Raw genomic sequence first — 238492 nt, forward strand, 5'->3', positions numbered from 1 at the left:
AGTCAGCTCAGAATTTTATTTTGGATGTTGTCTTATCCTGTTTATCCTTACTGAGAACAGGAGATCAAGCCTGGTAACTTCTCTGCAGACAGAACAGTCGTTGATAATCACTCTGTTGGCAGTGGGTGTTTGCAGGAGAAGGCTTTCACTGTAGCACAAGTAGCTTTGGAAGTTCCAGGGAGCACTAGCTGGTTGCAAGGGGACAACTTGACCTTGGATTTCTTTCTTCAGGAGTGTCTCTTGTTTCTTTTTTTTTTTTTTTTTCAGGTCACCAGCTTTGAGACACAATTAATAGAAAAAGTTTTCTTACCACTGGTTTTCTAGGATTCTTTGTGGGTGTTTTAATTGCTGAAGTTTCTCCCAAAACACAGGGAGTTCAGATTTTAAGCTTTGAGTAATTCAGCTTGCAGATTTGTTTCAGGTGCCTCAAGACTGAGGGGGAAAAAAAAAAAACAAACAAAAATACACCCTACTGCAAAATCCCTGAGAATTCCTGGAGTGCTGGGCCCTTTTGTTTTGGGAACCACTGAACAGAGGCTTGGATTACAGTTTACTTTTTCTGTGATGGGTATCTAACTTCTAGGCAGATACTTGACTTGTGAAAAGCCTGGTCAAGGTGGAAGTGGGATTTGTAGGAGCTGGATGTTCCTCATGCATAGGAGGTCTTCAGGCATCTGTGGTGTAAAAGTCCAGTCCTTTATTCATTCTAAAAGGAGCTGAGAATGGTGTGTTCTGTCACTAGGTCAGGGCTGTCACGTGTCAGTGCCAAAAATTACTAAATCTGTTAGAATGAGTACAGTTCTGGGGAACTGTTGCAATTTTGTAAGTAAAGGGTTACTTCCCTCAACTTTCTGACTTGCCATCAATTTTTTATTATTGGCCAGCTTCTGCTTTTGATGGCATAGCATTCTTTCAAGGGTTTTTGGTTTGTAATTACAGTTAGTTGCAATTACTGTAGGACCTGTACTCCAGTTTGTATTTGATTTAATCTATTAAGAACTGGAGCCCTGCTCTCCCAATAGAAACATGCACATGTTGGAATCAGCCCTGAAGGACTGTGTTGGGAGGAGACAATCTCAGCAGAGTGCCAGCCAAAGGGAAGAGGTACTTTAAGGAAATACCATCTGCTGAAGCCTCACTTGAGGAGAGATTAGACTGAAAATGGGGAGACACTATTAAAAAATATATATATTTTGATGGGAATGAATAATGCTTTGTTTAGCATGGAAATTTGAGGACTCCAACAGAAATAGGAATTTCTATTTGACTTTTTTGTAGGGATATGTGCATGTATGCTGTAACATTAGGCTGTACCAGAGAGCACCAACATCTTCTGTTACAGGTTATATTCACAAGTACTCAGTATTTGTTGTTTATATTTTTTCTCTTGTTTTTAAAGGAACAAGTTCATGTCTCTTGCAGAGACAATCCTCTTTTTTGCCTCCCAGGAAGCAATATCTAAAAGTGGCCAGATCCTAAGAATTTTGTTAAGCACGGGGGAAGCATATTTACTCTATTCTGGAAGCTGCCAAATAGGAGAAAAATGTTTTTTAAAGTTAAATATTAATCTGCTCCTTCTCCTACTGCACCTTTTGTTTCAAGAGATCTCTCTGGATCTGACCACTACAAAATGAGAGGAATGTAGAGTTCTGATCCAGTGACTTCAGGGTCTTCTGCTTGGATGTGTCTCACTTCAGATTGTCTTGTATTTTCTGCCAGAGAGTTAAACTTACTTGGCTGTTGTCACATTAAGTAGGAGCATTTTTTAAGAATACATCATCTGTTCATGTATTTTATAGGATCATGGAATAGTTTGGGTTGGAAAGGACCTTAAAGATCATCCTGTCCCACCCCCTGCCATGGGCAGGGACACCTTCCACTATCCCAGGTTGCTCAGAGCCCCATCCAGCCTGGCCATGGGCACTTCCAGGGATCCAGGGGCAGCCACAGCTTCTCTGGGCACCCTGTGCCAGGCCTGCCCACCCTTACAGGGAAGAATTTTTTCCTAACATCTGATTTAAACTTACCCTCTGCCAGTTAGAAGCCACTGGCCCTTGTCCTGTCACTCCAGTTCCTCATGAAGAGTCCCTCTCTGACTTCCCTGTAGGTCCCCTTCAGATCCTGGCAGGTGCTGTGAGGTCTCTAAGAATTTTGTTAAGCACGGGGGAAGCATATTTACTCTATTCTGGAAGCTGCCAAATAGGAGAAAAATGTTTTTTAAAGTTAAATATTAATCTGCTCCTTCTCCTACTGCACCTTTTGTTTCAAGAGATCTCTCTGGATCTGACCACTACAAAATGAGAGGAATGTAGAGTTCTGATCCAGTGACTTCAGGGTCTTCTGCTTGGATGTGTCTCACTTCAGATTGTCTTGTATTTTCTGCCAGAGAGTTAAACTTACTTGGCTGTTGTCACATTAAGTAGGAGCATTTTTTAAGAATACATCATCTGTTCATGTATTTTATAGGATCATGGAATAGTTTGGGTTGGAAAGGACCTTAAAGATCATCCTGTCCCACCCCCTGCCATGGGCAGGGACACCTTCCACTATCCCAGGTTGCTCAGAGCCCCATCCAACCTGGCCATGGGCACTTCCAGGGATCCAGGGGCAGCCACAGCTTCTCTGGGCACCCTGTGCCAGGCCTGCCCACCCTTACAGGGAAGAATTTTTTCCTAACATCTGATTTAAACTTACCCTCTGCCAGTTAGAAGCCACTGGCCCTTGTCCTGTCACTCCAGTTCCTCATGAAGAGTCCCTCTCTGACTTCCCTGTAGGTCCCCTTCAGATCCTGGCAGGTGCTGTGAGGTCTCCACACAACCCTCTCTTCCAGAAAGCTCCTTGAAAACAGATGTTTTTTTCCTTTTCAACCTTCCAGATGAGCAAGTAGATAGGAGTTGGAAATTCTGATCTGGGAAACATATGTGTTTCTTGAGCTTCTTGAGTAAGAAAAGCAGATGAAATGATGATATGTAATTATCATGTAGGAAGACTTGCACCTTGAATCTGGAGGCAAACTGGAAAAATCCCAGGCAAAGGATGGCAGATCCCAGATAAACATGGCTAGTAAACACTTGCATTAAGAAAACAAAACATCGTGTGAAATTAGATTTTAAATAATTTCTTGAAACTTGCCTTTTGCCTGTGCTGAAGGTGATGGCTGGCTGGCAGAGCTCAGAGGTTGGCTCTCAGCTGTGCTTCTTCACTTGGCTCCATCACATTTAGTGTCTGAGGACTAAATGTTAAGGAACTAAATTCTCAGAACTCTGATAAGCCTTCTAAAAGGCTAGATCAATTCTGTGTTGAATCTCATGGAGAATATAAATGTTATTCCAAGTCCTCTGGCCTGAGGTGTGTGAACAGGCCAGGATAAGCCCCAGTCTTATCCAAGTAGGGTCCAACTCTTGGTATGTGGTACAGAAATGTTTTCTTGATGCCTTGCTCTGTCCTACTCCAGGATAAAAAGGAATATAAATATTTTATGAAAATGTATCCAGCAAGTTAAACAGTTTGCTGCTGTGTTTTTATTCTGTCAGCAACTGAAGCCAGCTTTCATGAAGGAGGTGGACAGTCACTTCACAGAGTTTGTGAACTGTTTGGTGGCAAAATCGGCGCTCCTGGATTCCTCATCTCCAGCCTCCCTTTTCCCAGCTTCCTGTGCAGAGAAGGAACTGCACAAAGCCAAGTAAGTTCCTTTTAAGCTGTTGCTATAACAAGGTTACGTTTCCTGGAAGCTTTATTTCCTTTTTTGTCTCAAATGTCAAACAAATATTCTTTGCAGGAATTCGAGGGCCCCTCCAGAACATGGGAAAATCTTTACTGCCAGGAGGTCCCTCTTGGAGTGAGTAACTTAACTTCATCAAAGTAATTTCATCAAATGCACTGAAAATACCCTTGACAGCAAACTAATGAGCCTTTGCTTTGAGGTACTTTCCCTGCCACCACCCACAGTCTAGTGTTCAAATCCATGGGGATTAATCTGTTCAAGCTTCTCTCTTTCTAAAATATCTGTAGTACATCTTGCAAATATAAACCTTAATTACAGCCATCTCAGTAGCACTGGGATCATGGCTAATTATCCTTTGTCTGAGGATAAGCTGAGGCAGTGTCTGTGTCTAAGTGTCTGTGTTTGTACCTTAACTCTGGTCTCTCCCTTAGTGAGCTGTTTGAAGTGAGTCACATCAGGACAATCTACCACATGTTCATCGCTCTTCTCATCGTCTTCATCCTCAGTACACTTCTAGTAGACTTCATTGATGAAGGAAGGTAAGAATGCCTTGGAAAGACAGGGATAAGGGCTGGGAATAGCTCTTCCAGAGTGCCAGATGCACATGAAACTGCAGAATGGTGCAGAAAGAAGGGAGAATCCTTCTTGGGGTGTTGCTGGAAGTGTGGGTTTCAATTTGGCATACTTAGAATATGTGCTGGAATTCCTGTTGAGAGGATATGACCATTCCAAATTGGAAAGCTGGATATTAGGAAAACACTGCTAACTGATGTGTTACATGAGAATTGTGGCCACACAGTTCAGCCTAACGTGCTTAGTTCATCACGAGGCTGGCAAAAGGGAATGTGGAATACTTTGGTTGGGTATCTTTAATGAGACAGCAGCTTTCAGCTGCTTGTGTTGCTTGAAGAAGGACTCTGCTTAGAAAAACTTTTAAATACTTCAGCAGTCCTTCTGACAGTTCTGGAACACTGTGCTTGTACTCAAACAAAAATAGAACTTTGTTTTTCCTGGGGAAAAATCTCAAGGATGTTGGCAGAGCCACTGCTAAGATAGTGCTTTGCAGGTAGCCAGTTGTGAATAAGATTGTGAAAGACTGCTTTCCTCACTTGTTGCTTAAATGGTATTTTGGCAAGCTGTATTTTATGTACACAAGTAGGATTACGTGTTTATCTTGCTGATTATCTGCTCTTCAGTGTACAAAACCAGAGCTGTATCCTGATTATAATTATTGTCCCTTTAGTCTGGGTATAAGAACAGGCTTGTGTGCTACTGAATGTTGTTTAGCTGATCCTAACTTATTAGTGTATGGACATTGAGGGAGAATGGGTATTTACCTTAAAATCATCTAAGGCAGAATGCCCTGATTACTTTATAAATAATATCTATGGTTTTAGCTAGATCTGATAATTTGGATCTAGTTTGCAACTGAGCCTCCACCTGAGAAGGAATAACTTTTGTTGGTGTATTCTGTACTGTCATCTTCTCTGGTCTTAGTTTAGAAGAGCTGCTTATTGTAGGAGTAAGCTCTGATGAGCGTGAGAGGCAGTAAAGTTGATCAGCCTTATGTTTATGTCCTTATGTTTTAAGCTTGATTAATGGACTAAAGCACCTGATGCACACCATTTGGTCCTATTTGGACTGATCTTCTAATGACCCTGAGCCTTTTGGATAACTTCTAAACTGAGTCCATAGGGAATGCCCACAGAAAAGGATTAAACTAAGTTTGAGTGCTGGATGTTAAAATACCCCATGCCTATAGAGGCAGGGAAAAAGCCTCTTTAGGCTTAAACCCCTGGGAAGAGCTAAGTTTCAGTGCAGTAGTGATGATGTCCTGGGAGTGTTCCCCAAAAGCTCTCCTGGACCCTCGTCCAGCAGTGGATTGTTCAGTCACGTGCCTGTTCTTAGGAGGGATGAGCTTGAGCCTGCTCCTAAAGCACATGCTGATCTTAGAGATGTGCTTAAGCCCTGTGGGATTTGAAGGTAAGCTTTGCCTGCTAGCCCTGATAGCATCAGTCCTTCTCTTAGTTTCTGGGATACTTGAGGATGGCCACTTGAAGCTGCCACAGACAGCCCTGAGCTGAAATTGCCACGGTCACTTCTATCCAGACTGTCAAACAGTTATTATCTGGAACCTTTGTGTTTTGTAGCCACTTAGTAGAGTAGAAGTATTTCTAATCAAAGAATGGACGCTCAAAAATTGTCTCTTACCTTGTGCCTTCTAGGCTGGTCCTTGGATTTGATCTTCTGGTCTTTGTTTTTGGAAAGTTCCCAGTTGTCTTCTGTACTTGGCTGTGCATGTTCAGTGCCACAGTAGTTGTTCCATACAACCTTTTTGTGTGGTGGGCCCAAGGCTATTCCAGTTCCTCCCATCGTGCAATCCACTCTTTCTTCTATGGGATGCTGTTCACACTCTTCCAAATAGCTGGCCTTGGGTTTGGACCAACTTATGTTGCAGTATCCTATGCCCTGCCTCCAGCTTCCCGCTTCATTGTAATCCTGGAACAGGTAAGTCCCTACCCTGCATCCTCTGGATCCTAGGATACATTGAATTGCATTTTATTTTCAAAGTGGAAAGGGTCCTTTTTCCTAAAGGAGTCAAGTGTTGTTTATATTCACTAAGTTAAGCTAAGGCTGTGGATGCAGCATCTCTGAGACTTGAGGACAGTTACGTGCAGCAAATCTAATAAGAAAAAGTAGAGAATAAACTTCATTTTGACCTGGAAAACACTCATGGGTTTTTACCCAGTATTTAAGATTTTTCTGTGGATTTTACTGAAATTCCATTTGTTTCTGGTTGTTTTGTGGATTGCTTAAGTGTTTAAAGCCAATTTTAAGAACATGTTGTGCCATAGTCCATAAGGAAGCTGTAATGTTCCTCTTTAAAAAACAAAACCCAAAAAAGCAAGTACATGGCCAAGAAGTGGTTCCTGTTGGCATTTCTGTTCTCAAGAAGCAAGTGTCTTGGTTCTGTAATCAGGACTTGTTTGGAATTTGATTTTTTTTTTTTTTTGTGGCAGGGAGTAGAAAAGTGCAGGAATGGAGGTCTGGTCAGTCCATCAGGTTAAAACAAGGATGGTCAGGGATGAGTTTTAAGAATTAACTTTGTACTGGCCCTACTTTTGGTTTTTCAGTGTTAAAACAAAGTTAAAAGAAAAACCTGCTTGACAGCTGTGGACTGTTTATGTGGGGCACCACCTTATACCCAGGTAGTGATAATTGCTGTACAACACATGTAACTTCAGGAGGACACCTAGACTTTGAAACATCCTGGCATGCTGAAATGGAGAGGGATTTCCCTTCAATTTTAAGTTCATGTTAGTTGATTAGTGACTTGCTGGTGTTATTCAGAGTCCTTGTGTATGTGGTGGTCCTGCAAGTGTAGATGAGATGTGTTTTGACTCTCCTGAGCCATAGTTGCTGCTGCATGTTTCCCCTTGCAGAGTTTGGAATGCATGTCAGGTAAACAGGCTGGTAGGCAGAGGAAGCAGCCCTTTCCTTGTAAAAGGGCTGAATAGGAAAGAAACCAAGATGCTGAAGGTGTTGCTGTAAAATGCTTGATCCAGTCTTCACTGGAAGGTTGTGAAAATGAGAGCACTGAGCTGTTCTTCTCTTGGCCTTTCAGGTTCGTCTTGTTATGAAGGCTCATTCCTTCATCCGGGAGAACGTACCCAGAGTCCTGTCCTCAGTGAAGGACAAGTCTGGTGAGTAACTTGCCCTGCTTCATTTTACATAGCCAGCTCTAGCTTTCCTTCCATTGCTTTGAGCTGCTCTCATGAGCTGGAGAGGTGGGATTTGAAGTGGTGACTTTGGATGGGGAGACAGAAGGTTTTGCATCATAATTTCAGCCTGAACCATTTCATTTGTATTGTTATATTAGACAACAGGCTAGACTGTTGTTCAGGTCTGAGTCCTCTCTGGATCTTAAGTCTTTGTTCTCCAGGATTCCATGTTTCTTCTTTTAGGAGTAAAAGTTGTCTAGGTGTTGCCTGCAGACCTCCAGCTCGGTGCTGTATCTGAAGTGACAGCAGTCATAGAACAAAAGGCCTTTTAAGCAAGACATGCTAGAGCTGACTGGACTGAACCCATGTGTTGATAGGAAAGAAGATGTGATACCAAGATGTTAGCAGATAGTTGGTTACCCTCACTTGCTAACTGTCCTTCATGCACACCATCTGACAGGTTGAGTTTGTTTTATTCTCTGCAAATCCCATGCCTTTAGTTCCAGGCTGAGGTTTCTGAGGTGAGAAGGGCACTGTTTTTTGAAAGGGTACTGGGGGAAATTGAACTGTCAGTAAAAAGATTGCTTTTGTTTTTTATTTCCTCATCTTCCCAGGCACAGTACATATTCCCAGAATTTCTCAGTACCTGTACTTCCTCTTTGCTCCCACCCTCATCTACAGAGACAACTACCCCAGGTAATGTGAGCAACAACAGAACACTAAAGAAGTCTGAAAACTGAAGCCAACATTAAGCACCCCTGGGTGTGATCAATTTATGAGTTAGAGCTTTCAGAAAGATGTGGTTAAACTGGCAAGGGCAGGACTTGCTCATGGAGTTCTACTTTTATTTATTTGGGAAACTCACTTGCAGTTGAACTAATTAAGAACTTGCTACAGATTATATAGTGATAGACAGTTCCTGCAATAGGAACCTGTGTGTTTTATGTGGTGCTAATAAGCAGCTGTGCCTCTGAGTTTGAGGCTGAAGCCTTTATGAGTGGGAACTCCCAAACTCTTCTGTACATTGCTGGGTGGCACTTTGGCTGTGTGAAGTCAGCAGTCCTTCATAAAACTGCAGTTCCCCACCTCCTACAGGACTGTACAGTGCTGCCCTCCAGATACCTTCCCATTTATGGAATTGCTGGAGTTCTGCTGTAGTTGAAAGTGAGGAACCAGCAATTTGGGCAGACATCCCTTGGACGTCAGGAGATTAAGAATTCTGGAATTCAGAAGCCATTTTTTTCAGAGAATATGTCAGTAAAATTGTAAAATCCTTCAAGTAATTGAAGGGAGGGGTTTGCTGCTTTGAGGTCCTATTTAGCTGTGATATCCTGTTCTTTTTCCTAGGAATCCCACAATAAGATGGGGCTATGTAGCTACCAAGTTTGCACAGGTGAGTGGTGCAGCTTTCTGCAGGATACACTCTTGGACATCATCTAAGATGTGTTGCTCAACAGCTCTCTTTGGCATTAAATCACTCTACTTGGCATGGCCTTACCAATAAAGAATACTTTTCAGTGACTAAGAAATAAACTGTGATCTTGCTGCACTAATGGTTGTACCAAAGAAAGAAAAAATTAAAATCTTTGCTTAAACAAGCCTCCAGATAAAAAAAAAAAAACTCTGTGTGTGAGAGCAACACCCATGCCCTCTTTTTTCACCCTGATTGTAGTGCAGGGGTACAGTTTCCTCTCTGCAGTTATTCAAAGCAATTTTGAAATAATGAGGCCTGCAGTCCCAATCCCCAGTGCTTGAGTTCAAGACTGACTGGTTTTTCACATTTGTGGCCATGAGCTTCAGTAGCTTCTTGTGGATGGGTTTCCAAGTAATGGATTTGTGTGACTGAAACCTTTGCTATCACACAATATGCATTTATGGCCTAAAGAGCAAAACAATTTTTTAAAAAAGGGCAGCATGAACAGGCCTTTGGCTGCTTGCTGTTGGACAAAGAGGATGACAGAGCACACACCTGCCTTACATCAGAGTATTTCAACAGTGACTGGCATTTTGACCACAACATCCGCAACATCAGTTCATGAGCCAGAGAAAGCCTGAGGTGCTTTGGCCTGTAGATGTCAACTTTGGAATAAAATCAAAATAAGCTTTAATATTAGATTTAAATACACTTAGTATTTTTCAATTATTTCTGCCCTTATATTGGAAGTACATCAAGGGTACTTTCCCCACTTTGGCAGTGGCATGGATTTTTTGTGTCAAAACGTGTGAGTTGATAGGACTGGGAAAAACTGACAGCTGCTGTAGTAGAAAAGAGAAGTTGATTTTGCTGCTGGCTGTTCAGTATGCTCTGGGGATTGCTGTGGCTTTCTTTCTGCCTGGATCCTTAGGGAGGTTTATTGGCAGCAATGTAAAATAAATTATTTTGGCTTGTGTTGGCAGCTGCTGTTCTCTCCTAGAGCTGGCAAGTGGTGATGTGTTAATTGTGTGTTCCTGTTATGAAGTCAGGTTTTGGGGTATTTTTGTTCCAGGTGCTTGGCTCACTTTTCTATGCCTACTACATCTTTGTGAGACTCTGCATTCCTCAGTTTCGCAACAGTAGCCAGGAAACCTTCAACCTTCGAGGGCTGGTCCTCTGTATCTTCAACTCCATCCTGCCAGGTAAGGCCCAGATCCATGAGTGACTTTCATCTTTGTGGAAGGGAGAAGTGCTTCATTTGAGACGCATTCATGACAGGCAGAGATCAATAAGGTCTTGTGGGCAGACTGCGGCATTAAGGAGTAAAACTTCAAAATCAGCAATACAAAATAAAAGCTGGGTTTGAATTTAATTGTCTTCAAGTTGCAGGCTCTGGGGCAGCCTTGCTGCTGCCCTCTGGGGCGAGCAGGGCCTGGTGTGCTGAGAAACTGAATACTGTTGTGCTACCTGTACAAAACAATAGAGCTCATCTGTGTCAGTGCCTGTAAGAACAGTTTTTGACTGTGTTAGGTGCTCTTGCTTGTGGCTGAGAGAAAACGCTACAAACTCTTGCTTGTGTGAGAGAAAACACTACCAAACTGGTGTGGCTGTGCCTTGTTTCCAGGTGTACTGATCCTCTTCCTGGTGTTCTTTGCATTCCTTCACTGCTGGCTCAACGCGTTTGCCGAGATGCTGCGCTTTGCAGACAGGATGTTCTACAAGGTGAGAAGCAGGAGCTGTAGTTGATAAAGCTTCTGAAAGTCATTGTCATAATTAAAAAAAAAAAAAAAGGAGGAAACTGAAGATTGTTTTACCAAACAAAGCAACCATGGGATTTTGCTTGGTTTATGCTGTTAAGACTTAAGTTTGTTGCTGTGCTGTAGAACAGATTTGGTTTCTGCCTGGCAGTCTGAGTTTCTTTAACAGTTTCTTCTGTGCACAAACAGAAGCAGCCAACAGACCTACCCATTAGCTCTATTAGCCCTCTCTTTGTTCTTTTATCACATCAGCCACTGCAGTTTGGGATAAAACCAGACCTTGATACTCCAAGTAGAATGTTGGAAGTGTGATGGAAAGCTTGGTCAAATTGTTATGTTAGCTTGGTATTCTTTTGTTCAATATTTTTCAACTTGATATCCTAGAAAAGCCCTCTAGAATGTTTTATTAGATTTATAGTCTTTCCACTGTGCTTTCAGGACTGGTGGAATTCCACATCCTATGCAAACTACTACAGAACCTGGAATGTGGTGGTACATGACTGGCTCTATTACTATGCCTACAGGGACTTCCTTTGGGTGAGTAACAAGCAGATTTATTCTTTTTTTTAATTAAACGTTCAACTACTGGGCAAAACATTTGTCAAGATGCAGCATCCCTGTCTGTTTAGAAGCATAAAAATGTTTCATGTCAGCTGTTGTGGGGAGCCACTGTGCTTTTAGAGAGATCCATTGCTCATTTCCGAGTCCTTAATGTGTGCAAAACGTGGGGCTGAGATGTAGGAATGCAGAGACTGCCTTAGCACTCAGAACTCATGTTGCACTGTTTCCATGAGCTGTGGTAGGCATTTAAGGAGTGGGTTCAGCACAAATACTAATGCAGGGAACCTGAAATATACCTGAAGAGAAACACCTAAACCCCAGGGTGCTCTGCAAGGCATGTAGCATTTCACACGTGCCTCTTGGCTGGAGGAGAACCTTCTTAGCTCAGGGAAGAAAATTCACTGTGTTGCAACAACCAAACAAAAACCACAGCAGAGTAGCTCCTAATACTTGGCATTCTTGTCTCTCCCAGTTTTTTGGGAAGAAGTTCAGAGCAGCAGCCATGCTGTCTGTCTTCACCGTGTCAGCTGCTGTGCACGAGTATGTCCTCAGCATCTGCTTTGGCTTCTTCTATCCAGTTCTCTTCTGCCTGTTTACATGCTTTGGAGGTAAGCTCCAAGGAAGAGAGTGTGGGAGTGGCTGTGGGTTTGTGGCTTTTTTTAGAGACACATGCTTTGTGCTTTTGATAATGATGCCAGCTGTTCCCTCAGCACTAACACACAGTATTGTTGCCCAGGGGCTGCAGTTGTGAGTCCAAGCTTTGTGAATGGATTTTTGCAGCTCAGGAGATACACACCTATATACACACAGAGGATTTGGAAGCTTGGGGCTTAGATGATCAAGGTCCTGGTGGCGAGGAATAGAGATCTATGTGATACACTGCTGTTCCTGTGACACTGCACAGAGTTTAACAGCCCTGCTTCCTCTTTGCCAGGCTGTAGTTGAATTGCTGTGTGTCAGCAGCTTGTCAGTCTTCCTCTGTTCACAGTATAAGGAAACTATTAGTTCAGTACTGCAGTGAGGAAGAGTGTGGGAAATGGATTTATGATGGCATGAATTATATCTGTATTGTCTCACCCTTCTCATGAGACTGAAGACAGAATAAAAGTTTTTAAAACATCTCTGTTACACAACTCTGGGTCAGAAAATAGTATTATCTAACAGAAGAGCCCATTTAGAAGTCAGAGCTCTTGCATTTCTTTTTGTGTTTTGAGTTAGAGGGCTCTAATAAACTGTAGGCCACCCCTGCCATGCCTTGGTGACCAGTGTAACACAAAAAATGTTGATTCCCCAGAGGCACACAGCTTGTTGGCAAACTTACTGGAAGTAAATGTGAGAATCAGCTCAGAGTATTTGCTCTATTGCCAAGAATAATCAGATTTTCATGCAATAACCTTGTTGCTCTAGAGATGAAGTGAAAGGAGGGGAAGATCCAGTGAAATCTGTTGATCTTTGATTCTTGAATCTTAAGTTTTGTTTCTGAATAATGCTTCTCATTCCTCTCCTTTTCAGTGGTCTTCAACTTCACCCTGAATGACCGTCGGAAAGGGCCCTTCTGGAACGTGATCATGTGGACTTCCCTCTTCCTGGGCCAGGGTGTCATCATCTGCCTCTACAGCCAGGAGTGGTACGCCCGCCAGTACTGCCCCACGGAAAATGTGAGTGCCTGCTTATTCCCTGGGATAACCAGCTGTGGGACTGGCTGTCCTGTCTTGCTGTGCAGGAAGAGTGGAAGTTAAAGAGCATGAACCTTTCTGGCAGTGTGCTATATCCATTCCTTAGGAGTTATTTAGCCTAGAAGCTGCCTAACAGAAGTGTGTTCTGTGCTTGGTAGGATTTCACTGCTTGAAACTGAGGGTGATGTTACCCCATTTCTGAGGATATGCTAGACCTCATTTAGGCTGTGGCGATGGAACTGCAGCACTTGGCCAGTGAAGCCAGGAGAAACTTTTGTAGAAGGCCCACAAAAACTGGGCCTGTTGTGCCTCTCCCAGGGTAGTTTGGGGTTTAGGTGCTGTTTTCTCTAACTTATGTTCTTGGTACCAGGTTCTGTTCTAGACAAAACTTCCCGCTGTCCTGGTTGATTACAGTTTTAACCAAAGGTATCCTTTGGCAGCCTCTATTTTAAGTTTGATTCTCCTCCAGAGTTTGCCATCATGAATTACTTGGCTTCTTGATAGAACAGGCTACTAGGCACAGTGTTTACCTGATGCAACAGAACTTGTGGCTGTACTTACACTTCCAGGCACTGCTTAGTGAAGGCAAGAACAGGGTTGTAGGGTGCAGAAATGTCGTTTGATCTTTCCTGTTAGCATCCTGAACCACAGCTGGTGCTGTTGGCCTGTGACTAATTTACTGCCTCTCCATGTTTTGCAGCCCACATTCCTGGACTATTTAAAGCCACGCTCGTGGTCCTGTCATGTGAAGATGTGAAAATGGGGTGCTCTGGCCATGACATCACAGAAAAACAGAGGTGTCCTCCAAGTATTTGGACCAATAATCTAACTTACTACAGACTTTTTCTAAGGGAAGTTGGGCCTCCTCATTATTGGGGAGAAACTGTAATTTTTTTAAATATTGCTGGAGCAAACCAGTTGACCTGGATTGCAACAGACTTCAAAGGCAGCATCTATAACATGCTGTCCCACTTTGAGCCATTTCCATGCCAGTAAAACATTGAGCTGAAGGTGGAGTCTACTGGAATGCTACTCATCCAGGGATCCCCCCAAGTTGCTGCTTTTCTGGACAAGAGGCAAGCTAGTCAGATTTGCTGGTAGCTCATTGTTGGTATCCGTCCATCTTTCTTAGCCATCGTTTGCAATTTTTTTTCTCCTTTTTGGTAATGGGATGTCTACAAAACTTCTGTTCTTCATGATCCTGCCTGCCACTGTGACATGGACAAGTGGCAGAGCAACAGGGTGTTTGCCTCCTTGCTCTGAAGATGGCCAAAGTTTTCCTGGCTGGCTTCAAACTGCATCCTGTATGCCAACAGAGATAAAATGGGCAGAGGAAGAGGGATTGTCACTGTGCTAAGTCAGGATCAGAAGCAGGGCATGGTGTGTGCAGTCTTTATATGACTTTTTACACCAAAAATTTGTTTCTCTGTATTCTTTTAGTTCCCAACTGCCTTACAGCATTTTTGTTCTCTGAAGGCCCTTGTAACTTGAGGAGTACTTTTTCTTCTTGCTGTTCCTTTCTCCTGTTCTAGGTAATCAGTTCTTTTAACATGATTAACTTGTAAAAGAGCTTTTGCTTTAGTTTGGCAGGTGCTTTAAAGTACACAGGTTCTTAAGGGTTTCTTTACTCAGAAAACCTTGAAATAATATGACCAAACTGTAAGAAAATGGGATCAACTTTACAGGTACAGAGCATGATCTTCTTTGAAATGGCCACGTGCAATTCAATGTGCCAGCACACCTTGCCCATGTGTATTGGAGAAGCTTTTAATGCTGCTGGGGAAAGAGGATTGACCCAGTGCTGCTTTGTCACCTGCCTGTGTCTGCCCTGGCATCAGAGGGGGCTTCAGGTGGAGATCATCCTCCTGGGTACTGCCCTCTTGGTGAAGAGGTAGGACATCCTCCCACACACGCCAATAAAGGCAGGGCCCTGTGTGAATTTGGTGTTTCCATAGCAATGAATCAGGGTTCCTTCAGGTGCTAAACAGAGCAGGGAACTTGCAGAGTGTCTGGGTACAGATCACTCCAGTTTTACTGGAACTGTAGCTCCCATTATTGAGACAGGGTCACCTGATGGACATACCTTAACCTTGGTGAAAAGGGCCACCTGATAGAGATACCAGAACTTTGGTGGCAAATATGTTAGAATTACTCAAATGTTATCAGAAACTGCCAATGGAGAACAGCATATCCTTACTACCTACAGCCCTGGGTGTTTCATACCAGCAGTATTGGGACCATTGATGGACTTGTCTCCCAAGCCACTTCAGACTCTCCTTTGGGCTTCTGCTTTCACTGACCTCAGTCAGAAGTAATTTCATTAATGCTGGGGACTACTTCAACTCCTCCAAGTCTTCAGTAAGAAGGAATCATGCTCTTGTGAAAGGACATTGTACCAGGTCAAATTTGCCAAATAGTGTTTCTGTGTGAGGTTCTCCTCTTACAACACCTTCTGCTAAAAATTGTTTGATGAAACTGTTGAAGTAATTTCAGAGGAACTATATGCTCAGATTTGGCAGTATTCATATATAAAATCCTGAGAATTAAATGGATTACTTTATCATCATTCAGATTGAGAAATCTGAAATCTTTCACCATAACTTTTGTGGGAGGAGAGAATAAAAGTTCTGGAACAACTAAGATTCCTTATTGAAAAAATAGTCAAAAATACAAAAAAACACCCTTTGGCAAACAGCTTTGTGACCTCCTTAGTACAGGAAGAGATTCAGTCCAATTCTTTTTTGGTTGGTGCTCAAAACACTTACAGAGGTAACTGCACTCAAAGAGGGTGGGATGGATTAGGGACTTGGTTTGCTATCTTGAAACCCATGGCAGGTCTTCTTACAGTTTCAGTGTTTTCAAAAAGAGACCAAAGGATGGCACTTTGTGCCCTGTTTTGGTGTTTCCCTCACACCTGGCACTGTCACGTGCCCAGAAGGAATATCAGCATTTACTGTGTCAGCATCATCACTGTTTGAAGCCTGAGGGCTTGAGCATCTGGCAAGCTAAAGACAACCAGAAAGGGATGCTCAGCTGCTGGAACTAGTCTTAGTTTTGGACAAGTTGAGGTTTTCAGCCTTGTAGATCAAGGCATCTGGCAACCGTGCTGTCAGGGCATTAACAATTTGGATTACTTTCACTTTTGTGGGTTTTTTAATTTGCTTTTGAATGTGGGCTTATTTTCATTTTTCTCAAGAGTGCTGGAGGGGAAATAGTAAGTCTTTTGCACGTTGCTTATTTAATTAAAAGTCAATTACACCACGTTTGAGTTTCTTAGACTGCAAGTGCCAGAGCAGTGCAGTGTTCTGGTCAGTGGTGAGGATGTGAAGGTTGCCAACCTGCCCATTACAAGCTCTTAATATAATGTAATATATTATATACTGTTTTCTGTGGTTCTTTCCAACACAAGAACTGTGCAGCTTGCTTCCATGGTAACTCCCTGAGTTGTGAGGTGGGAAGCCTCCAGCTTTGGAATGGCAGCCAGTACAGCTGCAGCTTCTTGCTCAATAACTGCACGAAAATCAGTGTTACTCCTTCAAAATGTGTCCTGGGGTTTTCATGCAGAAAACTATTTGTTCCTGGGAAGACCAAAGCTCTGTGGAGTCCTCATGCCTCGTCTGTCCTTCCTGTTGGGGTGTGTGGCTGCCAGCTGTGGGGGTGAAGCAGGCCTGGATCTGAGCTGTAAGCTCAGTGCTCTCCTGTGACAGCTGTCTGAGTACAGTGTGTTCTGTGGGGGCAGCTGGGGGAATTCCTGCTGGATTTGTTCACACATTGCATGGATTGCACCTGGCCTACCTGCTGAAGGCAAACAACTGGTTGAGCTCCTGCTTCTGAATGCAGATGTGCCAGAGGGACAGCAGCTTCCAGGAGTTCATGTGCTCTCAGCATCAGACCCAGCTCCCCAAAGACCTCCCAGCCAGCCTTGGCTCATCCCTTCTGCAGGTGCCCCAGCCACGGTGGCCCGTCCCTGGCCGTGGCAGGGGACACCCCAGCATTAGCCCTGGCGCTGGCACCAGCCGTTCCATGATGTCACCTGTACATGTTCTGTCACGTACAAGAGCTGTTTATAATCTACTGTATTACAGCAGTTTAAAAAAATATTTTGCTATTAGGGAAGGAAAAGAAATTGCTTTGGCCTGTTTTTTTCTCCGAGGCATCTTGTTGGGGGGAGTTACAAGAGGGCACAGAGGATGGGATTGGGAGCAGAATTAAGGTAGGTGGGGTTTCTCTCCTGGGAAAGGTGGCTGCTGTGGGAACATGTTGGGAAGAGTCTCGGGAAGGAAGGGAAGCCTGAAGCTGCCTGTGCCCACAGCTGTGTCCTGGGTGGGGCTGTGTCTTACTTTCCAAGGACAGGGAGGGGAGAGGGATGGAGACATTCATGCCATAGCAGGTGAGAAAGGAAGTTGGGGTTTTCTAAACTTTGTATCATCACTGAGAGGGGAAAGGATATCCTTGAGATGCAGGACAGGAGCACAGGGAAGGAGTCAGTAGCTCCAGGAACAGACCAGAGTTTCTTTTAATACACATCAAATTGGAGCGGCTGCCAAATGTGTATCATGTTGGTGACTTCTGCCTTTACTTTGGGCCTGAAAAGGGTTTGTGAGCCAAGAACTTAATGTGATATTTTTCCAGCTCTGTACCACATGCTCCAAAGTCCTGTCTGTGTCTTTAAGCTGTAACAGCTGCAGAATAAGGCCATTAATCTTCCCATTCTTTCTGGTGGGAATATCAAGTACTGCCAAAGAGGCACGAGATGGAAAACAAAACTTCTGTCAAGATTTTTTTGCAATTTTTTTTGTATTTTCTTTCTGAGGAACCATTTGCACAACAAGACAAGAATCTACCTGTCAGGGCTACTCCTAGATTATACCTACACCCACAAACATCTGAAAGCAAAGACATGTAATTAATGTAATTAGAACCTACAGTACAGGGATAGAGCTGATAAGGAGAATGCTTATAAATTCTTCATAGCAGAAGCATTTATAAAAACTGACACATTTGGCAAGGTTGGTGGGGGAGAAAGGCTTCATAAGAGAATTCATGGGGATTATGAGAGTAATGGAAATATATTTATTTTTCATTAGGAAGATACACCTCCAAGAAGAAAAAGTGGTAAGAATAATAATTGGTGACAAATACCATTAAATCTCTGGCCCAGTAAGATCTATGAAAGAAGCAGTTGTGCTTTATAGGCAGTTTGTATGAGGAAACCAAGTAAGTGCCTCTTTGGAGGGTACAGCAAAGCTCTGTGGGCTCCTGAACAGATGCACAGTGTCTGGTGTAAGGGGGGTTTCCACAATAAATAATAGAGGAAAAAAAAAAAAAACAAACAAACAAAAAAAAACCCCTAGCCCTATGAAGTATAAATGTGTGTTTCATTCTGCTACTGGACCATTACTACATTAATTCTGCTACTGGATTCATTACTGCAAATTTTTAATGTTAAGCATTAGAAAAACCTCACTCACCATGGCTACAAGTGGAGTGCCTGTTTCTGGACCAAAAGCCAATGGAAGGAAGATGAGAGGGGCCATATGGTGAGGACTTGCCAGGTAGCTCTGGGCTGGAGGCTGTGGGGCTCTGCATCTGACTCTCCATCCTTCCAGCTTCTCTTTGGTAACGGGATCTTTCCCTGCATTCCATTTTGCCTTATTTATGCAGTTGCTGGTGTTTTAGGGCAGTCCCAACTCTGCAGGAAGCTGACTGCTAGCAGTCTACCAGAAGGAAAATGGCTGTAGAGACACACAAACTGAAGCATCCCTTGGTGTCCATGCACCTGGAGCTTTATCTCCTACAGGTAGCAGGTAACTTGTCCTAGGCTTCACCAAAGATCTAACAACCACTAAACATGGGATTAGCTGCCTGTGGTTTAAATTCTGCTTTGGGGTAAAGGACCAGGAATTTTGCATCAGATTTTCTCAGCCCTATGTTTTATCATCAGTTTTGCTTTCTCTTTCACCAGCAGAGTAAATGCTGTTGAACTGGTTCTGATATGTTATTCTCCAGAGATCCCCAAGCTGAGGGATACTTCCATGGTGCTTAACCACCATCAGGCCTTTTCTTTCTCTCTGGAGAGTCATTTTCTTTCAGAGGAGGTTTCCAAAGCCTGACCTGTGCTAGTGCTTCTCTCCACAGCCCAGGGTGGTTACAGTCCCCACAAACCACCCAAGCCCCAGGGGATTTTGGGGTGAGTGTTTCTATCTCCTCTCTTTTTCTCTGTAGAATAGTCTTTCCTAGGGCATGTGTTTGTTCCCTGGGCAAAAAGTTTGCTGACCTCCTAAGTTTATCCTATATTGCATCACTTTGCTGACCACACCATTTGACTCAGATTTGAAGTGCTACCTTCCAGTCCCTGCAAACATGCTCAGAAATGCACTGTGCTGCTGTCAATCCCTTGCTGAGGTTTTGTCCACACTGGTTTCTTTAGCCTCAAGAAATAACAGAGAGCTTGTTTAGCTGGTCACCCTGACCTCTCCCACCCCCTGACACGTTTCTTGCTCAATAGTGACAGCCACATGTGCCTTGTCTGCAGAGCTGCCTGCAAATGCAAGATCAGCTTTGGCATTATCCTAATTGCTGGAGCAAACTCAGATACCTGACAGACCACCCTGTCAGTTTGATGGGTGCTGGAAGGTAGGCAAAGAAGGGCTAAGGAGCCCAGGGCAGTGGAAAGACAGAGCTGGGAACACACAGCAAGGTCTCTCCCTTGGTCTCTGGTAGGTGGCTGGATGAATGGACCAGCTGTCCTGTCAGACTGTGGGCCAAGAGATCTGAGGGAAAGATGTTTTGGGATTAATAAACAAAAAAGTTGCTAAGTGACAGCTTCTTAGAACCATCCTTCCAAAGGATGCCAGGCTGGCAGGGATGCTCTGTGATCCATGATTAAGAAAAGAAGCTCTCCTGGCTTTAATTCACTTAGCAGGGAATAGCTTTACACTTCTTTGCACATAAGCGATGCTTAACGGCCCTAGGAAGGGAGGAATGTTTTGGTTTGTAGGCAATAGGGCAGACTGAAAAATGGTCTTTGGCCAACCACAGGCACTGCAAGCTTAATCTGCCTAAAAAACATGATCTCATTCATCTTTCTTGACCCAGGGGAGGGAGCCTTGGCTGTAAGGCTCAGGCTGAGTGCAGACTGGTGCGTGGTTCAGGTTGCACTAAGGGAGTGCTGGGCTGCTGTAGAGTCACGCTTACTCCCATCAGTGCTGTCATTCAGCTGTCTCTCTGGGTCTGTCACTAGCTGGGAGAAGGAACAGCCTTGTACATGTGTCCCAGTGTTACCCTGATCCTAAAACTCATCAGCCTCCCTGGCACAGTTCAGGCTTGGCCGTTTCCATCTGCTTTCTGATGTAGATTGTTTCTGTCGGGTTCTGAATCATGTCGTGGGAAAGGTAAAAGCAGAGTTAAAAAAGACTCTGTGAGCTTCCCTCTCCCAGCTGCCAAACCTGTGTCCTCTTTGGGAGGGAACCAGGAGTATGTGCATGAATCTTGCATGTTTTTCCAAGGGTATGAAGTGACAGGACAAGGGGGAATGGCTTCAAACTGAAAGACAGTAGGTTCAGGTTAGATATTAGAAAGAAGTTCTTGCCTGTGAGGGTGGTGAGGCACTGACACAGGTTGCCCAGAGAAGCTGTGGCTGCCACATCCTTGGAAGAGACCTCGACTACTAACAGAGTTTTTCCTCAGCTCTCCTCCCTTCTTTCCCTCTGCTTTAGCTGCTCTCTGATGATGAAAAAGCACTGGATGAAATCCTACAAGAGATCAAGGAGTCGATAAATGCAAGATTTTTAACACATTGTCAAGCAGTGTTTGTCCTGTGTTAGCTGAGCCCCAGGGGGCATCTAAGTTCATCACCAGTGTGAACAAAACCACTTCAGCTCAAACCTTTTGTGCTGAAGCTCAAGAGTCTCTGCATGAGAAGTTATGATTGACCAATGCCATAGTTCAGGCAGTGCATTAAAGTCCCATTTGAGCACTATCTGATCAAAAGCTCTGGTCACTGATAAATTACATTAATCTAATGCTCAGAATTGTCACCAGCAGATTTGCAATTTATTGTGCTACCTACTCACTGTGGCATCTTTATGCTCATGGATTCCCCATACTTCTCTTACCTGATTTCCATCACCTTTCTGTCACAGCCAAAGGCTGGTCCAGCTTTTGGGGGCACAGCAGGTTTGTGCTCTTCCTTCAGATGCTAAAAGCAGACCTAGAGCAGCAGGGAAGCATTGTCTCCATGGCAACCTGCCCCGGAAGAAACAAACCAAAGGGCATGTAAACTACTGGGAATCCAGCAGAAGTAAAAGTGCAGGGAATGGTAAGGCAGGACCAGTTTTGCAGCTCAGTTTTTACCTGGGGATGTCAGCAAAGCAGGTAATAAAGGGCCAGTTGACATAGTGTGTACTGGCCTTTTCCAAAGCTAAATTATCACCCCCAGATATGTGCTGGGAATCAAGAGCATTCCAGGGATAAACTCCAAGAAACTTGATTTGCAGTCACAGGTGAAAAGAATTTCTGTGATTTTAAATGTGATACAGTGAAAAGAACATGCAGTGCAGATATGACACAGGCAAGTCATATGTTCAGTGGGAGAGTGTGTGGTTTGTGATTATGTGGATGATTTATGGAAAAGAAAATAAAAGGAAAGGACGGATATTTGAAATCTAGAGCAAAACATCACTTTGAAGATCATTAACCAGACAGCACTCTCTGAGGGTAATATTTTTTTTACCTTATCAGTAATGCAAAGTTATCTTCATTTAGATACTGAATTATCCTGATAATAAAGTATGTAAATAAATGTTTTCTTTGTTTATCATCTTTATCATCTACTTATCTTTATCAAATTTATCATCTACTGTGTAAGATAACAAACCATTGTTGAGTAATTTGCAACTAACCTTCTCAACCTTTGCCTCTGCAAGACCTTGACTGGTTCCTGATTTCCCAAGTGTCTCATCTCTGCTGGTTTTTTTTTAATCTTCTTATTTCCTTTATTCAGACTAAAACTAAACTGCACGTGTGTTAGTCAGGTTTGCTGAGCTGCTTCTCATAGTGTCATCTTATTCCTTCACCCAGGGTTATGCTGTCCTTTTCCCTGCATTAGCCTATGCTACATGCCATATTTCAGCCTACAAAAGGAGATGGGACAGAGAAATAAATTGTCCTAAGAAAGGGAGAGCAAGATGAAGGAATGGGGCCAGAATTGGCCACACACCAGCATGGCAAAAGGTTAACAGCAGATTGTCATAGTTAGCTATGGTCTGAGCACAGGCACTGCATGGATATCTGATCCAAAATTGCTTCAGCTACTAGAGCCCAGAAAAAGAAATCTTAGCTCATTTTCACAAAGGCTTGGGGAACTGGGCCACAGGCAAGGTATTCTCTTGATCCATACAAGGCAAGAGTTTTGAATGGCCTGGGTTCATTTTTGCATTGTGATGTAATGAATGGCCTTTTAGCTGAAAACACAAGGTATCCTTTCTATTTGCAATGGCTCTTTGTAAAAAAAAAACTGAAAATGAGAGAGATTATAAAGAACAGGTAAGAAACAATACTGACAATATGGTAATTTTGTCCTGTAAGGCAAGGGCACTCAGTTACCTGAAGTATTTCTTATCTTCTATGATCCAATGACCTGGTCTCAAGCAGCATGTGACAGAAATACAAATGTTTTGATGACAAGGATGAGAGAGGGAGAGAAAACAATGACAGATGAGATTTTTGCTTGTCATTTCTGAAACAAAGTACTTACAGGAAATTTATAAGGTTTGGCTTAAGGTCTGAGCTTTTATTCAGTCTTCTTGGATCACTTCTTAAAGCCTTCACAGAGTACAGTCATTGTGAGTACAAGGTGTGCTTTTACTCTGGAATTTGCACTTGGGACTAGAGTGGCCTCTCCAGTAAGCTTCATTTAGGTCTCTCTTGTGTTGGGCTTTAATTAAGTGCTAAGATCAATGCAATGACACAGACAGCCTTCCCAAAGCCAGCTGCTATTTAGTAAGGATAGCAAATTACTTGTAAGGGCTAATACAGCCAAACCCCATGGAAGTGTTCCCAAGTTATTGTTCTCCCTCATCCCATGGCCTCATGGCACCTACCTTATCTTTCCCCTTAAGCTGATGCTGCACACCAGGAAAACTTAAACAATAACCATTCCTACTGCTTCTCTTTGGCCTCGTGATAATTCAAAACTAATGCCTGGCTGTGGAGCTCCCATTGTGCATTCTAACAAGTTCCATCCTACAGAGGGTAAATGACTCCATTTCTTACCCAACCCTGCTTCACTGCACTACTCCCAAACCAGAGAAGTCAATCAGCCCTACTCCACAGCTGTGCAGAGGGAAAACCAAGCCATGCATCAAAATCATGCATGGTTCATCAAAATCACTGAAATATAAAAGAATTGCCCCTACCACCGTGTCCTTAACGTGCCAACTTTGCTACAAGATGTCATGGTGACCAAGACCTCCCCAAGACTTTGAGGTTAAACATTGGCTATCAAGAGCAGGCATTGTTACATCTCAAGCACATTCCCCAAGAAACAGGAATAACCATCAGCATGGCTAGATAAGTGAATGAACAAGTAATTTACTGCCTTATCCAGGCATTTTGCACACCTGCATCACCTGCATCTTTGAAGAATGTGATTGTAACTGCAAGGCTCTTTTAAAAAGAATTATATTAAGCCTTTGTACAATGAGGGAGCCAAATCTGCCAAGACAAGAAGTCAGAGCTTTACATCAAGCCTATTTTCTTTCAGTTTGCTTTGTATCCAGTGTTTATTAAACAGCTCATTCTTAATCCTGAGTGTAGCCAGTTCCCACATAGGCCGTTCATCTCTCTTGGCATCCCTCACAGAATCCAGTTTTATTTTTGTTGGCTGAAGGAATTATAATTAAAGGTTGTATTTTCTTCCCCTGCAGACACAGCTAGTTTTTTGACAGCACTGGGTAGAAGTATTCAAGGTGTGAAAGTCGATGTGAGGTCCTGGCATGCACGAAGCCAAGCTCCAGCATTTTATCACGAGATTCCTGCCTGACTGGCCCAGGTGGATGCAGTGAGGAGCTGCACAGGCTCCAGCCCATTGCAGGAAGCTGAGAGTGATGATAAACCACACTTCCTGTAAGACAGAGGTGTTAATTGGCTCTGGGCTGGCCTTGTACAGAAAACTACATGAAAAATGTCCTTTTGTGGGGCCCCTGGTGCAGTGGGATAAACGTGATCAGCTGAAGTGTTAAAGTGATTGGTGACTGCCTTTCATTTGCTTTGGTTTGGCAACACCTGTGGAAACAGTTGGAGATTTCAATATCCTTCCTGGAACACCCCCATCTCCCTCAGAACTGCCACCTGCTTTAAAAATCTTGACATTTGAAAAAAAAACCCATCAAAATGAGTGATTCATACAGAGTCAGATATGTGGGGGCATATTCTTCTCCATGGTGCTCCATTGTAAATATCATCAAGAAATAAATAATTTGCATGTGCAGAACACATCCATAATGTGTATGTGCATGATTCTTTGTGACTGCCAGCTTTGCCCACAACAAGAGCATTAACAAAAAAGCCTGTGTCAGGTTTCCAGCATATGGTGGATATTTCCAGATATTTCCAGCTTAAATATTTGGGGGGTTTTGAGCTGGGAAGCAAAAACATATATTTGAGACAGGAGATCCTTCAGGTCTGGAGGTCACCTTGCTTCTGGATTTGGGGCTTTCTTTGGTGGTACCTAGGGATTTTTTGTCAGATGATTCAGCAATGGGTTCCATTCTTGAATTAATGATGTTCTTTCTGAAAAAGGAAGCATAAGACTCCAGTTGCTAGGGATAAGAGCTTTCTATCTAGTATCCAGTCGTTCCTTTTGTCTCCCTCTGGCCAGAGCACAGTTGTGAAGAGCACTTGTTTCTCTTTCGACGCTTTCTTTCCTGTTTGAGTTGTGGTTTTTGTCTGCCAGCCAAAGGAGAAGAGGAGATCTCCTCTAAAAGTAGCTGCAAGGTCTCCTGTACAGTGCACGAGCACAAATTTATTGTTTCACCCTTAGTAAGCATTTTTCCTGGAATAACACTGATGCTTCCCGTTCAGAGAGCAGCTGGGTCTGCTGGCTCTCTGTGGTTTTACTTCCTTCTCTTAGGGCTGCAGATTTCTAGGGAGTGGTTCTCTTAGGGTTGCAGTGTAGTGTGTGATTTTTGGTTTGTTGCTGAATTCTGGACATGAGAATGCATGGCTGATAAGCAGCATATGATCCTAAACAAGAACTGGGAGAAGGGTAGATGCATAGTAGAAAAACGTGTTTGTAATGAATAAGGAAGAAAAAAATTGTAAAAATAAACATTTCTGTCATTGGATCAGTTTGCAAATTGAATGAGGTAGGACATTGACTTATGTGAAACACACCAACTTCAGATTACTTGGCAAGACCAGTGGTTCATTAGTGGTTTAGGTTTGCTCTGATGCTTTGTGCAGGTGACTGAGCTGCACAGAAAACTGGTCCTGTGGCTGGTGGATTTGCTGTGATGTGACAGCAGACTGCTTGTCCTGTGAGTGTCTCAGTTCCTGTACCCTGTAGATCAGTTCCCCATGGTGCATGATGGCTTTTGCCTCACCCATTGAGGTGCACTTTTGCTGCAGTCCTGGTGCTTGCCTTGCCCAGGAGATCAGGTTGAGCTTCTGATTTAATTTCTTCTGTGGAAGGATGTTTGAGACTGCCTGTGACAACGAGCTGCATTGTATAGATGGCTAGCCTGGCATTAGTCTGCTTTCATGAAAAAGCAGGTTACATGCAGATGACATGGAAATGGATTTGGATTTATTGTCTAGGACAATTTGTTCCCACTGGTTCTGAACTCAGTCCCAAGGCAGAGTGATGTTCATGACTCCAGTGTACAGCCAGGGCTGAAGCTCTCATGTTGCCTGTCTTTTTCCTGCTGCTGATGTAATGTTAAGTAATTAGCCTATTCATTTGTGTTTAGAAATATCTATACCCAGGACTCCCTAGATGGCTGGAGTTTAAGGCTAGATAGGTGCAAGGGAAACTCAGAGACAAGCTGGCTTTGCCTAGGTTATTTGCATGGACAAATGGAGCACATTACTAACCTGATCCTGACGGTGCCTTACAGGAACTGCAACTACAGATGAACTTTAGGGACTTTAAGGACTATAATTTCTTCAACTCAAGAACAGTTTGCCGGTGAAGATGCCAACAACAACAGGAAATCTGTAACAGAGAAAGAAAGATTAGAAATAAAAGAGGAAGCTGCTATTATGCAGGTGACAGTAGTAATTGCAATGTGCTACTTTCCAGCAGGACGTTTTTATTTATTACTCACAGTGTGTGATGTGACATGTGGCCCTACAACTGCCCTGAATGCCACTAGGCCAGTGGTATCTCCTACTTCTTTTTTTTCCTTTTCTCTTATTTCCTTTTCTCTCTCAGCAGCAGCCAGGTGTTGGTATGAATTATCTGACCTAGGGCAGCAGTTCTGCATACCAGTGGAAGATGCAGGAGCATTTCTTTATGGATTTGATTTGTTTTACAGAAATAAATCCCTGGAAATAACAATTACCTTCCAAGATTAGAGCAGGAGCCTCTCAACAGTTACTTTACTGAAAAATCATAGTTGAAAGCTGACTTATTCCTGTTGGACCCTGTAAGGAGCTGCTTCTTTCTGTTCTCCAAACATTCTGGTGTGTGTTTTGGGGTTTCTTTTGCTCCTGGCCGAGCTACAGCCATCTCCAACCTCTGTAACCTAGTGATTGCACCAGCAATCCAAGACTATGAGCCAGTGAGAGTTTCATATCTGCATCAGAAAAGGATTTTAGTCTGTTTTTAATGCCAAGATGCATTCAGTGCCTGACCTGGCCTCTGGTTTTCCATATTTTGCTGACACAGAGCTCTTGCCTGGGTTGGAGACACCGGCATCACACCAGGCACATGCTGCTGATGAAATGTGGCATTGTTGGTTTCATGTTCAGTTAAAAAAAGGCTTTTTCCTTTCCAACCAGAGGGAGGTAACTGCCAGCAAGTCCTCCACTTCGTTTTCTCAGGAAGACTTTGAAGTCTTGGCAGCCCTGGAATATCTGCAAGTGCAGCTCCTCTGAGTACTGGTCCTGTGCTGGAAGCCTGAGCAGGGCAGGGTTTCATTTCAGGCAGGTGCTTGTTTTGTCTGAGAGCTTGCACTGACCAGGGAAACCCATCTCATTAGCCCTGCTAATAGAACTGACTCTGCTCTGTTTTTATCCTCTCACAGTGAAGATCAGTATTTCACCCTCTGTTAGCAAACACTGAGTTTTATAATTAATTAAATTTGCAAGGTTTACATAAATGTGCCATAAAATCCTTTGTAGATCTTTTAACAATGCCCTTCTCTGAAACCATAAACATGTTTTATAGTCAGCCAATCCCACTGGACTCTGCAGCTCTCCAGATCTTTCTCTTGGGTCTCCTGACAGCAGCTCCTTAGATTTCATGGTTTTGCATTGACTTTGCCTCTGTGTTTCAAACAAAGAGAGATCCGTGCTCAGAATGCATAGGAAAGATTTGAAGGTCTTGAAGAGAAGCAGGAAGAAGCTCTGCAGGGAATCAAGAGCTAGAGTGCAAGCTGGAAAAAGACAAGGAAGGCATCCAAAAAGCAAAAAAACCAAGGAAAGACAAAGTCAGGATAATCAATATTCTGAACCTTTCTTCCAGATGTGGAGACTGAAGCAATCTTTGAGGAGACCTCACTCATCTAACCCTAATGCAGAACCCTCCCCTGCTGGACACATCCTGGGGTTTTGTCTCAACTTTGTCAGGGGTCAAGCAAAGAGGCTTTTAACATGATTCTAGATAAGGGCAGAAAAAACTGCTGAACATGCTCTGGTTTTGAGAGAAACTAATTATGATTTTGACATGTAACATAGCGTCTATATCTAGGAGATCACCGTAATTGGCATCATGTTCCTTGTGTGTACTCCCTGTGACAGTCAAGAAGATCTGTTTAGGATCACTGATTTTGGTTTAGAAAGAAATTATGTTCCAGAGGCCACAGATCTTTTGTGTTTATAGCATGACACTCTTGCTTTCTCTAGGAGTGGTTTGAACACTGCTTACCTACTGTTCTTGCCCACATGGTGTGGCAGTGAGTTCCTTAGGTCACAAGCTTATTAGGCATGAAAGCATTTCCTTGTGTTCTTTCTTAACTAGATCCACAGGATTTAAATGTGGAGAAGGAGAAAAAGTGGTAATTAAATTTTCTTTCCTTAGTCCTTCAATGTATCTTGTCCCTTTGACTTCAAAACTCGAGGAGGGGCTAACTTGTTTGTTAAGGATGTGATACCTTAGGCATATTTTAACTCTGTGGTATTTTTAATGGCTTTGGCTTGCCGTTTTTTCTTTCTGAAAAATTTCCAAGAAAATATCTCAGAAGTTGTGGCCTGCTCAAGTCCCAAATCTTCTACCTCTGGCCAGCCCAAGGGATCCAGAGAAAGCAAGCACTGAAGAACAGCAATGACTGAGTAGTGTCTTAGTGCCCATTCCCAGCAGCATTTCACCCTGATCCACTGCTGTTACTCCTTACATACTACCCTGACATGTCTCTGCCATTTCAGCATTCATGCTGTTCTTCTTCCTGCCCCTGTCACTTCCACAAGTGTCTTGCTTGTCCTCTGCCTCCTCCCACAGTTCTAGCATCTGTACAGTTTGTCATCCTTGTAAAACAATTGCTACTTCAACTTTCTACTCAACACACCTCTCTTGCCTGTGCCCCTCCTGTTTGCACTCATCAATCTCTTCTTGCTGCTTTATTTCCTTCTGTGTCATCCCTGTTGTATCATGCAAGCCAGTTGTTTGCAGCTCTTCCCTCTCATACCAAGAGGGTTTTTTTACCTCAGTGCCAGCATGGCCTGGTTATGTATCTGATAGTGGGTACCTTCTTCATCCTCTGAGCTTCAGATGGTTCAGCTACCAGCTGTCTGTCTGATTAGGAGGAAAATGTACAAGAATTAGGATGACTGCAATTTGACCCATTCTCATCTTGGAAGAGCAGGCAGTGAAACTGTCAGGAATCACATTGGCTCACAGTGACAACACCTGCCAGCTCCCTCAGAGTAAATTCTCTCTTGGAAACTTCTTCTCTCCCTAATCCTTAAGTACATTTTTAAACTAGGTTTTCCTTCTGCAAGGTTTTTGAGCATAATATCTCCTGGTGATAAAATTACAAGTTTCTGCTGGCTCTGTACATATAGAAGAGAGAAGATCCTGCTGGAACAAGGCATGCTTTTTGGAACTGAGAATTCTCTTAGCTATCATTCGCCTTTCTGTAAGGAAGTTACATGTTTGAAAAACCCATGCCTGGCTTCTGCAGATACAAGTGCAAACAGGGTAATGGGTGCGCCCTGACGTAGTGCTGTGTGTCTCCTGACAGTCAGTTCTTGGGCTAAGTGTTGTTCCTTTGAGACTTCATCTGTGAAGCTGTTGGTCCTTCCTGTGTCAATAATCTTGGTGGGGATGGATCGTTTTACATGGAGTTAGAAATGCAGCCAAAGAAGCGTTCAGAGAAAGGATCAGCTGCAGCTCACTCTGCAGTATTATGCCCTTTTGCTCTTATGCCCTTGAGGCTGGGAAAGAAGGGGCCTATTCCAGCAGCAAGAGAAATAACCAGAACCAGCTTTAGAGGAGTAACTGCACAGCTCATGTTCCCCAGTGGAAGATGACAGAGTTTTTCAACTTCCCAGAGCTAATTTTCCGCGAGCAGATCACTCCTGAGATGCATCACAGCCACACCAGCAGCAGCCACAGTGCTCCTGCTGCCCCCTCCCCTGGGAGGGTCACAGTGGCAAACCATGTAAGTGGGAGGTTACACCCACAGGTCAGGTGCTTGTGGGGTCACTGCCAAGTTCTGAGGTGGATTTTTCCCACTTCCCAGCCACTTGTAAGAGGGCTGGTTGGCCAGGTGTCCTTGCTGTAAAAATCCTGGCAAATATTTGTAGACTGTGGAGCAGTCATGGGAGTAGTCAGAGTTACCAGCAGACAAAGAGCTGTGAATAAATGAAAACTCAAGAGCGAGCGACTGGCTGAGTATCCCCTGCTAGGCACGGGCATCATGACCAACAATGTGGGGGCAATTAAGAGAAAGGCAACAGAGTGCCCTCTCTCTTGACCTGTACAGGACACCAGCAGCAGAACAGTGGTGATGGGAATGGCTGTGCAGGGAGATCTGCTTTGATGAAGGGGGAGAAACTGTAGGTCAAGTAAAAGGACAGGAGCAGAGCTGATGTCTATATCAAGGGCACCAGGATCAGAAAATCTGAGTGGAGGGATATTTCCTTTGACAGTGCTCCAGATTTTTGCCAAGGGAAAGGACTGCAAGACCTCTAGGTTCATGGCCATTTCAAACAGCTGTAGGCAGGAAAGATACATAGGAGTTTTGTGGCTTCTAGGATTTTTGAGAACTCTCTCTGTTGTTCTCCGTGTATGAAAATTACCGAGGCAGCTGCAGGCAAGCAAAGGTGTTACATTTCCCGAGGCTCTCAGCCAGTGGTGCCGGATTCCCCTGGTCAGCCCAGTGGGCGTTGGTTAAACACATCACCTCACCCTAAGGTTTTTAGGTGCCTACGAGCTCAGAGGCTGTCCTGCCTCACCACCCTGTGGAAGCGAGCAGCAGCACAGCCTTTCCTCTGCACAGCAGATGTGCCCGGCAGGGAAGCACCAAGCTTTAGAAGCTGCCCTCTCTCCCCTTCTTCCTTTTCCTCCTACTTCAGAACTAGAGCTAAACCACTTGGTTGTGGGGATGTATGTGGGTGGTTACTGAAATCCCGTATCCAGGACACCACAAGGACATTTCCCTCCTTGCAGGACCACCAGGATGGCAGCACCCAGCATCCTGCCTGCATGCTGTTGCCCCACTCCCACCTGCCTGGCTGTTTGGTTTGTGGATAGGGGACATGTAAGGACATAGGGGAAGGTCTGTCCTTCCTTCCAAGGTGATGGGGCAAGATGGATCACACCTTGGGAGCCAGATTGTAATGTGTCAAGGTGCATCTGGCTCTGTGGAGGGGAAGGGATGACACCCCACTTCCCTCAACCCCCTGCTCACACACTTGCCAGGCCTGCTCCTTGCACTCCACATTTTTTCTTTTCCAAAACAAGTAGAGGCTTTTTCCGTGTACAATCCACTTTATATTGCAGGCCTGGGCTGCTTTCCCTCCTGCCTCCAGGTCAGAACCTGATGGTGGGTCAGCCTTCTTGCTCCTTTCCGAGCAGGAGCAAGGTGGGAACCGTTTCTCTCAGAGCATGGGTGAGTCCTTTTTGTCTTTTGGATTTTCTGGGAGCTTTGTGGTGCCTGTGAGGAGGCTGCTCACAGCTGGAGGGCTGTGGGTAGCTGAAGAGACCAGGTTCATGGCATCCAGAGGCAAGGGCAAGATGAAAGCAGCTGGTTTCTCTGTGGTAAGGGAGTGCAGTGCATGGAGATAACGGAGCTGAGCAGCAGCTGGAGCACTGGACAGGATCTCAGCTGCCATCCGCAGGGACTCGGAAGCAGCCTTTTCCCCCTCTGCAGCGATCACCTACCAAGCAGGGGAAGAAGGAAGGTTCTGTGAGGCTGGGAGTGAGGGGGCACAGACTGTTTTGTTACAGAGGAAGGTTGCCATGATGAAATTTTTGGGGTCAGTGTGATTATAACATTCCTGCTTCTTGAAGATCACAGCATGTACTAACCTCTTGGCATTGCCAGAAGTCTGGAAGCTCATGTCTGGCATGTTTTTGCCAGGCCCATCAGAGCTCACAACTGAGCTCCCCTTGTTAGACTCAGCTCTTGTTCAGGAATTAAGGGAAACATCTCAAGCCAGAGTTGTATGCCTGTGTGGTGTGTCCCAGGGACCTCAAACCAGAGGTGGGAAAGGGAGGAGGAATGCTTTGGAAGGAGATGAGAAGTGTTCAGGTGTTGGCATACCCGCACTTTGGCCTGTCTCTGGGCCTCTGCTTCCACAGCCAGGGACTGCCGGAGTTCAGCAGGCAGCTGCACGTTGTTGCTGTGGTAGTAAAGACAGGCATTAGCTGCGCTCTTGGCACTCCTGGCAACACTGCGTGGTCAGTCTGAGGCTTGGGATGGGCTCAGTTGGTCTCTACAGAGCAGCTCATTCATATTCTTTGCCCCTGGGTGTCCCTCTCCATGTGTCTCACTTTAGTCTTCTACCTCCATTCCCAACCTTCTCTTTCATCCTGGTTTTCTTGTGACCAGGGATGATCACCAGCCAGCAGGGAGATCTCTTTGTGTCTCTGAGGCTCATAGTTTAAGCTCACTCTTTGTGAGGCAGCAGAGACTCCACTAGGAGACAGCTCTCAAGACAGTCACAGTAATGTTCCATTCACAGATTTATTAATTCACTGCTTGGCTCTCTCTTCCATGTCCCTCTGTGTGATCAGTGAGCCCAACCTTTCTGCACAGACTTGAGTGATGAGCCCTACTAGTGCTGAGACCCCACGGCCTTTGATCTAGAGAGTGACATGAGAGTTCAGTGCCTTGCTGTGCCTTTTGGGCTGCCAGAATTGGGTGCAAACTCTGCCTGCAGCAGCAGTGAAATGGTGATGAGATCCCAGCTAAGGATCCTGCTCTGGCTGTCAGGCCAGGAGAAAGAACAGCCTTACATTGGAAATTTTACATGAGACAAAGGCTGAAAAGGGTAGGGAAAATAGGAAGCTGAGAGGTGAGGCTCCACCTTGTGTAGAACACCAGCAGGGAGAGAGCCAGAGGGAAAGCAGGAAGAGGAGCAGGCAAAAGCAAGCAGCATAGGACAGGTACTTGCAAAGGGAGAGAGAATTCCCTTCTACCAGCATTTCCTACCTACATTTCTATTCTCTCCACTTTGATCCCCCAGCAGCCTGTGACCGCATCCAAAGCCACCTGTGAAGACAAATATTTAGAGCATGGGGACAGCAGCCCTGGCCTAGGCCCCTTACAGGGAGCAAGACAGGGGCAGGGACTTTAATTGCAGGACTGTAAGGCAGATTTATCAGGTTCAGTGTGCTACTGGGCAAGGCCCCTCAGAAATAAAATGACTGCACTCACTTCCCATTTGTGTTAACCCCAGGGGTTTAGGGTGATTTTACTGGAGTCCACACTGATTCCAAGTGTGGAAGCCTTCTTCAAACCAGTGTCTGTGACTCTGAGGGACTTGCCACCTGAGCTTCTTTTGGAGCCTCAACTCACCCCTTGCTTTGCCCTCTCCTTCCCCAAGGAAGCACCTTTATCTCCTGGCTGATGTTCTTCCTCTCCAGCAGAAGCTCAGAGAAGGCTTGGTGTGCCAGGAGGCGCTTGGTGGTGGTCTGCACCAGCAGCTGGATGGCACTGGAGATGCTGGTCAGCGTGGTGAGGAGAAGAGAGGCGTTTTCCAACCGGTAGTAGCAGACAGCATCTATCTCCAAAGTAACCATGTCTTTGGTCACCACCTAAGTAGAAGACATTAGGGGAGATGGAGCTGGTTCTGGCAACTCTAAGGTAGCACAGAAAAGCACACAACTGAGAGAATTATGAAAATTGGCTGAATGGTTAAGTCTTCCTAGCTTCCACCTCTGCTACTGACTGTTCTTGGGCAAAGTAGAGGTTACTTTGAGATGTTTTTTGAAATTTTTCTTTGCAAGGATGAAGGTTGGAAACATAAGATTTAACATTCCAAAATTAATATAGAGAGGGGGTGTCAGCCATACCTGATGGAAGGGAATCTCTAGGGTTTTGAGGCGGAGATCAATCTTGTGATAGGTGTCCAAACAGGGAAGGAAAAAGAAAAGGCCTGTGAGATGAAGAGAAAGACAGTAGGTTCATCATCAGAACTACAAAAATTACCTCTTCTGTATTGGAGAACAGGAGAGGGTTCAGCATGCAGAACTACAAAAGAATAGCAATACATAGGCTCAGACTTTCAGGCTGTTTCTGTGATGGAAAAGGCATCAGAAACTACTGGCCCTTAAAAGGAAGGGAACAAAAAACATCAAATCTTCTGTCTGGCCATGTCTGCTTGGAGGGCACCAGCATGAGAGCTGTGGTAAGGCATGCAGAAGAGGAGCAGCGTGGCTGGGGGGAGCTCAGTAAACACCTTACCAGGTCCTTTGGCTCTGCCAGGAAGGAGATGCCCGAGTCGGAAAACAATGGCTCTCTCATACTCCCTCACCACCTGCAGAGGGAAACAAATCCAGGCTGGAGACGAAGAAGTAGGATTGGGAAAAGCAGCCTCACCAGCAGGAGGAAATTTATTCTGGAAAAGCCCTGCAAAGGGAGGATTTCAGAGGTTGTGGCATTGCCTGCCACTGAGTCACTTTATCCTTTACCCAGAACTGCTGGCCAGCCTTGAATATGAGCAGCCCTGTGACAGACAGAGATTTGGTGAGAGCAACCCATGTTAGACCCACCCAGGGTTTCCCAAGATAACCCAGCATTTTGCTTCCTTATAGCCTGGCCAAACTTAAATAACCTGAGTTAAAATGTTCCACGTTGCTTGTTTCCCTCTAAGACAAACATGCTCATCCTAAGAGCTGAGCTGTAATACTGACATTCTTGTTGATAACAAGACAAATGTGAAATATCTTAAGAAGTGGGAATCAAAATGCTTACAAGTGCCTACTTGTAGCCATGCTGAATAAAAACTAGAGGAAGAGGGAAAATCTGCTATTAACTGAGAGATCAATCTCTCTTAAAATTTTGAATTTAAAGCCTATTTACTCTGCTGCTGTAATGCAGCCATGTCTGGGCTAGGTAGGCTGAGGGACATGTCTGAAAGTGAACAGACTTGTAATGTTTTTTTAAAAAGAGAAACCTTAGTTCCTTCCTGCTGGTATTTCAGCAGGAGTATTTGATAAGCAATGGTTGGACCCCTATGCTGTAGCAACATATGACAAAGGACAAATCAAAATTAATGACTAATTGAAGAGGTATAAATATGGGCCTTATACCAAAAACCCCTTTATGCTCATGTCCAACACATGCTGAATCAGTGTGTGACATCCAGATCAGACACCAAATCCTGTAAGGCCCCGTGGCTATTCTCACCTTCATGCAGAACCAGACAGAAATGGGGAAGGTCATTATGATGAACAGGAAAGACAAGATGGTCAAAAGCCACTCACAGACACCCAAACCACGAGACTTTCCACCTAGGGTAAAAACCCAACAACAGTGTGTTAGAAGAGGACTGCTCCCAAAATACTGATAGCCTGACAAGTGCCTGCACACATCAGCTTCACTGCTGTCCTTTGCCTGGACTCATTGTAGATGAACCACTTGGCTCTCTCTGGAGGTGAGTTAAGGAACACTCCCTGCTCCAGACTGCCAGGAGTAGCAGATGGATGGATAGATTTTGTCTCTGCTTTACTGACAAAAACTGAGCCATGCTTCTCCGTGGTTGCTTGAGTAGAAAGCAGACTTCATCTTGAAGAATTTGGGCTACAAAGCAGTGTTGAAAGTTGGAATGGGCAACTTTGCTGAGCTGGGATCCCTCAAGTTTATCTGGAAAGATGAGCTAAAGACAAATATTGTAAATAAGAGAGAGCTTTAAACATGCACAGCCTGAAGTGCCCTTCTCTATCAGAGTATTTCAGGTTGTTTTGGAATAGGATTTTAGTTGCATCCCATCTCCCAAATGCAGTGGGATGAAGCCTCTGGTGCCAGTAAAATCTTCCTGTATTCTAAGAAGTCACCCCAGGGTGCTGGAGGGTTATTGGCATGGTCAGCCCAGTTTATTATTACTTTCTACATCTCCCCAAAGTGAGTGTGGGTCATCTTGCTCTGGGTACCCTTTGTTGTGCTCCTTTCTGAAGGAAAAAATGGCAGGTATGGCATGAAAACAGATGGAACCAGAGAGTGGATTGGGATTTCCAGCTGTGAAGTTAGCACCCCTCCCATTTTTAATCCCTTCCAACCCTTCCATCCCTGCTCCTCTGCCTTTGAAATATTTTATAGAACCACCAGGTCCTGAGGGAGCTTCAGATCCCAAGAACCTGTGTAGTCACTAGAGCTCCTAAGCACTGCCCAATAGCTGTAATTCCTGTAATGGAGACAGAAAGATGAAGCTGTGAAAAGCTTGTTCCCAGGGAGTCAGGAGCAAGTCTGAACCTTTGTGTCATTCTGGGGCAGCAGAGGTGCTAGCAGGGAAGGGCACAAGTGGTGCTGGGTCTTGTTATAGACATTTGCCATGCCTATGGTGATGCTGGATCCAAACAGGCCCAGCTGTATTCCAAAAGGATCACGATGCTCCCTTCTATTGTAGCAGGCTGGGAATGTGCCTAACAAACACGAGGAGAGGAGCTGCTCTTAAAGGTTATCCAGCAGGCGAGTGACAAGTGTGCACCTCAAGGGCAGTTCTTCCCTGCAGCAGGTCCTCTGGGCTATGAACTGGCAGTAAGGCCAGTGCCATCCACCCAAAGGAGGCCAAGCAAGAAAAGGAAGAGACCAGAGCATGAACAGAACCGGGGAATAGCAAGCTGAAGCATGAAGGATGCTGGGAATGTAACTGCTTGTATCCAGGTTCACTGCTTTGCTGGATGGTGCTAATAAGCCTGCAGAAGCTGGCTGGGAGGCTTGCTGGAGTCTCCCATATCCTATCCTGAGGATAACCACGCCTGTGTAAGGTGGGTGTGATGACACCCACCAGAGCAGAGTCACACTGTGACCCACGCAGCATCAAAGAGCCCACAGTTTTCCAACCCCTTCCCTTCTTTAAGCCATACCTTCCTCTTGCTGCTCACTATCCAGCAATGCCATTGCCTCCATTTCTTCTTCAGACACCACATCATCCACGTCCACCACCGTGGAGGTGTGCACCCTGCCATCACTCCCCACAGTGCTCTTGGTCTCCTTGGCTTTCTCCTGCTTTACATCTCCCTTCCCTTTGGCAGCTTCTCTGCTGCTCTCCCTCTTCTCTCGTTTGCTCTTCGCAGCCGGGGACTCCCTGCGTCTCCTATGGGACTCCCTGGAAGAGCTCCGAGACCTCTTCTCCATCCTCATCTGTGCCGAGGAGCACGCAGCTGCCCGGGGACTAGAATGAGTACGTGCTCGAATTTATTGCTGCAGGCAGGAAAAGCAGGCAGGGGAGGAGAAAGGGAGGTGTCACATCAGGGAGGCTCGTTTCAAGTTCATCACAGGCTTGTCAGGCATAATGGACAGTGAAGTGAGCAAGCTGTTTCCAGCTGCTCTGCTCTCATCATGCACTGCTGTGGAGATGGGAAGGAAAGTTAGACCTGGCCAGGGTGGACCCCAGGAGGATATTCTATTTGCATCTATGCTTTTGGAAATAAAATGTAATCAGAAGCATTCTGGTGATTTTTAGTAGATAGTTTCTCCAAAGCTGTTGAAAAGCAACCTAAAAGTAACTGTCAGGCAATTATCAACTATATTTGGTTATCACCCAAAGATATCAAAAGGTGAGAGTGGCCCAGTGTAGACACCAGGGTGAAAAGCCTTTGCTGGTGAGGAGTGGCTGGAGGGAGTTGGGAAGACAGCTGGGGAGGCGCTGATCTTGTTTTTTCACAGATTCCTGTTTTATTGGACACTTGTGCTCCACCTGGAGTCAGGATACTGCAGTGGCTTACTCAGGAATGGCTGGAGGGGCTGTTGTGGTGAACGTCTGGGTGAGTGCCATCTCACACTGCTCTGCTCCCCAGAAGCCCTTTGGCTGGCACTGGGAAGGGGCACTGGCAGCAACCCCTATCTCAACATTTTAGCCAGGAGGGAAAGTAACTGGTCCCAGCTTTCCTGAATGGGTGATAATATGAGAGCCATCACAGAGTTAGAGCTGTTGAATTGTAAATTGCCAAAAGAGTTTGTGCCTAAATGCCTCCCTAGTTTTCCACAGCAGGAGCATGGCAGAGCAAACAGGAGCATTCTCTTTTCATGCTGCTCAGCCTGTGTTGACATCTGCAGAAACCTGTGGAAAAAACATTTTTAAAGTCACCAACTGTACTAAAGAAATCAGCACCCAGCTAGAAATCACCCTACAGAAAGACACATCTGGGACATAAAGCAGGGCAGGGCTGAGCTCAGGGATTCCAGTCCCTGGTGTGGAGGAGTGGCTGGAGGGAGCTGGGAAGACAGCTGGGGAGGTGCTGATCTTGTTTTTTCACAGATTCCTGTTTTATTGGACACTTGTGCTCCACCTGGAGTCAGGATATTGCAGGCAGGGAGGGCAGGAGCCGCAGCTGCCTGCTTTCTCTGCTGTGCTGGGTGCCGTGTCAGCAGGTCAGCAGGGAAGTGATGGATGGAAAGGGCTAAAGGCAGAGAAAAGTGGGGTGTGAATGGGGTGTAATTAATAAATTTATACAGTATATATTCTTTGGAAGTGCTCCAGAAACCCTTTCCACTTTGTGTTTATCGCTTGGCCAACATGAGACTGGCGGAGATGGTCTCCAGCTGCTGAAAAGGCAGGTGGTGTTTTAAGCAGCGACAGCAAAAGGCAGCTCAGATCTGGCTTTAGATTCCAGTTGGTGTCTTCTCAAAAGTACCTTGGCATGTTTAACACCTCCAAACCTGCAACATGCTGGTTTTGTCTGATGTTTTATTCAACCAGTGGGTCCTGACTCCATCACGCGTGGCAGATGTTTCGTTGCTATCTTTTGAAATTAGGAGATTTTTTGAGAGCACATGCTGATGGGTGTCCCAAAATTCACAGGTTTATCTCCTGTTTTAGTCTCAAAAGTACTCCTGTGTGGAAATCAGCTGTACAGTTGAGGGGGTTTTTCAGATATCTGTGAGCCCTTAGGAAACAGCCACTGCACCCCTCTTTAACTACAGCCTGTGACCTCTGGAAAGTCAATGTCTCCTCTGTGGATTTTCCTCTCAGATGAGACTGAAAAAAATACAAGGCTCCTCTTAATAACCACATCTGGTTTTAAATATTGTTACATTGAAGGAACCGGTCCTGTTCTGTGTGTGGCTCTTTCCTAACATGCTTTTTGTATCTCCACTGTGGATTTTCCTCTTAGATGGGACAAAAAAATATAAAGACTCCTTACAGTACAAGACTCCTCTTACAAAATACAAGACTCTTCTTATTAACAATAGGACATGGAGGTTCTGGAGCGAGTCCAGAGAAGGGCAGTGGAGGTGGGGAAGGGTCTGGAGCACAAGTCTGAGGGAGCTCAGTCTGGAGAAAAGGAGGCTCAGGAGAGACCTTATCACCCTCTACAACCACAATCACAGCAGGGTGTAGCCAGGTGGGGGTCAGGCTTTTCACCCAGGCAGAGACAGGACAAGGGGACATAGTCTCCAGCTGCAGCAGGAGAGGCTTGAGTTGGACTAAGGAGAAATTTCTTCACGGCAAGGAGTGGTCAGACATTGCAACAGGGTGCCCAGGGAGGTGGGGACATCACCTGAAGGTGTTTAAGGAAAGACTGCACACAGCACTCGGTGCTCTGGTCTGGCTCACGTCATGGTGTTGGGTCGAACTCGACCATCTCAGAGATCTTCTCCAATCGTTTTTTGTTTGTTTGGTTGGGGTTTGTTTTTTTTTTTTTTTGGTTTTTTTGTTTGTTTGTTTGTTTGTTTTTGTTTGTTTGTTTGTTTTTTGTTTTTTGTTTTTTTGGGGGTTTTTTTTGAAGAAGAAGAAGGTAGGGACAGCATCCATCCCTACATGCCGGTCCGAGGCAGCGGAAAGCCCATCCCACCCCAGCTCTGAGGGCGGTGTCGAGCGCTCCCCCTCAGCGGCGCAGCAATGCCGGCCCTGGCCGGGGTGAGGGGCGGCCCCGCCCCGCCCTCGCGCCCCGAAAGGCGGGAAAGGCGGCGCGCAGGCGCACGGGCAGGCCGGAGCCATGGCGCCGTGCGTGTGGGAGCGGGCGGGTGTCCCGGCATGGGGCTGAGGGGAGCGGGGATCTCTGTGGGGGACGGACACCCTGCGAGGCTGAGGGGCGAACCCCCGCGCTGGGGCTCACAGGGGTTTCTGCGAGGAGCGCCGGCGCTGGGTGGGGTGTCCTCGGGCAGCAGTGTGGACGCGCAGGGTGTCTGCGCTGGCAGAGGTTTAAGGGTGCATTAAACTCCAGGGGTGCTGGCAAGTGAATACGGGGGTTGTTCGTGAACCTGCTGCCAGCTTTCAGGTGCTAAGTGGGGAAAAAGCTTAAATTCCACGTGATTATGAGCAGCTGTGGTACAAGTTGTCATCTGCTTGCTTGTGTTCCCCTTTAGTACGGAGGCTTTGAAGCAGGCGCAGCTCATGGAGGTGCTGAAGAAGGAGGTGAGGGCCATGCTGATCGCTGCCAAGGCGGGCTTGACGCCAGAGCAGCTGGAGGAGCAGTACATGGCCATGGTCTGCAAACCTCTCCCTCTGCACAACCTGGGCTTCCAGTCCACCTTGGAGCTGGTGACACAAATGCCTGAAGTTGTCCAAATCTGCTCTTCTAAGAATGGTGCTGTAATCCTCAAAGGTGAGGTTGTGTTTCCAAATGGGTGGAGGAGTATTTTGGAGCCTCATACTGGAGTGATGTTCAGATGTGCAGAACTGTATGTCCCGTATCTGTTAATCTGTTTCTCAAACGACTCTGGTTAATTTTTTGTCTTTGATATATCTTCTTGTATTTTGATCTGTCTTTTAACACTTTTGTGCTCTTCCCTCCTAAAAAAGTCACGCATGCTTCTAGTTATTTTTGTACACTTTTTCACTCTGCTGTTGGTTTAGAAGCTGACATAACATTTCCTTATGTGTACACTAGAACTGGTAAGTATTACTTTTTCCTGTAAATGCAAACTACAGCAGGAGCCAAAACCAGGGATGGGGCCTCTCAAGAGGAGCTGTGAAGGTTTCTGTACCTGACAAGGAAGGAAGCTTAGGAAGCTTAGCCTGTATCAAAGAACCTTTTTTATTTTCTTTTTCTTTGGGGAAGAGTTGTGACAACAAGTGGCGGTTGCGAAGAGTTGATTGGGGAGGGTGAAATGGTTGGGGGCTTTTTCAGTGCTACAGTAACACAAGTTGTTTAGGAGCTTGGAAAATACCTGGGCTGTTCTCCAGGGAGACCTTTGGGCAGGGGGTGCTCTGTAGTGAGAGTTGACTGTGATTCTGCTTTCCCAGCAAAACTCTCAGCAGCTTGGTTTTTGTTTGTGATCCTGCATCCAAGAATTTGACCTGCCTTCCTGCCTGGGCTGAATTTCTAGGGATGAGGGTGCAAACTAGTTGCTGGCTTTTATAAACAGTTCAGTTTGCAAAGGGTGAGGTTGCTGGAGATCAGCCATGGTTTAGTGTGACTGCTTTTAAAGGAGGCAACTGCTTCTGGAAGGGGTGTGGAGAAGAGAAAAGAAAGGAATGAAGAGGAGCTTTGCCAGTGTAGAGCTTTTGATGGTTAATTGTTCTGGTTGTCTGTTTATTTCCTTCTGTTGCAGCCATTGCAGATGACTCCACCAAAGGGATTGCCAAGCTGGTTGCCAACCAGAAAGTAAAGACACGTAAGGCATCAAAGAAAACTGCTACAAAGGCAAATGCTACTTTTTTCACTAAGAACTCTAAGAATCCACAGAGTTTCCAGACTCTGAGTGCTGGGACTCCTGTCCTGCCAGCAATGGTGAAGGCTGAGCTGCAGGACCTGCTGAGCTCCTCACCGCTTCTGCTGGCAGACTTGGACAAGGCCTTCCTCAGGCGCTTTGGCCGGGCGTTCCAGTACAGGCAGTACGGATTTTTGTCCGTGTTTGAAGTCCTCAGGAGCATGTCTGATTCCATTGTCGTTGAGCAAACAAAGGCAGGTTCCTTGCTGGTCCTCAGGAAATACTTGGCAAGCAAGATAGAACAGCAAGAGGTGCCTCAAGGTGAGGCTGAGGAAGAAGAGATGCCTCAAAGTGAAGCTGAGGAGGAAGAGGAGCCTCAAGGTGAGGCTCAGGAAAAGAAGGTGCCTCAAAATGAGGCTCAGGAAGAAAAGAAGCCCCAAGGTGAGGCTCAGGAGGAAGAGATGCTGCAAGGTGAGGTGGTGTCTTAAACTGAAAGCACCTAGCTCTTCCAAGCTCTGTGGCCAAGCAACTGCCTTTCAGGTTTCTGTTGCTGCATTTGCAGCTGCTGCAGAAGTCCTGATTCCCCTGGGCTTTGGCACAGAAGGGCTGTTGAGTGCTGCAGAAGCAGCTGTCACGAGGCAGTTGTCTTGGTAGCAGAGAATTTAACGGGAAGGTTTTTGGCACTGTTTTGTGGTGTGAGGTGAAAGAAGGGCTGATTAGCCCGTTCAGAGTATGGACTTGCTGAATGTGTGTGCAGGACTGGAATTTCTAGTCATTCCAGGTGATAGGTGAAAAAACTAGATCTTTTCTTGTCAATGTCTGCTCTGCAGGCTGGTAAAGCTTTTGCCACACTTTTTGAGACTGAAGATTTAACACTGGCCTGAAAGGCATGGCTACAGTGTTCCACAAAAGAGACAGGGCTGCAGACACCCTCATCGTTCCCCTAAAACCTATGGGAGAGGGTGGATAATCACAGACAGTTCCTGCCAAATTCACAGCTTTTCCAGGGAAAATACATTTTAACATTATTCTAGCAATGGGTTTTAACCTTCAGCTTGCTTGCAAGAGCAAGTGATTCTTGGTTCATTTTAACTTACTGACACAGTGAATCCTCACGAAGGTGGTGGTGGCTGTGAATGCTACAAGTATTGAGGAAAACAACACCAATGCTTTCAGACTTCCATTTTTTTATGTTTTCCCTTTCTGCTTAATATGCAACACTGTATCAGTCCAACAAAGAATCACAGCCAAATTATTGTCTTTGCAGCAGCATCTGCAGCTGAGATGCCTTCTTTGGAACCCACCTGTGAGACTAAGAGCTTCTGCCAGGCAGCAGCTCTGGTGGATTCAGAGGCAGTGCAAACACAAGCAGTAGATTTGGGTGATCACCTCAAACAGGTAAGTGGCTGGACAAATGATCTGTAGATTTGCCACGTCAGTTTCAGGGGGTGATACTCTTTTTACTGTCTTTGTTTCTGTTGAGTTTGCATTGCTGAGGCACCGCTGCTTCCAAACATTTTTGTACCTGTTTTAGATGTCTCTGGAGGCAAGGAGACTCCTAGTGAGCTGGTGGATAGCTTTATGTGGCATCCAAAGTCAGTCTGTTTCTGGTCTCCTTCTGATCTTGAGGTCTGTCAGATCATCCCAGGCCAGTTAAGTGTTATCTTGCTGGCTTACAAGAGTGGTGATACCTTTTGATATAGTTACTTGTAACTGGACTTTGATAACTTTGTTTTGAGACCAGTTGTGTGAAATTTCCCCTGCTGCTGTTGACAGGGCTTCAGTGTCAACCAGTTGGACAGAGCTGGGGAATGTTCCTCAGTGACCTTGATTCCTGCAGTCTCAAGTCTGCTATTTGGTAGGAAATTATCCTTATTTTGTTTTGTTTAGCAGTGTGGTTTTAGAAGGGGCTGGAGAATAGCAGTGCAGAGGCTTTGAGCTGCCAAATCTTTTTGGCAGAGTTTGTTTGTACTGCCTTTATTTTTTTTCTTTTGAGCACCTTTGGGCTTTCTTTTTCTCAGAAAATCCTACTGCTTAGAGTTGTTTCCTCTGCCAAGATTGTCTTGTGGCTATACCCAGCTGTACAATTGGAGCTTAGAGGCAGAGAAAGAATCCCAAGTGTTCTGACTTTGGAGTTTTGTGTGCTAATGAGCTTGGAAGCCTGGAACTATGAGTTGGACTTTGTGTAGCACTTGCTAAGATTGTGGCACTTGAGAGATTTTTGGCAGTCTGTTCTGATCCTTTAAAGAAATTTTGGTTTGGTGTGATGAGGTCCACAGGGAATTTCCCTGGATCAAACCACAAGTTTGATTGTGTGAAGGCAATGAAAGAGGGGATGTGGTCTAGGTAGCCCCAGATTTGTCCCTAGGTATTGCAGAAGGAACCCATTTAAAGATCCTGGTAAGACAAGGCTTGCAAGATGTTTGTACAGCTCCTGTTTGTCATGAAACACCAAGTGTGCTGTTTTGTTTTAAAAAAGCTCTAAAGAGGAGGAAAGCAGTCTAGAATGTGGTTTTTTGGGTGTGCAATGGACATTTGTTCATCAGGATGCTGCAGGGTAGAGGGGAAAGATGCAGCCCGATCCCTGCCCTGCTGCCAGGTATCCTGGAAGTGTTTTCAGGGTCAGATGGGGCACAAGGGCTGAGTCCATCTGCTCAGTTCCAAGAAGGATAAAGACAGAGCTGCTGCTCTTAGGAGCTTTTTTTTCTTGCCATGACAGAAGGAAAAGTGTCACCCACACCACTCCTGGCAGATGCCAGTCCAGCTTGGGGCAAGGAGTCAGCCTCTCTTGCAAGTCATACCTCTTATAAAGCCTGATTTTACTCTGTGTAAATCTTGCTTTATCTTTTTATAGTTTTGTTGCATTTTGTGAGCTTCTTTTCAAGTGCACATCCCCTAAGTCTTTCAAAGAAATGTCTGTTGTCACTAACAATATGTGAGCAAGCATATAAAGCTCATGTGTGCCCTTAACACTCTGATCTGAAGAGGTTTATCAGAGCAAAATTGTCCCTTAGAAATGCCACCATTCACAGGAATACACAGAGGAAATTTGTGAAATTGTGAGGGGAAATGTGTGGAATTGTAAGGGGTTTTTAGAGGTGATGCTGCTGCTCAGGCCAGAATTCCCTCAGTTGCCCCTAGACTCAAAAATGTTAACTCTCTGTTTAACTCAAATGCTTTAGTCAAAATTTCTAGCTCCAAAAAATTGAAAGGCATTAGGCTTTACTCAGTCTGCAGAAGGAGAGACCAGGGAAGTGGTCACAGCACCAAGCCTGCCAGAACTCAAGAAACATTTGGACAATGCTCTCAGGCTCGTGGTGGGATTCTTGGGGTGGTCCTTTGCAGGTCTAGGAGCTGGACTTTGATGATCCTTGTGGGTGCCTTCTATGATCTGCACCTTTACAAAGTGATTAAGAGAGCCACTATTGCAAAACCCCATTGTTTGCAGTTGAATTAGAAATAAGCAGCAGGGAGTGTGCTGGAATATGAATTGCCCACACCTTGCCTGATGTATGATGCAGTGGTAATTTGTACTGTGCTCACAATGAGTGAAATTGAAATGTTTTTGACTTTAATCGTTGGAGAAGTGCTGTCTGCTGGCACAAAAGAAAGCTCTTGAGGCAGTGAAAGTAGCTGATGTTGGATTAAGGCTCCCATCCATACTGCTTCAAGTGAAATCATGTTTTCAGCAGTTATAATAATGAAAAATTGAAAGCTGTTCGAACAGTTCACTTGTACAAATTTGTCTAAAGTGAGAAAAGAACAGAAATTTTAGATTGTAACTGGTTTTGTCTTTGGGAAGCAGCTCTAGTGTGAAAGTGGGATGCATTCATGCCTTCTGTCACTTCAGAATAATTTTCAGATAGTTTTGCTTGTTCAATCATGTACTTTTTCACAGTCATGGAGTATAGAAATAATAACTTTTCAATAAAATCCAGCTAAGAGGTGGATTTGGTTTGGGGTTTGATTTTGTTTTGCTTTTTAGGCAATAGTTATTCACTATTTTTGTCTAAATATATGACCTGACTTCAATTCCTCTCCTATATTCCTTGCAGGAATATGAGCAAGGTATTTTTGTTGCACCCCTCTTAACACTAGAGGGAAGAAAGAAAGAAAGAGAGCGTGAAAATGATTGTTTCTATCACAGGGAAAGTTTTCATGTTTCAGGTTTGCCCAATTTGTGGGGATTCTCTGATATTCAGTAACTTACAAGTCCCCAGGAAAGCAGAACTATTTTTTAAATTAATGGAAAGGCCAATTATGTGTGTTCAGTGCATGATGAGACATCTGAGTGCCACCTCGCCCTTATCCCCTTGTAGCATCACGGTTTTGAGCAGTTTCCACCGACTCCAGAAATCCCTCCAGATGCTGTTCAGGACAGAAGCCTTTGCAGTTTGCCACCTCTGAAGAGAAGGTGCTTGGTGGGAGTCATTGTGGAATTCGTCGTCTCTCCTAGCCAGTTCTACATCCACGTCTGCAGCACGGAAGCATCCTATAAACTGCAGGATCTGATGTTTGAGATGAGGTGGGAGCATGCTATGGCAGTGCAGTGGGTGTTTGTGCTGAGGGAGCAGGGCACTCTTGGTGATGGTCACTGCTGGCTTCGTGGCGTGGTACAGAGATGCTGGTGCTGTCCTGAAACACTACTCAAAATGTGCATCCCTTTTAACTAACAAGCAGTAAGTGTGGTCACCAGCAGTTCCTGTGGTTCGCCTGTGTCCTAGCAGTTCTGAACTTTGTAAGCCTGGAAGGGTTATGGAAAGGAGCTTGGAGGGTTCCTGTGTGTTGTCTGTGCACCTGTTGCTAAATGTGCTCAGTTAAGGCTTTGACTTCCACCTCCAACACTGCATCTGGGCAGTACTGCAGAACCTGGTTCATGAGAAATGCTGATATGTCAAGGTAGTGGTAAAAAAGTAATAATTAGGATGTCTGTGTTTAGCCTCTGATTAATCCCCATTAACTAACTTTTTGTTGGACCCCAAGAGTATCATTCAAATGTTAAAAGTTCAGGGTTGCAATTTGATTCCTGTTTCAATTTTAAGTGTGGCAGAACAGAGATACAAAGGATCTGTTAATACAACTTCTGGAAATTCATGTCATGGAAACTTTAAAAAGTCAGGATTCTTTTGATGCCCCATGTATTTCTCCTTGTTCATCTCCTGCATCCTCCTGAGGCTGGTTTCTCACTGTCATCTTTTACAGACACGTTTACTCACATAAAGTTGCTTCTGACAAATACATCATGCCTGAGTCTGCAGTGCGGCCTGGGCAGCTCTGCTGTGTGATGGTCTCCAAGTGGTGGTACCGTGTGATCATCCACCGTGTGATCAATGACCAGGAGGTAGAGGTGTTCTATGCAGACTATGGGCACCTCCAGATTGTCCAGAAGTCTTGGCTGAGATTCCTCAAGTAAGTGAATTACTCATGGGCAGCAGAATTGCAGAACAGCTGAGGTTGGATTAGGCTTCTGGAGGTCATCCTGTCCAAGCTCCCTGCTGAAGTGGGGCTGTCTAGAGCAGGCTGCCTGGGACCATGCTGAGATGGTTTTTGAATGTTTCCAAGGATGATGATTCCATGATCTCTCTGGGCAACCCATTCCAGTGCTTGGTCACTCTCCTGGTAGAAAATGTCACTTTGCAGCTGGTCCACACTGTGCTGGTGCATGGTGGTGTTCTTCCCCAAGTGCAGGACTTCGTTGAACTTTGTGAGGTCCCTGTCTGTACATTTCTCTGTCCTGTCAAGATCTGTCTGGATGGCAACTTGACCCTCTAGGGCATCAGCCACTCCTGCCAGTTTTGTGTCATCAGCAGACTGAGGGTAGACTCTACCCATCCCCCAGATAGATGATGAAGACCTAGAGCAATACTGGACCCAGCACTGGCCCCTGGGGTACACTGCTAAATCCTTTGCTGTGTCTGCCCTCATTCCTCAGTCTGTCCTCTTCAGCTGTCCTCAGCTGCTGTCTGTCACCTTGGGCAAGCTCCTAATGCTCCTTCCTGGGTTGCATGAATGGATATACACATTCTCCTGAAGGCACATCCCCCAGGTAGCACTTGTGTGCAATGTCAGAGGTAGTTTTTCTCTGCAGTTCAGTACATTTTCCATATTTGTGTCTTCCCCCTCCTTTTCCTCTCTTCGTGCCTGACTGTTGCCATTCTTTGGTTCAAAAGTCAAGGTTCTCTATCTGTAACTTTATCTGCACAAGGGGTTTTGATGGGAAGATGCTTGGCCCAGGGAATGCATAAGGGACCAGTTGTTATTGCTGGTTTTGCTGTGACTATTCTCTGGGTATGGAGTGTTTTCCGAAGTTGCTGTTGGGTTTTAGTCATGAGTGCACAATCCAGTGTATGCTTCTGCATTCCTAAACCAGTAGTAAAACCCAGAAGATGAGGAAGTTCTGCTCTTCTCCTGATTTATCCCTGTTTTTACTGTAATGGTTTTGCTTTGTATTTTAGATGGCACTACTTGAAGCTCCCTGCTCAGGCCATCCCGTGTTCCTTGGCATGGGTAAAACCCGTGGAGGTAGGTGTCCACACGCAGTTCTGTTTATTGATGTATGTAGAGGAGTTACCAAGTAGAGGTTGTCTTTTTCTCCTGCCAAGGGCAAACATTTGGATGAAGTCAGGTCCTGATGCTATTTACAGCAGAATTAGTGCTGTTACATTTCAGCAGAGTGTACTGGATGAGTGTCTGCTCTACAAGCAATCACCCTTGCAGAGCTTTCCTTGCCATCAGAGCATTCTTGTTTATATTCCTGCAGAAACAGATGGCTCCTGTTAAGCAGCACAGCAAACTTGTTCCTCTCCTTGCCAGTAGTTCCCCAAGGTCCTTCTGAAGCCTTGGTAGCTCCAACCCTCTGTTTTAAAAACTTATTCTGTAACAGAGCTTTAAGTGAGTTGGTTTGATGCAGTTAGCACAGCCAGAGTTACGGAGGTCATAAGAAAGTTTCTCTGTGATGGGAAATTTCTTGGTCAAGAAGCCTGAGAAGAAGTACAATCTCTGAAGGAAAGCACGTGAGCAGAGTTGCTGCCTGTGTGTTTTTAAGGATGTTGCTTTTAAAAAGTTATTTCCCCTGAGTTTTGAGGGTTAATCACAGTTTTCCTTGTGGTGAGGCTTAGCAGCATCTTACTAACTTTTGATACTTTTAAAGTCTTGTGATTTCAGGAAGTAAAAAAAAAAATTCCAACAAACAACTGTATTAAAATCACTGGTGAATGCCATGGAACTATGTTTGGAAGTAGGTATTTAGGGTGAAAGGCATTCCCAGTGTAGTGAGAATTGCAGGCTTTGGGGTAGTTTGGTTTAATTTCATGCTGGGAAGCTTGTCTGCCTGACTTTCCTGTATTTGTCACTAGCCTGGCCTAGCTCAGCTGGCTTTTGACAAGTGCCCACCACAAGGAGAAGTCTCAGGTGGTGGATATTGGTCTGTTTATGGTGACTTTACATTGTTTCCTCTTCAGGGTACGTGGTCCAGTGCAGCAATTCTCCTGTTCAAGCATCTCTGTCGCTTCAAGGAGCTTGTGGGCATCGTGGATGAATACGTGGATGGTGTTCTGTACCTCTTCCTGTGTGACACATCCACCAAGGAGGATGTCTACTTCCACTCTGTCCTGAGGGATATGGGATATGCTGATGTCTGTGGGGAGAACATCCCTTCCCAGGTCAGGAGGGAGGCGAGTGCTGCTGAAAGGAAGGGGAAGGGAAGGATCCCTGCTTGGGTGCCTGTAAATGGGAAGGTTCTTAATGGAAAGATTCTTACCTTGAAGCAAGTGGTTTTGTGAAGAGCAAAACTGGTATTCCCTGCTTTCCTGTGGCTTTTCATTTTGTGACTGCATCCCAGAGTGCCTAACTATATGTGGGGAGCTTGCTTTTTGGTTAAGTTGGAGTCTGATGGTACAGCAGAGATGTTCTGTTTAGTAGAACAAACTGTTTTCAGCCTCCCTTCTAGCAATGGATTAAAAGTTTATATGGAGGTGGTTTTGGTTTACAAACTCTCATATTTTGCCAGTGAAATGTACAGTGCTGGATGGCATAACCATGGTGATTGCCTACTGTCACACCAGTTGTAAGCCAGATCATTTGTGCTTCAGGCTTACCTGTGGCATTGTTTGCATGTCTCAACTCAGTTCCAGTAAGAACTGTGTGGATTATGCAAACCCTTGGAAAGGTACTGCCATGAGTTTATATTTCAGCAGAAAGCTGAGTTTCACCGCCTGGAGTGCTTCTATCTGTTTTATTCAGCAGATGCAGAATGCATGTTCTGGCAGGATTAGATCCTGTGATGGTATCTTTGCACGTGTAGGCCAAATTTTGGGGGAGAGGGGCATTGCTGAGAAATTTTGCTGCTGGCAAAAGAGGAGTTGATTTTCTTAATAAGGCCATTTCTGCAAGTATTTGGAGCTAACTCTTGGTGTTGTGCACCTTCACCCATTTGCTGACCTGTTAGAGATTTGCTGCATCCTTTTATTCTTTGTGGTAATTACAATGTAGAGGGTTTTTACTGTTCTGGCATGGTTTTAATTTGTTCTAGGAATTTGAGGAACTGAATCCTTCAGCCTTGTATGTTCAGCCCAGTGAAAAGCAGGGGAATGCTGAAGTGGTGGAGCCAGACCTTTGCTTGCAGCAGGAATCTCGAGATGCAGACAGTGAAACAGCAACCTTGAAGCTGAACAGGGCTGAGCTGTGACTAGGTGAGAGTTTGGCACAGCTGTCATTCCATGGAATCACCTCCAGGGCTCAGCAGATGTCTTGTTTTAGTCCCATGGAAGTTTTCTGTGGAGATGGTTTTCTGCTTTTATAAAAAGCAAGCAGAAACATAATATGAAAACTATTATTTATGTGCACTATGTGCACCATAAATACCTTTCTAGCTGCCTGTCCTCTGATCCCTTTGCAGACTTCAGGGAGACTGTGTGCTGTCTCTAACCTCCCCTATCTGCACCATAATTTTTCAGTTTGAGTGCTCAGAGCAGGAAGTGTGTGTTTTCCTCTTAGATCTCTGGGTTTGGCAAAGGATGTGTAGTAATTCAGAGTAGTAGTCTGTAAATGCAGGGAAAGACCACAAGTGCTAGTGGTGAATATTTGCAGTAAAGAGTCTTGCTCATCCTAAACTGACCTGAAAGGAAGTGATTTGCAGTCCTGGTTGTTGCTGGGGATAAGGTTCTGTACAACTAAAGGTTTGTTAACAAAATGACTCTAAGGTGAATGTAAAGCATATGTGTGTGCTTTACACCTAGAGTTTCAGAGCCTGTTCAAAGAGAAGCCCTTGGCTGTTTAACAGTTTGATCAACTGCTGAACAGAGAGGTTCAGCAGGGAGTAAACCCCAGGTCTTGAGTGCAGTCTAAAAACACCAGGAGCACTTGTCTACAGGTGATTCTCTCCCCTTTTCTGTGTTATTTAAACTGTGGTATTTTCATGAGACATTTTACTACAGGGAGCAAAACACCTTTCAAGCCAGTGTCAGCTGAAGTGTTCAGCAGTGGGCCTGCTCTAGGGCTGTTTCTGACACTGCTCTGAAGGAAGAGTAAAAGCAAGTCTGATGCTAGTAACTTGTAAAGGTAGTCATTTTCTCTATTTTTTTTTCTAGCCAACTTAGGTTTCTGTGCTAGAGAAACTCTGTGTAAGCTGTGTGTCTTGGATATTAATGTCCTTGCTCTGTCTGTTTATCAAGTGAACTGAAAGACACAAACCATCATCTTACTGTATGTGTTTGGGAGAAGGTAATGTGGGGAAAACTGCAAATCTTGAGTTTGTGTTACAAATGCAGGAATTTGGAGAGTTCCTTACCTAGCTGACTAAAGCAAGATTCATAAATGTCAGACACAGATGGTGATTTGAAGACTAGAGGAATGTAAATGCATCCTGTCCCTCAGTGAGAATGCTGTGGGTGGCAAAAGGAGATAAAAATCATCTTGTAGCCTTGTCCTGACACTCATATTTTTTTCCTGCATGTTAAGCAGAGGTTTTCAGTGGGCTGCTGGTATCCAGCTGAGTAGTTGGCTAATTGGGCTCCAGTGATGCCTGTCTTGGCATCCTGTCAGCCCTGAATTCCTGCTGCCCAGCCATCCTTGCTGCTGCAGGAGTGCCTCACAGTCCCCTTGTGCCCTGACAACTGAAGCAGCCTAGAGAGCAAGTACCCAGTTTTTGAACAGCTGTGGTTGAATTGCTGCTTGTCTGTCATTTTACTAGTTTTCTCCTCCATACTGAGCTAAAAAATACAAGCATCAGCTCTTGTCTGTGGCTGAGAAATGAGTAAACATCCCTGAAATGTAAATTTAATTTGAATTCTTAATCAGAAATGCAGAGGGGCTTCCTCTGACTCAGCTCCTGCTTTCTTGCAGAAACTCCCTCTGTCATTGCCATCTCTGGTTCTGCGTGGGGCTGCTGAGATGAGACAGCTGTCAATTCTTGGCTAAGAGAGGGTGCCTTGTCTCTTGTAATAATCTTTGGCTCCTTCCAGCTTGCTGTGGAGGAAAAGCTGCCCTTTGGCCAGGGGGTCTGGGGGATTATTGTTGTGTAGTCTTGTTGTTTTGGTTTTTTAATTATCCATTTGCTGACCTTCCGCTTCTTTGTAAATTTTGAGAGATAATTAAGATCGGGGCAGCTAATGAGCTAAGTGTGCACTAATTGCACCCTCTCAATTTTTTTACATACATTTGCAGATACCTCATTCTCTTGGAGAGTCCTCAGTGCCTGCTGTCTTAGTCAAGTCAGTGGAAGACCTTTACACCTCCTTTATTGACTCCAGGCAACCAGCAGAAATGAGACAAGATGACCCAGATCAGATAGAAAGTTTTTCCAGCAGGGCCCAACTTTATGAAGCTGTCCATCCCACTGTTGGACACATGGCAGCACCATTCATGCTGTGCCCCCTTGACAGTCTGAACAGATTCATTCAGAATTGGCAGAAAGTTGAGCAGTCTGTTACTGTGAGTTTTATAGCCCCTCTTGGGTATCCTAAGGCTGGTGCTGCTGGAACAGATGGAAATGTTGGTGTTTCTGTGGGCTGGAGATGCAACAATAATAAATAGCTAGATGCAATGTTGAACTTTGTGCAGCAAAATGGATTTCTAGTTGTTTAATGGGAACAAAATGAATTGAGGGTTAGTTCTCTCATTGTTGGGTTTTGTTCTCTTTTCTAGGCTTTCTGCTGCTTGCATGCAGAAGTATTTGTTTCTCCACTCCAGTGTTAATTTCATACTAAGTCTCCTAGTCTCTCAACCACAGGGAACTAAAGCATTTTGTAAACCCTGCAAGTTCCCTGTGTGGGTGCTTTTCTTCCATCTTCCAAATGATGGAAGAATTTACAACACCCGTACAAGAGCCGCTCGATTTACAAGGTGGATTAAGTGACTTGCCAAAGGCAGTGGCTGTTTATGCCTTGGAACTTTCTCTCTAGAGTTCCTTAGACAAAACCTAACTGAATTCACATCTGATTTCCCACCTCTGGGGAAGTGGAGCTGCAGCAGCAGGAGGAGAGGGGTCCTTGCATTATACCATGTCAGACTCATCAAACAGGTGTGCAGTAGCAAGTCTTCTTTCCATGACCTGGTGAGGGATCCCAGGCAAAAGGGATTTCAGTCTCAACTGGAGCTCTTGGATTTGCTTGTGTAGATTTGATCTTTCTTTTTTGTTCCTTTATGCAGATGAAGAAAACATGGAGAGCAACACCTTCCCAGCAGTCTCATGGTTGGCCTCTGCCATGCTCTGGGCTCTGTGACCAAGGGCCACCTCAGAAACTGTGTGTCCCTCCTGCCCTGCTCTCTGCAGTGTTGGCAGCTCCATGATTGGCCACTTCCCATGCCTGCTTCCAGTGGCTGCCCAGCCTGAGAAGGAAAGTGTGATAGGAGGGGAGAAGCTGGAGCTGCTGCCAAGGAAGGCTGGCTGGAGCAGCACAGGCTCTCTGTATGACCCTGTTGTCTGGGGTTTTTTGTTCAGAAATGTTTAATCCCTTGAAAAAACCTGGGGTATGATATCTCAGGTGTGCCCAGCATGGGTGATAAATGTTAGTTTTACTTTCAGGAGAGTAGTTTGTTTTTGTTGTTCCAGTGGTGTACTGAGTTACTGCTCTTTAATATAATGGTTCAGGAGAACATCCAAGTGTCACATTGTGTTATGTATCCTTTAAGTTTAAGAGAGGGAAATTGGCTGCCCATCCCTCCTTCCTTCAGTGCATGAGCTGTTTGGACATTGTGTGGGGATGTGATTTGGTTTTTAATATAGTGGCTGCTCTACACTCTCCTTGCTCTGAGGAAAGCTGAAGAAGTCTCCTTCCCCAAAAAGAAGATACTGCGATTTGTTGGATGTCATGTGTACAAAGTGTCAGGAATCTCATCTTAAAGATATGGAATAAAATCTGTAAGGAATCCAGTGAGAGAGAGCCTGAAGCTTGACCATGTTTGTGTAGCTCTTTGTCTCTGGCAAGTGATCCTAATGGGTGTTAATGCAGACAAAAGCTGTGAAAACAGAAGTGCCCTGGTTAGGAATGCTGGCATCCAGCTGCTTTTCTGGTACCTGGAGTGCTCCTCACATCTTCAGGGGCTTCAAGGGCCATTCTGTGCCCACCTGCACCCATGCCAGAGTTGGTTTCAGGGAGGTGACAGCTGGGGCCACAGTGGGGTGTCCTGAGAAGATCCCCAGATCCTCTTTTTACTCAGGCTACCCTGGCAGTGCCAAGTGCCTCCTGCAAACTGACATCAGGAAAATGGGGTGGTGAGTTTTGTTCCCCTTGGAAAAGGGCTGGGGTTTGTGACCAGGGGCCTGTGGCCCTGAGTGGGCTGATGCCCCCTAAAATTCCACATGGTGCAGGATGTCTCCCAGACCCAACCTTCCACCTCCCTGTGAAGCCTTGTGAAGGCTGACCTGGTACAGAGACTAGATGGAGCTAGAGAATAAAGTAGGGATTTATTAAGAGGCCTCAATGGATCCACCTTGGGCAGCACAACCCAAAATGGTCACAAAAAATGGACAACTGGTCACGGGGTCCCTCACTTTTACAAGCTTTGGTCCATTTGCATATTGGAGTTAATCGTCCAATTCCAGCTTTAGTCCATGAAGTTCCATCCTTGTTTTTCTCTCTTCAGCCCACGTTGTTTGTGCTCTTGGGCCTGAGATTTGGATCATTTATCCTTGGTCCCCAGCTAGAGAAGGAATTGTTTTGTCTCCCTATTCTGTGTGGAGAGCTCACCATCCCCTCATATGAAGCCCAGACTTAAACACTAAAGCAGTACAGAATCTGAAAAATAAAAAAGCCAAACCTGAGGCATCACCTGGGCTGCAGCAGGGGCCTGAACTTGGCAGAGCTGTCAGTGTGTCCCTGCTGCTGCTGGGTCACTGCTAGGTGGCAGCCGAGGCCAGTGCTCAGCAGTTCAGCTCCCTGCAGCCTCAAACTCCTCCGGGAGCGGGAGGGCAGGGGAGGTGAGGAGCTGGAGAACATCCTGCTCAGTGGGCAGGTCCCTGTGCCCTGCAGGAGCTGCCTCTGTCCCACTCCCTGCCTGGAGTGCAGCAGGTCCCCAGGCTGCCTGGGAATGCAACTGGGAGCTTTGGGGATGGGTCCCACTGCTGTCTCAGGAAATTGAGAGTGGGGAGATGCTGTGGGGTCTGGAAGATGCCGTGTGGATGCTGGGAGCTTACATGTGTGCAGAAAGGTAGCAGCAAATGTGTGGGAGGGAGCCAGTCAAACAGTATCCCTGTGATCTGGGAACTCCCAAACCTGCCAGTTTGAGTATGGAGAGAGCATATTCTGGGCACATCACTCTTTTTGCCCCCTGGGTACCTCTTGAAGGTGGGCTACAGGGCCTCGCTGCTATTCCAGGTATCTTTCCTCATGCTGATCAGGATTTCTTCTTTCTTTGAGGCTTTGCCATTCACATTTTGTCTGCTAGTGCTTGGTTAGTTTTCCATTCACTTTCAATCAAGATAAAAGGTGAAGAACTGAACCTTAACCTTGAGCCTGGACCCCCCCAGCACCTGGGGGACAGAAAACCCATCTGGAGCTGCTCCCGGTGATCTGAGCTGCTCTTCCCAGCTCTGTGCTGGCATCTCCCTTCCCAGAGCAGTTCAGCTCACATTCCTCATGCCCGGCAGGTCCCTGTTTGTACATTTGTTGCCTAAGGCAGTGGAAAAAAGACAAAGATACCTCAGGGACTGGAAAGTGATCCTGTATTCATATCCTTGCTCTTGGGCACTGCTGTGTGCCAGTGCCAGATGCTGGGGAAGGAGGGGTGGCTGTGCCAGGCACTGGGATAAACCTTGTCAATTTTTGGGGATCCCAGACCCCAGAGGTGTCTGATGGAAGAATGAGGGTGCTCTGCTCTGCAACAGCCGTGTCCCTGCCCGTGTAATATCCCTCCTGGAGGGATCTGGAGTCATCCCCCTTCCTCCTCCTTGTGGAGCATCTCCATGGGGCACTGGGGAGCCTGGTGTGGATGCCCCTCATCCCAGGGTGTGCATGTAAAGGGATCTTGCTTCTCCAAAGGAGCTTGGAATGGGGCTGCTTTCCCCTCCTTTGCCCCTGGTTTCCCCCTTCCCCACAGCTGTGCTGCCAGCAGAGGTGATCAACTCGGAGTCCCTGGGGACAGGACCAAAATGTTTAGAGGAAATTAAAAATTGAAAGGCAACGCAGCTCGGCAGCTCTCCCTAAAAGCTGGGGTTAATCCAAACACCAGCAAGATGTGTGCTCTGGGGATTTGCTAATGGACTCGGGGACGGGAGGGTCCGGGGTCAGCCCTGCCGGGTGCGTGGAGCTTTGGGGCCGGTGGCTCTTCCCCTGCTGGGCTGCTGGGAAGCAGGTGCTGGAAACGTGGTGTTCCCATGGCTGGGGTCACACACCTGAGAGCAGAGCCACACCTGGACCACCTCAGGAAGGACCCAGGTAGCCCTGGTGGGTGGGTCTGGGAAGGGTGAGGAGCAGTGCTCCAGGCAGGGATTTTGTTTTGATTGGGGGTGTTTATGGAAGAGTTTCTCCCGGCTGCACTGGTAATCGGGTACTTTGTGTTTTAAACGGGATGTCAGGAAGGATTTGGCCCGCGAGGAGGATGGGAAGTGACAGTTCGCTTTGGATGAGCAAAGTGCAGCGGAGGTGGCCAAACACCTCCATCCCTCCCTCTGTCCCTCCCTCCCGGCGCTGCAGGAGCGGAGCTCAGGATTCCCAGGCTGCCCTCCGGTGACACGGGTGGTCCTGGGCTGGCCCTGCAGCGGTCGCTGCGGCTGTGCCATCTCAGCGAGGGTGGCATTTTGCAGATCAATGCCTCAGCCCATCCCTCCCCACCCCTCTGCACTTCTGAGTCAAGCCATGCTTTGCAACGTGGGGTTCACTTGAGAAAATCATTTGGGCTTGAAAACCAAAATTGAGTGCTTCTGACCCTAAAAACGTTTGTGTTTTTATTTTTAGATGGGTTTTTTTGAGATGGAAATTGAATCTTTTCCTTGTTTGGGGAGGATAAAAGTGCATTCAACCCTGCATCAGATTGTTTCACTTGACCCACAAGTAAATTATTTTCTTTCCTCTGACCTGGAAGGCTTTCTTTTTCTTTCCATTTGGCAAGAAAAAGGGAAAAGCCAAAGCTTGGTACAGGTCACTGCAAAATAAGGTCTGGAGCTGGAGCTTTTCAGCCTGAGCACTGTGCCAAGACCCATCAGCTCTTCCCACCGGTCCCTGGAGTGGCTCCCTTTTTCTTGCAGTAAAAAGCCCTGGTTCTACCTTGCATTTTGCTGGGATAAAATGACTGCCAGGCAGGAAAGCAGCCTCTGGCTGCTGGGTTTCGGATGAGCAGAGATGGGGACAGTGCTTGTGCCTGGCTGGCCTTTTGGAGGACATCCCTGGGATGGCTCATGCAAGCTGGCCAGCACTGCATCTCTGCAAAGGCCCCTTTGGGTGGCTTCGGGGGAAATGCCAAGATATTCCTCTGACAGGAAGGAATGGGAAGGAAACGTGGGGCAGCAATTCTGCTGCAGCATCCCTCAGTGGGAAATGGGTCAGTGCTGCCTTTTGGTTGGACCAGGGCTATGCTTTGGGGCTTGGTGCTGGCTGCAAGGATCTGTTCACACCCTGTCCCACAGAAACAGGGCTGTAGGGGTCCTCCTGAGCACCCCTTGCATCCAGGTGAGGTGTCCCCCCTTGCTCAGCTGTTGTTTCCAGTGTCCGTGGTACCACTCCAAGCACAGCGTTCAAAGGAGAGGGAGAAAGGAGGGAGCTCCTTGTGCATGCTGTGGAATGCTTTGACCTCACAGGCAGCAAGAAGGGGGGCAGGTGGCGTGGGCTGTTCTGCCTCCAAAGTTTAGGACCACTTGGAATTGGGACTGCTGCTGGTGAAACCCTTTCCTGGTGCTGCTGCAGGAGGGGAAGATTGGCTCCTTCCTACTGACAGTGAGTTGGCAGGGCAAGTGAAGAGGGCTTGGGATGGATGAGGTTCCCTTGGCCCCTGCTGCCCTCTCCCTGCGTGAGCGGGCTCCTCATCCCCTCCCTGCTGCCAGGAGGTTTCTTTTCTGATTCAGCTCTTCCAGGGCAGAAGCTGATTGCAGAGGGGTTGCGATCTCACTTGTGCTTTTAATCCCACTGCTGTCAAGCTCCATTAGGAGGTTTGACATCATCTCTCTACCTCTGGGGCTGGGCTGCCGTTTGCCCAGCCTGAAATGAGGACAAGTCTGGGCTACGCTGGAGCGAGCAGGGGCTGGGGAGGGAGCCAGGGATGCTTTAGGGGCCGTGGCTGCCCCCACTGCTCTCTCCAGCACTTCCAGACATAGGAAGGGGCTGCAAGAAGTGTGCGACCAGCTCGCTTTGGTGGCTTTGGGAGCGGGATGGAGAGGAGCTGGGATGGCGGCAGGAGCCACTCCCCAGGCACTGAAGGTGCTCGGGAAGCTCCCGGCGCTGCAGCCTCAGCCCACGCTCCGCTCCAGCTGCATTTGGGTGACCCGGGGCCGACCTCCCCCCGCTGCTGCCGCACACGTGTGGCCGTGGCCGGGCTGCGTGCGGAGCATCCCTGCCCTGCTGCCGCATGCGGAGCTGGGGGCTGCGGGAGGGGAAGCTGATGTGCCGGGAGCTGGGGCTGAGCGTCCTTCCCAGCCTCACAAACTGCGCTGCACGGCTCGGCAGTGCCAGGGGAAGGTGCTGTCGCTCATCTCTGTCCTGGCCACCGATGCCCCATGAGTAGCTCCCTGGATTTCCAGGCCCATATGCTGCAGGAGGCTATCCTAGGATCAGCCTGGCTCATCGTTGCTCTCCTGGGCTTGTTCTCAGCAGTTTTGAAGCTCTGTCTGCCCATGTGCTTGCAGTTACCCAGAAAGGAGCTGGCATATGAGCAGAACACGAGGAAGGGCAGAGAACGGGGGAATGCAGAGAGCCAGAGCCATACAGGCTCCTGGGGCTGTCTGGGTGGTCACTGGGGTAATGGCTCAATCTTCCCTGATCTCCCTCTCACCTGTGCTGAAGGAGAGTCGAGCCAGGCTTGGCAGCCCACGGCCAGGAGCAGCCAGTGCCAGGGTTTGGGCAGGCACTGCTCTCTTGGTTATGGCCAGAGTGTGACTTTGAAAGGCTCCTGTGCAGCCAGGAAGGTTGGAGAGGGCTCTGCTCCCTAAAGAAAGAAGGGAGAAAACCTTCCAGTGGAGGTCTTAGCCCTGCCCTTTGCAGGGGCTTAGGGGTGCTGGTTGGGGCTGGGGCAGCACCATTGCACCCCTTGCTCCTCGCTGGTGGCTCCTGAAGCTTGCCACTATGAGCCTGACTTCTTCCTTGTGGCTTTGCCCTGTGCTGCCCTGTCACATGGATGGCCCATGGTGATCCCTGGGAGGATGTTCCAACCAAACCATGGAGCTTGTGTTCCCATGAGCCTGGAGGGGTGGTTGGTGTATGTGTGGTAAGGTCACGCTTGGCTGCAAGGGGTTAATTTTCTGCTCTGTCTTTCATACTACACTAAGCATCACCCAGACTCCCCCTCTGGGGCCGGGATGGGCTTTTCCCTGTGCCTGCTGCTAGCCCTGCTTGGAGCCACATGAACCACAAATCCCACTGGGCATGTTTTCCCTACCAACCCAGCGCTCTGGCTGTGCCCACAGTGATTGATGGGCCTCTGCCAAGACAAGCAGGGCTGTGGCTTGGCAGGCACAGAGACCCTTCAGCAATCGATGCACCAAGGAAATCCCTGGCTCTCATGAAAGGATCACCTCCCTGCAGCCCATCTCCCCTAGCCAGGGGAGCACTGGAGCAGGGCAAAACCTTCTTGCTGGAGAGCCCCGAGATCTCCACAAGGTGGGGCATTTCCTTCCTGAAGCCAGGAAAAGCTGTTCAGATCCATCAAATATTTAGGCTTCATGTTTGTGGGTGGGCAAAAGGAAAACTGTGTCTCATGCCAGCGCTGTATCCACTAGTGATGGAAAGGGCATCAGCACTTTCCCCATGGGATCCCTGTGCTGGCTGGGAAAAAACCTGCCTCCTCACATCTGCTGGGCAGGAGGGTGAAAATCAACAGGTTTTTTAATTTATCCAAGTTTCTCTGGGCACCACCATTCTCGTATCTGTCCCTTCCCCCTTTTTTATCCCAGACTTGCCCAGATCCCATGTGAGGGAGCCTGTTCCCTTTGTGGCTCACTCTGTGTCTCCTGGGGAGAATGAACCAGGAGGGATGTGTTTACTCAGCTCAGGGAAAGCATCCTACTTTTAGACTGAGCAGTCCAAAATGTAATATGGGATATCTTCCCCACATCTGAACTATCACAAGGAAAGGTAAAGTGCATCCTTAGCTCCTGGCAGGGTATAGGAGCACATGAGTAAAGTATCCCATGGGCTACCCAGATTTACCCTCCACAGCTTTAAATCCTGTCCCTTGATTCCCGTGGACTTTTGAGCTTCTTCCCATGCCCCTGGGATGGGGAGACTGAGCCAGCTGAAGAAGGGAAGCAGCTCTTGCTCCCAGGCTGATGCTCTGAGAGTGCAAGGGGTTAATACTACCCTGCTGCCTAATCACAGCCCAAAGCTGTAAACCCCTACCCCGGGGGAACATCACTGCAGCTCTGGATGTAAAATACTCAAGCCTCAGCTTTAATGATATTTGTCTTTGGGAAGGAGAAAGCATAACTCTTGGCTAATGATATTAGCCAAGGCTCATTCTGTCTCTCCTCCAGCTCAGATGGATGGGCAGCCCTGTGTGTCCCTGTGCAGTGTGGACAGCCTGGTCCTCGACACCCAGGCTGGAGTTCCTAGATAGCTGTAGTGATGGAGAAAGATTCTCTTTTGGGCAATGCACCCTCCCTTCACCAGCTCCTGGGGGAAAACAACCACCTGCCCATTCAGTGGGTGTGCAGGTGCCACGGTACATCTCTCCCCCAGCCCACTGGCTTTGGGGGGGTCTCTGCAGTCCCCCAAACACATCAGACTGGGAGAAGTGCAGCCATGAAGAGACCTTCCTGTGACACTGATGCCTGGCTATGTGTGATCCCTGGGTTGCAGGATGGGCACATCCCTAAATAAGGGAGATGTTGGGGCTGCTGCACAGCTTCTGCTGGATGTTCTTTGTGTGGCTGAGCTCGTTTTTCAGTGTTTGTGCAGCCAGAGCGAACCCACCGAGGTGTACCATGGCTAATGAATGCACACCTGGCCTGGGAAATGTGCTGTGCAGGGGGAAGCTGTGCATCAGCTCCCCTGAGCTCTCCCCAGCGAGCAGGCAGGCTGGGGAGGCTGTGGCCACATGCTCCTGGTGGGCAGGAGAGGGATGAAGGTCCAGTGAGGGGTGAGAGTATCACAGGATGGTGCTGAGACACTGTAACCTATGCATACACTCACCCCCCAGCCAGAGATGCAGAAACGTGCTCTGGCTGACTCCTGAAGACCTTTGCATGTGTTAATCCCCCATTTTCAGCCCAGAAGCCCTGATATTGCGTGCACAAGGCAACTAGAGAGCTTGAAACCTGTGAGGAGCAGGCTAGATGCAGGTGAGGACAGAATTTGGCACTGTCAGGCTTTTTCTGATTGATACAGCAGCCTTGGGTTCTGCTAAAATGAAAATAAAAGCAAGATCTAGCACAGAATGAAATAAATTCTCCTGCCAGCAGCTGCGGGTTCAGCTCCTGAGCATCCTCCAGCATCAGCATTTTGGGCTGGTGGAAATGCTGGCCTGAACAGGAAGGAAATGATTGATGTGCTGGAGTGCAGGGGGGTGAGGTGTACCGAGGCAAGGGCACCCAGGAGCAGGGCTCTGCAGCAGGGCTGGGGCTCTGTGCACACACCTGGGCATCTCATGGGGTTTGCATGTGTAGGTATTATGGAAGAAGCACCTAAATTAAGGATTCACTGAGTTCTTTACCTGAATGTTCATCCTTATGGGTAAGGGTGTGGAAAGAGAAGTCTGGCAGATTAGATTTTTTACAACAGAGAAAAACCCAGAAGGAACCAAAAGTATTTTATGGTTTTGTTTTAAAACTAGTCCGTGAAATCTTTTCCAGCACAGGAAAGATGGAATTTTATAAAACCCACAAGAACTCCCTGTGTTGAATCAGGATTAGCTGCAATACTTACAAGGTTTAAAGTCAATTGTGCTTGTGGATACTGCAACATCTGAGGGTAGCAGAGGGTGAGAGTCTGGCAGGCTCATGACCCTCTATTGCCAGGGTACCTGTGTACCTGAGGCCTGGGCATGCTGAGCTGTTTGTGGTGCTCTGGCAGCAGCTGATCCCGAGATGCCAACAAGGCAGGATGCTCTGCAGGTGCTTTGTTTTGCTCTTGCCCCAAAACAAACTGAAATAAGAACTTGACAAGTGTTTTGTATCAAACTGCTGCTTGATTTGCCTGTAGTGCTAACCTCAAACACTCTGAACACACCAGCTGAGCCTCCCAAACCATGTGTTTTATTTAAAACCACATCGACTGAAAACAAAAACTTCAGCTTTAATTTTCTTCCCCGTTGTGGAGCATCTGGCGCTCCTGTGTCTGAGCCTTTCCCAGCCACCACAAAGTGGGAATCCCACCTTCTCTGTTCTGTTTGGTCACCCATGCATTGCTTTAAAAAATAATGTAACAACAATAGGAAAGACAGCTTGAGGGGGAAAAAAATGAGACCAGCAGAGGAATCAGGCGAGCTGATAACCTGCTCGCTGGAGCGATGCTGCTTCACACTGGCTTTGCTGTGAGCTCCTGCAGTGCCTGCCTGCTTTGGGCCAGAGCCACGGGGGGTGATGGAGGAGCATCATCTGGATCTGGGCAATCTCAGCTGTGTGTAAGCCAAGTGACTCCTTAAACCCAAAGAAACTCTTTTGCATGTCCAGCCATGGAAATGGTGAAATGTCAGTTCCTGAATTAGCTGTAATAATGCCTCCCATGGCCCTGGCAGTGCTTGCTGAGGGGAGAAGTGGCTCTCCCTGCATCCTGGGCTGTCATCACCTCCTTGCATCCTGCCCAGAACAGCCCAGGAAATGACTTTGTCACTTTTCCTAGCCTACTCCTCCTCCTCCGTGCTCGCCTGGATGTCTCTAATTCCCATCCCTCCAGCAGCTCTGAAGCCCAGCTAACGGGAAAATGCATCTCTCCTACCCTGCGCAGAAATACTCGGCGTGCTCAGTGCTCCTCTGTGTTTGCCAGCCCTCTGATGTGCTGGAGTGGATGATGTGGATTCCCCTACCGGCAGGGGAGTAGGGAGGCTGTCCCTGGCCAGGCTGAGTGCAGGTGTTTGTGTGTGCCACGCAGCCCTGCATCCCACAGCAGCCCTGCATCCCACAGCAGCCCTGCATCCCACAGCCAGCAGGTGCTTGGGCCCTGCAGCACAGAGGGTAAGTGCTGTGGCAAGATCCACTTATCTGGCCTTTGCATTTCATAATTCATCCTGCCCTTTTGCTGAAGGCGCAGAGCCCTCTGCATCCAAACGAGCGTTCATTTCCTCCCGGCTCAGCTCTGCTGCTGGATCCCAGGCAGGAATCAGCGGTTTGGGCTCCTGGCATCACAACCAGCAGCTGCAAGGGCTGGGCTGAAAGAGCAGAGAGAGCAATCCATGCCCAGCAGGATGCCCTGACGGACGGCAAGGTGATGGAGGAGAAGGTGAGTGGTGTTTTGTGCCCAGCTTTATAGCTTGCTCTGCAGGGAGGAAAAGTATCCGTGGTGTCTTGTCCTTAGGAACTGAAGCACAGGAGAGTTTGACTGCCTCACTGTAGCAGAGGTTCTGCATTGATCCCACCAAGCTGCACTGCCTTGCCGTGGCTTTTGTGCCTTGTTGAGACCAAAATCAGAGAGAAACAGGCAAACACATGTTCTCCTGGCACAGCAATCCTCACACTCACAGCGGTCAGCTTGTGGTGCAAGGCATGAGATTCAATTATCTTTATCGTAGCTCGCAGCAGTGAGCAGCTCTCTGCTTCCAAAGGCAATGCCAACTGCAAGCTGTACCTTCTCCAGCTTAAACTCTTGCTTTGGAGCTTCAAAGCTTCCCAGCAGCTGGAAACCCTTACTGGGGACAATAGCGTTTATGTGTGTGTGGCTTCCCAGTGCCAGCATGGGCTTGGGGCACGCAGCAATGGGCTGAGCTTGCAGCAAAGCCAGCAGTGCCTCTGGTCTCACAGTGGGGAGCCAGTGTCTGCTAAGAGAGATGAGTTTCACAGGGAGTCTTGGGGAGGGGAGGTCGTTCTGTCTGAAAAATGGTGGACAGGCTTGGCATCCCCACCCCTGGGCCTGGCTGATCCCTGTGGCAGTGGTGTGTGATGGGTTCTTCTCCTGACTGTTTGCAGAGGCAGAATACAAGTAGCTGGGACACGGTGAATGGATCAAGACAGAGCCTCTGGACACCCAGCCTGGGGCCGAGGCAGCGGTGACATCAGGAGACACCGTTAGGGATGGGGGTGCTCAGGGGACTGCAAGAGTGGCTTTGGGGTGCCTGGGGTGCTGCAGGACCTGGGCGTGGGGATGTTGCTGGTTTGACAGCGACTGGGGTGCTGCAAGGCTTGGCTTTGGGGGCAGCCTGAAGGTACCAAAAGTTCGAGGGTGCTGCCAGTGTGTGCTCCCCCGGGAGAGGATTAGGCTTTGTGTGTGTTGAGTGGGTGTCCCCCCTCTTTCCCCTGCCCTGGGGCCGGGGCCGGGGGCGGCGCTGGGGGCGGCAGCTCCGGCCCCGACAAACTCCTCCCCCGCGGCCGGACCCGCCTGGGCGCTCCCGCTCCACCGCTCCGGTGATTATTCTTCTTCCTATTATTTATTATTCCCGCTGTTATTGCTCTTGCCCTCCTCCTCTTCCTCCGGCCCTCCCCCGCCGTCCCGGCCCGTCCCCGCCCCAGCCGCCGCCGCCGCGCTCCGGACCCGCCGCCGCTGCCCGGCCCGGGCGCCCAGGTAGGGCTCGGGCATCCCCGCTCCGCGGCTCTCCAGGGGCGTCGGGGCCAGGGAAAGGCTCTGCCAGGGATTGGGGCTGCGATGGGAAGGGGGAAGCCCGAGTGGTGGGGAGCGACGAGCAGAACGGGCTGGGATGCTCGGTGGGATGCTCCCAGCATCACCCTGCTGCCTGCATCCCGGGGCTGCTCCGGGTCCCTGCGCCACAGCTTCGTCTGGGCAAAGCTCCGGTGCTGTGGTGCCCTACAAGATCCTGACTCGTTTTCTCCGGGCTATCTTGTCCAACTTAGCGCTGTGCTGGGTTTGTTCAGTCCCCGTGAACTCTGATGGCAGCTCGGGTGGGTAGGACAGAGTTTTCCCGTCTCTAAACCTACTTCTTTGTAAACACTTGAAGTTTTGGAAGTCCCAAGCCAGGGGCTTAGCCTCCTGCTCCCTCTCCTGGGGCCCAAAGCTTTGCCATTCATCAAGGACATGTCAGCCCATCAAATCCCCAAGCTCACCACCAAACCTCTCCAGAGAAATGGTGGCTGCCTTTGCTGAAGTGGAGGAAATCAAATCCTTTGTTTATTCCGAAGGATCTCTGTTTTATCTCTCATTGGGCTGCAGTAATTAAAGGAGACCTGTGCTTGAGCTATTTGCCTGGCTTTTGTTTTCTCTTAAGGTTATCCTGGAGGATTTTATTCCCTCCAAAAGGGCATGTGGAAACATTTAGTGTTTTCAGCTGTATTTCATTTGTGTACTATTGATTGTCTCTCCAGCAGAGAGATTTTCTAAGGGGTGGTGGAATATTCCACCCCAACGGAGACTTGTGTTTCTGGGGCTGTTTTTTTTCCCCTTCCCCAGCTTTGCCCCTTTTGCTTCCCTAAGCCTCAGAATTCACTATGATTCTGTTGGAGGGATACTGTGTGTACTGGGGCTGCTGGCTGGCATTCAGCTTTGTTCCTGCAGGATCCAAAGGGTTCTAGCCAGGGGTTGGGAGAAAAGGCTTTTCCTAGGAAGGACTTTTTCACCTGTTGAAAATCCAAGAGGGTAGAGCATAAGTAGGCTGCCATTCTGGATGTGATGGTGAACATCATATCAGTGAGTTCCTATTCCAGCACCATCTCTGCTGGGATGTGAAATCCTCGTCCATCTCTTTCCAAAGTGCTGGATTTCGGCCTGGCCACAGGCCTGAGGGCAGCTAGCTCCACAGACCTGCTTAGGAGAGACAGCACAGCCGTGCACTTTTCCAGCCCAAAAGACCCTTTGCAGGGTGGAAATCAGGTGTGAAGGATTTTCCACTTTGCAAACCCTCCTCTGGAGAAATGCAGAGCATCCTCCAGCCATTTTGCATTTTGGGGCATTTTGGGTGCATGGACCAACAGGAGAGCTGGCAGCTGTGTGTGTCTGCTGGGAAGAGTCAGGATGGAGCATTGAGCTGCTCCCAGCTGGTGCAGGGTCACCCAGCTTAGCCATGGGCACAAACAGGAACATGAGATATGCTCCTATTTCTGGGAGCTGCTTTGTGGTCATGCCTCAAATCTGATAGCCCTCAGGGCAAGTGGCAAACAGAAATAAGGTCAGGCTGTGGTGTTCCCTTTGTTCCCTGCTCTGGCTGCCTCCAACTTCTCCCCCTCCATCCTCCATCCCTGCTGCCCCCTATCCCTCCTGGTATCTCTGCCCTCCTAACCTTCCCTGTTGCTGCTTTCCCGCCAGGATGAAATATTTATTGTGGCTCTGTTACCCTTGTTTTCTTGAAAATGAGTTTCACACTTCATTTGCAGGAGACATTTAGAGACTTCAGGTTGGGTTTTCCTCCTCACTGGGTGTGTGTGGCAGCGTGTGCACGACCACCCCGGCTGGCCCCGCTCCTGCCTGATGGGGCTGCTGAGGTGGAGCATCCTGAGTGATGGATGAGTCTGTAGCCCTGCTGTGTGATAAATCAACAAGGAAAAAAAAAAAGGTCTGAAATCCAGCAAAGAGTTTAGCTCTGCAGGGGTGGCCTGCCTGTGCCTAGTTGCATTGTGGCTCCTTGCTCTGCCTGGGATGCAGTAGGTGGTGAAAGGAATGTGAGTAGCAACTGCAGGTGAGCTTTTCCCATAGCTTTATGGAAAAGTCAGTCCTGGACCTGATCCTGGAATGACTCCACTTGGATTTACCACAAACAGTGAGGTTTGGGTCAGATGCTGTGCCCTGTGTTTGACCCCAGAGCCAGCTGTGGCCCCAGCTTTCCCTGGTTTGTGCAGCCATGGGGCTGTGGTCCAGGATCCTGACGGATGAGCCGTCTCTGAGACATGGATTCCTGGTGGCTTGGAAAGCAGAGCTGTGGCTGGGTGACCCTGTCCATCCCATGGGGTGTCTGTTTCCAGATGGGCTGTCCTCCCACAGCACACTGTCAGCATCATTGTGGGTACTGGGGTGTCTGAACTGCAGAGCAGGAAAGGGGACCTATGGCTTTCCCACCCCTGCATGGGGCAACTTTCCAGGAGGAGAGATCCTCAGGTTGATATCAGTGGATTCACTCTGGTAAGAAGGGCAGGAGGGGCTTCCCAGTACGTGTCCTGAGGATGGGGATCTCTGGAGGTCAGAGTGGCTGTAAGCTCCTGTTCCCATGGGTGGTGTGGCTGTCCCTGGGTCTGCAGTCCCATTTGGAAGGATGAGGTACATGGGCTCCTTGTGGGCGGTGTCAGATTCCCTGGATTGCCAGTGGTGGGGTTTGGGCTGGCTCCCCTCCAGGCTGGCTGGTTTTCATCATGGCCACTTTGTGGTGCCCTCAGGATGGGAGGAGCAGCTCAGCCCTGCGTCATGTCCTGCTCTCTGCCAGGGTGACCTGCAGTGGCTCCTGTGCAAATCCCACCCTGCTCCTGCTATGCTTCCTTGGAAACCCAGGGGGAAGTTGCAAACATTTGTGTTCCCAAAGCTAGAAGATGGTCACCCAGGGGCCCTGGAGATGGGCATCCAAGCTCTGGGCAAGTCACGTCTCCTCCCTGGAGCTCAGGGATGAGCAGCTGGTAGCAGCTGCCACATTGGGCAGAGAGAGGCAAATGAAGAGAAGATCAGAGAGTTTTCTGGGTTGTTTTTTGGACCCTGATCACAAAGCCTCACTTCCAGAGCCAGCAGCTGGCCCTGATGTCTGGCCCCAAAAAGAGACAGTCTGTCTGCCTTGTGCTTTCGGGGAGGCTCTGAGAGCCCTCCCGACTGTAGTACTGGTGCACGTGGGAGGCTCCTCTCTCTGTATTGCTGCCTGAATGCAATTAGGCTTTAATGAGTCATTAAAATAAATCTCTGTTTCTACTCCAAGCAAACATGCCGGGGGGATGCTGACAGTCGGAGCAGCAGGTCTTGCATCATGCGGAGGAAGAGGCTGCCCTTCCCCATGCCTTCCTCCCCTGGGCTGGCACCCTCCATCTCCCTTTCCTTTGGAAAAAAAGACATTTCCCAAGCACCATGCAGATTAGCAGCTACTGTGAGAGCAGGATTAGGCTATAACCAGCCCTAGGGTTGGGTTCTTTGTTGGAGGAGCTGTGATCTGGGGGCTTGTCTGTTCCCTGGTGCCAAAGGGCACCTGGCCAGCTGGAAGTGGGCAGAGATGTACCTCGTTTGTTAGAGATGCTGATGGCCATGTCCTGTTTAACCCTTACCTGGATGTGGTAGGCAGCTGGGAGAGATCTCAGCTGGCCCCATGGCTGGATGGAGATGATCGTGAGGCAAGCAGCAAAATGTGAAAGGGAAAGTGCAGTGATTCACCAATAGGCATCCATATAGTTTTCCTAACGGTAATGTAAATGGGATTTAAAGACCTGAGCCAAGAGGGGTGGTGGTGGCCTCTCACCTTATGGACAAACACAAGGCTCATCTCCTGTCATTCCTCTTAACTGGTAAACAGTGCAATTACCCCTAATGATGTCTATGCTAATTGAATCCCTCCACAGTGGCTGTCTAGCTGGCACACTTGCAGGCAGGAGGGCAGATGCTGGCAGGACACAGTGGGACATCCCCTGCATGTCCCTGAGGAGCAGCACCCTTCAAACACCTGTCACTGTTTCAGCCACCAGTCCCCAGGCTGTGGGAGGGCACGGGTTAAACCCAGGGGGCGAGACAGAGAATTTATTTTGTGTTTTATTTTAGCAAAACACGTAAATTGGGTGACGCCGCGGCACAACGGATCCGCCCCGGTGTGCCGTGCCAGGGGGACTGGAGCTGATGGGATTACAGAGGCTCCAGCTTCATCCAGAGCTTTTCCCCTGGGCTTTTCTTTCAGGAGCAGAGCTTGCTGCTGCTACGTGGAAAGGTTTTGCACAAGTTGTTTCATATGGCAGGCTGGGAGGAACTGGGATATGGCAGCAAGGACAGATCCATGTGGGAACTGGGGAACTGGGGAAAGAGTTTTCATGGGAATAGTGGAAATGAGGTGGGAAAGGTGAAATGTCACTGAGGTCCAGAGCAAGAAGGGTGACAAGAAAGTGGTGCTTTGGAGGAGAAGTTGTCCTGGGGGCTGTTTCACAGAAAGCTGCTGAGAAACTGGCTTTATGAAAAAGAATCTTTGGAGGGAAACTCACTGCTCTGCTTGGCTGGATCTTGTTGGGGATGCTCTGTGGGGTATCTCTGAGCAATGCTTCCAGGATTGATGCTCCTCTTCCACTCTGTGCCTGGGATGAAGATGCATTTGTTGTCCCTTAGTGGAATCACCCCTGCTGGAGAGCAGAGCACGCACCTTTCCTGTGGGGGAGGAGTAAGACAAACCGGGGAGAAGATCATATATCCACAGAGTGTGTTTGCAGCCCCCAGGGAATGGAGGGCTTTGGCTGAGGTCTTCATGTCCTTGCCCTGATGGGAAGAGCCCACTGGTGTGTGAGGTTGAAGGTTTCATCTTGAAGCAATGAGAGTGCTGGAGAGACCTTCCCAGGGTTGGGAATAAACAGTGGAGCATCCTTGGTGGGAGGCTGGCACCATCACACTGCTGGGGAGAGTGCTGGGAATGCTGGTTGATGCTGGGGAATACCTGTGCTGTGTTGGTGCCCTGCCACAGGGTTAAATCAGTCATGGGATACCCACAGCAGTGCAAGGTGTAAACACCAAGGGTGGAATCAGGGTGGAAGCAAATAACCTTTCCTGATCCTTTCCAGTCTCACAAGGATCCGTGTCTTTTGCTGGGTGTTGTAAGCACCATTGTGACAGGGATAACGTGGGTTGCAAGTAAGATCCATGTCCTTGCTCTCCAGATCTGTGTCCTCCAGGGATCCACAATGCAGCAGGATCCAGCCTGGGCTCTGGCTCTCCTCAAGCCGTGGCCATAGGCAAGGTCCCAAGCCTTTAGCACACGTGTGGGAAAATTCTCCAGCTTTTTGGTGAGGGTGAGTCTCACCTGGGACACACCCAGCATCCTGGCTCGCTCCACTGCTGGCCGTGTGGCTGCTGGGAGGGACGGTGCCTGCAGCAGGGATGCTGGCCAGGTGCTGGCTGGCTCCGGAGCGCCCGTGGGGATCTGACGTGCAGGATAATCTCAAAAGCCTTTCTCTGTGTGACCTGGCTTCATGCCACCGGTTTTGTCCCTGGTTATTTTGGGAGCACGGCGGAGCGGCTCCGCGGCCACACGGGGCTTTCGGCAGGACCTGGCCCGGGAGGAGCCCTGGGCACAGCGGTGGGACATGAGCCGTGTGGATATTCCCATCCTGCATCCCGCTCTGGGCTGCCCACGTCTGACACCTTCCCCGTGTCCGGGGCTGCTCACCGCCCTTCCCGGGACTGCATCCACCCAGCCTGGCTCCGGGCTGGGCTGAGCAGGCACAGCGGGTAGGAGATGTGTGGGGGGATGAGGAGGGAGCTGCCTTTCTCCCGCCCTGGGTTTTAAACCGCCCTGCAGCGAGGAGGAGCTGCAAATGGGGTTGGAATTATATAGAGACTTGCCTCGATCCAGGTGTAGCCCTGGCTGAGCCCACGGGTTTGGTGTCTGTGTGTTTTTGGGGATAGGGTGGGGTGACAGTCCCTTCTGTGTCCCGGCTGCAGCTAATCCACTCAGGCAAGCGAGATGGGATCTGAATACTCGCTTAAGGAGATAAAGGGCAGATGAGATGCCCAAGTAACGAGATACCAGGATAATCCGTGCCTGAAACGTCCCAGCCTGCAAAGCTGCCCTTCCTCCCGAAGTCTGAGCAGTGCTGGGAGGTCTCCCAGGGAGAGGAATGCGGATGTGGCAGCTGGTCCCAGGATGTGCCAGGGCTTCACACACCTGGACAGACATCGGAGGGGGATGCTTGGTCCTTTGTGGCTGTAAAGACAAATTGCTGTTGGCAGGGAAGTTCTCCTGGGCTCCCACAGGGCAGGATGAGACGTGGTGTGGGAGGCAGTGAACCCGGGTGGGCAAGAAGGTGGTTTTTGGTCGAGTTTGATGGCCAGGAGAAGGGATCTCCTGGGCTCAGAGGGTCAGGAGCACAGTGTTACAGCAGGAGTGCAGCCCTTCATGCCCACCAGGAGCTGGGGTCTGCCTGGCAGCTTCCACCATTGAAGGTGTTTGATTTTTTTTTTTTTAATTGAGATTAATATATTGCCTTTTCCACAAAACTTTTGCAAGAAAAGAGCTGGTTTCACATCCTTGGTATTTTGTCTTTCTATCCCTGGGCTGGAAAGAGGCAGTGGGGAGCCCTGGGGAGCTGGTGCAAGTGGTGGAGGGAAAGCAAGGGCAGACTTGCAGCAGGGCATAGAGTTTTTGGTTTTGATGACTGACTGTGAGTCACTGGAGCCTCACCTGGGGGACAGTGTCACCTCTGCAACCTGGCTGCCCTTGTGGTAGCCGGGGGCAGGGTGTTGGCTGCAGGAAAACTGCTGGGAAAACCCCACGTGGCTCAAGGCACCAAAGGCATCACAGCAGGAAAAAGCCTCGGGCAGGAAATGGGTCGCACAAAACACCCTTTCTGCTGGGAAAAACCTTATTTGGAGTTCTCTGCAGCAGGCAGAAATAAAAGTTTTCCCAGCTGCTGCTGTGATTTCTGTCTGTGGTCCAGTCCAGACTCCAGTATAACTCCAGCAGAACCAGCAGCAGGTTCAGCTGATGGGGCTCCACAGTGACCCAGGGGTTTTCCAGCTGGGCAGGAAGCCTGGGGGCAAGCACTGGGACCAGAGGGAGGCTCCTGGGGGGCTGCCAGCTGCATCCCACCACATTGCCATTGCTCTGGGTAAAATTTCCTTTGGCTCAGCTCGTTTGTGTGGTGGGGTCTCCTTGGCTCTGCTCCCCCATGGCTTGGCTTGTCTCCTCATGCTTTGCAGTACAGAACACCTGAGAAGCAGGGAGTTTGGGGGACCCCAGCCTTGCCTGAGCACCCATCCTGCCCCATGGCTGGGGGTTTGCAGCAGGGGGTTGATCCCCCTGAATCTTGCTGGGCTGGGTCCGTGCGGGGCAGGTCGCAGCTGCCTGGGAGCTGCCCTGTTGCCTGCTGCCATAATCTGTTTTGAAAAGGCAGCCCCTGATGCTGGTTTTTTCCAATTAGGCCCTGGGAGATGACTCTGGTGAGGCAGCGGCCGGGCTAATTTACCAGGCAGACATTTCATTGAATTATCCCGTGAGCTGCAGAGCAAAACCAGGAGAACAGAGCTTGGGTTGGGGCAGGACTTGTGGCAAGGTTTGGCATGATGCTCTTGGTGTAGAACCGTGCCCTGCCCCAGTATGAACCTGCTGCTGATCTCTGGTGGGAGTGCTTGACTCCCACCAGGGATAAGTAGAGGCTGCAGGGACATCCAGGGTGAGTAAGGATGGTTGGGCTGGGAGTGCTGCTGGCTGGCAAAAACCTCACCATGGACTTGCAAACCGTGCAAATCTGCAATGGACGTTATTGAAGGAGAATAAATATAGAAGCCTGAGATGCCACTCATTCCCAGAATCACTTTTCAGGCCCTAACTTTGAGCCGTGAGGCAACATCAATTAAAGAAAATGTATCTCTGCAGCCAGCGGCTCTGCCCGCCTGCCCGGAGGAGTTGGGTAGAGCCACGGAGCCACCCTCCACCCAGCCCCAAGCACCAGGGACAGAGTGACACCGCTCCCACTGCTCCCCGAAAGGCAGGGAGTACGGCAATGCAGCCCTGCTCGTATAAATCCTGGTTTTATTCAGATGATTGGTGTGCCACAGGGTCCCTGTGCCTGTCCCGAGGCACCCGGGAGCGGTTGAGCAGCGAGTGCCAAGGCATCTGCTCGACCTGGGATAGTTAAGTGTTTAAACTCTTGACTCCCTTTTTAAGCCAGAAGGAGAAATTGGACTGTGCCCCAGGGAATTGGATTTGTGCATCCCCCTCTGTCCTATCCTGCTCCTCTGTGTCCTATCCTGCTCAGCTCACAGTGCAGCCTAGGATTTACAGGATCCATAAAATGTATGGCCTTTTGTTGGGATGGAGGGGTGAGGCTGTGTGGAGCTTAGCCAGTGGAGCCCAAAATGCTCCTTTCCCAGCAGGCTGGGATGTGCTTGGGAAGGGTGGATGGAAAAAGGGTGTGGGCTGGTTCCTGGTGGCAGAGATGTGAAAAGGCTGCTGTAGTTGTCCTGCCCCTTTCTGGATATACTTAACTTGTAATTCCCAAAACCCCACTTACTCCTGAGACTGTGGCTCTTGCTCCTTCCCTGGGAGGTGTTACATTCCCTTCTTCATCCATGCAGGAGAGAGCTGTGGGCTAGAGAAAGCTATTTTATAGTCACAAACATGGTAGGAAATTAACTTCTGGGTTGCTGGTGGGCTGGGTTTGGGGAAGGGGAGAAGGGCAGGAACTTCCTCCTCTTGAAAAACACCTCCTCCAAAGAGAAGAGGAAAGGCAGTGCTTCTCTTGTGCTTCATTTTAATTTTTGCCATTGTTTAACCTTCACTATGTTAATAAGGAAGAGCTCAGTTTCTGAGAGGGGCTAGTGAAATGCTGACCCCAGCATTCCCAGAAATGGGAACACCAGAGATGGGGCTTGAGGAAGCCCAGCCATCCTCTGAGACACCCAGGTCTCAGAGGTGACCAAAGGATCCCCAAGGCTAGTCCCTCTTTACCCAGGGTCATTCTCCAGGGCTGCCTGCTCACTCCAATCCTCAGGCTAATTGGATGCTGCTCTCTAAATCAAATCACAGCTCCCATGAAATGAAGTTTTCTGGATGTGAACAGCTGCCTGCATCATCCATCACCGCCCAGCTTGCAGTGTGTCCGTCTTGGGGTCATCAAAGGTCACCATTTGCCATTTTCAGCCCACTGTCACCTTTTTCCTGTTAAGGAAGGCACCTGGGGAGGTGACAACTGCACCGATGGCTCCCTGTGTGTCCCCTCACACTCCTGGCAGTGGTTCAGGGTACGGTTTGGTAATAAGAAGCAGGAGCTGAGTGTGTTGGTCTCTATTATTAGCTCTGTGCTGGGTCTCCTGATGGATGGCAATATTAGCTGGGTTATGGACATATTGATTTCTTTGGGGTTTTTTTTTCCTTTGTTTCGTGTGTGAGAGCGGCTCAAGGAGGAAATCCAATGCGTGCCCGCCTTTTGGCTTCCTACAGGAACTTCCCATGAGCTGAAAATCAATTTGTGGCAGGCAGGATGTGCAGACCACCACAGCAGAGTGAGGTGATTTTTGGGGAGGAGGGTTTCACACTGTGCCTGCTGGGACGTGCAGCGGAGACGGGCCAGGGCAGAGTTGGAAAGGTCTCTCCTGGAAGCTGCCACCTCTTTCTGTCAATTAGGTTCGCGTGGTGAGCGGGTAATTAGATCTCCTCAGCTGCAACGGGCTGGCACTTGGGCCCTATCAATTATCCCTGCTCTGGACAAGGCACAGAGGGACACGGGGGCCAATAATGAAATGCGGCTGCACTGCTATCGCCAGAGGTGACGGGGCGATGGCTGCACCCACTTCTTGCTACAAGTCCTCAGGTTTGCTGAAATGGCACATTTGGGGCATGGCATCATCCTTTCCTGGAAGCTTGCTTTATCCACCTTTGCAGCACCCACCTTTCCTGACAGCCTCCCTAAAAAAAAAAAAAAAAAATTTATTTAGCGCCACTGCAGTGACAGAGGTGGCATTGGTGGGAATGGGGACACTGGGCCGCCCCTTTGGGAAGGGGGATGAGCTGACAGTGGAGTTTTTCTCCTTGTTCTCCCTCCCAGGGCTGCTGAGTCTCCCTGTGGCCATGTGGTGCTGCCTGTCCCCACAGTCCAGCCCGGGGCCAGCGTGACTGTGACATCCTGACTGTCCTTTTCCGGGTAAGTGTTGGTGGGGTGGGGGGGATGCTGGGGCTTGCCTGTCCTGGAGAGGATGGAGGAGAGATTTCGTTTCCCAGCGGCACCTAAAACATCAGTGTGATGATGCATCCGCCTTCCTTGTAATAAATTTGAAAGTGGAAAAGGCCAAGTGCTGACTAAGCCAGGCCTGTGCCCTGTTCCTGTAGAGCTTGGGAAATGCGTCCTTTCCCTGCTTCAAATTAAAGAAAATGACATGGGGGTAAAGCAGGGCTTCCCTCACCTCCCAAATCAAGGAAAATTCTTGGGAAATGGAGAAAAGCAGGTAGCTGCAAGGGCTGCTGTCAGGCCATGTCTAACCTCTCCCTCCACTTCTTCCAGGTCCAACGCCTCCGTCACTGAACGTGAGTACCCCTGGGTGCCACGGCATGGGGATGGGGGTGGGGGCTGCTTGGCCTTGTAAGTGCCTGACAGGCAGCCAGGGTGGAATTTTTGGGCTCAGACTGTTGTGGAGTTCAGAGGCTCCCCTTTGGCTTTGCCTGGTGAAAAGTGCAGGTTTGTTCCTGCATTTTGAAGCAGAAACTGGATTTTCTGCCAGGAGGGTGGAAATCATCCCTTTTGGCTCAGTGAGGGTGAGGTTTTGTCAGTGGGCTGTGGGGTGTTTGACAAAGACCCCAAGCCAGAGCAGCAATAACAGGGAGGGGATGTGATGCTGCATCTCAGGTGTCCTCTCACTAAGAGGAGGAGGAGGATAATATTGGATCATGCTTTTCCAGTTGGGGAGAGGGGAATGAGGAAGCAATATTTTGGGATGGCTTGTGGGGATCACATCCATGATGTGATGACAAAACCAGGGAAGGTGAGTTTTGTGTCCCTGCCTCCCAGAGTTTGATGGAGAATCGGTCGGATGACAGCGGGAACTGTTGTTATCACCGGGGGAATCCTAGCGACGGTGATCCTACTGTGCATCATTGCTGTGCTCTGCTACTGTAGGCTACAGGTGAGTGTCCTCTGCCTTGTCACCCCCACCTTGCACTGGAACAGGCTCCCCAGGGCAGTGGTCACAGCCCCAAGCCTCCCAGAGCTTAAGAAGTGCTCTGAGGCACACAGTGTGATTTTTGGGCTGTGCTGTGCAGGGCCAGGAGTTGGACTCTATTCTTCCAGCTTGGGATATCTTAGGATTCTGTGCTCCCTGGTGCTGCTGCAGGTGCTGCTGCAGGAAGGGTCTGGATGGGGTTTTTTTGCCTGTGATGGCAGGGAGTTGAAACCTCCTATCCCCCCAGGTGCTGCAGTTATGTCCTTCCCTCCCCTAGGTGTGGGGGGTGCTGCCCTGAGGCTTTTGAGGCTCTGCAGCACTTACTAATTGAGGTGCAGGCTTGGCTGGGTTTGCAATACCAGATGGAGAATTTTATATAATTTTTTTTTCTCCTTGTAAATTAACCGAGGAGGCTTTCAACAACGGCTAGCTACAACCTCCTGCTCTTTAAAAGTTAATGTGAAGTCTGTGCCATGCAGCAATGCCCGTGTGATGAAAAGCACAGCGCTCACTTGGAGCAGTTTTCAGCCGGCAGGATGAAATACCTTCCCCTTGCAAACCTCACAGGGGATGGATGAGGCTGAGTTCCCCAGCAGGTGCCTCCTGCAGCACGCTCAGGTCCGGGTTTTGTCTGGCTTCTGCCGCTTGCCAGGACGCAGGAATGATGGAGCAGATCAGCGAGAGGCCCCGGAGGGTTCCTGTGGCAGGGGGATGAGGGGAGTGGGGATGCGGCAGGGCTGCCCCTCCGGCTGCTCCGCTTCCCCTCACACAACCCCTTCCCTCTCCTGCAGTACTACTGCTGCAAGAAAAATGACTCCGATGAGGAAGAGGAGGAGGAAGAGGAGGAGGAGGAGGAAGAGCCCGACCTGCCCACACACTCGCACCTCGTCATGTGCAACGCCTGCAGCTCCCGCATGGTGGACGGGCAGGGCAGCCCCGCGCCGCCGCCCAGCGAGCTCAACCAGCACGGGGCTCACACCTACTGCCCGACGTGCTCCCCGTACGGCTCCCCCTTTTACATCCGGACTGCCGACATGGTGCGCAACGGGGGCGAGAGGGTCGCCTACGCCCCCGCGTGCTACAAGGAGATGGGGCCGCCCTTCAACATGGCCTCCCTGCAAAGCTACACGGTGAGCCGCCACGGCCTCCTCCGCGACAGCTTCCCGAACCCGCGGGCCATCAGCACGGAGGTGTAGTCACCATTGCCACTAGCACAGGGTGTCCCCAGCTGGCACCCGCTCCAGGGAAGAGGCTTTTCGCTTGTTTTTGAGGAGAGGAGCCCGTAGCCCAGCCGGAGGCCAGCGCGGTCCTGCTGAGGCGCCCAGCACGGCCAAGCCTCACAGGCCAGAAGGCGAGGGAGACCTCAAAGGGCAACGCTGAACCGGCCACCTCCGAACCCATCATAAGTGTCATTATTATCTACTCTCTCTCCCAAAGGGACTTGTCTAACGAGGGCTATGTACAGTACAACCTAACTTCATTACTCCCTGAGCCCAGTGAGGCCTTCGGTGTCCCCAGCCAGGCAGCCGAGGTGATGCCCGCTGCCTCCGGCACACGGAGCAATGGGCTGATCATCCAGGGCCAGCTGCCATTCCCGGTGAATCCCAGTGCCCAGCAGGGCATGGCAGCGCTCCTCAGCCATGGGGAAGCGAAGAAGGGAAGATCCAGGTCATCCTGCTCCCCTCGTACTGCGTCAGTTGCCACTAGCAGTTAGCTTTTCTGTTCAAGTGTAAGATAGGGCACCGTCTCCCACCTGCTTCGGTCTTTGCACGTGCTGAAGAAGTTCAGGACATGAATTTAGGTCACTGCCGGGGGAGGCAAAGCTCCTCGCAAAAGTGCTCACCCATGCCAACAGGCACAGGCCAGTCCTTCTGTGGCCAAAGCCCCCACCTCTTCTACTCTTCACAAGCTTTCTTAGGAACAATTTTAACTTGGACCCATGAATATGGCAAGATTTTACTTATGGGAAGAATTGAATTCCTAAATAACCACAGTTTTGGTCACCTTCAGCTTTCAAAGCCCCACCCTGACAGCTCCGACAGCCAGAGGAAGGTTGGCTTTGGGATGGATTTTGCTTTTGACAGCAACAGCAGAGCCCACTGGCTCACGTCTCCTTTGCAGGGCCCTCCCATTGGAGAGTGATGTTCAGGTGGTTGGGGTACCCCTGCTTTTGCTTCTGGAAGAAGAGGGTGCAAGACCCAGATGTGTCTTGAGCATGTTGTGAACGTGGGTTCACAGGCACTGCAGCCGGCAGTGACAGCCAGTGACTCTGCCTTTCTGCAAAAATGAATGTGGGAAAGTTTCTTCTTCCTCCATAAATCAAATTAAGTGAAAAATCACTAAAGGGACATCTCCATCATTCCCAGGAACTTCCATAGCAACCAGTGCAGGACTGCTCTGCTGAGCACTGCCCATTCACAGCAGGGAGGAGGATGGGGACAGCAATGATCCCTGCGGATGCTGTTGGAGGCGACAGCAGGAAACCCTTGCCATGCCTTTGCAATACAGGGTAGGACTGCTCAGAAAGGTGAGCGGTGGGCTTTTATTTTCACCTTTGTGATTTATAAATCATCCCGCTGCTCACAGAAGGATTTGGACTTGACCTCCCCGCTCAACACACAGAAAAAGTAGATCTCAGCACAGAGGCACACTGCACCAGCCTCAAATGTCCACGTTACTAGGCAAAAGGCTGATGTACACATTGGACCTGCCCATGCCTTGGCACTTCTGATCTGAAGAAAGGAGCCAAAACATCACAAAACATGGTGATGGTCCTTGTAACCAAACACCTTGTCCCAGCCTGCATTTTACACACACTTCTGAGCAAATGTTATGCACCATCTCCCCCATCTCCAGCCCAAAAAGACATTGCATTTCCATTATCTGGAGACTCAGTCTGGCTGCATCGCTTTTAGAGTCTCTTTCCATTCTCCCAATAGTGATAGCAGGTTTTAATGTCCTCTCACATTAAGGGCAGGCAGGAGGGAAGATGAAAGTTACCAGCAGCAAAGCTCTCTGGATCCCACTGGTCAACAGTCTGTGGCTCCTACTGCCTCCCATGTAGCCAGTGCTCCTCCCTGAACACACGGTCTGTAACTGGAAGAAAATCTTGGCTAACTTGATAAATCCCATTCTTTCCCACTAGAGCATCTGCTCAGCTAGGTCTCATCGTGCTGGGAGCCAGGAGAAGTTAACGTGTCCCAGCGTGGTCTCTGCCAGACAGCCCCAAGATGCCGTCCCCTTGACGGGCACAGAGCCAGCACACGGACACGGCGGCTCCCAGCATCCAACTCTACCTCTTGGCACACAGAAAGGCTTTCCACTGCCACGAGTGACACACTTCTGGGGGTCACCCTTGTGGTTGAAGGGAGGCCACTCCATTGTCATCTTCGTCACAAGCAAATTAAGCGTGACCTGTCACGGGCTAACGAGGCGCCAAGGCTGGGGAGGCAGTTCCAGAGCAGCCAGATGGCCAAGATGAGGGTTGGCCTTGCAGCCAACACATGCCCTGGATTTGGAATGGCTACAGGGAAATGGGTGAGTCTGGAAGGGCTGAAAACATGGGGGATGTAGCTGAGAATTAGAGGGTTTGGGAGCGGGTGGAAGAACAGGATGGGGTAGGGGCAGGGATCCCAGGTTTTTTTCCACTTCAGATTCCTCCTGTTACTATTCTCTGTCTTTGTTGCTCAGCTATGGGTCCAAATTAAATGTCAGAAATAAATGAGGACTTTGAAATACAAACCAGGAGTGGTTTCTGTTCTTTTGGCAGGCAACACCAAAAGGGCTTTATCCAGTGCTGCCTGGAAGCTCTACTGGTGCATGGATTTTTCCTCCCCACCCTTCCTGCTCCTGCTTTTGCTCCTCTTGTGTCCCCTGCTCCTCCCTTGGCTCTGGCCTATGCACATGCATTCCAAATCCATAGTTTTATAGTTTATCTCTTTATTGTGACACAATTTTTCGGTGTGTTTTGGCAGTTGCCCTTGTAGTAGGAAGCCTGCAGGGCAGAGCAGAGGGATGCTGCCGTCCCTGCCCTGCCGCAGGCTGGCCTCGGCGCCCTCGGAGACGGTGACAGCAGGGACAGGCTCTCCCAACTCACTCCTCAGTAGCTTTCTAGGCACTGATGGTTTGTCTTGTGTAAAACCCTCTCAGTGGAGAGGGAACAGTGATGACTAAGTCATAAAAATCCTTCCTCGCTGAGCAGGCTGCTCTACAGGGACTAGCTCCACAGCCAGGCCAAGTGGGGTGGCTTCAAGTGGAAAGTCTGGCTTGAGGGGCTGCTGCCCCAGAACTTGGAAGGAAAGTAGGGCCTGGCAACGCTCAGGATGACTTGAGGCGACAGGACCAGCAGCAGGCCTTCCTGTAGTACCAGTGCGAGCACAGCTTCACCTTCAGCACCAGCACGCAGTTGGCCGTCGCTTTGTCTTCACAGGCATCTTCTGTGGAGCAGAAGCACACACAGAAGGGGTTACAAAGGAGACGTGCTTCCCCAGCATGGACATCACGGGCAAAGCCAAGGGCTCCTCCACCTCCCTGCCCTCCCAGACGTACCTGGTGCCTCCGTGGGGCATGGCTGGAGTTGGCACGTCTGCCTGGCCTCTGGTTTGGCAGCGGGGTCACAGCCCTGAGCCAGTGCTTCCCCCTGGTAGCACTTCACCTCCCGCAGTCGCACACCAGCGCCACACGTCTTGCTGCACTGTCGGGGTCAAGGAGCAGCAGAGAGAGCATGAGAGGCATTTTCTGGTTTTCTGTTGCTCCCAAGTTCTTTGCTCTACTGAGGTCTCACAATCCCTGCTTTGGATCCCTGGTCTTGAGGAGGCTTGGGTCAAATGCCACACTGATCTCAAATTTATTCTCCCTTTTTTTTTTTTTGCTGGAGGAAAGCACCCCTGAGTTTGGGTTGGGGCAGAGCAAGGGAGAGTTTGGTTTTCATCTCTTTATTGTGGCTCAGAACTATTTTTGTTTGGAGCATTGATGCCGTGACAGAAAATGGAGAAAATGGCTGCTATAAGCCAGACACAGCTCCTCAGTCTTCCCATACCCTAAATGTTCACCAGTTACTATTAAGGGAAAGAGGGAAAGACAAAACATAGACTTCTTGGAGTAGAGGAGCCATGTGTATCCTGTATGATTGGAGTGCGGTGCATGCTCTTCTTGAGGCAATAACCCCCATGCTCCAAGATTTTCTCCAGCCTGTGCGTGCCAGTCTCTCATCCTGCTGCCTGGAACTTGGGGTCCCATCCAGACTAAGCAGATCCTTGGCAGAGCAGGCTGCCAGAGAACCTCAGCACAGGTCCTGCTCCACCAACCAGGGCTACAAGGCCTCCTCTGCCCCTTCCCCACCACCCCCAGCCCTACCTGGGACCAGGAGGTGGTGAACCACGTTGAACACGGCCTCCTGAAACAGACAGCTTGTTCCTCAGGCTTCGGAGAGGTCTCACAGCGTTTCTCAGGGTACTCCCTGTACTGCCCGTTCTCCAGGCCCACGCACAGCACCAGCCGGGTCTTCACCCCTCGCCCACAGCTGGCGTCGCACTGCGAGGGAACAGAGCAGCCCGGTGACAAATGATGCTCCAGCTTCAGGCAAGAGGCCATTCTGCTCAGAAGGAAGGTTTAATGCCTGTGCTAACACCAGTCTAACAGAGGGAAATGCTGTCCAGGCCACTGAAGCAGGGAGTGTCTCCAGATTTCCCAGGGAGCAGGGACAGATGCTGGTAATTAATGTTCAGCTGAGTTCACCTTGGCTGGCCTCGAGAGCAGCAACCACAGGGCACCTGGAGCAGCCAAGCTAGGACTGTAAAAAGCTGTTTCTGTCTGATTTTATGTGTATCTCTGCTCTGAAAATTCACACAGCACATCCATGTAGCAACCTACATCTTGGAGTACTGCCAAGCTTTTTGTGGGCCCAAGAGGACCAAAGTGGTGCAGTGCAGGTGATATGCACAGACAAGCCCTGCTGAATCCAGAGCTATGCAGGCTGAGCTGGGAGGGCTCTCTCCCTCAGGACACCACCAGGAAAAGCAGCAGGAGGCCGGATCTGCTCCCTGATGCCCATGCAGGCAGTTGCCAGTTTGAGATTTCACTGCTTTGAGTCCTTTTCCACCACAGCAGGGCCAGCACAACTGGCTTGCATCCATCCTTAATCATCCTGAAAACTCAGCTCATCAGTGGAGAGAACCCAGCAAAGAAGCTGGCATAAGCAAAGGTGGGGAGCTCAGCTGGTCTTTCAGAGCTCTGCTGAATTTCACAGCTGGGTCACAGCTGAAAATGGCACTTCAGGACTGTGTGTGACCCATTTGGAGGGCCAGAGCAGGGGAGGGCTACAGAACTGCCAGGTTTAACCAGCCTGTGCTTTTTACTGGTGCTGGAGAAGGCTCAGCTGAATGCAGTCAGCAGCTATAAAGGGAGCGAAGTGAGAAGAGAGGCTTAGCCGTGATTTGAGAGAAGAGGGCTTGGCTGCTTCCCTTATTTCCTAGAAACCTTCTTCCTTAGTGCTATACAAATCCCTGTTTTGCTCAAGACTTCAAAGAAAAAGCCCAAGCCTCGCTACTGACTCAATGTGTTTCTTTGGATACTCTGGGGTTTGGATCAGCATGTATGGGGAAGCCTGAAGTCTTTTGGCCTTGAGCAACAGAAAGAGAGTAAAAAGATGTGCAGAGACTGAGTGTTGGGTGGAACAGAGCATCTGGACCACGTTCACTGGACTGTAATCCCTGAAGCAAGTACACGGTTATGGTCTGGATGTGACTTCCAACACAGGGTTGTGGGCTGTGGTTCGGCTTTACCTCCAGCTGTTACTTATCGGAGACTAAGCCGGTTTTGTTCAGACTTTCTCTTTACCGGGGGAAAACTCGTGTCCTCTGTGGGGGTGAGTGAGCGCGGCTCTGCTGAGGAGCCAGGTGGGAGAGCAGTTTCTTCAAGGTATTGCTGCCCTCCCGTGGAGCTCCTTGGGAAGGCAGCAAATGCCACAAACTTTGGGGTTTTTATGGGGTACGGCAGGGACAAGCTGGGATATTCACTACTCCTTCCCTCTTTCTCAAAGGAGCCGGGGCAAGGATACAGATCCATGTCTGGAAGTCGCACTGTACAACTGTGCTCAACCAAGCTCCACCACATCCTGTGGGATATGGGGTGGAAAGGAGGTCTGAGGACACAGGGCTGGGCTTGGCTTTACCTGCTCCCACTCCTGCTCCACCCAGTGTGCGGGGCAGTTCTTGTCTCCACACGGGTGAACAGCCAGGGGCTTGGTGGCCGGGTCACACTGCGAGCTGGAGATCACCTTGCCCTCCAGATTGCGACACGCGATGAAGCGGCTCATGCGCCCCTCGCCACACGAACCTGAGCACTTGGAGAGCAAAAGGCATTTAGACACATCAGAAAGCAGGGAACTGGAGAGGTCAGGGTTGGTGGTGCTACTAGAGTCGAGTCCAGAGTCCAGCCCTGACACTGGGACTGTTGCACTGGATCCCAAGGGGCTTTAGAGGTTTATTTAGTCAGGACCTTCCATTCTCCAGGTAGTCAATAATCTCTAGATTATTGACTAGAGCTCAGCTCACAGTTAACCAAAATATACAGCAAGGAGAGGCAAAACCTGAGGTTATTTTAGTTTCTGCAGCTTGGCCCTGCCAGAAGAGAGCCAACAGAGATCTGCAGCAGATCTGCCTCACCGCTCCCACCCTCCAGCCCAGCGCTGGGTGCAAGAGGCGCAGCATTCCGGACTCACGGGGCCCCAGTCGGAGGCGGTCCAGCGGCGGTCGCAGGGTGGGCCCGTGCACTCCTTCTCGCTGCTGGGCTTGCGGGACTCGTCGCACAGGGGAGCTTCCACGGAGCAGCGCACCTCGCGCTTCATGGTCCCCGGCGAGCCGCACCGCGCCGAGCACTGCAAGGGCCACACCGAGTCAGCCCCGGCGCTCAGAGCACAGGACAGGGTGGGGAAGCGGCTCTGCCGCCTCCTGTTTTCCTCCTGCTGCTCTAGGAGAGAGGGGAAGGGCCCCAGCAGGGACAGAAAAAGGTGTGTCTGCCTCTGTCTTTGCCGCTCATTTATTTTGGGACCTAGAGTTCCAACACATCAATGGGCTGTTGCCCAAACTGCTGTTCAAAGTGACTGGGCCACAAGCAGAGCAGTCCGTCAAAGGGACTGCAGTGGGCTTTCTGTATCTCCATGGTACTGTTTCCCAATTTTCCCTCACTTTGGACCCTCCAGAAGAGGAAGCTTCTTGCTGGCAGGGCTTTCACTTGGTCACTGTCCTGCTTTAGAAGTGACCTTAGAAAAAACGTTTTGCAGTGGGCTTTGTCTGCTGAGCAGTGCCAGAACAGGGCAGCTGCAGATAAAGGCAGTCCTTGTGGGGAACCAGGGTGCAGTTGGCCAGGGGCTTCCTCAGCACCCATCATCTTCCAGCCACCTTCCTCCAGGCCCCCCCTAGCCCTGGCTGCTCAGCTCTGGGAGCAAAGCCTACCTCGGACCACTCGGAGAGCTCCCACTGAGGCCCACAGGCCTTGTTCTTGCAGGCTTTCCTCTCCATGGGCCTGGCCAGCCCTGCTGCCTCGCAGAGGTCATCGTACACGGAGCTGTCGAAGCCCGGCGCCAGCATCTTCCAGCAGCGCACGGTGCGGTACTGGAAGCCCTCGCCGCAGGTCCGGGAGCACTCGCTCCACCGGCTGGTCTCCCACCTCCACGAGCAGAGAAAGCACAAAGGAACACCCAGGTAAGGGGGACCAGGGGCATAGGGTGGCAGAAACACAGGGCTACACACCCAGGGCTCCCTCACCCAGCAGCTGCTGCTGTGCCTCTGCTCATCACATCTGAGTAAATGTGGTGCTGGACTTTGAACCAGCTTTGCCCTTAGCAGGTAATTCAGATCCCAAATTCTTCCCCTCTTTTTGCTTACAAGGGGATATGAGTTCTTCTTAGTTTAAGCATACTTTTTCAGCCCAAAAATGGCTGTATGCCTTGAGCAGAAAATGATCCTTAGAAAGATATCTCCCTGTGGACAGCTGATGTCACTTCCACTCACCTAGGCTGGCAGTCTCTCCCTGTGCAAAATTCGTGGGTAGGTTCTGGTCGGGTCAGGGCATCACAGTAGGATTCATCCACTTCCACTCCATCATAGCGCACACACATGGCATAGGAGGTGCTGATACCTGCTGGGCCAGCAACACCCTCAGCCGTGCTCCATCAGAGCCAAGAGTCTCCTCCCACCAGCATTAAACAGCTGGAGTGCTCACTGCATCTGAAACTCTCCCTGTCATATAAAGAAATACCAGGATTCTCTCCCTCAACAGCTCAAAAGGACCTCATGTGATCAGTCACCTGAAGCCAAACCTACCTGAAGTGCAGGTGGAGCTGCAGGGGGCATAAGCTGAGACCTTCCACCGATACATGTCAGCCAAGCTGATGTCGTCGTGGCCCACGGGGCTCACATCAAACTCATTGCTGTGGAAAAAGGAGGTGGTGTGAGCTAAAAATGAAAAAAATTGCTACAAACATGAAATATAGGGAAATCCCTCCTTGCTGTCTTTGAAGATGGAAAGAAAACCAGTGTTTCTGCTTTCCATTTCCCCCACCTTGGGCAAGGCAGACCACTGATGAACAGAGAGTGCAAAGCCTTGATCCACCTCCCAAATTCAACTAGCAAGGAGGAAGCATCGTTCATAACGAGTCTTGTGTATATCATGGTTTGCCAACCATGGGGTTGCCCTCAGCCTCAGCTTGTACCTCGCCTCAAGGCATGATTTGAGTTGGAAAGGGAAGCTCAAGCAAGGTCCCTCTCATATCGTATAATGTGGTGGGAGGAGTTCATATGTGCCTTGTCAGAAATATTTAAAAGCTAGTCCTCAGTCTCCTGGCAGATGTTTACAGAAGCTTCAGAAGCTTATGTGCCCAGAGGAATGGGACAGAAGGGGCATGACATGATGGTAGATGTGTATATGTGACATGCTATGGTTTCCTGGCTTTGTTTACAACCACACCAGGTCCTTCAGCACCATTTAAATGGACCCTGAAATATGTTCCAGGAGCTCCGTGTCAGGCCAGTTGTAACAATCAGTCCTTGGAGGAAACACCTACAGCAGCTTCCATGGATAGACACTGGTGAATGGGGACATCAAGGACAGCAGGGGACTGGCTTGGCCCTCCCTCCCCAGCCAACCATGCTCTGCTTTGCCCAGGAAATCAGGTGCCACCTTTCAGTGCCAGGGGCTCGCAGGGGCTCTGCCTGGCTGATGTTGGCGGTCGGGCTGGCCCCGAGCAGAGGGCTCTGCACAGATGCCACCATGCTGTAGTTGGCTGCTTCCCCCTGGCTCCCAGCAAACACCTCCACCTTCAAGTCCTCCAGCGAGTTCTTGCGAGCCAGGGCTCTGTGGAGGCCCTGTGGCCAGCGGGGCCAGAGCCTGGCCGTGGAGTTCCTGGGGGCTGGCCTGGCTGCCAGGGGCTGCAGCTCCCTGCAAAAGGCAGCGTTGTGAGGCTCTCGGTGACAGAGGCGCCTGAAGAGACGGAGCCTGGAGGATGTCCCACGGCTGTTCTCCGACAGCTCGGGTCTCCTCATGCTGTAGGGCACAGCTGTGCTGATGGAGATTTGGTTGAACCTGAGAGCTGGAATTAAAACACATGCTTTAACTATATGGGATGGCTTGTACTTCACCGTGTGGCATTTAACAAGGCAAAAAACCATTCAGCGTTCAGCCTAAAAATCAAAGATTTCTACCAGGGAGCATCAGCAGGCTTTAATTACCCTGGCCAAGCCCTCACTCTGTGTGCCCACTACTCTGGAGCCCCATTTAAGCTCCAGTCTGGGCATTCAGTCCTGGGTTGCACAATGTTGCACATATTCTTTGTTCCTGAATTGTTGTATGGCTCTCCCAGATCAACCTTGGATTTTACTTGTCCCCTTGCTGTCCCCTGATGGTCACTGGACTGTTGCTAGGCCTGTTGTTGTCACTGCCCTGCCTGAAAAGCTCAGACCCCATGTGAGTGCCCTGCCTAACCCATATTACAGGATCACAGAACCACAGAATGAACCAGATTGGGAAAGACCTTTGAGAGCATCAAGTCCAACCTATGACCTAACACCTCCTCACTGTGGCCACCCTCTCACAGCCTCCCCTTCCCTCACAGAGATACTGGCCCTTGCTGCTCCCTGCCCCACTATTCACCATCCTTCCCTCCTGTTCACCCTGATGTGAAAGCCACCTCAGATTTCAAGAAGACCACTGCACAATGTCTGCCTCCAGTCAATAAAATGGGGGAAGGAAGAACAAAGCAACCAACCCAACTCTGTTTCTCCACCAACGGCTGCTGCCTCCTCCTCCTCTTCCTCTCCTGCTGTGTTTGCATGGTAGACCTGTCTGATCTGAAAGTCATACTTCTCCTTCTCTTCACTTTGTTCCCAGCCCCAGTCCCGGGTCTGACTGGTAGAGTTAGTCTGGAAGAAGTGTGGGGGACCAAAGTCTAAATCTTCTTGCCCTTCTCTTAGAGGAAGCTGTTCACTGGTGTCATCTGGTGACAGGGAGAGCCACGTGGCATTGAAGTCTGTCTGGGCAGCTCTGGAGTTGGCTGGAATGGGATGGCTCTGGCTGGTCACTGGTAGGTGGTGATAGAGAGGCCTGGGAAGAGCAGGGGCTGCAGTCTGGAGAGGTGGTGTCCGTGGCACAGTGTAGTCATAAGTTATGTGAGGCATTTTCCCATTAAAGTTATAGTACTGGGGGAAACGGGGAAAGAAAACAAAACTGCTTTTATTTTAAGGGTATGAATTTTTCAAAAGCCTTTTCTAGACACATCTGTTTGGTGATGGTTGTTAAGAGAAGACAGCATCCCCATAAATGCAAAAGGAAAGCCCCCACCCACCTGTCTGGCTTCCTCAACCCACCTACACCCAGGTTTGGCTTGGGAACCAGGTTATGCTCCTGTTATCTGAGGGAGGCAGGAAAGCCTAAAGCTGGTTCCTCACATACCATGGCATTCAGAGACTGGTTCGTGGGCCCATGAGCTATGATGTACTCCAGCCCATCCGAGTTCAGGCTCGAGGGTCGCCGGTACTTGAAGACGGTGCCAGCCACCCTGAAGTTCTGAGGGTTGTCAATGGCAGAGTTGCCATTGAAGAAGAAATGCCCAGATTCATCAGCAAGTGCTTCAAAGAGAGAGAAAACAGACAAATGGGACGTTCTGCAGAACTCTGGCACTGAGGAGAGCAAAGAGCCCACAAATGAGGAAAGCCCAGCTGATACAGAACCCCAGACCCTGCCCATAGCCAGCTTGGGCTCCAAATGTCTCTCCTGGCACTGGAGATGTGGTAGCCCTGGTTTTTGGAGAGATGAAGCACCCATGTAGCTACCCTGGAGGAAATGCTCTCAGTAGCTCTCTCACAGCATAGGTGGGAGTGCACAGAGCCTCCTCCCACCTCCCAGGCAGCTGAACTGGGCTCTCCACACCCCTCCAGCTCCTCTGCTCACCCAGGATGTTTTCTGTTTTCCTGCGCTCAATGATGAGGATGTCTGTGGCACCAGCAGGGATGTTGGTGATGAACACGTAACCTGGGGAACAGAACAGAGCGTGAGGAGACCCCCAGGGCAGAATAGAAAAGGTCTGGGTGGGAAAAGCAGCTCATGGGACAAGTGTGTTTGTAGAGGGGCAGCACTGCCCTTCAGGAGCAGGGTGCCAAGGACCTAAGTGCATATTGCACCAGTCTGTGAGCTCTCATCCCAGATCTCCTCTGAAATCCCATTAACAGATCACCATTACGGAAGTCAGTCTGAGCACTGCTGGGTTTGGAGTCGGGAAGGAACTGCACAATGAAACAGTCTGGCTTTGGGGGTGTGGATGAATGTGTTTTCACACTCCTTCTGGCAAGAGCACAGAAAAAAAGCTTAGTAGTGATCAGGGCTGATGCTGAACAGAGGGTGGAAAAAGAGCATAGGTCCCCTCAGCTCCTGACTCCATGGAATTTGTCTCAGGAGTAACATAAAAACTGACCTTTAAAGGGAGAGGAAATAAGAGGCTTTTAAAGTTGCATGGTTTGGCAGTTTGTCTTTCCCGCTGGAAACGCAGGTCCTGTCTGTTCTGTAAGATATATGAGGGCTGGAATGGGAGCCCAAAACTGTACCCATGCTGCTACAGGGGGTAAGACCATTACCCCTGCCCTGGAAAGGGGCCTGAGTGCTTTTCTAGGCTGCAGTTTGTAGGGAGTGAGGCAAACTAGTGAAACAACATCAGTGTGAAACGTTGTTCCAAAACATCCTCAAACCACAGTTCGTTAACTACTAATGAGCATACCACAGTGCATTCCTCCTGTGGCTGGAGGACAGGGCCATCAGGCTGCAGGGAACCTCAGCCCAATTTCAGAGGGGACTGTCCCTCAGCTGTGCCAGCCACAGAACTGGGGAAAGCAGATTAAATGCAGGTTGAAAAAATGCTGTGACCCTCATCATAGCTTAAGTTTCAAATGAACACGTAGCACAAATAAAAGAAGATTCATTGATCTCTTCACATTATCTGAGGTGGGCAAGATGCCAAAATCAATAGGAACAAATAGATCCCCAGCTGCTTCCTACTCTAAACAGGTGGAGGGAAACCTTACCAGCCTAATATAAAGCACATCAAACCAATCTCCTCTGATGATTAAGTGAGAAGGACAAAACACAGACATTTAAGTAGGGGTGGTGGCACTCCTCAACTCTTTCCACCAAGCAGCTGGGAAAGCTCCTACCCACATTCAAGCCAGTCCCCCTCTGTGCCAGCTGGTGGTAAGAAGTAGCAGGTGAAGTCTCCAGACTGGTAGCAGGGAGTACCTATCTGTGAGATTGCCCTTCGGAAGGTGCCCGAGACACGGTGGCAAGTGCTGCCGTCCCCTCCACACACCCTGCATCTGTCCATGCTCCGGGGCGAGTACAGGCTCCCATCGCACCCAACTGGCTGCAAAGGAAAAACAAGAGAGGGTTTCCTGGGGTCAGCTCATCTCCACAGGGGCAGGGTCTTTCCCTGTGTGCTGTTTTGGGGGGGTTCTGGGGGGTAGTAATGAATGAATCCAATGAGAGGCCTCTGTTTTAATTCCCTGCTGGGACCCCTTGGCTTTGCGGTGACCAGGAGGTTCAGCCATGCAAGTAAAATCCCAGCTTCTCTACTGCTTCCTCCCAGGGCCTCACCTCACACTTCCCATTGATGCAGACCCCTTGATAGGTCCTGTCCTTGCAGGAGGTACCGTCCTGGGCTCGGGCCATCAGCTGCCTCTCTCCACTCCGGGTGGTGCACTGGAGGTCACACGGCTTGTTGGAGATACTGGTGTAGTCATCTGCAGGGACAGAGGCACAGGGTCACCAGGCAGCTCAAGGTGCCCAGAGATGGGCAGTGAGGAAGGGGACCTTCCCCTTGTCCCTGCTAATGGTTTGATGTCACCTTGGATGTTCCTGCCACTTGCAGTGACACCCCAAGGGCACGGATTTTACAGCAGCGAAGGGGTCACGGTGTGAGGCTGCACTGGGGACCGTGCCAAGCAGAAATACTTCCTGCTGGCAAACCCCCTTCCTTGCCATGCCCTTGTAGTGCCATCACTGTGCCCAACATAGGAATGTGCATCAGCAGATCCCAGGCCACACATAAATGCACATGAGTAAAAAAAGGGCTGTAAGAGGGGCACTGACTGTGTGGGCTGGTGGCCAGCTCTACTGCATTCACCTGAGCAGGTGCAGACATTCCATGTCCTCTTGGCAGCTCATGGAAAAACAGGTGAGTCCAGAAACAGGGTAATATCTTAGGTGAACTCAGTCTGGGCCTCAAGGCACAACTGGACACTCACGTGAAGTCACTGTGTAGGAAATGGATGAGCATCCTGTTCAGAGCAACCCAGAGGAGTCAGGAGCATCCATCCCTTGTCCCCTAGGACTTTACTTTTCTGTGCCCAAGAAGATCCTTTGTGTCTTTTCTGACCCTCACCCCCTGTGTGAAGTTGTGAAAACCCACCTGGATAGAGGGGCATCCAGTGGTAATAGTGCTTCCCAAAGGCTTTGGCATTGAAACTGGAGCACTGCTGCTGTTTGAAGCTTGCTGTGTTGGCTGGGCAGGGCTATGGAGGGAATAAATGCAACCATAAAGCTCCCTATCTCACAGCCTTTCTTGTGACAGCTGCTTCTCCCTGCTCCATCCTTGCAGGATGAAAATGCCCTGTCCACCCTGGAAGGAATTGGAGATGGGCTTGAAGGTCCCCTAAGGGAAGCAGAAAGGCCAGGCCTTCATTGCCAAGGGCCCCTCAAAACAGCTGCATAACAGCCCTGCAAAAATTCCTTCCAGCAATGGGAAAAGCAGCAACAAGAAAAGCACGCTGGGAAAACTTCATCCCTCCCCTCACCCCACAACAAATATGCTTTTACATCCTTTTGTCCCATCTCCCAGTCCCAAAGAATAGAGCCCATCTCCCACATCCTCAAAGGCACACCATCCACCACCCCAGGAGAGGATCATGTCCTTGTCTCCATCCTCTGAGGGACCAATCCCACCCCCAGTGTTGGTGATTTTGCAGCTCCAAGTAGGACCCCCTGAGTCCCACACCCCCCCAGTAAGGACCAGGCAGAACTGGAAGTGGTTCTCACCTGCTGCTGGCACAGTTGGTAGTGCTTGGCTTGACCAGCACACATGGTGCTATTTGCTCCCTGAGGCATCTGGAGCCTGCAAAGCAGAAGTTTTCAGACATGAGCTGGAGGTCTGTGAAGTGCCCAGGTACTGAGGCTGACACAGGAGTCAGACCTGACTTAAGTGGGAGGAACAAGGCAAGTGTGTTATCAGAGCAGAGCTTTCTGGATCTAGACTGGCCAGCATCTCCTCTGAAACACATCTTCAGTGCTTTTAGGTGGGCTGTGATTTTAGGCTGGTCTTGTTTTGGGGTAGGTTGGGCAGACAGGGAGCAATTGCAATATTGGCACCCATGTCCCTTCAGCTCTGAGCTCCAGAAGGGCTGATGTGACCAAAAGACAATAGAATCTGATGGTCCATCACTCCTACGGATGTGCCCAGGACTTGCAGTGACTGGGGGAGGTGATTTCAGAATCCACTGTGCAATAGGCAGAGAGATGGTGCCTGTCAGGGGGACTGGCCACCCCAGAGATTATCAGAGAAGGCTTGATACAGGTGATGAGCCAAAACCACAGGAATTTATCAACACTTGAATCTTTCACTCTGGCCAATGCGAGCTATCCAGGAGATATTGGGCTGATGCAAAGACAAAAAAAAATCTTGAAAGCTGTGCAGATATATGGAGAGTGGCTGAGACCACAGGTTAAGGCAATGCACTAATGATCTGCAAAATAATTTAGGCAATGTGCAAAGACCTGCAGCAGACAATGTGTTAACAGCACTGGGAACTGAGAATACAAGAACACCATAAGCATATTCAGGCTGGCCTGGCTGGAGGTACTGCAGCTGTCCCTCCAGAGCAATGCTTTACATGACACAGGCAGAGCCTAAATTTGCAGTAAGACTTCAAAAGTGTCATGCCTTTCAGAAGCAGAGGCTTCCTGCAGACTCAGTCAGAAATTGTTTTGTTGCCATACCTGGCTCACACTTAAGCCATTCACCATAAAGCTGCAAAAACCTTTGGGCTGGGATTTCTCTTTTTTTTTAATTCAAATTTAATCCCTGGACTAAAACACCACAGCAAACCTTTCCCTGCCCAGCTGGGGAGTCAAGAATAGAGCTGGCATCAAATGGAGAGAAAAATCTCTCTTCTGGAAGCAGGCAAAGGGCAGAAGGGCTGCTCTGGCTGCAGAGGTGCAGGACAGCCCCAGGCTCCCTCCCTGCGCTGTTCCCCATTGATTTCCCAGGGTGTTGGAGAGGAGGAGCAGCAGCAGAGACGTCCAGAGAGGCCACAGCCTGAGGGAAGGTCCTACAGCACACCTGGACCTTCACCATGCTGTCAACCATCTCACCAAAAAGAAGTTTTCTGCTGCAGGAAGGAGGGCAGGTGGGGGGCCCTGGTCTGAGCTTGCTGTGCTCAGCAGTGCAGTCACGCAGAAGGGAAAGCTCGCTGTGCTGCAGGATGCCTGCTCTCATTAACATCCCACCAGCCCGGAGCAGCAGCTTACAGAGCTGCTGGAGGACGAGGAGAGGAGGAGGAGGAGGGGGAATTGGTGCCAAGGTAGCCCAGAGAGGACAGCAGCTAAGTTCTGGCAGCAGTTTCCCTGCTCTCCCCACTCCCACAAACCCAATCCCACTGATCCCAGCACTGTTACAGCTGTAGGGAACAAATGCAGATGCTGTCAGGTGACAGCCAGGTAAATGACAGAGGGGAAAAACTTGCCAGCTCTGCAGGGAATAAGGAGGGGAAATTGCTGAGATGTGGCTGAGCTGGCTGCTGCCAGGAGTAAATCAAGTCCCCACAAGGTGTCTGGCAGCATGTGCTCCCATCCTGAGCACAGGAACTGGCCACAAATCAGGGCTGGGCTGGTCAGAGCAGCCACGGCAATAAAGGTTTGTGAGGGAAAGAAGAGGAACAGAGCCAGCCCATAACTCTGTCATCTTCAGGACCCCAAGAGAGGACCAACCCCTTGCTCCCTGTCAGATAAGTCAAGCTGAGTGGGTGACATCAGGGAACCTGTCACCTGCCCACTGCAGCGTGCCTCTCCTGTCACCACTGCCCACACACAACAGCTGCCTTCCTTTCCCAGGGGCCACAGCTGAGGGAACAGCTCACCCTGCAAACCAGGGTTTTTTTTTCAGCCCCAAAACACAGGTCTGGGGCACCCCCTTGCCCTGGCCAGGGGCTCAGGCTGGCCACAGCTCACCTCTGTCTCAAGCAGTGCCTCTCCCGGGACGTGACTCCCCCTCCGCAGGACCGGGAGCAGGTGGACCAGGAGCTCCACTCTCCCCACCACTTGGTGACTTCTTCACCCCAGGTGCCAGCTCCATCTGCTGCCTCACTACTGTCCTGACAGAAACAGAGCATTGTTAGCTGGAGAACCTGGCTCCTCACCACCGAAGGCAGCTGTCCTGTCACCTGGATGCCTCCTAAAGACCCAGCAGTGGGACAAATGTGCCAGGGTCTGAGTCCTGTGGGGACACACCAGGATCTCAAAATTAAAACTTCCCTCCAAGACTGAGCTCCTCTTGGGAAGCAGGATGCCTTGGAATCTCATGGGATGGAGAAAGGCTGTAGGGCTGGACATGGGTGGCAGAAAGAGCAGCCTGGCCACAGCATCACTCCCAGCACAGCTCACACCTGCCTCAGGAGAGAAGAGGAAGAGCTGCACTTCTTGGCTGTGCAGGGAAGCTCCAAGTACACAGGTGTCAATCCTCAGAGCTGTTATTTCCATGAATAACCTTCCCTTTGTGACTAAAGCAGCTCAGATCCAGGCTCCTCATCCCCCAATAATTTTCAAGAGAGCTTCAGAACCAGAGCCTCTCCCCACAAACCCCACTATGTTCAGAGGAGGAATGCTCCCTCTCCCAGCACACCTTGCTGGGTCTCAGCCTTCAAATTTGGCAAACCTGAGCTCCTCCAGCCCCAGCAGGGTTCAGGCTGCTGTTGGCTGTGCCTCCACAATTCCCAGCAGGTAAGCAATTCCGTGGTTTAGCTGGGTTTTTTTTTTCCCTGGCAGTATTTTCCTGTTTAGTGTCTGATGGTCTAAAAGCTCCCAGGGACTTTGGCAAACTTGCCTGTGCAAGAACTAATCTGCTGTTTAGTGAAACACAGCTGTGAATAGTGCTGAATGTAGCCCTGAGTTTAACACAGGACAGTGACTGGAAGGGATTTATCCAGCCAAGATGCCAAGTGTTTAAATATTAATGGACAAAAGTTAATACTCTGTGTGTGTGTGTGAAGTGTGCTTTCCTAAAGCAAGGGCTCAGGGAAGTTGTTGTTAGCAAAACACGCAGGGTTTAGTTGGTCCTGTTGTAAACAACCCTCTGCAAAGCAGAACTGATGGATGGGAGAGAAAACTCTGCAGGGTTTGCTCATCTCTAAATGTGCTCTGCTCACTGCTTGGGCTGTCTCTTGGCTTTAATGCTCTTTCACGGTGTAATAAAGCCAAAGTGCTCTTCTTTTTGTCATGTAATTCCTGCCTGAGAACTTGTGTTTCCTCAGTGCCTGCCAGCAGAGCAGCCTCTGGGCAGAGGAGATGCAGCTGCTTTATGCAAATGGTTTGAAGTTGTAAATTAAATGGATGAAATGTGCATTGTGCCTCTTTCTGATGGCCAACTCTGCTGCAAAAAAAGCACCCGGGTACCCGATGCCTTGCTCTCCAGTGATTGCAATAGCTGATTTCAAAAACAAGACAACAAAACTCTTTGTTGTACTTCAGTGTTCTGACTGGAGCTGACAGGGACCAAATGCTGTGGGCAGCAGCTGAGCTGCTCATTAGGAAAACGAAATTAAAAGAAACAGACATGTTTACAAAAATACCTTTTTCTGTTCTTCCAAACTATCATCTTAACCAATTTCCTGTGAGAATTTTTGTCTCACTGTATATTATCAGACTGTAAATGGAAATTCTGACTGTGCAGCTTCCACATTTACAAAGGAAATAAACCAAGAGTCTCTCATTGTAAGGGATTTTCAGCTAAAATTTTTCCCCGACCACTCCTATGCTTCTTTGTGACACATATTTCAAGGCTGGGGTGGAAGAACTCTTCACAGCTGTCAGGAAGGAGAATTCCAGTGATTTATCTGGTGTCTGAATGGAGAGCTCAGCACAAAATTGATTCTCCCATAGCTGGAGGAAAAACCAAAGCTGGTGTCTTACCCCTTCCAAGAGGCACATGGACTGCCTGGACAGAAGATAAAACATGAGTAGCTGTAACCTACAAGGTAGTCCTGCCCTGAGGATCTTGTGATCCCAGCAGGTGAGAAGGGGCAGGAGGAGAGCAGGTGAAGAGGAACAGTCTGCTCTGTTGATCTAGCCCAGGTACAAGGCAGGGTTTGTGTATTTGGAATGGTGAGAAGCTGCAGGCTCCTTTCAGGGTTCCTGCTCTTGGGGTGCTTTGCCTGGGTGCAAGGAGATCAGGGATGTGGGGGCACAGCTGAGCTTTGGGGGAGATCAGCATCCCTGCCTTTGTGAGCTTCTTTCTGTGAGAAATAGGACAGGACACATCTCTGCACTGCACCTCTCTGACAGGATGAAGATTTATTGAAAGGTGCTGGTCAGGGAGATTTGTTCTTTTAATAGAACGTGTTCCCCCATATCCATAATCCCTGCTCCTGCTTCCTCTCTGTGCTGGAGGAATCAATCACTTTTTAAGCAGATTGATTTGGCTCTCAGGTTTTCCATGAGCAAGCTCCCTTGCCAGACCTTCCCTAGGAGCATTTATTTTCTTGTGTAAGCAAGGACAATGCTGAGCTGTCCCCTTGGCCATGTCCCTTATGGCATGACTGCATCTGAGTCCTAGGCCTGGACTAGGAGTGGGAACTTCAGGTACTTAGAGCTGGGGCAGCTGGTTCCAATCTCTGCTGAATTTATTGTAGTGTCAGAAATAAGTCTGCGTTGACCACGACACACAAATGGTTCTTGTTTTTAATTGAAGATATATGCATTTTCCAAAAGTCTAGATAATAAATTAAGGACTGTGGGACAGAGTCCAGATTAGATTAACTCCTAGCTTCAGTTTCCCAAGCCTCTCAACAAATCCCAAGAGTGAACTCTGGACAAATGAATCCTCCCTACCCACCTACTCCTCACAGAGGGAGAAATAAAAAGGGCTGAATTTTGAACTCTTTTGCACTGTCCTGGTTATGGGAGATGCTGGAGCTGCTCTAATTTGCACTCTGCTGCAGAATCATGCAAAAAAGGAGCAGGCTGGCACAGGAGATGCACGTGGGTCCAGCCTTTATAAGGCTGGCCCTGGCCAAGGGCTCTGCCTAAAGGAGATATGATTCCTTAGGTGATGAGAATTTCCATCCCTAGAAAAGGCAGACCATATTCCAGCTCAGCCAGGTGCTCCCCACAGGAATTTCCCCCGAGGTGCCTGTGGTTTGGCACCTGGTGGTTACAGAGCTGCAGCTTTTCCTCTCTGAGGCTAAGCAAGGAATTCCTGTGCCTCCACACCTGTGCTGGGGGCCATGGGAGGGCTGCCCTCCCATCCCCTCACCGGGGGAACCCCATCCTGCAGGGAACTTTTCCAGGAGAAAATTCCTGTCTCCAGACTTGCCAGTGTCAAAGGAACATCACTCTCCAAGCCAGTGCTACTGAAAGCTCTTTCTGCCCAAGCCAAGGCCCAGCAGCTGCTTCCCCTCTCCCCCCTGCCAAACAAAGGCTGCCACAAGCAAAAAATGCTTCAGCCCTGCACAGAAGGGTGGGCCCGGCCTGACATCCTATCGGATTTCCAGGCGGCCTTTCTGAAGTTTAAAGGGATAAAATAAATTCTCCACTGCCTGTCTGTCATGCCCTGGATCAGCTCAGAGCTACACTGGCTTTCCCAGAGACCTGGGGGTTGCTGCAATTACCGTGTCGGTGGCCCAGTCCCCCGTGTTGCTTATTGTTGTGCCTAATCTTGAGATTCATTAGAGCCTGGCTCCTGGAAAAAAAAGCTGTCTGGGAAGAGAGACCACAAACATGCCTCCTTAATAGAGGAGCTGGGGGAAAGGCTCTCTCTGCAGCCTTGAGGGCTGGCCCACCACTGAAGGGCACAGTAGCTGTCGTAAAACGTTGTCTGAGCGTGTAGGACAACTCAAAACAGCAGCTGAAAATGAAATAAATTCTTCCCAGACCTTTTCTGAGGCTGTTAACTGTATGTCCTCTACCAAAAAATTTCCACAATCCCTTTACTGAAGGGTTTCTCTCTGCGGCAAACCACGGCACTTACTGAAATACTAAGTAGCTTCAGATGTCTGAATGCCTGGAATGAATGGCAGATTATTATCTGGGAATGAATGATCGTGTTCAATGCCCCTGGTTTGGGTTCCTCATCTCATTCTCTGACTAAAACTGCGGTGATACACTCTACCAGAGCCCCGAGAAAAAACAATAGCAGTTGCAATTATACCCCAATGTTTCACAAAAGAAGTGGGGCTGGTATAAAGCTATTTCTCATCCTGTCATTGTTTTACACTATTTGTGTAGACTAAATAGTCCGTGTGAGAGATTCAATACTGGAAGCACACACAAACCCAAATTTTCCCTAGAAAAGCTGAAACAAGGTATCTGAGGAGTTTTTCATAGGGGCAGGTATCCTATGAATGGTAAAACAAGCAATGCAGAATAATTAAGGGATCAGGAAGAACAGTAATCTGTGGGAAAATGGAAGCTTGTTAAGGATGTGGAATTGCAGCAGATAAGTAACAAAAATCTGGACATATAATGAGGCACAGATGAAAAGCAAATTAGAAAAGCAGTGAACATAAGTCAATAGGGAAACTACCAAGTTCTGTTCATAATCCTGCCATGACAGAAAGTTCACAGGCAGGCGCTGCACGTCATCCCAAAACACTGGGTCCAAGTCAGTGCAAGCAGGACAACGCTGTTATCCTGGGGCAAGCTGCTGGAAAGGATGGAAAACTGTGAAGGGGGAGAAGGGAGTGAACGTGAGACACGTCCATCACCAGGTTTTGCAGAGGCATTGAATGCAGTTAGGAAGGAAGTTAGTTCGGAAGTTGCTTGCCCAAACTATGGGCTGAGGTTTTCTGACGCTCTTTGTAAAATGTTTTATATGGACAACGGGAGGGCAGGGGGAATTCCCCAATGAGCATTTTGTGGGGTGCCTTGCACCGGAGATCGACAACTATCAGTACCAGCAACCGGGACAATTCACAGCACATCATGTGTGATCGGATTGCTCCGTGGGGAGCACGGGAATGCTCAGGACAGAGCTGGTGTGTGTTTATCCTCCTCCCACCTGGGGATGCCCTCGTCTGAGGTGTTGTGCAAACACAGCTGCTGGGGGCAGGGAGAACGGAGCAGCCAGGGCTTGCGCACACGTGGTGATGGAGGAGTCCATCCAGGTCGGTCCCAAATTAAGGACTTCACATCTGTTTAGCTTGACCTGGCTTGCTCTGCCTGAAGCTTCTGACTTAGCCCTGCAGCTCAGGGGTAAACAGAACAGGCAGCAGATGTGCAGGGAGGTAAAAACAAAGTGGGAATGAGACACTTGAGCTTCAAAATTAAGACAAACCCCAGAACAGGAGGCACTGCTGCTGCTCCTCAAACCTGAGTTATCCCCAGTAAATCTGCAGTGTCTGGTCTTCTCTGTGTCTAAAATGGCTCACATGGGATTGCTTTATCCCAGGCATGAGTCTGGGGGTAGGAAGCACAACCCAAAACCCTCTTCCTTTAGCAGAGCAGAATTCCTTAGGCAGCAAAGAAATCCGGCCAGGTTCCCCTCGAGGAAACGGGAGGTACAATGCAGGCAGTGACCCGTGGAGGCAGGGGCACGGCCGGCACCCCGCGAAGTCGGGATTTCTGCCGGGAACACGGAATTCAGCCGGCCCTGCCACGGGAACGGGGGCGATTCACCCCGGCTGGGCCTCGGGAAGGAGACGGGACAGGCACAGGGGTCTCGGTGCTGCGGAGAAACAAGTGCCACGGGAGGAGGACCAGGCTGAGGGGTGCTTTGTGGAGGGGAGAAGAGATGAGGGCAGCGCGGGGCTCTGATGCCTGGACAGGCACGCCATGGTCAGTGGGGAAAGCAGCTGCCTAAAGCCAAGCTCGGGGTGGTGGGGGGGACAGGGAAAGGGGAAATCTGTTTGTTTCCAGCCCTAAACTTGAGCCAACCTTCTGCTAGGGACGAACGTGGAGGGATGAACGTGGTGGGCAGCTTCGGGCGAAGCCCCAGCCAGGGAACGGCGCCGCGCCCCCGCGGTCCCTCGGGTGATGCTGGGACCCTCTTGGTGCATCCTCACACCCCCGACAGCCTTTTGTTAGTGAGGCACGGCAAGCGGGCAAAGCCTGCTCCTGGGGTCAGCCTGGGGGACAGGCGACGAAACCCCCTTGCCAAGCAGCGCAGGAGTGAGGGAGGGAAGCGCGGGGATCCCGGAGCACGGGAACCTGAAACCTGCGGGGAAGGGCGAGGGGCCGCGGGTCGGACCCCTCTCGGTCCCTGCCCCGCCGCGGCTCCCCGAGGGGAGGGAGGACGGGAAGGAAGGAAGGCAGGAGAGAGGGAGGGCGCGGGGGGAGGCTCGGCGGCCGCCGCTTACCTTATCGCCGAGGGGGGCGGCGGCGCGGAGGAGGAGGAGGAGGAGGAGGCGGCGGGGAGCGGCGGCCATGCCGCGCTGCTGCTGCCGCTGCCGCGGAGGAGGAGGCGGCTCGGCGGCCCACCAGCGGCGGCTGCGGGCGCGGCGGGGCCCGCGGAGCTCGGCCCGGCATGGCTGGGGGAGTTAATGACTTTACAACCTGCCGGGCGGCGGGCGGCGACCCGCGGCGCGGCCGCTCGGCGGGGGAGGGATGGAGGGATGGGGCAGGGATGGGATGGGATGGGGATGGGATGGGGGCCGGGCGCTCCTCGGGCCCCGCCGCGCCCCGCCTGCCCCTCGCACCGCCCTGCTGCCGCCGCTCCCGGGGCTCGGAGCTCTCTCGGCGCTGCCTGCGGCTCTTTCCGAGCCCCCGCGGCGGCCCCGGCACCGAGCGGTCCCTGCGGAGCCACCGCGCTGCCCCTCGCCCTCGAGCGGAGCGCTCCGTTCGTCTCCTCCCGCACAAAAGTGTTTTGCTGCCCGATTCCTCCTTCCTGCCCTCTGTAGGCAAGCTCTGCTTGCCAGGGCATCCCTCTGCCCGCGCTGGGACAGAGCACAGCATCCCCCGGGACACCGGGAGCTGCTCTTGCTGGGGTGGTGGTTGATTCACAGGATCCTAGGATGGTTTGGGTTGGAAGGGACCTTAGAGACTGCCTTGTTACACTCCCTGCCACGGGCAGGGACACTTTCCAATATCCCAGGCTGCTCCAAGTCCTGTCCAACCTGGCCTTGGCACTTCCAGGGATGGGGAAGCCACAGCTTCCCTGGGCAATCTGTGCCAGGGCCTCCTCACAGGGAAGAATTTATTCCCAATATCCCATCTAACCCTGCCCTCTGACATTCCCCCTTGTCCTGTCACTCCATGTCCTTAACAAAACCTCCCTCTCCAGCTCTCTTGGAGCCCCTTTAGGCACTGGAAGAGGCTCTCCGATCTCTCCTCTCTGGGTTGCTGTTTTCTGGTGGCCAGAAGGCAGCTTTTGGCAGGACGGTGCCCGTGGCCGTGCTGGCACACCTCCCGGGAGCTGCCTGCTGGGATCCGTGGCCACAGGCTGTGCAGAAATGGCATCAGGTGTCCCCGGCTGCTGCCTGCCAGATGTGCTGTAATTAGTGCGGGGAGGAGATCGAGTCCTCAGCGCTCCCTCACCGAGGGTTTCAGCCTCAAGGTGGAGGGAGGGGAGAGGAAAGACAGGGATGTCAGCAGGGAGACTCCTGATCAAAGCTGTTTCCCGGCAGGGAGGGGCAAGGGGAGGAGGGGCCGATCTGCTGCTGACCCAGCCGGAGAAAATGAGGGTGAGCAGCACTGACAAAGAACACGGTTGAGTCTACAAAAGGAGGGGAGAAAAGCTTCGGCTCCTGGCGGTCCTGCCCTGCTGCAGCCCCGTGTAATGTTCCTCCGAGCCAGCTCCGGTCTACAAAAGGAGGGAGGGGAGAAAAGCTTCCATCGGCTCCTGGCGGTCCTGCCCTGCTGCAGCCCCGTGTAATGTTCCTCCGAGCCAGCTCCTGCCCCGAAGATAAGAAAAATAGTGGAGGGGCACGGAGGTAGGGGAGAGGCTGTGCCTAAGCAGAAAAAGGGGCTGGCTGGCTCCAGCTGAGCGAGTTTCAGCAGTTTTAGCTCAGTTTCAGCGTCTGATCTCCTGCAGGCGCTCTCCAAAGCAGTGTTCGAGAGGAGCCCTGGCAGGCAGGGCGAGGCTGGGCAGCACGGATCGTTTGGAGAGGGGATCTGCCTGTGAGGCTCTGCGGGAGCGAGACGGGGCAAATCCAGGTGGCCTCCGCTGCTCTCCCCTCCAGGGCCCCTCCGTGCCCCTCTCTCCTGACCCTTCTTGCTAGTCCTGCTTTCATCCCCTTTCATCACTCCTGAGCCTCCTGTGCTCGCAGGGTGATACGAGTGCAGTGTGGAAGGCAGAAGGACGGGGTTTAAAATGCTGCTCTTGGCATTTCACATCCTGAGTTCAGGCAGTGTGGTTCTTTCCTCGAGGTGTAGAGGAGGGTTTGAATACTCTCAAGGAACAAGGATATGGGAGATAAAGTAGTCTTGAGACACCCCCAACATTAACCTGTGTCTGGGAAGGTTTGGTAACTCAACTGATTAAATGAAGCCACCACAAGTTACTCCCAGCCTCTTAATAATTTCCAATCCAATTGGAAATCTCAATTATTTTTTTTTCCTACTGTCTTTATTGAGACTATAAAGTAAAGCTGCCACTTTCCAATAGGGCCAGCTGGTTCTGCTGTGGGATAAGTTATGTGTGAGCAGACTGAGCCCAGCATGTGCAGCAGCCCTTGGTGGCCTTGCATTCAGCTCTGCCATCACAAGTGGCTTTCCCCTTGTTGCTTTCCAGTTTCATGTGTCCTGTTAACAGAAAGCAGGTCTGTACTGCCACGGGGCAGTGTTTAAATGATTAATGAGTTTGAGGATCTCCCCTGTGGTAGCACCCATATTTTCATCCCAGCTGTCTCTCCATAGCCAATGTTTTCCATTATGGATGCCAGTCCTGTTTGGGACTCATTCACACTCATCCTCTGCCCTCTGGAAGTTGCCTGGGATTATTTCAACCTCTTCTTTCGTTGAATTTGGTTCCATCAGCCAACAGTTTCCCAAAAAATCTCCCAAACACAATCAGGAGGGGAACCACAGGCCTCTGGAATTGAGAAGCAGTGTTTGTGGCTGCTGTTGCATCAGGTCCTGATGCATTCTGCTCCCAACTCACCTGTCACAGGTAGCAGCTGCCTTCTCATGGGGAAAGTCTTGGGATCATAATTATAGAGGCTGAGAGTTAAGAAAGATGTATGTGACACTGGCCTGGTGTGGAGAGGTCTTTAGGCACCTCTTTATTTCCCTGTGTGTGTTCCTGCTGCTGCCCAGCCTGCTGGAGGGAGCCTGGTGCTTGCCCCAGAGCAGGAACAATTGGACTTTTCTCTCCCTGTGAGGAGGAACCTGTGTGGTCCAGGCACTCTGCAGACACCAACTTTGCCCAGGACTGTGGCTGATCCTTTTTCCTACTGCTCTGAGCAGCCCTAAGGATTCAGCTCTGTTAACACCGAGGTCAGGGGCTTCCTTCAGCTCAAGCTGTCATTGTCTGGCCAGGTCTGCTCCCCTGTGGACATTGCCATGTCCTGGTTTTTGTTTCCCAGAGGGGTCTGAGTGATCCCTGGGCTGCTGGGGCAGGGATGGAGCAGACCTCAAAGGACTCTGAGCTGTGTGCAGGCTGTTTCCATCCCTTGTGTTGTGCTGTCCTGATACCTCTGCATCAGCTCTGAGAGGATCCTCAGCTCTTGAGTGCCCTCAGGAGGGACCCGCAGAGCCTCTCCTCAGCCTCAGCAGAACTGCACAGTCCAGATACAGCAGGGAGAGGCCAGGGGGATGCCTGCCATGGCTTTGCCCCCTCCCTCTGTGGGGAACACACTTTTAAGCTGCATTCTTTGAGCCTTTTCATGGATCCACGTCCCACAGGCTGAGGCCAAGCCCCTTTGTGTGATTCATTGTACAGCTGCTTCCCCTGCAGAGTCTGAGGTGGGAAATAAAAACAGCTTCCAGCTCCCAATATCTGCAAATCTCAATTACAATGGATGTTTTGTAGGCCAGAAAGTGGCCCCCGAGGGAGCAGCCCTGTGCATGGAGCTGCAGGAGGCTTAAGCTGCAGATGAGCTCACAGGAGAGATGTGGCTGAACTGGGTTCACTCCTCCTCCTCCTCCTCCTCTTTGTGCCCTGCCTTCTGCCAGCTCCAGCCCGTGCTGCTGCAAAAAGGTGAGAAGGGAAGTGTCAGGAATGTACCTGTCACAGGGGCAGGCAGCACAGGGCGATGTGCCACACCTGGGCAGCACTGGCTGGGCCACGTGGCTTTAAACGCTGAGGGTGACAAAGCTGCACCTGCTCCAGGACAGCAGCACATTCACAGGGATAATCAGTGCTGATTTTGTGCTGCAGCAGTCCAGGCTGGCCTTCCAGGACTGGTTTTGCCCCTCAGTTGTGCTCCTGTGTAATTTTCAAGGTGATTTTTAGGATTGTTGAGCACCTCGTGGCAACACATCCTTTCCTGAAGAGATTGGGACTCAAAAAAACCCACCAGTGCACCTTTCTGCCTCTGAGCTTGTTCTTAAAAAACTTTTAAAAGATTTTAAAATACTTCAGTCTTAAAAAAGCAGCCTGGTTTTTGCATCAAAAAACTACATTGCTGTACCTGGGGACACTGGGTTCTCATGTGAATCTTTGGTGTAAGACCAAATCCTCTGGCATCAAACAGGAGATGGGTGATGTTTACTTCTGGCAATCAATCACATGGACATCCATGTGAAGGCAGGTGCCATTGTTATGGCTATTGTTGTCAGGGGACTGAAGAAAATCCAAACTAACAGGGTAAATCCTTTCTTTTCCAGACCTCTCTGTTTAGGCTACAGCTGGGCAAAATAATTCATCACAAAACTAAAAGTTTGAGTGTGCTGAGGTGGTGGAATATCAAGTGGAACCAATCTGTTGAAATGAGAAATATTTGCTTTTTGTATTTCTGAAACATTTCAGTTGTCAGTGGATTTCAGCTTCATTTATTATCATTAAGTATTATGCAAACCCCAGTGTACTTCAGCCTGGGTTGAATCTTTGGGGGGTTGTTTTTAATTTTTCCTCAGTTGAAAAAGCTGCAAATATTTGCCCCAAACAACTGAGAAAAATATTGTTTAGTTTTTCCAGGAAAAGCAAATATTCACTTTGTTTGCACAGCTACAGCCCTAACCTAAATAAACTCTGCCTAATATGATGATCTCTTCACCTTAATGAAAATAGCTGAGAAAAAAGAATGGAATACAGTCAGACTCCACTCTCACTTTGCTGGCTTCTTTCATAATCTCACCATTTATTTTTAAATAGAAATCCTGTTCCAGAAGCAAGCAGATATTTGCCTTTAGAAGGCCATAAAAATATCTCAGTATTGGAAGAACTCAGGTGGGTGACACTTTCAGCAACAGGGAGTTGCCTTTGCATACCTGGGCTATGCATTGCAAACACAGTATGCAAAATGGAGAGAGAGAATATTAAAATACACATTTCCAACAAACACTGGCATAGCATGATTAATGCTCTGCTGGTTCTTACATCAACACCCTGCAGAGCAGGATACAGTGTTTTCTCTCACCAAAGTAGTGTACAGCAATAGAAAAGAGGGAGAGGAGGAAGCAATCTGTGTCTTCTATCAAACCCTGCCCTGGGCTCCAGCGGGCAGTTCTCACATTTAGCCCAGTGTTTATCACGGTTAAAACCCCTGTGGTCTTGTCTTCATGTCCCCAGCCAACCAAAAAGTCTGTTCTTTGGCCAGAACATGAAAAAATAACCCTTCCTCTTCCTTCATTTTGTCCCCTCCTCCAAGTTAAGGGCCACTAATCTCTGGGATAGGTCAAGGCACACGACAGGGGGAAAGAAGAGACAGGGCTGTGGTTTTTAGGGTGCAGGGCTGCACCTCCTCAAGCCCTTGGTGGGGCAGATCAGCAAGGCACTGTTGGCAGGAGACCCATCCAACACCAGGGTCCAGCTGCTGTAAGGAGCACCCTGATGTGCATCTGCTAAAAACCACCATGGGGCTGTGGACTTGTTCTTGTTTGGTCACAGAGCCTGGCTCTGCAAGGCCATGATCTGCTACAGCTGCTCCTGCACAGGCACATGGGGCTGGTCCCTGGGGCTGCCCTTGGGTTATAACAAATGCTGTAACCTGCACCTGCCCCTCCAGGTGCTCCTGAGTTGGCTGCTCTGCCCCACAGCACCTGCAAAAACACAGTGTGCAGGGAAACCACAGTGTTTCCAGGACTTGGAGTTCTCTTCCTAGGATGCAGAAGAGAAGGCACAGAAAGAAGCTAACCTGCTTTGTCAAGGAATTTTAGTGTTAATGGCAGAGATTTGGTCTTTACCAGCTAACCCAGCTCTGCTCCTACTTGCTTTGGCAGATGCCAGAGCTCCATCTGCCTGGCAGGGAGGCAAATGTACCCTTGGAGGGGCAAGGACCTGGTGTGCTACCCTACATGGTTTGAAATCCCAATGTTAACATCTACATTCCTCAATAGAAGTCACCTGGGGAGAGGCTGGCACAGGCTGCCAGCCCTGCACACAGACCAGAGATCCAGGTGAAGAACAATCTGTTGTGTGGGACCAAAGCATCAGCCCGAGGAGATTGTCACAGCCTTTCTGTGGCAAAGGGATAGAGTGGACTTGTTTCAGAGAGAGGAAGCATTAAATTACATTGTATTATTCATTTTTTCACCTGTGTAATCCCTTGAGGCTTCACACTATCACAGTGGCAGCAACTGTTTCATTGCTCTCTGGTTCTGGAGCTTGTTCTCTGGCACTTGGGGTCCCCTCGTGGGATCCCTGCCATTAGGGTAGTGTTCAAGTGCTGACAACCAGGATTTTCTGGTAATTGATGTTTAGGGGATCTCTGAATTGCAGGTTTGTCTGAGGATCTGGGCTTTGCCTGGTGTCAATCGGGCTGTGCAGGTGGGACACTACTGGGGCTGACTGGTCACATCCTTAACTGGCAAACTGCTTTTCTTTTTGAAGCATGCCTTCAAAATTTTGGGCCTTGAGGAATTTGATCGTTCTGTGTTCCAGCAGCTCCCTGGATAAAATATATTGTGAGACTGATGTACACAACTGTAGCAAGCTGAGGGGCAGGGAGAGATGAAAGAGCTGCTGAATCACAGCATCTTTCTGCTGTACTAGTTGTGAACACTATCTAGTTCTTGATAGAAAGGCTACCTGCCAGGTCCTGTTTTCCCTCCTGCCTCCCCACACGCTGATGTTCTCCTGTGGAACTCTAAAGTACCCCTTGTTCCCATCTGCCAGAAGGAAGTGTGTGTATCACCTCCAGGACTCAGCTGCCCAAATGTCCTGGATCAACTTCTACCTGTCAAACTCTTCCCAGGAACCTACAAGAAACAAATTGAAGAGAAGTAACACCAGTTGTGCCTCTGCCTGTACCAGAGCCAGCCAGGACCATCTTTCCAACCCTCCTCGGGGCTCTGGCCACTTGTGTCCCTAGGCTTTGGCATAGCAGCCCCCGTCCTCGATGGTCTGTACCGGGTGTATGGGTAGGACCAGGTGGGAGATGCGGCTCCACAGCCCGCTCAGCTTGTCGGAGTCCATGTGGTCGTAGGAGCTGGGGCTCCTGGTGCTGGTGAACTTGGCCCAGAGGAAGTCACGGACCCTCTCCTCCACCTGCTGGAGGCTGATGTGGCTTTCCAGCACATCCTCTTCCAGCAGCACCGTCAGCAGCAGGGCCACGTCCTTGAAGGCGGCGCTCTCGTGGTCGCAGTACTTGTAGAAGATGAGGGTGGCCCCCGCGGGCAGCAGCTCGAAGCGGTGAACCACCGCGGCCCGGCCCCCGGCCTGGAACGCCGCGCTCAGCTCCGAGTCCACCTCCAGCTTGGCGCGGTCGCTGTGGAGCCTGGCTTTGTCCCTGCCCTCGATCTGCACCGTGCTGCCGTGCAGGGCGGCCGAGTAGCAGTCGGCCAGGCGGGCGCTGAGGCAGCGCAGGGTCCGCTCGCCGCGGCGGGCGGCCGTGAGGATGACGATGGCCGGCTGCGTGGGCTGGGACGCGTTCAGGTGCTTCCGCAGGAACTTGCGCCCGCGAAGCCACAGGTCGGGGCTCTGGCCCGGGAAGCTGTGCTGCAGCTGGTCGAACTGGGACAGGAACGCCTCCACAGCGGGGTTCTTGCGGGGCTGCTGGGAGCTGGAGGTCGGGCTGCCGAAGCAGAATATGCACAAGCACAGCACTGTGAGGCCCACGATGAAAAGCCCTGTGCAGCAGGGAGAGACACGACACGGGGAACAGGAGTCAGCCCCAAGTGACCCGCAGTGACAAGCTGGAAAGTAGCTACAATGGCTATTTCTGCCCTCTCAGAGCTTCCCCCTGCACTAGGAAAGTGGAGCAAGCTGGCCAGGAAAGGTGAAGGGGCTGCTGGCTCTGTGTTGTGAGATTCCCACTCCAGTGTGCCAGGTGAGAGGGCTGCAGCTCCAGGGACGAGATTTGCAAGGATTGTGAAAACCTTCCTGAGGAAATTGCAGCTGCCCACAAGCTTTCTTCTCTTTCCCCCTCCTCTGTTTTCTTCGGGGTTTGTGGCTGTTCAGGGCACCACATATGGAGGTGTCTGACCCAGGTAAAGTGCTGCTTTCACTGCCCTCCTCCATGCTACGAGAGAACAAAGGCCACCGTGCTTCTGCTCAGAAAACAGAAGGCAGCAAGGTCCAGACACAATGCCTTGTGTCCCTCTCCATGGCAAAGCACAGTCTCCTTCTAACAGGAGAAATGTGTTGATGCAGATCAGCATCACTGTCCCTGCTTAGAGCCCCAGACAGAGCAGGGCTGGGGAGGGGGACGCTCAGCACAGCAGCCCCCAGACCTCCCAGGACACCCCAGGGCACTCACAGCATGATGACCACAATATGCCAGCTTTTGAGGCTGAAGAGCTGGAGGGGAAGCTGCCACTATAGGCTTGAACTGAGCCTGTATTGAAGGGGACGTTTTTTCTCTCAAACCCTCAGAAGAGGCTGTGAAAGGTCTCGAGAGAGAAGAGTAATTAAATGTGCTTTATTACTTGCTCCTGGAGGATCAGTGCCTTCTGGTCGATGAGTAACATGCAAGGGAAGCTTCTTTTCCTCACCTTTCCACAGGAGGGACTTTTTGGCCTTCTCCTGCTCTGTGTTTTGGGTGGTGATGTTCTGCAGGGAAGACAGAGTCTCTGGGCTTGGGGCTGTGTCCCCTGCAACAGGAGAAAAGAAATGTGCCACTCACTGCTGAGGGAACAGGCAAATGGAGCTGTAGTAAGCAAAGCAGGAGCTCCCAGCTGAGGAAATACTGCTTTGGGTTAATATACCCTGAGTCTTGGCTCTCTCCTCTTGGGCTGGGCAAGGACAAAGACAGTGCAGAGTGCAGTGTGGCTTCATGCCTTTCAAAGCACAACAGGAGCAAAGGCAAGAGAAAGAGAAGCCAAATAATTTCTTATACCTTCTTGGCTGTTTGACTTCAGGGAAGTGACAACAGCTATGAGAGATCTCACCCAACTATTGTTCTAGTGCCTATGGGAAATGTAGGAAGCAGAAGAGCAGCAGTGTGCAGCCACCAGCTCACCTTTTGGTCTTTTCCTTAATGTGCCTTGGGACTTGCTCTCCTGTGTTTCTTGCTCTCTGGGTGCCTCTGGCTTCCAGTCTGGAAGAGTGGCACTGCTCCTCTCTGCCAAGCTGCCTCTAGGGACATCTTCCACACCAGTCACATCCAAATGGGTCATTTCACTGTCAGAGCTCCGTGCCTTGCTTGTTGGTGAGGCATCTTCCTCTGCTTTGCAGAGATTTTCACACTGCCCAGTTGTCTCCTGGTGCTCCCGTGTTTCCTGGTGGACAGGGCTGTCTCCTTTGCTTTCCACATTCTCATGGCCCAGCCCAGCTGTGGGGAATAAAATTCACAGACCTACACTTCGTCTCTTTTAGCCCAAGAACCAACAACCCTTTCTCCTGCTCTGCCTGCTCTAAGCCAAGGTCCAAGTTATCAGGCCCAAGGGTGGGGAGAGACTGACCTTCATCCAAGTCCTGTTCTTCCAGGGGTCTTTCTGGGACACCTTCTCTTGTCTTGTCAGATTCTTCTGGCAATACTTCAATTTCCTGGGCAGATTTCTCTTCTAGTGTGGGACCAGCTGAACCCAGGAGTGTTGTCTCTCCCCCATCAGCAGCTGATTCACACACTGAAGAGCCTTCCTCTGCTTTGCAGGATGTCTCAGGCCACCTGCCTGTCACTTGGTGCCCAGGTGTTTCCTGGGTGGCCTCTAGGTGCACAGGACACTCTGCTGTGCTCCCCACCTCACCCTGGGCTGGTCCAGCTGTTGGGATCAGAGTTCACAAGCCCAGTGAGCCACACAGGAGTCAAGAATGCCCAGTGCTTTACCACCACCCGCACAACTCCCAGTTCTGGCACTGCAGAAACATTTACCCCCAGTGAGATGGGAGAGAACAGAGTGACCAGAAGTGAGAACACTCTTGGGTTGAGATTCAGACAGCTGAGTGAAGGGAAGGAGGCAATCAGGATGCAAAGGCAATCACTCACCACCTCCTGCAAGCAGACTGATGCCAGGCCAGTCTCCCAGCAATGGCCACCTTGGAAGCCATCCCCTTTCTCCCTTTCTTCCTTTGGCCCAGTTTTTGTTGCTGAGCATGATGTTATATTGTGTTCAACAACCCTTTTCCCACCTTGGGTCCCTGCCCAATCTTCTGCCCACCCCAGGGTATTTGCTGGGCAGGGGCAGAAAGCCTTGATGATGTTCAGCAACAGCCAAAACACTGCTCTGTTTTCAACATTTTTTTCTCTGAGCCCACAGATCCAAACTACAGACCTCACAGCTGCCATGCTAAAGCTAATTCAATTCCAGCTTATGTCCTAGGTGGGAATGGCACACAATTCCTTCCTTCAGTGGTAAAATAAGTTACCACATCTTCCACAGATAGTGGATTTTCACAGATAGTGATGGATTTGAATAATTCCTAAGGCTGTTGTTGAGTACAGTTATGCCAATGCACTTCAAGCATCTGTCTGAATGTAAATAATAATTCTGCTCATGCTCTGTCTCTGTGCTGGAGCTGCTCTCCCAAAGAGCTATGGCAACATTTAATTAGAAACAAACACTGGAGCATAATTCAATAGAGAGATTCTGCAACTGAACAGCGTTTGTGACATATTCTGACTCTCACAAAACCAAAGTGCAGCTCAAATTTCAGGTACTATTTGTGAAAAAATGCTTATGAATGATCAAGCACTACATCAATTATTATGCTATAATTGGAATAAACACTGATTAAAAGGGTGAGGAACTCCCTTCTAATTTGAAAACAAAGAAAAAGCTGCACTTGTCACTTGTCAGAACATGATTTTTACATTCTTTGTTGCTGATTATTCCAGTGACACTTCTGACTATCTGGGACAGACCTGAGCTGGTGATGGCATCACTTTATCACTGACACATTTGTAGGTACTAGTCATAACCAGGCTCCCACAGCATGTAAGTACACGGTAGAAACTGAAACACGAGGAACTTTGAGATATCCTGCTGTTCAAGCTGGGCACAAACTACCCCTGCCCTGTCTCTTTCAGAGTTTTTCCAACCACAGGTGGTGGAAAACTGGCTTTTCTTTAAGCATCTGCAGAAGGGAAGCACCAGGATACGGGGAAGAAAGTTCTTCCAGTCTGGATCTCTCTCTTCAGCATTCCTTCTACTGCCATCTTGGGACACAGTCTAAACCTGTTGCAGGTCAGAATCTGAAACTGAAAGTAACTTGTTCATCTTTCACCTTTTAAAAAATTATGGCAACTTGCTTTCCTTGGCCTGGAAAAGATGGGATTCTTTTACTGATTTATTTTTCTTCTGCACAGGTTTGTCATGTCACTGCTGAAAACTGGCAGCAAAGGGATCTTCCCAGCAGATGGAGTAAACTAAGGATTCACTTACCTCCAAAGTTTATTTTTCTTCTGCACAGATTTGTCATGCTGAAAACTGGCAGCAAAGGGTTCTTCCCAGCAGATGGAGTAAACTAAGGATTCACTTACCTCCAAGCAGATCCATGCTTGGATTCTCTTCCATTTTCCTTTTCCCCGGGAGCTCTGGCACTGTTTGGTTTCACTTTCTCCGACGTTCATAGGGAGCTGTATCTCCCTGCTGTTCCAGAGGCTGACCGAGTCCTGCCCTCCTCACAGCCACCATCCCGTCCCGGTCCGCCCAATTCCAGCCACACGCCCACAAACCTGATAAGCAGAAACACGGGAGCCGTGAATCACGGTGGAGGAAGCTCCTCCTTCGTGATTCCCAAGGTGAAAATGGGCGGATGTCGCCCCTAACCATGAACCTTCAGCCCATGGGCTGTCAGCTAGCTTGCTTCCCGTCAGTGCAGGGGTTAAGGCAGACCGCATTTATCCTGGGACATGCCAGGGGGGTGAGGCACTGCTGTCTCACCCCCACGGACGCCAGGCCTGGAGTCTGGGTCTCGGCAGGCTGCCCCGAGAGCCTCTGGGCACCTGGCAGCTGGCAGCCAGGCCGACACGAGCAGTGACCCTGCTGCTGTCGCTCCCGGCCTGCCCCCAGCGTGCGGGGCCGGGAGGCGATCCGGCAGAACCCCGCCGCAGCAGTGCCGGGCCCGGAGCGCAGCCTGAGTCTGCACGCCTCCAGCCGTGACTCCCCCGGGAAAGCACTTCGGGACAGGGCACTGACGGAGCCGCGCTCACTGAGGCGGATGGAAAACTCCCAAGAAACTTTCCCCGCTGGAGAGCGGTCCGTGCGGTTTTCTGTGCAGAAACCTCCAGCCCAGGCTCCGAAAGCAGCAGCTTTCCGGCACAGGGGGCACCTCGCCCCCCGCAGTGTCGCCGGCACACGGTTCGGGGCTGTGGGGGGCAGCGGCTGCCCTGCCGCCCGGCGCTCGTCCCTCCCCTCCCTGCTCCCGGCGCTGACGCTCCGGCAGGAGAAGGAAGTCAGCAGAACAAAGTGGAGCCGGACGCTTACCCGGGCAGGTTCGGAGCCGGTCAGGGCGGCGATCAGGAGCAAAGAGGTGGCAAGAGGAGGCCAGCGCTGGCCTTTCCCCTTGCCCTCCGTCCCAGAGGCCCTTTGGTGGCAGGACACCAGCGCACACCCTGAATCCTCCGCTGGAAACGTGACGGCGAACTCTGCCCTTCCCTGGCTCCCGGCTGCCTGCTGGGAGCTGTAGTTTTCCTTCCCGCAGTCATTCTCGGGAGCCTTCAGGGAACATTAACTTCCTTTTTTTTGGCTGTGTTTCCGCGACTCTGTGGCTGTGCGCTTTTTTTCAGGCGCGCTTCATGACTGGCGGGTTCCTGCATTCCGTAACAGTGTTGCTGATTTCAAGCAAGGAAACGATAGTGAAAGGAGGGAACTGGTTTGCAAGTTGATTTAGGAAAAGTACTACAAGAAAAGTAACCCAAACACATAGGCAGCAAAGCCCAGACTCTGGAAATGTCACGTTGCCAGTGCAGGGAGGCTGGGAAGGACGGGGAATGGAGAGACTTCAGCATCAGCCGGGGGGGAGGGATGTGGAGCCCACCCAGCGTCCCCTGAAGTGATCCAGAGACTGCAAAGCAGGGAAGGGTCTGACAGTGTGTGTGTCAGCCCTTGGCTTCATTTAGGCAATGCTTTTCCAAAAAAAATAATCTGTTCTAACTGGTGGTGCCTGCACAGTGGCATGTATAGGCATGGGATGTTCCAACCCCTTCCTCTTTCCCCCTGCCCAGGACACGTTTCACGGAAAGCAGCAGCATGGAGCACTCCAGAGGAAAGGCAGCAGCACAGGGAGCAGCAGAACAGAGACAGCAGTGCCCCTGGAACTCAGCTTGCTGTCTTTTCACCAGCATCCCCAGAGGAGCCCAGCAGGAAATGGCTGAGACAAAACACAGGGAAATGCGAGTGAGGCAGTGCTGGAAAGGAGCAGGCACTGAGTGGCTGGGACTCCTCAGTCTGGAGAGCAGAGGGCTGAAAGGGGGATGGGATTAATGTGTTTGGTTGGTTTCAATTTGACTAAATCCTCCCCCCCCCCCCCCCCCGGAGGCACTTGTAAAACAGGCAAGAGGTTGGGCTCCTGCCAGCAAGCGCTGGCCTCCTCTTGCCACCTCTTTGCTTCCTTCAAATGGGAAGGAAAAAATACTTTATGCTGTATGGAGGAACACTTGCTGGCCCAGGGAGCACAGAGGCAGTGTCAGAGGGGTCAATAAAATGTGAGTGCCACGTTACCCGGGGTGTCAGCACGTGCACAGGCATCAGTACTGACCTGCTCATGTCAGGAAGGGGGTGAGAAGGTGAGGTGTGCTGGCCACTGCACCTCATTCCTGACAGGAGGGGACAGTGGCCATGGCAGACTCAGCACATTCCCTTGTCATGACCAGCCTCTCACCAGGGGCAGCAGAGGCTGTAAAACCAGGAGAATGGAAAAGCAGGAAGGAAAAACTCAGCATGGCTGACTCACAGGGGCCAAGGTCACCTTGAGGGCGCTGCTCCTGGCTGCCCTCAGTCTCACACCACGACTTGATCTCCCTCAGCAAGGAACAGCTCAGAGGAGCTGCAGGTGGCAAGGGCTTCATGAAAATCCAGGCATTATCTATCCCTCTGTCCCTAAAACCATCCAGTCCCTTCAACACAGTGTTTGGGGCTGAAGGGCCACGTTTTCCACGGAAGCACAAGTGTCACAAAACTGGTGGCAAGTGTGTGACAAAATCAGGGGGTCATTTCAGCCCCTCCAGGTAGAGAACCTAGTTCCCAAAAAGGCGTTTGGCAGGAAAATTAACTGGCTGGCCTAGGGCATGAAGTCATCACAAAACAGTTTAAAAAAAGGATCTTGCCATTGTTATGTTGATTTTCTTTTCCTGATGTAGTATTTGTTACATCCTCTTTTATTTTTGCTTTAGAAAACAATGCTCAATGTGTGTGTTGTGCTTTTAGGACTGAAAAGAACAACAATATTTAGTGCTGGTACAGTAGGAGGTGTATATAACTTACCTCACAAATATTTACTTGCTTTTGGGAGAAACTGCAACATTTATGGTGTGTTAGTAAAGAATTTAAGGTGTTTTTTGTTTTGAAATCTTTGTACAGAGAAGACAGGCGCAGGAGTGGAGGCTGAATGGCACTTGCCTCATCCAGCCTTCCTGCTGGATTGCACAATGTGCCAGACTCTCGTCAGTGACAGGACAAGGAGCAGTGGCCAAACTAAAACACAAGAAGTTCCACCTCAACATGAGGAAGAATTTCTTTACATTGAGGGTGGCAGAGCACTGGAAAGCTGCCCAAGGAGGGCATGGAATCTCCCTCTCTGGAGACATTCCAAATCCACCTGGACGTGTTCCTGTCACCTGCTCCAGGTGACTCTGCCTTGGCTGGGGCGGTTGGACTGGAAGATCTCCAGAGGTGCCTTCTAAATGGAACAATTCTGTGATTCTGTGAATTTGTAAAAGGGTCTCTCTATTTGTTAGCAACTCATTTCCAAGCAGGTCTTGAGCTGCTGGGAAGGGAGTCTAAAGGAGATCTTGTAGTCCTGTCAAATTGCATCTTGAAAACCTCCAGCCGTAGGAACTCTACCACATGCGTGAGTAAAAAAGCTTTATCAAGAATGCAATCAAACGCATTTAAAATTCCGTTTGCCAGTAATGTATCTGAGCAAACAGGTAAGAAAAGTGAAATGCCTAGTGAGACATTCCAGATCTGACTAACCAAAACGATTCCCACACTAAGGAACAGAGCAGTGCAATGTTATCGGCGCCAGAGGATCTCACATCCCCCGAAGCACCTCTCTCTGCTACTCAGCCGCTATTTGTGCTTATTTTACAGACTTTTCTGCCTCCGATAAAGGCACAGCTGCCCTTGTCGCGCTGCGATCGGTTCGCACGCAGCAAGCAGCGCGGCGGGGAGCGGAGCGGGGCGCGGGCAGCGGGCAGCCCTCAGCCCTCAGCGGCGAGGCCCGCCCCGCATTTTCTTCACTGGGGGGTTTTACAGACTTTTCTGCCTCCGATAAAGGCACAGCTGCCCTTGTCGCGCTGCGATCGGTTCGCACGCAGCAAGCAGCGCGGCGGGGAGCGGAGCGGGGCGCGGGCAGCGGGCAGCCCTCAGCCCTCAGCGGCCGCGCCCGCCCCGCATTTTCTTCACTGGGGGGCAGCAGCCGCGGGGCCGCCGGACGGGCGCTCCAGGGGCCGCTCCCGCCGGGCCCGGGCCCGATCCAGCTCCGGCCGCCGCCGCGGGCCCCGCGGCCGCTCCGGCGGTACCGGGGCCATGGCGGACCGGCCCCGGTACCACGTGACGCCGCGGCGGCCGCTCCGCGCTCGGGCGGAAGCGGAGGGCGCGGGTCCCGCCCCGCGGGAAGTGAGGCCCGCGGAGCCGCCCCCGCCGCCGCGGGAAGGCGGCAGCTGCAGGCCCGAGCAGGCGGCGGCGGGCGGACGGGGAAGAGGACGGGGCAGAGGACGGGGTCGGGGCAGGCGGCGCGGAGCAGCGGCGGGCGGCATGGTGGGCAGCGGCGACGACGAGGCGGCCCCGCCGGACGGCCCCGAGCTGGCTCCGCCGGACGGCCCCGGGCTGAAGCGGCGGCGGAAGAGCCCCCGGCTCGCGGCGGCGCCGCCGGAGGAGGCCGGGGACGAGGTGGACAGCGCGGCCCTGCAGGGTGAGCGGCGCGGGCGGGCGCAGCGGCCCGCGGTGGATCATGTGGTTGCGGGCGCGGTGGGGCGGCGCGAAGTGAGGCGGGCGGGCGCCGTGTGCTTCCCCTCCGGGCGTGTTGGGACGGGACCGCGGGCTCCCGGTGAGCCTGCTGCTCCTGGAATGCTCTCAGGCCGGGGCCCCGTGGGCTTGAGCTGAATTGCCGGCTGTGCCCCTCACCCGTTTCTCGTTTCAGGAGACGAGCATCACTTCGGCACCCCAGACTCCCTGACGCGACCCCCTATAAAGGCGTACCGATCGCCAGGTAGGCTCCAGCTCCCAGAGCTCCCAGAGCGGCTGGAGTGCCCCACGCTCAGGGAAATGTGGGTTCTTGGGTTCGAGCTCCCTGGCAGGTGGTACCGTGGCACATAGGTGAGGAAATCCCGCTGTGCCTCTTAGCCCATACACGAGGGATGGGAGGAGAAGCCATCCTTTAAAGGATCAGTGCATGCAGAGCACGCCGAAACCCTGTTTTTTTACCTAGGGCATCACTTGGAACACTACTTTACCACAGCGTCCAAATTTTACTAACACTGCTTGGTTTTGAAAGGCAGGATTTAAATAAGGGATGCTGAGCTGCAGGAAGTGCATAACTGGGGTTTTTCTTCCTTTGAAACACCAAGGATGCTCTGGGACTTGCTCCTGGACAAGCTGCCACTGCGTGGCACCCACTTGTTGCTTTAGTAGATGAAACCCGTGTCTTTCTGCAAGCTATAGAAACATGCTAACTCAGTGTAACGTAGTCATATGGCTTTAGCCTGTCATTCCACCAGGAAACTGTGAATAAATTGTACTTCCTTCCTCTTTTCTTTGTTTTGGAGTGAGGTAGTGCTCAGGGATGTGTTGAGCTAGCCTGAGACTGTTCTCCATTTCCATCTGTGTTTTTGTCACCAGGATCTGTCTGCCTGTATTCTGCTCCAGAAGCAGAATTTCCAGGAGGCATGGAAAAAAAAAAAATCTTATCTTGAGGAGGGTTATGAGTATTTCTTTAGGCAAATACAGAGGTTTGTGTATGAAAAAAGCTCTTGCTCCCACATGGTGGCCAACAGGGTATAATAGGCTCAGTGTTTTAAACGTGGCTGTGCTGCTTCAGGAGGTACAGCTGAGGGTTGGGTTTTTAATTAGATGGCTCTGAAAATGAGGCTCCTCTCCCTCCCACCCTCCCCAGCTCTTAACAGCTGTATTGGATTATAGGCACAACAGGTGTAAAAGTATGATAACAGACTCTTAATTGTTTATATAGAAGCAGAGGATTAGTTCCCCCCCCATCTGTAGATGTGCAGTATTTTGTTTTTTCCTGCAGAGTTTAGGGGATGGTCTGTGAGGCAGGGAATAAGCAGGCTGGGTTGCTGGGGGAGCATAATTGTCCTGCTTCCCTGAGAACAGAATGGAAGCAAAACCACACCTCGAGAAACTGGTTCCTGGCTTCTACTAAGAGGTTTTAAATACCAGTTAGGCAACTTGCCTGGGGAGCTGGAAAGCTTTAAGAGCTTTAAGAAGAGCTTGCAGAGTTTTAAGAGCCTAAAACCCCCTGCCTTGAATCAGGGCAGCTTCTAGATCAGTGAGCTGAAGATACATGTGAGCAGTCTCCATGGAAATTGTCTTACATTGTCCTTTCTTTTCTACAACTTCTAAGAAGTCTCTGTAACACAAAGAATAGTGATTGATGCCAAGAAGGGGAGAGGAATTAAGAGTAGGGACTGCCTGAGTAGCCCTCTTTAGATTAATACATTTTTTTTGGTCTTCTGGTCACAATTACCAGGGAGATTTTCCTTGTAAAACCTGGGTACGTAGTGAAATACTATGGATATGTAGTTTGGTATTCCTGAAAATAATTTGGTGAGGAGCTTTGTGGGAAATTAGTCACTTAAGAGCTTTTTAAGATGGGTTTAAAACATAGGGCCCCATTAAGCGTGTGCAAATACTTAACTGCTTCACCTGTGACTTACCATAGTTCAAAACTTATATCTTTTTCCCATTTTCAGTGGTTTGGATGGGTTTGTTGGTTTTGTTTTTCTCCTTAGTATGTTTGACATACCCTGGTGTGCTGAAACTGCCAGAACACGTTAGAAAAAGGCTGTTTTCTTAGCTGAAATAACATGACTAAACACTAGGTGGCCGCCGCCGCGGGCCCCGCGGCCGCTCCGGCGGTACCGGGGCCATGGCGGACCGGCCCCGGTACCACGTGACGCCGCGGCGGCCGCTCCGCGCTCGGGCGGAAGCGGAGGGCGCGGGTCCCGCCCCGCGGGAAGTGAGGCCCCTCCGGCCGCCGCCGCGGGCCCCGCGGCCGCTCCGGCGGTACCGGGGCCATGGCGGACCGGCCCCGGTACCACGTGACGCCGCGGCGGCCGCTCCGCGCTCGGGCGGAAGCGGAGGGCGCGGGTCCCGCCCCGCGGGAAGTGAGGCCCGCGGAGCCGCCCCCGCCGCCGCGGGAAGGCGGCAGCTGCAGGCCCGAGCAGGCGGCGGCGGGCGGACGGGGAAGAGGACGGGGCAGAGGACGGGGTCGGGGCAGGCGGCGCGGAGCAGCGGCGGGCGGCATGGTGGGCAGCGGCGACGACGAGGCGGCCCCGCCGGACGGCCCCGAGCTGGCTCCGCCGGACGGCCCCGGGCTGAAGCGGCGGCGGAAGAGCCCCCGGCTCGCGGCGGCGCCGCCGGAGGAGGCCGGGGACGAGGTGGACAGCGCGGCCCTGCAGGGTGAGCGGCGCGGGCGGGCGCAGCGGCCCGCGGTGGATCATGTGGTTGCGGGCGCGGTGGGGCGGCGCGAAGTGAGGCGGGCGGGCGCCGTGTGCTTCCCCTCCGGGCGTGTTGGGACGGGACCGCGGGCTCCCGGTGAGCCTGCTGCTCCTGGAATGCTCTCAGGCCGGGGCCCCGTGGGCTTGAGCTGAATTGCCGGCTGTGCCCCTCACCCGTTTCTCGTTTCAGGAGACGAGCATCACTTCGGCACCCCAGACTCCCTGACGCGACCCCCTATAAAGGCGTACCGATCGCCAGGTAGGCTCCAGCTCCCAGAGCTCCCAGAGCGGCTGGAGTGCCCCACGCTCAGGGAAATGTGGGTTCTTGGGTTCGAGCTCCCTGGCAGGTGGTACCGTGGCACATAGGTGAGGAAATCCCGCTGTGCCTCTTAGCCCATACACGAGGGATGGGAGGAGAAGCCATCCTTTAAAGGATCAGTGCATGCAGAGCACGCCGAAACCCTGTTTTTTTACCTAGGGCATCACTTGGAACACTACTTTACCACAGCGTCCAAATTTTACTAACACTGCTTGGTTTTGAAAGGCAGGATTTAAATAAGGGATGCTGAGCTGCAGGAAGTGCATAACTGGGGTTTTTCTTCCTTTGAAACACCAAGGATGCTCTGGGACTTGCTCCTGGACAAGCTGCCACTGCGTGGCACCCACTTGTTGCTTTAGTAGATGAAACCCGTGTCTTTCTGCAAGCTATAGAAACATGCTAACTCAGTGTAACGTAGTCATATGGCTTTAGCCTGTCATTCCACCAGGAAACTGTGAATAAATTGTACTTCCTTCCTCTTTTCTTTGTTTTGGAGTGAGGTAGTGCTCAGGGATGTGTTGAGCTAGCCTGAGACTGTTCTCCATTTCCATCTGTGTTTTTGTCACCAGGATCTGTCTGCCTGTATTCTGCTCCAGAAGCAGAATTTCCAGGAGGCATGGAAAAAAAAAAAATCTTATCTTGAGGAGGGTTATGAGTATTTCTTTAGGCAAATACAGAGGTTTGTGTATGAAAAAAGCTCTTGCTCCCACATGGTGGCCAACAGGGTATAATAGACTCAGTGTTTTAAACGTGGCTGTGCTGCTTCAGGAGGTACAGCTGAGGGTTGGGTTTTTAATTAGATGGCTCTGAAAATGAGGCTCCTCTCCCTCCCACCCTCCCCAGCTCTTAACAGCTGTATTGGATTATAGGCACAACAGGTGTAAAAGTATGATAACAGACTCTTAATTGTTTATATAGAAGCAGAGGATTAGTTCCCCCCCCATCTGTAGATGTGCAGTATTTTGTTTTTTCCTGCAGAGTTTAGGGGATGGTCTGTGAGGCAGGGAATAAGCAGGCTGGGTTGCTGGGGGAGCATAATTGTCCTGCTTCCCTGAGAACAGAATGGAAGCAAAACCACACCTCGAGAAACTGGTTCCTGGCTTCTACTAAGAGGTTTTAAATACCAGTTAGGCAACTTGCCTGGGGAGCTGGAAAGCTTTAAGAGCTTTAAGAAGAGCTTGCAGAGTTTTAAGAGCCTAAAACCCCCTGCCTTGAATCAGGGCAGCTTCTAGATCAGTGAGCTGAAGATACATGTTAGCAGTCTCCATGGAAATTGTCTTACATTGTCCTTTCTTTTCTACAACTTCTAAGAAGTCTCTGTAACACAAAGAATAGTGATTGATGCCAAGAAGGGGAGAGGAATTAAGAGTAGGGACTGCCTGAGTAGCCCTCTTTAGATTAATACATTTTTTTTGGTCTTCTGGTCACAATTACCAGGGAGATTTTCCTTGTAAAACCTGGGTACGTAGTGAAATACTATGGATATGTAGTTTGGTATTCCTGAAAATAATTTGGTGAGGAGCTTTGTGGGAAATTAGTCACTTAAGAGCTTTTTAAGATGGGTTTAAAACATAGGGCCCCATTAAGCGTGTGCAAATACTTAACTGCTTCACCTGTGACTTACCATAGTTCAAAACTTATATCTTTTTCCCATTTTCAGTGGTTTGGATGGGTTTGTTGGTTTTGTTTTTCTCCTTAGTATGTTTGACATACCCTGGTGTGCTGAAACTGCCAGAACACGTTAGAAAAAGGCTGTTTTCTTAGCTGAAATAACATGACTAAACACTAGGTGGCAAGCTGTGCCTTGCCCTTGGTGAAAGAGCTACAGAAACACGCTGAACCCCAGCAGGAGCCTGGTCTGTTTAAAGAGTAAAAGGACCCAGAGTGAATGTTAGAAAATAGTTACCAGTTGTATTCCTGCCTTTGCTGTTTGCTCTGCTGATGCTTGATAGCTGTGCCACCATCTCTGTTCCCCAACAGCTCTTTACTCTATACCTGAGCTTTTTCTTGTCAGCCTCTTGGTTCTGGGATTGCACTTCATCCTTTCCTGCATTTGGTTTCCCAGCCCTGACCTTTGCTCTGTGATCTCTGATATCCTACAGCGTTTACTCTTTCTAGTTAGGGGCATTAACTAAGCTGGGTTTCACAGCTGAATGACTCTGTAATTTGGCAGACAGCTGAAAGATGTTGGTTTAGATTCATCCCATCTACCTGAGGGGTGAAATTAGGATGCTGTTATGGATTAGGAGAGAATGAGAGCTAACTAAAGGATGGCTTGGACTCCATTACAAGTCAGACAGCTGAAAGAAGTTGGTTTAGATTCTTCCCACCTACCTGAGGGGTGAAATAGGATGCTGTTATGGATTAGGAGAGAATGAGAGCTAACTAAAGGATGGCTTGGACTCCATTACAAGGGAATTTATTTCCTATATTTGCTTCTGTTTCTTTTCCCCTCTGCCCATTGCTGCATAAGAAAGACAGCACAATTATTGTTTGTAAGTTGAGTGCCCAAAGCTGTGGGAAAAACTCTCTCATGGTCTTTATGCTGAATCCCCTTAGTGTAAGGAATTTCTTGGCTCCTAATATTCATGTTTTTAAGCCAAGAACTCCCTTAGATTTTATCTTTTTTAAAGAAGCCTGTGATGGTGAACTTAAATTTACCATAAGCATTTCAAGTCTTAGTTGCTTTTTGCTGCATTTTAAGAGAGTAACTTTTGGGAGTTCACAACTTGGAAAATCACTGATTTAGGCTATGGCTGTTCCAAAACCACAACTTGGTCCTTCAGATTTAGGATGTTGCCAATCCTCTTGTTATTCTTTTTTTGCTTCTGACAGGTGGTACTACAGTTTACTTTGAACAGAATCCAGTAAAGGAGAATGCAAAGGCTCATGACAGTAACAAAACTGAGAAACCAAACGTTTCTGCACCATTAAAAGGTAACAGCTTTTATCAGTACTTCTTCCATGGTGTAAGAAATGATTGCTTAAATGTATTCAAATGATAATAATTCAGTTCTTTTAGAAAAGGGGGAGTTGTTGAGTGGAAATCTGAATGGATGAAAAAGGGTTTCTTTTAAAAAAAATCAGTGTGTACTCCTGCCTGAGCCAAAGTAAAACTGGTTATAATATGATGATAATCTGCTTGGGTGAAAAACCTTAAAGTTCAAGAAGAGGCAGATTTCAACTTTGATAAATGCCCAACTGTGTGGTTTTTGAAAAGCAAAACAAAAAGAGTAATATCATACCTGCTTCAAAAAACTTATGACAGTGGATCTTTGATTGCCCCAGGCAAAGAAAACTAAAAGTGTTCTTTTTCTAAAGAGGTGAGTTATCTTTGACTTTAGCAGGGGGAATGACTACACCAAGTAATTGCAAGGTAAGGGAGCACTTGGCTCATTGCTCAGAAATTTTTCTCCATGTGTCTTGCAGAAGCAATGAGGAGATACAGTGAGAAAAAAATGGGATAATTTTTAGCCACAGAAGAAAGTTACATGTCTTTTTAAAAGGAGACATAAGAAGAATGATTTGTCATATTGGCAGAAGCCTTGGGGTGAAGGGCCAAATAAAGCCCTTTCTAATAGATAACAGTAGCTTTCTCCAGCTCAGAGGGGTCCAGGAGGCTGTGCCTATGCTGCAGGCTTGGTTTGGCAGCACAGCATATCCTCCTGCCCTAAAAAGCCTTGAGGATTTCATGGAAAGAGCTAGAAGCATGTATGGCTGGTCTGTCCTATTCTGACCTCTGATGTGGTAACTGAGTGCTTCCACTGGTGCTTTGCTTTCAGAAATAAAGGCTGACTTCCTTGAGAAAAGTCAAGAGTGCTACTCAACTTCTGCACCACAGAGTAAGTAAAACAAGGGAACCTAGTCTTTCCCTGTCATTAAATGAAAAGGACAGAGTTATTTTCCTTTCCTCTTCTTCTGGTTTTTCTTGTGCCCTGGGACAGTGTCTGGGAAGATGGGCATGCACTCGAGGCAGATTCAAATAGGAACTGGAGAAGGCAGCATATTCCAGTCAGAGCCTTTCTATGAGGTTATTCAGCTTGCTGACCACAGCAAATGCTCCACTTTCTCTTTTATTTTTCTTTTTGGAGTTGAGTCATGGGACAGTAAGTGCAGAGCATGGAGCAGAGGCATTGTGGGGTAAGCTGAGGAAGGGAACAAAACATTCACCTTTTGGTGGCAGTGAACATTAGTTTGTACACAAACTTTCCCTTTTATCCTTTCCCTGAGAAGTGGTGGCTTGCTGTGATTGAATTAGTTATCCTGTACTCCTGAAAAGGAGCAGCATTTTTCCTTGCTGGCAAAATCCAGTCTGCTCATCTAATGACCAGCTCCCAGTGCTTCAGACTTTTGGGGGCTTTCTTGGATTTGCATTTTTTTTTTTTCCTGTTGGAAGAGTACTTGAAAGAAGACCAAAAAAAATGTTCTGAGTTCTTAGTAAAATCTTGGTGCTTGTTTCTATCCTTAACAGGTATAGATATAGATAAATGAAGTTTTGTAAATCAGATTTCAGTCTGAAGAACCTGTTTCTTTTTGGTTTTGTTGTTTTGGTTGGTTTTTGTTTTGTTTTTTTAAACCATGGTGCTATCAGGAAGAGAAGTTCATCATCTGTGGTAGCTGCACATCTGTGAAATGCTTTTGAAAAATAAATTGATGCAGAGAGTTCTATCTTGTCTGATAGTTCCACTTTTTTCTGCCACTCCAGGTGCTGCAGGAGTGCTCAGTTGTGTGTAGGGTGAAGAACTTGGGAAGATCACTTAAAACTCTGAAATCTTTAAGCTGGCTGCAGAAGTTAGACTTTCTGAATTAAGCAAGACAAAATTTACTGGGCCTTTGTGCAAATTGTGTTGGAAACAATGCACAATTCTTAGAGTAAGATCTTGTTTTAGACTGTTTATTGAATTATTTTTTCCTTTAGTGTATGAGTTACAGCTGTCACCCAGATATGGAACCTGCTCTGTGCAAACAGAGCTGCATTGTGACGTTTTACAGAATTGAGGTGATTTTGAGCTGTTAACTCTTAGAAGATTGAGATAAGCTTAGCCAGTGACAAGCTCCATGGCTGTGCCCTTTTGGGGTAGGGGGTTGAAATTACAGAATAGGGCAGTTCATTAAGCCAGTTAAGCCCCAGCTTAAACCAGAGCTGCTTTTAGCACCTTCTGCAATTACATTCATACAGAAACAAGGTTATGGAGTTTATTTCAGCGTCTTTAAATAACTACTGCAGGGTATGTTTGTTCAATTTATTCTCAATAGTGCCATTGACAGTGTCCTGATTTGGTTATATATTAAAGAGCCTTCAGCTTTGAACCAGTTGCTGTTCAACAAGGAGACATAAATTCTCCTGTCTTTTTAATTAACTGGCTAAATGTAGAAAACACGCTGACCAAAAAGTGCACAGTATATATTCATACTGGTCTCTTGGGAAAGTTGTTCATAACACTTTATGGATAATGCCTCTTGTACTTTGCTGTCTGAGGCCATTTAAATAGACCAAAAGTATATTTTGAAGTTGAAAGCTTGCACTTTTTGCTTTAAAAGCATAATTCATCTCAAGAAACTGACTGCTGATGAAGCAGGCCTCCAACCCAAGCTACATGGAGAAGGAAAAGAAGACTGTGCATGTAACATATTGCTTTGTTTTTTCTGTTTAGGTCTTGCATTATGTTGTTTATCTAGTGTGTCCATTAATTAAGTTTCCATTTTTACGCCTCTCAAATTCTTGAGCAAAATCAGGAAACTTAATTGGGACATGGGATCCTTGTGCAGAAAATAACAGATTGTTAAGTCTCTTCCATTTTATCACCTTGTACTTGAAATTGAGTTTTATTTGCATAATTCTTCAAGAGCTGAAAATCTTTGGGGGTGATTTGTGGTAGGCTGGGGGCTTGTGCTTTCTAGGCAAGGTTGTGAGGATGGCTTGGGAACTGGCATTTGGCAAAGAGCAGAGACTGAGATTTGCTCTGACAGCTGAGTGAGACGTCTCAGGCTGGTAGTAGTGGTGAAGGTATCATTTTCCTTGTTCAAGGTGATTCTGTTGAGCACAAGGGGGAGAATGATGTGGAAAGGAACTGAAAACCCTCAACTTGACCCTGCCTCACCTGGGATGAGGTGACAGCCTCACCTTTGCTGTGACTTAGCAGGACTGGGTTTGGTTCAGCAGGGTGCTTTGTTACTCTTCCTGTAAGCCTTGTGGAATTTTGCATGTAAAAGCATAACTAAGAACAGCTTTTTGTTGAAAATAATGCAGTTTGGTGATTTCAACTCCCTGCTGGAAGATTGATTCTAATTGTTGGCTTAGTGTTCTTCTCATGTTCCTTTCTTAATCTCTTAACAGGCAGAAGTAAATCTCGGTATCAGTCCAGTACAGAGAAGCAGTCACAGCCTTCGGCCAAAAGTGAGACTTCTGCTTTCACTTCTGTTTCATGCTTGTGTAACATTTAACCATTTTTATGCCTTTCCAAGTATTTCAGTTTCTGGGAGTTGGTGTTAAGCTGAGGGTCCTTGCTAGAACAGATGATTTGCTTGCTGGGATGTGTCATCAGCATGAAGGAAGAAAGGGTGTTGTACAATGGATAACATTTTCACCTGAATTTGAGGTCTTTTATCTGTAATGTTTACAAGATTAAAACTGAGGCAGGGCTAGTGGTGGTGTTATTTAACCATTGTTGTGTTGCTGTCCTGATAAAAGTTAGGGTGTAAAAGGGTAACAAAAGGAATGCAGTTCTTCCTGTTTCCAGGAAGGTGGGTGTATTTTGTCACTCATTTTACTGGGAACAGAATCCTTTTGCTTGCAGTGCATGAAACAAGTGTTAATTTAACTGTCCAAATCAAAATATCTGATATTTGATGTACACTGTTTGCTGTGTGTACTTTGTGAAGCTCACTGATCCAAAGGCCACAACGTTCTGTGATAGTGTTGACCAACAGTGTTTGAGATGCAACAATTGCTGCAGGAACTATTTTTATCCTAAGGGAATAGGAAAGAGAAATAACACAGAAACCATTCTGGTGCAGCCAGGTTTTCTGTAGGATCCTTTCTGCAGGCCTTATATGTAGGAGAAGCTTTGACCTTTTTCAGAACAGTTTTAAGCTCTTAGTTTGGATTTTATTAAATTGAATGGAATATCGATGAACTTTTAAGAGCTCCTTTTTCAGAAGACGGTCTAATTTAGTCTCAGGCCATGAGGGAACATGTAAAAAATTTCTTTTTTTTTAATGTTGTCACTTCACAAAGTGGCTTGAGTTCAAAACTGTGTTCTCTGTTTTGTGGTTTGTTTTTTTTTAACTAGATCATTTTTTCTGTGCTTTTCAACAGCTGTACCAGTATTGAGAATTGGATGAATTCACTGTTTGCTCTTATTTTCCTTTCACTTGTTGACTTCTGATGCCTTTTAAAACATTGTTTTCTTCTTGTTTGCTCCATCTCTCTATAGATCACAGTGAACCACAGAATGGATTTCACAAGATGTGGACTTTGTTACTGGTTCTGTTAATTTGTGTCCCACTGCTTTATGTCCTGTGGAGTGGAATTCAAGGTGGAACCTCCTCAAGGAGAGATGCTGAAATTCTGCAAGAGTTTCGGGCCCGGATGGAGAAACTAAAAAATACTTACCAGAGCCAGGACCCCAGGCTGTGGAGAAAAGCCCGTGTGTCCCTTGAGAAACGTCTTAACTCTTCCCATGTGCATCTGGAGCCTGCTATCCTGCTGCTCACAGCTGGCCAGGAAGCTGAGAAGGCCCTGAGGTGCCTGAGCAATGAGATTGCCAATGCTTTCGCCTCCTCCCAGAATGCCACCACAATCAGCATCGACGGGGTGGACAAGGCTGTGCTGGACAGTGACATTGTCAAGCTGGAGGTGGACACAGAGCTCAGCTCTGGCTTCAGTGAAGGCAAGAAGGTGGCAGTGGTGCATCGATTTGAGTCACTGCCTGCAGGCTCCACCTTAATCTTTTACAAGTACTGTGACCATGAAAACGCAGCGTTTAAGGACGTGGCCCTTGTGCTGACAGTTCTCCTGGATGAGCAGTCGCTGAGAAAGAGCCTCAGCTTTCAAGAAGTGGAGGAGAAAGTCCGGGATTTCCTCTGGGCAAAGTTCACCAGTTCAGATGTTCCTAGTTCATACAATGGCATGGACACAGATAAGCTGAGTGGACTGTGGAGCCGGATATCTCATCTTGTGTTGCCTGTTTGGCCTGAAAAAGGCCTCCCTCTAGAGGGGTGCACATAGAAGTTGCTGGAGAGCACTTGGGAAAGGAGGAAGACACAAAATCTGTGTTGCAAGGCAGAACAGGGAAGAACTTAGTGTGGCTGCTGAGCTCAGGCAGCAGCAAACCAGTCCTTTCTGTGCAGAGCCTTTCCACCAGCTGGCAGAGTTGTTTCTGCCAAAGCAACTGGGACTTCTCTAAGTAAACTATAGAGTGTAAGCAAGGAACTTGTTGGTTATTGGTAAATTGTATTCAGTGATGCATTCAGCCTTGGTGTCCTGGAGGTGAGCATTGCTGTGCCTCAGTTCAGAGTCACTCATCTGCCTCTGAACCTGTGTTGAAGCACTGTTGGCTTTGCTGTGAGGATCCTTCTCTGGTGGTGCATAAAGCTGGTATCACATTTGACAAGGTAACAATGTAAAACCATCACCTTCATCTCCCAGAATTGCTTACTTTATTTGTAACATAAGAAATAAACTGAAAATGATGACAAAGTGATGTGAGTCTAAGCACAAGCTTCTTCCTGATCCATTGGATCACAACATAGGTGTCAGCCATCTCTGGCCACTTGCAGAAGTAGCAAAATTGCTTGAAAGATCTGTGACCTGTAGAGAACCTTTCAGCAAGCATTTCTTCCTTAAATGATCCTGCCCTAAATGGTTCTGGAGGAAGAGAAAAGGTGAGGTATAAAGGTTGCTTAAATTCAGTAGTAATCTCAGTTAAATAATTCCTCAGTACCTCTTTGCCTGGCTGCTTGCAGGAGTTCTCTACTCTTTTTCAAAGTTTTGCAAGTCGTAAAATTTGGATGGAAATTATAAAATGTCATCCCCGTGTACATACTATCTCCTTTCCAAACAAGACTTTAGGAAGATATAGGTTATTTCTCCTTTTACTAAGATCATTATTTTTGCATTGAGAGAATCTATTTATTTGTGGTACTTGATATCCTAAAAAAATAACTTTTCTTCATGTATCTGTGTATAGCTGGCTGCTTGCTGTATAAATTTCTAGCAAAGAACAGATTTGCAGAGCATGCTTTTAAAATGTTTTTTAGTCTCTCATGTCAGGAGTTCCTCACAAGAAATACTTGTTTCTATTGTTAAATACTTTGGGTAAAAAAATAAAGAGAATAGCAGCACTTCCATTTCACCATTTCATTGCTGTTACTTCGTGCTCTGAGCTATTGGTCCATGTCCATTTGGTTTTATTGAGTATGAAGGAATTTGTGAAGATGCTCTCTTATTAATAATGTTTTCTTGTAGCAGCTGAGAGATTTGGCCATCCTTCATTCACAAGCCCCTTGAACTGCCCTGTTGAAAAAAAAAAGAAAAAATTTTCAACCAGGAAAACCTGTTGAGGAGCTGGAGCTTCTGGCTTCTTTCTGCCAGGCAAGGTTTGGGGGTGTTAAGTGGAATTGACCAAAATCACCTGAAGAATACAAAAGAGCAGAGTTTGGGAGACACAGAGCTGTGGTCACTTAAACCCGAGGTGGATTTGTTCTTACTATTGAGAGCCAGCAATGGATAATGCTTCCTATTTTACTGGGCAGAAATAAAACCAGTAAGAAGACATGGAAGTGCTGTTGTTCTGGATGTTTAATAGCTCAGGAAGGAAAAGATGGCATTTACATTTTGAACATTTCACTGGACAAATGCTTTTTATTAAAAAAAAGAGAAAAAAACAAAACAAACTGTGACTTATTTTCAAATTTGTCCTCATAGCATATTTGTTTGTATATTATGTAAACTATTTTAGTAATGATTCAAAATAAACATACTTGTTTGTTTTATAAATCTGTTTTAAGACTTGCCCACTGAATTTTAAGTGGTCAGACTTTTTTTTCCCCATGTTTAAATTGCTCATTTCACCTTTGAGCAATTACAGGTGCCTAAAGTAGAATCTTTTGCAAAATTCAGAACTTTTAAGAAACTTGAGTGGAGTGATAGATACTGGGATGCAGATGCATGTATTTCATAATATCAGGACTTTTGTCTGACAGGGAAAGTTCCAGGAAATGGCTGTGTATTGTCTTTTACTTGGTGTTCTTGTACTAATTCCCCAGTTCTGATTTCAGCTGGAACTAATGATAAGATATGGTTCACTTGTTTCATTAGCCCAATCTAAGAGTCAGCAGCTGACAAAAGGGATGACTTCATCCTTGTTCCACTCCTAGCTGCATGTTCTGTACTTTTGGTGTACAAACCACTGCACTGTGAACTGACTGGAGGGACAGTCTTACTGAAAAGTAACTAAAAAAAAAATACCAGAACTGGCCACAAAAAAGACGACAAAGTTGCAATATTGCAGACAGAAGATTGCACACATATACAAATAAAACATATTTGATACAGGTTATTTTCTGTTTATAAAACTTCTCTTCCTTGTAGGTGTTAAAGAGCTGTATTCCTGGTTTACTGGAAACTGAAGACTTAATGTTGTGCTAGCCAAAGGAAAATCTTTATTCTTGTTGTGAACTGTAGGGAAAGCCTACAAAGCTGTACTTCCAAATACGTTGTGCTGCTTTAGTCTGAAAAGAATTAAAAACAAGATTACATAGTCAATTGCCCCTTCCATAGGAGGGGGAGAGGCTCAGGATTAGAAGACTCCCTGCTCTTGAAGCAGCCGGGCCTTCTGTAGCTGTTTGTGGCTTTGTCCTTAAAAGGCTCTCATTAAATATCCACAGGTACTTAATGCACATCTCATTAAGCAACTCCTACTCAGCCAGAGGTGAAGAGTAATGTCTGTCTGTTCCTCACAGGCAGCTGATTACTATCCTCCTTGTATAATTATTTCATTGCCTGGGGCAAACAGAGCCATTTGATGTTTTCCAAACTGCAAAATAGTTTGGCTCCTTCTAGAGAAATCTCACTTGTGAAGTTGAAGTGACCCTGACTGTCAGTAGATCAGGAAATTAGTATGTGACAGAAAAAATGTGGTTTTACAGAGCAAAGACACCAGAATTGGCCATAAGACCAATAAGGGGATTTTCCTTCTTCTGTGGCCTTTAGCAAAAAAACTTTTGAGTAGAACTTGATCTTTTGTGGGAGGGCTGAACCAGCTACAAACCAAGCTGCGGACAAGATTTCCAGCACTGCAGATTGGACTGGAAATGGTCAAAGTGCTCCTTGGCTTGTGAGCAGATGGAGCTGCAGCTGGTGAGAGCCCTTGCAGGTGGAAGGGGGAGTGTGGCCCCTCTCCTGCTGTCACCTGTGGGCACCTGCGGCATGGAAATCCCTTAACAGCCATGCTGAAGGCAGTGAAGGGGACCCAGAACAAAGCACTGCCCAGCTGGTGTTACCTTGTCTCTCACACCCTGCTCTGAGTCATGCTGTGCTGAGTGTGGAGCATGCTAAGCAGGTTTGGAAAAAATAATTAATTTTTCCCCTCCTTTTTTTCCACATCAACAAAATCATACTATTTCTGCAAATTAAATTAAAAAATAAGTTGTGGCTTTCATATCCTTGTTTTTCAAAATTATACTTGTTTTGAACGAGAAGTCCAGCTTGAACTGAATGCAGAAGGTAGGATGAGAGCTCCATGTCAAGGCAGGCATAAAATTATTTGTTGTACAGGACCATCTGCAGTGCAATTGCCAGCATGCTGTATTTAGGGACAAGAATCTGGTTTTGGAGGGGTGTAACGAAACATGAACAACTTGCCAGATTCTGTGTTAGGACCCTGTGGTACAGTTGGAAAACTGTGGGAAGAAATCTGAAGTGATGCCTTTATTTCATAAGAGAACAATTTTCCATGCATTGTTTCTGCTGTCAGATGGACTGCAAAGGCGTAGGAGTACAGAGCAGGGAGGGGGGTGTCCTGTGGTCCTCACAGCTGTCCTGTGTCCTGTTTTATTGTCAGCTCCTGACAGTTGGATTTATAATTGTATGCCTGGAAAATCTCATTCCGCATCCAACAGGTGGAAGCACCCTTCCCCAAATTCCTCCATGGCTCTTGGGAGCCACGTCAGTCAGGGAAAGCGGGGAGGGAGTCTGGGGGCTCTTGGCTGCAGGAGCCAGCTGCCCCTTTCTAATTTTAGAAGGGGTGTGCAAGAACAGTGTGGAGTGGAAAACTTTCCAAACCTCTTTCTTAAAGCCGCAATAAGCGGGCGAGTGAAAGATGAGAAGGTGGCTCTTTGCTTTTCACCCACTGAGCGTCCCCATCCAGCGCCGGGGCAGCGCTCGCTGCTGTTCCCTGCCCTCCTCCAGCTGCAGCGTTCCACTCCTCCTGTCCTCCCACCTGGGGCTGTGTGCAGGTAAACGCTTCTTTGTTTTATTTCTGAATTTCACCAGGTGACAGCTTTTTCCACGAGAATGTCTTTTTCTTTCTCTCCTCGTGTTGGGTGTTTGCTCATCAGAGCTTTCCACTTCACTGCAAGGGAATCTTTGAAAAAGTTTCACTTTCAAACCAGTTAGGTTCCACTGGCAGCTACAGAGAGCAAAACAGGAGCAAAACCAGCACACAAACACTGCCTTTTAATTGAGTTAATTCCATTGCCTTTAGACCAAATGATTTCCATGTTTGAGAAAATCCTGATGTGATGCCTAGTTTGCCTGGAGATGAGAAGGAGGAGCGTGAAACTAGACTAACTGCTTCCAAGCAGAAAAGAGAAACTATGTTTAAAAGCATAATTAAAGAGGCAGAACATTACGAAAGTGCTGAATAATTTAAATAGGCTGCCAGTCCAGCAATATTAAGCAGTAAATTTAAGCAAACACTATGAGATGATGGGGAATGTAATAATTTCATTTGCCCTAGTCTGCAATCAGGGCTCCCATACATTGCACTAATATTGTTTTCATTGACTGAAATGGGCATTATTATTATTACTTTCATTTTCCTGCATTTGGGGGCAGCAAGTTTGCTCTTTGAGGACTCAGGAGGGAATTTGGCACTGCTTGCCACTCTTTCCCACTGGACCTGTGCTTGTCTTTCCATGTTCAGTCATTTTTTCCCTTCATATAGCAAAATAAAGATAATTCTAAAATAAAAATAAATTTTAAAAGTGCCCAAGGAGCACTTTGACCATTTCCTGTCCAATTTGCAGAGTGCTGGAAATACAAATAATTTCCAAAGGTTTAATCACTGATATCTCGAGCTTACCTCTTCTTTCAAAGAAGATATGCTTGTGCAGGAAAACGTACTCTGTAATTAGTTTGTATATGTAAAAGACCCAAATTAAGGCTACATGAGCATCCTGTAATTGTGATGTGATTAAATTCAGCATTGCCTAAACTTCATAGCTGTAATCTCCCAGTATTTAGGGTGTTTTCCTGTGATGTTCCCATACTGGAATAACTTAAATGATGAGCATTTACTAGAGGAGAGGCTATGTACAAATAGGTTAATCCTTTCTAGTGAAGTATAAAAAAAAAAAACAACCAAAAAAAGTAGTTCTGATAGTTACTGTGATCCTTTAGTGTTTGGGTAGATAACTCTCCACCCCCGTGCTCCCCCAAGAAATTTGGCACCAAACAATCACACTAATGACTGAAAACCCGGCTGGGGAAGCTGCAGACAGGCCCTGAAGGGAACATTCCCAAAATAACTGTAGGAAGAAATTCTTTTTTCCTATTCTAATAACTTTCCTTCTTCAGTGGAAATAATTTTGCTATAGCTGGATAATATCTTAGACCTATTTTTGAAGCGTGGGTGGTTTTAATGTATCTTCAGGGTGGAATCTATGCATTAGAAGTCAGTATACTAACAAATTCTTAATTCGTGTTTATAATGAGTGATAAAAGTGAAATGAAGCCCATGGAACTCAGTCATGTCTCTGAAGTTCTGCAAATGTTTATTTAAATTTGGGAGAGCGTAATTGGAGACTCTTTCATTTGCAAAAAAAAAAAAAAATTAATTACTTTTCTAAAGATGACTTAGCTATGAACACAAATGACTAAAAAGCGGTGCCCTAGTTTCGGCTGGAGCCGCTTCAGGAATGCCAACATCAGCGCTGGGTTTAATTAGCATTGCCAAGTCCTGGCCTTGCACCAACACCCAGGGCTCTGCACATAAAACCAAGGGGAGTGACCTGGCAGGTCAAGCCTGTAGAACCGTGAGGGGAGAAAGAAAAGCTCCGAGGGAAATCCTGGAGAGCGAGGCTCTCCCGCGCCTGAGGGAGGGCAGCGCGGCCGCGCCGCACCCAAAATGGCGGCGGGCGCCGAGGGGGCCCGGCGGGCCGGCGCCATGCTGGGAAGGTCGGCGGCGGGCCGGTTCTCGCGAGAGTTCCCGATGCGCCGCCGCCGCCGCCGCTCCGTGTCAGTTGCGGGCCGGTAATGGCGGCGCTGAGCGGCCGCTGACGGGCCGCGCACCGGGCTCGGGCCGCCCTGCCTCCGCCCGCCCTCCGCGGGATGTGCCGCGACCTGCCGCCGGCGCAGCGGGCGTCCACCAGGTGAGGAGGCGGCGGGAGCGGCCCGCGCCGCCGCCCCAGGCCGCGCTCGGCCGCCGGTGCCGCCCCGCCGGGGCGTCGGGCGAGGTGGGGCCGGGGCGGGCCCGGCCCGAGGAGCTGCCGGCTGTCACTTGGCTCGGCCGCGCCGCCCTGCTCCGGCGTTTCCGCGGCATCCCCTTCACCGTTAAGTCTCTTTCTTATCTTAGTTTTAATTTGTTTTCCGCTGCTTGTCGTACCGGGGGGTGGCGGATGAGCGGAGAGGGTTGGGGTGCTCCGTTTCGCTGTTGTCCTTTCGCGTTGTGGGGGAAACCACCGATCGCGGGTGTTTGTGCGGCGAAACAGAAACACAGCCCGGGGTGGCCCCGCTGCCCTCGGAGCCGCCCCGAGCACCGGGACGGAGCTTTTAAAGTTTAAATGTGTGCCTGTGCTGTGCCAGGGCGTCCTGCCCCGGCATTGCGGCATCGCTCGGTCTGCCCGCTCAAAGTCCTGCTGACATCCCGGCAGCATCTGCCCCGAGCGCTCTCTGGCTGCATCGGTGCCATTCCCTGTGCCTGTTGGAGGCATAAAGGCTTCCATGCTAGGTTGGTTTGTTGGTTTTTGGGTTTTTTGTCCTGTGGATGCAGTTTTGTGTGGTGTATTGCCTGCTGTCGGTGTAGGTTTTGTGGAATAGTTAGGGTGGTCAGGCACTGGAATAGGTTGCCCAGGGAGGTGGGGGAGTTCCCATCCTCAGATGTGTTTAGGATGTTTGATGATCTTAAAGGTGTCTTCCAACCTTGACAAATTTCTGATTCTCTGATTGTTTCTGTTTCTGGATATAAGCTGTAGCTCAGCAGCTGAGCATCTCCTGGCACATTGTGTAAGTTTGCAGGTAGAGGTTTGTCTGTCAAATAGCTTCATTGTGTAGATGAGCAATCCACTGTCTTGAAATTGAAAATTTAGCACTTGACTGGTTGGTTCTGGGGCGAGAGAGGGTTTGTCATCTTAAACTGCTTCAACTGTTCTACTGATTTGAAAACTCAAAGTACGGTGACCAAAAGTGTTTGTGGGACAAACGTGTGGAGCTGTAGGTGATTCACTGCTTTGCATCTTAGTTCTCAGTGTTCTGTCGGGCTGTCTGCACCGACGGGCTGAGTTTTGCTGTCTCTTTGCTATAGTTCTGGTTGCTGCAACAGTTTCATTAGGTAATGCTTGATAATTAGATACACCTGAGGGTGTGGCCTCGTGAACACTGTAAGCTGTGGAAGGCTTCGGTTTCTCTGAGTGACGCTGCTTTAAACAGAAGGTGTCCTGATCCCACTAAGCAGAGCAATTCGATTTATGGAGTGATGGCACGTATCTGCAAGGGGGCAGGGTGCCGTGGAAATTACCTGCATCCAAAGGAGTGTGGGCAGCATCTTGAGAGAGGTGATTGTGCCCCTCTGGTCCTTTCTTGTGAGACCTCACCTGGGGTGCTGTGTACAGCTCAGGTGTCCCCAGCGTAGAAAGGACATGGAGCTGTTGGAGCAAGTCCAGAGGAGGCCACAAAGTCAGTAAGAGAACTGGAGCACCTCTCCTGTGAAGACAGGCGGAGAACGTTGGGGCTGTTCAGAGAAGATTGTATGGAGACCTCACAGCACGTTCAGTATCTGAAGGGACCTACAGGGAAACCAGAGGGACTCTTTGTTGGGAACTATAGAGGTAGGACAAGAGGGAATGGCTTCAAACTGAGAGACTGGGTTTAACTTAGGCACTGGGAACAAATTCTTCTCTGTGAGGGTGGTGAGGCTCTGGCACAGAGCTCGCAGAGCTGTGGCTGCCCCTTCTCTGGAAGTGTTCAAGACTAGATTGGATGGGGCTCCAATCCTTCCACTGTCCAACCTGGGATAGTGGAAGGTGTCCGTGGCCAGGAGTTGGAACTAAATGATCTTTAAAGTCCCTTCCAACTCAAACCATTGTAGGATTCTGTGTTGCTGATTGGCATGGATCATCTTGTAGGCTGCCTAGGCTGGGTGTGGTGGTGACTGAGAGAAAGTGATTTTAAAATTATGATCATCTTGTTTGCGTGGGTTTGTTTTAGTAAGCTTTGGTGCATAGCTCAGGTTTGAGCACTTTACTGATAAGCCAGTCCCAACATGGATCATGTCTTTTATGTCTTCAAATAACTTTATTGGCAATTTCTGTCACCACGGCAAAAGCATCCCTTAATATTGGAGTTGCCGCATCTGTACTGAAGGTTTTGTTGACTTGTGTGTAATGAACTTTGTCTCTCTTTTCACCCCTGTACCAGACATACAGCTGCTTTCTGCTAAAGAGATTTCCTTGTATCAAGCAGACTTGTGGATAAAGTCATTAATGGGTTTAGTCCCCTTGACTTCAGAGTCCTCAGGTGAGGCTGCAGTCCTATTAATGCATTTGCAGTTAGGTTTGAAATCAGGAGTGTCAGTGCACACAGCACTGGATCTATTCTGTACCACCGTCTCTGGGAGGTGAGTGAAGCTGCACAACATATCGTGAATGGTGTGATGTACTGCTGCTGCTTCTTTCCTCCCACTTTGACTGTCCTGGCAGAACCTGATAAACTGAAAGAAAAGTCACCATAAAAGAAAAAATATTAATTTACTGCCAGGTTAGTGAGTTGAACTGGCTTGTGATGCAGTCAGGTGAGCATTGCATCTCTGACAGTGACATGATTGGTAGAGAAGATAGCAAGGAATATTTGGATTCCTTCATCATTGTGGAGCTGCTGAATCTGCTCAACTCCACCTTGAAAATGGACATCAGACAGCCAGCTTTTTATCAGTACAGTACAGTATCAGAACTGTTTAACTCTGCTGTTGATGTACTTAAACTAATTTATGCTGTTGAAGTCAATATGGGTGCTAATGTAAGATCAGGTGTAGTGATACAATAATGATAACAGGACTTCGGTAGTTGAGTGTAGAAAGAAAACTTTCCCAGTGCACTCAATATATTAGGCATGTGGCTGGATTACACCAGAAGTGTAAAATTTATCCATAGATGTAAGTGCTTGGAAGATGGATATATCATTGTGCTAATGATATAATAGGCTTTAATGGACTGCTCCATTGAGAATAAAATTACTTGTATGCCTAAGTCTGAAACCTTTGTCAATATGCTAGAGAAAGAACAGAGCAAATAAATGAACTAATCAATTATACCAGGTCAATTGAAACTTAGTGAATGCTAACAGAAGTTCTGGCTGATTTAGCTTCCTAAGAACATCCTCACTGATGGCAGAATTTCTCACTAAGTCACATCCATGGCAATGCACCAGGTGGAGTTCTCATACTGAAACAGAAAAACTTGTAAAGGGATGGTGTTATTTAAACATGAGAAAATATCTTATTGCTACATTTAACTAGATTCAGAAAAAATCTTTTAGCAGAATCCTGGTATCTGCCTTTGTAATGCCAGGTCAGAAACAGAACTGGTGGTCACTGTTCAGCTTGTTGTGAGGTTTTTGTGTTTGGGGTGTTTTGACACCTTGTATTGTTATTGAGACAGTATTTAGATGCTCCTTCTGAATGCAATTCTGAGCAGAGGCATCAAGGGTGAGAAAGTGTCATTTGGAATGTTTTCCCTGAAGTTTTCATGCACTTTACTCTGCTTTGAAAGAAAACAGCAATCATCCTGCAGCTGACACAGTGGCAGGTGAAGTTGCTTCTCTGCTCATGGTTCTGTTGAGACGTTGAAAGCTGCTTTCTCAAAATTGACAGGTCTGAATCTTGTACCTGGCTGAGGGCATTGCCTGTGAGTTCTAAGAAAGCTCCTTCACAGTGGAGTGTTCCATGTGAGATGAGACAGAACTTGAAGAATTTGAGCACATTCTGCTGAATGGATTTATTATGGACTGCAAGAATTGAAATCTTCGAATGTGAAGTTTCTGGTAACTGGAGGTGGAACAAGTGAACAGAGTCTTGTTTTGAAGGCTGAGGAAAGAAAATGCAGGAGTACTTCATTTGTTCTAAGAACTGGGGTATTTTCTTTTCTGTCATTAATGCTAAGATCTTTGAAGTCAAAGAAAATACAGAACTTGTGAATGGATAGGCAAACCCTTGTGTGCATCTCCTTAATAAATGGATGCATTCTCTGTGCCTTTGTACTCTGATTTCTTCATGAACAATGAATCAAGTTACACTAGCTGTCACAACATTCATTTCCATAGATTTCCTCAGAGTACCTCCTGGCACGTGATGCAGCAGAGGAAGACATTCAATTTCAGTAGAACCACTTTTAGAGCCAGTTTTATTTTTTATCACCTCTTCATCACTTATGATGAAGCAGAGACACTTTTGCAAGTTGCCATGTCTTTTCATAGCAAAAGAATGTGGTAAGTGTCCATTCTCAGCATACAGTTGGAAGGAATCAGATCCAGAAATGTTTTATTTATAGAGAAATCTTCACTATAGTTTGGATGCAAATTTAGTAGCTGACTGGTGCCAGTGATTTAATCATAGAACTCAGGAAACATATTTGTATTTTCTACTGGGTTTTTTTGACATTTGATGGATGTGTGTTTATATCATTTATGTTCCTGGTTAAAAGCTAGAGGTAGTGACACATGCTTTGAAATTTTTAAGTGCTCTTCTATCTGCAAGTATGTGGTGTATCTTGATTGCTCTTTTTTTGTACTGTCTTAGTATCCTTAAAGTTTTCTTGTTATCTAGCTTAAGACAGATCAAATTTTATTTAATTTCTTTTACTTATGAAGCTTTTGTTTTGTTTTATTTTCCAAAGTAATGATGTTTGGAATGTGAGTTTTTCTGATATATATATACTGCTTGTATTACAAGACAAAGTACTGAATATTATCTAAAAGTAGATCACTCAGAGCAGCTAGCATTCGTGAGCTCCTTGGGCATTGCTGGTGTTCACTTCCTTTACATTTCATTTGAAAGCTTATTGTATAAATGAGATTGGAAGAAGGTGGAGGGAGGACCTACCTCATTCTGCAGTGTCAGCTCTGGATTCTGGAGATGTGGAGCTTTTTGGATAAACATGTCATGCATTTGTTTGTTGTGCTGGAATTTGTCCTCAGTCCTGAGGAAGGTCAGTACATTGCCTGTATCTGATAGTGTTGAAAGGCAAAGTTTGCTTAAAATATGCTCTGGCCAAAGAAAGAATATGTCACTCCTGTATCAAAAAACATTTTAAAAGCCCCCATATGCATAACCAAAGATGTCTTAGAACAATTTATTATGGATATTTTTAACTCTCATTTAAGCGAGATAATGCAGTATGGTAAGGACTTGGATTCTAGAAAAACAAGTAGGTTAATGTTATTTTTATTCCAGACTCAAGCATATCATAATAAATTGTATTTTGTGGTATTTGAGAAGACATAGAAAGTGTTTCTGGCATCTTTAAATATAATTTCTATCACTTTCAGTGGACTGGCTCAGCAAAACAATTTGCTTGACTGTGTCTGCCTGTGCCTGTCCACCTTTGTCTGTTCCTGCCAGCAGTGCAGAGCTTTAGCTGCACAGACAGGAGCTCCAGAGGATCTTTTAAGATTCAAAAGTCACTTTTGTATTTATACATGGAAACTTAAAATGTTTTTGCAAACAGGAAAAAACAATTATTTGTGTTTGTGTCCATTTCCTCCACCGACAAGTGTGCCCTGTGTGAGGTCTGGGTGCAGTGGGGCACACTGGGCAGGGTGCCCTTGAGCTCCAGTGCTATCTCCACTGGGAAGAAGGTGAATGGTTCTTGTTTTGCTCAGTCCCACTGTTCTTCTCAAGGCAAAGGCAAGAGCAGCTTCACACATTTGCTCCTGGGGAGCAGCAGGACTCAGACTGATCCTGCTGTTCACCAGTGTTTCCATCCCTTCTTGTTCTGCTTGCATGGAGGGTGTTGTTTAGAGTGTGACATAGGGAAAACTAATAAAGCAAAAAAACAGGCAGAATTCTTTTAGCCTGTAGCACACTCCCAGTTCACTTTTCTTTACCCCATAAGCCCAATGACTTTCTGCCTGAATCAGGCAAAGAGACACCCAGGCATAAGGAAAGGAAAAGATGGCTTCTTTAATTGGCACTGATGCATTATTTTTGCTTAAGCTGCATGAAGTGTTGTCCTTGTGCACTGTGTACCCAGTTTGTAGCAAAATCTGTCCCTATGTGGATAAAAGGTGTGAGAATATCCCATAGAAGTCAATGTTAATAACTTGTTTCATTCCATACTCTTAGCAAACTTTCGTAATTTATTTTGTAGTATCCCTTTCATTTAGTATCCCTTGTGTTTTTATAAGAAGCAAAGTCTTGAGGAATACTGTTCACTGTGCATACTTGTGGTTTTTTCCCCCCATAACCATGAGATGTTAGTGAAAATAGCAGTGGGTGATCTCTTGCTCACATTGTCTTCCTTCTCTGAATCTGCACAATTCAGTTTCCTCTCCTGTTTCCGTGTTCCAGTGCCATGACTTCTGAGTTTCCTCTTTCCTTTTCTTACCAAGTCTGTGCTACTAAGGAAAAAAAAACTTACCAAGGATCTTTGAAAAACTTCACAATTGGACCAATGCATAAGTTCATTTTCTTCCTTTTTGCTGCTCTCTGTGCCAGTTCTTTAAAAGTTCATTGCATTTCTCTCACCTTTCTAGCTTTCTCATTCTCTTCCATGTTTTATCCTGCTTCTCTCACAATTTTCTTTCTTTTTCCCAGTCTTGTTTTTAATCTCTTCACATTTTTCTATATCTTTGCTAAGCATATTCTGCTTTCATATCTCCCACTTTTTTTAAAATGCTGTGCTCTTAACTATGTTGACCCCTTGATTTGCTGTCTGTTGTACATTTCAGTGCCATCCTTGGTATGTTTAGTATTAAATGTGTGGGTTTCTCATGTTCCTTTTTTACATGGCAGTGGTTTTCTCTCTGTTTCCATTTCCTCCTTTCTGGTGCTTTCTCATTCATTTTCTGATCTGTCAGTTCTCTTCAGCGTCTTCTTGTAGGAGCAGTGTTTGTAGAAGAGAGTGGTTGTCAGGTCCTGTATCCATCCCCCCTTCCAGTTTCTTCCAGGAGTTTGGAGTATATTGTTTCCTGTTGTGTTTCCTCTTAGGTCCTCATCTGTAGCAGTTCTGCTGTGCCTTTTCTTGAGTACTTTTTTTTTTTTTTGGACATGTGAATAAAGAATGAGATGAGCACTTGATGTGGGATTGAAACATCAGAACACAGTGGTGTTTGTATCTTAATCACTCACCCAAGGAGGGGCTTGGCAAGCCAGCCTTGAATGGACCTGTGTGGGATGTCTGTCTCCCAGGGAGCAATCCAACAACCATCCACTTAGTTCTGTTGATTCTGCAGTCTTCCACATTTTTTCCTACAATCTTAAGATTCTCAAAGCCTTATGCTGCCTGCAGATGACCTTGTGCCATCAGTGCTGTCTCCTCAGAAGTTCTTTGGCATTTCATCTTTTAAGCTCATTCCCTTTGTTTAAGGTCAGTATTAAATAGAGATGGTGATTTAATTTAGCAGAACGAGATCTCTTTGAAGCAGTCATTTCAGAGTGATTTTAGTTTTTATGTATTTTATGTAAAAGTTATTCATGGGACTTTGAGACAACTTTTGTATTGATGGAAAATGTATTTTAAAAATAATTTAAATTTCCTTCATGTAATTTTTTTGTTTAGTATTATTCTCTGATCAATATTCATTTAGTTGTATTTTAGTGTTTAACTGGTCTATTACCCTGCATACAAGTCCCATAAACAGACATTGTAACTGTGTCTGGATTTATTTCTTTTTTATTCCCCACCCCTTTCTGTAACATTAAAGAATCTTCTCTGTCTGTTTGAATTTTTTGCAGAGGCAGGGTATTGAATTGTACAAGTATTTGTTGGTTTGTTTTTGTTGGTTTTTTTTTTTTAATAGAGTGCTGCTTATTCATGTCAGCTGTAGCAATAGAGAGAAGTTATTTTAGTAATAGGTAGGAATTCAGAGGTTTATGGGAATCAACGTGATTTGTTTGTATGTAGGTTTTGAAAAGCTCATACATTTCTCCCACCCTTCCAAAGGACTGGGAGAGGGGCACCTAAACCCCAAACCCTCAGAGTTTTGGTTACATCAGGACTGAAAATTACTGCAGTGTTGCCTTCCTGAAGCTGTAGACAGCTCCAGAGTGCTCGGTTCTGACGTGGCTTTTGTTTCAATCCGCAGCAGCCCGAGTTAAGCAGAACTGCTCCCTGAATCTCAGGGGCTGCTCTGGATCCAGGGAGGGTCAGACTTTACACTTGGAGCTGGTACTGCACGTGTGCCTTAGGATAAGTACAGCAAACAGCTTTCTGATTTCTCCACACCTTGGAGGAGAGATTGAATGGCCTTTTACTCAGGGGCATTAGAGACTTTTGAAGGAGTTGAGATAGAATTATTGACCACTGGTGATCATCAGCACACACCTGTGGGAATAACTCAGTGTCTGTTACACTGTGTACAGGGTGCACTATATAAGGTGTTCTCTAAAGTGTTTCACTATCTGAATGAGTTCTGTTCAGCTCAGGTAAAGGACTGGCAGTTTTTAGTGTCAGGATGAAAGCTATTAACAAGTAATTTCAGATTGTTTAATCTGGTACTTTTCGTATAGATTTAACATAGAGTGTGTTACAATTCTACATTCGCGTGGCTTCCTAAAATAAAAAGAACAATTATAGTTCCTAATTAAGTTTTCTTATCTATACTAATAATTTTAATGATAAGAATAAATCCCAAGCAATTACATGAAGATGGATACTTAATCCTTTAATAGATGTTTGCTTGTCCAGAAGTTATCCAAAGCTAAATTTACATATGGAGTAGGTTTTGTTACATGAGCGTTTGGGCAAGAAACTGCTACTGGTATGATACAGTATTTTCAGCAGTTCTCTATGGAAAATTCCCTCATTTTTATTAATATTTATTCTCTACATTTCAAGCCCAACAGCTCTTTTCTCCAGTGATGGAGAGGATCAGCTGGATGATTTCCAGGGCAGGGCAGTGCTGTGATTTACAGCATGAATGATGTGAGGCACAAAGTGCTGTTCTGCATGAATGAGCTCTTCAGCACCTGTCCTAGAAGCAGAATTTTCTAACTACACTTGGCTTAATGCCCATAACTATTGGATACTTAAAAACTAACACACCCACCTTCCTTTCTAGAATTTCTGAATTATTGTGGACTTGTGTTTCTGTACCTACATATATAAGCTTACATGCCTTTTCCTTATTTTGTCAAACACTTACTTGAACTCATCAAGAAAAGTCACAACTAAAGGTGTTTTGAGGACCTGTGTTGTTATAAGGCATAAGAGCAGTTTTTTGAGATAACTTACTGCAGTAAATACAGGATATATTACTGAATGTGAGACCAAACTTTACTGCTGGTCACTCTGAGTATCCTTAAAACCATAAATGATAAAAATCCTTGTCACAGAATATATGGGCAAAAATCTATTTCAGTAAGTAGTAGATAGTATTACTTTTGGCCTACTTTTACCAGAAGATTGATCTTTATTATTTGATTGCTTTTTTTTTTTATGTGGCACACAGTGTAGAGAAGTTAAGAGCAAAATAAATTTTCAGTAATTAAAAAATAAGGAAAATTACATTTGGGAGTTTATGAAAGAAGAGAGAGGAGAATGTGCTTTTATGACTCCTTCAGAGGTCTAGAACTTCCTGTTGGAATTCTCTGGTCACCTGATTTTTGCTTTCCATTACAGAAGTGTTGTCAGTGTGTTATGAAGACAGCTCAGTAAGCATGTGCTGGGTTATTTTTTTGTTGTTTGGTTTTGGTTTTTTTTCCTTTTCTTCTTTAAAAAAACTGCTTTGGTGATAGTGGCTGGGAGTTCACACTAATTTTAGATTCACTGTGAGTCTTCAAAGTTCACAGAAAAACAATGGTGGCACCAGCCTTGTGTTTTTTTCCTGGCTGTAGTGTCCTGCCATGCAGTTCTGCTGTGCCTTTTCCTTTTACAGAGGTTGGTGACACATGCATTCTGTCACTGGTGGAGTTGGGTATTTTCCCCAAGCACTTAGAGGTTCAAGCCATGTGGTGCTGTCTCTGTTAGTCCTGTGTGTGCAGTATTCCAGTGTGGACTTTTCAGACTTGCTGCAATACTTGTTACTCTGATCTAAATTGCATCGACCTCTGGGCCTTCTTTTATCAAGTTAATGTTTCTTGATGACAGAGAACAAAATCAAACCCTTCTTTATCCATGGAATTATCCGTGGTTTCTGCAGGAAGCTGTGACCACATCTGTGATTTCATGCTGATTATCTGACCTTGTTCATGATGAAGGTTTGAAGTCATCAGATGAGGTAGACATTCATCATAATGATCAAGGTTATGTTCTCTTTAGACTAAGATACATTTGCTTTTCCTTTATACCTCTGATTCTTACAGGACTAAATTTTTTTTAGGTAAATTGCCACGATGTGGAGCAGCAAGTCTAATGAGGTGCCTCTACAAAATCCGAGGCATAACCAAAGCAAGGATTCTACCAGAGGTAAGGGTTTTCTCTGTTCTGCTGCCTTGTTTTGGGAGATATTTTGTCATGAGTTGTTTGAAACTTTGGGGAATTGTTCCAGAAAGCATTCTCCTGCCTCAGTTTGGGAGCTAAGAGCGTGTGTTCTGTGGCTTCCTTTTTGCAGATAGCAGTTTTGTACTCTGATCTCCAGAGTATTTGCTGATCTGCATTAGCAGTTGCCAGCCTGGGATATGGTTGCCAAGATGGCACAGAGACAGATTTTCTTTAAGTGCTGTAGAGGAGGAGCAGTGCAGGAGCAGAAATTGGGAACTGTTGGCTCTTGAAGGAAGTGAGGAAGAGCCTCTGGCAGTTGCTCAGTTCGAGTGGTGAAGACACTTGAATAGCAACAGTGCATCTCTGCTTGGATGGCTTTTACAGCACTTTTGTCTCCCTTAGCTGGAGAAATCATTTAGCTTTTTACTGTTATGTTTACTCTACTTTAGGAAAGGAGGGGGCAGAAAAATTTTTAAATGACAGTACTTCCCTGAAAATATCTTCCCTGAAAGGAAGAAAGGTCTCATCTGTAGAGCAACTGAGTCGCGTGCTAAGCCTGTGGTTCAAGATCGATCATATGATCTCCAGTATGACAAAACTGGACTCCAGAAGTTGTTTTGAAAGCAGAGAAAAATTCTTATTTTATCTCTAAGAGAACATTATTGCTGATTATTTCCTGTGGTGTGGTCAGTTTCTTTTAAAATTGCCTACTTTTTGAAGCTGTTGTGTGCTGTGGACCAGAAGCACTATCTCTAGAAGTCAAAGCAAAGTTGTTTCTGTGCTGCTTCCCTAACCCTTCCTTTGTGTTATTACTTCTTGCCTGAAATGAAACTGGAATTTTTTTTACTATGAGAAAGAGATTATTTTTTCAGCTCTCTGTTATTACTACTCTCCGTGGTTCTGACACATGGATGTTGTGTTTTATAAACCATTAGATTGTGAGAACCATTAGAAAACAAAAGAGGGGAACTGAGGAAGTAAATATTTATAGAGGAAAACACTACTACGTCCTCCTGAGCTCAATTGCTTATAGAGTAGGTGCTGTCTGTTTAGATGAAAAGGCTTGGGTTAGTACCTCCTGCTTGTTCACAAACATTATTTCTGTTTTGTTTGTAGGGTGTACAGTTCAGAAAGATTACTGTTCATAATTCTGCCCTTCGGAGCTTGGGTTTTGAGTAGAGTCTTTCAGTGACCATGTATTCATGCTTAGTTTACTGAAGAAGAAAATGGAAGGGGGAAAAAAAAGGTAGTTAAACTGTAGTATAATAGAAAAATATATTTATATTGGGGTAGATAACCAGCTTCATTTTATCTTCTAAACATCTGTTATATGTGGTGGATTTGATTTCAGGTGTCATCATGCATTCAACCAAACTTAGTAAACTCATAATATGTTACATTAAGTACTTTATAGCTTTGCTAAGATGAACCTTGACTGATAACAGTCTTTCATAGAGAAGATTTACAGATGGGAGCTGTGTTGTAAAAAGAACTTTATTAGCAAGAGCGTGAAAGTTGTTTTGAAGCAACATTTTCTTTCATTGTTTTTCATGTACTAATGAGAAATTAATTTCTTTGTTTCTGCCCTGGAAGACCTAACTGCAGCATGGGCTTCTTTTTCTCAGACTAAGGCTGCTGTAAGTAATTTTTTTTTTTAGTTTCTTTTTTGTTCCTTTGGGATTGTTTGGTTTGAGTTTTGGTTTGTTTGTTTTTGGTTTTTTTTTTGTCAGCCTTGTGAAGTTGCTCTTGCCTGCAATTTGACTCATTGTGAAAAAGGAAAAATTTGTCACGTTCAGGGGGAAATGAAAATGTAGCTTAAAAATAGAAAACAATGTTCTAATTTGCATTATCTTCCAATTCTAGCTACGTCATATAGAAAACAAATTGGAAATAGCTCCCACCAGCACGGCTGTGTTCGATTCAGTCATGGATGCCAAGAAGCCCTCTGCTAGTGCCAGCAGGAAGAGCAGCAGGAAGGGTATGTATTATTGAGGAGAGAATGTGTCAGGCAGCATAAAGCCACTGCATTCTGGGAAAGGTTGGGTTCTCCCTGCCCCCAGCTTGCCTCCTGCCTGTGGTCTATATTCCTGAGACTCTAATTGCCCAGAAGAAACTGATATTTCCTTCCCTGAGCTTAGGAAGGAGAGTGTTCTATCCCAGTCTCTTGGTTAGAGGGGGTGACAGGACTTGCCCCACGCAGTGCTTATCCCACTCTGACAGGAAGTTTGATAAATCTGGTGCTTCTGTTATCTGACTGAAGGAGAACATTTGCTTATAGGAAATAAGCCCTCATTTTATATACTAAGAGCATTCTGGTAGTGTGCTATTGAAGAACAGACAGATCGACCTCTAGTGGCAACACTGCCAACTTCACAGATTTAATTACTTCTAATTAATCTTCAAGCATTATTATCTCTCTTTAAGTATGGTCATTGATTCAAGACTTACTGCCTTGCTCCTAGTTGTAGAGATCAGCTTGTTGAAAGAGAGAGCTGCTCAAACCCAAGAAAGACTTATGTCAATGATTCAGCGCCAGGAGCTTTCTCTTTCTGGAGAGGTGGATACATAGAGCATTCTTTGTTTTCTGCTTCAGGTTCCCGGTCCTCCAGCCAAAACAAATCAAGCAAGGAGAAGTCCTCACGCAGCCCTCTTCGAGCAACCACTCTGGAAAGCAATGTAAAAAAATGCAGTCGTGTGGAATTTCGTGAGCCATTGGCTTCATACAGGTTAGTGCTGGGACAGCTGACTATTGAAGAAAAACATGCTAAGATTAGATTTAAGCTAACAGTGGTGTTTTTGACACCTCCTCAAAAATTGGTTTGATTCCTCCTATCACCTATCCACATGACAGCATGTGTTGTTGGACTTTCTAGTAAATATTACAAATTTATTTTTTATTCAGTGAATATGAGTTTAAAGTCAGCTGTTTTGAAATGGGGCCAGGTCATCAAGTGGTGTGACTGTGGCATTAGTGACCTGATGGGTTTGATAGGTATTTAGTTTCAGTAATAAGAACCAAAAAGACTGTTTCCTTACTCTTTTCCAGCTTTGTTTCGTGAGTTCTTCAGCATATGTTCCCAAATGTGTTACAAAGACAGTGTGGAGCAGGAGTAGTACTAGTAGTACTAGAGGTAGTACTAAAGTTACATTCCATTTTTGTGGGTGTGAGAAACTCATACAAGAACAGCTTTTCATGGGACAAAAGTGGTACAGAACAGGCCATAGAACATGATTATTATCCTGACATTGAAGTTTTGATCTCTTTTTCCATTACTTGAGTCAGCTTTGAGGTGGTCCTCCTTGTTGCATGTGACAGGGTTGATTGATCCCTGATTTGGGTCAGTTTTGTTAATTGAATAGCTCGTGTACTAATTATGCTTCTCTTAAGTTTGATACTTGTTATTTAAGGCTTTTCTCTTTTAAATTGAAGGGTGACATTACTGCTTGCTGATTTTCTAGTCTTCAACGTTGTATATAGTTCTTTTCAGACCGAGAGTGCAACAAGTGAAATTTTGAACAGAAGTCTCCATCTGTTTCATCAGACTTGCACTATTAAATGTGAGGTGTCAGGCTTTAAAAGAACTTGCCTTTAAAGTGGAGCCAGGGTAGAGGAAGTCATTCATTTAGCTGATGGATGTGCTGATTGCTGAGGTTGAAGGTCCTACATTTGTGTTTCTGATGGTGATTTTTTTCCCCCCTTCTGTTACATCAGGGATTTATATAGTTCTCTGTCTTATCACAGTTCTAGCCAGCTTGAGGCCAAGCAGCTGCTGTCGAGTTTGGAGCTGATTGAAGCAGAAGGGAAGAGTGAACTCCCAGCTTGTCTGGCACACGAGCGGGACGAGCGGGATCGGCACAGCAGAGCCTTTGACAGCCCCTTCCCTTCTGCTGCAGAGGAGACCATCGTGAGGTACCTGAATGACCGACCAACAATCAATGCCTTGCAGAGTAACGAGGCATTTCCTAGGCTTGCAGCACTTTCAAGACTGGAAGAAGAAAAAAACAGTGGCTCCAGGGGAGATGAAAGTAGCTCTAGAGCTTCTCAGAGTATCACATCCCAGGACAGTGAACTGAAAGTGTCTTCCCCTTCTGCCACGAGTATTTGCAGTGCTCACAGGCTGGAAATCCTGAAGCAGCGGCAGCACGATGCCAAGTTGGAGAAGCTGAAGGAGAGGATCCGAAAGCAGTGGGAGCATTCTGAGGAGCTCAGTGGCAGAGGGCAGCACGTGGGGTATGCTGAGCAACCTGTTGTGGTCACTAACATGGAGAACACCGTGACTCCCAAGGTCAGGAAGGTGACAGCCGTGTCTGCTGCTCCATCATACAGAGGTATGGAAGGTGCAGATCCCCTCCTTGCTGGGTGTATGGGATGAGGGAGCAGAGCTCAGTCCACTGAGCAACAATTCAAACCATGGACCTGGCTCATAGCTCTCTTTGGGCAATATGGGAGTGCATGGTTTGATCACAGATCACAAGGAAAAAGAAATTCTTGCTAAATTACTGAAGCGCGAATTCCTTCGAAGTTTTTCCTGTCTCTTAGAATTACTATAAAAAGAAGCTCACTGGTCTTTTGGTTGATTGCAGTAATTTTTTTTTATGCTCTCAGAGCTTAGTAACATTGTATTGATTGAAAAAGCATTTTTAATAATCTTTTCCTAGCCCCTTCTGCTAGTTTTCAACTGCAAGCAAGTGGCAGACTGGTGTATTGCTTTCTTCTAATTTAGCATTAGAAATTCACATAGTTACTTTTTTACTTGGCAGTTTCCCATCCCTTCCACTCTAACAAAGCTGTATTTACATTTTATGAAGTTATTTTAAACTCTTGAATTGTTTACTTTCAGGTTTCAATCCTGCTGAAACAAGGATTCGCGCTCCAGATGGAAAGATCTGGCATGCAGACGAGTTTCGTATTGGTCGGGAGCTTTACAGAGATATTGCACTCCAGTTAAAAGGTGAGCCACAAGTGGAATTGATTAAGCCACCAAACTTTCTCTGAGAGGCAGAGAAATATATTTTGTACAAGTCTACAAAGTCATGGGAAGAAAAAATTGAAGGAATGGTTGTTGAATATATTGTTATTCTCTCCATGGAAGGAATAATTTACTGAACACTAAAACAACAACAAGGTTAGTCCTTCTCCCAGTTCTCTCATTCAAATACTTCTAATAATAAAACAGTACTGAAAAGAATGTCAAGTAATGGCATTTCTTTGAAACAGGAAAAAAGAAAAGTCTCCATTAGAATAACTCTTGTTTAATTTTGTGGCTTTTTTATACATGTTTGCATGAATGAGTACAATTTCCTGGTTAAAAGGACAAAACCCACTTTTAGGTTCTGTTTTCAAATGTACTGCTCCAAGACACAATCTTTATACATCTTCCACTCTGAAAAACTGCAGTACCATTGGCAGCTCTTGTCTCTGGGTGAGCTGGAGTAGGATGCCCAAGTGTGCTTTTTTAATTTGCTGGGTTGGTTACAGTGAAGTGCTGTGAGCTTGAATTGCCTCTGACTGACTGAGCTGGGGGAGGGGGAAGAGATCAGGTGAATAAAATGGAAGGAAATGGAAAATAAAAAGCCCAGAGAACCTTCAGTTTTGCAGTAAGAGCTTACTTATGAAGAATAACTTTGCTCAAAACATTTAAGACTAAATGAAAATGCATTGAGATTTCAATCTGTAGGTACCTGTGTAGTAATAAACCAATTTGTCTTTTTTCCTTGTACAACTCAGTAAGTTACTGAGGACTTTTTATGGAATCACTCATAAAAAAATTGTTCAGAAAGAAAAGATGCTCTTTTTCCTCTTTTTTGGTAAAATTATTTTGCAAATACACTGTTCAGATCAGTCTGTGAAATTAGTGCCAAATTTCCACAGACTTTTAATCTACACTAGCTTTTTTTGGGTTTTTTTTGTGTGGTTTTTTTTTTTTTTTTTTTTTTTTTTTTTTTTTTTTTTTTTTTTTTTACTTTTGGGAAGCATGACAAGCTCTTTATAGAAATTCAAATATTTTTTAAAGCTTTGTTGAAGAGCTCCAATTAAAAGGCATTTGGATTATGTGTCCAGTGCCTACAAAAGGAAGGAGCTGTGTGTGTGTTGATCCACACTTCTGTCCTGATGCCATGTGGAGAACAGCTGTTGTGGAACGTGTCTCCTTTCTGAGCTGAAAAGATTATACTGAATAGCTGATTGCTAGTAAACAAACACTGGTGCTGCACATAATATGTACTGTAAATGTATTTTTAGGTTGTCAGATTATCTATCCATGTGTTACTTCTGTATTAAATTTACACCATGTGGTGTTTTGGGTGTGTACAATCAGTTGTATCAGAACTGTTCTTTGCTCTCTAGTGCTGAAATAATCTGTTATATCTCTGATATCTACAGCAGCACTGTTCTTTCCAACAAAAAGATTTTTATGTACAAGCATAGACCATACAGGATGTCTTCATCTTTGTATAGCAGTTAGGCTAAAGGATATTGTATGGACCCCAAGTTTCCAGTAATTTTGTCTTAAAGATGTTCAGGATTTGCCACTAGAACCAAATTGCTGTAATAGGAGCAGAGTGAGAAGCAGCCTGTACTTTCCTGGAGTCAGGAAAGGGCAGTGAGTAGGATGTTAACTTTCTGCAAATGCAATCACTGAGGCTTCTGGTACTCAGTGCATTGATTGCATTATCTGCTCTTGTCAGCCTTAAAGGCAGCTAGAAAGTTTGTAAGGAAAGGGTGCTAAGGGTGAGAAAAACTCTAAAAATTCCATTCTTACATCTTTGCAATAAAACCTCCTGTTCTTCCTCTGATGCTTCCTATGGACATGCATCAGAGAGTGGATTCACATGAAATTAGGGGCTGTAAATGTTTGCATTGGCATCTAAATAAAGCTTCAGATCTGTCCATAGAGGGGGTTACACCTTGGTTTTTTTAGGTTATCTGATCCCATTCTTTAATGAGGAAGAACCAGAAAACAGTGGTAACAGTGGCCACAACGTTCCTGATGTGCTGGATGTGCTGTCATGCATTAATGTGGAAGCAGCAGCCCTTGTGTTCAGGAACTACATGTCCTTGTGGAACATTAGAGCAGTAAAATGTAGTATCTGTAGCAGAAGAGAACCAGCAGTTGTTTATATTAAACTGCCAGCATTTCTTTTAGAATTGAAAGTTAACTTTGTAAATATCTGTTATGGCCTTGCTGTAGCTTCATTGCCTTCCATAGGTAAACAGACCTCGATTCAAAATTCTGTGAGGATTTTAAAGTGCTGGACTGGAAGTCATTGATCTGAGTGTGTAATCTGGGAAAGTCAGTGAATTCTGTTGTGTTTCTCTGAGTTCTGGTTTTTCAAATGCTGAAGCAAGCTTGTTATTCTATGTTCTCCCCTGTGGGATATCACTTAACAGCTTTTGTTTGTTTTTAGAGGATTCAACAATGAAAGGAAAATCTAGTGAGAGAAACAAAGAGAAGAAAGCTGCAAGACCAGTGCGGAAGGTGCAAAAACTGACACGATTGTCAAGTCCAGAGTCCAAACAAGGTGACTTATTTCTGCTGTAGAGGGAGGATTGTTACATGTCCTTCAGAGATGAGTTTTGTCTCAAGAAAGAATAACAAAAGTGTATTCCTTTAAAAGACTTCTTAGATGTGCAACAGTCCTGTTGTAGTGAGTTTGTGCACTGTGCTGCATTGGGGGTTGTGTATGATTTTGTTGTTGGTTGGTGGCTTTGTGCACTTTTTTTGTGGTTTATTTTAATTTTTTGTCTTTCCACTTGCTGTGTGCACCTTGAGGAAACTGCTGCAGAGTGTGAGTTTCTTGTGGGGAGAAGTATCCTTAGGTATCTGTCAGGGTAATGTAGACAAAAACAAGCAGTAGCTCTGCTCTGGATCCTGTCTCTGTTTGGCCTGTGATGAAGCTTGTTAAAGCCTGACCCATGGCTCAGTCAGCAATGCTGTGACATGATATTAAAATCAGTGCCAGTGGGACTTGCCAAGTTGCTTTCCTGTCAGGTGAGGAGGGGCTGCAGTCAGAGGTGTTCTCTTGGATGGTTCTCTTGGTGGGGAAGCAGAGAACAGCATGCTCCTGCTTTTTCTCTGGTTGTTGTTCTTCCATGTTTCAAGTTGTTGCTATTCTACACCTTCAGTTCTGGCTTTTTCAGTTGGTGAAAGAATGTAAACACGCATTCCCTGAGTAGTCTTCCAAATCTTGGTATTTTTAAATAAATGTTTATTTCTTTTACCAACTGATAACTTTTTCCCACTGTTGTCTGACAGTTGCACTGATTGTTAAATACAATTTAATTATTTAGAGAAGATGATGCAAGCAGGTTTCTCTAGAGCAGTGTCTTAGAGAAGAAAATAAAATTAAACATGTGTGGAATTCTGACCGTGCTTCTTAGTTTTCCAGTTGTGTGAATCTTTGATATTGGCAGCAAAAGAATAGGAAGACTTCCAGATATGCTTCGTATTTGGTTTTAGTTTTCATACAAAGTGAATAGCTATGGCTGCAATCACACACAGAGCAATTTCTTTTCTTTAAATGTATGCAAGTTTAGGGACCTTTTGAACCCTTCTTAAGGTTTTCTATTTTCCTTATGTGCAGTGACTCATAATCTGTAAACATTTTGAAGAAAAAAAAGCAGCTTTAAAAATTGCTACAAAGGATTTTTAGAGAGTGAATATGTGCTTTTTCATGCTGTAAATCCTGCTTATGAATATTTTGTGGTGAGGAATACTAATACTTGAAGTGATAAGCATGGATTTGCTCCCTCCTGTGCTGATCAATCCCTAGTTAAGGAATCACACTCAGCTGTCTTATGCATTTATGACAGTTCCAAGTGAGGGAGGAACACAGGACAGCCCCAGCAATCTCACCCTGTGCCTGAGAGTGTTGTCCAAACCCTTCTTGAGCTCTATCAGTCTTGGGACTGTGACCAGTTCTCTGGGGAGCCGTTCAGTGCCCAGACACCCTCTGAATGAAGAATCTTTTCCTAATATCCAACCTAACCCTGCCCTGACACAACTTCATGCCATTTCCTTGGGTCCTGTCCCTGGACACTGTCCTGTCTCCTCCGTGGAGAGGAGATCAGTGCCCACTCCTCTGCTTTCCCATGTGAGGAAATCCTCTGTGCCTTCAAGGGAGTCAACAGCTGTAAGCTCCGTCCCCTCCATTATATACAAAGCCACCCCCTGTTGTAATGGATTAAATGGGTGGAAAATGATAGCCTGAAATCCCTGGAAGATAAGAACCAGCTCTAAGTGTCATGTCCAAGCTAGTCCATCCTCCAGTCACTGCAGTAAGAAACTGCTTGCCATGGCCAAGGCTATTAATAGCCATGGCTCGTGTTCTGCCCCGTTGGCGTGTTTCAGTTAGACAGCTGACTGGAGATGGAAGGTGACACTCTACACTGGCTCTGTAAACACACACAGAACTGGTGTGAGAACAGTGAGTTGTGCAGGAGAGCCCCTTTGGCTGATGCCTCTGTTTCAGAGAGGCTTGTAGTGGCGTGTTTCAAGTGACAGCTCTTGTATAAAATACTTGGATAATTTACAATGCAGACAAGGAGTTCTGCCTGCAAAGGGTTGAGTAGTGGGCTGCAGACTTCTAGGTTAAAATAACAACAAGAAAGGGGGTTGGAAACTGAGGACTGGGATTGCCAAAACAATTACTCTGCTGTGCAGGATTTCACTTGACATTGTTGGTATCCTGTCTTCAAAGTGCTCTTGGGCTCAGTACAGTGTCTTTTTTGTTTGTCTGTGGTGATCTCATGCTGCAGTGGCTCGGTTTCTTTAGGCAGAGCACTTGGAGGTAGAGCCTGAAATGGAATTGTTAAAAATCAACTGCAAATTACATATTCAAGTTAGGTGCTTTTCTGGCAATTAAATACCCCTGAAAGGTCTGATTAATTTACAGATCATTAATTATCTGAATTACCTAACTAAATTTTCTTTTTTATGCTGTCTCCAGAGCAGTTCCAAAGCACTTTTAAGGTCATTATTAAAAAACAAAATATTAGTATTGGAAGTTAGTGTGTTGAAAGGTAAGTTGAATAAACCTATCATTTAATCTACCCAATATTAGGTAAAGATGCCACCATAACCAGTTGTTATCATTTAATTATATGTAAGATGATAAAATAATCCTAGAATATTTTGATTGGGTTTCTGTCACCTGTAAGGTAATTTGTCCTTGAATTAAGTATCCACTAATAGGGTTTATTCTTAACTGTTTTTGGTGCTGGAACAGAAGTCCCAGCTAAGGGACAGTGAGCTAGCATTGGTGTAAAACGTCTGCTGCTTGATACTTTTTAACCTCCTCACAAGACATATCTCACCAATTAATTATTTGTAAAAGCCTTTCAAGTAGTTTTTTAGTAGGTTTTTTTTTCCTAGAGTATTAGCTAATATTATTTTGATAGGAAGCTTAAGGCATATTTATATCTCACCTTTATTCTGTTCCTCTTACTACAACAATTTAGTTGCTTTTATGTTTTTATTTCTTATTTTCCATTTTGAGTGGTGGTGGGCAACTCTAGAACTATTACCCCTGTCCCTAGTAAGGGTTGTTTCTATATTTTAAACCTGCATAACCCATTCTTTTTTAAATCAGTTTTTGTAGGGCTTTAATGTGCTGCAGTGTGTTTTGGATGTTACCCTGGACATCCGTGTTCTGGCTGTTTGTGTCACTGCAGCTGTACCACTAATGCAGAATTAAATGGTGCAGAAATAATGAATGGCTGCAATGATACTTCTTTCTGATCCCATGGCAAATCCTCTAGAGCTTGGCTTTTGTTTATTCTTTATTTTGAAGGTGGAAACTATGTGATAAGTGCATCCTCCTGGCGGGAGGGACAAAAGCTGGTAAAAAAGATCCTGGGTCCAGCTCCCAGAATAGAACAGGACAGGAGAGCTGTATCCAGTGACAGAACAGGCCGAGAGAGAGCTGCCAAGTCTGGTAAGTTGTTCTTTTATCAATGGACTTACTTCATTTTACTTTATTATATAACAGTGCATGTCTGCAGACTAGAGCAGACTTCTGAGATAGAATGTTCTGAGACAGGAGTTTCTTATCAAAATTGCTCCTATTTTTAACCTAGAATTTGAGGGAGTTGGGGGAAAATTTTGCTCACAGCCATGGTTGGGGTGCATAACCTCTGTTCCTGGGTGCAATATGGACTTTTTTTTGTGTCATGGTCCCTGCACATGGGACTTGTGGGGTGGTATGTGCTGCAAAGGTGCTTGGGGTATCTGGAAAATATGAGATATAGGCTGCAACCAAAAAAATGGACCACCTGCAACCTGTCTTTGCCTCTTGAAGTCAGTGGGGAAAGGAATGGCTAGCAGTGGTCCACAGGCCAGATGAATTTTTCAAGTGTGCTGTACATAATCCATAAGCTGTGATTGAGCATCCCAGTTTAACAGGAGATGTGGTTCTTCCAGATGCAGTTTAATGTCATCCATGTGCATCATAAATATTTATTGATTCCTCCACCAGCCTTTTTCAGAATTTATCCAGAATCTCAGGCAGGACAAATAAGGCATGCTGGGAACTGCTGTGCTTCTTATGCCTGTGAGGTGGTGAGGCTGGTGAGAGTAGAAAGGGTGTGGGCTCAGTCTGAGCAAGGGCTGCCACATTCAGACTGTGACACCAGATGAAGCAAAGACATGTTTACTGTGAGATCTGCACTCCTCCCTCATCCTTGTTTTTGCAGCTGTTTCCCAAATTTGATTGTTACCTGACATTTGACATCTCATTCTTTAGCAGGCTGCATTGGAAGGACAGGTTCTGATTCTAGATTGGATGTTACCCGTAAAAGCTCTTCAAGAAGTTCTGAAAGGTCAAGAAGTAAAGTACGGTCTGAGACCAGTGTGAGAAAACTGGAAGCTGCTCTTCCAGGTGATAACCAAGAAGATCATGCCTCTGTAAACAAGGATTTCCTGCCCGTGGAGATACGTGGAATTCTTGATGACCTGCAGTTGGATTCCATGACTACAAAGCAAGAGACAGATGTGGAAAAACAGAATCAAAAATGTGTTTTGCCTACTCAAACTCAGAGGAGCCACAGTCCAACCAAAAGGAAACCGGACAAGGTAGCGGCCAGTGAGGAGCCTCAGGTGATCTCTAAGAAACGCCACTATGACAGTGATGAGGTTCGACAGTACATCATCAGGCAGCAGGAGGAGAGGAAGAAGAAGCAGAATGAAGAGAAGAAAGCACAAAAGGAGGCAACAGAGCAGAAGAACAAAAGGCTCCAAGAGCTCTACAGAAAGCAGAAGGAGGCTGTTACTAAAGTGAAGAATGTGCCTCCTCCTGAGCCTTCAGCAGCCAAACGGTTACAGGAAACCTATTCCAAATTCTTGCTGGAACGAACACTTTTAGAAGAGCCACCTCAGCTGCCTACGGTGCAGGAAACACAGGTATAGCTGATTCACTAACTTAAGGTCTTGCAGTTGTTTGCAGGAACAGGAGCTCGTATGTTTAGGGAGGTTGTGCCTTGTGCTGTTCTGGTAGTTATCAGTTAAGAAAAAAGAACAAATCAAAAGTGTAGCTTTGCTTAAACAGAGTGATTTCAATGTACAGCCTCTTTGCCAGTGGCTGCTTTTTGGCCCAGCAAGGCCTGCTAGAAAGTTGACTGAAAATCATCTTTCTATTTTAAAGAGAAGCTGAATTCTGGATATTAGCTTTTTCAATTGTAATGAGGCAAGAGCTCCTAAACTCTGACATACTTTTGAAAATGCATTTTTCTGTTTTTCTTCATCTCTAGCCCAGACCTGGTTATCAACCATCTGGGGAATCTGACAAAGAAAACAAGGCTCAAGAGCGTCCTCCGAGTGCATCTTCCAGCAGTGACATGTCCCTTTCAGAACCACAGCTGCCGCTACTGAGGTGAGCAGATGGGGCCTTGGGGGAGAGAGGAAGGTGCTCCTACTTTCATCTGAGAGGAGAAAATAGCCTTGCCTCTTGAGTTCCTGTTCCAGTGAGAGTGATTGTCTTTACATCAATTACAGCATTTTCATCACAGTAAAGAGGAAACCGTATGAAAATTTTGGCTATGGCTGATTTGCCAGTGTGCAAGTAAAGTGAATAGTGGTTGCTGATAATGTTTTGTTGACGTCAGTGGGATGTGTATTTCATATTGGGACACTCTTATTTCCTCTGCCATTGCCATTGGGCAAAATCACATGAATGTATTTCTTGATTTTTCTTACTTGACTTGCCCAGTGTTGCTGTTTGATCTATTGTCTTGGATTCAGCATTAGTTACTCTCTATGAAGTACCAAACACCTCAGCTTCTGCTTGGAACTAGCCTTTCCCTCTTTCTTTTCATGCAGCTTTCCCAATTTTGAATTGTTCAGTGTATTATCAAAGTTTTCTTAGTGCAAGTCAAGATGCCTGACCAAACACTTAGATGTAAGGAACTAAAAATCCTGAAGTTTCTTGGATATCCTTAATATCCTGTTGTGCAACTGTCTTCATTTTTAACTACATAATGAATGTCTGCTTCTCAAATGTATACTTGCTTCAGAATGTGTACTCTGACTTAGTAAGTGCAATGAGACCTGTCTCCCTTCTAGAAAAGTTCAAGGAAGCTCACTGGGATGCCATTACTACTGTGTATAGAACAAAAACTTAAAACCCTATGGTAAATGCTGTTAGTGTAACATCATAAAGAAAAGATGTAATTGCTAATAGTAGAGGAGAGGTGAGACTCACAGGACTGCATAAGGTATTCAGAGACCCTCATAGTCATCAGAGAATAAGTTTTTTTGGGGAACTTTTGGGGTGTTCTGGACATGGGCAGGTAATAAGGAAAAAAAAATTTTCTCCCTTTTGGAGTCAGGAAGTTTTTGGACAAGACTGCTGACAGTGAAAAACCTCAGCTTTTTACAACCCTGAAACAAAGAGCACACCATCAATGGCATTTCAGATTTGGGAGGTGCTGTGTTGTTTGGTTTGTTGGTTTTTTTACTAAATAACATTGTGTTTACTGTCCCATTCCCCGCCCCTCTGATTCCACCAAAAAATATTTTGTCCTGAAATTAAATCTGTGGCAACAATGCTTTAATCTAAGACATCAATACTTGTGTAAATCATCAACTAAATGCTGACTTTTCATTTCAGGAGCGACCTGATGGAGCCTCCATGGGTACAGCCAGACAGGTTGAGCCCAAGAGTCCAGCTCTCCCACCCACAAGCTCCCTTGGGCTCAAGTGGAGGTCCTTGTTCCCAGCACTGGAGTCTGGAGCAGATGGACCTTCTGTCAAAGGAATGTGACGCGATGTTGGCAGGCAGGAGGAGCCATTCTGCCCCTGTGGGGTCCCTGATGCCTCAGTTGTACCTGAATTCATCTGCTGCACAGGAAAACCTCTTGGTAAAACCTTCTGCCAGCCAGTATAAGAGCAAATTAGATCGCCTTGAAGCTTTGAAAGCTACAGCTGCTTCCCTTTCTAGCAGGATTGAAACTGAAGCCAAAAAGTTGGCTGGTGCTGGTATCAACTATGGAACCACGTGGAACTCAGAATTTGTGCAAGAAAACCAGGATGAGGGACGGTGGGCAAAGGCTGTGAGTCCTCCTGTGAGGGAGGAAAATGAAAATACTTTTTCAGCCAGAATTCAAAGGATGTTGGGTGCCTGTGTGTCTCATACAGCCTTTGATGACAGCCTTCCTGGGGTAGGCAACCTTAGTGAGTTTAAAAAGCTCCCTGAGACCATCAGACCAATTACTGATGTAATCAGCCTTGGATTGAGGTCTCCTGCTGCCAACAGGCATGAAGGGATCCTGGGACATTTATCCAAGAGGCAGATGGACTCCCCAGGGCGTGAGAACCAGGCATATCCTCTGAGCAAAGCCGTTACTCCTCACGAGTCCAGCATTGACTCCATCAGCGAAGGGCCTCTCCTGAGTGATGAAAACCTCTCAGAAGAGGAAGGAGACCAGCACAAGCAGCTGCCACTGAAGATGTTGGAGACATTAAAAGAGAAGGATTTTTGCATTCGGGAGAGAAATGCTTTTGAGCCCATAAAGGAATTTCAGAAAGCAGCTGAGAGGTACTCCCCACTTTTCACTCAGACAAGTGATGCACACAGCAAGGGGCCCTGGGAGGAACTGGCCAAGGGAAGTCCCCACAGTGTCATCAACATCTTTGCAAAGAATTACCAACTTCATGGAAAAGGTAAAAATGGAAACATTTCTCAAAGTTCTTGTGAATTTTCACAGTCCCATTGCTCCATGCTCTTCATACTTCACAGAATGTGCTTTCAGAGGTCTCAAATATGAATCTCTGTAAGACATGATTTACAACTGTCTCATGCAGGATGCTTTTTTATTTTCACTTTTTGTACAAATCTATTCCTCTTTTTATTAGTACTTTGTCTCTGCCCTGGAGCTCCTCATACTGAGGAGAAATGTTTTCTGAGAAGTTGATTTCTGTCTTGTGTTTTTTCTCAATTATTTTTACCTTCATATTATTTTCTTTAAAATGATTGCATGAAATTTTCCACAGATGACTCGACTCTAAAGCACTGTGCTCTTCAGGAATGTTTTGGTTGGAGCGTGTTAATGAAGTAAAGAACTCAATAATTTACAAAAAGAGAAGGACTGTGCTTGTTATGTTGTGTTAAAACTGCCAGGGCACTGCTGTTCTCCTGATGCTTTTTTGTTTGAAAGGAAGTCACTGTAACTCATGGTTGGGGGCATTTAAATTCTTATTACCTATTTGATGTATGTTTGTATTTGTTATAATTTTTGTCCTCTCCCTTCTCTCTCCACACCTCAGTGTTTGAAGAAAGGCTGAACGGAGGCTCTGCCCCCCTGCGCCCTCTGCTCCCTGCCATGAGCCCTCCAGAGAGCGTGGCTTCTTACGAGGATGACTTTGCCTCATCACAGGGGAGCAGCACTTTAACAGACAAAAAGATTTCACGTGACCTCAGGTAACTGTGTTAGACTTCCTAGAAAAATAAAAATGCAGAATTCGAGAGAAAATAGTTAATACAAGATTTGGTTTGTAATATGCTGGATATCTTTTCTGCTGTGCTGTACTATACTAGTTGAAATGATGAAGTACTTTCTTAGGACCTTGCAGTTAATAAAACAGCCAACATAGTTCAGATGGAGTCAAGTGTTCCTGTTCCAGAGTTCAGTATTCTTGTTCTCTATCTAATTTTTGCTGTTCTTTAGCCTGGACAGGTAGCTTTAGACAAGATTTTTTTCCTTTTTAGTCTATTGAAAATTAGTTCTCTGATTTGTGTGGCTGCAATAATGCTCAGTTGGGTAGTCTTGTAATTCAGAAAAAATAGAAAAGCTATTTTAAGTCTGAAAATGCCTTCAGTACTTCAAAACTTTGTGGTTAATCTGTAATTGCTTTCAGGAAGCATTACTAAGCTTACTTAGTAATGGATACATAAACTGTCTGTAAGAATTTTTAAAAGCTTTTGTTCGGATTAAAATTTGAAGACTCTAGATCCTAGACTCTCCATGTTTACTACAAGGCTTCCTGAATTTTCCAAGACCCTCTTTTTTGTAATGAGCTATATTTATATATTTTGGGCACCTTGGGGGAGGCCACAAGTGTGTTTGTACCAGTGATACTTCAGAATAAAAGAAGTTAAATGGCACTTTGCACACTGAAAATTATTCTTTCTGATTAAAACTTCTTTCTTCTGCTGGTATTATTTAGTGTATGATGATGCATTGGCATCTCTTTTTTGCAAGTCTTTTTTAATCCTTTATTGAAAATTGCTCTTATTTCTGGCAGCTGACATCTGTATGCCCGGAGATTATCTGAAATGCAGTCACATTTTGAGTCATTCTTATGTTGTTCAGATTTGCAGTCAAATAGCTCTTAAGAGTTAAAATTGGAGAGGACAGTTGCTATCCTTCTTTTAGTGTTCCATATTATTGGAAGCATGTTCCAGTGTGTTCAATATCATATCAAACTTGCCAATGCCTTAGCTGTCATAGCTTTTAACCTCAAAACCAATGCTTTTCTAGATGAGCTGAGTAGTGCAGTTTAGTCATCTGTCTCAAATTCAAAGTGTGGTAGTTTCCTTGTGCACAGTGTAACATGGGAGCTGGAGGTCCTTAATCACCATCAATGTGCTCCTTTCTAGCGTTGGTGGCAGCAGTAATTCAAGCATTCAGGAAGAAATTCCCAGTAGGAAGTCTCCCCTTGAGCCTCGCTCTGTGGATCTTGGTTCTCAGCACTCGTCTGCACCCCGCTCTGCAGCATCTTCCCGCTCATCTGCTTCCTCCAAAAAGAGGGGCAAGAAGGAAAGTAAGTGCAATACTTGGCTGTGGAGGATCCTTTTGTATTAAGGCTTTTCTTCTTAGGAAAATTGCAGTACTACATATCTGGAAACTGTAATCTAATACTGATAGAATGATTGATTTATTCCTCCAGTGATTCCTTCTTAGATTCTTTTCGACTTTGGTTATTCTCTAACCTTAAAATACAGTCATTTAAAGTTGAATAAGCAAGAGGTTGTTAACAGTTTCAAATTGAAAAGTTCCCTAAACCAGCCTTCTAATAAATAAGTTAAATTTAATATTGTGTGGGAAGTAACCTTAGATTCTATACTGGGAAAATGCCAATAGGCTTCTGAGTTAGGGTTATGTTTGTGAAGGTGACAACAATTTTGCCTGAATGCCTTGTCTTTAGATCACAGTTAGTTTTCACCAGGGCACAAATTAATAAATACATTGGTTTTGAGCCCATAAAGGTGCATAACAAAAGCATGAAGAAACTTGAGGCTTGGTGCACCCATAGTATATAAGCAATGGATAAAAAAAAGCTAGGTTTTAATCCAATAGAAACATGACAAAAATAGGATTAGGCATTCTAAATTATCTCTCTTGCTGTTTTTTCAAAGTTCTTTACCTTTCCCCCAAAAAGCTAGGCTGTGTTCTGATTATTAGTAGCAAATAATCAAATATGTGTTTTCCTTATTTAAACTGATGGTGTGCTGAAATGAAAGCTGAGTGACAGTTTTGGCAGTGAACACAATATATAGAAGAGCTTCATTGCCAGTTCTACATTTCTTACTTGTTGGATCTATAGACTTCTAACTCAGAGGCTGTGTTTATCAGGGGAAAACTTCTCAATTCATTGTTTTGGGGCTTGTGATGCTGAGGTATTCACATGTAGAACCAAATAAACTTTTGACACTGTTGTTGCTTCTTAGGGTTGGATGCTTTCAATGGAAGCTCTCACCACTTTTCTGTGGAAGAAGATAAAATACTGTCTGAATTAGAGAGGGGATCCCAGCAGGCTAAGAAATCCTTATTGAGTAGCAGAATTTCTAATAAAGAGCATGAGCAGAACCCAGATACAGACAGCACACTGGAAAACTTGTCTGGACACTCCCTGATGAGGTAACAGGAATGTTATGAGACTTTATGCAAATATAATGATGCTTGGTAATGTTACTGGCTGTGTCTTTGGATATGCAAAAGGGAAGTAACAGAAATGGCCAAATGTTAGTAGGATGTGCATGCAGAAAAGATTTCTTCCCTGTACTTTAAATATGAAACCAGGTGTCCTGTCATGTTCAGTACCTTAAGCATTGAAGTATAGTTTTTGTTTCCCTCATCTAGAAAAGGTCATTTAGGAATGTGTCAAGCTTTATTCAACCTGTGCAGTCACCTTTCTTTTTTCAGTAGATACACAGACAATTTTGGCTGTACTTGTGTTCAGCCAATACTCACAAAGCCTATCCAGCTCTCTGAGTTGATGCCTTTTGAGTGATGAACCCATTCCTGGAAGAGTGTATTAAAAAAAAGAAAGAAACATATGCTTTCTGTTGCAACCTCTTTTTGTCTAGCTAAAAATGCAGTTTTTCTGCTAATTGTCCAATGAAGGTGGTTCTGAAACACTTGGTTTTCACTGCACTTTTTTCTAAAAAGCATCAAACAATTTGAGTGATCTTTCATTCTGTGTTGGTTTAGAGCAGTTCTGAGGTATTGGCTTCTATTGGTGACTGTTGCTGACATCCAGGATTGGGTTTGAAAGGTCCTTTGACCGTCTAAGATGTGCCAAGTAAAACAGAATGTCTTCCCAAAGGATTTAAACAGCCACTGTTAATCCTCTTCAACCTAATAAAATTGAAATAGTAAATTTAAGAAGCATCTCTATAATTTTCTTTGTTTTAAAAAGAAATGTCTTTTCTCAGAAAGTGTTACCATAGTATCTTAACAATTGTTCAAGTCAAGTTTTGGTCTCCATTGCATTTTAGGAGAGAGATCAAGACTCAAGACAGTGTCTTGTCACAATCAGTTGCATCCATGTGCTGATAGTAAACTGTTCACTTTTTAAAACACAGGTGCAGATGATTGCATCCTGACTTTCTCATGCCAGGCTCCTAACAGGAGGCACTGAAACTGCTTGTCTGGTCATGTAGAACATGAAGATACTCTGTTAATTTTTTTTTTAAATTAATGTGTTTGTTTGTGTATGTGCTGACTAGGCTTAATAATTGGGGAAAAATAGGGTGCTCTAGAAATTTAGCTCTGAACTGGGATTTAGGGACAAAACCCATCTTGTGAGGCCATTTCCTGAACATAGACTGGGTCTGTGCAAACTGAACAGACTGTGCCCTTTGCATGGATCTGTTTGTGTATAGGAAAGGAAGAACAAGGCTCTTCCTTTATTTTATCAAATGGCTGGACTAGGAGAATTATTGACTCCTTTTGGTTTTTGTTTCTGTAAGTTTCTCAGACAAAGGAAGACCCCAGAAGACACCAACTTCTTCCCCATCTTCTGGCTCCCAGAAAATGTTGCAGTTGGATTCTGTAGGCAATACAGCAGAAAGAGTCAAGTCACCTGCTGGCTTTTCTGGAGGTGCAGCCCCAGGGCTGAAGCCAAACGTGGCCTTCCCTGACGCAGGCCTGGGAACCAGCAGGTCTGCAGCAGGAGCAGCCTCAACGAGCGGTGAGTATTTGTAAAAACCATGCTGGTGCCAGAGCAGCTACAGCATTTTTCCTTGAGTTTTTGGTGTGGGACACTGAGGGGCGTGAGGGTGAGCAGTGTTTGTTGCCCTGCAGGGTGCATGCACTTCTCCCCCGCGGGGCTGCAGCACCGTCTGTCAGCGGAGCTGAGCTACCTGAGCGCTCTCGAGGAGTCCGTGCGGCAGCTCTCGGATCTGGAGCGGGTACGAGGCATTTCCCTTGCCCAGCAGGAGAGTGTTTCTTTGGCTCAGATTCTCAAGGTAATGGGGAAATACGTGTTAACCTTTCTCTTTTTTTCTTCTGTTGTTTGTTTGCAAAAAAATTAATCAAGTTAGGGCAAGTTAAGCTTTTGTTAGTAGTGCAGAAAAATCGTAATGGCATGATGGGGCATCTCTGATAATGGCCATTTTTTAGGATGAATGTCTGTTATCTTTCTTATTTTAAGGCGACACCAAGGAAGTAGCTACTCTGGAATATGTGTTGTTAAGATACTCTTAGCTGGAATCACTGTTTTGGTTGTATTCCTTATTTTGGTTGTGTTCCTCAGATAAAAGCACGATTGTTTACTTTTATTGATGTTGAGTTCCAGTGCCATGCAGTGTAGTTGTTTGGGCTGGATGATTTTGTTTTATTCCACAAATACAATACTTTTAGCTGAAGTTTCCTTATGTTGACAAGATTGTTTATTCTAGTTTGTTGAATTAATTGTTCGCCTAAACTCCTGCACTGTGGTGGAAGAGTATGGGGAATGTGCATTACCTCAGAAAGAAAGAGGGTCAGTGGGTTAAAAACTCTGTTTCAGCAGAAGAGACACCCCCAGCAGAGTAGATCCAGATCTTTAAGAAGGTAGTTGAAACCAGTGGCTGAAGCAAATCACATCTTTACGTTTAACTTGCATGGTTAAAACTTGTTTTCCTGATCTGTAGGCACAACAGCAGCGCCATGAGCGGGACTTGGCTCTTTGGAAAATCAAGGCTGAACAAGAAGCTCTAGAATGTCAGAGACAACTGGAAGAGGCAAGGCAGAAGGCAGCTCAGGTAAGGCTGCCGTTCAAAAATACAGAGTGTGTAAGAGGCAAAATGTTGTAAGTAAATCCATGCCTACAGGTATTCTTAATTTGAACCTGTGAACCTATGGAAGTGCCAAAGGGTTTAATACAGCTAAAAGAAACTCTCAAGGGCCTGTTTCAAACTTTTTTCTGCCAGATTTTGAGAAATAAATCTATAATTACTATAGCCAGGCCATTTTGAAGAACTGAACTGTCTGTGTTTTCTGCCTAGGTCCATGCAGAGTCACTGCAGCAGCTGGTGCAGTCACGGCAGGAGGCTGGGCAGGAGCCCCCCTGCAAGGCTGCAGCCAAACAGGCAGAACCTGCACTGCTCTCTAAAGATGCAACTCACCAGCTCCGTGAGGTGAGGCCACAGGGAGAGAAAAAAGCTATTTTACTACTGTGAATACTTTTTTGCCTTTTACGTTATTTTCTGTTTGGTGTCATTCTTGGTACAACTTCTTCACTTTCATAACATGACAAATGATAGGACTTCAAAGGAGCTGCTCTGGCATCATTAGTTAGAAGTCAATCAGCAGCCTTAAATCCCTGTTCCATATTCTTAAGATCTTCCAGTTAATGAACTGTTAAGAAGTTTGTTCTTCCAGGACAGATTGATGACAGTGAACATAGCATCTTCAGTTTGTAAGAGTTGCTCTCCATCAAGAATTGATCCTGTATCTGTTTCATGTGCAAATTAAATTAGAAAAGCAGAGAATTGCAATTTTGCTTACTGCTGAAGGCAGAACAACAACAAATAAAATTTAAAAAAAAAAAGCAGAAGGGAGAATCTTCAGCAAAACTCTTGACTTGGTACAGAGTTTGAAGTTTCCTTGTTTTGAATCTCTTTGTTTTTCTTCTGCTATACAGAATATTTATTAGTTTTCAGGTTTTTATATCAGTTTTTATACTTCTTGTTTCTAGTATGTAGCAGCTGCTTCAAACATGGATAAGGAACACAGTAACCAAGAAATGCTCTTAGTCCATCACAGTTTAGAAACCACTGTGACTGTGGGTCAGTATTATGGGATGGAGTGCAAAAGGCTGATGAGTGTGAGCAGAACTGTTTCTTCACAGCTCGTGCACATGCTGGTGCTCGCCAAGGCTGGTTTTATGATGAGTAATGGAATTGTAGAATAATACTGATGTACTTGTTCTGGGCTCTGCCAAATATGTGAAGTTTAAATAATTTTTGAGTAGACAAGATTGGGTTAAAGGAGCACAAAAGCTCAGACACCTCAAATAGATGCAGCGTATTGGTCATTGAGAGTAGATAGTGAAGTCTTGGATAAAGACAAGGAAAAATTTGTAGTTTTCAGAGCTGAAGTGGGTGGAAATCAGTTGAGAAACAATGGAGAAGAAACAGGGAAGATAGCTTTTATTTGGTGTAGGGTTTTAACCTCTTCAGGTTTTGATTGGAGTTTGAAGTCTGAGCATAAGACGTGCTGGTGGAGAGGCTGATGGGGATGACCTGGTCACTGATGCTGGATCAGCAGAGTAGCCTTTCCATCTCTGTTCACAAGTGACTCCAGGTACTCAGTTGAACAGCCATTTGTTTTAATTGGAATGCAGCAGTGGAAACATCTGTCACCAATGTGCTGGGAATATTTTTGAATGTACACTGTAATTTTTTATGTGTAAAGGAATGAAGTATGGAGGAATGTATATTCACAGAGCCATATGCACCTTTACCACCAGAAGTGACATGTATTGTTACAAACCATTGTAACCCCACGTCTTACACAGCTGTTATAAATCACTAAATTGCCTGCCAGAATGATTATTCTCTCTTCCAGAAGCATTTTGATGCTGATAAGCTCACTGTGTTCCCATGTTTTTGCTGTACTCAGATGACAGAGTTAGCACGGGACACTGTCAGTGCCTCGGCCGCTCCAGGCTCCGCCTTGCTTGACCACCAGCGGCAGCACCATTCAGAGTTCATGAAGCAGCTGAGGGCCCGAGCTGATACAAACAGGTTTGGCTTGATGTTTCACATCTTGGGAGTGGGGAAGTACTATTTGTTAGGTTTTGCTTCACCTGTTCTTGCAGCAAATGTTAAGATGTCATAATGAGTGAGCATTAAAGATGAACTTGGATTCTGTCTTTATGCCCTTAATAGTGTACACACACCAAAGGTGACATTAACTGGTTCTGTGAAACTCTACATAAAAAGAGTAGAAAAAGATAATCTAAATGTTTTGTGGGATGATTTAACCTAGTTTAAGCTTTAGAAAATATTTCAGCAGAAATTTTAGCTGTTACTACTTTTAGTAAACTGATGAAAGCTCATGAAAACTGTATTACTCCTGTGTTTCAGACAATGCAGATTTACCCTAAATGCTTCTCATTTCCAGGAAATGTGAGTCTGGTGCCATACCACAAGGTAAAGAGGAGACAGGTGACTCAGAACAGATGTACTCACCAATGTTTGATAGTTACTCTGAGTCCTCAAGATCAAAGGTTCATGATCAGAGGTAAGAAGCTTTTTGTGTCCTGTTCACTTACCTGATCTAGTTAGGTCCCGTGAAATTTCTCACAGCCCTTCTCTGATCTTGAACTGGAAAAATGTTGTCCTCTGTAGTTCTCCTAACTTCTAAAACACAATTTCTAACTTAGTCATTCTTCTAAAATCTGAAAGAAAATTTGTTTGCATTTGTTTATCATCACTACTACTGCCAGGTAAAGGATGTGCATACCTTCAGACCACATGGATTTTAAATTGGAATAAAACCAACAATCAGTAGTTTGATGAAACTTGGAATTTTAAAGTAGCCAAACTGCATTTTGAAACCAAAACCAAACCCTCTGCATGTTGTTTATTGTTGTGATGTTAATCATGGTGTGTACAGTAGTAATGTAACATAAGTATTTTGAAATGTGCAAAGTATTTTTAAAAACATAATCTCTGGATAACACAGTAGTACCAGCAGCCGCCAGGAGAGCCCTTCAGTTCCATCCTCTAAAGAGAATGAGAAAAAACTTTCCCGTCATGAGAAGACAGCCAGCAGTATTGAAGAGCAGGCTCAGACTGCTGCAGATGATTCCTTGCCCAGTGACAGTGTTTTGTCCCTGCCAGATGAAAAAGGTTGGCTCTGCTGCTGGTGTGTGATGGGTCTGCAGGTGGGGAGGGGGGAGGGAGGGTGGTGCTGTTTCAGAATGAATTTCTGAAATAAATGAGGGAAATTGTGTGAAGAAAGATGAGTCCCAAGTGAATTGTAGTCTCTTAAGAGGTAACACAGAACAGCACAGTGAGATGGGAACCTTTGATATTCTGCTTTGTTAGCCACATGCTCATGTGCTGGACCTGTAGGCACAGCACCAAATGTTTCAGCAACTCCAGATGTGTTTATACCTGTATACACAAATCTGTTAGGTCTCTCAAAGCTGGATAATAGATGTTTTCTAACTCAAAATCACTGTTTGCTAAACACCCATTTTTCTGCATTAGTTACCTCCCTGTCTTTCTGACCCCCCTAAAATTAGTGAGATGAGACAGACTAAAATTGCACTCATGGTGCAAGACTGAGTGGAAAGCAGCTTCCCTGATTTCTCCCTCAGATTCCGCTTCTGTTGCAACAGAGTATTCCCTGAAATTTGATGAGTCCATGACAGAGGATGAGATTGAAGAAAAATCTTTTCGGTCTTTGCTGCCCTCTGAGAGTCATCGCAGAAATAATCTGGAGAAGAAGCGGGGCAGTCGTGATGATTCTGATGAGGAAGTGTCCCCAGACAAAACAGCTCTGTCATCTATCAAGGTAGATGAGGCAACCATATTTAAGTTAAATTAAATTAACTGAGCTGACATGGTTAAGCTGATAAGCTTCAAGTGAGCTGAGCTTGCAGGGTTGAGGATTCTTTTCCTCCCCGTGGTTCTCTGAGCATCTCAAAACAGAGATGTGTGAATCATGCTGTATGTCACTGTTGTTCAAGTGTGATGACTTATGAAACAATCCATCCAGGCCTCTACCTTGTGGCTTAGGAGGAGTGACTTTTTGAGGTAGGTTCTGAAAGTGGATTAAGTCCTCCAACTATACTAACGCAGAACTAGGAAATACAAGAGGTTGCTTCATCTCTCTGGCCAAAGTGGGGACCTCCCAAAACTGTCACACAGGGCAAAAATAGCTGATCTGCACAAAGCTCAGAGAAAAAAACAGCTTCCCTTCCTGCATCTGTTTTTGTGTATCTGTGTATATACACTCACAGACATGCACTTTGTAATTGAAAAAAAGCCATAGCGTTTCTTTGGTTTTGTGCCAACTTTGTCTTTCCTTCTAGGAGCTAAGCATGCCGTTCTCAGGGGGGCAAGACAGTTTCTCCAAGTTTACCATGGAGATGGTAAGACAGTACATGAAGGAGGAGGAAATGCGGGCAGCTCATCAGTCCTCACTCCTCCGGCTCCGGGAGAAGGCTCTCAAAGAGAAGACCAAGGCTGAGCTGGCATGGCTGGAACACCAGAAAAAGTAAGGCAGCTCTGAATATACATAACTGCTGACTGACCATTTCCTTCTACTTTTCAAGGTTTTGTTTCCACCTTACCTCTCCCTTATTAAGTATTAATGGTTGAACTAATCTTCTGACATCAGTATTCTGTACAGTTGTTACTGGGACTTGAGAAGAACAGGACCCAGTTTATAAATGTGCTTTGATATTTACATTGAATGGGGTTTGATAGAGAATTTCACTGAAAGAGTGAAATTCTGGAAGAGCAGATGTTTGTTGTCAGTTGGAGAAGGTAGTTGCCAACCATTCCTGTACACATCTTAATTCAGGAAGATATAGAACTGTCGAATAGTTTGACCTTTCTTTGCCTGATGTGTATCTCAAGTCATTTTAGTTGACTCAGGCCACATTTTGTGAATCTTGGTACATGTTGTGCTTAGTGATTTGTTTCCAATCTAAGATATGCTTTGTCCTGAAATCCGCTAGAAGTACCCACTGATACTAATAAACAGCAGTGGCCAGATTTAATCAGTAATTTTCTCTGCATGAGAGTACCATTGTTCAGCAAACATTTTCTTACAATTTTTAGTTATTGTGGATTTGACAAAGGAGTATTAGGTAATGAGCCAAGTGCCCTTCCTTTTATGTTTCACAAATGGTGAGTGTGCTACCTCTGCAGAGCTTCTGTCCATTCTTGTGTGATGATCTGTTACCTGCACTGGCCTTTTTGCTGTGCCTGTCTGACCAAACTATGCAAAATATTCCACCATAGAGCATGCCAAGGATTAAGGTATATACTCTTCTGCAGATTAGGAAAAATAAACTTATTTTATTTCACTTTAAAGAGTAAAAGGCCTGTCGTGCACTTTTTTCATATTACTTTATTATTATTTATTATTATGAAGTAATTTTAGTACTTTATATTTCTTTCTTTCAATCTGTTTGCAGGCATTTGCGAGACAAAGGAGAGGATGATAAGATGCCTCCAATTCGAAAGAGGCAGCGTGGTCTGCTGCTGAGATTACAGCAGGAAAAGGTAAGGAATGCCCTCTAGGAAAGTCCTGTTGAAAGCCATGTGTACCCACTAAAGGTTTCAGACACTGTAAATATAGGAATGGAGAACCAGCAGTATTTCTTACCTATAAGTTTTAATTTGCATTTCATTCATACTCAGCACGTTGTTCTTGAGGGTCCTTCTCTATCTGTGATCTCATGATTGGGACTCTGAAGTATTAATTAATCTCCAGTTCTTTGCTGCTGAAGTTCAGCCTAGTTCCTTCCCCATGTAACTGCAGTCGTGTCAAACCCATAGCAGGGGCACTGTGGCAGCTTTGAGTGTGTTCTTGAGAGAGGTCTGGCAGTGTTCTCATGCTGAATCTTTTACACCTAAAAGGCAGAAATCAAACGTCTCCAGGAGGCAAACAAGGCTGCTCGGAAGGAGAGGCAGCTCATCCTTAAACAGCAGGCGGAAATCGAGCGAATCCGTCACACTACGATGAAGCTGCAGGAAAAACTGAAGTCTGCAGGAGAAAACAAGCTGGTGAGTGTTCAGCACAGGACCTGGAATCTTCCCTCTTCACCATGCAGCTTCAGTGTTTATAGGAATGGAAGGATACTAGATTGGACCTATCACTTGGAAGTTTTGTCTGCCTGAAGTGGCCTCACCCCTTTATCTCAGCAATTTATGTTTAGTTTCTTTAGAGCATCATTGAAGGAAATGCCTTTAGAGAAGTTACAAAATGTTTTAAACATGCAGTAGATGGTGTTTGTTCATTCTCAAGGTGAACTAATGACTTTGGGAATGTGAGTTTTTTGATGCTTACATGTCTCAGGCTTTGATTTTTGTTTGATTATTCGTCATGCCCAAAGTACTAAATATAAGCACTAACCTCAAAACTTCCTACTGTGTGTGTTAGGGTAGTTATGCTAGGTTTATTGCATCTACTTTACAAGGAAGCAAAATGAAGTTTTGGTAACTGGCTGTCTCCTTACAAAATTTTGAGAAGACACAAGTTTAATAGTTGTATTGTAGAAAAGGTTGATTTCCTGTTTGGGTAACTGAATTCTGGTGGTTCATTGCTTTTGGGGACTTCTTATGATTTTTTTGGTTGGTTGGGTTTTTTTCGGGGGGGGGGGGGGGTGGGTTTTGTTTTGTTGTTGGCTTTTTTTAATGTGTTTTTGTTTTTTTTTTTTTTTTCTGGATACAGTTAGGGGAAAACTTAAATTATGGAGAGAAAGGGTGTACTAAAAGCTGTGTGTCAAATAAAAATGAGGTTATGAAGTTAAATCTGCAAGTGGACAGACTTATCTGAAGCAGTATTTCATGTAATCTAGAGATTACAGGCTAAATTAACACAAATTAACACAATTTTTAAAGGATTTTGGAATAGTCTTGTAATACTTCTTTTTTATTTTAACCCTTTAATTGCAGGAGCTTCCCAGTGAGGATGACATCAAGCAGAGCAATGGTTCCAGCCCGCTTCCAACTGATGCAGAAACACGCAGCCCTTCCCCAATCTCCATCTCCAGCAGTGAGACCAGCAGCATTATGCAGAAACTTAAAAAAATGCGCAGCAGAATGGATGAAAAGTAACTATATATTTTTTTTCCTTTTAAAAAATTTTGCTATTTTAGTGAAACAAGTTGGTTTGGCCCAAATATGCACTAAAAATGTCCATCAAAAATATTGGTGGTGTTGATACCACACTTTGATCTGATTTGCCTGAAAAACAGCTGATTGGAAGCATGAATAAAACTATATTAATCCTTGGACATAATCATTTAAAGGCTGCAGTTCTTGCATGATTCAAACATTATGGCAGACCATGTGGTCAAGGTTTTATTAAAGAAGATTTGGTTTAATATTCTTTGTACCTGATAGAGTTGGTAAAAGCACACCAGCTTAAGAGATGTTGATGTTTGTAGGTACAAGGAATATGGACAGGTTGTGGCTTCACAGCACATCCTGTCAGAGTTTCTCTTGCAATGAGAGACCTGAAGTCAAATGGTCAAAATGGTGCCTGGACTTTGTATCTCCCCTTTAACCTTAAAGAGTGAAAAAATATAGGGAGTGAGATTCTGGAATTGCAATGCACGTTTTTGAGTTGACATGTAACTTATAACAGCAATTATCTTATGCAAAAACTAGTAACTGAGTTTCAGATCTGGCTCACAGAAAGACACTGAGGTTGTCAGGTATGTGATTTCTATCTAATTATCCAGCTGCTGAATTTTAATTCTGATTGCATTAAAATCAGCTAGGATTAACTCTTTAAATATTAATGGATATTATATGTATGTGGCTGAGAATATATTTGGTTAACAGGTTGGAAGAATGTTGAAAATGTTTGTTAGGCTCCAGAGGAAATAACAAAATCTGTGTGCAGTTCCTGTGTCTGAAAACCTAAAATGAATCTCCTGATTTTGCCTGTGAAGCTGTTTTAGATAAAAAACTGTTTCTGCATCCTTTTGGTGTAGGAATTACTTTGTGTGCATGAAACATCCCAAACACTTTACCTGCTTGTGCTCATTACTTTGAAGCCCTAAATTCTTATTTCAGACTAATTAATTGAAAGTCTGGCTTCTGCCGGTTGCCACAAGAAACAGTCTTTGCTTAAACAATTCTTTTGAGCTTAGAACCACGACAGTCACTGCATTCAGTCCGTGTGGGTGATCTTTGGAATGTGTTTTCTCTTGAGACTCCAAATTCAGCTGGATAAAACATCCCAAAGCAAGCAGTGCCATGTAAAGGCCAGCTGTCCTTGACTCCTTGGCAGCCTGTTTGCTTGCAATCATTTGAGAAGCACATTTCCCACCCATGCATGTGTTTGATTATGATGAAAATAAAACCCAACAGCAGTAAGGGAGGCTTTGGTGTGAGTACAGAAAACTCAAAACCTGTTGTAGTTTCATGGCCTTTGTGTCTAGCCTGACTTGGTTGCTGTTTTATTCTGATTCCTCTGGTGGCATCTGTTAAACTGAACAGCCAAAATCACTGATAATTAAAAGTTTCTGAGGTGTCATATTTCTAAAACTAAACTCATGGCATTCCAAACTGTATGAAAACCACCCCGTTATCATAGTGGCAAATTCTCAAAGTATCTTTTGAGACTGGTAAATGACTTAAGATAGAGACTTGAGAAGTATGTGTGTTGTAGGCCATGCTGACTTCTAGGGTTTCAAGAAAGTCATGTTTTTCTTCTGATTTTTTTTTTTTTTTTTTGTTAAAAGAGGGTCTTTATCTTACTTTTTCCGCAAAAATAAACTCAACAAATTTCAAATGGTGATAAAAAAAACAATCTGCTGCTTAGGAAGTTTGAGATACAGTATTAGTATTAAAAGAGGTGACAAATATACTTGTGTATTCAAGACTTCCTTTGCTACTTTTTATCAGCTAGTGACTTTGTCAAAATTGTTCTCGAAATTTATTTTTTCAAAGTACATTCATTTCTAAGCCACACTTAAAATTGCATAAAGACTTATGTATTACAAGGGATAGTTGCAGATATAAAGTATGTTCTACCTTTAAAGGTATTTTAGTCATGATTTGATGATTATTTTATGTGGTTGGAAATATTGCTCACCTGGAGAATAGTTTTCAGAAGCTGGATACCAGGATTTGAGATGGAACAATTACTTTAAGCAGAACAAGTGGAAATTGTGTGTGATCTGTGTGGCCATGTGTTTTGGGTTTTCTGGTTTTAAAAGTCTTGGATTGTTTTATATGTTAAAAGGAGGAAGTATTTTGTGTAAGCATAAATGATTTTCTAAAACTTGATTTCCCTCTTGTACAGTTTTTGCACACCTCTGGCAGGTGTTTTGGTAGTGATAGCAGTGCTTATTGATTGAAAAACAGTGCTGACTTGGTATCTTTTTGTTAATGCCTTGATTTGTAAAGCACATAAAAATAGCAGTAAGATGTTTGGTTTGGGGTGTAATGGTAGCAAGCTGCCATTTGAGGGGAATCAGGGTGGAAAACCTGATTCAGGGTGGAAAAGGGCTCAAGGGAAGAAGCTGAATGAATAATATAAAGGAACTAGAGAAAGGAGCTGGGAAAGCCTGCTATGCTGGATTTGCTGTACTCCACAGCAAGGTGGAAATCCTTTGGCTTCCTTACTTAGGAGGCAGCTTTAATATTTGTCTTGTGCTAAAAGGGGAATGAATGAATGAATTAATAATTCTGTTTTTATTTTTACTGATGAGTCTGTGTAGCCTGCATGTGAACAGGAGCATGCTCTGTCAAAGAGAATTAACCACTTTCCCCTGGCTTCCCTTGCATATGCAGCATTAATGATAATCTGTGCAATAACAAATTAAATGCTTATTTTCATTTGCTTTTCCTTAGTGTGCTTCTTAGCTTGCATTGTAGTTGATAGAGCTAAATGGAGCATGGTATTTTTCTATAAATTTGATAATTCATTAGGAATTAGCTTAAAATGGTAATAATTTTAAGAAATACCATTTTAAGCAGAGCTGTAAATTATGTAGATTTTTTAAGACAATAGGTATTACCTTTTTGCAGTTAATACTTCAATGAAATATATGAGTATTCTGAGATCAAGTCTGTACTTCATTGCAAAAAATCCCAATTAGCAGCTATAATGTGAATGGCAGGTATATCTGGAACTGTCCATGTTTTAAAAGTGAACTATTGAATCTATTTTTCTTTGCTCTTTCACTGGTGCTTACCTTACTTTAGAAATAATTTTACTGAGGTTTCGCCAGGTGAAGAAAATGTGTTTAAAGTTTCAGACCAGGAAATTGTTGATATTGCAAAACCAGCATGCTCTTTAATACCAATAACAAACACACTCCTTTGAGAGAATAGCATGAGAAGGGTCAGGCTGAGATATGTTAACTGGTGCCTGTGGAAATCTGCATCAAAGTAATAAAACTCTCCAAAATTTAAAGAAAAATACAGCAGTGTGAAAGTAGCTTGTCTTTCATTAACAAAAAACCAAGTGTTGCAAGTGTATGTTCTATAACCTTCTGCATAACAGTGTACAGTTTTTGTACTGCAGATGTTGGGTATTAACTATAGAATGTTAAATGCAATTAATTTTAAAGTTCTTTGCCAGATGCTATCCTTTTCTCATTCTTTCTGCCTTAATTGCTATCTTAGTTTTAAACTCTTCCTCCTTATTTTGTAGACACTGCTCTCCTGTTCACTACTTCTTCTCTGTCTTTACGTCTCACCACTGGGCCTCTCTCAGTGTCTGTTTTCCCAACCTCCACCCCAAATTCCAGCTGTATATCTACAACCAATTGGTCAGGTAACTGTATATTTCTCCAGTGATAGACTCTTTGATAGAGCATGCTCTGTTCAGTCCTAGAAAGTCCAGAGGTTCTTCAGCAGTGGACATGGTTGACACTTGCCTCACTGTTTGCAGATCTTTATCAGTGGCGTAGGCAGGGGGATCACTCCACCCTCAGCACGAGGCTGAGCAGTGCAGGTGATATGCTGGAGGGAAGGAATGCCATCCAGGGGGACCTGGACAAGCTTGAGGAGTGGGCCAGGGTGACCCTCATGAAGGTCCACAAGGCCAAGTGCAAGGCCCTGCACCTGGGTGAGGACAATGCCCACTAGCAATCCCCGCTCCCCCTGAGGAGTGGGTGGATTGAGAGCAGTTCTTCAGAGAAGGACTTGGAGATGCTGATGGACTAAAAAATGGGGTATGACTCTGCAGTGTGCACTTGCAGCCCAGAAAACCAGCTCCATTTTGGGCTGCATGGAAGAACAGCAGGTCAAGAGAGGTGGTTCTGTCCCTCTACTCCGCTCTGGTGAGACCCCACCTGCAGTCTGGTGTCCAGCTCTGGGAGGGTGACCCTCATGAAGGTCCACAAGGCCAAGTGCAAGGCCCTGCACCTGGGTGAGGACAATCCCCACTAGCAGTTCAGCCTGGGGAGTGAGTGGATTGAGAGCAGTTCTTCAGAGAAGGACTTGGAGATGCTGATGGACTAAAAAATGGGGTATGACTCTGCAGTGTGCACTTGCAGCCCAGAAAACCGACTCTATTTTGGGCTGCATGGAAGAACAGCAAGGGAGGTGGTTCTGCCCCTCTACTCCGCTCTGGTGAGACCCCACCTGCAGTCTGGTGTCCAGCTCTGGGGTCTCCAGTGTGAGAAGGACATGAACCTGTAGGAGCAGGTCCAGAGGAAGCCACAAAAAAATGAAAGAGAGGGAACTCCTTCCCTATGAAGAAAGGCAGAGAAAGTTGGGCTTGTTCAGTGTGGAGAAGAGAAGGCTCCAGAGAGACCTTATTGTGCATATACAGTGAGGTTATAAGAAAAATGGAGACAGGCTCACCAGGGGCTGTAGTGATAGGGCAAGGGGTAATGGTTTTAGGCTGAGAGAGGCTAGATCTAGATTAAATATAAGGAAGGAGTTCTTTGCTGTGAGGTTAGTGAAGCACTGGAACAACAACCTGTCCCATCCCTGGAAGTGTTCAGGTCAGCTGGAACTTTGAGCAGCCTGGTCTAGCAAAAGGAGTCCCTGCCTATGGTAAAGGGGTGAAACTAGATGGTCTTTAATGTCCCTTCCAACCCAAACCATTCCAGGATTCTAATCTCTTATTCCTACTATGTTCTGAGTGGCAAACAGACAGTTCACTTTGCTCCCACTGTCTGGTTGCCACTTCAGAATAGCTGCTGAAACCTCATTGTTTGGGCTTATAGTGAATATACCTTAAAATATGCAAATACAGTTTAAAGCAGCAGATTAATACTAATATTTGCAATGCATGGATAAAATGTGTGATGTTAGCAACAGAGAAATAGACTTTGAAGTCATGCTGCTGTAATCTGAGTGCTGCTGCTTTCTCATTGCTCCCCCACATTTCCAGCTGCATAGATGCCAGATGTGCTTTTGCAATTTTTTTTTCTGCTTTTGAGGATAAATGTGTATGCTTGGTGTTGCAACTGGAACCCTCTAGACTGCAGTAAATATTAAGGCAATGCATCTGCTATTTTGTGGCTCTGGCCTTTAAAACCCCAGGGTTATGAAAGGGTCTGCATCTTTGGCCATGCTGCTTTGATCCTCCTCTTCTCGTGGGCTTTTTGTTGGAATCTTCTTTCTCTTCTATCACTTCTGTTGACTTATCTTTTTTATTTAGTAGTTCTTCTGTGATAGTTATTTTCATGGCAATTTCATAATTCTCCTCCTGCTTGTGGTCTTCTGGGTTAATTCATTTGACATCTGCTTTTAAGGAGTCCTGGTATTTTGAATCCATTTATTTCAGCCTTTCTCTGCATTTTATTTCAACTTGACGTGCCTCTCTCAGGACCCAGTAAACTGCAAAACTTCCTGATGAAATCAAACTATAGGTGAAGAAAGAAGAAAAAGTTGCTTTTTGCATTGAGGTCGTTGTAATAATGACCTCTAAAACAAGTTCCACATGCATGATCTGCTGGACTAATTGGAAGTGATGTGTGTGTGAGAGTAAGAGTGGATAGATCTGACAGTGCTGCTGAAAGACAGAACATTGTCATGACTGTCCCTGTCATGTTTGCAATGCAATTGCTGTTGGTAGTTTGCTCTGTTAATGACACCAGGCTGTCAGTTTTGCACAAGTGTAGATGATGTTTGATGTTCGTCTATAGGAAGTGATAAAATTATGCACAAAGTCATGGAATCTGTCAGCTTGAAGGTGGCAGATGTTCAGAGATTCTGAGGTGCTTCTGTTTTTCACCTCCTCTTGTTTTGACAATCAGAAAGAAGATTGTGAGCGTCTCTAACTGGCTTCTGAAACTTTTCTCTTCATGTCATAACTTGCTCCCTTTGTCTGAATCTGTCTTAGAGAAGGACTTATCTGAATCTCAACCTTTCTGATCAACTGCCAGCTCACTTTTCCAGGGAACAGAACAAACTGAGTGAGCAAATGAGAAATTTCCCTTAGCAGGCAAGACCTGCACATTAGTCACTTGGCCATTCCAGACTCTGTAAATAAAAGGGTTTTTTGAAACATGAGAGATTAAAAAGCACAAATGAGATTATTATCTGCTTTGCAGCTTAAAAACTTTGATGCTCAGTGCTTGGGATGGCTTGAAAATGATAAGGACATTTGCAAAAACAAAGTATCACAAGTCTTTGAAGTCTCCTTCTACAGTACCACAACTTCTGTACCAATGGCAAACTCTCTCTAGCTGGCAAACTATGGACTTTCTACAGAGTGATTCTGTGACATCTTAAAGCTCTCAGTGTAGGAGATTAATAGATTGACAGACACTCTTCTCTAGACTTGGCATGCCAGAGGAAGTGTGTGCAATTGATGTTAAACTTGCTTCCAATTTACTGTCTGAAGGGTTAAGTGCTATGGTTACTTCAGTGCTCAGAAATGAGACAGGAGCTGGCAGAGAGAACAAGTGTGTGCACACAAACCTATTCATACCTACCAAATCCTGTGAGAGTTTTGTCAGTTCTAAGGTTTCATGGATCACTTAAGAGCTCTTTGTCAGAAAGAAAATATCTATGAATTTTCAGCATGAGCTTTAATTTTTATTTCTTCTTAAACTACCAGCCAGATACGTTAGTAGCTGGGAAGAAACATACTGGCATCATTATTCTCTTGATGCTGTCAGCTCACAATTAACATTCCAAGTGTACCAGTCCATAGAGATGATGCTTAAAGGAAGCAGGATTAAAGTTCCAGGAAGACTATTAATATAGAATCATCTTCTCTTATAATAACATATTTAGAAAAAAAACATGGGGCAACTGAGGTTACAATTTTTCTGTTACTGGGATTAGCAAAAAAGGAAAGTTCATTTTTCAAACAGTCATGGCTTTCTAGAAGGTTCCAGTTTAATACCACAGGTACATTTCATGTCCGGAAATTGGGAACTCTTTTCTGTTTAGTTTAGTGCATATGATTTTAATGATTTTGAAGATTTTTTAAATATAAGCAGCCTCTTTACAGTATGATGTAGACATTACTTCCTGCAGAGAAAAGAACCCTTGTCTACTTGTGGGGTTTTTGCAGCAGCACATCAGAAGTCTGGGATATAGCAGTTATTGTGGCTATTATCCTAGAAAACAGACTGAGCAACTGCAATTCTGGGAATGGTGGCAGTGGAGCATCTGGGTGCTGGGAGCTCAGTGTGGCTGGCTGGTGTGGCATTGTCCTGTGCTCTGCCTGTCAGGTTCCTGACCAAGCGGGAGCAGAAGCTGATGCAGCGCCGACAGCATGCGGAGGAACTGCTGGAGTGGAAACGGCGCCTGGATGCCGAGGAGGCAGAAATACGGAGGATGGAAAAGCAAGCTCTGGCTGCCTGGGACAAAGAGCTGCTCAAAACCAAGATAGCCAAGAAAGAGCTGGGGGATCAGAGAGCTGAGCCCAAAGGTATTGGGAACTGGGGAGAAGTGACACATATGATAAGAGAGAAGGATTGCGTAGGTTTGCAGTTGTTTCCTTTTCTGATATTTTGGTTGCTTTCTGGACACTCTTGGAATCTCAATTTCTGCACTCTGTTGCCTGTTTTACACCATAGTTAAGTGTGTGTTTCTCCTTTGCTATGTATCCTCCCAAGTGAACAGTGCAGCATAAGCCCATCAGTCACTTCTATATACAATTGTTAAACTGTATTTCTGTCTTTCAAAGTAAAAATATTGCAGCATGTTGGTATGATTGTAGCAACGTATCTGAACAGCTTAGACTACAAGGTGCATGAGCCATTTCACTTGTTACTGTTCTTACCAGGATTTTCTCAGGGCCCTCTGGAATTCATCAAGGTTACTAAGACATAAACTCATAACTCATATCATATGAGTTATAACTCATAAACTGCATCAGCTTAATTAATATGATTTTTAGCAACTGTGCTAAAATAACAAGGAAGAAGCTGAGAAACCAAATTCCAAAACCACGAGAACCCGATAACAGGGGGCAGCAAAGCACCTGGACTGTAACCAATCACATAGTTTGAGAAGTGCATGCAAAACACATCAACAAGCAAAGGCACCAATAAGAAATACATGATCAGCCTGGGCAGTTGAATTAGAATGTATAAATAAGTGCATAATGTAAACAATAAACAGCTTCTACTTAATCATATTAGTTAATTGTCCAGGAGTCCTGAATTTCCCACACATGCTCTTTTGCTGGTAGTCTTCTGAATTTACTCTGTTAAAATAATTTTCCCCAGTGATGAGCAAAGTGTCTCTGCTTGTTAGCTTTCGTACTAGTATTGGTGAGGATGGCTCCTGTCAGGGGCTGCTTTACCATTGTCTGAGGTTTCAAAAAATTGAAATAATTTTTTTCTTCCCTCCATTGTTAATGCCACCTGTTTGAAATGTGTAGCTGAGGCAAAGTATGCTAGGATGTAATTAGCATAAATGATGCTATTGTGAGGAAAAATTGAATTCCCAGATGTTGGAAGCTACAACTTTACAGTTCTGTCTTAAGTGGATCATGCTGAAGCACAGGGAACTGAATTGCAGTGAGAGAAAGTGATTTCAGGGATTGTTCTAAAAACATACCTATTTTTCTTTTTTTCCCCACTTTACTGAAAGTAGGCAGCACATCCTTTGAATGTGCAGGGGGAATTCAGAGTAATGCCCTATTGCAGTTGTTAATGAAAGCAGTCATGTGGATTTTAGGCATTGTAAGACATTTTAAAGATGATGTGTGTATGGGTCCGTAAGTTCCCATGAACAAAAATTCAGCACAGATGTTGAATTCTTATCAATAAGTGAGAACTGATTGTATCTATCAGTAAACATTGGAGCACAGCCCTGCTTCAGAAGGAAAAGTCCTTCTCCCCAGCCTTTACTCAAAGACTGAATAGTTCTCCATGGCTGCCTAGTAATGCCATGACTCCTGCAGAATTTAGTAAACAGGAATATTGGAAACCCAAATTATTATTTTGTTTGTTGCCATTTAAGAGACTCATGATGAAATCATAACATTAAAATGTTTTCTGCAAGTACTGTAAAGGAAGCAATCAATTCTAAATTCAAGATCTGGCCTGCAGATTATATGCTCTTCCATGACTTCTTCAGACTAATAGTGACTCTTGCTTCTGTATGGTCAACTGGAAGGACAGGTTTCCCTAATAATCTTTTTGGGGTGTGTTGTCTGGAAAATGCTAGAATATCCTGAAAACCTCTTTATTTTAGATATTTAGCAATCACTGAGAAGGTTGGGCAGTTCTCACATATGCACAGAATCATTTGGATTGGAAAAGGCCTTGTGAGATCATAAAGTCCAGCCTCTTACTGATACCACCTTATCAACTAGACCAGGGCACTAAGTGCCACATCCAGTTGTTTCTTGAACACAAATAATGCTTTAAATCATACTTCTCTGGTAAACAGGCTTGTTCTTGCTAAATATTTCCCCACCAGTGTCTAGGTGAGTGAAATAATGCTTGTTTGACAGGTACTGATAGCAGTTACTACTTTATCTGCAGACAGCATAGAAAGTTTTCCTTCAACCTTATTCCTTCAGCCTTATATGCCCTCAGCTTCTGCATATAAGATGGTTCTGATGTGCTTTGTTTTTTCTCTCATTGAATCTCAGAAACAGCTAGTGAGGAAGAGTCTCCAGTGCCTTCTTGTTCTCATCTGAATAGTGAAAGCTCTATCCCAGAAGATCTTGGCAGTCTGGCTGCTGAGTCTGTCCCATCAGAGCCCATGGGCCATGGACAGCCAGAAAGCCCAGATCAGAGTACAATTAATGAAGAAATGGCTTATTCTGAAGATTTCAAGTCCTCTACATCACCTGGCAAACTGGTGAGTGAGCTGCTCTGCCTTTTGTACTCTTACACACTATCAGAGAAGTGGCAAGTACAGCCATCCCAGTTGTCAAAGGAGATATTACACTATTAACTAAATCTGTTTTCTGTGTTTATGATACCATTTCACATTACCATGAGTCATCATTGTGATCAGATGTGTGCTTTGAAGTCTTGAGGAAATATTGTTTCCACACAGAGTTTAGATATTTTTAAAATTGTGGGTAGTCTTGCAAAACATTTTACGTATGTCACGTAGGTATGCAGTGCTAAGTGGTGGAATACTGACCCAGTTTAGCAGTGTGTATTAGCTGTAGGCTAGCTTGTTGCCATTGTATAAATTCTTTGAGGCCATGGAAGCTATGCTCTGTTTTTCCACTTTGCCTTATTTGCAAGTAATGTATCCCAAAGTGTAGCTGTAGGATGAAGAAGCAGACCTGAAACCTCATGCACAGTCCTTTGGGTTTGTGTCTGCTTGCTGCTTAATTCTGCCTTATTGTTCTATTCCAATTGTTATTTCTAGTTGGATGATAATTTTAATGAGTTTCATCCTGATAACTTTGCCCTGTGCTCAATAAGACAGAAAATTCTGTGTCTGTGGGATAAAAGAACTGCTTATCTAGACTTATTGCAAATACTTTTGTGGCAGATTTGCTGAGTAGATAATAATAAAATGTCTAATGTGTGCCAGAGATTATGTCCAATGTGTGTTAAAGGTTTGTAGGATAATATTGAAGCATTAAGCAGCATTTTAGAAGAAAGTTTGCTCTTTGAGTTTTTGCCTGACCTCAGAAAAATAGTGCTCTGTTGTTTCACTGATTCAGAATGTTGTCTTGCATCCTTTACATGAAGTGGTTAATTTTATTAGTTTATTTACTAGGAGTTCCTATTGCTGCAGATGACACAAATGTATTGAACACATGTGAGTCAGAGCCATGTCAGTTCACTTAGGTGGTAGTAGAGTAGTCTAAGCAGGTTTATTGAAATCCAGGCTCAAAGTAAGCAGGCAGCTGTTGCTGCTCTTGTTGTTATTGTTTTATTGTCTAGAAAATACTAAATTCTTCTTAAGATTGTTGTATAGGTACCACTGTTTGAGATGTCCTCTTGTCCTGCTGTTCTTTCCTTGTAAGTGGCTCCTGATGACAGTGATCTTTTACTTTCAAACTGCAATTACTTATTTATCCTTTTCTTTCCCAGTCTCCTCCCAAAAGCAGCGTATCTGTATCAAAGCAAGACTCCAGCAAAGGCAGCCACAGGACTGGAGGACAGCTACATTCACCTGTGAAGTCCCACCAGACATCTCACAACTGGTCTGATGAATCTTTATCTATGACACAGTCAGGTAAGTGTAATACCCACTTGGGTTTATATTGCTTTTTCAAAGCTTTTGCTTTTAACAAACTTAAAATGCAGACACAGATGTGGAGAGGCAGACAAATTCCTGGAAACAGCCAAGGTTGGGGTTGGTGGGTGTATTTTCCCATTATGTAATATGATCTCTTCAGCTGAAGATCTTCATTTGAGAAGGTTTATACTTTATAACCTCTTGTAGAAAGCAGTACAGGTTCTGCAAACACATGTGAAGAAGATAAGAGTCAATAGTTAAGGTGGTCCTAGGATTTAAAAATCCCTCTTTCTGCACCCAACTTCAGAAGCACAACAGCTCTGTTACGTGGCAGTATAGGGGAGAGACCTTTGGAGCTGCTCTGCCATGTGCAGAATCAATGGATGCTTCAGGACATAGGGGAGGAGGGTTTGGATTGTGTGCAGTAAAATAGGGCCTAAGGTGGCATTTTGAGCTATAAAATCTCCTGTATGGACTCGTGCCCTTTATCCAGTACCCAAGCTGCCTGCCTGTAAATGCTTAGGGGAGGAATACTGGAAGTGAAGTGGTTCAGAGCAGCCCTTTCCCTGCTGTGCTCTCAGTCATGTGGAGTGCAGGGATTCCTGAGCTCCATGCATTGGGGCACCATCATCCACTCTGTTTGCTTTGCCTGGGAAGCCTTTTTTGACTCTTTCCGTGCTTTTAGTCTCTAGAACATCTTGTTTTCCACAGTGCAATTGACAGAGCACTACACAATACTTGTTAGCAAGTGAGATAGCATTTTCCTTCTTGGGGTTTTTTATGGTAAGTCTTCAGTGGAAAAATAATTAGCAGGTTCTCTTGTGTGTATTAGCTGTTGTTTGTGATGGTTGGTAACTTACTCTGAGAAACACCTACACATTTGCACTGAGTAATCTATGTTGGGATTCTGTTTGGAGAGCAGTTTCCAACACAGTGAAGCTTTCAGCACCTTGATAAAGTTATTAAGCCTTAAAACAAAATATTGACAGTCTTTAATTTCAAATTCTAAAGAAAGGTATAAGAGGTGGGAAGCTGATCAGGATGGTGCTGGTTTCACAATAAATCATTCCATTGTAAAGAGACAAATGTTCTGGCCTGCTGACTAACAATGAAGTCATTGCCCTGTCAGTCTGATGCACACGTAGACAAGGTTGTCAAAGATGAAAGCATGTGCAGATCTTTCCCTTATGAGTTGATCAAGAAATGCTATAATTACATACTGGTCACTTACTGTCAGGGAGGAGCTGTTAATTACAGTGGCATCACAAAGTGCTCCTGATTAGCAAGTGAGATTCCATTCTTTTTATTTGGGTTTTGGGTTTTTAAAAATTCTTTAAATTATTAACAACAGTTGTTAATGCAAAAAGAATACAGTAGCTTGATTGTATTTACTGGCTGTTGCTAAGAATGGAATCCTTCATTATGGTGGTTTGCTATGTTCAGAAAGGAAATGAATTAGGGAAATGTCAGCTGCTCCTGCTAGCTGACCAAAGCATATTGATAACTGGCTTTCTAAACTACCAAGTAAAGTAATCAGCATTTATGAGCACCCAGAAAACACTACAGGTGATACTAAGCATTAGAAAAAAACAAACCAGCCAAAATCCTCCTCTTGGGAGCTGCAGCTATGGAAGAGGAAGGGGCAAATCAGCTCAGGGAGGAGCCCCAGTAAGGCTATGTCAGGTAGTACTTTGAAGAGTTTTTGACAGTTAATTGTGGTAGCAGTAATCTGGGACAAGGATCTTGTTTTGCCCTATGTTGGTATACATTTAAAGCAAGAAACAAGTGGACATGGTCAGGTGGGTAGAAAAAAACAAGTAATGAGAAACTGAGGCAGTCTGTCTGTAGAGTCTGAGAGACTAAGAGGAAATAAGGAAAGCTGTTACAGCGGAAATAAGAAAATCACCAGAGTTATTGGTAGAATTGGGTTACCATGCAGAGACTAGATCTGAGTATCTGGGGACAGTGACAATCTCTGCATTGTTCAAACTGACTTCCCTTCCAGCTGCTGGCCAGTCAGCTCTGTATTTTATAGATATATTTAGTCTAGGTGGCAGAAAATCTGCATGAGCCAGAAACTTATACTTGGTTTGAAGTACACTGTCCCAAGTGACATTCTCATCAATGAAGTGTACTGTGCAACTTGAAACTCTGTATTATAATTTTAAACCTATATTTCAGATATATTTTTGGTGTGCAGCTCCAAATTGTATTTTTAAATATAAAAAGTTAATTTCTGCAATACCAACATGACAAGCAGCTAATGTTGAAGAGCATAAATGTGTGGTTGGTGTGAATGAACTTGGTAACAAGTTATTGTATCAGAGCCTATCTCTTCTAAATTAAGCAAGATGCAACACCTTTTTATATCTTTCACACGTAGTAGTGAACCTGAAATCCCACCTTAAGAGTCTTGCTATGTTAAATAATACCTTGGCATTACATTCTTTGACATTTTTCTTGGACTGTATTTTGTAATTAGTGAATTGCTGTTTATTGCTTTGCTCAGAATTGTTTTGTGAGGTGCAAATTTGTAAAGAATAAAACTAAACTTTTTCAGAAACCACCTCTGATCAAAGTGACATCGAAGGACGCATCAGGGCCCTGAAGGATGAGCTACGGAAAAGGAAATCTGTGGTGTACCAGCTGAAAAAGGAGCAGAAAAAGAGACAAAAGGAGAGACTGAAGGCCCAGGAAGCCAGTTTGATCAAACAGCTGGAGGTTAGGAGCAGAAGAAAGAAGGGCAAAGTAACAGATTGTTAGCCTTAGATAGATCTTGGTAGTATGGACTTTGTTGGCAAAATATTGTATCAACAGCTGTGAAAGACAAATTGTTGTGATAGAAGTGTGACTATTACAGAGTCACAGAACAGTTTGGGTTGGAAAGGACCTTGAAAATCCTTTCATTCCAGCCCCCCTGCCATGAGCAGGGACACCTTCCACTAGACCAGGCTGCTCAAAGCCCCATCCAACCTGGCTGTTTAACCATTTCCAGTCATGAGCCAGAGCTTTGAGGCAAAAATGCCATTCCCTTTTAAAATGTGTGTCTGTAATGGCTTGCTGGCAGCATTCTGGGGGTTGTGTATGTTTATACACATTACTGTCCTAGCTGGGATTAAAGATCAGTGCTCATGTAATTTGGTTTTGGAAATAAAGTACTGAAATTTCTAGGATTGCAGCTGTAGATTTTGGAAAAGTTAAATAGATTGGTTGATAGAGAAAGTGGGTGTATTCTTTATTCACTCACTGTATTTTGATTGTTGAATTTTAGTTGTGGTTTAGTGTATTAACAGCTGGAATCGTTTTTCATGTGCAGTCATACGACGAGTTTATCAAGAAGACTGAAGCAGAGCTGAGCCAGGATCTGGAGGCATCACCAACAGCCAAACCTCAGATCAAAACTCCATCCTCAGCTGCTGCTGAAAAACCTAAGATCAAGGCACCACCACTCCATAGGTAGCTGGAATTTCTCCTTCTTTTTGAGATTATTTTGGAGCTGGTTGCTGTTTTAGCCAAAACCATGGATGTAAGGAAAGCTGCTAACTTCTGTGCCTTAAAGCACTGGACATTGGCAGTGTCCATTTGACCTATTTGCTGCTGTCACCAGACCCAAAACAGATAAGATTTACCATGTTTGTAATCTTAAGCACCTCACTGTTCTCCTGCCCAGCCTTTCAGGCTCTATTTTCAATTTTTAAAATAATAATAACTTTCTGTTGTGCAAGAATTCTGCCAGATACTGTGCATGGATTATTAGCCTTCAGGCTTTTTTCTTTTCCATTTTGGTAAGTCGTTATGTTCACTGCACTGTGTAAGGCAAACCATTCATCTTTGCAACTTAAATCTGGTTTAGATCTTAGGTTTTAAAGAGTAGAGAATTCACCTGATCTTCTGCACTTCCTACTGTATTTTTAAGCATTCATTTTTTCCAGCAGATGGTGCAATTTTAGTGCATTAAATTTTAAAAAATAACAGAAACCACCCAACTTTTTTCTCTCTCCCCCCCCCCCTTTTTTTTTTTCCTGGAAGGAGATAAAGTTTGATTAGTCTTTTTAAAAAATTAGTTTCCAGGACTCTCCAGACTCTCCTCTGTCCCCATTCCCATTTCCTAAGGCTGTAGTATGTTGACAAAGCAAACTGCTTATGTTATAATTATAATGCCACATTGGTGTGGTGTTACAATTATGCATGCCTGTATTTCCTTTTTTTATCTATTAAAAAAAACCAAGCAAACATCACCCACTGCTGTAACTGTAATTCATGCAATTTGATTTTTCCAATTTAGGCCTGAGACAGCTAAAAACTGGAAATCACTGACTGAGTCAGAGAGATCCAGAGCATCTTTGGAATCTGTTTCAGAACATGCAGGTAGGTAACTGGAAGAATCCATACTACAACTTAAGATCTTGAAGACTGACTGTTTTAAAATTCTTGAACCTTCTCCTTCTTGATTTACAATGAGGTTTTAAGAGAGGATGGAGACTCCATAAAATGATAGTGATGGAGCTGTATATTTTGCAGTTTTATTTATTGTATTTTTTGCAGGACTCTGCTTTTGCAGAATACCCTGTGTATTCAATATTTAGTTTACTCTTTCTGAGGTGTATATGAAACCATAATTAAGTGATAACCTTTTTACTTTCTTTTGTTTCTTGTTCCTTTACCACTTGAGTTCAGATACTTTTCACTGTTTTGCAGTTGATGATTATCTCATTATCTCCCGTTCTAATCTTCATTGTATTTGTGGCTTGCAAACAAATAACTGAGCCCTTACCTTGGGGTGCTGGTTAAAGGAACAGAAGTAGGAAGAAAGCTTTATAACCCTGGAACTGAATGGAAGTTGCTCATGTTCATAGGACAGCCAGAAGTATATGTTTCCAAGGCACCAGTTTGTATCTTCTTTTAATACAGAAACCTTGATATTAATTTAGTTGCCTTTGATTGCAGTTTGCAATAAAACAATATGGGTTATACAGTCTGCTGAAATTCACTTTTTATTTTCCTTCAAGATGCTGTGTCATCAAGAACTGAGAGATCTGTGTCTGTGCACTCCAAGAAGGTGGCTGTGACAGCTGTGCATGCAGGAGAACCTTCTGGAACACCTTCCTTGGCTTCAGTGTTACCAAAGAGTTCCAGAGCAGGATCTGGTGATTCCTCAGATAGCTCTTCAGCTCTTCTTAAAGATATGAAAGACATTAGCAGGAGTCTTGAATCAGTGAACAAAGTGGTAAATGCATCCAGTGCTGGTCCTATCATTAGCCATAAATCTGAGATTACAGAAGACCTGGAATACATAAAGTCAGAGGAATATGAGAATGGAGGTTCTGATGTCAAGCCTGTGGAGAGTTCTGATGTCTTGCTGACGTTAGATGAAGGACGGGAGAGTTCACTGGATCACTGCTCTGAAAACAAACTCTCTCAGAAGGAACTGTTAGATGTAGCTGTGGAAAGTCTTCATGATACAGAAGAAATCTTAGAACAGAGACAGTCAAATAAAGATGCTGTAAGTGGCCCAAGCGTAGAGGAGACTTCTCACAAACTCAGCAAATCTGCAGAGGAGAAAGGTGATCTGCTTTCTGAACAGCTCTTGAGTCAAAAAGAGCCATCATACCCTGAAGACTTTGAAGAATCTTCTTCCAGAAAACAAGCTTCAGCTGAAGAAACACTGCCTGGGGAGCGCTACAGAGATGACTTTGAGGGTTCCCTGCTGTCTGCTAATGGGAAGTCCCTGAGGGAGCAGTCCCAGCACCCCCAGTTCAGCCGGAGCAGATCCACCAGCCTGGGCAGCGATGGTGAAATCAGTGAGTGCCTCAGTGACAGGTCTCTCTCTGGCAGCATGCACTCAGAGAGACTGCTGGAACTTAAGTCCCCAACAGAACTTATGAAAAATGCTGAACGCAGAGATGTGGAGCAAGAACAGGCTCCAGCTTGTTCACCACTGTGGGCCTCGGCTTCAATCACAGAAGAAGCAGATAGTTTGTCCAATTTCAACATTGGAGACAGAGTACTTGTGAGTAAAGTCCAGCCTGGAACACTGCGGTTCAAAGGGCTTACTAAATTTGCCAAAGGGTTTTGGGCTGGTGTTGAGTTGGATAAACCTGAAGGGAACAACAATGGAACTTATGATGATATTAAATATTTTGATTGCAGAGAAAAGCATGGTATTTTTGCTCCTCCTCAGAAAATCTCTCACATTACAGAAAGTATCGATAGCCACTTAGACACAAAAAAGGATGATGAAGACTCATTCTTTGATGATAAACTGGAGAAACAACACAAAGCTGAGCAGAAAGATAGAGAAAGTTCCAAACCTGGCAAAGAAGCTGAAAGCCAGAGCAGAAATGCAACAGAGAACTACTCCCAGGATAAAGCTCCTGTGGACACAGCTGTTTCAGAAGCCTCAGCTGAGGAAAGGGTTGAAGAGGAGTTATCATCTAAAGCAAACAGCATAGAAGAGATTTCTGTAGCTGCTGGTTCATTTGCCCAAGAACAATCAGTGGTGGATTACCTGAAGGATGCTGTAAAAGAGGAAGCCAGCCACACTCCTCTCACTTCTAGTGTTGTGGATGAGATTTCCACTGTTCAGTTGGATGACATGTCAGATTTCCTTTCTGAAAAACTGGAGAGGCAGAAGACACTGGGAGAGGAATGTGCTGAAAAGTTAGATGATCTCTCTCCTGGTGTCATGGAGAAGTCTGCAACCCCACTGCTGGATTTGCTGACAAAAGAAAAGAACCAGTTAGAAGCACAGCTCAGCCTGCCTCTTAGAGAGGAAGAAAAGTCAAAAGACCAGCTGGAAAAGGTCAGTTTGCTGACAGACAGTCTACTAAGAGATTTTGTGAAAGACACAGTCAATCAGTTACAGCAAATAAAGAAGATCAAAAATGATAAAATCCAGCTCAGCAACCAGGAGCTCTGTGATGTGAAGGAGGAAGCCACTACTCCACCCCAGCAGGTGGAAAAGCAGATTCCAGACAGACTGAATAACTTCTTCCTAAGTTCTGATTTGGAAGATGACAGAGAAGAGCTTTCCTCTCCAGACATGTGTCCCAGACCGGTGAGTAGCAGACACCTTGCACTCATTTTAAGAGTTGATTCTGCCTTTGACTGGGGACGATTAAATCAGGAATGTGGTGTGGCACCAGTTTTTCTCCCAGTTTCTGTTGATGATGTGGAGATTATGTTCTGTATGTGTCTCATACACTTTTGTGTATTCCAGTGCATGGCTTGTTTTGGTAGCCATTTATTGCCAGCTACGTCAGTAAAGCATTTAAAAATGTGAGCTGAGGGACACAACGGTGTGACACCACTTTGACATTTACTCTGTGGCTCTTGATTCGCAGGAGAGTCCCGTGTTTGGTGCCAGTGGCCAGGAGGAGCTTGCCAAGAGACTGGCAGAGCTGGAGCTCAACCGGGAGTTCCTGAGTGTGCTGGGAGATGATCAAGACTGGTTTGATGAGGACTATGGCCTGAGTTCCCGTAAGCTGCAGCAGAAGCAAGCTGAGGAGCCAGCAGTGCTGCCCCTGGCAGAGCCACAGAAAGTGCCCACCAAGCCGAGCGAGGAGCCCCTGGCGGTCCCTCACACTGCGGTGGAGGTGGAAGGGATGGTGCATGCAGCAGCTGAGGAACTCTGGAAACTGAAAGAGCTGGGTCATGATCTTCAAAGCCTGAGCCTTAAAACAGATCTTAGTGGTACCCTCCAAGAGCAGGACACAGACACCATAAACAAGCAGGTTTATAGAAAGGTACAATCTTCAGGCATTTTGGTCTTGCCCTCTTAAAGTTTATCATGGACAAAAAAAGCCATAACCTTTACTTCTTCCTTTGTTCAGGTGGTATTTGATTTAACAAGAGAGATCTTTGGGGAAATCTTTGCTGAAGATCCTAATCTGAATCAGCCCATTTGGATGAAACCGTGTAGGATTGCATCTGCTTATTTTCGTCGAGTCAAAGATCCAAATGATCTGGATGAAATCAAGGTAGGATGAAATCTTTGTTGAGCAGGGAAGATAAGATGAAAAACACTGAACTGGCATTTACCTGACTGTTAGAAGATAATAAGAGGTGTATCCAGCAAGAGATGAGTTGAGAAAAGGAAGATTACCAACCTGAAAGAAAATTTGTCAGAATGGTCCTTTTCTACTCAACAGATTGGCCTCCCTGTCCTTATGACTGTTACTGGTTGTTTTTAAACCTCAGTCCTCTGTGCAGAACTGCCAGGATGACCTTGCTCTTATAAAATTATAAAATTGGTGTACTGACAGCCTGCTGCTGTAGCAGATTTCTGTATGGCTGAATTGGAATGGATCCAACGGTAGGGTTGGGCCAAATGGGATGAGCTAGATTTTTCACTCAGACACACACACACCCCTATACCAGCCTCTCTGAGGACAGCAGGAGTTGCCCAGAGGATCCCAAAATTTGACTAGTGAGGATCTTGTCATATTTGACAAGCCAGAGGGAGGCCTCCATGTTATTGGTGGTAGTGCTCAAGGAACAACAAAATCACAGAGCCTGGAGGACAAATGAGAGCCTGACTGGATCTAGGTTAAATTTGCAGGGCTGGACATTGGGAAAAAACCTGTCTCCCTTAAAGCCCTCCACAAAGAACCTTCCATATGGCTCATCAGGACACAAATGAAAACTTTCCTCTGCACTGTTTCTTCTGAAATTGAGGGAGTTGACTAAATTTTGATTAACCTGCTGAAGATACAGCGTGTTAACTGTCCAGGAAAGCAAAGAAAATAAAGAAATAGTGTCTAAATCACTCTGTTAGTTGAGAAGACTTCCAAAAGCATGTCCCTGGGGACAGCAGGGACACAGGACAAGGACACCAAATTCCCACCCTGCTTTTCTTTAATATTTTCCCATAAAATAAATTGTCAGAATCCTCCTTGTGTAGCATTGAAAGTGTCTGTTCTCAAGGTTGAAACAGCAGTGGGTGTCTTGTTTTCCCCCCCATTTCTGGGTTTAATAATTGTCCTGCCAAGCTGATGTGAATTCTATAGTGTGACTTTTTTGTGGGAGCTGCTTTGTGCATACCTTCAATTTCTTAGCTCAAGTGTAATAAATCTCACCTTTACTGTTCTGTAGAACTTCATTGCAGCTGAAGTACTGAAGTTGTTCAGCCTGAGGAAGGAGCCTAACCACAAAACAGACTGGCAGAAGATGATGAAATTTGGGCGGAAGAAACGAGACCGGGTGGATCACATACTGGTAAGTGGATGAAAACAATCTTGTCAGATACTGTCCCACCAGACTGAAGTGTGGCATATGAATGTATTTTCAGTATTCAGTCATGCTGAATACAAAAATGCAAAGTGTACATGAGGTGTCAGAAGTCCAGTGCCAGTGAGGGAAGGTGACTTGAGTTAATTCTGCCTACTCATTTGACTGCAGTATAAATTCACTCACTCCCAAAAAGTTTAAAGCATGAATTTCCAGAAGGAAACAATTAAATATTTGACTGAGAGTAAACTCTTTCTTTGAGATGGGAATATGTTTTTCCTCTTACTTTAATATGAAATGTTTTTATTTTGAAGTAATATTATTTAATTTGAGACAGTGATATGGAGAATGTAATTAAACTAATGAATGCAACTGCCAGTGGGGTAGGTGCAGTTTAAAACTGCCCACGATGGAGCATGTCTGGCTGTGTACAGTTTTTGAAAGTTATTTCATTGTCTTGTATTGCCATGTTAACATCTTTATTGGCTATAATGATAGTGAAGGTTCTGCTTGGGAATATGAGTCGTCATTAACACTGCTTCACTTAATTACACCTGGAATTGATTCCACACAACAAGCACATACGAGTAATTTGGAGTTGTGGGTCGTGTGGTCTTTTAATTGCCCATCACTGGAGGGTTTCCAACACAGGGGTTTAATTGTATGTAAATAGAATTTCTATTTATAGATCCAAATACATCCTTATACACTTGATTCTGGGATCTAGGTGTTGTTAAAGCATGCACAAAAAAGTTCTGTGTTTAGATCTCCAGGGGAACTAATATTGCAGCTATTATGCATGTGTACCAACTTACTAATTTTTTTGCAACATAGCCAGAAAGAAAGATTCCTGACTGGAAACATTTGTTCTAGTTGAAGGCATCCAGAATGCTTCAGGTGATGTTTGAAGTCAACCTTAAAATGAAAACATCCCTTCACAGTTTTCTGCTGAGACAGCTGTGTATTTTAGTGATATTGAGAACTGTCCAGTTCTGTCTGACCCAGGAGCTGGGCATGACTTTCACTTTTTTTGTAGGCACAGAAACAAGTGCCAGGCTGTTTGATTGAACTTACTCTCTCCCTGATTATGCCTGGATACACTGTTCTGGGTTTATCATATTAAACTCAATTCCCAGTGGAATGTTCATCCCTGTGGGAAGGGGCACAGCAGGAGAAGCAGCACTGGTGATCTCTGTGACACTGGGACCTGTAGGTTGGCCATCACACCTCCTGGGAACAAAAGGGAGAGCAGGATGGATTAATCCTTTGCCTCCTTGCTCTGCCTTGAGCTTTGCAGCTTCCTCCAATCACTGCACTTCTAGTTGCATTTTCACTTTGGTCTGTGCTTTCCCAGCATTGACACCAACGTGGTGAGTCATGTTTTAGTGCCAGTGACAAAAGAGCATCTTCCTCTTCTCCTTTTTGCAGCATTCTTTTCGTCTTCAATCAGGCATCTCTGTCCTCAGAAAAGAATTTATATTGGGATTCTTCAGGGATCCCTCTGATATGCTGGATATTTGCTCCAGTTACTAACATTTACAGCAAATCTTGACTTACAATAAACAAGTACAGGAGTTTACATTTATGAAAAGCTACTTTGTTTAAAATCAAGTTAAAGGAATGTCTAAGTATTTGTGTTCTTCCCCTTTTGTCCGTTCATGTTGTTCCTTTATCACGTGTGTGCTGTCTGTGCTTTGTGGAGAATGTCAGATGTACATTTCAGTACATCAGGGCTGCCAGCATCTTTCAAAACCTGTTTTTAAACTACAGCAAGAACCCTCATATCTCATTATTTAAGTTCAGGTGCTGACAATAGGTTGTTTCCAGTCCTTTTTTTTTTTCCACTTGGGTCTTCAGCCAAAACTCCCTGTGCTGATCTGTTTGCATGGGGCTAGAACAAACTCTGCCACTGCTTTCCCTGCCAGCCCCCCTCTCTTTTGTGTGGAGCTTGAGAAAGCAGAGCTCACATGATAGTGCCAAACCTGTGTGTTTGGTTTTCACACCTGAGGAGCCTGCCAGCAGAGTGCTGGAAAGTGCTTGATCTTCTGACCTGTTGATTTAACAGCCAAAATGTTACTCTCTGTACAGAAATGTTACTCTCCTGCAGCAAAGCAGGGCTGTTCTTACCAAGCTGGCTGAATTGGAAAGCTGGAGGTGCCACTGCTGCAGCACCCCAGATCTAAACCCAAGGGGAGTGCACAGTAAGAAGAGAGTGAAAGGCTGTTTGTATGCTGTGTCTTAAGGTTTCCAGGCACTCTGAGAGCAAAGGGCTGTGAGAATGCACCTGCCTGCCTTCCTCCTGCTGGCCTCCATCCAAAACACTAATTTATATCTGGATGCTTATTCTTTTCAGTTTCCCAAATAGTCTACTGACTCCTTAAATGTACTTTATTTTAGAGATATTCTTGGTTTTGAGCAGGAATCTCGAGAAATCAAAATATGCTAAGTCACTCTCTAAATTTCCTTCTGATTATATTACTTTATGTGGGGTTTTTTTGGGTGCTGTGACATTTAGTAGAGGGCCAGCAGGATCATGTGACCATGTTATCTCTTAGTTTTTCTTTTGTGTGCATGCCCCCCTTCTTTAATTTTTTTTTTAAATAAAAAGTGTGCATACAAAAAAAAGGCACAGAGAAAAAAATACCACACAGCCTTCTGCATTTCATCACTCTTTATGTTTTCATGTAGATGGAATTTATTAAAACTGTAGTTTTCATGACTTTACACAAATGCAGTTTCTTTCTGGTATAGAGATTTTGCTTCCTGGTCTCAAATATGTGAAGTTTTACTTTTGTCATGAGAAAGTGCAAAACCCATTTCCATGCAAGCCATGATAGTTGTCAAATATTAAAGAAACTGTCTCAATTACTTAGGAGCAGTTTGTGATAACAGAACAAATGGATCAAACCTTTCCCAGACAAAGGAGTCACAACTGCCTTGGCTCAGATGGTGCAGCCAGGGCTGCAGAGCAGTTTCCACACGTGTTCTGAACACACTATAAACAGGACTTGCCTGCAGCTGCAGATTGCACGTTCTTGCAGTTTTCCAAAAGTATGCTCGAGGAATTCCTCCTAATGCCAAAGGAAATGGTGCCTCTGAGAGAAGGAACTCTGCCTCTGAGAGAGGTGGGAATGATACAGGCAAGAGACAATTAATCATTGGTACTGTTTTTCTTTCTGGTGCTGTTAAACATCCAGCCTTTCTCTGCCTGGATCAAGTACCTTCTCCTCTGTCGTTAACTTTTACTTCTTTATCCCATGTATCTCTTTTCACTGCTTGAGCACAGTAACGAAATTGTCTCATCACACAGTTGTCAGGGAGACAGAATAAACATCACCTTAGCGTGGATCTGGACATTGGGGTTTGTTCAAGGCCTGTAAGATCAGAGCTTTTAACCTGCTTGATTATTTTACTCACTAGCTTCCCCCACCCCCAGTGTTACCTTCACTAAGTCTTGACTTCACTTTTCAGCAGTGGAGTGGCTGCTGGCCTGGGAGGGCCAGGCAGAAAATCCCATCAGTCACTGTGTCATGCAGCTGCACCAGGGTACCAGCCTTGGATGTCATCAGTCAAGGTCCCTGATGACCTTGGCATTTGTCTTCACCCACCTCCTTCAGGATCTTCCCCCATTTCCAGGATCTTTCCTGCAGCAGCCGTCTGCACCCTCTCCCTTTGAGCCCCCTGTTGTTTTTTCTGAAATCACTTCTGCTTTTAGGGAAGCCTTTTTCAGCATCACCTCTTCTTTTCACGACCCCTGTCTCTTTCTTTTCCTCATATAAATAGTCTATGAAGCAGACACATAACACATGATCAGTATGCAAATTGCTGTGTCTGTCTTATGCCTCTTTTCTGATGGGAGGACTTGGGACATGCTGCTGTTCACTTTACTACAATTTACAACCAGCACATACAGGTTGCAGGCAGCACATTTCTGTGTGAGAGTTCAGGAGTCTCTTTCAGACATTCACCTCCACACAAATCCACACCAAATTATCTATCACTTGTTAGCCTTCCATTTAAATTATCTTTCACCTACAGCACTCCTTCAAAGTTTGATTGCAAATAATGTTGCTTTTTCCTTATTAGTAACAAGCCTAATGAAGCCATTAATGCCTCATCCTTGACAGCTGTGTGGGAAAGAGGCACTTGCTGTGGTAGCACAGATTTGTGAGCGGGCAGTGTGACTCTTCCAGAGCTGTTTGCAGCATGAGATCCCTGCCCCTCTCCCCAAGCTCTCTTAAGAGAGGGAGAAAGGAGCTGTCAGCCTGAAGCCCCGTGTCTAACCAGGCTGCAAACCCTGCAGCAGTGCCAGTTCCCAGGGGTTCCCATAGCAGGCTTTTCTTGGGCTTCACACTCTGCTGGGGTTATTGAATCAGCATTGTGCCACAGCAGCTGTCAGCTTCAAAACAGACCAGTTTCTGGGAGGTTTAGCTTCAGGCAAAAGGAAGAGAGCGTCTTGGGGCTGTAGTTCATGTTCTGTCTCAGAAAACAACACTATTACATACTGATCCTGGGTTAGTGGGTTTTTCAGTATGTTTAACCTTAGTTTGGCAATGTGTGGGGTCTGCCCCACTTGTACACTGTAAATGTATTTTGAGGTCAGAGTGTAAGATTTATGGGCAAAGGAGGTTTCTGCTGAAGCTGAGCCGAGACAGAGCTTTTAACAAGTTTTTGTTGTCATTTTAAATACAAGTGATGTTGGCATTCATTCCTTCTTTTCTAAAATGTTTGAGCTGTGTTAAGGTTTGTCTGTAATACTGAAATGGTCAGTAAGACAAATTTTTAATAAGTTTAATTGAAGACATCCAGTTTGGAGAGACTCTCAATAAGACTTGATTTGCTGAATGAAATTACATATTTCATTCTGATACTAAACCACCTATTTGTCAGTGAGCAGTAAAAGGGGATTTTCTTTGTCAACAGTTCAGTAACAGAAGGAAATACGTACTCTTTGAATGTACTGGTGCAAAATAAAACCAGTAGTAATGCTGTCAAATCCAGTGAAGCATGGAATATTCTGTGCAGATGAGTTGTAACACATGCAAGCATTTTGTCTTCCTATGCAGAAGCATTGGAAGTTAGTTGTTTCCCTAAAGTTTTCTTATTACATTATAAACTTAACTGCAGTGAAATCTTTTCTTTTTCCCCTTGCCCTGTTCAAGGCCTTTCCATTACTTCTTACCAGTTTAAGCCACAAGGAATCAGCTTCTTGCAAAAACATAATTAGGGACTAATTAATTATTAAAGCTTCTGCTGTTGGTCAAGACTATCCCATTAGCTGAGTCCTTTCAAGTGAAAAACTTGTGCAGGAATATGAAAGCCTTTAAAATGGATGATGCTACAGTGAAAAGTAGAAAACATTCATACAGTGAAATAGTCTGGTTCAAACAGATCTGTTTTGCTATTCCAGGCGTTTCCTGTAATCTCTTACAAAGACGGATATGTTGTTGACAGACAGACTCTGCTTTGGACTCTTTCTGGAACTTTGCAGGCAATATTATTTTAAAGCAACAGAATTGTAATGTTTCTATTGCTTTTCTCCCCTCCAAGGTGCAGGAACTCCACGAGGAAGAAGCACAGTGGGTGAACTACGACGAGGATGAGCTGTGTGTCAAGATGCAGTTGGCAGATGGGATCTTCGAGGCCTTAATCAGAGACACTCTTGATGTACTGAACCAGATAAACGAGAAACAGCGGAGGCTGCTGCTTGTCTGACAGTGCTGAAGTGAGCTCAGAGCTGCCAACCACGGAGTCACAGGCCTCTCTGACTCCTGACCTGCTCTCCTCCCTGCACGTGCTGCGGCTGGACTTCCATGCATGGGGCTCCCAGGCAGTTCAGATGGGATGAAAAGAACCTGAACTGGCTGTCAAGACCTCGCACCAGATTTATTGTTTGGAACAAGCTGATCCCTCACTTGAGGTTGCTTTGAGGAGTGCTCAAGACTGTTGGTGTGCCAATGCAGTTATGTCACGTAACTGTCAGCAGCTGCCCGGGGCCCCAGCTTGGGGCTTTGACATGTTTGGCTTGTTCCCTGAAAGGGTTGGGTTAAGTTGGGGTAGTGGCTTTTTGCTGGAATGGTGGTCAGCCATCAGTACTCAAATTGTCTTTAGAAATGTGAGTAATTTGGAGAAGCAACAGTTTGGTCAGGTTTTGGTCATAAACAGAGACTTACCATACTGAACAGTGTTACAATCGTAACACGTCTTCTCCTGCAGTCCTAACAATGTGCATCAGTTCCTTCTGCTTCAGAGCCTATTTAATTCACTTCTCCATGAAGCTGGTTTTCATCTTTCTTCTGTGATGTACTGAGCATGGTGCCAGTCCAGTCCAGGGAAATTAGATCATGTTTCTTCCTGCCTACAAGTAAAGAATTCTTGCTGCTTTGCTCTGAGGCAGAGCAAGATGAAGCCTGCCTAATGTCAAGCGTGAAAGATGAACCCGTGGATGACTTTCCTCCTACCGTGTAGCACTTCTCTTCCTGGAGCACCAGCTGCTCCCAGATAATGGATACTCAGGATTTTCTCAGGCACGAGACATGCAGGAGTGGAAAACATTTCCTCACAAAAATTTGGCCTTCAATCCCTCAGCTTTCTCCCTTACTGTCACCTAATGAAATTGGAGAAGCTGTTACTTGAACAATTTAGAGAACAGAGTGTATTCACCAAAGAAAGCGGTGTCTGGTGCTTGACTGGTCTGCATGTTTTGTGCTTGTGGGTTTTTTATTTATTTTCAGATAATTTATTAAGTGGATTACAGGAGAGTGTCCTGTGCAGTTGGCTGCACTGTCTTGTGTTTTGAGACAGAAAAACTTGAGAGAGCATCTGGTTTGGAAACTTCCAGAGCCCCATATTCTTCGCATAAAACCTCCAGCTTCATGAGGCAGATACGAGGGGGTGAAGGTAGGAACAACCAAACCTCAGTGACCAAGGGTGGGACGCAAAGACAGGTCTAGGAGTGGAGCTTGGAAACCGAACTGAACTTGGTTCAGAGACAATGGAGAGCTGAGGGGGCTGAGCTGAAAAATTGTTTGAAAATTCCCATCTCTTTCTATTCCCTTCCTTTCCCAGAACTTCTGCACCATATTATGTGGTTGATTTTGGTTGATTTGGCTGGATTTATCTGCAGTGTCGTTCTGCTGAGTGCTGGTTCCTGACCTGTTCTTGTGTTTTTCTTGGAGGAACATGGAAAATCTGGGGTCAAACGTTGATGCCTTAATAGTGGATGTCTCTGTTTGCTAACCTGGGACAAGACCCAGAGGAAAGTCAGATTCTCCAGGCACTGGAGTATAGAGAGACACTTTGAAGCCCTCAGAGGTGCCCCAAAGATGCTGCAGCCCACAACAGGCATGGCAGGGGGCATCTCAACTGTTTCATTCATCTGCTTGGTTCTTGGGCTTCCTGCTGGGCATACCTCTTCTACTGCTCCAGTTTGGTTTCTCTTTTCCACCTTTTTTTTTTTTTTGGTTGGGTTGTTTATTGTTTGGGATTTTTTGAAAGCTATCATTGGAATATTTGCATTTTGCACAATGACACACAGCTGGTAATTCTTCAGGGACAGCACTGGGAAATGTTGGATTTGCCAGAGGTCCATACAGATTCTCAGATGTAGTGTTGCCAGCACCTCACTTATGAGTTAGTGGTGAGCCATATCCATGGGAGCTCTGTGAGTGGAAGAACAAGGAGGAGGTAATGGTGGATAGGGACACCTCCAGTGGGCATACACATCTGTCCCTCAGTAGTGGTCCTTTTGGCTGGCTGGAAGTCAAATGGTCTTGGTGGAGCATTGTTCAGCTTTTTTTCCTCAAGTGATTCATTTGTTCATGTAAAATGTCATGATGCTGAACCAGGAAACCCTTGGATGTTTAAGACAGAAGCAAACTAAAGCTGCTAGATTTAACCAGCATGGTGTCACTGATTGGGTCACCACCTCAGATTCCCTTTCCTGGGTGTATCTCTTTCAATAGCAAGGATTGCTATTTTTATAGGTAGCAATTACGTAAAGAGGACGGAAACCTGCAGAGTTGGTATGTACCTGGAGCATCAGGTCAGGTTCTGTTCTGTAGATTCTGTGGCCAATGTTGAGGAGGTTGTCCTGCATCCCCAGGGCTTTTTGCTGTTCTGAGGGGCTCGTGGGGTGTTTCTGGTCTGTCCAGCAGGAGTGGGGAGGTTGTGCAGTCAGGCCTGACAGGGCATGGGGGCCTTTTGGAGATCAAGTGCCTGTTGTCTTTTGGCTGTAGTACCCTCCACAGAAGCACTAACTGTTTTTAAGAGGTGTTTGGACAGAAGGAAGCTGTGTCTAAGTAATGGCTTTGTTCCTTTGACATCACTGATTTATTTTTGGTAGCAATCCTTGCTAGGAGCAACCCTAAAATGACTTGAACGTACGTGAATTACCTTCTCAATACCTCACGTGTGTTGAGTTGCTTTGAGTTGAGTGTATGTTCAAAACCTCAAGTGGGTTGAGTACTTGTGGACTGATGATTACTGCGATGAAGCAAGGGTCAGGCTGGGTCAGGCTGCTAGTGAGGAGATATGGGGAAGCCTGGGGTCCCACAAACAGGCTGAATTCTCTGCTTCTCTCCCCAACCTGCCTTTGTAAGAGCAAGATATTTCTGCATCCTGGTTATCTCGGTGCAACCACATAAGATTCAAGGCTGGGACATTTTGCTGAGACCCCTGAGTTGTTTGGGGCAGCAGCTGTCATCACTGGGGACATGCTGCTCCATCTTTGGAAGGATCTCAGAGCCAGGTGGGAAAGCCCAGGCTTGTGGGAACACGGAGTGCACGTACCTCTGTAACAGCAGGATGCTCTGTGAGCCGAGCCCTGGAATATCAGTACTTCTGCCTTTCAGAGAAGGCTTGTTGCTCACAAGGTGGAATGAGGGATTGAAAAATCCCATCTTGTTCCTTTTCCTTTCTTGAAAAAGTGGCCTTAGCTTTTTGCAATACTTGAATAAGTGTGTACCTGCAGAAGTAGCACAGTGACAGAGACCTTTTAAGTGACTATTCTGCGAGGAACTGTGTGCAGTTCCAACTTTCATATCTCTTTGCTACCTTAAGAATATTAGGAAAACAAAGTACTTTTCAGCAGACAAGCAGTTGAATCTTACAAGGTATTTAGTGCATCTGAAGTGTTTACAAACCAACTAAAATGGAGAAAAACAACCTATTGAACTTATTTGTAATTTAAGTGTTAAATGCGAAATTATATACAGATGAAAAAGGAATACTGTAATTAACCTGGATTTACTAGGGGTTTTTTTTCCTTGATTTTGCAGAGCCTTTTGATACACATTTGCAAAGCCGCCTTTTGGGAGGCTCAGTCTCCCCATGTACTGTGTTGTGGAGATGCTGAAAAGAAACCCATTTACTGTGTATGTGTAAATAACCTGGTAACTTGGGGTTTGGGCCAGTTTCAGCTCATGTTCACATCCACAGCAGCTTTGCACAGTAGACAGATCCAAGGATGTGGAGGGGTTGGGGAGGTTTTTTTGTAATTAAGAACTGTAAAATAACCAGGATGGTCCCTGTGTACACCAGTGTAAATATCTTTGGTAACTGAAATGTACTTTAAGAGAACAAATTCTGTAAATAAACTGATTTATAAATTAATCTTGTTTCCTGGATTTTATAAAATGGAGCTTTCTAATTACCCAAGCAGTTGCTAATTCTGACGGTGTCCTGGAGATTTGTCCCTTGAACGTTCCCCTTTCTGTCTGATGCTGTACTTGTGATGCCAATCAGTCTACAAAATCCCATTAGAGTTGCCTTAATTATAATCATAACTTTATGAGAATTTCCTTATTGTTAAAGCTGACTGTTGATAACACCAGAAAATAGCATTGAGCAATCATTGCAGCAGTTCACTGTGTGGGAGAAAAACGACTCCTTGCACATATTTATTTAAAATATGTTTTAAAAGCTCATGGCTTAAAACATTCTTATGTTAAGCAACAGTTTTGGAATTAAATTCTTCAGAACCTCAGTCTTGTTTTGTATTCCTAAATTGCTACAGCTCTGTGGAGCTGCTGTTAGCAGCACCAATCCCTTCCTCACCAAGAGACAAATATTGCTCCCTGGAAACTTTATGTGTTGGTGAACTTTTCTAAATCCTTGCTGTTTTCTTTCCAGGACAGGAAAAGATCCAAGTCACTTTAACACATGAAAGGTCTTGGAGCTCTGTAATACGACAGCCAAGCACTTGCAGTGCCAAACCACAGGTGTGGGCACGTGGTGATGGAGTGGCAGCGTGAAGGTGTGAGCCAGGGAGCACAGGTGTTTATTGAGCCTCCTCAGTGCCTGTGGCCACCCCTCTTTTGGTGCCTTTTATTACTAATGTACAGCCCAGCAGAAAAGGCTTTGCTTTCCATTTACTGCAGACCCTGTACAACACCCAGCACTGGTCTTTCCAGCTTGGAGGACACTGTGTGATTGTCAGCTCCTCACCTGCCTGGGAGGGCTGTTTGCATTAAATGGGGGGAACCTGTATGAGCTAAACCGTTGCAGTTATTTGTTCTTTGCTTTTCCTTAGCAGAGCTACCTCACCCTGGAGGGGGATTTGCTGCATTCAGGCTTCTGTTATGGAAGAAGCTTTGCTGCAGTCCGGGTGTGCCGTAGGGCTCATCCTCAGTGGAGCGTGCTGGGGACACCATCACAGCCCTCACACAGGAGGATGTCACAGCCCTCAGACAGACAGGAGGATGTCACAGCCCTCAGACAGACAGGAGGATGTCACAGCCCTCAGACAGACAGGAGGATGTCACAGCCCTCAGACACACAGGAGGATGTCACAGCCCTCAGACAGGAGGATATCACAGCCCTCAGACAGACAGAAGGACATCACAGCCCTCTGAGCTCAGCAGCTGAACTGGCCAAACGCAGTGGTGGGTCCTTGGACGTCCAAAGGGCTGAGGCCAAGTGGTGCTGCAGCCTCTGTGTCCTCATTAGTGAGCAGCAGAAGAGTATCCGTGCCATGCCTTTCCTTGCCCTGCAATGATTTTACTCCACAAGTCCTGTTTTTTTGGACAATTATCTACTTGCATCCATCCCTGGAAGGGGCTCAGAGTGCATTTCATGTTGGAAAAAAAACAACCTGATCTATGCTTCTCTGGCTGAATAAGAGGCTTCCTTTAAAAACGGCTCAAGCTGTGGGAGTGCTGCCAAGGTGCTCCGGTGGGTGACGCAGCAAACTGCTGCATTGCTCCTGCTGTCCTTGCCCAGGATGCCCAGCAATCAGTGTGATGAAGGCTCTCATTTCCTCATTTGCAAGTCTACGTTGCTTCACTTTGTCACTGACTTTCTACCCGTGGTGTTTGTGCAACTCCTCCCAGAACCTTTGGAGCATGGTTACCTTCAACAGCTGTTTCACGTGTGGACCTGGTGAAACTCCTGGGTTGGGCAATGGCCAGCAGCCACCTTCCTGATGGCACTCTGGATTGAGTGGGACTGTTTGGTGCCTCCCTTCCCAGGTACAGCCCACTCCCAGGTGCCTCCCTGGGGATGTGGTGCCAGCTGCAGCCATCCCACGTGCTAAAATGCCTGGCAGAGCACTGGAGCGCTTGAAATGTTGACTCTGCTCCAGACGTGCTGTGCCCTGCCTAGCACAAGGGCTTCTGCAATGTCCAGGCTCTCATTAACACAGCCCTGAGAAGAAAAGCAGTTGGTGGGGACCTGCTGAACACCAGCAGCTCTTCAGAGTGCAGGAAGGAGAGGAGGGGGGCTGCCCAGCTGCTGGCACCCAGCCCAGAGCATGGGCCATTGCCTGGCAGGAATGCAGATGAGATGTAATGGAGTTTGAAAGTGTAGGACACTCTCTGGGATGCCAGTCCTGTGGGGGAGGGAAAGGCACCCTGTGAGACCTGGAAACTGGAGCAAACAAAACCCCTAGCACCAGCTCTGTACCTTCCTGCCTCCTCCTGAATAAGGTCCTGCAGAAATTTAAGGAGGAGGAGGAAAATAGAGTAGCTCTGTTCAGGAGGGTGATGGTTGTGCAGGTTCAGGGGTTTAGAGGAGACTCCTGGAGTGCAGATCCCTTCTTTTGCCTGCCAAGAGTGCTGATGGCCTGGAGCAGGTGGTTAGTTCCTGCTCTGAATGTTTCTCTTGGCCCCAGTTTTCCAGCCCCTTGCTCCACCTGTACAAGACCTGCTGTGTCCCTTGGGCTGTGTTCCCTCCCTGATGTGGGTTTCCAGTGGCTTCCTCTTGCATGAAGTCTAGACTAACTCAAACTCAGATTTTGTCTGAGAATTTGGTGGAGGTGGAAGTAACACCACTTCTGGGGGGTGCCACAGCTACGATTTGATTTTATTCCAGCAAAATAAAGGAGGCTGCAAGGGGATCCCACTGCTCACGTGGCTTGGCTTGGGGAGCTCAGCAAGGAGCCTGGTCCAGTGTCTGTGTCTGGCTGTGTTGCTGCAAGGACTGATGGAGCCAGCACTGCCCAGTGAACCTGTGATTGGGCACAGCAGTCCTTGGAAGGTGAGACCTTGCTTACGTTGCAGGACTGCTGTCAGAACAAGAGAGGAGTGCTCCGTTGTCATCCCTGTGGTATTCTCAGTTTCATGCGCTGCAATTAAACCACCTGCCAAATAATGATGTGGCAAATCTGGGCGGTGTGGCCTCCTCCAATCTGCTCCTTAAAGTTGGGAACATGAGCTGGACTGGAAAACATCTGCTCTGTGCAGCCTGGGTCATGGTAATCATTTATGACTGTTAGTAGATCTGAAATTTGCAGGTAAAATGTTTCCTACCCAGACATACCAATGACAGTGCCAGTTCCTGCTGGTCTCCCTGGGTTCTGCTGAAAGGGGCAAGGGCAGCATAGCTGCTGTCCTTTGGAGCAGGGATGAATCAGCAGAGGGTGAATAGCAGGAGGCTGGTACTGCTGTATTCTCTCTGCAGATGCAAACTATGTGAACACATTCATCATATCCTGAGAATGCACCCCAGATTTGCTTTTGTGCCTCTTATTATTACAGGCTGGTTGGGCTTGAAAGGTAGAAAGCAACAATTTCCAACCAAGCCTGTCTCGTGGAGTCAGCAGTTCCCAGCTGCCAGTGGGGCTTTGAGGGGCCATCCTGGTCTTCACAGGTGTCAGCCTGGCAGAGCCAGTGCAGAGTGTGGGAAGCAGTCGGGATTCACATCCCCTCCAGGTGTTTGTGGCACAGGTGCTGCCAAAGGTCTTGTCTGAAGCCATATCTCAGTGGAGGTGTGACTTGTGCCACCAAGGAAAAAGTGCCACCTGGATTGGAATGTCCAATCCAGGAGGTGGAGGGTGGCACATGGGAGGTGGCAGGTGGCACAATTTCCCTCACTCTCTGAGGGAATTCAGGCTTTTTATTCACAGAAGGACCACGCTTTAAGCAGTGCAGTGCTGCAGATCAAAGAGGACTTCCTTGAGTTCATCATCTTGTGAAGTCTAGAGAAAGGAAAACTGCTGAGCTTCTTCCAAGGTGCTTGCAGGGATGTTGGATGCAAACCTCTCTGAGCAGGCTCCGAAATGCCAGTGACGGGGTTGCCGTGATTGTATCATGAGTCTTGCATTGGTTGCGTGTTTTCCTTGGAGTCAGTTCCTGGAATCACACAATTAGGTAGGAACGTCTTCTATAATTTTCAAGGAAGAAAGTCCATTTCAGGATCTCCCTGTGGCTCTGAACCTTCACAACTAAAGGGCAATGAGGAGGTCCTGGGTCTGCTCGCCTGGCCACTTGGAACATTTCATAGACAGATTCATGCTTTTAAAAATGGACAATAAAAGCCTTTCTCCATTTTCTGAAATGTAGTCTTTTCCATCACTTCAAGGACTGAACACGTAAAATCCAACCTCTTTCCTTGATTCCTCTCTAACCCAGCACAGAGGTGATCTGAGTAGCTTTGTGTCTGAAAATGATCCATTTTAGGTGCACGAAACAAGTTCTGCAGGGCTTAAATTATTTTGGTGAGATTGTGGCTGCCTTCTGAGGTTCTCAGCCTGTTGATGTTGCCCACGCCTCACTGACTTCAAGGAGATTCCTGCTGGGTGTTAGTCTGGGAAAGGAGATTTCAGAGCTTAATGAACTAAAGCCACTGCTCAGCTGCTGCACAGAGATTGTGCAGCACAGGAATCTCTGTGGTCATCCCATGGTCTTGCTACAGAATGAAGCACAACTCTCCCCAAAGTTAAGGATGCTGAGGTAGGCACTGAAGGCTTTGCTGGGAGAACCAAGCAGGTTCCTAAATGTGCAGTGGGAGCCTAAAGCTGACCTTTTAGGGCTGGCTGGGGCTCAGCAGGTGGGCATCCAGCATCATCCAGCACCTGTGTCCTGGTTTTGCTACCTGCAGGTTCCATTGGCAGCCAGAGAGGACAAAAAGACAGAGAGCACTGGGAGGACGTTTCTAAAACCTCCCCAGACTTCTACTGTTCTTGACTGCTATTATTTCATCTTAGTTGCTTTCAAATCCAACTTAAAAAGAGTTGTTTCAAAGCCTCTGCTTCATCTTTGGCTTCCCGTGCCCTGTGTCAAGGTGTTCTGCAATGAAAATGTGTCTCTTCCCATTCTGAGGTGCAAGAAAAGCCTCATCTCCTGCTTTGCAGCACCATTCAAAGGAAAAAAAGGATTTTTGAGCAAGTCTGTGCCTGGAAAACTCCACACCCTGCTGCTGAAGGAGGCTGTTACCTGGGGAGCCTTGGGGATGGGACGTGCCAGCTGGGCAGTAGGGTGGTGGGTAGCAGCCCAGCTATTCCTGGGGCAGCAGGAAGCAGGAGCATCCCCACCCCAGGGCTCCGGGGGATGAGCAATGGCATGGCTCACCTCCAAAGGAGCCGGAGCCCCGGGCTCTGGGCTCTTGCCTCTGCACCTTGCTTTTGCATCTAAAAAAAGGATTCAAGGAATTTGGGCTGCCTGGGAGGAAGGGGTGAGCTGGATGGGGAGAATGCTGGCAATTATACAGGCACTGAGCACCTCTCCTTTGCCTTGATAACCTAATCAAGCTGATGAGCCCTTAAAATAAAGCTTTAACCTAGGGGGAAGATAACGGTGGTGATCTCCCTGAACATGGGGATTTTTGTGTTTTAATCACCAGCTGGATGAGGACAAGTCCTGGCAAAGTCTCTGTCAGTAGTGAGGTACCGCCTTTCAGAACAGCCCTGCACGGGCTAGGCTGTCTCTCTCTGCCTCCTGGTTAGACAATGAGGCATGATAATCCCTTAAGGACTTAATTACAGCTGACAGGGCTGCAGCAGGCCATCTTCAGCCCCATTCCCATCAGCCTGGACCCACAAAAGATGGGTGGGAGCAATCCCACGGGTCATGCCCACCATGCTCCATCCCCCCAGGACAGCCTGTGTCAGGGAGCCCTGTCGTTTCCTGGAGCTGTGCCCCGTGTGGAGCCCCTGCCCTCCACTGCCTCGGCGAGCCTGGGCTCTGGCAGGCTTGTTTTTCTAGCATGGCAAGTCCGCCTAAAATGCCTAGGTGGGGCCCAGCATGGATAATGGCCTTCCTGGGGACAGAGCCAGCAACAAGCCCTCAACAGCCATGGGCACCCCCATTGCCAGAGGTTCCCTGGCCTCAGGGGCTGGGGAGGGAGCGGAGAACTGGATTTTGGGGCTGTGTCCATCCTGGCAGTGGCTGGCTCTGCCCCGGGGCACTGAGCAACGGGCACCTTCCGTCTGGGTCTGGGAGCCGGTGACGTGTGTGTGTGCGTGAGCGAAGGCACGGCTTGGCCTGGCCGGGAGGGTGGAATCACAGAACCCTGGAATGGCCTGGGTAGGAAAGGATCTTTAAAAAACATCTAGTTCCATCATCCTGCCGACCCTTCCACTAGACCAGGTTGCTCCAAGTTCCATCCAGCCTGGCCCTGAACATTTCCAGGGATGGGGCATCCGCAGCTTCTCTAGGCAACCTGTGCCAGGGCTTCACCGCCCTTACAGGGAAGAGGGTTTTTTTTTCCTAATATCTAATCTAACTCTCAGTTTGAAGACATTCCATTGAGGGGGCCACTGGGGGTAGAAAGCTGCTTGTTTTAGATGTAGAGCTGGATTTTGCTGAGCATCCCTGGCAGGGCTGGGGAGAGGGCAGGGATGTCTGCAGGGTGCCCATTCCACAGGGTGTCCAGGTGGTGCCCAGTGACGCTGGCTGATGTCAGGGCATCTGACCAGGGCGCTGCCCCGGGGTGCCCAAGATGGTGACAACGTGTGTTTTGGGGCTGAATCAGCTGCCTTCGCCATCGCAGAATCACACATTCATTTAGGTTGGAAAAGACCTAATTCACCGAATCCAGCCTATGGCCCAACCCTGCCAACCAGACCGCGGCACTCAGTCTGCTCTTTCCTTAAACACCTCCAGGGACCATGACTCCTCCCCCTCCCTGGGCAGTCCTCCCTTTATCAGAATTGTATCATTTTATGCCATTTGTCCCCTCACGGAAGGGTAACACCGCCCCAAAGGGTGGAGGGGGGGGGCGAGGAGGGGAGCACCGGGCTCCTCCCCGTGATGTGAGGGGGCTGGCGGCCTACCGGGGCCGCTGACGGGGCGGTGCGTGGGCGTTCGTGCCGCTGCCGGTGCGGGGCTTCCCCGCGCTGGCCCCGCCCCGGCCCCGCCCCGGGGGCGGTGCTGCGGGCGGCTCCGGGCGCTAAAGGCGGCTCCGGGCGGTGCCGGCCGGCCTGGCGGGCGATGTGGCGGCGGCGGGCGCGGGCCGGGGGCCGCGGGGGCCCGGCGGCTCTCCCGCCGCTCCTGCTGCTTTTTCTGCTGCTCCGGGTGCCCGCGGCGCGGCCCGGCCGCCTCTACTCGGCCTCTGACCCCCTGGATCTGCTGGGGCCGGGGGCGGAGGGGCGGCTGCTGGGCTCCAGCAGCGCCTGGGCCGTCGAGTTCTTCGCCTCCTGGTGCGGGCACTGCATCCACTTCGCGCCCACATGGCGGGCCCTGGCCCACGACATCCGCGGTGAGTCCCCGGCCGCGCTGGCCCCCCTTCCCCTCATCCCCGCCTGCCCGCCCCATCGGCTCCGCGATCCCCCCGTGCCCTTGACCTTGTTACCCCCCAGCCCTTATCCCTGTCTGTGTCCTCTTCCGTCAGCACCCGGTGTCTCTGCGCCTGCACTCTCAAATTCCCCTGCACCTCTGTTCACCTCATCTGTGTTTATCTCAGCGCCCCTAAATCCTCCTCCCTGTGCCCCTGCGCAGAGGGTCCCGCTTTCCCCAAGACCGGGAGCATCCTGCAGTCCCTCCTGCGTCCTTGCCCCGTCGTCCTGCTCCTCTCCGCGCGCACTCTTAAATCCCTCCCTGCATCCCGGGCTCTGCATCCTCGTTCCCGTGAGCATCCCTACATCCTGCGTCCTTCCCACCGCCGTCCCCCAATCCGCTCTGCCCTGCCCTCTGTCAGCTCCCCAAGATCCCCCTGCGGCCAGCTCCAGCCTCCCTGGAACGTCAGCCTGGTGGAAGGCCCAGCTCCCTGCCGGTGTCCAGGTTTCTTCCCCCCCGATATCCAGGCCTGTCTTAGCAGCATTCTTGTACACCCTTTGGCAGGGAGAAGCTCAGGCTGAGCCTGCCCAGGCATGGGGGTCCCGCTGCCCCCCAGACTTTCCCTGAGCCCCGCTGCTCCCGGTGTCTGCAGGGATCGGGACGGCAGGTTGCTGGGCGCTGATCCCAGCTGGTTTGTTCCCGGCTTTGACCTTGATGCCCGGCCTGGCCGGTGCCAGCCCCGCCTGGGGACCCGCACACCCGCTGCTGGGCCCCTCGTCCTGCCGGGACTCATCCTGCCTCCCCCGGCACCGCGGGGTTCTCCCTGTTATTGCGCTAATTGATACAGCGCGCTGGCTGCCGCATGAGTCAGGGGCCGGCCGGGCATGCCGTCCCTCCGAGGGGATGCCGTCCTTCCCCGGGGATGCCGTCAGAGCTCCCCGACGGGCAGGATGTGAGGAATGGGGTGCGTGCCCGGGCCCCGCGGGGCAATGCCGGCTCTCCTGGCCGCTCTCCAAAAGAGGGCTCCCCCAGGGCTCCCTGCTGCGGAGGCCGAGCCTGGATGGTGTGCCCGTGGAGGCGGGGCGGGAAGGCCACCCCCGTGCTGCTCAGCATCCTCGCTGCCATTCCCACGGGTGGATTTTCGTAGGAGTGGGCTGGACGGGGAGGATGCTAGGGTGACCTGCGGACACCACGTGCAGATGAGTATAGGAACATGCCTGGCTCCCTGCAGCAGGGCTCGTCACCAGCCCTCCTGTGCCACGAGTGCCAGGGCAGTGGGAAGCAGCTCACCTGTCCCGTCACCTGAGACACGGGACAGTGTGTCCCTGCCCCCAGCATGCTCCTGCCTAGGTCAGCATGGGCTCCATCTGCGTGCCAGCGCCATGTCCCTCCCTGTCCCACTCTAAGGATAAGGCAGGGCATTCTCCTGCCTTAAAGGACAGCTTGTGTCCTTTACACTAAAAATAAGCCATTTCAGAGCTTTATTCTCCATTTTCCTGCTGGTTTTCAGAGGCTGCTGCTTAAAATGCCTCCATGTCCCCTTCTGTTCATGTGTTTTACCCCAGGGGCCTGCTGGTCTTCACTGGGGAGTCACAAATGGGGAGTGGATGCTCAGAACCTGGGCAGGCTCTGCTGCAGTGCCCTGGCCTGGCTGCTAGTTTTGGGTAGTTCCCTCTTGGTTATCAGCCCTTGGTCTGGGGTGAGACACACTGGAGCCTGTGTTCCTTGCTTTCCCCGAGCTGTGGCTAGCCATCCCTCCCCTTCTCCTGCTGTCCTCTTCCCGGGAGCTGGGGCAGAGGCTGGACAGGCAGAACCAGCCGGGCAGGCAGTGTTGGGTAGAGCTGCCTGTGCTCTGGCACTGGCAGAGCAGGGTGTGCAAAGCCGGCTCCCGCCTCACTAGGCTTTCCCTGTGTGCCTGCTGCCTGGAAAGTAGGGCACCACACACCAGTACAGAGCACAGCCCTGGCTGTTTGGCCTTGCAAGCCATCGGTCACTGTCCTGCGAGGGGCAAGCAGTGGTTTTGGGACAGGAGGATCTCTGCCGCTGGAGATCCCTCCTGTCTCTGCTAGCACTCATGGGGAGGAGGGCGGTTTTTGGGGCCGTGGGGGTGCTGAGCTGTGCTGACCTGATCCTCTGTCCCTGCAGAGTGGAGGCCTGCAGTGATCCTGGCAGCCATCGACTGTGCCGATGAGGACAACCAGCAGGTGTGCTCCGATTTCGGGATAACCGGCTTCCCCACCATGAAGGTGAGACTGTGTGTGCTGGGTACTGGCTGGATTTCACTGTGCTTTGCCTTCTGGCCTGTCCCTCTCTTGCTCAATCAGATAGACAGGGGTATTGCACCAAAATACTCCCCCTGGGGCTTTGCAGGCTGAAGCTGTTTCACCCTTCCCCAAAACAGTGCTGTGTCCTGGCTGCAGCCAGTGCAACTGCTGAGTGATGGAGCAACAAGGAAGGGGGAAAGCCAAAATGGTGTTTTGTGGCAAAACACAGGGGCTGGATGACTGCTAGGACGAGGGAGACTCTGAATCCTGAGTTGGAAACACTTAGGAAAGACTGCTTGAGGGCAGAGAGAAGTTGCAGGCACAGGTTTTGGAGGAGGGCACAGGGATGCTGCTGGAGGTTGAAACTCCTGGGAGCCTCCTGTGCTGGCTGGCAAGGAGCCACCCTTCCTCCTGGGCCTGTGCCCAGCCCTTTAGCTGTGTCAACACAGCTTCTGCAGAGCTTCCCACTGCAAAAACGGAGCCTTGCTCCAGCACAAGCAGTGATGCCAAAGCACTCCAGGTGCCACAATCACCAGTTAAAACCAGGTTTGCCTTGAGATGGAATAGGCAGGGATGAGGGTTTTGTCAGACATGCCTTTAGTCTCAGCTTACAGGCTCAGCTCCAGGTGGGGTCAGATTTGGGGTTTTTCAGGCAGGTTGGCTTGGCCCCAGCCCTGTCCTGGGGTCTCACTGAGTGCCCCCTGCCCTGGGACACTGAGGGAAGCGTCTCCTGGGGCAGGGACATTGTGTTAATGTGGCCGTGCCAAGATGTCACTTGTTTCACATCCTGTGTCCCTACCAAGCACCTTTTGCAAACATTCCCAGCTCCCAGCCCAGCCTGCAAAGCAAACACCTGGCTGATGCAAGCTGCTGTTGCTGCTCTGGCTCTGCCCTGGGTACTGGAGCCACTGTGGGAGGCCAGGAATGGGAAAACCCCCTTTTTCCTACTTTGTCAGAGCTCTGGAGCGGGGAGACTGGTTTGCAGGACTGGGAAGGTTCCAGCTGCCTCCCTGGGACCCCTGGAGACACCTGCTTCCCTGCCTGCCAGTGCTCAGCCCTTGGCTGGACATGGCTCCCAGCCCATACCTGCATCCTTCCCCTCTGGGGATGCCCCAAAAGTGGGGGTGTGGCTGGGAGCTGTCTCTGTGCTGGCTGATGTCAGTTAGCATGCTGCAGTGTTGTGGGGAAACTGAGTCAGAGCTGGTCTACAGGGAGCCTCAGCCTGCTGGCTTGCACTGCCTCCTGTCCCACTCCTAACACTCACTCCAGTTTCCCCTTGTGTTTTTTTTTTTCCCTTTCAGTTCTTCAGAGCTTTTAGCAAGAAGCCAGAGGATGGAATAAGGATTACCAGTGAGTATTCAGAACCATGGGGTTTTCTGCCCTGGGTGTGAATGGCCCTGCTGCCCACACCTCCCATACACTGCAATATCAGGGAGCTGTGGGGGGCAGCTCCAAGCAGCTTCCCTGGGTTCAAACCCTGGGATTGGCTTCCCCAGGGCTGACCCCTTGGTGTCCTGTCCCTCTGCAGATCCCAGTGCCACTGTCGAGGACCTGCGCCACGCCATCATCACCAACCTTGAGCAGAGCCAGGATGCCTGGCCACCCGCCTGTCCTCCGCTGGAGCCAGCAAGGTAGGGGCAGCAGGGGGCCAGGATGGCCTCTGTCCCATGGGGAACAGGTTTCTGGGGAAATCCTGAACCCATAATGAGCAAGGAGTAGCTACTGCATCACCCACGTCCCAGGGAAACACAGATGACCTGGCCAGGGTAGAGCTGTGTCCATGGCCCAGACGAGATGGGCCACATTGTCACATCTCCTAACGAACCTACTCATCAGCCTTACTTGGAGCAAGCAATTCCTTGGCCCCAAGATCTTTGGGACATGGCAGTGTCATACCATGCTGAGTGAGACTGTGTTAGAAGCTCTTTCCTGCCCTGAAAAACGGTTTTTTCGATTCTCTACAATTTTGTTGGTATCTGAGTTGTCCTTGCTGGATGCAGGCAGTTGCTGCATTGTCCTGAGAAGAAGCCTTTGGATTTCCCAGAGCAATGGTCGAGCCAGGCACATGCCTCAGGTACTCTGGTACCTCTGTGTCTTGGACAAAAATACCCCAGCCCTGGTTCAAGTTCATTGCTGTTTTTTACTCTGGGCGAGTGTGCAGCTCCCTCCTGCCCTGCCCTGTGCTTTGTTTTCTACCTCCTTGGCCAAGCCCAGTGGGTTTTCTCAAAGCCTGTGAACCAGAGCAGAAAACTAGGCTGGAAACTTCAGCAGGAGGAGTTGCCTGCTCATTGGGGCTGATCCTGCACCAGCATTCCCTGCCAAATCCCAGCAGGCAAGGCTGGAGCTCCGTGTGAGGGGGAGGGCAGAGCATCCTGCTGATGCCGAGGCACCTGCTGCCGTCCTCCTGTCTCTTGCAGCGCCGAGGAGGTTCGCACCTTCTTCCAGAGGAACAAGGACCAGTACTTGGCACTCATCTTTGAGAAGAGCAACTCCTTTGTGGGCAGAGAGGTGGGTACAGCTGCATTTATCCCCCACTCCTCTTGGAGCCTCTGTCCCTGCTGCCTGATAACTCTTGGGTGCCTGTGGCAGGGCAGCTCTCTCCAGGAAGCACCCCTGCCCAGCTTGCACACAGCTTAGCCAGTGCCAGATGTTACACAGGGCACTGAACAGCTCTGCTGCCTCCCTGGTGGGGCTGGGGAATCCCTCTGCCCCCCTCATCTGACCCTGGGGCTTGCAGGTGGCCCTGGACATGCTGCAGTATGAGAACATTGCGGTGAGGAGGGTGCTGAGCAGCGAGGAGGAGCTCGTGCAGAAATTTGGTGTCACCTCCTTCCCCTCTGGATACCTGCTGCTCCGCAATGGCTCCTTCTCCCGCCTGCCTGTGTGAGTGTGGGGCACGGCGGGATGGCTCTGGGGATGCTGCTGGGGTGCCAGCCTTGTGCCCCATCTCTCTGTGCTCTTTTGTACTTGTGGGAAGGTGCATTAGGAGAGACTGGCTGAGTAGGGGAGGCTGGTGGGAGGTTGCTGATGGGCACTGAACTGCACTGCCAGCTCTGGAGCTGGGAGAAGGGAAAATCATTGTGACTGAGCCATTCCCTTCCCACATCTGCCTGGAGGTGGGATATGGCTACCTGGGGCTCAGCTCCGCTCTAGGATGTAAGTCTACCCACAGCTGAGGCAGGTGGAGAGTATGGAGTGCCCCAAGCTCCCTCCCCAGGCCTGAGCTACCCACTTGGCTAAGCCTTCATCTCCTTGGCTTCCTTCCTTGGGGACTTAGGGCTTCTCCTTCCTGGCAGGCACATAGAGGCGCGCTCCTTCTACACCTACTACCTGCGCACGCTCACGGGCATCACCCGCGGCTCCTACAAGCTGAACGCCACGGCCAGCAGCCTCAGCGACAGCGACCGCGTGTCACATCCCCTGCGAGCCGACCGGTCAGACCCCTCCCCTGCTGGGCAAACCGGGGCCGGGCGGGCCAGGGGCTGGGGCCTGGGAAAAGCCCTGGGGTGAGGACTAGCTCCGTGGCTGATGGAGCCTCTTGTTGCACTGCCCTCCCCAGCTCCAAGCTGTACATGGCCGACCTGGAGTCTGCACTGCACTACTCGCTGCGGGTGGAGGCTGCCCGTCCCTCCTCGCTGTCGGGAGCACAGCTGGCCGCCTTCAGGTGCTACGTGGGCACGCTGGTGAAGGTGAGGAGCTCTGGGTGTTCGGGGAGGAACTGCCTGTGCCTCCGTTTGTATGTTTAGGAAATGCAAACAGCCAGCGTGTCCCAGCACTCACGGGTAGTGAAGCGTGGCTGTCTGCTGTGGGCCCTGTGTCCTGGTGCTCAGTGTATCCCATGGCAATCCCATCCATGTGGATCTCCAGAGTCCCAGTGCGAGCTAAGAGGGGGTGCTGGAGTGTTTCAAACAAGATGTGTGTTGCCAGCTTTGGTGGCAGTGGGAGCATCACTTGTAGGAGGTGTTGAGGCAGGAGGTCTTTTGAGAAGGGAGGCTGTCACCTGCTGGGGTGTCACAGGGGTTTGTCACTCTGATCTGGATGCTCAGCTCAAGGAGCCAGTCTCTGCAGGCTCCTTTGATAGTAGTCCAGGAAAGGAACTCCCACTCTGAGTCAGGCTCCAGACAAGTCTAATTTAAGGTCTCCTTTTTTCTTCTATGTTGGGCCTGGCACAGCTGAAGTGACTGAGAGCTCTGAGCCAGCACAAGCAGGGCAGTTTAATTTCCTGCTGTGATGGAGTCCTGCTGCATTTGGCTGCTTCCTCCACTGGGCCTGCAGGAGCCCTGTCTCCATCCCAATCCCTGTTACAGCCATGCCCTCCTTCTTTGCTCCCTCCTTTGTCATCCAGGGTCTCATGCTCAGTTTGGACCTTGCATGGCCCTCACTGATGTGCAAGACACCCCCTGCTCCCACCCCCATCTGCTCTCCCCCAGGAAAAAGCTCCAGACGCATGCCTTAAGTCCTCAAAACTTAGGCTCCTCTGCCAACTTCCAACCATTGCCCTCACTCTTTCTCCCTTCAATGTGAACTACAGAAATAGGGAAATAAATCCCCATGACACCAACTCCATGCCCATGGGTGTAAGTGTGCTGGGGTGCTGGGAAGCAGCAATGGTTTTATTTTATCCATTTTTAATTCTTCCTGCAAAGCTGTCCCTCGATGAGCTGTGGCAGTGGGTGGTGGGTGCTGGTGCTTCCCCGGGGACGCTGAGCCAGCGCTGCCATTGCCCTGCTCATCCACAGGACGGAGCAGCATCCCCAGGATTGCAGCCCAGGGCTCAGCCTGGGGGAGCTCAGCCAGCAGGTCCCAGCTTTAACTCTTGCACTCCCAAGAGGTATTAAAGGCAAGGAGAGGGAGAAAAGTCCTAATGGGGGGAAAAGTGGTTCCTGGAGGCAGGGAATCACACAGCAAAGCCTTCTGTCCGAGGAGTCAGGGGACATGCTGTGTTTGCAGCACAACTGTCAGGTCACAGATAATTCCCCTGCAAATTTGTGTCTTTTCATGTGGTTCCCCACAAGCCTGGGAGGAAGAGCAGCTCAGACTCAGCAAACTCCTCCTTCTTTTCACTTCTCCTGTGTGCTGGTGTCCCCTCCTCCCCACAGGTCTGTCTGTCTGTCTGTCTGGTGGTGGCCTAGGCTGCCAGGCTGCTCCTCTCCCAGGAGTGGTTTTAAAGTGCAGCTGCTAATCGGCTTTGCCAGACTTACGGACAGAGTGGCTTTTTGCCTCCCACAGTTGGGGCTTGGAGCCTGAACACGCACACAGGGGACTTGCCACCCGGGGTGGGGGGACAAGCTGCAGCCCCCAGCCCCTCAGAGATAGGCACCAAAACCTTGCCAGGACCCTGCTGCTCTCCAGCAGAGAGGATGCTGGTGCTGCCCAGTGCCTGTGGGCTGCCCTGTTGCTCCCAGGATGAAATCTGTGTTTTCTCACCCCTCTCCCCTCTCTGCAGTACTTCCCAGGGCGCCCCTGCGTGCAGACCTACCTGCAGACCCTGGATGCCTGGCTGAGGAACTGGACAGAGCCCGAGCTGCCCCGCACAGTTTTGAAGGAGGCCATGAAGAATAAGAGAGATGTAAGATGCCCATGGGGACCCCCAGCCCCTGCTCTCCTTACCCCTGCCCCTTGCCCCCCAGCTGGCACTGCCTGCCAGCCCCATCACACCATGTCCATCTGTCCACCAGGCCTCCCAGCCCTCGGTGCTCCCCACCAACGTGACCTGGGTGGGCTGCCAGGGCAGTGAACGCCACTTCCGTGGCTACCCCTGTGGGCTCTGGACCATCTTCCACCTGCTGACTGTCCAGGCTGCCCAGAACGGCCCTGACAAAGGTACTGGTGTCCCTGGGGGCATCAGGGGCTCAGGGAGGGAGTGTCCAGCTGAGCTCTGGCATGGGTAGGGATGCTGCATGTAGACAAAGGCTTGTTTCCCCCCACTTCATCTCCTCCGGGGCAGTTTCCGTGGGGAGATGAGACAGAGTTGGGGTGTGGGATTGCTGCCTCAGCCATGGGACTGTGGTGGTGGCACAGGGGGGTCCAGACTCACCCCCTGCTCTGCCTCCCCCAGAGTTACCCCTGGAGGTGCTGAGCACCATGCGCTGCTACGTCCGGCACTTCTTCGGCTGCCAGGAGTGTGCCGAGCACTTCGAGGCCATGGCAGCCAAGTCCATGGACAGGGTGGCCAGCAGGGAGGAGGCCATCCTCTGGCTCTGGTCACACCACAACGAGGTCAACGCTCGCCTGGCGGGTAAGGGGGGCTGCCACCAGGGGAGGTGAGGTGGAGGAACATCCCTCCTCCTGGATGGGTCTGGCACATGGCTGCAGGGTGTAGCAGTGGGGACATCCTGTTGTTATTGTCCCCCGTCCCAGGGGACAGCAGCTGGTCATGCAGCATATCAGACTGGACTGGAGATACAGTTGGATCTTATATGCTCCTTACAGGGAGCTTCCCAAAGCTGCTGTTTGCCCTTGGAGGACCCCTCCTCCCGAGGAGGCTCCTCCAAATGTCCCCATCCCCAGCTGCTGGATTCTCCGGGGTGTTGATACAGGGGGAGGGTGCATCACATGTCCCCTCTAACCCCCTCGCTGGCTCCGGTCCCTGCAGGAGGTGACACGGAGGACCCCAAGTTCCCCAAGCTGCAGTGGCCTCCGCCGGACTTGTGTCCCCAGTGCCACAAGGAGGAGCGGGGGGTCCATGCCTGGGAGGAGCCGGCCGTGGTCACGTTCCTCAAGGCACACTTCTCCCCGGCCAACATCTACATGGACTATACCGAGCCCGACCCCATCCCCGTGGCCAGGGAAGGGACCAGCGCCAGGCTGGGCACGGAGGGCCCGCGGGAGGAGAGGGGCAGAGGAGAAGAGGAGGAAAGGGAGACGGAGGGAGAGGCGAGAGTGCCGGGGCACCCAGGCTCCCCCGAGCCGCGGCGCCCCAGCATCGTGCGGCTGAACCCCAAGCTGCGGGAGGGGGGCGAGGACATCGTGGACCTGGATTCCTTCAGCGAGCAGCACTTCAAGAGCCAGGCGCTGCGAGCGGCCGCGGGCCGGCGCCGCCGCATCAGCAAGCGGGACACCATGGCCCTGCCCCGCCATGCCGCGGCGGGCAGGGAGCGCCGCCGAGCCCCCGGCCTCCTGCTCCGCGACCAGGAGGAGGAGGAGGCTGGGGAAGGCCTGCGGAGGAGCCCCTGGCTGCGGGTGCTTGGATTGGGCTTCTCCCGCCTGGACATCAGCCTGTGCGTGGCCCTCTACTTCCTCTCCTCCATGTGCCTCCTGGGCATGTACACCTTCTTCCGCCTCCGCACCCGCGCCCGGAAAGGCCGCCCTGGCTTCCCCGTGGCCTGAGAGGGGCTGGGGGGCCCGGGGGGCTTCCTAGGGTGGGTGAGCTGCTGAGACAGCGTTTGGGTAGGGGGTCTGGTACGGCCCCCTCAGGAGCTGTCCTGCTCAAGGCAGTTGCCTCACCCGGGGTAAGGGGTGGAAGGCTCTTTTTGGGAGGAAGGAGGCGTCAGAGCATCCCCCTTTCGAGTCATAGTGCCATGTTTTTGGGCGTGTGGGAGCTGGGACATGAACGGAGGTTTGTGTTTTGGCACCCGGCTGCCCTCAGACGCTCCCTGGCACCGGGCTGGTTTCAAATGGGAAGCCCAGTCCTGTGCTGGAGAGCAGCCCGTTGGGGTCCAACCACTAGTGGGGCCAGGAGGGTGCAGGTTTAGCCCCCCAAAAAGGGGACACTGCTGGGTGGTGGGGCAGCACTCATGGGTTTAGATGCATTTTGTGTCCCTTCTCTTTGAGATGTGGCCCAGGGCCTCCCCATGTTTCCTCGCCCCCTCCCCACGCTGTTGTTCGTTCTCTGCTTGTCTTAGTGGAATAAATTATTTTTGCCGATGCCTGCCCTGCCCTGCTGTGTCAGCTGGTCCCTGCCACGTGGGCGTGCTGGACTACCCCGCCCCATTCCTGATGCCCCTGCTCCTGCCTCCACCCCACGCCGGGAAGAGCACTTGGTTTAAAAATCCTTTCAATATTTTTCATTACTATTGTATGTTTTCTGCTGCCTTTTGCTTGGGGATGTTGCACCTCGGGGCCTCTGCCCCTTGTACATCCCCAGGGCTGGGATAGCTCCTGGTTCCTCCTCAAGCAGGGGCAGGCAGAGGAAGTATGTGGGGGCCAGGAAGCTGCCGAAAAAAGTTGGCACGAGCTGTGGAGCTGCAGTTCTGTGCTGCCCACACCCACGGTCCGGAGCAGGGAGACACAGGGCAGCATCCCTGGGGACCAGGACTTCCGTGGGTGTGGGCCCCCTGCGCCTGTCCCCGATTCTCTCTGCCCTTTTATCCTTGTTAGGAATCATTAAGGAAAATGGTTGTTTTCCAGAGCCAGGGCCGGGGCCATCTGCTCTCCCAGCGCTGTCTAAATCCCCCTGTAACAAATTCATTGGGATTACGCTGCCCTCCCCTAATCCTGGCCCATCCCCCCGCGTGGGGGATTTAAAAGGATTAGAGCCCGGCCGATAATAAACTTTATTAAGGGGGAGGGGGGGTGTCAATCCGATTTGGAGCCTTTTTCTTGATATCTTCACTTTGCCCAGGTGGGAGGCGAGGGCTGGCGGGATGGGGAGGAGGGCGCCCAGCTCCGCCGCTGCCCTGGCTCCGGGAGCTCAGGCTCCTCCAGCCCTTCCTCCCTCACCTGCCCGTGAAATAAATCGTCTCCCTCCATCTTTCCTTTAGCGCTTGTCCCTGGTCACGCCTCTAGGCGTTGTGGGGCTGGCACCCCTGTCCTGCCAGCTCTGTCCTGCATCCCTGTCCTGCCAGCTCTGCCCCCTCGGCCTTGGCCGTGTCCCTTGAGCGGGCGCTCAGCGGGCTCGTCCCGGCACGGAGCGGGGCTGGCTCCCCCGGGCCGGGAGCCGGCCCTGCCCACCGCCGGGTGATGGATGGGGAGGGTCTCGGCGTTGCAGCCCTGCTGCCTCCTTCTCCTTGATTTCCCTGGGGGGTTCACCCCCAACATCAATAACCCCCCCACCCCCGCCAGCTGCTGCCCTGTGTGGGACCGAGGGATTGCAGCGTGGGGGTGCCCGTGGTCACCTCAGCCCCAAAATGCCGCAGTGGGGCGGGCAGGGGGTGCAGCAGGTGGAGGGAGCGGGATTAGGGCCGGGGAGGTGGGCGCTGCCGGAAGGGGGTTAGCGGGATGCCCAGATTAGCATCCCCGCCAGGCCCGCAGCCTAAAGCTGCTGTGCGCGCAGGAAAAAGAGAGTCTAGTAAATAGACTTTCCGTAATCCTGTTTGGTGGAGTCCCAATCCTCCCGGCTCTCCCGACCTGCGGCACTGGGGTGTCCCCCTCCAACAGCGGGGAGCCCCAGTGCAGGGCACAACGGGGCTGCTGCAAGGCTCGGTGTGTCCCCCACGCTGTGTCCCCCTCTCGGGATGACTTGGGGACAGGTCCCCCCTCAGCCCTGCACGGCGGGAGCTGCAAACTGCTGTGGCCACACTCACAGGTGGCACAGGCTGTCCTGGGGACGCAGCCCCAGCCCCCGAGGTGCCCTCCCCGATGGGGTCACCCCTTCCTGGCCCTGGGGCTAATTACCCAAATGGCCGCAGGCTGCCGCAGGGCGGCCGCTATTCCCTAATACAATTTACCCTCAAGTGCAATTTAATTTTCCGCGAGGCCGGTGGCCAGCCCCCCGCACACCCAGGCACCTTCCCACCCCTTCAGCGCTCGCTCCTTCCAGCCTTGCCCGTCTTCCCTTTCCCTCCTCGGCGCAGGGAAGAGCCTTTCTCCACCGGCATCCCCTCTCCACGCGCGCTGCAGCCATAAAATCACCGGGGGTTCGCTGAGCGCCGATTAATTTTCAATTACAATTAGCAACGCCCCTGCCTGCGAGGGGAGAGGCTTTCCCTGGTTGCTGGTGAGTACCCGGCTCTCGATGTTCTTGTCCTGCAATAGGGATGGAAGCGGGAGGGGGTAATTCTTGGGATAATTCTTCGGGCTCGGGGTGCTACGGCCGATGCTGCCCAGAGGGGAGGTGGCTTCATGCCAAGAGGTGGCTGTGGCGGCTTTGGACTCTAAGGGATGTCCCCACCTTGTTCTGGAGGAGCTGGTTTTGTCACACGAGGGGACTCTGGGAGCTGGGCTGACACCTGGCAAACTCGCTGCATGAGTGGCACAAAGCTCAGGTCCCTGGCACCTCCAAACGTTTTGGGGTTTGCTGACTGGGACAGAGCTGCCCTGGCACCCCCCAGGCATGAGTCAGGACCTTATAGTTTCCAGTTTTCCTTGTATTTTCTTATATTCCTTTACATTTGCCCCAGTTCTGCCTGGAAACCCCCTTGTTGCACCAGGGGACAATGCACTGATGTCCCCCTCTGTGCTGCAGTGTCCAAGCCAACCCTAATTCCAGTGTGCCCAGGGCTGGGGCACACAAGGGGAGGCTGGCTCTGTGTCTTGTCACAGGCTCTGGGGTTTACCTGCATTTTATTAACGATGAATCCCAGCAGGGAAGGTGTGGGAGCAGCATCCCTGCTCGTCTGTGGGTTTTGGATCATCACCTCGTGCTGCTCGTGTCTTCCTCTGGCTGCAGGGCCAGAGGGCTCAGGCAATGCCAAGGAAGGAGCAGGGCATCTGTGCGGGGCCAGAGCCCCCAAAAGTGCTCCAGAAATGCAACCTGATGAAAATCACCCTTCTGCAGGCTGGTCACCATCGAGCCTTAGCTCTGATTTAGCTCTGGGAGGAGGAGAAACCTGGAGGGGGAACATTTCACACCCACCACATATAACCCCCTCTCTGGGCGCCACCAGGACCCAGCAGCATTTTGGGTGGCACAGAGAGGATTTGCTGGGCAAGCCCCTCATGCCCATCTCAACCACCCTCTCCTTCCTGTGAGATGGGAAAAACAAACTCAAAAGAGACCAAAAAGCCCAAAGTGATCTAAAAAATCCCTAAAGAGACCAAAAGATCCCCACCAACATAAGGAACAGATGGACAGCAGGAAGGATGGAGGGGAACAAAGCCGTGCTACCTGGAGAGGAAGGGATGAAAGCTCTGCCGGGAAGATGTGAGAGCCAGCACGGGGAAGGGGCTGGTGGGGTGGTTTTTTGGTGGTGCAGCCCCCCGACTCCCCCCCGCAGCACGATGCTTCCCCACGGTGAGGGCTCGGTGCTGTGTGGCTCCCTCTGCCCGCTCGCCACTTCCATGAGTGATCCAGAGCAGGGCAGAGGGGGCCGGATCAATCTGGCAAAGCAGAAAAATGAATGAAAATTGAATTCCCCAAGGAGAAGGGGGTGGAGGGAGCTGTTATCCCGGCTGAGAGATAAATCAGAGCGTGCCAGAGAGCTGGGAGACCGCGGTGACTCCCGGCAGCGCTGGAATAATTAGGGAAATAGGTTGGAAATGCAAAGCAGCAGGACCAGGGCGGCGATGGGGCAGTGTCCGTCTGTCCGTCTGTCCGCGCGTCCGGCTAAACTTCTCCCGTAAATCTGCCTTAGGGACCTGCCTTTCTGCGTGTTGGGAGCCGCGCTCTGGCTGGGGACTGTGGGGACACGGTGGCCCCTGCCCCAAGGGGCTGCGGAGCGCAGGTGGCCGGGGGCGACGGGGGCTGGCGGTGCTTAATGCACTTAAGAGCTGCAGCGTGATTTAGGGGATGGGATGGGATGGGAGGGGTTGGGATTCACCTCCCTGGGCAAGGAAGCAGATTTTGGCGTTCGGTGAACTGCAGGGTTGAGCTGTCTCCTGGTGTGAGTGCACGCCGGTCTCTGCACAGAGCTGCCATGTGAGGGGCACGGGGGTTTGCTGGTAAAAATGGAGCTTTGGGGGCGTCAAACCCCTGCATCTCATAGAAAAACTTCAATTTTTTCCTAAGGAACCATCAGGCTTAATACATTTATTAGGTTTTATTATTTTTATTTTTAAACATATGTTTCCAGTTGCTGGCTTGTCCCACCTGCAGATTTCCTGACCGGGCAGGGTTTCAGGTTTTTTCAGGTGGGAAAATCGTCTTCGTAACAGTGTGGAAACGAAGGCTTGGCATGGGCACACCTGAGCTGAGGGCGGCCGTGCTCTGGGCTGGGTGAGCATCCTCCCTCACTTGCCAGAAGCTGCCGTGTGCCACCTCGGGAGCCTCAGCCTGCTCTCTGGGATAGCCCAGCACATCGGGGCTCTTTGGCACCATTGTCCCCGAGCTGGTGACACGGCGAGCATCGGGCAGGGTGATGCTGGAGGCACCCGCCCTGACTTCAGCTCCGTTTCGGTGACTTTCCTTGCTCAGCCCTTGGCTGCCAGGGACCGCCCCATCAGTGCTGGGGGCTGCGTTGTCGCAGGGTTTTCCCTCAGCAGAGCCCCGCGGGGATCCTCACGGAAGCCGTAGTCACACGGAGCCCTTCGGCATTGCCACCCTTGTGCCACCGCGGCCAGCGGGCTGTCAGGCTGGGCTGGGCTGGTTCTGTCCATGCCCAGATGTGTCCCTGGGGAGGCACCATTGGCATGGGCCCCAGGGATGTGTCACAGCGCCCTGTGGAAGCAGAGCTGGCCTCGGCGGGGTGACAGCCGCTGGGCAATAGCCCATGGTGCCGCGGGATGTGCCGCTGTCCGCCGGAGCTAGGGAAGAGCCCCTTGGCTAAGCCTCCATTCCCAGCGGTAGGAGGGACAGGGCTGTGCCCGAAGCGGGGACTCGCCAATGCCTTCCGTGGAGCGGGTCCCTGAGCCCCGAGCGGGAGCGGGTCCCCGATCCCCGGGAGCGGAGCCGCCGCGGCCTCGGGCTCGTCCCTCTCTGTCCCCAAAGGCACCGCCGGCCCCGGCCCCGCCCCTTCCCTGCAGGCCCCGCCCTCGCAGCACAAGCCCCGCCTCCCAGCTCCAGGCCCCGCCCCCGGCGGCGCGGAGCGGGCGCTGATTGGCTGCAGGGGGCCCGTCCCGCCCCCGCCCCCCTGCGGGCGGTGACGTCAGGCGCGCTCCCCGCAGGGGAATGAATGGGAGGCGGGCGGCACCGGCGGGCACCGGCACCGGGACGCGGCACCGGGACACGGCACCGGGACACGGCACCTCCCGCCGCCGGGCTCCGCCGGCCCGGCCCGCGGCTCTCCCGCCCCTCTTCTCTCCCCTCCGCCGCCCCCCGGGCCAATAAAATGATGCAAAGCTCTGCGCTCGCTGCCGAAGGGGCTGTCAAGGGGCTTCCCGAGATCCTCGGTGTGCCGGTGCAACGTAAGGACGCTTTTCTCTTCTCCCTCCTTCGCTCCCTGCCGCAAAGGCGGCCCCGGGCCGGCGGGGCAGCGCCCTGCGGGTGGGCAGGTGCCTCCGCTCCCGTTCGCTCCCCGTTCCGCACTTCCCGTTTATTTTCCCCAGCGCCGTTCACGGACGCGAAAATGCGGAGGGTGCGGGAGGGAGAGCGGTGCCCCGGGGCGGGCGGGCGGCGGAGCGGTGCGGGCCCGGCCCCGACGGGGAGGACGGCGCTGCTCCGGCTGTGCGTGTGTGAGTGAGTGTGTGAATGTGTGAGTGTGAGTGCGAGTGTGAGTGTGAGTGTGAGTACGGCCCCGGCCCCCGCCCGGCCCCGCGCATCGCCGACCCGCATGGCACGACACCCCGCTTGTATCGTTTATCGCGACAGGCGGCGGTGGGAAGCGGCCCAGGGCCGTGGTGCGGGTACCGGGATGGCGAGCCCTGCTGGGCACCGCGCGGCCCCGGAGCGATGCCGCCGCACCCGCGTCTATCCAAAAATCCCGTGCGTGTCCATTGGGGTGTGGGCAGCCCTGCAGCCACAGGTAGCGCGTCCGTGGGGCGCGCACAGGCACGCGTGGGGGGCACGCCCGGCTGGATGGAGCCCCCGGGGATGGTGCACGCCGAGGGGGGATGCTGGAGCCGGGCTGGGGGTGAGCACAGGGGCTGTCAGCCCTGTCGTTCTTGCAGGGGATCCCGCGGGCGCTGTGGATGTCCCCTGTGGATCCCGGCGGGGGTCGGCCGTGCCCCGGTGCGGTCGGGGGGGCCTCGGCGGGCGGCCACCTGCGCGGGTATTGCTGCTGTTGTTGTTATTATTGTTGTTATTTTTATTATCGTTATTATTTCTCCCCGCTCGCAAACCGTTCCCGAGACCGGAGCGTCGCCGCGCTCCCGGCGTGGGGGGACCCCACCGGGGCCATCAGGGCGCTGCTCGGCCCCCCCACAGATAGTTGAGGGGGGGACCTCGGGCGGCGGTGGAGGAGGGGCGGGACGGGCCCGAGGCGCGGGACAGCCCGGCCGGGGTCGGGGGGCACGGGGGGTCCGCTCCGGGACAGGATTCCGCACCTGCGGCCGCTGCCCCGCGGAGCCCCCGCGCCGTTCCGGGCCCCGGGCCGCTGGGATTCGTTTGCCGGGGGATTTTCGGTGGTGCCTCTCTTGCCGCGGCTCTTCGGGGAACCTGTCGCCGTTACGGCCCGGTTCGGTCCCTCTGCCGAGCTGCGGGGGGGTTAAACAGGCTGGCCCGCTTAGCCAATTCCACCGCAGCAGAGGGGAAGGAAAATCGCGGTCAGGAGCACAGAGCCGGTGCAGGGACAGGGACGGGGACACGCAGGGTCTGTCCCAGCACCGTATCCCGAGTCACGCCGCCGGTTCCGGATCGCTGGGCCACGTCTGTGGCCTCGGAATCTCTTGATTTAAGAGAAAAATGAGGTGCCCAAGCCACCGTGGACCTGCATTGCCCCAGAACAGCTCCCTGATCTGGCCCTCCTCGGGGCCACCAAACTCCCTGTCCATGACATTGTCATTCCTGTACTGACTGATGGATATCAAGAATTAGCAGAAAATAATCCAACGAGATATTACTATTACAATTACAACTATTATTATTACAACTGTTATTATTACTACAAATATTGATATTTGTATACCTAGTAACGGTATTATTATTAATAATAATTATTATTATTATACTTATTTATGAAAAAAAAAATAGCAGAAAGAAAATAGAGGAGGCTGGGCTGCTGGAAATCATCATCCTGTGGTTTTCCCGCTGCCCCAGCCTGAGCCCTGCGGCCGCTGCCAGCTCCCAGCCACCTGCTTTCATGTCGTGACGGATTTGGGGCCCGATCCTGCCTCAGTGCCACAGAACACGGCCCCCTCCGAGCCAAAGGAAATTCTCCCTGGGCAGGGAACCCCTTCCCAAGAAGGAGCCAGGATCTGCCCCCGGCCCCCAGCAGCACCTCGGTATTTCATCGCGTGTGAGAGGAAAATCCGTGACATTTTAATTTTTAATCGCTATTAAATCACAGTTTTTCCTCTCTCTTTAGCCTCCAGTTTCTTTATTTTAGCAGTGGCTGTGTCCTACAGCATCTTTTTCTGCAGGATTTTGGGGAGCCGAGCTGCCTCTCCCCCCACCACCCCCCCGACAGGCCTTGCTTAGCCTTGCAGACGGGATTGTTAAAAATAAAATTCCGAATATTATTTATGAATATTGTTTTGCAAATCTCACCGGAGTCAAAACTTGTGCCAAAGCCTGCGGGAACAGTGCCCGGCTGCCGGCAGGCTCCGGCCAAGGGGCTGGAGCGGGGGGAGTGATTAATCGCCGCCGAGAAAGTCGTTTGCCCGCAGCAGAGAAATGAATTGGAAGGTTTTTGCATGCGAAGGAATGAGGTTTCCTCCCCGCAGCAAGACTTTTGAAGGAATCCCCGCACTGGCGCTTTCCTCGGGCTCGGTGCCGGCTCCGGTACCGGCGGCCCGGCCCCTCTGAGCTCCGCTTCCCCCGCGCTCCCGGACAGCGATCCCGCAGCGCCCGCGGGCCCGTCCCTGCCCCGGGCAGAGCCGGACGCGGCCCCGGGGCTCTTGGTGCCCGGCGGGGAGCGCATCCCCCGGCGCTGCCCCTGCCTCCCCCGCTCCCTTCCGGGCGGCTTTTGCGGGCTGGGGATCACCGAGGCCGCCGGCCGGTTTGTTTCGTTTCAATCGATATTTCTCTAATTTCTCCCGTCGGCAGGGAGAGGGGAATGGGGAGATGGACCCGCCGCTAATAAATCACGGCAGCGGCGGGGGCCAGGCCGTCGCTCGGGTCCCCGTGCGTGGGGAGGAGGGGATTGCGGGATTGCGGCTCTGCCCACGGGCTTTCAAGGGATACGGCCAAATCCCTCCCGGGCACATGGCCCCAAAGTTCCCCCCTGCCCCGGAGAGAGGCTGGCACCGAGGCTGCTGCATCGCCCGGGTGGTCCCCGGCGGAGAGGGGGACCCCGCCGCTGTGTCCCCCCCCGAGGACCATCCAAACCACCCTGTGCACACAGCCAGGGAATGCTGCTGGGCAAACACAGCCCGGGAGCGCCTCGTTCCTGACGTACCAGTTGTACCCATCAACTTTATTCTGTCCTATAAAATAATTCAGGTAAAACGAGAGCAATAAACGCGAGGCAGGGAGGCAGCTGCCTCTGTGGCAAAGCACAGAGCAGGGTGCAGGGCTTGAATTTGAGATATTTTCTCTCTGCAAACCAGAGGGACATCTCCTGGTTCCTCCGGCAGTTCCCCCTTTTGTTATTGTTGATATTATTTTATTTTTATTATTATTATTAATTATCATCCCCGTGTGTGCACACAGGCATCATTGCACACAGGCACCTGCGCGTGGGGTTGGTGCCGTGCATCTACAGAGAAATTGGAGGGAAAATCGGTCTCCTCTTAAAAAAAAAATTAGTTTTCTTTGGAAATTTGAAGGGAGATATCCTGTTCTCGGCTGCAGCCGTTTGCTGGTAGAAACGGAGCTGCGCCGCTGCTTTTAGGAAGGGGAAATCTCTTTGTTGGCTTTGTGAGAGTGTGGGACGGGTGCATGCAAACACACACGTGTTTACATAAATAACCATTTAGACACAGAACGTGTTTCCTGGAGAGGCACACGCGTTCGTGAAACCACCCAGGAGGAATTCCCGGGGCCGGTGCCACCGCCGGTGCCAGCGGCGTCCGCGCCGCTCCCAAACGCGTCCCGCAAACCCAGCGTGGAAATGGTGGCTGGTGCTGGAGGGAGGGCAGAGAAGCGCCCAGGTGTTCCCAAACCAGGAAGGGAAAGAGGGACCTCTAGAAGCCGTAGAATTATTGTTTTTGCACTTATGGTGCGGTTAATGGGGCAGAAGCAGTGGCCGGGGTCCGGGGGGCGCTGGGGTTGCTGCTGCCCAGCCTGGGCAGGGATGGGAGCAGCTGCTTCCCGTCAGGTACGTGGCAGGACCCCAAAGGATTTGGAAATAATGTTGTTCGAGGCTGTAACAATATGAGATTTTCCTGTGCTCTTTTCCTCCTTCCCCCCCTTTTATTTCCTCCTTTGCCCGTTCGTTCCTCTTCCCCCCACCCTTCTTTTCTTTTCCTTTTAAAATTCCTTTCCTTCCTCTTTCTTTCCCTTTCTCCCTCCCTTTTCTTCCTTTCCCCTTTCTCTCCTTGCCCCCCTTTTCCTTTTTTCTCTTTTCCTCCCTTGTACCATTAATTTCCTCTTTTCTCTCACGTTTTTTTGTTTATCCTCTTTTTGCTTTTCTTTTTTTTTTGTTTCTGCTTAATTTTCTCCTTTTACCTGTTTCATTTTTGAATCTTTCCTTCCTTTTCCTTTTTAAAAAACATTTTTTCTGTTGTAATTTTTTTCTTCTTAAATATTTTTCCTTTTAAAAATTATTTCCCCTTTTTCATCTTCCTCGCTTTCTATCTATTCCTTATTTTTTTAATTTTTAAAATATTTTTCATTCTATACCTTTTCCCTTTTTTTAAAAAAAGATATTTTTCCTTTTTCTTGATATTTTTCCTTTTGTGTATTTTTAATATATTTTTTCCTTTTAAAAATACTTCTTCCTTTTAAAAATTTTCTTCTTTTTTTTGCTTGGTTGTTTGGTTTTTTTTTTGTTTGTTTGTTTGTTTGTTTGCTTGTTTGTTTGAATATTTTTCTTTTAAAATATTTTTCCTTTTTCTTTTTTTTTTTTTCCTCCCCCAAATCCATCTGCTTCCATATGTGTGACTCAGTGGGGGGCAACAAGCGGTGTCCCTGCTTGGTGCTTGTGCCATTCCAGAGGGAGGGAGAGGCGGGCAGGGAAAACGCGTGGCAGGGAGGAAAACACGGCCTGAAGGTCGGGGTGCGGGAAGGGGAAGCACCGCGCGTGTGTTTGCCCCATCCAGCCGGGGCTCGGCTGTCCCGGCGGCTTTTGGCAAAGGTTTGCAGCGGGAGATGCTCCGGGACAGCGGGGATTTGAGGGGCGGCATCTCCTCAGGTTCTGGGAGCCCCGCGGGGGCTGACGCTGCTCTTCTCTCCATCCTCCCCTCCCCGGGCAGAGATCCCCCAGTGCGCCGGCTGCAACCAGCACATCCTGGACAAGTTCATCCTCAAGGTCCTGGACCGGCACTGGCACAGCTCCTGCCTCAAGTGCGCCGACTGCCAGATGCAGCTGGCCGAGCGCTGCTTCTCCCGGGCCGGCAGCGTCTACTGCAAGGAGGATTTCTTCAAGTGAGTACCCCAAAAGCAGCACCTCCCTGCCCGCGGAGCGAGAGCGCAGCCCAATTTTGAGCGTAATTTCTCCAAAATCTTCCTGCAGCTTGTTGTTGTGGGAATAAAGGGGATGGCGGTGCTGTGCAGCTGCTGCCGAGTGGATGCTGGTTGTTGGGATTTAAGCGTGGGAGAGCCCCAGGTCTGCCCGGTGTTCCTGTCCCTGCCCCGGGGGTGACATCCTGCGGCCGTTCCGGTGGCCCCGGCCCCGCTCGGAGCTAGAGGGCAGGAGAAACCCGCCCAAGGCACCGACAGCGCTGCCTCTCCTCCCGAGTGCCTCCCTCTCCTCTTCGGGATTTGCTGATGCTTTTTCTCTCCCTTCACCTTTTCCTTTTTTTTTTTTTTTTTTTTAATTTTTTTTTTTCCTTTTTAAAAATTATTTCCCCTTTTTCATCTTCCTCGCTTTCTATCTATTCCTTATTTTTTTAATTTTTAAAATATTTTTCATTCTATACCTTTTCCCTTTTTTTAAAAAAAGATATTTTTCCTTTTTCTTGATATTTTTCCTTTTGTGTATTTTTAATATATTTTTTCCTTTTAAAAATACTTCTTCCTTTTAAAAATTTTCTTCTTTTTTTTGCTTGGTTGTTTGGTTTTTTTTTTTTTTTTTAATCCTTTTTTTGCTCTCATTAGCGTGAAAACCTCATTTGATTGCCTTGGCAGCTGCCTCTGAGCTGTGCGATGCCCCAGCCTTGGCATTTCCCTGCTCCCACGAGACAGGACAACCCGTTCCCCATTAAAAATGGACTTTGCCTTTAGGATGCTCTGGTCCCTGGCTGCCGGTGAATTTTGGGAGTTTTCCCAAGGGATAGAGAAGGTTTTTTGCTGGGGGTTGGTTCCTGGCCGGGGGGTGCCTTTCACTGCCTGGATGCAGCAGCTGCTGCCCCTCGGGGACTAAAGCCACCTCCTCCACACGGGCTGTCCCCACCACCCCGACCACAATCCTAAAGCCATTACGATTAGTCCCTAGACAGGACTTCCCTGCCTTCCCATCCCCAGGCTCTCCTAGATCCTCATCAGGCATCAGGACCAAAGATGCAGCTTGGATTTCTCCTTCCCGGAGACGGTCAAAGCGGCCACTCCAGCCTGGGTAATAACACTTCACTTCTGATATTTTCCAGCCTATTAATCTCCGAGTCATTTAAATAGTCGCCCAAAAGGTGCGGGTAATCAATGTTAATTGGAGTTGAAAGATCAGCGACTTTCTCAGATGAGGTCCTGCCTGGATTATTTGGTGCCAATCAATAGCAGCTCGGCGCTCGCACCTCACCTTTCCTTAACCGCTCATTGATCTCGGGGTACGGAACCTGCAGGGGACGTGAGGATTCCAGCCCAGCTTCAGAGGCACTTGGCAATGCATGAGCTGCTTTGGAAAGGATCAGATCGATTTTTGAAATTTTTTTTGTCTTTTGGTTTTTTTTTTCCCCTTGCCCCGAATTGCAGCTCTTGTTCCTTGGCTCTGCCCTGGGTCCTCTGTCCCCAGATGATGTGGAAGCACCCCGGGGTGTGGGGACAGTTGTTAAAATGGCTTTTACAGTGTTCTGTGAGAGGAGGTGACTGGGCAGGGGATGGGGGCTGCAGAGTGGGCACCAGCTCAGCCTTGGGAGCAGAAAAGCATCCTCTGTCCATCCTATCCCTCTCTCACGCCTGCTTTCCTCCTTCCATCCATTCCCACCCTCCCTGCATCCCTCCCTTTATCCTCCACTCTATCCTTCCTTCATCCCTCCCTCCCTCTCTCTTGTCCACCTCCTCTCCACCCCTCTCCCACTTTCCCCCTTCCCTCCCATCTGACTCCAGGAGAGCAGAGGTCTCCCCAGCAGATGTCCAGGGACTCTCCCTTTAGGATACAAGTCCAGAAAATGAGACAAACCAGGTTTTTCCTTCTCACCTTCTGCTTCCAGCACCCCAAAATCGTGCTGGCACCGCTCATGCCCAGTACCTGCCACCCATCCCTGGGTGGCACCTGCGTGGCTCAGGGACAGTCTCAGAGACCCAGCTGTGGTGGTTGTGCCCTGGATTTCTGGAGGGGATGAGCAGTCATGGGTGATTTTGCACGGCTGGGGGCTGTTCAGGCCTCAGGGGACAGCCAGAGGTGCCTGGAGTGGCTGCACCCCCTGGGCACTCAAGTGCCACTGCCCCGCAGCCTCGGGGCTGGGCCAAAGGGATGGGGTGTTCCTGTTCCTGCTCCTTCGAAGCAGACCGGGACAGATTTATCCTGAAGCTTTGTCACCTGGGCTGCTGCAGCACCAGCGTGGGTCTGGGATGCTCTGGGCAGCAGGGGAGACCTCGCAGAGCCCTGTGGTGCCAGTGGGAGGTGGGGATCTGCCCCAGCTCGGTCCCACAGTATCTGTTACCGAAAACACCGGTGGAACGTCCACTGACTTTTGACTTCCTCCTCATGGCACGGATCACCCTTCATTCAGCGAATTCCCTTCTTGCACGCTTTCTGCACCATTCTGGCACACTCACATTGACTGCATGAACCTCCCCCGCTCCCTGCAGCGTTCCTGTACCATCCTTGCACATTTTTTTCGCGCTGCTCCCTTTCACTCCTTGCACCGTGCTCCTTCCACACTTCTTTTCCCATTCTCACCCCCACCTGGCACGCTGCTGCCACACTTCTGCCACGGCCCTTGCACACTCTCTGCAGCCGTGCTGGCAGCTTTGCTCGTGCCCCACAGCAGCCCAGCCCACCCCACGCCCCTGCCAGGCCAGCCTTATGGTGTAAGAGCCCCATCATTCTGCATTAATCTGGGATTCATCATGCCAGCGGGGCGGCGTAATTAATTTATTTGGTATTAATGTGGATGAAATATGTACTGTCCTTGCAGGGGAAAAATCAGGCAGCCTATAAGCATTAGTTAAAAGAATCATTAAAATCAAACCTTCCTCGGCTCCATTAGGCCGGTCTCACTCTGAGGAAGATAAACCCCCGCCGTGTGAAGTGTCATGCATAATAAGGTTGATCGCTGGTTTAAACTCTGCCCCGTCTCCTGCTCCCCATCCCGGCAAATCCCACCTCGCCGGGGGGCTCAGGGTCGCCCGCTTCTCCTCGCAGGCGTTTCGGGACCAAATGCACGGCGTGCCAGCAGGGCATCCCCCCGACCCAGGTGGTCCGCAAAGCCCAGGACTTCGTGTACCACCTGCACTGCTTCGCCTGCATCATCTGCAGCCGGCAGCTGGCCACGGGCGACGAGTTCTACCTGATGGAGGACGGGCGGCTGGTCTGCAAGGAGGACTACGAGACCGCCAAGCAGAACGGTAGGCGCCCCGAAAGGGCTGCGGGGGGCGCGGCAGGCACGGGGCGGCCGTGGCTCTGCACCCGCTGGGCTGCGCGCTCCGGGACAGCCGGTTTTGGGGAGATATTCCCCGCGGTGCGCTGCTGCTCGGGGCTGGTACCGGCTCCTTCGCTTGCAGATGACTCCGAGGCGGGCGCGAAGCGGCCCCGGACCACGATCACGGCCAAGCAGCTGGAAACGCTGAAGAACGCCTACAAAAACTCCCCCAAGCCCGCCCGCCACGTGCGGGAGCAGCTCTCCTCCGAGACGGGGCTTGACATGAGGGTCGTGCAGGTGAGGCCGCGGGTGCCCCTCTCCACCCTGCCCCGAGAGAAGGGCTCCCTCTGGGGGGCTGGGCTTAGGGGATGCGGGGGTCACAGGGGTATCGGGGCGCCTGGAAGCTGGGCTGCAGCGGTGATGGGCTGCTGGGTTGCAGCGGGGTGTGGGAGCTGGGGGACACGAGTGTTGGCATGCAGGTTTGCAGGGTTTAGGGATGCTGGGTTTAGGGGTGCATGGGGGTTTAGGTGTCGGTGTGCCAGGGTGCTGGGATGGATGTAGGAGTGCTGGGATGTAAGGGGTGCCAGGATGCTGGAGCGCTGGGCTGCAGAGGCGCTGGATTACAGGGGTGCTGCCATGCACGCCTGCCAAGGTGGCGGGGTGCCGCGGTGCCACCGATGTCCCCACTGCCCGCTCCAGGTGTGGTTCCAGAACCGGCGGGCCAAGGAGAAGCGGCTGAAGAAGGACGCGGGGCGGCATCGCTGGGGGCAGTTCTACAAGAGCGTGAAGCGGAGCCGCGGGGGAGGGAAGCTGGAGAAGGAGAGCTCGGCCGAGGACTGCGGCGTCAGCGACAGCGAGCTCAGCTTCCGCGGTGAGCGCGGCGGCCGAGCGGGGCCGGGGGGCTGCGGGGCCGCTCCCCGCGCTGACCCCCCGCCTCCGCTCTGCCTCCTGTCCCCGGCAGAAGACCAGATCCTCTCCGAGCTCGGCCACAACAACAGGGTTTACGGCTCCGTGGGGGACGTGGCGGGCGGACAGTTGCTGAACGGCGGCTTCTCCATGGAGGGCACGGGACAGACGTACCAGGACTTGCGGGACGGCAGCCCCTACGGCCTCCCGCAGTCGCCGTCCTCCATCTCGTCCCTGCCGGCCCACCCGCCCTTGCTGAACGGGCTGGACTACGCCGTGGACGGCAGCCTGGGGCTGGTGGCCCACGGGGCGCAGGGGGTGAGTCAGACGCTGCGGGCCATGGCCGGGGGGGGCCCCACCTCCGACATCTCCACGGGGAGCAGCGTCGGGTACCCAGACTTTCCCACCAGCCCGGCCTCCTGGCTGGACGACATGGATCACCCCCCCTTCTAAGCGCTGCTCGCCCCCGCCCCGGCCCCCGCGCTCCCCCCAGCAAGCGCAGCACTGAGGGCACCCGCCGGCGTTGACCTTTCCAGGAGATCCCATGGGAACGGCCCTGGAGGGCTGGAGGGAGGGGGGACGGCACTGGCGATGGCAGGGGGGCTGTGCTCGGGCGGGGGGCACGGATGCCTTTGGCTGTAAGCACAAGAGAGGTGGCGGCGCACGGGGCTCGGCGGGGCCGGCGGGAGGGAAAGAAGAACACTCAGGGGTGGCAGAGTCCATCCCGGCTCCCGCGCCGGCCCCGCAGCCCCTGCCGAGCACCGCTGCTATTCTCAAGAGTTATTTTTCGATACGGTGTTGAAAAGCAGCTCGGCGCTGCCCGGAGCCTCCGCAGAAAGAGAAGTCTATATTGTAGAAGGGTTTATTTTGCCGGGGCCATTGCCCCGCCGCCCAGGGGCGATCCTGCCTGCTCCTGGCCTAGCGCTGGGCCGTGATTTATCCCCGGGCACGCAGGAGCATCGCTGCTTTGTACCATGGTCACGCGAGGGGAAGGAATGAAAAAAAAGCCTCCAGCCCGGGATGCCCCCTGGCCAAGCTGTGCCATGGCAGGGCCAGCCGGGATGCCTGGGGCTGGCACCTGCAGAGCAGCCACTGGAGGGATGGATGGGAGAGGTGGGCAACCTTTGCTCTGAGGCCGTTGCAAAAAAATTCCTCCCAAACAGGGGAAAGGGAATTTCGTCAGCTGTATAAGCACCTGCGTGGTGGGAAGGGGAGGCAATTGGGCTGTGAGGTGCTCCTGGTAGGGGTCACCCTCCTCCTTTGGTGCCCTGGGTCTGATGGTACCGAAGGGTGAGTGCAGGCAGCCAGGAAGGATTCCGGCGGCTTTGGCACATCCCACAAGCCCCATGGGGTCTGCTCCTGGCCAGGCTCACTCAGCACTAGCCCTTGCTCAAAACCCACATGCCCATCTCCCCCAGCACAGCCACACCCCCTACCCTCAGCCCCAAGGATAAGATCCAGCTCCACACTCTCTGCCCAGGGTGCCCAGCTCTGCCCCAGCCCCACAGGGATGCCCTGGCCATGGGGGCCCTGCCACCCTCCCTGTCTCTGGGGTGAAGCTGATGATCCCAGGCTGCCCTTCAGGTAGGGCTGGGGGTGGATCCAGTTAGTCGGCTCCTTCCAGCGGTGTGGAGGCTTCAGAAGCAGAGGCAAAAAAAAGAATTAAAAAAAAAAAAAAAAAAAAAAAAAGAAAAAAGAGCTGATCCACACGAGAAAGCACATCACTGGTCTGTCCTTGTCCTTCCTTGCCCCCCCAGCTGGGTGCCTTGGTGCTGCAGGAGCTGCCCCAGCTGCCTCCATGTGCCTCCCCCCTCCCCAGCCTTGGGTGCTGCTTTGTGCCAAGCTCCCGGCCTTGCCGGCCCTGGTGGAGAGGGGGACAGGGCAGAGCTGTGCCTGCTGCTCCCATCCCCCTTCAGCAAGGCCAAATGCCTCCTCCCCTCGCTGTGTAAATTTTGTACAGTTCCAGAAAGTGAGAGTCTTGTTTCCTGGGGGAATAAAAAGGAAAAAAAAATAAAACCCAATGAAAAGAATAATAATAATAATAAAAAATTTTAAAGAATAAAACCTTATTTATTGCCATGTCTTGGGGGAGAAATGATCCCCCCAAATTGCCCCCGGATTCGGGCCCAGGGCGTTGCTTTTGTACCCTGCCTCTACTGTGTTGGCATGAGATGTGTACAGTCACCCCCTCGCCATGAGGGAAAGCGTTGGCAAATAAACTCGGGATGCTTTTTAGCAGCTGCTGTCTTTGGGATTTTCTGTCTTTGGGATTTTCTTCCTCAGCGGGAGGGCAGTGCTCACCACTGGCATTGCCTGCTCCGGCACCGCTGGCTGTTTGGGGTCAGGATTGCCAGGGTCGTGTCTGCATGGTGGCACTGACATCCCTGGGTGATGGAACAAGTGGCACGGGTCATCGTGTCCTGGATTTTTGCTGGCACAGAGAGGTTTGGGGTGGGAATCTCCCTGGCTGCCACATGGCACCCCAAGGTGGCACGGCTTTCCTGCCACCTTGCAGCAGTGACAGTGGGTGCCTGGCTGTGCCACCGCAGCGCTCGGCGGGCACAGGTGACATGGAAGGGCCGTGCCAGGCAGGAGGGGCAGAGGGGTCCCAGCCCCTCCACGGGCACCGGTGTGTTGGCTTTCTATATTTTAATCATTTTAACATTTAATGCTTCTCAATTAAAGTGATTTCCTGGAGTAGATGCCAAGCTTAGGGCGAATGCACATTAACCACTTTCTGTATCGGTAGTTAAAGGCACCAAGGGATTTAACAGCAATCCGCAAGGCTGCTGGGGAAAGGTTTGGCTGAATAAAGCAGATTATAAACAATAATATATGTCTTTCTCTCCTCCCCCCTACCCCCACCCCCGCTTTCTTTTTTTTTTTGGAAAGGCTCCAACCTCACAAACAGACCTAAAGTGCTATAAACATCTCCAGGGCTGAGCGCTCGGCCCCAAATGTGCTCTCTGAAAGCACCAGCACCGTGGCTGCTGCTTTTCATCCCGGCTTTAACAGAGGTTTTTTATTACCCAGCGTGTCCATCAAGCCAGGCAGTGGCTGTGCATTACTGCCCTGCACAGTGGTGGCCTTGCTTGTCCCCAACCTTGGTGCCACCAAAGGCAGAGTGACCCCAGAATTGGGGTTGGCATCCTTGTTTCGTCTGCATCTGGGGTGCAAAAGCGCCAGGCTGTGATGAGCCCGGCCACTGCCAGCCTGCAGCTGCCCTGGGCAGGGGCAAGGGGAGCAGAAGCCATGGGGGGGTCTTGTTTAATATTAAGTTATTGGGAAATAACCTGCCCAAGCCATTTTGTCCCAGCATGGAGCCTGGCCTGTGCTGTATGTGGTGTGGTGGAGCCAGCGCAGCGATTCTGTCAGCGTCAGCAAACGCTGGCAGCAGCCACAGACACCGTGAGGGGCCAAACCCCACGTGTGCCCGCTGCCCAGCCACTCCTCAGCCCAGGGAATGTTCCCATTTGTGTTCCTGAGGCTGCATGTGCTGCAGAACCCGGCAGCAAGCAGATTCCTGTCACAGCCATGGAGATTTCCTCTGCTCCCCCCAGGCTGTAAATCTTGTCTGGGAAAAGCAAACTCATGGCAATATCCCACAGGGAAGCCACGGGCTCCTCTGCTCTTGCCACACACCCAGCCAGTGCAGCAGCCTGCTCCCAGCTGGGAGTTATCCCACAGCACAAACCCACCCCTGGCAGCTCCGTGGGCCCACCTGGGATGCTAATGAGGCAGCACTAATCCCCAGGACCATCCCACATC

General features: G+C 48.1%; 10 protein-coding genes across 23 annotated transcripts in view; 7 read left to right on the forward strand and 3 right to left on the reverse strand.

Moving 5' to 3' along the window:
• Positions 1–16461, forward strand: part of SOAT1 (sterol O-acyltransferase 1) — a 27409-nt gene extending 10948 nt beyond the window's left edge. For 5 of the 6 annotated variants that reach the window (XM_041479018.1, XM_041479017.1, XM_041479021.1 and 2 more), the window contains 13 exons: positions 3534–3682; positions 3779–3838; positions 4156–4263; positions 5950–6232; positions 7350–7428; positions 8061–8142; positions 8794–8839; positions 9933–10062; positions 10485–10582; positions 11056–11154; positions 11651–11786; positions 12691–12836; positions 13555–16461. In XM_041479018.1, the coding sequence (XP_041334952.1) occupies positions 3534–3682; positions 3779–3838; positions 4156–4263; positions 5950–6232; positions 7350–7428; positions 8061–8142; positions 8794–8839; positions 9933–10062; positions 10485–10582; positions 11056–11154; positions 11651–11786; positions 12691–12836; positions 13555–13611 (1473 nt within the window). In that variant the 3' untranslated portion in view covers positions 13612–16461. The remainder of the gene's footprint in view (positions 1–3533; positions 3683–3778; positions 3839–4155; positions 4264–5949; positions 6233–7349; positions 7429–8060; positions 8143–8793; positions 8840–9932; positions 10063–10484; positions 10583–11055; positions 11155–11650; positions 11787–12690; positions 12837–13554) is intronic. The other variant, XR_005956082.1, reaches the window with a different exon arrangement.
• Positions 16462–31118: 14657 nt separating this feature from the next.
• NPHS2 (NPHS2 stomatin family member, podocin) lies at positions 31119–36826 on the reverse strand. The gene is made up of 8 exons (XM_041479055.1): positions 36550–36826; positions 34874–34977; positions 33929–34001; positions 33538–33620; positions 33076–33279; positions 32679–32734; positions 31784–31862; positions 31119–31397 (listed from the first exon to the last, which is right to left on the reverse strand). Exons 1-8 carry the CDS (start codon positions 36824–36826, stop codon positions 31119–31121), a joined length of 1155 nt encoding a protein of 384 aa, XP_041334989.1.
• A 2798-nt stretch (positions 36827–39624) lies between these two features.
• TDRD5 (tudor domain containing 5) lies at positions 39625–53165 on the forward strand. The gene is made up of 10 exons (XM_041478899.1): positions 39625–39632; positions 39995–40233; positions 41183–41632; positions 42552–42679; positions 45601–45806; positions 46484–46690; positions 47737–47803; positions 48742–48942; positions 49812–49971; positions 52928–53165. The coding sequence occupies exons 1-9, from the start codon at positions 39625–39627 to the stop codon at positions 49965–49967; spliced, it is 1662 nt and encodes a 553-aa protein (XP_041334833.1). The 3' UTR covers positions 49968–49971; positions 52928–53165.
• A 22471-nt stretch (positions 53166–75636) lies between these two features.
• FAM163A (family with sequence similarity 163 member A) lies at positions 75637–76961 on the forward strand. Its single transcript, XM_041479119.1, has 2 exons — positions 75637–75729; positions 76557–76961. The coding sequence occupies exons 1-2, from the start codon at positions 75637–75639 to the stop codon at positions 76959–76961; spliced, it is 498 nt and encodes a 165-aa protein (XP_041335053.1).
• Positions 76962–80082: 3121 nt separating this feature from the next.
• LOC121359739 (ADAMTS-like protein 2) lies at positions 80083–94053 on the reverse strand. Its single transcript, XM_041478900.1, has 18 exons — positions 93960–94053; positions 93526–93748; positions 91339–91414; positions 90713–90815; positions 89899–90044; positions 89545–89668; positions 88210–88290; positions 87712–87887; positions 87029–87458; positions 85945–86353; positions 85089–85195; positions 84777–84906; positions 84219–84432; positions 83486–83641; positions 82937–83107; positions 81121–81297; positions 80314–80458; positions 80083–80201 (listed from the first exon to the last, which is right to left on the reverse strand). Exons 1-18 carry the CDS (start codon positions 94051–94053, stop codon positions 80083–80085), a joined length of 3081 nt encoding a protein of 1026 aa, XP_041334834.1.
• Positions 94054–104720: 10667 nt separating this feature from the next.
• LOC121359815 (torsin-1A-interacting protein 2-like) lies at positions 104721–112584 on the reverse strand. The gene is made up of 6 exons (XM_041479051.1): positions 112411–112584; positions 111465–111659; positions 109447–109746; positions 109005–109316; positions 108538–108636; positions 104721–107673 (listed from the first exon to the last, which is right to left on the reverse strand). The coding sequence occupies exons 2-6, from the start codon at positions 111496–111498 to the stop codon at positions 106913–106915; spliced, it is 1506 nt and encodes a 501-aa protein (XP_041334985.1). The 5' UTR covers positions 111499–111659; positions 112411–112584; the 3' UTR covers positions 104721–106912.
• Positions 112585–115570: 2986 nt separating this feature from the next.
• Positions 115571–129167, forward strand: LOC121359805 (torsin-1A-interacting protein 1-like). 2 transcript variants are annotated; one of them, XM_041479032.1, is made up of 6 exons: positions 115571–116059; positions 119014–119082; positions 121978–122079; positions 122925–122984; positions 125480–125539; positions 126579–129167. In XM_041479032.1, exons 1-6 carry the CDS (start codon positions 115675–115677, stop codon positions 127370–127372), a joined length of 1470 nt encoding a protein of 489 aa, XP_041334966.1. In that variant the 5' UTR covers positions 115571–115674; the 3' UTR covers positions 127373–129167. The 2 variants fall into 2 exon arrangements, with proteins under 2 accessions (XP_041334966.1, XP_041334965.1); XM_041479031.1 differs by lacking the exon at positions 115571–116059 and adding an exon at positions 118366–118785.
• Positions 129168–131522: 2355 nt separating this feature from the next.
• Positions 131523–202542, forward strand: CEP350 (centrosomal protein 350). Of its 8 annotated transcripts, none has more exons than XM_041478910.1 (39): positions 131523–131601; positions 144116–144201; positions 145810–145853; positions 146080–146194; positions 146810–146942; positions 147959–148545; positions 149058–149168; positions 151624–151737; positions 155008–155151; positions 155959–156614; positions 156962–157083; positions 158320–159371; positions 159975–160128; positions 161308–161471; positions 162379–162568; positions 163903–164123; positions 164237–164400; positions 165067–165177; positions 165421–165552; positions 167039–167163; positions 167543–167662; positions 168107–168273; positions 168747–168943; positions 169464–169648; positions 170577–170664; positions 171022–171168; positions 172060–172217; positions 175778–175900; positions 179766–179965; positions 182144–182355; positions 183555–183699; positions 186263–186423; positions 187019–187158; positions 187988–188070; positions 188712–190759; positions 191046–191447; positions 191535–191681; positions 192796–192918; positions 198481–202542. In XM_041478910.1, the coding sequence occupies exons 2-39, from the start codon at positions 144129–144131 to the stop codon at positions 198643–198645; spliced, it is 9423 nt and encodes a 3140-aa protein (XP_041334844.1). In that variant the 5' UTR covers positions 131523–131601; positions 144116–144128; the 3' UTR covers positions 198646–202542. The 8 variants fall into 8 exon arrangements, with proteins under 8 accessions (XP_041334844.1, XP_041334845.1, XP_041334842.1 ...); XM_041478911.1 differs by lacking the exon at positions 131523–131601 and adding an exon at positions 133575–133737 and having other exon boundaries at positions 155962–156614; XM_041478908.1 differs by lacking the exon at positions 131523–131601 and adding an exon at positions 133576–133737.
• A 7007-nt stretch (positions 202543–209549) lies between these two features.
• QSOX1 (quiescin sulfhydryl oxidase 1) lies at positions 209550–219991 on the forward strand. Its single transcript, XM_041479115.1, has 12 exons — positions 209550–209844; positions 212007–212107; positions 213427–213475; positions 213654–213756; positions 214543–214633; positions 214863–215008; positions 215422–215559; positions 215685–215814; positions 217572–217694; positions 217804–217948; positions 218184–218363; positions 218721–219991. The coding sequence occupies exons 1-12, from the start codon at positions 209577–209579 to the stop codon at positions 219452–219454; spliced, it is 2208 nt and encodes a 735-aa protein (XP_041335049.1). The 5' UTR covers positions 209550–209576; the 3' UTR covers positions 219455–219991.
• A 5219-nt stretch (positions 219992–225210) lies between these two features.
• On the forward strand, positions 225211–235177 carry LHX4 (LIM homeobox 4). Its single transcript, XM_041479053.1, has 6 exons — positions 225211–225286; positions 230333–230504; positions 233602–233804; positions 233961–234115; positions 234518–234689; positions 234780–235177. The coding sequence occupies exons 1-6, from the start codon at positions 225211–225213 to the stop codon at positions 235175–235177; spliced, it is 1176 nt and encodes a 391-aa protein (XP_041334987.1).
• The last annotated feature ends 3315 nt before the right edge of the window (positions 235178–238492 follow it).

Source organism: Pyrgilauda ruficollis, unplaced genomic scaffold (assembly GCF_017590135.1).
Source record: "Pyrgilauda ruficollis isolate IOZ18807 unplaced genomic scaffold, ASM1759013v1 scaffold47, whole genome shotgun sequence".
In the NCBI taxonomy this organism is placed as follows: domain Eukaryota; kingdom Metazoa; phylum Chordata; class Aves; order Passeriformes; family Passeridae; genus Pyrgilauda; species Pyrgilauda ruficollis.

Bases quoted from the DNA above. Each gene is read 5' to 3' on its own strand.
- LOC121359815 (XM_041479051.1), bottom strand. From the start codon at position 111,498: ATGGAAGAGAATCCAAGCATGGATCTGCTTGGAG. The intron at 109,317-109,446 runs GTCAGTCTCTCC...TATTCCCCACAG, and splicing joins AGAACAGGACTTGGATGAAG to CTGGGCTGGGCCATGAGAAT. The intron at 107,674-108,537 runs GTGAGGAAAAGA...CCTGCTGCACAG, and splicing joins AAAGTCCCTCCTGTGGAAAG to GGCTTTTCATCGTGGGCCTC.
- NPHS2 (XM_041479055.1), bottom strand. From the start codon at position 36,826: ATGAGGATGGAGAAGAGGTCTCGGAGCTCTTCCAGGGAGTCCCATAGG. The intron at 34,978-36,549 runs GTATGGCTTAAA...TTTTTACCCTAG, and splicing joins TAGTGAGCAGCAAGAGGAAG to GTGGAAAGTCTCGTGGTTTG. The intron at 33,621-33,928 runs GTAAGGTGTTTA...TTCATCTCACAG, and splicing joins TGGCAGAGCCAAAGGACCTG to GCCTTTTCTTTTTCCTTCCC.
- FAM163A (XM_041479119.1), top strand. From the start codon at position 75,637: ATGACAGCGGGAACTGTTGTTATCACCGGGGGAATCCTAGCGACGGTG. The intron at 75,730-76,556 runs GTGAGTGTCCTC...CCTCTCCTGCAG, and splicing joins TCTGCTACTGTAGGCTACAG to TACTACTGCTGCAAGAAAAA.
- LOC121359805 (XM_041479032.1), top strand. From the start codon at position 115,675: ATGGCGGACCGGCCCCGGTACCACGTGACGCCGCGGCGGCCGCTCCGC. The intron at 119,083-121,977 runs GTAGGCTCCAGC...TGCTTCTGACAG, and splicing joins AAAGGCGTACCGATCGCCAG to GTGGTACTACAGTTTACTTT. The intron at 125,540-126,578 runs GTGAGACTTCTG...ATCTCTCTATAG, and splicing joins GTCACAGCCTTCGGCCAAAA to ATCACAGTGAACCACAGAAT.
- QSOX1 (XM_041479115.1), top strand. From the start codon at position 209,577: ATGTGGCGGCGGCGGGCGCGGGCCGGGGGCCGCGGGGGCCCGGCGGCT. The intron at 215,560-215,684 runs GTCAGACCCCTC...TGCCCTCCCCAG, and splicing joins CATCCCCTGCGAGCCGACCG to CTCCAAGCTGTACATGGCCG. The intron at 217,949-218,183 runs GTACTGGTGTCC...TGCCTCCCCCAG, and splicing joins CCAGAACGGCCCTGACAAAG to AGTTACCCCTGGAGGTGCTG.
- LOC121359739 (XM_041478900.1), bottom strand. From the start codon at position 94,053: ATGGAAATAACAGCTCTGAGGATTGACACCTGTGTACTTGGAGCTTCC. The intron at 90,045-90,712 runs GTGGGTTTTCAC...CTGTCCCTGCAG, and splicing joins CTGGATGCCCCTCTATCCAG to ATGACTACACCAGTATCTCC. The intron at 81,298-82,936 runs GTAAAGCCAAGC...GTTCCCTCGCAG, and splicing joins TGGAGCAGGAGTGGGAGCAG to TGCGACGCCAGCTGTGGGCG.
- CEP350 (XM_041478910.1), top strand. From the start codon at position 144,129: ATGTGGAGCAGCAAGTCTAATGAGGTGCCTCTACAAAATCCGAGGCAT. The intron at 145,854-146,079 runs GTAAGTAATTTT...TTCCAATTCTAG, and splicing joins TTTCTCAGACTAAGGCTGCT to CTACGTCATATAGAAAACAA. The intron at 160,129-161,307 runs GTAACTGTGTTA...GCTCCTTTCTAG, and splicing joins AAGATTTCACGTGACCTCAG to CGTTGGTGGCAGCAGTAATT.
- LHX4 (XM_041479053.1), top strand. From the start codon at position 225,211: ATGATGCAAAGCTCTGCGCTCGCTGCCGAAGGGGCTGTCAAGGGGCTT. The intron at 230,505-233,601 runs GTGAGTACCCCA...TTCTCCTCGCAG, and splicing joins TGCAAGGAGGATTTCTTCAA to GCGTTTCGGGACCAAATGCA. The intron at 234,690-234,779 runs GTGAGCGCGGCG...TGTCCCCGGCAG, and splicing joins CAGCGAGCTCAGCTTCCGCG to AAGACCAGATCCTCTCCGAG.
- TDRD5 (XM_041478899.1), top strand. The intron at 45,807-46,483 runs GTGGGAGCATGC...CATCTTTTACAG, and splicing joins GATCTGATGTTTGAGATGAG to ACACGTTTACTCACATAAAG. The intron at 46,691-47,736 runs GTAAGTGAATTA...TTTGTATTTTAG, and splicing joins TCTTGGCTGAGATTCCTCAA to ATGGCACTACTTGAAGCTCC.